Below are 223,284 nucleotides of genomic sequence, written 5' to 3'. Positions count from 1 at the left end.
TGGCATAGAGGAAACAGTAGGGTCAGCTCGAGTCTCTTCTGACCATGGGATCTGAACCAGCAACATTCTGAGTTCCAACCCACAATGCTCTCCTCCTCCCCCCAACAAATTATAATTTTATTTTACTACTTTTTTTGTCAGTGCCTAATTCTATATATGTTAGCCATTTCAAAGTATCTCCTAAAATCACCATAGTATTTGTAGCAACCGTCCAATACACCATGTATTTTTTTAATGAACCACTACCCAACCTTATTTGGTTATTCAATACCCCACTGAGTTATTTAACAAGTTAATTAATTAAAAGCCGATGGAGAAATTTAATGAATACATACAATGACTAGTGTGACGTCCTAAGGAGAGTTTTGGGAACCAAAGCACAGTTTATCTAGCCATCCAAGAAATTAGTAACTTTTTAGATGATGAAATTCTTAAAACAGATTAAATTCTTATTTTTTGTGTTACTATTCATTTGCATATGTTAAATTGTGTTTTTTCTGAGAAAATATAGAATTATAGATGCACCTCTACTTCCGAACTTTCAACTTATGGACTTTCATACATATAAACAAAGAAGGGGGCGGCATGGTGGTGCAGTGGTTAGCACTGTTGCCTCACGACCCGGGTTCGAGTCTCCGCCTGGGTCACGTGTGTGTGGAGTTTGCATGTTCTCCCCATGTCATCGTGGGGTTTCCTCTGGGTTCTCCGGATTCCCCCCCACAGTCCAAAAAACATGCTGAGGCTAATTGGAGTTGTTAAATTGCCCGTAGGTGTGCATGCGTGAGTGAATGGTGTGTGAGTGTGCCCTGCGATGGGCTGGCCCCCCATCCTGGGTTGTTCCCTGCCTCGTGCCCATTGCTTCCGGGATAGGCTCCCCGCGACCCAGTAGGATAAGCGGTTTTGAAAATGGATGGATGGATGGATGAACAAAGAGTAAGTGCAAATTGTGTTCCTTGGGCTCCTGTTTCCTGTCTGCAGCTTCAATTTTTTTTCTGTGCACCAGCTGCACCTAGTATGACTTCTGACCGCTACTCCCACCGCACAGCAGCATAGCGCACGTACTCCCAGCATCCTAGTTCTTTGTACTTGCATATACCCTTAAAATGATTCTGAATAACGACTTAGGAACATTTCAAGTTATGAATGGCTGTTTGGAACGTAACTCACTCGTAAGTAGAGGAGCGTCCGTACAACCAAGATGAATAGCTCTGAAAATTTTCTTTGAATTTCTAAAACTTTTACACAGTACTGTATGTGTATGTATATATGGAGCCATCCATGTTCTGAAACCGATTGTCCAATGCAGGGTTGCGGGACCATGGGCACAAGGCAAGAAACAAAGACAGAGCGCCATTCCATCGTAGGAAACAGCACACCTACAGGCAATTTGGTTACTCCAATTAATCTCAGCATGTTTTTCGAGTGGGGGGGGGGGGGCCTGGAGTACCTGGAGGAAACCCCATGATGACACAGGGAGATCCTGCAAACTCTACACATACAGAGCAATGATGGAGACCTCATGTTTATTCAATGTTAATGAATCATGGTGCATCTTTTATCCTAAGCAGTTATTATATTTGTTCATGATTTGTCGTTCACCCAGTAGGATAAGCGGTTTGGAAAATGGATGGATGGATTTGTAGTTCACTGCAGTAACTGAGATACTACTAAGTATTTGTGAACCTACAAGTGAAGTGTTACCGAATACTGTAACTTGTAGTTTTACATTTTTCTTTGAAAGAAGTTGAACAATTAATGAAATAAAATGAAAGTTACAGACTTTGTTGTATTTCACTTACTTAGTCCTTGGCATTGCAAACTAAAGAAACTCCATCGCTCACACAATATTGATTTGTTTTTATTAGCATGGGGAAGGAGAGGGGCGAAGGCCACAGGATCCTGAAACAGGGCAAATTCGGCAATTTCGCTTTATGGGACAGGTATAGTTGAGAAAGACAAGAGATTGGGACCAAACCCAAATAAATGACTACACGTTTAATGCGATTAATATGAACAGAGGGAAACCTAAATCTCTCAAGAAAAAACTGACAGCAGCTGGACTGCATGGTCGAGTTGCTGCTAGAAAACCTTTACTTTGTGGTGTTAACAAGAAAGAAAAACTAATATAGGCTAAACAACAAAATCACTGGAGTATTCATGACTGGAAGCAGGACAAGTTGGATTAAAAAGTGTAAAATGAGCATGTAACAAATGAGACAGAACTGTTTGCATGTTTGAAAAGGCACTTGGAGAGTTTGGACACAAGTTATTTCCAAAAATTGCTGGAAAGGATTCCGTAAATCTGTGCTGTCGTGAAAAAGGCAAGGGGTGGTTATTTTGATGAAACTCGTGCTTAGGCACTTGCATTCATTAAATTGCACTTACAATGCACATAAATTGTTACATTACACTTTAAAACCAGTCTTACATTTGTTACAATATAAGAGGGAGCCAAAGGGGACACAAACCAAGGAAGAAGACAGGACAGGGTAACAGGGCAGGCATCAAAGCACGACTGGAGGAAGCGGAGAATTGCCGGGGGGTCTCCCAGACCCTGAGGGCTGGGCAGCAACCCTGGGATGTGAACCCTTCCAAGCCCAGCCACAGGCGAGGCAGGATCTGTGTGTACTGCAGGACCGAAGGGCCTTGGAGGACCAGTGGAACAGATGGCAGCAAGGAGACAGCAGGGGTGGCCCTCAGGTCCCTTCCTCTGGGCCACTGCATGACTGATGTCTGGGTCAGCGTTGCATGTGTTGGAATCTGGGCAGCTGCAACAGGTGGTGTGCCCTCTTACATAAGAACATAAGAACTATACAAACGAGAGGAGGCCATTCGGCCCATCAAGCTCGCTTGGGGAGAACTAAACTAATAACTCAGAGTCGTTAAAATCTTATCTAGCTCTGATTTAAAGGAACCCAAGGATTCAGCTTGCACTACATTATCAGGAAGGCTATTCCATACTCTGACTACGCGCTGTGTAAAGAAGTGCTTCCTTAAATCCAGCTTGAAATGTTCTCCCGCTAATTTCCACCTATGGCCACGAGTTCGTGTATTTAAACTAATGCTGAAGTAACTATTTGCTTGAACAGCATCCAAACCTGTTAGAATCTTATATACCTGGATCATGTCCCCCCTCAGTCTCCTTTGCTTGAGACTGAACAGATTTAGCTCAAGTAACCGTTCCTCGTATGACATTCCTCTAAGACCAGGAATCATTTTTGTGGCCCTACACTGCACCTTTTCTAAGGCCACAATGTCCTTTTTAAGATATGGTGACCAAACCTGCACACAATATTCTAGGTGAGGTCTCACCAAGGAATTGTATAATCTTAGCATTACCTCCCTTGACTTAAACTCCACACACCTGGAGATATACCCCAACATCCTATTTGCCTTTTTTATTGCTTCCCCACACTGGCGAGAATGGGACATGGAAGCATCAACATACACACCAAGGTCTTTCTCATGATCAGCTACCTTTATTTCAGTGACACCCATGAAATACCTGTACTTTATATTTCTGCTCCCTAGATGGAGTACCTTACATTTATCGATGTTAAATTTCATCTTCCAGGTATCGGCCCAGTCACTAATTAAATCAAGATCCCGCTGTAGCTGCTGAGCCGCTAATTCAGTATCTGCTACACCACCCACCTTGGTGTCATCTGCAAATTTCACCAGTTTACTGTATATATTGGTATCCATATCATTTATGTAAATTAGGAACAATAGTGGTCCTAAAATCGAACCCTGCGGTACCCCACTATGAACGCAGGCCCACTGTGACATTTTGCCTCTTATAACTACTCGCTATTTCCTATCTGTTAACCAGTTATCAATCCAGGTCGCTACGGTACCTAAAATACCAGTCGCTTTGAGTTTAAGTAGGAGCCTCTTGTGGGGGACAACATCAAAAGCCTTTTGGAAATCTAAGTAGATGACATCATAGGCCTTCTTATCATCAACTTCCTGAGTAGCTTCCTCAAAAAACTCCAACAGATTTGTTAAACAGGATCTACCTCTCCTAAATCCATGCTGGCTATCCCGCAAAATGTTATTGGAGTCCAGGTAATCTACCATTTTCTCTTTGATTATAGCCTCCATAACTTTACCAGTTATACAAGTTAGACTGATTGGCCTATAGTTAGACAAATTACTTCTATCCCCTTTTTTGAAAATGGGCGTTATGAAGGCGTGCTTCCAATCAGAAGGTGCCACACCTTCACACCCTTTGGGAGAAGGAGACTTAGCCAGCCCCTCTCTTGGACCCCAGCCAATATCAGTGGGCACCCCAGGACCAGGGATTGGATAAGGCTAAGTCTTAGGCTAAGGTAGACACCCACAGAGTGGAACTCAGGGGAAAGCCCAGGGGGTCCCACTCTAGATCTTCTGAAAGGGCATCTTTCCAATCAATCCCATCTGGCCAGGTGGTAGCTGTAGAGTTGCATATTTCACAGGTGCAACTGGGGTCCCTGGAGGTTAGCAGGGCCCAACTGGGGCTCCTGGAGTAACCACTGGTGTTACCTCCCAGAAGGCAGACAAAGCAGAGCAGGCTAAACAACCCAGAACAGTCTTCCAACTGGGGGAGTGGTCTCACTGGAGTCAAACAGAGACAGAATGGCATCTACTGGGTCAGGTTCGGGCAACATGGCTGCTGCGGGACCAGGTGCAGATGTGGTTTCTTGGGCTGGGAACCTGGGACTTGGGTAAATTGATGCTCTTGGGGCTGGGAGCCTGGAGCATGAGCGAAGAGGCCCTCTCGGGGCTGGGAGCCTAGAACCTGGGCATAAAGGCCCCTTCCCAGTCAGCAAGCGGGGAATCAGACTGCGAGGCCAGGCTACAGAGGCTTGGGAGAAGTGAGTGAAGCCCCTCCAGATTCTGGAAGATTGGGTGGAGCAGACCAATGTGTGGCCAGGTTCTGAAGGTACAGCAGAGGCAAAGACAGACTTTGGAGGTTCAGCGAAGATGAAGATGTACTCTGGAGATGCAGCAGAGACAAAGGCAGGCTCTGGAGGCACAGCAGCAGTCTCACTGGGGTCAGATTCTGGATGCGGAGTCTCAGCCTTTCCTGGGTCAGGCTCTGGAGGGACAGCATGGCTTCCCCTAGCCAGGGCTCTGGCTGCACCAGTTCAGGTGGAATGGTAGCTATGGGCACAGCCCACTTCCTCTGATTCTTCCCCCTTTGGCCAGGGCTGGGAGTTGTGATGAGCTGCAGAAAACCTGAGGGCTGAGCTGTGGAGAACTGGCAGGCTGAGCAGAGATGAGCTACGAAGAGGTGGCAGGTTGAATGGCAGTGAGCTACAGAGAGATAAATGACTTCATGCTGCCAAGCAGCAGCGGGCTGAGCAGCCCCACACTGCGGAAAAGCGGCAGGCTGAGTGGCTACATGCTCGAGTAGCCACTGCATGTCCCCCAGCTAGTGTTTGATTTTCTCTGCCACCTGGGGATACAAGCCTGGGGTGAGGCCCACTTAGATCTCCTCTGCCCACATGAAGAGTGCTCTGACATCAGGCACTTTCCATACAGTAGGATTGAGTGTCCACTACAGGAAGGCTTCCAAAAGGGAAAAGAATTTTACAGCTCACAGGCGGAGTGGCTCTAGAAGAATTAGCACGGACTCTGAAGAATAAATGTGCAGTGGGACCCCAGCAGACTCTAGAGAACCAGGTGTCCTGAGCAGCATCAGCTCGGGATTTGCTTCCTCTTCCAGCTCTGTAATAACCTGTATAGGGTTGGCACTGGTGGAACAATCCACATGGGGGGGGGCTGCTAGCTCACTAGAATCATCTAGCTCCTCCAGATCAACATCACTTATTGGATCAATTAGTGGATTGACCTTGAACAACTGAGATGAGCAGGCAAGAGGCTCAGGGTGAGGAAGGTGGTTGGGTATAGGGGAAATCATGCAGACAGAGGTAGGGATGGGGACCCTGTTCCATGGAGGGCCAGTGTGGGTACATCCCAAAAACCTGCACCCACATGGGCCCTCCATGGAGCAGGTTCCCCACCCCTTACATAAGGGACTCTGAGGAATAGTGTCTAAGTGACTTGGAGAACCCAGTCATTCTGTCATGTTGTGAGGGATGAAGGATTCCAGGGCAAGTGTCAGGAGACAAACGGGCTTTAGTAACAAAACAGGAGCAGGGAAACAAACAAGACTGTGAGGGATCAAAACAGGAAGACTGACTTGGTGATGGGTACAGGCAAGAGTAGGACTGATGTTAAATATAGGACTGGAGAATATAGGACTGAGAAGCAGGTATATTTGGGACTAACAAGGGACAGATTCAATGCAAATGTTGACATTTACCACATTAGGGGTTTGGATTATGAACATGACACAGCTGAGAAGAAAACAGGAGGACTGCAGAGGACCAGCATCGACCCCTACTGGTCATACTGGGAGATGGATAGGATGGGTTGTTACAAAAATGTGGTAACAGTTTGCACTCTCTTTTGGGGGTAAATTTGAACTCAAATTACTCAATTACTCAAATTAAATAAGGCAACATTTTTGCACTCACTTCTTTTTGGTAAATGTATCATTTTTAAGAGTAAAGTAAAGCTTAATATTCCCAGTGCCAATTAAGGATAGGGCCATATTTAATAACTTGTGCAAGGTGAAACCAGGCATGATGCATGTGTCTTTGGTAGCATGAGCCTCATGTTGTTTCCTTTTCAGTTGGAAGGGTTTTGCTCAAGGGCCCATACAAATCTGACTATTCTGTTAAAGCTGGGTATGAACCAGTGACCTTCTGATCACAAGCCGAAGGCTTAGTCTTTGAGCCCCACCTCTGAAAAATCTGAAAAAAAGTCAGTGACATGGTATTTCACTGTTGTTGTAAGGGTAACTGAAAAAAATGTTGTGTAGAATTTACTTTAAAAAATTCTTGCAAGCATTTTCTAAGTAAGTTTAACTGCAATACTAAAAGTTACTTAATAAGCCTTAACAATCACACGTTAAATGTAAGGAAATGTAATAATTACCTTCTGCTCCTGTGTAACATGTACTTTGTTGCATGTATTAAATAAAATCTGAATTAATCAAATGAAATCTGCACTCAAAAAGTAGCCCATAGAATTTACTCAAATAAAATGAGGTGAGTTTGCTTACTCACTTTTTTGGGTATATTTAAAATTATTTTTTGAGTAAAGTATACCCAATTTTAGGAAATAAAATATTTAAAATAAGTTAAGCTAAAGTCAACTCACATTGTAAACCCTCCTAAGTTGAGTTTACTCAAAACAATTAAAGAAATTTGCTTACTCAAATGATTTAAGCATAAAAACCTTTTTTTTTCAAGTTGCTCGAACTTGAATGTTTTATTGAACCCTCTGAAAGATTTCAGCAGATTAAATTTAGCTTTTAAATTTAAATAAAGTTGTTGTAACTTATCTTTTCAGGTGGAATGAACTACAATGCCCTGCGATAGGCTGGCCCCCCATCCTGGGTTGTTCCCTACCTCGTGCCCATTGCTTCCGGGATAGGCTCCGGACCCTCCGCGACCCAATGGGATAAGCGGTTTGGAAAATGGATGGATGGATGGATGGATGGATGGATGGATGGATGGATGAACTACAATGCCCTGCGATGGGCTGGCCCCCCATCCTGGGTTGTTCCCTACCTCGTGCCCATTGCTTCCGGGATAAGCTACGGACCCCCCACGACCCAGTAGGATAAGCGGTTTGGAAAATGGACGGATGGATGGATGGATGGGATGCTTCTGTGCAAGTGCGCAATTATATGAGTTATTACCAGCCAAAACAAGTAACAACTACACAGTGTCCTTGTGTGGATTCCCCGTATGTACCAGCTGTTTTGTGTTGCTGTCATTAGTCATATGTATTTAAGTCTGCGTTAGGTATGTTTTCCCCAGTCCGGACATTGAAGTGTGACGTCCGTTTTGTTTGTTTGTGCGTGCGTGCTACAATAAATCCCTCGATTCTCCGTCTCCCTGGTCTGTTCCGTATACAACACACTGTAAAAATAAGGGCTAATGACAGGTACGAGAATATTTAATTTTAATATACGCTCATGCGTATAAGATCGGAACATTTACTCAAATACTACTACTAATAATAATAATAATGAGATGTATAAATAACATATGCTTCCTTTCTTTGCTATACTATTTTTTTCTCACTCTCCCTCCGTGGAGCCGTGCTCACTGTTTGCTTGTTTGCATTTTCTTTTAAGAAAAATAAGAGAAAAGTTTTGAACAATACTGGTACTTTCTAATTGGGCGTATATAATTTTTTATTATGCAAAGTCCATTTATTAATATTTGTAGCGTTTCTTGTCATAGTTTAAGAATACTTTTTGTAAAAACTCCTTTTAAAATTTTACTAAGGTGAAATACAGAAGCTGCATCAGAGACTAAAATGCAAGCATTAAACTTCCAAGTCGCAAAGGGGCAGCAAAATTACGGACACTGTTTCACTCCAATGGTTTTCCACGTGAAGAAGAGTTAAGAAGGCTAGCTCTGAAGATGCGGATCTATAGAATACTACGTCGTTTTAGTCGATCGTTTTATAGTACACCAACTGTAATGGATTTTCGGCCTCGTTTGCAGATTCTTCCAAGCCGCAAGAGTCTCTTTGATGAGCCGCTGCAAATAAAAGTGGACGGTCTTATTCCGGAGCAGCGAGTGGAGCTGAGAGCCAAGCTAACTGATGACAGAGGCGTACTTTTTAAGTCATCTGCTGCATATAACGCAGACTTCAGCGGTACTGTTGATTTAGGAACCTCAAGTTCTCTGGGTGGCAGCTACACAGGCATTGAACCTATGGGACTGTTCTGGTCTATGACGCCAGAAAAACCCTGCTCCAGACTTATGATTAAGGACGCATCGAGTTACCTTCTGGTCAATATCGAAGTAATTAATGGCTCGGATTTGGGACATGCACTTGCAAGTGAAACTGTGGAAAGAGGATTCATGGCGAAAGGAACTCGCAGGTTACCCGTAAAAGTTGGAAGAATACGGGGAACCTTGTTTGTACCACCGGGTTAGTTTTCCCGAATGCCTTTCTTTTTGTCTGTGAATATAAATGGCTAATAAGCAGGGGCACGAATTCATTTTATTTGGCTAACAGCTTTTGTCGTAATAATATTACTAAAAAGACAGGTAATTTGCCTTCTTGAATTACCTGAAAATGCAGGTCACTATTACTGAGCGCAGTTGTCTCGGCTGTCTACATGTGATCGGCTCACCCAAGACACGTTTTGTCACGGCTTGTGACACCGAGAGAGAGGTGTAATCTGATTACTGCTTTTTCTGTGTATCAGGACCTGGTCCATTCCCAGGGGTTCTTGATTTGTACACATTCGGTGGTGGCTTGACAGAGACGCGGGGAAGCCTGCTAGCAAACAAAGGCTATGTGGTTTTGTGTCTGGCGTACTACAATTATGGCGATTTGCCCAAGTCTGTCAGCCATTTTGATCTGGAATACTTTGAAGAAGCCCTGATGTTTCTCCGGAGTCAGCCTGAGGTTGGTGAAAAATCTGTATGCCACGATATTTTAATAGGCTATATGCATAATTTTGCTTTGGCATACCTGGTAAATTCTGCAACACCATATATGAGACATTACGTTTAACGTGCCTTTAAAGAAATTGATAGAAAGTATTGAATTGTTAATTTCAAACTATTTTTGTGTTAACCTTTTGTAAGATTTTTCTGACAGGTCAACTTAAATACATATTTTCAGATATATAACAGACTGATATTTTTTTTTAAGACTGAGAAGTCACTGCCCTGTCGAATACATTAAATATAAGTACACTGATGAGCAAACCAGCACCTTGCACTTTAGAAAAACAGCTGTTTCTTTCTAAATGTCATGTGATGTGGTTTTGTTCTTTCAACAATAGGTCAGAGGTCCTGGAGTTGGGATTATTTCAATCTCCAAAGGTGCAGATCTGGCCTTGTCAATAGCCTCATTGCTCCCTGGTGTGTCTGCCACTGTTTGGATCAATGGCTGCAATGCCAATGTCATGTTACCTTTGCACTACAAAGACATGGTCATCCCTCCACTCATCCCTGATTTCAGCAAAATAACCTTAGCACAACCTGGAATTCTGGATGTGCGGGAGTCTGTGACTGACCCCATGGCAGAGAGAAGTCGATCTACCATTATCCCTGTTGAAAGGGCCAGTTGCAGGTTCCTCCTTGTGGCATCTGAGGATGACAAAAATTGGAACAGCTGCCTCTTTGCAGAGCAGGCTGCCACACGACTGAAGGTTCACGGGAAAAACAACTTCGAGGTTATAAAGTATCCAAAGGCAGGCCACTTCCTGGAAGTTCCCTACATGCCACATTATCCTTTTGGTATTCATCCTGTTGTAGGCAAAGTTGTGGCATATGGGGGTAATGCAAAGGGCCATGCAGATGCACACTTGGAACTTTGGAGAAGAATTCAGGTGTTTTTCCAGGAGCATCTTGCTAGTGGTTCCCATAAAGCTGTATTGTAACATGTGGATGTGTCACCAACACTGTCTTTCTTATTGCGTGCACATTAGTATTCACAACTTGCTTGTAACATTCTTTTATCTTGATCGCTTTTGAAAAGCATTTATAATGATGCCATGTTATTGCAGCTCAGTGGTCAAATTGAGATGCCAATCCTACATGGAAAAAAAAATCTGTATTATTACGCAGTACTTTAATACTTTACTGTGAGGTGTCTGCTTGGTCAGTTATAATAAAATTACATATTGTAATAAATATAGTCCTATGTAGCCAAAACATCATGTTTTTATTGTTTTGTATGAATTTTACCCTGCTGGTGTGTGATGCTGTGTTGCTCTCAAACAGAGAGGGAGCTTGCACATTCAGTAGGAGCATGATAGAGGATGAGCCACTTGGGAACCGCATTCCACTGACAGCAGCTTGAATTCACGTTGTGTGCGTGTGATCCTGCAGCATTGTGAAGGAGGGTGTGCAGGCAGCTTATCCTTTGGTAAGACAAAACAGTGATCATTATCTGTAGAAAACGTTCCAAAACTGTGACCTGCTATAGCATTTGGAGTGTATGAGTCATGTTAAATATAAGCGTAGGCTAGGCTACACTGGTCATGTCAAAGGTTAGATTTCTTTGGTATTATGCCTAATGGGCTAGACTGGGCAAAGTAACATTTCACATGATGTCATTAATAAAAAAAATAAACAGCTTATGAAGGGGACAGTATCAGTAATAATAGTAATATCAGTAATATCACAAGTGTAGTTGGTTGTTAGCTGGCCACTGGAAAAAACCTAACACTGGTCCATTTAGATTAGTGTGGGGCTGAGGTATCACCCACCACATGGCTGCACTCAGATGCTCATCCCTGAGGTAGTGGGTGCAGCAACACACTTTAATCAGCACATGCTCCTTACCTCTTTATATATGGTTACAAATAACATTAAGTTACATACTTCATACCCATAATATTTTGCTGCTCTGTAATGTTCTTATGGTGTAGACCTAAATTCATTCAGTAAGGCACATTCATATAATAGATCCACTTAACTTTCTGTATCCTAAACTGTCAATTAAATGATATGAATTCTCATTTAACACTGCCTATCCCCCAGAAAACAAGCCTCTTGTGTGATTGACGTGACCCCACCCGGTAGTCACTTCTTTGTGGTCCGCCACCTTAGGTGGCGCTGTGTAACGAAGCTGCAAAACTTATTCAGTGAATAAGAATGACGGAACTCGTGCTGCTGTATCTGCCACGCTGAAGTAAGCAGCCACATTTTGCCGTGGCTGAATGGAGGCACGACCAAGGCGGGGGCGAGGGGATAGTAATAGAAGGAGAGGTGGTGATGGAGGGGTTGAAAAGGTGATGCCGGGGGAGTACAGAGGACGAGGAAGGGGCACCCACCGAGGAAGGGAGAGAAGAGACCATCGGGGCAGGGGGCGACGGGCACCGGAGGCGGAGCCGGTAAAACGGAGACAGATATTGCTTGACTATCTAACAATATTTATGCCTTAACATTAAACATGGATAGGCCGCCTAAAGTTTTTTCTTATCTAAACCTTGTGATTCCGTTAGTTTTGAGACACTGGGATCTCTTTCCCACGTAAACATGAGTTAAAATCCCTGATTAAAAACTGGAAAACGTTAACAGGGTTGCCTACTCTGTTAAGCTGGCTGGAGTGAGATTTTCAGTTTTAGACAGTACTGAACACACACGTATGTAATAGCTTTATTACCTTGTAAATTGTCTGTAGGACTACGAAACTACCCCAACGCTTTTAATGTAGCTGGTTTCAAGTTTATAATGGAATAATACGGACGCTCCTTTAATTACGACATTTCAATTTAGGAACTTTCACATATACGAACGAAGTGGGCTGTAAGTCCAAATTGTGTTCGTTAGGCTCCCGTTTCCTGTGTGCAACATCGATTTTTTTTTTCTGTGCACCAATTCCTCCTACTACGAGTTCTGGCCGCTATTCCCGCCGTGCAGCAGCGTGACGTGCGTCCTCCCAGCATCCTAGTTCCTTGTACTTGTGTATACCCTTAAAATGATGTTGAATAACGACTTACGAATATTTTAAGTTACTAATGGTCGTTCGGAACGTATTTCGTTCGTAAGTAGAGGAGCGTCTGTGTAGATTTCCCGTAAGATTTTTTTAGGTGAGCGTGAGTAATACGCCAGACCCTGGGATATCTTAAACGTGTCATGTGTTCCTTACAGATTGTCCCCAACCAGTTATCTGACTACTAAGCTCCACTGTCCCACGGTTAGTCAAAAAAATAAGGCAAGAGGAATAAGTATCGGTTTAAACATCATTAATTCTTAAAAGTCGTTTGGGAATAGCTTTTCCATATACATTTGTGATCTGGACAGGAGAGTATGCTTACAGGTTTTACATGTGTTTTTTTTTTCATTTACTAGATTTTATTTAAAATCACGACATTACTTTTGTTTTTAATTAACAGAAGGATGCTTGTCTACTGGTCCGCTCAGATATATGCACAGGTGACAGCAAGGAACTCATGAATTTTGTTTTGTTGATCGTTCAGAAGATCCAAGATGATGCTAACAACCTGGAAGATGTTGAAGATGAAGCTGCTGCAGTTTTCTCCAAGAGAAAGCTGGAGTCCAACTGGAGCCGTTATGAGGCTGCGGAGGAGAGTGAGCGGAACGAGGAGCAGCCCACACAGCGGGGAGCAGACTACCACGCTCTGCTTGCTTCAGCAGGTTTGTGTTCCCTTTGCTTGCCTATGATATGAGCTCTATCCACAACCATATAGTTAGGTCTCCTGTAGGGCTGGACGATTTATCGATTTCAAATCGAATCGATTTTAGCAAATCGCAAAGGCTGCGATTAAGGATACACATTATACACCACGTTGGGCTCAGGGTTTAAAACTGCTGTGAGAATAGTTTTACAAATTCATGCTGTGATCCCTGTGTGTGTCATTCTCACCAATCACAAGTGCGATGCTTCTCGCGGGCCAGTCATGCTCACCAATCAGAGGTGGCCCAAGAAGGCGTATAGGCCCACAAACAGCAAACACGTGAAACCCAAGGAAAATGTTACATTTGCGGTGCGGAAAAATACTGATTCCGCTAATAAGTGAATTGCCTTCTTAACCGAACCGTAATTCAGATGTTTTATCGAATTCCTGGTTCTTAAATTTTTTTAATCATTTCTAATACAGCTGTGGAATTAATCAAATTTGAATCGCTTGCCATTATGGCTTGAATGAATCGACGGTATGATATATGAAGAAGGATGAAAAGAATATGAGCCACTGCATCACTTTCCTTTATTCAACGGGAAAGAGGGTGGCAGCAACTCCTGATAAAGCCATCGTTAAAACGGAATCAGATACATATACATTACATATTATTATTATGTTACTCATATCCTTTGCCCGACATCCACATATCATATGTGTTGCTTTAATAAGTTTACATGTGTTTAAAGTGTGTTCGAGGGGTATATTAAGGCGTAAACCATAAAAAGATGTTTGTTTATATGATCTTCCTATATCGCGGATCTTCACCTATCGCTGATGGGTGTGGAATGTAACTTCCGCAATAGGCGGGGGATCACTGTTCTGGCAATTTTTGTCATAATTGCAGAATGCATGCAAGAGAAACAATATCATAACCTGGTCAGGGGGGCCCAAACATGTTTTTCTGGACACAGGGGGGTCCTTGGATTAAAAAAAGTTAGAGAACCACTGTTCTAGATATACTGTCTCATGAAGAGGTAGCGATAGGAATTTCTGGCAGAGCCTGGAACTGCAGCTGAAGTCGTTGTGGTGGTCAGAGGCTTCCATGGCTGGAAATGAGACTCCACCCAACTGCTGAACCTTGGTTTCAGTAGAAACACTGCAGGTTCGGGTTTGACTGTGGAGCAATGCACTTAAAGGCTTATGCCGCTTGTGATTCTCATGGGTTTCCTAAATGAGAGGGTGTGAGATTGGTTTAATAGTCGCAGTCTATGCCTACTTCTTGTGAGCATTGAGCAGCTCCACGCTGAAGATATGGGGACTGTGGAGTTGCATGAGGCTTGTGGCTTACTGACCAATCTGTGGAAATGACCAATAAAAACAAGTGGGCATGGCTACAAGCAACAAGATTAAGTTCAACTCCCGGGGGGGAGTTCCAATGGGTATGCTACAGGGTAGAAGACCCTGAATACTCTGCAGGGACTAGAATAGTGTACCTTTTTGGCTGGCACCCGTCACAAGGCCCGGCAACTCCATTGGCACCTGGCATGCAATGATCTATCCCCTGCTGAATTTTAACAATATCGCAGTAATACTGATAATAGTGATAATTTTGGTCAGTATAATTGTGGTAATACATTTCATCTCTTTTGTAGAGGTAGCAAGTACAGTAGAATTCAGTTTAGCTGTCTCGGTCTGCACACAGACATATGCGAGTGAATGTGAAGCTTGGGGTCTGAGTAAGGGTCAGCTATTTCTTTGGTGCCCCTGAAGCATTTTTCAGGGGTGAAGGCCTTGTTCCAGAGTCCAGCGGTAATGCGACTTCTCATGCCGAGCATGAGACTTGACCTAAGGACCTTACAGGCATAGATCTGCACACCATCCCCTCCAGGTGACTTTGGACTGCCCTGGAATTCCTGAACCAACTACTGCAAATGTTTACATTATTTTTAGCTTAATAATTTATTGTTTCTCGGTTTACCCCGACAAAGTTCATTCAGTATTTCTGAGTGTCCTGCGAGTCATTTGAGTACATCTGCCAATGACTTATTTTCATTGCTGTAACAAAGTAGATAGCTGTATGTTATGTATCAGAATCCCATAGTGAGAGAGCGAGAACCATCGGCTCAGCTGTGATTACATGAAGATAGGCAGGCAAAGCATTTATGTAATACTCGTATTGCAACACCTCAATCGTTTATCAAGTTAAAAATTATTAAAAATTTTGCTCGTCTTGCGAAACACTTGCAAACCAAGTTACTTGTAAGCCGAGGTTTGACTGTACTCACATTATAAGGAAACGCAACAATAGCAACTTACCTAATTCCTCCAAAGCGGTCGCGGAGTTCAATGCTCCAGTCACCTGCTTAGCAGGTATGTTTCCATGGTATTTGCTTTTTAAGGCAGCCAGCACTGCTGTTTTTAGCTTTGTTTTAGAATTATTGTATACATTTTCATTTTTTTAAACTTGTTTACGGCTTGCTCCATTATTTTGATAACTCCTGCCTTCTCCAGTTCACTCTGCATTGCTTCATAAACTTTTGTTTTCCGCTCTGACAACTCTAACGTGCTCCCAACTCTGGCCCAGCAGTCTTTCGGGGTCAGAAAAATGAGGTACGGCCCTGATATATCGGCCCCACACCGCTGTTGTTTTTGGTGCAAATGAGGCAAACGGGCCAGAATTTAGACTCAGCATGGGCACCGGCTCTGCTGTGAAGGGGCCAGTAGAGGGTTCTGAGCAGGACAGACTTTCATCGTGTGCTTAATGGTCGCTCTTCTATGACGGGAATTGTAGATGTTTTTTGTTACCTGTTAATAACCTCTTGTTTCTTTTATTTTCCAGGTGATTCCTACACACAGTTCCAGTTTGCCGAAGAGAAGGATTGGGAGCTGGATTCACTGGCTAACAATCAGGCATGAGTTCATTTTATTTGGCTAGCATAGCTTTTTGTCATAAAAATATTATATCTGAGAGACACTTTGCCTTCTTGAATTTGCTGAAAATATAATTAAAATTTAACTGGTTTCCAACTGGTTTTTGCATACTGACTGTTTACACTTGATTTTAAAATGCGTCTTGGGCAATCAAATCGCAAGCGGACAGCACTACATACAAGTGTAAACGACCACCAAGAAGCATTGTTATCTTGTCACTCAAATTACTTACCAAGGTGGTCTGGGATGCATTTGACCATGCATCTTTTGTAGTGTAAGCGCTAATGTATTATGAATGCGTCCCCAACACAGATGTCACAATAATATGGCACAACAGCAGTGCATGGGGCAGTAACGAAACACAAGTGGTCACGTGGAGACATGATAGACACGGCGATGTGTCTTCATTTTCTTCTTGTGATTAGATAACCCAAGATGCATTTTAAGACCAAGTATAAATAGGGCCTAAGATAGGGCTGGGCGATATATAGAATTTTGTCATATTCGATACATTTTTCCATACAAAATAACTTGATAATGTATTGTTATATCAGTTTGTTTATTGTGGAGACAACACAGTTAGTCGTACAATGGCTGGAAAACGGATCGGGCAGTGCCAGAAAATGCAGTGAGATGTATGCACTGACAATGCCAGAAAATGTAACGTGCTGTACACATGCTTGAAAATGCTGTGCATGCGCAGACAAATCAGGTAGGTGGTACGGATCAGGGATCAGGTACTGACAGACACCCCCACAAAGCCCCGCCGACTACTCCACACAGCCTCATCGACTCACACTGTGTCCAAAAGAGGCCAGATAGTGAAACGCAAAGGGAAATGCAGAGCAAAGGAAAGGAAACATTGCAGAGTATAACACGCGTACCATCAAGAAAAATGCGTGCTGAAAAAAGTGAAACATAACGAAAAAAGAACTATCCCTATATATACACAGACCTCTATATTTTTAAACAAATCTGCATTATTAAATCCTGTTTTAATCATAGTTCTGCAGGCTATGCTGAGCAGTAGGTTGCTTTTAAGTTCAAAATTTCTAACACAACAGTGCACAAGAAGAAACTGAAGCAGGAGACACTGAGAACGACCAGAAGCCTGCCAGGTAAAGGGCGGTAGCGACATTCTAATGCCAGAGATAACCATTAACTTATCTGACAGATTCTCATGAATCATAGGATGACATCAAGTGATCTCCAAAAGGAATCGTGCAGGTGTGAGGTGCACTGCTAGGACAGTTTGTATCAGGCTTCTAGAAGCAGAACTGAAGTCCAATGAAACAAGGAAGAAGCCCTTCATTAATGAGAAACAGAGACGAACCAGGCTGCAGTTTGCAAAAAATATATATTATTCACAGACGCACACCCAGAAATCGTATGTATCTAGAATGGAACACAGACACACAGAATATCAATACAGTGGCATAAATATTGAGATATTGTCTTTCAGTCATATCACCCTGCCATAGCCTAAGAAGCAGTATAAAGTAACATGTAGTGTGCTTCAGAATAGAGACCTTAGTGCTCTGGCTCAAACTGCAGTCTGTACTAGTGTGATGGCCAGCCAATGCTGTCACCCCATCCAGTCATGGTGGCTGATGTTTTGGCAGATGGGCATCTTGTTCATGGACATCCAGGCCGTCGCTCAGTCCCTCCAGCTGCTCCCGCTCTGCCACAAACTGAACCTGGAGCCAGAACTTGCCCAGGTAGGGATTGAAGTGTCATATTACTTGAGTTAAATTGTCAGAATGGTTTTCCCTTTAATTCTGAATCGTATAACAAAACTTAATCTTTAGTTCTACCTTTTTTGTAATGCAAAGATTTTTTTAAATTTTAATAAAAAAAATTTGTAATAGAACGTCATAAAGTGCAGTGTATTTTGCCGTGTCTAGGCTTAAACAGGGGTGTTCAGCCTCAATTCTTCTATATATAATATGTGGAAGGTGTAGCTAAATGGCAAAATACACCAGCTAACCTGGGGTCTTATGCACAGGCTGTGCTGTCCGACGCCATTCGAGGTCTTTAGGTTGTTAGGCCAGGTGGTGTCATTTGCTGCTTCTTTTCCCTAAAGTCAGGACTCCAGATTAATGTTTCCAGTGGTAGCAGTGGTGCTACCAACCTTCTCAGTTGGTCACATCAGCACATGATTTGGCCGCATTTGTTTTTTCTTTTGTTTTTAATGCAGCATGGTATTAAACAATGATCTTGTATGCTGATGAATAATTGTCCCACTCTGCATACTCTAGTTTTTGTATTGATGAAAGTTTGACAGTGACTCAAGACTTGATACAGTAACACCTTCACATTACTGAGGGTTAGGGGCACAGATTCCTGCAAATGTGACAGTTTGCAAATAATACTTGGGCACCACTAACCTCTATCCATAACAGTCTGCTAGCCTTCAGAAATATAAAACGTATAAATTACCAATTTCTAAACATATACTGTACTGAACACTTTCCATGTCAAATTACTTTGGCATTCCATATCAAGATTTTTTGCGTATAACATATAAACCATCTCAATGATCTCCCTGAACGTACAAAGTTATCATTGTACACATTGTGAGCACTACAGTATGGAATCATTATTAAAAATGTAAAATTAGCTGTACTGAAAAGTTAAATTACTGTAAGAAGTACAAGGTTCCACAGTCACAGGCATCAGCTACAGAGCATGTTAACACCACAGCTAAAGGCATTGTTTCACACATATATTATTAGTGTGTGTATATGTACGAACTCCCGCCTGCAGGTAGGGAGAAACCAACTCAAAAAAAAAGACACACTTAACCAGTGAAGACAAAAAACACTTTGTCACAATTTAACGCAGTACCTGTGCAGAAGCAAAACATCCTAATGATTATCATACATTGGCACAGATGCAACCATGTGAAATTTTAACTCTTACATGCTCAATAAATGGCTTGTATATGCAAGCATTTTGGTCACGATCTGGTCACGATTTTGGTCACAGAAATTTTCACACCGCAGCAGAATCCCTCTCCACCAGCTAAATGCTTTATTAGGTCTCAGGTTTGCGATCAGCAGATTCTGAAGGTCCTTTGTTTTGACCTGCACACATCACAGGGAAATGCATACTTTCAGTATTTATTTTGCCTTGTTTACTTAGTGGCTTCCTTAGAAATTACTTTCTACTAGTGAGAAAGAATGTGTTTGCTTACAATGAGTTTGGAATTTAGCACTAAGGACATATTTAATAATATCAATAATTCTTCTTAGAAATTATTGAAGAGTCTGATTCCCATGGTCCTCATTAAAGCCTGCTATTCTAGTTTTGAATCTAAGCCTCACTCTGGCTTGATGCACACATCATAGTCAAGTGTTTGTACACTCCATTTGCCCACTGCTCATGCACCTGCCTTTTTGCACCAATACTATAGTCACATCCTTCATCTTGTGTCACATTGTAAATGAATCCCATGGCTGTTCACTCCACCGTCTGGCCTCAGGTGACAATGCCCTCGGAGCTTCCCATAAAGCCGCTGAAGGTCCGACAGGAGGCGTGCATGACGGAACAGCCTAAGGCCGCTGGCACCGCTCACCGAGGCTTTGGGGGCCTGGGCGCTCCTACTGTGGCTGTACCAGGCTCACACAAAATTCAAGGGCTTCCACCACGCGGGATCTCTGCACCCTCATCAGAACCAGAGGTTGCCGATGAGGAGCTGGATTTCCTTCTGAATTTACAGCATCCTGCCACCAACATGAAAAACACCGAAGCAGAATCCAAACAAACAGTGGAAGTTCCAGGTACTTAATCATGCAAATCCTGGCAGACTGTATTTTAGTGGTGCATGTGCTCAGATACTGGCTCTCTCTATTAGTAATATTGCAAATATAGCACCACTGACCAGTGAACAGTTGCAGAAGAAATATTCAGCCAATCTAGATGTGTGTTTTCATGCCGTAAGACCATATGTAGCATGGAATTAATCTGTATGCACGAGTCTTAATACAGCATAAGAAGAATTACTTTAGACATTGATATTAAATTAATGACGCATTTTTAAAATCACTGCTATTGGTCCATCATGGTATAACTATTACAATAAGTAGTACTTATTGTGTAAAAATGTAATTGTTCATAACCTACTTTTTGTAGCAAACACCCAACACAGGTCAAACCAGTAGTGGGGGAAAAAGTGACGAGATTGACGATTTGCACAAGTTAAAGTTTCTAAGCATTTGTTTGAAGAAGTATCATTTGAGGCCGTAACCGGCTGCCAATGTCCAGAAACAGGACTGCATGTGCAAAACAGAACATTAAGATTAAGTAACGTCTAAACATAAGTTAAATCTAAAACTATTTTTATGGTCTCTTGATTGAAAGTAAACCTATTTGGTTATTCCTTGTGGTAAGAACAGGTATAAATAATGTTTGGAGACAAAAAAAGTTCTGTTTTGTGGAGCTCATCTAGGGGTGAATAGTTCCATAAAATGCAATCGGCATCTTGTAGTTTTTTATACTCTAAAACAGTGTTTCCTAACCTGGTTCTCATGGACCCCCAGACAGTCCATGTAAATCAGGGGTGCCCAACTCCAGTCCTGGAGGGCCGGAGCCCTGCACAATTTTGGGTTTCCCCTCATTTAACACACCTGATTCAACTCCTTGTGCTAATTACCACACAGCTCTTGAACTGAATCATTTATGGTGGAACAGGGAAAGAACTCACAGGGCCCCGCCCCTCCAGTACTGAAGTTGGGCACCCCTGATCTAAATGATACCTCCTTCACATTATAATTAACACATTAAGACATTAAGGCAAAGCATAATTTCTGGCTGATTGTAGACTTGAGGAATGTTTTCTTATTCTAAAGAGAGATTTTAACTAATATGGAAGCATATGGCATAAAATAGTCTGTTGTAGCTCAATAAGACCTTTTGTGCTCTTACAAAATCATTTATAGAATACGCTGCTGGCAATGGAACAGTACAAAGTTATATTTTAAATTGTGTTTGAAATTTGAGATTTTCAGCTTGCATGTCAAGTCTAGGCACATGCTGTTGGCTTTCCAGACAATTTGCTATTCACCTCCTTTGCCATGTGCATACTTAAGTCTAAAAAATGCTGAAGAAGAAAAGTTATTGACAAATGTTTTACCAGTCTATCTGCTACACCAGCCAAAAGGATTTGTGGCATTTCTGAATGTATACACCTCTGTATTCGTAGTCAACACCCTTAATTAACTATCCAACATCATACCTAAAGACATTCACAGTGTTTGTGCATGAAACAAGCTCATGGCTGCTGTCAAGGGGTGATGAGTAGCCAATCACTAAAGTCATTATGTGATTATACACAGGGCAGCTTTTTGAGCAATATTCCCAGGAAACTGCCCCCCAGGTGAGACAAAGGGCAGCTCACCTGGAATAGGATGATCACAGAAAGTTTCCCAGTGCTGATCAGAGTCTTTCCAATAGAAATATGTTGCCCATAATCAATGGGAATGTGCCTGAGCAACATTGCTCAATAAGCTGCCCCATGTATCATCACCCTTTGTCTATGCATAGCATTCTAATGTTAGAACTGTGTGTGTGTGTGGTATGCAGAGCGGCCTCCAGTAGGGGACACAATTGTGGAGCCAGAGCCAGTGAAGAAGCCAGCTCAAACAGAAGAGGACCTGGAGGATTGGCTGGACAGTATGATCTCCTGAATGCTGAGGAGGACCCTTACTGAAGAGGGCACATACCAAAGAAATCCTTTGCATTTATTGAAGCTTGACATATAACATGTAGTTCTTCATATAGCGTATTAAGTAATCGTGATCAAAAGGGATTTCTTGTATGTAGAATATGCATGCGTTGACTGGTCTCCTGTCAGAATTGCATTGGCTTGAGAGAGATCAAGATACGCAGTCACAGGGTTGGCAGAATGTTGTATGGGGAATTTCAGCCAGCAACTCTCAGGAAAGGACCCCTTCTTGCAGTTACGTGGGATTTAAGGTGATGCTGTGAGAGTACTGGGCCTTACTGGAATGTCACATATGTAGTAAATTATAGTCTAATGCCTTAGACTGGGATATTTAAATGTGTGCTATGGCACAGCATGTCTCACTGTGGTGGATGACGGTGGATTTTGCAGTTCCAGAATTGCTTTGCACTTCAGTATCATGTATGTTGTGATTTCACATATGGAACCAAAAAAGTGTTAAGTTGTAATGTTACAAAAATAACTGAATGTTACTTTTCTCTTAAGAAAAGTTGAACAAGCTTTATTTTGCATTTCGTTTCGTTTAATTTCATTTCTTTTTTTTTATTATTGTGCTTCATTAGACTGAACTTACATATTAGTAACCATTGCATAGAGTGATTTTTCACTGGTTTTCAATTTGATCTTTTCACATGGCCTATTATGCATTGTATTCACAGTCTTTTCATCAAAAGCACTTGCATGATGCTAAATTACCTCTAAAAAATCAGCTTGATTGGGTAGCTAGCATGTGAGGTTTGAGCCCCCATAAAAGCTACAACCCATGCAATTAAAGAAAAATTATGTATGGAGCTACCACATCTAACACAGAGAGAAGAAGCTATTTTATAACATGGCCCTTAGTGTAGTGTTTCCCTTGATGCTGCTGTTGTCAGCTAGCCTGGTGGCCAGTGTCTAAAAGGACTTATTTGAGCAAAATATGTACAACTTTAACCTGAACCGTAATTCAATTATATCAGAATTGGCTTGTATTTTCATCACTACAGCTACTCTGTTCTGTCTTGTATTGAGGTCCCAGATACTTTAAAATGGACCTGGCACAGTACAACAAATATTGCCAGATGTGTTTGGATTTTAGCCTGCATTTGGCTAAATACTGTCCAGAATGGGAGCGGTAACGCACAGGAGACAGTGGTGTCTGTGGTGTTTGGAAACTACATGTAGGGCTCACAATAGGAAGCAATAGTTTGGTAAAATGGGTAAAGGGCTGCAGGGAGTCAAATGGAGCCTAAACAACCTTTTAAAAGAGTCACAATGTAGCAGTATTATCCCAGAAGATACTTGTGCAAAAGTCTTAGGCAAGAAAATTATGTACATTGAATGGGTTGTACCTGATGAGAGGAGTCAGGGGTAGGAGGTATGAGTCAGGTCCATAAATATTGGGACATCGACACAATTCTAATCTTTTTGGCTCTATGCACCACCACAATGGATTTGAAATTAAATGAACAAGATGTGCTTTAACTGCAGACTTTCAGCTTTAATTAGAAGGTATTTACATACAAATCAGGTGAACGGTATATGAATTAAAGCAGTTTGTATATGTGCCTCCCACTTTTTAAGGGACAAAAAGTAATGGGACAAATTAGCAATCATAAATCAAACTTTCACTTTTTAATACTTGGTTGCAAATCCTTTGCAGTCAATTACAGCCTGAAGTCTGGAATGCACAGACATCATCAAACGCTGGGTTACAACCCTAGTGATGCTCTGCCAGGCCTCTACTGCAACTGTCTTCTGTTCCTGCTTGTTTTTGGGGCATTTCCCCTTCAGTTTGTCTTCAGCAAGTGAAATGCATGCTCAATGGGATTCAGGTCAGGTGATTGACTTGGCCATTGCATAACATTCCACTTCTTTGCCTTAAAAAACTCTTTGGTTGCTTTCGCAGTATGCTTCGGGTCATTGTCCATCTGCACTATGAAGCGCCGTCCAATGAGTTCTGAAGCATTTGGCTGAATATGAGCAGATAATATTGCTCGAAACACTTCAGAAGTCATCCTGCTACTTTTGTCAGCAGGCACATTATCAATAAATACAAAGGAACCAGTTCCAGTGGCAGCCATACATGCCCACGCCATGACACTACCACCACCATACTTCACTGATGATGTGGTATGTTTTGGATCATGAGCAGTTCCTTTCCTTCTCCGTACTCTTCTCTTCCCATTACTCTGGTGCAAGTTGATCTTTGTCTCATCTATCCATAGGATGTTGTTCCAGAACTGTAAAGGCTTTTTTAGATGTTGCTTGGCAAACTCTAATCTGGCCTTCCTGTTTTTGAGGCTCACCAATGGTTTACATCTTGTGTTGAACCGTCTGTATTCACTCTGGTGAAGTCTTCTCTTGATTGTTGACCTTGACACACATACACCTACCTCTTGGAGAGTGTTCTTGATATGGCCAACTGTTCTGAAGGGGTTTTTCTTCACCAGGGAAAGATTTCTTCGGTCATCCACCACAGTTGTTTTCCGTGGTCTTGCAACTCTTTTGGTGTTGCTGAGCTCACCGGTGCGATCTTTCTTTTTAAGAATGTTCCAAACAGTTGATTTGGCTACACCTAATGTATTTGCTATCTCTCTGATGGGTTTGTTTTTATTTTTCAGCCTAATGATGGCTTGCTTCACTGATAGTAACAGCTCTTTGCATCTCATATTGAGAGTTGACAGCAACAGATTCCAAATGCAAATAGCACACTTGAAATGAACTCTAGACCTTTTATATGCTCTTTGTAAATTAGATAATGAGGGAATGACACACACCTGGCCATGGAACAGCTGAGCAGCCACTTGTCCCATTACTTTTGGTCCCTTAAAAAGTGGGAGGCACATATACAAACTGCTGTAATTCCTACACCGTTCACCTGATTTGTATGTAAATACCCTCAAATTAAAGCTGAAAGTCTGCAGTTAAAGCACATCTTGTTCGTTTCATTTCAAATCCATTGTGGTGGTGTATAGAGCCAAAAAGATTAGAATTGTGTCGATGTCCCAATATTTATGGACCTGGCTGTATATCTACATTGCTGTAGGATAAAGAAGAAAATCATTTTATCATTAATGCTGAGCAATTGCCCAGTATTAAGCTTTTAATGGTCTCAACAAATCATTGGTCAGATAATTAGCAAGAACTAAACAAACACACTCCTGTGACCTGGGCCACCATTTATATTTTGTATGTTTGATTTAAAATTCAAGCTGATATGTCTGGGGTCTGAATGTTAAAAATTTTCCAATATCTTCTCGCTTTTTGCTGTTGAAATCATTAAAAGCTCAATGTTTCACAGTTTTACGTTTTTATTTGCCCAGGAGTGTGTACATACACATTCCTAAGATTCCATGTATGAAAATGTTAAGAATTTACTATACAGATGCATATATATTTTCTTTGTCAAGACTTGCTGAGTTTCCTAGAGGGCAGCTGATCCCTGCAAGCACAGTGTCCATCCAAGCAGCAGAAGGTGATTATCTTCCATAGTAGGTGTGTAAATGTACAGATGCAAACTTCAGTATTAAATGAGCTTCCTGAAAACCACTTTGGCATGTCTAAGCATCTCCCATTAGATCTTTGGTCCCTTCTCCTCCGGTATTTTATTGTCCACAGACAGGTACTCATGCTTCTCTGTAGGACAAACAAAGGGAAAGCGATGGATTATGTTAGGTTTACGCATATGCGACCTATTAGTGTGATGTAAGCATGTGACCCAATGTGCCTTGATGCTGATGAGACGCTGTCGCACCTTCTGGCTTCACAGCATCCGCTGGGACGGAAAGTTTCTGGTAACACCTGAGGAGGACAGCAAGAAGCAGAGGCTCTCCAGCCTGAAAGAGGAAGTAGAGGAACGGGAAGAGGTAGAGACGGCCAATGGTGTCTGGGGAAAATGCGACCTTCAGGATGGTGGCACAAAGCTGGATATTCTGACAGCCAGTTTCCATAGAAACTGTTCTTCTGCATCTGAGGAAATGAAAAACTGATTAAGGTCTGATTACATGCTACATATGTTTACAGATGTGTCTTCATAAGTTTCTTTGTAGAATACTGAATCTTCTGAAAGTTTTGCCTCTGACTGCATTTAGGATTAAAGACTCTTTAAGAAGGACATTGGTTTGGTATCAACATCAGTAGGGAGCAAACCAGCCTGGAGTCCCCCCACCCTCTAAACACACACAGTACACCTACAAAATTGGTAGGGAAGTGTCTCACCTGTCCATAACCGAATAGACTACAGTGCTGTACAAAGGCAAAATGCGATAAAGTACAAAAACTGAGTCTTAACTAAAATCAGGTCTCTTTCGTCATGTGACAAAATATCTTAGTCCAGCTATGCTTGGTTTGAAATGGCTAGACATCGCAAATAGTGGTCAGTGAAACATCTCTGAGGCACTTTTCCATAGTTTTAGTGCTAGTTTAGTTAATGTGTTTCGCCTTTGGTGGGTAGGCTTTTACAGATGGTTGGCAATGAGGCTCAGGAGACATATATTGCTTCTGTATACATTGGTTTGCAGAAGTGTGCAGATTCTTGTGCCTTTTTCATGTTCTAAGTTGTCCGGCTTTATTAAATACATTAAATTAAGATTATCAATAGATGCTAAAGGAAATTCAATGAATGTTATAGATATAGTGATATAAATGCATAAATTAAATTAAGACAAGACAGTTCAGCAGAATACATGACCAATACATGAGCAAAACAATAATGCCAAAGATAGAGACAAAATGACATCTCTTTGGGTCAGTAAATAAATAGCCCAGTTCTTCGTTAAGAATTTGTGGGTAATTTTCAAATAAGAAAAAACATACTGAACCACTGTATAAATATAGATGGATACAAGCTTCAAAATCCCAAAAGCTGTTAATATGTGGTTAAAATGTTAATAAGTGGTTTATCTGCAGTCAAATAAATTTTGACTGTTTTGAAAATTGAAATAAGAACGAGGACTAGAAATATGCACAGAAATAATTTCCAAAGAAAAAATATAAAGCTCTGAATAAGGCACTGTCAATAAGTCACTCACCCTGATATTTGAATTTAGCCATGTGGGACTGGACCTCCCTGCAAACCCTTGACAGAAGAATTTTCACACAATGTTTCCCAAAATCTAAGTTCATACTGAAGATTGCAGGAAATGTTTCCCTCAATAGTACCTCATATCTGAAATGGTAGGAATGTGTACTTACGGGCCACTGAACCTGAAGGCTGTAGACAGCAGGTAGCCGAGAACATATCCAGTGAGAGGCATCAAAGACGCTGTGGCTATCAGCGGGGGCGTCATTATTAGCATTATCTCGCTTCCGATTGTCATGCCAATGAGGATGGCGATTATCACTGCAGAGACCAGCAGGATGCCCATTCCCATCTGCCGATTACAATTAATCTAAATCAGCCAGAGAGCAGGGATTTTATACTCACCTGTTGTGTCAGCAGCTATACCACCCACGGTTCAGACTAGGTAATCCATCTAAAGCTAAGCCGTTTTGGGCCTAGTCAATACTTGGATGGGAGACCAACTATGAAAGTTGGGTTGCTGCTGGGAGAGGTGTTGGTGTGGCTAACAGGGGAAGTCCATCCCTGTGATCATGTGGATCCCAATGCCCCAGTGCAGTAACATGGCCACTGTGCTGTAAATAGGATGCCATCCTTTGGACGAGATGTAAAAATGAGGTCCTGATTCTCAGAGGTCATAAATGGTCCTTGGGCATCTTTTGAAAGAGTAGGGGTGGTACTCTGATGTCTTGGCTAAAGTCTACCCTTTTAATCTTCCTCTGTATCTAACTGGTGAATTCTCCCCTGCCCCTCACACCCTTAGCTACTGTGTGTTGAGTGTACTGGTGCAGAATGGCTGTTGTATCATCCAGATGCTACACAGTGGTGGTGATTGAAGTATCTTCCCATTGATTCTGTAAAGCGCATTGGGTGTCTTGAACAGTGCTATGTAACATTCACTCACATTAAGATATTAGCATAGCTTGTGACTATGGATTACCTGAATAACAATAATACATCTTTTTGTTTAGTGTCACTACTACTACTCTTATTTATGAAGTGCACATGATGTACATCCTACCAAAATTGTTTGTACAGTATGAATACTTCGTTGCCAAGCATATTTTCTATGTTAAAAAGCTGAGGCAGGCAATGTTTTTCAGCCTTCACGTTACATGTGACCAGATGTTAGATTTAAATAGTGTAAATATGATAAATCGGCACATTGATCGGATCAGAACAACACTCATTGCAAGGCTTATGCATTGTGTGGACGAATCCTCACCTTTGTGATGATATGTGAGAAGCGAGGAAATCTGTGGTTAATGACTATGCCAATGGCGCATGGCAGAAGTGTCATGAGCAGGGCAATGAAGATACCCAAGAAGGGCACAGCATTCTGTATATTTGGGATCCCTTTGCAGTACAGGTACAGGAGTAGTGGCATCATGCCCAGGGCCAGTACGGTTGAGCAGGTGGTCATCACAATGCTGGCAGAGAAAAGAAGCCAAGTTATCCTAATGAGCCTGCAGGACTCTATTTTGGAACCTCACTCAGTTTGTAGTGGGAATCAGTATTTGGGAAGGCTGGAACCTCAGTTTGTGCATCACAAGTAATCACAAATGAAGAAAATAACTCCTCAGAGATACTGGATGACTGGATCCTAACTTTTAATTTTCTTAAAACCTAATAACACAGGAGTATACAACTTTAATGACATAATTGAAGAGCAGATTTCCAAAACTCTCTCTTTTTGCTGTTTTTAAGATGAGGCTTCATCCTCATATGTTACAGTACTGGGAAACAAATCTCACTCAGTCCTTATTTGATCCAACAAAAAACTTTCGTTACATTTCCAAACCCATGGAATGAATGAGACTTGAAAATTTGCTCCTCAATTTGCAGATAAAATATCAATTATTTTGGCAAACACTCATCCAAATATTCATCCATCAGACTGCTTAGGGTCTCATGGTTAATATTCATTAGGCTGTTCTAATGTGTACATAATTGTTACATTTGAATGCTTAATATAATAACCTTGATTTTTTGGATTTGATTTGATTTATTGGCTTGAATTAATGGAATAATTCACTGCACAATTCATACACACAAAAACTTAATATAACACAAATTATGGCTTTAACATGATGTTAAAATGTATTAAATTCTTTTCTGGAATAAATCTGGCAGACACCCATTAAAAAAAAATAAAAACACAATGACAATGCAGCAGAGAATATAATAATACCCTTAAGCTGTCTGAAATTTAAGTCCAAACACAAATATATGTTACTGTATACTCATTTGTCTTGACTTATTCACATGTACTTTTGTTGATATTTGAGCTGTAACACATTAAAGTGCTTTTACAGAAGCTAGTGTGCCAGGGGAATATTGCATACATTTTCATTAAAATATCAAGTTAGAATGGAAAAATAAATATAATGTTATACAAAATTGTGATTGGGAAAAATGTTTTTATTAGATTACATGAAACCTAATGGCCATCCTGTGAGCTCTCCACCCGCAACGTGAAAGGGCCTCTGCCATTTGGGCAGTTAGCATGTGTGAGATTGGACCTGTTACGCACACTGGCTCTGCTATGTGGAATAAGACCCCTGTGGCAGAGAAGGAGCCTGGGCTAGTGCGGGAATCAGAGTCTGCCCTTTGGGAAGGAGGTTTAGCACCTTGGGATCTCACTCATGGGAGACGGTGAGAAGGACTGTGATGCAGATCGACTTGGTGACTGCAGATTTGTGGGATGTAAGGAGGTCCATGGTGGTGCAATGAGAGTTAAAGAGGAGGCCTGCACTTTATCGGTCAGTCCCTATCCTCACTGAGCTGTGGGAAATGACTGAAAAGACAAAGTCTTGAGATGGAGTAGCCCAAATGAGGAGTGCAGGGCTACCTGACTCACTCTCCATGAGATAATATGGAGATTGAGTGACCTCAGAATAGAGCTGCTGCTCCTTTGGATACAGATGAGTCACCTGAGCTGTTCTGGGCAAGACCCAGCACTATAGCCCATTATCAGAGTGTAACTCAGGGATAGGCAGCATGATCCTGAAGTGCTGGTATCCAGCAGGTTTTCCATCCTACCCCATGAGCTACTATCTGCCTTGCCCTGACGTAACTGATTATAAGAAGCTACTCAAATCAGTATTGAATACTGGGAAACTATATCCATTGTGGTAAATGGAAAATTATATTTATAATTTGTTCCAGGTCCATTGAAGAAAGTCAATTATTTTCCCTTAAATATCCCTAACAATATTTCAGCATGATCTGCAACACTTTTAATTCCTGTTAACTAAATACCAAACAGTTAATGCAGTAATATTTTGAATTTGAGCTTATATGAAGTTTTTTTGCAGTACCATATATGGTTTTTAATAGTTACAGAAAATAAGATAAAATAATATAAGAATAAGATAGAAATGCAAAATGCACCTAATGTAATGGGCCATTATTGTAACTGCTTGTCAGTGGGAAATAATACTCTGTAATTTCAAATAGTCCTATAATGCTTCAGCTATGTTCACCATTGCTGTGCCAGAACTTCCTCACTCAGATATCAAATATGGTCATTAATGTGAACTGTGTGAATAATATGAGGAGAATCCCAGGATGGTGTCTTTTTCTGTATGCTAAAACTACCACGTCTGGCACCAGTGGTCACACCATGGTTGGCATCACACTATCTGCTGTATGTACAGTTGGCTCTTTGTATTCATAGGCGATTGGTTCTAGGACCCCCTGCAGATACCAAAATCCATGGATGCACAAGTCCCTTACATAAAATGCTGCAGTAATGGCGTATAGCCTATGCACATCCTCACATATCCTTTAAATCATCTCTAGATTACATATAATACTTAATACAATATAAATGTGTCATGCCCGGCTCGTCCGCTCCTCGTGTGTGCCACGCCCCCTGATTACCCACGTGTTCTTCCCTGATCGTCTCCATCTGTGTCTGCTTATTTTGATTAGTCATGTCTTATTTAAGTCCTGGTTTTACCTGTTTGCCCTGTCCATCATTGATGTTTGTCAATGCCTGTGTTCCGTCCCGCTCTACCTGCTCCGTTTCCCCGATTAAAGACCCGTTTTCCGCGAATCCCGCTTGCCTGCCTGCTCCTTGCTCGCTCGCCTGCCCGACGATCGCCCGCTTTGTCCGCGATCGTGACAAAATGCTATGCAAATATTTATTATTTTGTATTGCTTATGGAATAATGGCAAGAAAAAAATGTGTGTAAATGTGTGTTCAGATGAGGAATGCAGAAAATTAAATCAGAAAAATAAAGTACAGCAGCCGATTAAGTACATATAGATAGGATATGCTTACACATCACTTCATTTGCATGGATTCAGTGTAGTGCTCAGTTTGTGACAAATTCAAATTTTGCTATTTTGCTTTTTGGAAGTTTCTGTAATTTTTTTTCCCCAAATCTGCGGATGTGGAACTTGTGGATACAAATGGCCAGCTGATGATTTCATCAGCCACATGATTTCCGGCTTGGAACAGCAAGCTGTCTGCATTAAGAAATGTTACATGCAATATTGTATCTGTAGAACAGCTTGTTTGCTGATAGTGTTTTCTTGTCCACTATCCTTTCGTTGAGTACTTGTTTGTGTCATTTATTGAGGAAATTGGTATGGGTCATAAACTATCTAAAATGAACACTTGATGAGGGTCATTGACCTGAGAGATATACACTAGACAGAGCTATATAATGATAGAGACCTGACAGGGTCGTTGACCTACAGGATAACATCTGAAACACATGGAGAGTGAACTTGGTATTAAAGCAGCACTTTATGCACTTCATTGCGAGTACACTCTCCTACTTGTTTGTCTTTCATTTTTTTGCCTGGGGACAGCATAACTAAAGTGCTACTATAAAGTACAAACATATTTTACTAGTGACAATCATTATTTTTGGAAAAATCTATGAATACTTTTTTAGTAACACTTTAGTTTTACTCCACCTTCATAATGCCCTTATAAAGCATTCATGGAGCATTCAATACCCTTCGTAATGCATTCATAAATCATTCATAGAACATTCAGTGCACCTTCATAAATCATTCATAGAACATTCAATACTCCTTCATGGTGCATTCATAATGTATTCATAAACAGCTTGTAAATATACATTAATATACATCAATGAGACATTATATGATTATATGATTCGATCTCTTCGACTGCATTATAAAGGCATTATGAAGATGCAGATAATATAAAGTGTTACCATCTTTTCATTCAAAAATATTAAATGCATGTATTTTTAGATTTATCACTTGTTGAAATTAAAAATATAATTAAACTCTCTATAATTATGATTGTTACACTAGGCCACAGATGAAGGTACGTAGAGAGTGTAATAGACTCTGTCACCTGTTACAATGATGGAGACCTGAATGAACAGATACGGGAGCCAGTTTACCTGAGGTTCATATCACCTTGAAAAGCCAAGGCCAGGACGTTGGACAGGTTTCCACCTGGAGAGCAGCCACAGATCAGCACAGTCACAGCCTCCAAAGGGCTGAGCTGGAAGACCTTGGCCATAAGGAAGGCCGTGAGAGGCATAATGCCATACTGCATCAACACAGCAAGGAGCACTTCCCTGGGCTTCAGCATGTAGGTCTTGATCTTGGGAATTTCCATGGTGCAACCCAAGGACACCATGGTGATGAAGAGGATGATGACAGTGACCGTATTTATGGCTTTGTCTAGTGCTACAGAATGGGGTAACTGCAAAGTAGTGGTATTGTTTGCAGATACTGGTGAGAGGAGGCTGAAGTTCAAAGGGACTGTGCTGCTGTACAGCTCCAGGGTCTCATTCAGGATTTCATTCATTTTCAGTCTGACTTTGCAGTTTTATCAGTCTGTGTCCTTCCAAAGAAAGAGCATAAAAGAAGATTAGGATGACAACTTCTCAATTCACTGTTTCAAGTTCTTCTACAGTCAATCCTTCTATATCAGGGGGGTTAAGGGCACATGTCCACTGCAATCTGGAAAAACTGCACAAAACGTTTTAGTCCCCTTGATACCTTTGACAAGTGTAGCAAATATGTGAGTGCAGCAAAGGAAAACGATACAAGGCACTCGAAGTACAAAGATCACTACGAGATATGTGAGAGGCCGCCATAAACACTAGGAGTCCTTCATACCAGCACTGTACATATATTTTATGCATTTATGAGTTACTAAACTTTTTGTATTATCTGCTGGCCTTCGCATGTTGTCTGTGGCTTTCACAAAACTATAAAAAAATCCTATTTAAATTTCTTATGATGACCCCATGATTTATCGAAATCATGATGGCAAAAGTTGCAATACAGAAGACCCGACTATACTTTCTAATGCCTCTCTTTGAAACACCTCACATATGAGCAGAAACAAAAGGCCTGCTCTCCTATAACCAGGCCAGTCTACCAAAACTGTTTAATAATAATAGGCAAGGAAACGTATGGGGACTTGGGTGTCTAAGTAGAGATACCGCATGTCATCAGAGGTGGTTAGTTCCAGTCCAAAGAAGTAAACTAGAGCAAGATTTAGTTTCAACCAACCAGTTGAGTACTTTGCGTCTTTGACTCTTTATACTCAACTGTTTGGTTGAAACAATTTCTTGGTCTGGATTTTTATTTTCTGGACCTGAGCTATCCAGCACTACATGTTGTCTGTTCTACAAGTGTTGATTGATGATGTCTGTAACATTTTAGGAAGAAACCTATTCCATCCATGCATCTGTTTTCTGTAACCACTTGTCCTATTCAGAGTCATGGAGGGTCTGGAGCCTATGAGCGCAAAGCAGGGAATATCTCAAGATAGAGTGCCAACCCATCACAGGGCACACTCACACACCATTCACTCACACACCATTCACTCACACACCATTCACTCACACACCATTCACTCACACATGCACACCTATGGGCATTTTGGCAAATCCAGTTAGCCTCAGCATGTTTTCAGACTGTGGGGGAAAACCGACAACGACATGCTTGCCTAGATTTTGGTCTGATGGGAAAATCCAGGTAAGCTGAAAACTTCACACAAATGGAGCCATGGTGAGACTCGAATCAGAAAGAAAGCTTTCTTCAAAATCTGTTTTTCATCCATGACAAAAATATCCTGTATTCCTGGAGTCCTGTATTCATGTTTGTAAACTTCTTGTCAATATTAGATGCATATATGAGTAAATAGTATTAGTTAGCATGGATGCAATGTGCCACTTCCTCAGTACCAGGCAAAAATTTTTAGCGTCATTCATACTGTCAGTTCTTAATGATAATATTTGATAAGCAGTGCCTTTTAAACTAAATTATTAAAATAGAACTGTAATCAATTTCTCTGGAGTATGGTAAATTCACTCCAAGAGAGCCATTCATCATATTGTACACAGTTTCCCTACAGAAATACACATGTGAGCACTAGCAACTGAAGACAAATTCCTTGTATGTGTAAACACACTTAGTCAATTAAACCCAGTTCTCTTTCTCAGATTATTAGAACAGTACATTCAATAAAATGTAAGATTTTTTTTCTGCTTACCATATGAGTGAATTTCCTTTTTTTGACTTCTGCCTTTTTAGAAGAGATTGTTGACAGCTCTCAGTTGAGTCCTTTTTAAGCAGTCATTATTTATTGCAGTCATAAATATTTCTGATGCAACTGAGCAGATAGTACTGTGCCCTACCTTTCTTATCAGAACATGTTTATTCACAAAGATATGAAAACACTACTTCATTGAAGTGTAATTGTCTTAGCTGTAGTATAATGATTTATGTGTCTGTATTGATCAATTGTTTTGTTCTTTAGACATTCACTGAAACTATGCTCATTTGCAATTGGTGTTCCACAGTATTTAAGCCAGTGTATTCTCTGAATAGTATTTAATTATAAGTTGAGCACTGGATTAAATGTAAAGGTATTGAAAGTCACAAGACCCCTAATGAAGAAAAAGATATTGGATCCACGGTGTCCCTTGCCTGGACGCGATTCACCCCCCGGAGCCAGGCCTAGGGGTGGGGCTCAATGGCGAGTGCTTGGTGGCCAGGCCTGCACCCATGGGGCCTGCTTGGGCACAGCCTGAACAAGGCATGTGGGTCCCCCCTCCAATGGGGTCACCACCTATGGGAGGGGCCATAGGGGTCAGGTTGGGCAGTGGCCAATGGCGAGGACCTTGGCGGTCCGATCCGCGACTGCAGAACCCGCTGGTGGACACCGGTGGTGAGGGATGGCGTCAAGCTGACAAAGGAGTCCTATCAGGTCTTTTTGGCCTGTGGGACTCCAGAGGCAGCTGACAGCTACCGCCAGGCCGGATGGGATGCGGCTTCGGCGGTTGCTGAGGCAAGAACTCTGGTGTGACATGAGTTTGGCGAGGCCATGGAAAACGACTTCTGGATGGTTTCGAGAAGATTCTGCTCCACCATCCGGTGGCTGAGGGCGGGAAACCGGTGCAACATCAATACTGTTTATGGTGGGGATAGGGTGCTGCTGACCTCAACTCTTTGACATTTTGGGTCGGTGGAGGGAGAACTTCGAAGACCTCCTCAGTCCCACCAACATGCCTTCCAACATATGAGGACTTGAGTGTGGATTCCCCTATCTCTGGGCAGAGGTCACTGAGGTGGTTAAAAAGCTCTGGATGCTGTGGGATTGTCCTGGTTGACATGCATCTGCACCATCACGTGGACATTGGGGGCAGTGCCTCTGGACAGGCAGACCAGGGTGGTAGTCCCCCTCTTTAAGAATGGGGACTGGAGGGTGTGCTCCAACTATTGGGGAATCAAACTCCTCAGCCTCTCTGGTAAGGTCTATTCGGGGGTTCTGAAGAGGAGAGTCCGCCGGATTGTTGAACCTCGGATTCAGGAGGAGCAGTGTGGTTTTTACCCTGGCCATGGAACAGTGGACCAGCTCTATACTCTCCACAGGGTTTTGGAGGGTTCATGGGAGTTTGCCCAACCAGTCTACATGTGTTTTGTGGTCTTGGAGAAGGCATTCAAGTATGGGGTGCCGGACTTCCTTTTAAAAGCGGTTCGGTCCCTGTATAACCGGTGCCAGAGCCCGGTCCGCATGGGCAGCAATAAGTCGGACTCGGTGAGGGTTGGACTCCATCATGGCTGCCCTTTGTCACCGATTCTGAATCATAGTTTTTATGGACAGAATTTATAGGTCTGTCATGGTGAAGAAAGAGCTGAGCAAAAAGGAAAAGCTCTCGATTTACCAGTCGATCTACATTCCTACCCTCACCTACAGTATGGTCACGAGTTGTGGGTAGTGACCAAAAGAACGAAATCGTGAGTACAAGCGGCTGAAATGAGTTTCCTCTGCAGGATGGCTGGGCTCTCCATTAGAGATAGGGTGAGGAGCTCAGTCAGTCATTCGGGAGGGACTCAGAGTAGAGCTGCTGCTCCTCCGCATTGAGAGGAGCCAGATGAAGTGGCTCGGGCATCTGATTAGGATGCCTCCTGGTGAGGTGTTCCAGGCATGTCCTACTGGGAGGAGGCCCCGGAGAAGACCCAGGACACGTTAGAGGGGCTATGTCTCTCGGCTGGCCTGGGAACGTCTCGGGATTCCCCCGGAGGAGCTGGATGAAGTGGCCGGGGAGAGGGAAGGATGGGTTTCCCTGCTGAGACTGCTGCACCTGTGACCCTACCTCAGATCAAGCAGGAGATAATGGATGGATGGTATTGAAAGTTAAAAAAAATGTATCCGTTACAATCTTTACCACATAGAACAACATAGAACACCATTTGAAATTAACAGAAACTGAACAAATGTTTAAAATAATTAGTTCTACCAATAAATGCTAAATGTTTAAGCCAAATGTGTGGTAATCATAGTATAAGCAAGGTAATGACCTCCAAGCCATGTTTTGTATGTTTTAAAAAGCACTCTGCTGTGCATCGGGTGGTATTTTCCCTCTGTGTCTAAAAATACTATGTAATCCATGACTTGGAGCGCATTAGCCCAGATACAATTACTGATCAAACATAGGAGGGCGAGGAGCCCCCTGGGAATGTGCTAGGGAGGTGATACTGTGTTTTAGTCCATGGGGAGTTACTGCAGTGTAGCTGTGTCATGGTAAAAACCTTGGGTAGATTTTGGTCTGATGCAGAAGTCCAGGCAAACTGAAGCTGATGATCAAGCCCTTAATGCATGCCAGGGACATCTGTATGGAGGAAGAAAAGAGGTGCTTAGAAGGGGGAACAAGGGCATATCAGTGTCACAACCATTGTTTGTCATCCGGAGTAAGATGTATCTGGAGGTTTGCATGTCTGATGAGCCGTGTTGTCCTTCCGAGGATGCTGGTATTTATGCTATTCCTCCTGTCCCTGTTATGAAGCATCCTCTCTATTTAGTGGCTTTCTGAATGTCCACCGCTGTTCTTGCTGCTGGGCCACCTGTTAGGCATATGAATGAGAGTTCCCGTGGGGGCCATGACACGGCTCTGAGGTGGTTTGAGTCTTACTTCTGAGGTATACCCTTCAAAGTGCATTACAAGGTCAAAGTTATTTGTATAGAACATCTTCATACACAAAGGTCATTCAAAGTGCTTTAGAGAAAATAAGATAAGAAATAATGTGCATAAAATAAAAATAAACCTGAGTATACAAATGAATATGAAAATTAAAGATTAAAATGAAAAGATCATAAAATATTTAAGAACAGGTATTTGTCAGGCAAACCAGAACAGAGAGACTCGGATCCTGGATTGCAAACCCACGAAAGGTTTATTTGTACTCGCCAAACGACAGCACAGAAAGGGACAGGCAGAAAGCAAGGTCGAAGGACAGGCGGAATAGTCGAAAGCCGGAAGGTCAATCCTACACGCAGGCACGGGACACGACCACACAGGGAGGTGGGGACAAGACGTGCCGGGCTCGGCAGGGAGGGCAGGTCAGGTACGGGAACGGGTCTGGAGAGGGAAGGAAAAACAGGTAAGGAACAAACACTGGGCAAACGGATCAGGTCAGGAGCAAGGGTAAGACGATAGACTAGAGAGTGCTTAGTAAGGCTCGAGTACATCGGCGCAATACTTTGCGTTGGACGGGTGTGATCGGGTTGCCTTTATCCCTCCACTCATTAGCCCTAACCTCCCACACCTGGTAGGTTCCGCCTGTGTGGGCGTGACAATATTAAAAATGAAAAGATGCCAGTTGCATCAGGTGTGCCTCTAGATTCAGTTTTCGGCCCTCTGTACACCACATCTCCCATCACCCACTCACATGGCTTCTCTAGCCACTACGAGGCAGAATGCATCTAACTCTAACTGTCCTTCCCAAGGACACCATAGTCTCTGCTTGGGCTTCCATGTACTTCACTGACATCACAACCTTCATGAGGGATCTCCACCTCCAGCTGAACCTTTTGAAGACAGAGCTTCTTGCAATTTCCTGCCATCCCAGCTATTCAACAGGACATCACTATCCAGCATACAGTACATCATCATCATTATCTCTGTAAATTTCTCCTAGAAATCTAAGGATAATGAGTGATGGCGAGATTCCTGATCACATTACAGCTATTTTGTGATTAGGTAGATTTACTCTGTATAACATGTCAGGAGTATCAAATTTATTAGAATATGCAGCTCAATTCAGTGTCCAGGTAATTCCTTACTGTAGCTGTTTACTGGCATGGCTACCAGTATCTACTGTGAAATCAATGTAGATCATTCAAAGTGCAGCGGTACATCTGGTATTCCATCAGCTAAAATGCAAATGTTACACCTGCACTGGATCCCTGTTGGTGCATCAAGTTTAATTCTTGAGTTCTTGCCCTCAGAGCTGTAACTGGAACATCACCAACCTTCACCACATGAAATAAAGTATCATACTAGCATTTTCCTTGCATGGTTCTTCAAAGGGTACCTTGTTCCAATGACTACGGATAATTACTGAATAGGAAATAAAGTGTATAAACAGTTTATTTTCAATATGCGTAATTTAAAGGAAAAGTAGTCTGAATATTATGGTGCTTATTTTTTGGTAATCAATTAAAGCTTTGGGTTAAACAATGATTCAGAAGCTTGGTTAACTTGGGTGGGTGGGGGCATGTACTGTACTGTATTATGCACTTAGGGCAGTTTCTGAGGCTGGATAATAAGTGGGAAAGAATGCTGGACTTACCTTGTCCTCACCTTGTGACAGCAACATTTATTTTCCAGTAATTAATTAACATAAATTTTATTTCAGAAACAAATTAACTACATTTTCTTAATGTCTTTGCTCTCTGTATGCTGACCTTGAAATGAATTAGTAATTACAGGTGCGTGGGTGGATAATATTTTCATGTTCAATAATTTTTGAGCTAATTAATATTTTCAGAGGAAATCTACTGAGCTGCTTAGCCTAAGTAAAATTGGTTATAATATGGCAAACAGAAGTCATAGAAGCTCCGAGGGACTACTTAAGCTCCACAGACTGGAACATATTCAAAGCTAGTCCCAGATATACCGCTAGTAATAATAGCAGTAATGCCGGTACATTACAAAAATGGACATTACAAAATTGCACAGAGAAGAAGAGAGCCTCTTCCATTAATCCTCTCAGCCTTAAAGCAACTTTGTTCTCTTCGTGTTTTCACCAAGCTGGATTTACGGAGTTCATATAATCTAATCAGAACAAAGAAGGGTGGTGAGTGGAAGACCTCATTCATCATTTCTACTGGGCAATATGAATCTCGTGATGCCTTATGGGCTCTCTAATAGCCCCTCAGTCTTTCAGTCCTTTATCAGTGATATATTGGGGGGCATGTTGAACATTTTTGTGATTGCCTATATTGATGATATTCTGATTTATTCAGACACAGAGGAACGGCACGTCGAGCATGTCTGACAGGTGCTCCAATGCCTTAGGCAGAATCAGCTAGATCGTCACACCATGAAGTTCCTGGGGTATGCAATCTCCCCTGGGGGTGTGGCTATGGATCAAGACAAGGTTGCCGCTGTACGAGATTGGCCTCAGTCTATGACAACTAAGGCACTTCAATGGTTCTTTGGTTTTACAAATTTTTATAGAACCTTTATTCAGAACTTCAGTACTGTGGCAGCCCCATGCACAGATCTGATTAAACGTAGAGAGAGAAAGCTGAGTTGACACCAGAGGCACTCCTCGCCTTCGAGAATCTTAAGCAATGGTTCTGCTCAGCCCCTGTCCTGAGACAGCCTGACTCCCAACTCCTATTCCTGGTGGAAGTAGATGCCTCGGAGACAGGTATTGGGGCAGTCTTGGACCAAAAGGATCCTCTTAGCGGTAAGACCCATCCGTGTGCCGTCCTGTCCCGTAAGCTGACTGTGGCAGAACGTAATTACGACATGGGGAACTGTGAATTGTTAGCCATAAAAAGGGCATTAGAAGAATGGAGACACTGGCTGGAAGGAGCACTACACCCCTTCCAAGTACTGATGGATCACTGCAATTTGCAATATCTTCGGGAAGCCAAACGTCTTAACGCACACCAGGCTCGCTGGGCTCTGTTTTTTACCCATTTTGACTTTAAGGTCACCTACCTCCCAGGATTCAAGAACATCAAGGCAGATGCCCACTCCTGTCAATTCCCCTCGAATCCGTGTCACCAATCTTACCTTCCTCCTGCTTTCTGAGCCCCGTTACCTGGGATTTGGTACAACGGCTGTTGGAGTGGAACCACAACATGCCGCCTCTTCCTGAATGTCTGCCTGAGAAAACCTTTGTTCCTTCTCAACTGCAAAATGAGGTACTTCAATGGGTGCACACTTTGCTAGGATCCAGACACGCCGGGGTGAAAGCCACCATTCGCATCTTGGAGAAGCACTATTGGTGGCCAGGGTGGCAAAAAGAGACAGAAAGGTATGTCCTCTCTTTCCCTTTCTGTGCACAACATAAAACCCTTGCGGGGCTGCCCATGGGGCTCCTACAACCTCTCCCAGTGCCCAATCGCCCTTGGTCCCATATGACGCTGGACTTCATCACCGATTTGCCTCCCTCTAAGGGGAATACCACCATACTCACCTTAGTAGACCGCTTTTTGAAGATGTGTTGGCTATTTCCCTTACCGAAGTTACCGACATCCTTCGAGTTGTCAGATTTGCTGTTACAGGGAGCCTTTGGGTACTATGGGCTCCCAGAAGACATAGTTTCGGACAGAGGACCCCAATTTACCTCCCGCATTTTCAGGGGTATGTGTTCACAACTGAACATCTCCTTCAGTCTCTCCTCAGCCTATCACCTCCAATCCAATGGCCAAATGGAGAGGACCAAACAAGAAGTAGGGAAAATACTCAGGATTATGTGTGGGTCCAACTCCCACGAATGGTCGCGCTTCCTCCCTTGGGCTGAGTATGCCTACAACTCGATACCCCATGCAGTTACCGGTCTAACCCCTTTCCAGTGTGTTCTCAGCTTCTAGCCCCCACTGTTCCCATGGAGTCCCACTTCCACCAATGTTCCGGCCCTTGAAGACTGGTATCAACGCAGCAAATGTATATGGGAGCAGATGTGTCATTTACTGGAGCAAGGAGCTACTCGGACCAAAATCTTCAGAGATCGCAGACGACGACTGGGACCCCATTTCAAAGAAGGTGACAGAGTCTGATTGGCTACGAAGAATCTTCGTCTCCCTGCAGGTCGCAAGCTGAGCCCCAAGTTCACTAGATGACAAGGTCCTGTGACCTACCGCCTGCTACTCCCTCGTATATACGGGATTAATCCCATGTTTCATGTCTCCCTACTCAAGCTGGTGCGTTATAGTCTCTTCCATCCCCCCTCTGGGCCCCTGGAAGCCCCGGCTCCACTTCCCATTCTAGGTGAGGACATTTACGCTGTCCGCAAACTGTTGGACTCTCGCCTCCAGCGGGGTCAACTCCAGTACCTGGTGGACTGGGAGGGTTTTGGCCCTGATGAGTGGAGCTGGATCCCCGCTAATGACATCCTGGATCTCTCCCTCGTCGCTCAATTCCATGGGGCCCACCCGGACCGTCCGGCACCACAGCCACACGGCCGTCCCCCCACGCGTCTTCGGCCTCTAGGAGGTTACTGTCGGGCGGGTCATGCCCACAATGCAACGACAGCAAGTACTACCAATTAAACAGATGGTACTCAATCTTTGCACTGTGTTAGGTATTATTGCAATGCACTTACTGAGTGGTTTATGGCTGTCACGGGTGATTTCAACCACACAAACCTCTCCACTGTTCTACCAACATTCAAGCAATATGTAAACTGCAAAACCAGAGACAATAAAACACTGGACATGTTCTATGCCAATGCTACTGAGGCATACAACTCCATCTCTCTACCTCCCCTGGGCAGGGCTGACCACAACCTGGTCCATCTTCAGCCCGTTTACAAACCTGCCATCCAAAGACAACCTGCAGTCAAGAAAACTGTGACGAGATGGACAAGGGAGACAGAGGAGATTCTGCAGGGATGCTTTGAGGCAACGGACTGGGATGTTCTTTGCAGTTCCCATAGGGACAATATAGATAATCTGACAGACTGCGTCACAGAATACATTAACTTCTGTGTGGACACTGTTGTTCCCAAAAAAACTGTTCGTTGCTTCCCCAACAATAAACCCTGGGTAACTAAAGACATCAAAGCCACACTCAACAAGAAGAAGAGAGCTTTCAGTAACGGTGACAAAGAACAGTTGAGACTGGTACAGAGGGAGCTTAAATTTAAGATTACTGAGGGGAAAGACTGCTACAGGAGGAAGCTGGAAAGCAAATTCCAGGAAAACAACTCCAGGGAGGTGTGGAATGGAATGAGGGCCATTACTGGCCTGAAACAAAAGAGAGGTGTTGGGATGGATGGAGACGTGCAATGTGCAAATAACTTAAATCTGCACTTCAATAGGTTTGACTCCCCTACGTCTCCTCCCCCCACACTCAGCTCTTCTCACCTTCTCCATTCTCCTATCCCGTCTCCTGCCCCCATAGACTGCCTCTCTCTGTCCCTCTCAGCAGATGACATCAGAAGGGAACTGTGTAGATTTCAGCCCAGTAAAGCTGCAGGTCCTGATGGCATCAGTCCCAGGGTCCTCAGGTGCTGTGCTGCCCAGCTGTGTGGAGTTCTACATCTGATATTCAATATGAGTCTGAAACTGCAGAGGGTCCCATCACTCTGGAAGACATCCTGTCTGGTTCCTGTCCCCAAAAAGATCCACCCTTTGACCCCCAGCGACTACAGGCCAGTGGCTCTGACTTCACATGTCATGAAAGCGCTGGAGAGACTTATCCTGAAACATCTGCGGCTGCTGGTGGAGCCTTGGCTGGACCCCCTACAGTTTGCGTACCGGCCCCACATCGGCGTAGAGGACGCAATCATCTACCTGCTGAACCAGGCTTATTTTCATTTGGACATTGTTGGAAACACTGTGAGGGTCATGTTTTTTTACTTCTCCAGTGCCTTTAACACAATCAGACCATCACTGCTGGGGAATAAGCTCACGGAAATGCAGGTGGACGCCCCACTGGTAGCCTGGATTACGGGCTATCTTACAAATTGACCACAGCATGTCCGGCTGAAGAGCTGCTGCTCTGATAGCATCCTGAGCAGCACGGGGGCGTCACAGGGGACTGTCCTATCTCCCTTCCTCTTTACCCTCTACACGTCTGACTTCAGGTACAGGTCTCAGTCGTGTCACCTGCAGAAATTCTCTGATGACTGATGCCATTGTGGCCTGTATCAAGGACAGACAGGAGGATGAATACAGGAGTGTGGTGGACAGCTTTGTTGAGTGGTGTGAGCTGAACCATTTACAGCTAAACATCACAAAGACAAAGGAACTGGTTGTGGACTTTAGGAAGCAGGCTCCTCTTTCCATCCCTGTCACCATCAGAGGAACAGATGTTGAGGTGGTTGAGGATTACAGATACCTGGGGGTACACATTGACAGTAAGCTGGACTGGTCCAAGAACACAGATACTGTTTTCAAGAAAGGGCAGAGCCGGCTTTACCTACTAAGGAGGCCCAGGTCTTTCAATGTTTGTAGGAAAATGCTGACTATGTTCTATCACTCTGTGGTGGAGAGCGCAGTGTTTTTTGCAGCTGTGTGCTGGGGCAATGGGGTGAAGGCAGCTGATGCCAACAGGCTGAACAAGCTGATTAAAAAGGCTGGTTCTGTCCTGGGGGTCAGACTGGAGAACCTGGTGGAGGTGTCTGAGAGGAGAATGTTGAAAAAGCTTCTCAGTATCATGGACAACACCTCCCACCCCATGCACGCAGCCATGATGGGTCATCAGAGCTCCCACAGCAAAAGACTAATTGCCTCCAAATGCAGAACCGAACGACACAGGAAATCCTTTCTACCTGTGGCAATAAGGCTGTATAACTCTTCCTCATTTTGTAGGTGATCTTTTCAGAACTGTCATTAATCCTTATTTGAATTGTGCAATATTACACATCTGTTTGGTATTGAATGTTTGTTTTATCCCATCATCACATGCTGCTATCTAAATTATTCAAGGCACAACACTAAGACACTTTTCATTACCACGTGCACTAATAATCTGTTATTTTATTATATTTGTTATAGCTTAGTTATAGTTTTTATTTATTTATTTTTTTTACTTTGTACAGAGTATGAGTATTTATATAGCTATAATACAAAGTATTACTCATAGTTATTTGCACTATTATTTCTATGACTATTACTTCTGTTCCCTTTATACTCTTTACCTTACCTTTATTCCTATTGTTGCACTGAGCATGTAAAGGACAAAAGAATTTCCCTCGGGATAAATAAAGTTTTTTCTTTTCTTATCTTATCTTATCTTATTATAATAATTATATGACTGCACAGCAATCATACATTGTTCTTCTTAAGTTTTATTTATTATTATTTTTCATGTGTTTTATTATTCCTGTGATTTTCAAGCCCTATCTCCTCCTACAGTTCTTTACCTAGAAACTCCGTTCCACCTCTCAGATGTTTCACCCTTTAAGGATAGGTATGTTTGTATTTTACTTTTTGATATTCTAGTTGCATCCCTCTTTTTTATCCCTCTTCCCTTCATGTTTTTTTCCCATAGACTTGTATGCTGAATGCTTTCTTTCTTGCTCTGCTCATTATACACTCACTGTCTGTGTCTCTGTCTGTCTTCAAAATGTAAAATATCTGTCAGACTTCTTGTGTTACAACAGAATACACAAAGAGATGTGGAGATGGTAACCAGTTTCAGAAGAAAGCATTACCCACCACCTCCATTAGAAATAGATGACACCATAGTTAGCAGAGCGGAATCTTTCAGATTTCCAGGTACCACTGCCCAATAGGACCATCAACAAGTTAGACAAGAGCATCACCAATGTAATCAAAAGCCCCAACAGTCCATGAACATACAAAGACATAAGAAAATCAAGCTGATGCAAGTGCTGTTGGTTCACTTCTACACAGCAATTCTAGAATCAGTCATCACATCGCTCATCTGCGTTAGTTTGACTCTGCCGCATTACACTCTGTACAGATGCTGCAATGCATTGTGTGGCGTGCAGATAAAATCAGGGGCTAGCAGCCCCCTTGAAGACCTGTATTCATCACAGATGAAGAAGAAGGTGAGGAACAGGGCCTCTGATGAGGAACAGAGACTCTGATGCCTCATATCCTGGCCCCCCAGAATTTCCAATATTTATTCTCTGTCTTCAGGCCATAACCCTCATGGATAATGATCTATCCTAAATTCCTCCTCTGTGACCGACTGCACACTTACATAAGAACATAAGAACATAACTTGCACTTATCACTTTCATTTACAGTATTTCCTGTATGCTTCAACAGTATTCTTTGGACATACTATGCCCCTTGTCACTTTTACAACTTGTATGCATATATTCTTAACCTTTAAATTTTAATTTTATTTATTTACTTTTTTGTACTGTACCTATTTTAGTATTTGCTTTGTACATGCAAATTTTGCTCATTTCATTTACTTTTTCTTGCTTATCTTTCTTTATAATAGTTTTTTTTGAGGGGGGGTTGTACTTTGTATGGCATTAGTGTATCACTATGCATACCTGTAAAATGCATTATAATGGTAAGGTAAGGGTAAGAATTAATAAAGCATTGCAGCATCTTCTATTGATAGTCATAAGGTATAGTGTTGATTACCTCATAAGCTTCAACGAAGTTCTCATCTATATTGCACTATACATACCTTCATACTTCATTATATTGGTCAGTATAACAATGAACCCTTTCCTGCATGATAACCACCGTAGTGGACAGCTATTTAAATGTGATTATCTTCCATATGAATTTGCCTTTAAATAAAAGTTCTGCGGAGATCTCTCTATGGGATGTTACTCATATAGGCATGAGTGTGAAAGCTAATGGCAACAATTTCTGCACGAAACCAGTTTGGAAAGACAAGGCGGTGGATGCTTGCAGGCCAGGATGCAGCACTTCTGGGATTTCTGTCCAATGCTTCTATAAATTAAGCTTTCTGCAGGTAAGGATGTAAACCGTAATGTCTATGGAATACTGTGCATGTTTATTAATAATGTTTTGCTTAGATGTGCAGTAAATTATGATTAGACATGTGTCCATTACAGTAGGCTTCCTGCATGAATGAAGTTGATTTTGTCCGGCATGGCATCCATGTGGCGTCAAGATTCATAAAAATGATCCCCAGATCGCCACAATTCATTAGAAAGACTTGATTTTAAAAACACTATTTCAGGAGCATTGAAATAGACAAAATACATCTAAGGGACGGGGGCGGCATGGTGGTGCCTCTGGGACCCGGGTTCAAGTCTCCGCCTGGGTCACATGTGCGCGGAGTTTGCATGTTCTCCCCATGTCGTCGTGGGGTTTCCTCCGGGTACTCCAGTTTCCCTCCACAGTCCAAAAACATGCTGAGGCTAATTGGAGTTGCTAAATTGCCCGTAGTATGCATGTGTGAGTGGATGGTGTGTGAGTGTGCCCTGCGATGGGCTGGCCCCCCATCCTGGGTTGTTCCCTGCCTTGTGCCCATTGTTTCTGGGATAGGCTCCGGACCCCCCGCGACCCAGTAAGATAAGCGGTTTGGAAAATGGATGGATGGATGGACATCTATGGGACCAGGTAGTGGTGACAGGATGTTAGTGTTTTATGGAGAGTTATAAAAGTGTTGTGGATGGCATCAGCTTGGGCAACCTGCATAGACTTTCATTGCTTTTTTTCTATCGTCGCTGCTGGCGTCCTTAACATACACCTACATATTATTTAAAATCCAATCAGCTGATGGTTGTCTTTGAATGACATATGTTAAGATGACTGTGGAAGTAGGATGCTTTTTGAAAGCTTGCAGGAAATGATTCATTCACACCCTGGTAAACAGGATTTCTACACACAGGATCAAGCATGGTGTCAATATTGCTATGATTTTAGGTTGTAGGTACATAAATTACTTAACTTTATGCAAAACCATCTACTTTCGACTTTCATCACGCTGCTCCTATGCGTTACTGCCCTGATGGAGACACTCATCTGCTGGAGCTGCAGCAAGAGGGGGCACCGGCTATGCTGTTGCCTGGAAGCATCCCCTAAGCCCACCTGTAGAAGAGCTAGGAGCAACGCAGCAACAAAGGTGCCACTCTGTCCTCCTGCAGTGCCCCAGACGTGTGCAGAACGACCTCAAGCCGCTTCTGCCTGCCCGCCGGACCTTCAATGGAGACAACATCAGTGAACGAGACAGGTGGGCACATTGGCGGACCCCAGCTCTTCATCGGTCATTGAGTGCTCCCCGCTCGCCAGTCATGATGAGCTGCGGCGCAACCCCAGCTGCGAGCACAACCAGCAGAGGCAGCAGCATGAAGCTGCTCTCCTCAGTCGTGAGGAGGCATGCCACAGCTAGGAGGCCCGGCTGGCTTGGGGGTGTTATGAGCTGGACGAACAGTGGGAGTGAAATCAACAGGATTAGGAGTCTGGGGAACAAAAGTGGCAGGAGCTGGAGGAGCTGTGCGGTGAGTTAGCCAGCTGGAAGAAGGAGTGCGACCGGCACCTATAGCGTCATTAGGCGTTATAGTTTTGATTATAATATTTCATAAGCTCCAATGAAGCTCTCGTCTATAATGTACTATACATACCTTCAAAATGCACTATAATGGTTGATATAAGCATTAAGGATGCTTTGAACTGCATTACGAAGGTACCTATAGTGCATTATAGATGAGAGCTTCATCAAGTATTCATAATGCACTCGGGAGGCCCAGGAGCGTGGCGAATTGGTGGCACAGCTGGAGCAAGCAAAGTGGCTGCATGAGTCCCAGATGTGGGGGTGGCACCTCATGGAGAGGCTGCGAGACCAGCTGCCGGAATGTGAACGACTGGGCAAGGCCTCCTGGGATGCGGAGCAGGATGCCTCTCGGGAGAACCAGCCTGGTGATCAACAACTGATCTTCCCAAAGTTATGGAGGAAGAAGCGCCGTGGCCTAGGAGGGCCTGCACCACCAGACCCGGCAGACCACTCAGCGTTCACTAGGAGCTTGGCTTTGCCAGTGATACCTAGCTGCTCGATGCATCTGCTGTCATCAGAGAGAGAGGCCTGGCTGTAGGAGTCTCTGGGTGTGGTGTTCCCTGTCTAGGAGGCCCCACTGGAAAGGGCAGCAGATCTCCCTAGGCCGAGTGGAGGGAAGAGTTGGTGGCCAAGGGTGATGCCAGCACCCACAAGTAGCCTGGCTTCCACTAGCCTCATCAGTGCTCGCAACGGACGACTCTCCCCTCCCTCCGTATACAGCCCTTGTATGTGTCCTCTTGTAAGTAGCTGTATATAATTGTAGCGTAAACGTTTGTGCTCCCAAGTTTGCGTGTACCTTGACCTGTGTTGCATGTGTAATCGTGGTGTGCTCTAGTAAAAATGACCTGTCGTGTGTCCCTATGTCCTTAGCGTAACTTCCTCGTGTTCCTCAGCCATTCTGTGCCTCTGTTTGTTACTTGTAGCTTTGCGCATGGTCCTTTACAGGATTGTATATAAAGAGCAATTTCGTGCAAAATTGTTTTCTCTCGTCTTTCACTGTTGCTGCCACGTTGCATTGGTATATAGGTATTATCATGCAAAGGTGCATTCCAGCGCCATTGAAAAATTGGGTCATATGAAGCAATATTACGTTTAAATAATGTTTTAGACACTATTTTTATAAATTTTATATTTTGTTGACAACTAAATAATAGTATTAAATTAATGACAATTTAATTGTCATTCGGATAGTTCATTTTCACCTGTAAGTTCATTGTGACGTCACAATTAATATAGTATATTGATATAGTAATATATTAATATAGTATATCAGTTTATATATCTGATTATGTTTGTGTTTCAGTATTTATTTCATTAGAACTTTTATGTAGTTTATGTAGTTGTAATAATGTAGTATTGATATTATAATATTTCATGTCACAAATGCATGCAGTCTACTTCAGTGGACATTTTGAAAATATTACATATAGAGTTAATAGCGTCATTAGGCATTATAGTTTTGATTATAATACTTCAGAAGCTCCAATGAAGCTCTCGTATATAATGTACTATACATACCTTCAAAATGCACTATAATGGTTGGTATAAGCATTAAGGATACATTGAACTGCATTAGAAAGGTACCTATAGTGCATTATAGATGAGAGCGTCATCGAGTATTCATAATGCATAATAATCATGCATAATAATCATGCCTATATTGTTATGCCTTTTATAAATATTTATAGCCAATGCTATATGAATGCATTATAACATGTTACGAATGTGATCATAGATTCTTACAGATGTAGCATTCATAGAAAGTGTCACTGAAAATTCTTTTGTACGCCTTGGCTGTGATTAATAAACAATTCTAATTCTGGAGTATGGTCAGTAGAAAATTGTTTCTGGGGTTTGCATCTCGTACTCCTTTTGTCTTAATTTTCTTGTTTGAATTGTTTTAGGAAACACAAGAGTCATATCATGCAGTTAGATGGTGCCTTCTGGCTTGATTACCAGACCTAGAAAGAGGAAGCAACAATAATCCATTATACAGCATTTCAAATGTAAACCTGTAACTTAATGCATTTTTATTAATTAAAAAAATCTGCCTTCATGTAAGCTTTATGTTCATAGAAATATGTTGAATATGTTGTTATAGTGCCCCCAAGTGTATGAGTAGTGATAAAACAGAAACAGTGTTTAGATACATATGACTTTTGTTGGCTTGCCTCATGAGCAGCCTGGGAAAAATTTTTATTTGAAAATTTATAATTCCTTTTAAACTTTACAACATTTGCAAACCTTACATTTATGGTAGTTTTTGTTTGAATGTTTTGATTATTTGAGTAACACATTCAGTGCAATTGTTTCTGACATAGTTGATTGAATCAGTGTCATGTAAATTTACAAATTTGTAAATGTCTGTCTACAATAGGCAAATTTACAGTTTTTAAAGTGGGCATCAATATAATCCAGAGCTTATTATCAGACCCAAACAAATTTGTGAATTAGATATGACAGTCATATACAGAGTACATATACATCTCTCTGCGATGATGTTCAATGGTTAGCATTGTATCCTCAAACTTCCATGGCCGTGGGTCTGATTTCTGCAACAGCTCTCTGTGTGTGGATGTTCTTCTAGTATTTCCTCCTACATTCCAAAAGTTTAAGCAGATCGTGTCGTAAATTGCCCCTATTGTGTGAGTGCGTGTGGGTGCAAGTGGGACTTGATGGAGTGGCATCCCATCCCACCTTGCGCTTCCTGGAATAGGCTCACTGTGACACTGCAGATATGGAAGATAGATGTGTCTTTCAAAACATTTGTAACTTTCAGTGACACCTGCTGGTGATTTAGGGATTACAGAAAAGGGTTCTGATAAAGATTGCTGAAGGATGTAGAGCAGGAACACCCTCTGATTACTTATGCAAAGCATTTTAAGTGAAAACATTTTAACTTTTTTTTTAAAAAATGTGTTATACTGAATAATGAAGAATTGTTCACTAATCCCAAAATTATTGACATGTTTCTTTTACAAACTAGTCTGGGCATTTGAGAGCAATGCAGTAAAATATGTCTGGTTTGCTTACTGTTTCATGAAAGTTTCAACATTTCCTTCAATGACTTGACCTGGATCACGGGAGTATGCAGCTCAAGAGGTCTTATTGGACATGGAATATTCAGTGCATTCAGTTTACCTCTTTCTTCCTTTATTTTTCTCTCTGAGCTGCAACACATCTGCCCAGGGACCAAATTTGTTATGTTGTTTTTTGAATACTATATTCTATTAATTATTATATATAATTTTTTTTTACAAAATTGGCTCTTGATTTTTATCAATTATTATGGGGTGTTATTTAACTATTTTGTATTGGTTTTATATGCTGATGATGAGAGGGTAACAGCAGTAAAAAAAAAAAAAAAGTTGTTTAGGTGCCAAGTGTTTTCAGTTTTCGTTGGCTGGTAATGTTTCCCAGACAACAGAGATGGTGCCCGTGGTTGGTGGGTCAGGAGCAATTTTCTGCACACTTCTTTGTGCTGCAGTTTTGTAGACATTGGTTGGAAGAGAGCTGAGAGATACAGAATGGATGGCTGGCTGCAGTTTGCCTTTGGAGTGCGCATATGTGGTGCCAAAACAGTCAGTGATTTGGACGTGATAGTGCTCTGTAAAGTCGTCATTTCACCTGAACAACATTTGTCTTTGCCCTTCAAAAGGAGGGAGTTCCTAGAGAGAGCATGTAAACATCACACTCTGAGTTGCAGGCCAGGACACTATCAGCTAACCCACTGAATATCAATCACATAAAATCAGAAAGAGGAAACAAGAGCTACGCTTTTTCTCTTTTTTTTAGATTAATACTCAAAGATAATACTGATAATTAATCAGGGTGCTTTTACCTTGTTTGCTATGGCTTTATGCTGTCTCATAACAGCCTTTTTCTGTCATGGCACAACTGAACAATAATACTGATCCCAAAAAAGAATTTTCAAACTCTCCCCCCACCCCCCCAAATCATCTTCTCTAAGGCAAAACAGTGCTACCGCTAGACATTGTGGTTTTCCTCTTGAAGGAAAATGCTGAACATCCCTGATGGTTGGACAGAAAAAGATGTTCCCTGTTATTCTATATGGATGTGATGGCTGCAGCAGGGGTGTTTGTGTGGGCGGGTGGGTGGTCTGGCTTCAAGGCCCTTTATAGGAAGCATGATGATGTCATCGCAGCACTCACACAGGGGAATGACTCACAGCACTTCTGAGCTCTTGGAAACACGTTGCTGATAATAGAACCAAAAACAGTTTTTAGTCACATTCTCACCTATACATGTCATTTTAACTCAATGTTCAAAAATATAATCTATGGAGGACGGCTTGCTTATTGCAATTTCTGTCATGTTTTCTGTGTTATAAAATTGATTCACTGTAATTTTACCTGATTGTGCTGGACATGAATTCTGCTCTGTCCTCTGACCAATAATTTTAAGCCTGCGATTCGAAAGTCAAACATTCTGTTGAAGACTCAAATTACAACTTGAATATGCTTCAAATCACTCACAGGTTGGACACATTTCCTACAGGATGAAATCCCTCTTCTTCATTGTAAGATGTGCAGTTTTCTCTGGTTGTGTCAAGGTGACTCCTTCGGGCTGAGCACGACACCATCCATGTTAAAGATTAAACATAAAATTACAGATAACTCACCTTAATTTTACCTTTGCCATTTACATTCTTCCCGGTTCCAGACTGGGGTTAGCTAGAAGCCACCTTTAAAAAAAATCTTTTAAGGTCATCTCATTCAATTGGGAAGCAAACCGTTCTAGAAGTCTTGATATATTTTGCAAATTCTCAATCAGGTTTCTACATTTCTGCATCGTTAAACATCTAACCTATACTGTAGGTGGTTTAATTCATTTACTTATTCATTAAATAATTGACTATTAAGCAGCACATTTCAGGTGCTATTGTTTTGATTTTTACACGAATCAGTACATTTCATATAACCATTGTGTTGGTAGAATACAGTCACAGATCACATGCTGTGACGGGTTTAAGGGGGAGGCCCCGAGATGGTTTACAGGAAGATACAGCATGCTAAGTCATGCAAGTGACTTGCACATACTGTATGAACACAGAATCCTGATTTTTCTATTATTGGTATTTTAAACTAATATAAATCATTAGAGAACTAATATCTTTAGTTTAAATATTTCATATCAATATTTTAAAAAGTATTTAAATAGTAACTATTCTTTGAATGGATACATAACACAATATTGAACATTACACATAAAATTGTGTTGACTGGTGGACAAATGCAGCTGTTGGCTGGGACTGTACTTAAGTCAGACATATTATGCCAGCTGTGCACTGCCCGCTTAAATGTTGTGGCTTTTCTTTACATATTTGTCAGAGGCCCAGACTGCCTTTCGTGAAGTCGCAGTTGATGGGTAAATTGTGAGGAGAGAAGTGTTTGTTATGCCTGTTGAGGCTGCAGGTTGTGTGTGCCTGAACGCGCGTCGAGCCCGGTTTGCGTGTTTGGAGTCTGCTAGTCGTCAGGAGTGCGCGCACAACGATGTACTGCAATCCTCACTTTACGCACAACGTGTGTGGGAAGAAATACTCTAAATGGCCAAAAGGGGATATTCTTCTAAAAATAGGTGCTAGTGATAAGAGAAAAAATTTAAATGATATATATTAAAATCATTTGAGTGTAGCTGACGGTAACTGGGTTTTAACATTCATGGGGGATTTGGCATGTGGATGATGTTTATAGACCGGGGGTGGAAGCTGGACTGGCTCTGGGGGAAGCGCCTCGTATCAGTTTTTCCAACAAAAATGAAATTGCTGTAATTCAGCGACGCTCCATTTCCATTGTACTCTTATAGAAGATCAAATTCTTCGAGAGTTTTGTGAGTATAGGCGTCGTGCTAATGGTTGACTTTGGGAAAATAATGGTGTCAATTTCTGTCAATGCACACCCTGGTTATCAAAATATAATAGTGATACTAATAACAAATAGAAAATTATGCGCTCTTCGATAAAACCTTGCTTTGATGAGGCAGAAACTGATCAAATCACTGAATGACTTGTTGCTTCAGAGCGTACCTGTTTCAAAGCGAGCAACAAAACGGGAATAAGGCTGGGGTAGCGAGGCAATGCCCATAGTCATTATGTGTACTGCAGTTGTCAAGAGCAGCAAGGAGCGATGATACCTGTATGGGGGCGGGGTGAGAATCCAGCTCCTTCAGGCATGTTGATAAGGAGAACAGGTGCAGAAAAAGAGACAGGGAACCAGGGAACTGCAGGTGTGCGGTAAGTTTAGCACACACGTAACCCGACATAGGCTGAATGGAAATTCACGTCTCACTCCGCCATTAAGTGGTGTAACGGTTCAAGTAAATATGCACGTATCAAAATTGCATGTCTTTAACATCACTTTATCAATTGCTCCTGTAGATCTTAAAAAATAAAAACTTTACATTAAATAGAGGCTTTTAGTACATGCCATCCATAAAATAATTTCCCAATTACCATACGCAAAGACGTACCAAAAATATCATCGTACCAAAAACGTATCGCAAGATTTTGGTCACCATAGACGTTTCTGTGCAGTTACGCTCTTATGAATGTTATACGGTTTGTTCTACCGGTCTCGCGATAGTCGTACCGGCGAGGGTGGGGGGATGAACCGCAGTGACTTCATGCCTCCTGCATCTGCATAGATAGGCGGAGTTGCAACTTTGGTAGGAACTTCCAAATTCCAACAAATGCAAAGGCGATGCAGTACAGGATGAAGCGCACCGTTACCGGAGAAGAGAAAACCCGTTATTTCTCTATGAGAGAGTGAGGAAATCGCAGATACGCAGAACTGTGCTCATGTTCCCCACTACGCTCTGGATGCCTGGCTTGGTACGCGTCGTGTAATCTAGGTACCGATATGTTGATGTGAACTGCCTGAATAAAGAGGTAAGTGTGAATGAGTGTTAAAGACATGGTTGGAACTGCGAGTAGAGTGATTGATGCACAGTTGTTTTTTTTTCTTTTTTTGACAGCGTGATGGTTGATGCTGCGTTTGCCGAGTAGTCCCTTTGCGAGATCATAAAATCGTAATTAAATCTTTGATACCTGTGAACCTGTACTGATTAGGTTGACAGTTATATTCAATTTCACGTTGCAAGCTAGTCAAACGTAAACGATCATTAAAGATCCTGGTGCTGCGGTGGAAGACGTGTTATCAGTGCATATCGCTGGAAAGCGATGCAATTTTTGCGTTGTTTGCCGTGGGGTAGATGCAACATAGATACTATATATTTATTGATTATCTTAATGTTTTAAATAATTAACAGATGATAAGATTTAGGAGTTCACAGAAGCGCCACTGAATTGCACAGGTGGAGTAAAGGTGCGGGTATTTACCACGGATCTTTGATGAAGGCACATAGATGTGACTGAGCGGCTGATGTGTGCGCAGCTTCTCAATGCCGTGATTCAAGGGGAGATGGCGAGTTAACGATTTCTGTGACGCCTGCCTGTCTCACGTCCCTCTCATGCAGATGAGGGAAAACATCTGGCGTCGTACTTATTAATTCTAACACAAGGACACAAATTGATATGCTCTGATGTTTTCGTAATTTTTTTATTATCCAGCTTGGATAATCCAAATAAAGGTTGTGGTCAGTTCGCGTACTGCGTGCGTGGGCTGCCACACTCTCAAGAGCCGAGATCGAAATGTTCGTCAGTGTGTATTAGGTACAATTATTATTAATATTATTATTATTATTATTATTCCATACGACAGTCAGATTTAATTGACTATAGTTTTTGTCTGTGTCAAAAAGGTTTGTGTAACCAGCCCACTGTTTTCTTTCACAAGTAGCTGTATCACAGTATTGCATATTATTTTATTTGAGCACCATTTTGTGAACTGATAAATTTAGGAGAACAATCGCAACGCAAAGGATCTATTTTTTTTTTTACACGTTTTCTTGTCATCTGACATGCAGTCATCTGTCCACACAGTGCTGTCAAATGAAGTTCCTCGGTTAACGTGTACGATTTGCTGCCAGTTCCTTCCTAAGTGCCTGTTTGGTCTGCTTCTGTTATTGGCCTCCACTGAGCAGGGGATGCGCGAGAGGCAAAGGCGGCATGTGGGTGGTATATTTGCATTATGCCCGGTAATACAGGCATGTGGGTGGCATATTAAATGGACAGCGGTATTGTTGGTTTTAGGGTAGCATGTTCACCTGGCTTGTGGTAACAGGCATGTGGTAGCATGTCCATGTTGGCCTTGGCAATGCATGTGTGCAAGAAGGTATGTTTACATAACACAGGTATGTAGGTAGCATGCTTGTGAGTACATTGGGGAGAAAAGTGTATTACTTAAAATAACCAATAACTAAGTGTCTTTAGGGCAAAAGGAGAGAAAGAATGAAGTAGGTAAAGGCTGATGGAGATATGTGGCGGTATCCCGGGCTTTAACCTTGTGAATGGGTCTGAAGAATAAATTTGTTAAGTCGTATATCAAGCTCATTTGTTGTATATGGGCATTTCAGCTTTCTGGAAATGCACCCAGGGGAAGCAATTTCCTTGTGTTTTAACTTTGCATTTCAAAATACTGAAGGCGCTCATAGCGTCTTAAAGCAATTTGTTGCTTATTTTTCAAAGTTGCAAGTGTCTGTCTTCTTGCATCATTTAGTCTTTAGTGTTTAAAACTCATTGTGACCACATGTGACTTTTTTTTAGTAGCACAGCTGTGTGAAATGAATGGTAAGTAGAGAAGTGACAGTACTCATTCACATTCCAGTACTTTCTGTTAGTCTGAGAAGTGCTGCAGTGAGGAAGATGTTGATATTTAGTCTGGTATGAAGATTTCATTTCAGAAGATTGTCCTCGGATTCTGGAATGGATGAAGTGGTTAAGATACTGATATGAAGTGTCCATTAGATCCTAGCTGGTTCGCCTTTGGTCAGTGATTTGTTTACTATTGAAATATAAGTGCCATTGCTGTTCAGAGGTAAGGTGCTTGTTTCATGTTATGGCGTCCACTGTGAATCAAAGGAGATTACTTTACAGTTTATGGAGTGAAAGATCTGAAAGTCATAAAGAGGGAACTACACTAAAGAAGAGAAGAGAGGCACTTTATTAATCCCTGTGGGGTAATTGGGTAGTTCTTGATTACCCCATCTTGCTCTTCAGCCATGAGAGACACAGTCTCAGGCGTGTGTATGCTTGTATGTTAGGGGTGTAAATCGTTGGCCCCAAGCCAATTCGATTATGATTAATGAGGGAATGATTCTGAAATATTTAATTACTGTCATGATTCTATTCAATTAATTGATTGTTCTATTATTTTGATAAACACAAGCCTTTTTAAACTTCATTGAAAAAAACTTTCAAATATTACAATGAAAACTTATAATTTTTTGTTATTATTATTAAACAGGGCAAACAAGCAACTGTAAATTGTCAAAAGGTTGCCTACTGTAAAAAAAAAAAAAGCAAACGCATAAATGAATAACCGAGGTGTTACTTGACGGGGGGGCAGCGCAAATTAGCGGGAAGACATTACAGCATTTTTATTCTGTGGAAAGTGAAAGATTGATTTGCTGGCCAGATTTAATAATTCATTATAAACATGTCATGGGCCAGTACGTTTAGACCTCTTCTAAGTGATGAATAAGCTGACAAAATCCCTCTTCCTCCATTATGGGAACTGGCCAATGCAATTATGTCCATTTTTTTCAGTAGCTGTGTTTTGCTAACTTTGGATATTGATAAAGTTACAATTTTGGATGGCAATATTTTCCATGACTAACACATTGGAACAATGTCAGTATCTTGATTTTTAAAGAATATTGGCTGATACATACAGTGCTTTTTGAGCAATATATTATATATTTCAAAGGCTAGCATTACTTTACACTTAGCTAGCTACTTATCTACTTCAGAGTCAGAGTCTTCACCATTTGCTACTGCAGCTAGCAAATAGAACAACTTTTTTTTGCTACAAAAGAGAGGTGTTTCCCAAAAGCATTGTAGCACAAAGATTATCTTAACCATGAGAGAGTATTCTGCTCTACAAAACAGGGGTGAGTTTCCCAGAAGCATTGTAATACAAATATCATCACTGTAGCACAAACATAATCAGTTAGTGCTTCCTTTATGAATATTTTAAGCCTTTCCTTATCATCTTATGTTTTGTAAATTTCTGTCTACCTGCCGCACATGAGAGTGATATGGGGCAATGAGAAGTAGGAGTCTTTAAGGAGGATCGCCACCTTAATAACTGATTAATTACGATGCATCGAGGTGGATAGTTCAAGTCCAAAAAGTACAAACCCAGATCAAGATTTTGCTTCAACCAACCAGCTGAGTGCTCTGTTATTCTGAGTCTTTACGAAATTTTTGTGTGGAATTGTGTTTTCTGAAACAGAACCATCCACCTCTATATATGTAAAGTAGGAGAGCAAGTTTTGGAGTCAGGCAGTATTCAGAACCCCTGGAGCAGACTGGGGTTAAGGGCCTTGCTTAATGGCCTGACGATGATATAACTACTCTGCTGGCCACAGATTTGAATCCACATATCTTGTCCCCTAACCTCCTGAGCTACACATGACAGAGATACCATCATGGATGTGTTTTGTCTTTCAGTAGAGCTGTATGTCATTTGCAAGCGAACATCTCGCCAGCCCACCATCCATAGGTGCCAAGATTGCAGCGATTTGGCAGCAGGGCCGTATCAGTATTAAGTAGCTCACTGAGAGTGAGCGTGTGGGAGGAAATGCACATGTTGTGCAACACGTATAAAAAATGGAAGGAAGGAGCAGAGCTGAAAATGGAGGGAAAAAAAGTCAGAAGCTGGTGATTGACGGCTGAAGGATTAACAAGGGCTTTTCAGCAGTGGAATGACATGGTATTCTACAGGTATGCCAGAATGAAGCGGGAATGACACATGAGCTGGACAATTTGCGTTAACATGATCATGAATCTTTGAGCTACTAACACACAAATGTCACACAGAAATGTAATGTCTGTTTGTTCATTACCAGATAATTTCCTGTCTATTCCCAGGAAAAAGCTGCCTTTGTATTGCTGCTTTTCAGTACCACTTTGAGTAAAATGCAGGCTAATGATTTTGTGTGAACATTGGTAGTACAGAACCAATACAAATATTACAAAATAGGGCTCACTGTTACAGAAACATGCCTCACTAATGTTTCTTACGTTTGAGCAATTTATGTATAATTTGTGTATTATTAATTACATTTATTGTATTTGTATTTATTTGTCCCTGGTTAGATGCTAATTGCATTTCATTGGCTCTGTACCTGTATTCGGCACAATGACACTAAAGCTGAATAAATGTAATTTAATTTCACTTGAAATACAGATTACTTTCTTCTACCAATAAGTGTGTGTATGGTGATAAAACACCTGTGGAGTCTCACTAGCATTTTAGCAGATAAAACTGGACATGTAAGATTGTGTGTGATACAATGGCTTACTTACTGTGGGCAGAATGATGAACGATGAACATTAACTTGATCAATGGTTATTGAATATAAATTTCTTTTAGTATTCCAAAAATTTGCGTTATGATCTGCATTTAACTTTGTAAGAATTTTGATACAGATCTTAGATGGTTCTACTTGTTGATATATTTAAGCAAAATGCATGAAAATTTTAAACACCAGTAGCTGAAAAATGATGCCTTTCCATTCTAAGTATTATAAGTTAGGGTATCATTTTAGTTTTAAATGCAGCGTTTTAAAGAGAAGTTAATATTGAGCCTGCATTTTTTTCAGTGTAAAAGTTTTTTGTATTGTTTGTGGAACCATAGTGAATAATCATACCCACTAAGAATGTTTAACTGTTTTGATAAGATTGCATTAGCGTGGGTAAGTGAATTCTGAGCTTTTCCTTTCATCTAATGTACCACTTAACCAGTGTAGGGTTGCCATAACTTTTGATTTATTTGCATAAATCTGTAAGTATTATCAATTATAAGTAAATCTGATATTATTTTTTTCCATCTGTTTGATAGCTTTGAATGAGTTGAAGTGATTGGTCTAAAATTGTAGTATTTCTGTTATTTGGAAGCAGATGGATATTTTTCTATATTGAAACTTAGCGTATATATTTTCAGTACATAGAGTACTTATTTTGTGAATAAAAAGTTTCCAGATGTGTTAAATGTTACTGTAGTGGGGTGTTTGTTGGAAACTTAGTAAGTTTGGTTTATAATCTGCATCGGACCATTAGGATGAAGTTGCTGGGATCTGCTGAGAATATCAAATACGGTTAAAATCGGAAGGTGGCTGGTTTCGTTCCTTGTTTGATTTATTACTTAAAAATTACTTTGAATGTGCAGTATTGCTTTGATGTTAAAACAGAAACTATTGCTTTTAAACTTTTCAGTATTTAAGCGATTTTTAAAAGTTGAAATTTAGGAAATGCATTGTAAACATATTTGATAATGCTTTATATTAACTGCACCTTCATAATGCTTTTACTGTATATTGCATTCATAAAACGTTCAGTGCGCCTTCATAATGTATTCATTAAGTATTCATAAAGCATTCATAAACATCATGTATGTATACCTTAACATCCTAACATCCCTTAACAGCTGTAATATAGATTAATAACAAGCATTATAATTGTATAATCATATAATGTTTGTTATTAATATATGTTAAAGCTGTCAAGGGATGTTAGGATGTTAAGGTGTACTTGCATGCTGTTTATGAATGTTCTATGAATGCATTATGAAGGTGCACTGAATGCATAATGAATGCATTATGAAGGTGCACTTAATATAAAGCATTACGACATATTTTCCCAGCTTTAACATATTGTCCATTTTATCCTGTTTTCTTTCTGGCTTATATTTCGTACTGTCCCAAATCTTAGAAGGATATTAAATATCTGCGATATACTGGTAGTATGTTATGCTTAAATGGATCTTTTATTTGACAGTAGTATGCAATACAATTGCATTCCAAGATGTCTTGTTTATGTATCTATTTATCAAGTAAGCTAATTATCTTGGTCTGAAAACCAAACAACTCTGTAGGTATAAAAGCCATACTTCCTTTTTTGCATTATTGACTGTTTTCCAAACACTTTTATTGTGAGCACTGGAATGAAAATGCAACTAAAAATAGAAACCAGTAGGAACATTTTATATCAGAACAAAGAAAATGGTTAAAGGTTGCTAGGGGGTTTGCGTCACAGAGGCAGAGTTCTTCATTCAGATCAGTGATGGGTAATTTTGTACAGGCATAATTTCTGCATGGCTTAGTGATTCAGCTGGTAGTGCCATTGCCTCACACCTCCAGGACTGGGAGTCAGAATCCTCCCGCCAATCTGCTTGTGTGGAGTTTGTGTGTTCTCCCGTGTCATACGGGTTCCCTGCAGGCCAAAGACATACATTTACACTTCCTGACATTGCCCATAGTGTGTGTATCGCCCCTTGTGATGGACATACATCCAGTCCAGGGCATAGCCAGTCAGGTTTTCACCATGCATTGATTGGGATGGGGTCCATGCCTCTCTGTATCCCTGACCAGGAACAGCAGCTGGATGGATGGATGGATGGATGAATGGATGGATGGATGTATAATTTCAACATTTGGGTATTAAATATCCCAGGAAACAAGTGGGCTGAGCGGTTTGCTCTTATCCAGATCATGTCCTAAATATATCACTATCAGTTTCGCACCACATCTGAGACTTGTTACGTGATTAATAAGCTTCCAACTGCTGATCTACCCCCTTCTCATTGGAAACAGCAAGATACCTGTTTCAAATCAAGCTGGCAGGGGCTATTTTGCCTTATTTGGTTATCAAAAAACCTTTTGTTAAATCACCAAACAACCATTGAAAGCAAAGGTCCGCATTGTGCAGTAGACCACAAAAGAACAGGACAGAGATTATCCTCAGGGTCATAGAACTGGGTTCTTTGGATGAGCATAACCAGTATGGCTTCTAATTGGTTTGGTCCAGTGGAGGGTGGGGTAATTTTCGCAATTCCAAAAGACAGCTTTTCTGTTTCCTTCAGCCCATGTTTGAAAAGGGTTAAACTGCTTGTCAGAGATTGCCTACTTACAGAGATCTGGGCAAAAACCGGCATACTGGCCATATCTTGCTAATTTTACTTTTCTTCTTAAATGTATGAAGATATTTTTAAATGTATGAAGAGAACAGATTTTTCTCTGCAAAACTTTCTTACTATATATTTATTATAAAATATTAATGCCTCGCAGGTCTGCTATAGCAGCTTTCCTAACACATTAAAGTAAACATAAAAAATGGCCTCTGTTGCCATGATGAGGGTCAGTTTTGGCCCCCCACAGAAAACAACTGCCCAGACCTGGCATACTGCTGTATGAGGAGGATCAAAGACTACTGTTGTGCTGATTCATTCAGATGACATGACAGAATGCCTTACATGACACATTGTCAGAAATGCTGTAATGAAGTTCTTCAGATGAGTGAAGGATGATTTCTGTATGGATCTTTTCTCTGTGTACTTGTAAGACAAGAATGATATACCATTAACTATATTCCTGAAATGGATATAACAAGCTTTTTTTTAGTTGTGGCTGTCAAAGGTTTATTGATCAAATGTGACAGATTTTAGTATTAGTGATAGAATTTGCATGTGAATATTATGTAGGAATTTTATACTGGAGCAGTTTTGCACCCATACATATTTATCTGAGCAAAGGGTGATTTAATTTTGATGGTGCTTCTTTCAGTTTTAATGTATCTGCTGGCCCTTTCTTGCTTACACTAAACCGTTGTCCTTTTATTTTACAGGAAAGCTCTAAAAATCAAATTGGACCCAAGCCTATAATTGATCACGGTCTCCCCTATGAATTAAAATTCATCCATCCATCCTGGTAGTTCGTCATGTGGTGGGTGCAGCAACGCGCTGTACCAGCACATGCTCCTTACCTCTTATCCATCCATCCATCCATCCATCCATCACTCAATCTATCAATCTATCCATCCATCCATTTTGCAAACCGCTTATCCTACTGGGTCGCGGGGGGTCCGGAGCCTATCCCGGAAGCAATGGGCACGAGGCAGGGAACAACCCAGGATGGGGGGCCAGCCCATCGCAGGGCACACTCACACACCATTCACTCACACATGCACACCTACGGGCAATTTAGTAACTCCAGTTAGCCTCAGCATGTTTTTGGACTGTGGGGGGAAACCGGAGGAAACCCCACGACAACAGGAGGAGAACATGCAAACTCCACACACGTGAAGACAGGCGGAGACTCGAACCCGGGTCCCAGAGGTGTGAGGCAACAGTGCTAACCACTGCACCACCATGCCGCCCATCAATCTATCAATCAGTCAATCAATGAATTAATTAATTTGATCATTCATTCATTCATTCATTCACTGATTGTGAGGGTCTGGAGCGTATTCTGAAAGCAATGGATGCAAGTCAGGAATAACCCAGGATGGGGGGGGGGGGGGGGGGCAACACATTACATATCAATTAAAATACTGATTAAAAGTACTCAAGCTGTGTTTAAAATTGAGCTAGAAACCCCCCCCCCCTTTTTAGGATAATTAAAATTGTTGGAGTGTTTCCAAGATGGCACTCAAATCTACTAAAATAGAGTATTTAGTCTGCATTAACAGGGTAACTGGCTATTGTTAGAAAATGCAGTTCTTTGATTAGAGCAGAACCCAAATGAGTAACTGTTAAGTTCATGAATGATGGAAAGTGCTTGGATTCTAATTCCTTATGTAAGGGAAGTGAATAGAAATGTAGTCAGAAAAGAAATTGATCCTTGGTTAAAAAATTAATCCACATATGAATTCTTAACCCACAGCATGTTTGAAATTGACTCGTCAATGATTATGATGAAGTCTGTGATTTTAAAATTTAGCTATGAATAATGTGTAAAGGAGAGTCGGGGTATAGACTAGACACTGAGGATCCTAAAATAGTCCTTTGGAAAATAACAACATTTAATGGATCAAATGGGGCATATGTGTTTGGATATTCAGTTTATTAGAAGACAAATGCAATTTGACAGAAATTCTACTGAATCGCTTCTGTCCAAATGAGTCTGGTTAGATCAATCATCCTACTCATAACAGATGGTTGCAGCCTTGCCTGTATTATTTGTCTTTGAGTACTTTTGAGTGGATCTACTAATGTTATAACTGGTGTCATCCTTTTAAAATGCTACCATTTAAGTCTCAGTTCAGCAACTGCACTTCTGTGCACTCCTGCTTTGTCTCCTGCAAGGCAGTACGTGTGTGAGTATTCCTTGGCAGAGTAATTATCTTGCCTGCATTAGTCTGTGACTCAGTGGCTATATCTGTGAAGTTAGAGGTAGGCGTTAGGTTTACTGTTGAGACGCCTACGTTTGGCCCAGGCATACAAGCTATGAAGTCAGTAGTGCTTCAGGTATGATGGGTAAGGAGTCAGACTCAAATCTCATTCCATTTTTCGGTTTGATTTAAGAGGGTGAAAATACTGTACAACTCGATTATGTGGTTATTCAATGGAGTGTGGCGCTGTGGCAGTTCAGTGTTTACAGAAAGCAATTAAAATGCTCCTGTTTTAGTTGCCAACAATTGCCACTTGTGCTAGGAATAAAATATTGTTGGCCCACCCACAGTGTCTCTTAAGAAAAGTTCTCTTATTTTTTAACTTTATTACACTCACGCATGTCATTTTTATACAATCTTATGTGCCTTTCGTGATTTCTAAAATAAATGTAAATTCAGATTTAACTTCATTAGAAAATGTATATTTTGTTGATCTACAACCCCAAATCAGGAAAAGTTGGGACGGTATGTAAAATGAAAATCAAACTGAAAACAGTACTTTGTTAAATTATCTTTGACCTGTATTACATTGAAAACAATACAACAGCACATTATTTAATGTGTTCCTCATGAATTTTATTGTTTTTCCTCAAAATAAACACGTATTTCAATTTTGGTTCTTGCAACACATTTAAAAAAAAGTTGGGACAGTAAAGCATTTACCACTTTGTAATGTTTCCATTCCTTTTCACAACACTTAAGATATTTAGGGACCGAAGACACCAAGTGATGAAGTGTTTCAGGTGTAATTTTGCCCCAAACATGTCTTAAGGTGGGCAACAGTACGGGGTCTGCGTTGTCGCATTTTGCGCTTCAAAATGCGCCACACATTCTCTATTGGAGACAGGTTGGGACTGCAGGCAGGCCAGTCAAGTACCCAAACCCTCTTCCTCCGCAGCCAGGACTTTGTAATGTGTGCAGAATGTGGTTTTGCAGTGTCTTGTTGAAATATGCATGGGTGTCCCAGGAAAAGATGTCTTCTTGAAGGCAGCATTTTGTAACTACGTATTGTGGTACTTGACAAAGGTTTGCCAAAGTAGTCCTGAGCCCATGTGGTCATATCGCTTATAGATGAATGACGATTCTTGATGCAGTGCCGCCTGAAGGATCGGAGATCACAGTTGTTCAGCTTAGGCTTGTGCCTTTGTGTCCTTTACACACTGAAATTCCTCCAGATTCCTTGAATCTTTTAATTATGTTATGCACTGTTGAAGGTGAAATATCCAAATTTCTTCCTATCTTTCTCTTAGGAACATTGTTTTCAAACATCAATAATTTTCCATGTATTTGTTGGCAAACTGCCGATCCTCGGCCCATCTTTGCTCCTAAAGGACTAGACCTTTCTCGGATGCTGCTTTTGTAGCAAATCATAATTACAATCACTTGTTGACATCACCTGCTTCAAATCACATGGTTATTTAACCAATTCACCTCATTACTAGCCCTAAATTGCTCCTGTCCCAACTTTTTTGAAATGTGTTGCAAGAACCAAAATTGGAATATGTGTTTATTTTGAGAAAAACAATAAAATTCATGAGGAACACATTAAATAATGTGCTGTTGTATTGTTTCCAATGTAATACAGGTCAAAGATAATTTAACAAAGTACTGTTTTCAGTTTGATTTTCATTTTACATACAGTTCCAACTTTTTCTGATTTGGGGTTGTAAGAACCAAATATGGATGTTGGGTTCAAAGATAAATACTGTTTAAAAGTGCTGTAAAGGTCACATTTATTTGGGTGTGATTAAAATATAATTAAGTAGCTTGTTAGCTATCATTTGGGCTCGACTATCAAACAAAATAGCTCATTTTTTGATGAGTCATAGCATTAACTCCCAGTAAGTAGAAGGTTATGTAACTCATTGTCTTTACTAGCATAGTGCCATGTGATGTGTGTCGGTATGTTATGGGCTTTAGATTTTTCAGGCTGTCAGGAAGGGCCTCCTTGAAGCTGTTGTGTTGGAACAAGAGCAGCAGCACAGTGGACCCAATTAGCACCCCATTGTTGTGCAAAATTGTAAACTGTAGTCTATTTCACTGACTAATGGTTTTTTCTTATATTATAGATCTATGTTTTTTGTCCAAGTGCTGAGCATGGCAGGGCCTGCAGGGAGGCTGCGCTGGCAGGGCTTAGCCTTCCTATATTGGGGATCGTGATTGTAACCAAAAAATTTGCGATATGACATTTTGGCCATATCACCCACCCCTAGCTTTGCCTGTCTCTGATGGATTCCCTGTTTTCAGTGTTTTCGTAGCCACTGAAAGTGGAACAAAAGCTGTCTTCTGGTTCTGTATTCTCCCACTGGGCTTCAGGGACGTCTTCTCTTGCTGTTGGTTGTTATCCATCCATGACTCACCTGAATCTTAGAAGGAATATTGGTGACACTTTACTTGAAGTTGTCATCTATAATGCATTATACCATGGCTTTGGTAAATACTGTTTTTATTGGTCCAGAGATATCATGTGTCATTTTCGGATAACTGCACAGGTAGTTCTGGCAACCTAATAACAGTTTTATACTAATGCACAATAATTTCAGCATTTCAAATATGTTTATGGTATGTGACTTTTTTTACTTATAAATAAGCATTATTCTTATCTGCATAATTGTCCTTGGTTTTCAAAACGCATGCACCTGTCTGTTCACAGTTTCTGTGAAAACTTAAGGAACTTGCTGCTTCCACTGAGTAGCCTGTACAGACTTTCTGCTCTTATAGGGACTATATTTTTAAGAAGATGTTGGAACATCATTAAATACAAATTGAAACTCTTGTATTCTGAAAAATTAACCATGCCCTGTTCATTGTATTATTTTTTGTTCGTTAGCTGTGTTATAAATGGAATAAACCACATACTACCTTACTTCCATTAAAAGTTATTAAAGCCGGAAAACTGAATATTTATGGGGCTAACTTAAAATGCTTAAAACATGAGGTAAAACAGTACGTTATGTATGTTTCTAGTAGCCTAACTAATTTTCTTGGCATACATTTTTTCATCTGTATTTACTAGTTAAAAATATTAATATCCATACATCTTCCAAACCGCTTATCCTTTTGGGTCGCGGGGGGTCCGGAGCCTATCCCGGAAGCAATGGGCACGAGGCAGGGAACAACCCAGGATGGGGGGCCAGCCCATCGCAGGGCACACTCACATACCATTCACTCGCACATGCACACCTATGGGCAATTTAGCATCTCCAATTAGCCTCAGCATGTTTTTGGACTGTGGGGGGAAACCGGAGTACCTGGAGGAAACCCCACGACGACATGGGGAGAACATGCAAATTCCACACACATGTGACCCAGGCGGAGACTCGACCCCGGGTCCCAGAGGTGTGAGGCAACAGTGCTAACCACTGCACCACCATGCCGCCCCCAAATATTAATATATAAAGTATAAATATGTATTATATATATTTATTATACACTGCCTGGCCAAAAAAAAGTCACCATTTGAATTTAAATTGGCAAATACTTAAAAAGCCAATGACTGGATCATTATTACAGCTCAACAGTGTTATGCAGCAAGTCAGCTGAGTACCTGAATCTACTGACTGGCCAGGTTACCCCTCCATCCATCATGAATGGATTTTTTTTTTTCCTGATGTCATGGGCATATTCTAGGGTGATAATGCCAAGATTCATCAGGCTCGAATTGTGAAAGAGTGGTTCAGTAGCATGAGGAATCATTTTCACACATGAATTGGCCACCACAGAGTCTTGTCCTTAACCCCACTGAAAGTCTGAGATGTGCTGAAGAAGACTTCATGGAGTGATTCAATTCACTTTGTCAATACAAGATCTCAGTGTGAAATGAATGCAAATATGGATGAAATTAAGTGTTGCATAAATTTGTGGAAACAATGTGATGAGACAGGTATGCCATAATCAAAGCAAAAGGTAGTCCAATGCAAAATGCAAATGGAAACTTTTGTTTTTGGTCAGGCAGTGTATTTAAATTATTTAAGTAAAAAGAGCACTTGTATCAGAATCTGTATTGGTGTTGGCAGTTGTATATCAGAATCGGATCAGAATTGAATAAATGTGGATCGGCCCATCCATAGCATAAAGCATTCATAATGCATAATAAAAATGGCTATAATGTGTTATAGTAGTGTCAGGCACTATGACCAAAAATTTGTATCATAGTATTTTTTAAGATTCTTGTGGTTTCACCATATGGACATTTACATGGTACATTTAAAATGTATTTTTTATTGAAAAAAGCTGGATTTTTATTAATTATTATAGAGAATTGTTTTCATTTAGCTTCATAGGTTAATAAACATGTTCTATTAGGTTAATAATGGATATTCAGCTCAATAGCTACATGTTTTATTAATCATAACTTAGCTCAATATTAATGGCTTCACTGACCATTTTTTATTTGATTAATAATCTTCTAGATAGCAACCTGTTTTATTGATTATAACTATGTATTTAGCCCTAATTATATTACACGTAATCCAGAATTTCAGGTGCAGACTGAAGCAGTAATTATGAATACTATAATGCTGAACAGGTATGGATAGTTTTATAAAATTATAACTCTTAGTTAGAAGAGTTAGGGTAAGGGTAGGCACAGTTAACACAGGTTCCGTTTCAATATATTCTGGACAGCAATCTATAGCACTTTTAGCCAGGAACAATATAATATAATTTGCTGCCTGTTAAAGTGTTTTGGCTGTTGTTTAATTTAATTTGTTACCATTCTATGGTATGGCGGTATATGAAAAATTCATACCCTACAGGAAATTTATATACCCAGAATTACCCATCTTGGAGCCTAGAACTTATCATGGTGGAGGGGTTTGCGTGTTCCAATGATCCCAGGAGCTAAGTTGCCTGGGGCTTTATGCCCCTGGTAGGGTCACCTAAGGCAAACAGGTCCTGGGTGAGGAACCAGACAAAGTGTGGCTCAAAAGACCCCTTATGATGAACAAAAACATGGGCACACGTTTTCCCTCACCCGGACACGGGTCACCGGGGCCCCCTCCTGGAGCCAGCCCTGGGGGTGGGGTTCGATGGCGAGTGCCTGGTGGCCAGGCCTACACCCATGGGGCCTAGTCGGGCACAGCCCGAAGAAGGCACGTGGGTCCCCCTTCCAATGGGCTCACCACCTGTAGGAGGGGCCAAAGGGGTCGGGTGCAGTGCGAGTTGGGCAGTGGCTGAAGGCGGGGACCTTAGCGGTCTGATCCTCGGCTGCAGAAGCTAGCTCTAGGGACATGGAATGTGACCTCTCTGGTGGGGAAGGAGCCTGAGCTGGTGCATGAGGCTGTGAGGTTCCGACTAGATGTAGTCGGGCTCACCTCGACACACGGCCTGGGCTCTGGAAGCAGTCTCTTCAAAGGGGGTTGGACCCTCTTCCACTCTGGAGTTGCTCACGGGGAGAGACGCCGAGCAGGCGTGGGCATACTTATTGCCCCTTGGCTGGGCGCCTGTACATTGGGGTTTACCGCGGTGGACGAAAGGGTAGCCTCCCTTTGCCTTCGGGTGGGGGGACAGGTGCTGATTGTTGTTTGCTCTTATGCACCAAACAGCAGTTCAGAATACCCACCCTTTTTGGAGACCTTGGAAGGGGTGTTGGAGAGCGCTCCTCCCGGGGACTCTCTTGTTCTACTGGGGGACTTCAATGCTCACGTGGGCAATGACAGTGAGACCTGGAGGGGCGTGATTGAGAGGAACGGCCCCCCCGATCTTAACCTGAGTGGTGTTTTGTTATTGGACTTCTGTGCACGTCACGGATTATCCATAATGAACACCATGTTCAAGCATAAGGGTGTCCATATGTGTACTTGGCACCAGGACACCCTAGGCTGCAGTTTGATGATCGACTTTGTGGTCGTGTCATCGGACTTGTGGCCGTATGTGTTGGACACTCGGGTATGGAGAGGAGCGGAGCTGTCAACTGATCACCACCTGGTGGTGGGTTGGCTCCGCTGCTAGGGGAGGAAGCTGGTCAGACCTGGCAGACCCAAGCGTATAGTGCGGGTCTGTTGGGAACGCCTGCCGGAATCCCCTGTCAGGAGGAGCTTCAGCTCCAACCTCCGGCAGAACTTTGCCCATGTCCCAGGGGAGGCGGGGGACATTGAGTCTGAATGGGCCTTGTTCCGTGCCTCCAGGAGGCGGCTGACCGGAGCTGTGGCCGTAAGGTAGCCGGTGCCTGTCGCGGCGGCAATCCCCGAACCCGCTGGTGGACACCGGCAGCGAGGGATGCTGTCAAGCTGAAGAAGGAGTCCTATCGGGCCTTTTTGGCCTGTGGCACTCCGGAGGCAGTTGATAGGTACCGGCAGGCCAAGCGGAACGCGGCTTCGGTGGTCGCTGAGGCAAAAACTCGGGTATGGGACGAGTTTGGCGAGGCCATGGAGAACGACTTCCAGACGGGTTCGAGGAGATTCTGGCCCACCATCCGGCGTCTCAGGGTGGGAAAGCGGTGCAGCATCAACACTGTTTATAGTGGGGATGGTGCACTGCTGACCTCAGCACGGGACGTTGTGGGTCGGTGGAAAGAATCCTTCGAAGACCTCCTCAATCCCAACGACACGCCTTCCATTGAGGAAGCAGAGTCTGGGGACTTGGGGGCAGACTCACCTATCTCTGGGGCAGAGGTTGCTGAGGTGGTTAAAAAGCTTCTCAGTGGCCGGGCCCCAGGGGTGGATGAGATCCGCCCGGAGTTCCTCAAGGCTCTGGATGTTGCGGGGCTGTCTTGGTTGACACGCATCTGCAGCATTGTGTGGACATCGGGGGCTGGGCCTCTGGATTGGCAGACCGGGGTGGTGGTCCCCCTCTTTAAAAAGGGGGACCGGAGGGTGTGTTCCAACTACAGGGGGATCACACTACTGAGCCTCCCTGGTAAGGTCTATTTGGGGGTGCTGGAGAGGAGGGATAGTCAAACCACGGATTCAGGAGGAGCAGTGTAGTTTTCGCCCTGGCCGTGGAACAGTGGACCAGCTCTATACTCTCCACAGGGTTTTGGAGGGTTCATGGGAGTTTGCCCAACCAGTCTACATGTGTTTTGTGGTCTTGGAGAAGGCATTCAAGTATGGGGTGCCGGACTTCCTTTTAAAAGCGATTCGGTCCCTGTATAACCGGTGCCAGAGCCCGGTCCGCATGGGCAGCAATAAGTCAGACTCGGTGAGGGTTGGACTCCTTTGTCACCGATTCTGTTCATAACTTTTATGGACAGAATTTCTAGGCGCAGCCAGGGTGTTGAGGGTGTCCGGTTTGATGACCTCAGGATTAGGTCTCTGCTTTTTGCAGATGATGTGGTTCTGTTGGTCTCATCGGACCGTGACTTTCGGCTCTCACTGGAGCAGTTCGCAGCCGAGTGTGAAGCGGCTGGGATGAAAATCAGCACCTCCAAATCCGAGACCATGGTCCTCAGCTGGAAAAGGATGGAGTGCTCTCTCCGGGTCGGGGAGGGGATCCTTTCCGAAGTGGAGGAGTTTAAGTATCTTGGGGTCTTGTTCATGAGTGAGGGAAGGATGGAGCGGGAGATCGACAGGCGGATCAGGGCGGCATCAGCAGTGATGCAGGCACTTCGTCAGTCTGTCATGGTAAAGAAGGAGCTGAGCCAAAAGGCAAAGCTCTCGATTTACCAGTCAATCTACGTTCCTATCCTCACCTATGATCATGAGCTATGAGTAGTGAATGAAAGAAGGAGATTGCGAGTGCAAGCGGCCGAAATGAGTTTTCTCCGCAGGGTGGCTGGGCTCTCCCTTAGAGATAGGGTGAGGAGCTCAGTCATTCGGGAGGGACTCAGAGTAGAGCCGCTGCTCCTCCACATTGTGAGAAGCCAGATGAGGTAGCTCGGGAATCTGATTAGGATGCCTCCTGGATGCCTCCTTGGTGAGGTGTTCCAGGCATGTGCCACTGGGAGGAGGCCCCAGGGAAGACTCAGGACATGCTGGAGGGACTATGTCTCTCGGTTGGCCTGGTAACGCCTCGTAATTCCCCCGGAGGAGCTAGATGAAGTGGCCAGGGAGAGGGAAGTCTGGGTTTCCCTGCTGAGACTGCTGCCCCCGCGACCCGACCTCGAATTCAGTGGAAAATAATGGATGGATGGATGGATGGATGGATACCCAGAATTAATTTGAGACCATGCTTATAAAGCTTTACGAATGCATTTTAATGTGTTTGTGGGTTCATATTGATATGGCATTCATAGAAAAATACTGAACTCAGAGGTTTTTCTAAAGACTTAATTATGTTTTACTTTTGTAAAAGTCTAGTCCTTTAGGAGCAAAGATGGGCCGAGGATCGCCAGTTTGCGAACAAAAACTGCATTTGTCATGAAAATAACACACTCTAAACATGAGATATTCTGAATGGGAAAAAAATAAGTTTTGATCTTTATCATGGTGTCACTCTCCTTTCCATTGCTTTTGTTTTTTTTTGTTAGAAACAGGTAGAAGCTTTGGTTCTTTGCAACAGCATGATTACAGTATTTAAATATTTGAATACCTGATCATTATGTACCTGAATGTCATGACACACATTAACTGAAAAGCACAGCAGTTTCTTACAATGTTGTGATCCAGTTACGTGTAAGTGTCCTGCTTCTGGTTTTAGTTGGGTTTTTAATTAAATGATTAGTTGTGCAAAGAAATTAATCTACAATCTACATGGTTTAGTGTTGACAGGGTTAGGAATAGAGTTTTAGCGGCTTCCCAAAAATTCATACAGTATCATATGGTTAAAAATACACACTTTTAGCATCTTTTTTCATCAGGCATAGAATATTTAGCACTACAACTGCTTGCATTAACTGAGCAGTTTAAACGGTTCCCGTTTGCTGAAAATATTCAGGCGATATGCTTTTATATTGAGCCGCAGTTAATAATGAGATTTTAAAAACCATGGAATGTGCAGGACTATCGTATACCTTCTTATCAAAATTCCTTTTGGAATTTAATACTTAAGCTTACTAATTAAGTTTACAGGTTATGATAAAATGAGACTCTTACCATATGATTATTCATATCATCGGTACTTATTCGTTTATATGCATTATGCAATTTAGATATAAAATAAACTTTTGATGAAAACAGTTGCTAGCGAATTTCTAATAATAAGCTGTTACCCTTTCGCTTTGCTTTGTTTTACTGTTAATTTATATTGTGCTATTTGTGTAATTACTAAACAAAACTTGGAGTTCAGACTGAATAATTCTGATGTTGTAAATAAGATTTATGTAAACTGTCAGGGTGGGTGCCGTCCATGCCTGTCCTATGTTTTGATCCCCATTTGGCCAGCAGGTGTTGCTGGCTATCCTGTTCCCACTGCCATGTAACCTTAGTCCCTAATCTGCTTCTCTACTCTCTGGGCTTTTGTAACTCAATGGGTTGAGTGAGTGATCAGAAGTTGATATACCTCCAGTTGTGGGTTCAAGACTCCCCTGAGGTTTACCTCCTTAATTGATTGGATTGTCCTTGCCTGCTCCATGTTCTATAAAGCCACACTTTTAGTCAGTGTATTTAAGTGCCTGCCTTTATCTTGTGTGATCATTTTATTTTGTGCCTCTCCCAGTGTGTTCTGTTTTATGTTAGTAAATCCCTTTTGTCTTGAACTGCAAGTGGATCGTCATATTATCCCGCCTGCACCATTGCATGCCGTTACAGTAATCATACTCCCTGTACTCATGGTATAAATTGGAATTTTAGTCCTTAAGATGACTAGAATCAATACATATATATTTATGTAGTCTGTAATTGTTCACTTAATAGGCATAAATCTTATTCTAGTTTAAATATCTATCCATCCACTTTCAAAACCGCTTATCCTTCTGGGTTGCGGGGGGTCCGGAGCCTATCCCGGAAGCTATGGGCATGAGGCAGGGAACAACCCAGGACGGGGGGGGCAGCCCATCACTGTCTAGTTTAAATAACTTATAGCAAGTTTAACACAACATATATAGATTTAATGTGTTTTAAATTATGTAATTCAAGTAGATGTTTAATCAAATCAAGAAGAGGTATGAAGGTTAATTTCAGTATGAAGCTTTAGAGATGCTGTATTTCTTCAGAAATGTCTGAGACGGGATGCCAGTTAATGTTTTATTATGGCAGTTCAAATGCATCCCAGTCACTTGTATATGTTGCAAAATGTATGCAGTGATGTTCACATCCCTGCCTGCGTATTACATAGGTTGGCTCAGACTCTTCGGTTTCTCTGCTCTCCCGGAAGGAGAGCAATACATGATATAATTTTGGAGCAGATACCCAAACAGTATATACAGTCCTGTGATCAAGTCTTAATTAATCAAATTAAATTATGTTTAAATCGTCTTCCTGTTTGTGTAAAACTATGTGGTATTACGTTTATCAAAGTGTGTCACCTTAACCATTTCAAAAGTCACTCTAAAGTCACCCCAGTATTTGCAGTAACCATCTAGTAGACCCATGCATGTTTTTGTTGATCTGACCACTAACATGCCATGTTTGGCTAATCAGTATCTCATCAAAGTATTTAACTAAGTTAAGTGAACTGATTGTGAAATTTAATTAATACATGGAATTGCTGAGGTGTCCCAGAGGAGAGGTTTAGGGACCTTTCTACTTGGAAAACCACTAGGTAGAGAGTAGAGAACCTTTACAAGAAGAGACTAATTGAATACAAAAGAAATTATAATCGTTCAGGAAAAAGTAGGAATTTAGGAAGACAATTAAATGATTTTTAAATGATGATTAAATAATTTCAATAGAATTATTAGTGCATTTTCCTTATTTCACCATCCACAGAAATAATAATAAAAAAGGGTTGTACTCAGTATATATAAAGAATAACAAACTGTTAGCCATTCTATACAGTTTACTTTGCCAAGCTTAATAGCTACTTTTCTAATCAATGACCAACATGAACCTCTTATCCATTCAACCAGCCAAGTTTCTCATTTGATTTCATCCTATATTTGCTGAGGCAGCATCAAGGCCGTCTTTCATCTCATCTCTCAACAAAACCTTTTTAAAATCAGTGTTAGACACATCCATACCCATTATTGACATTTCAGCTTGTGTGCCTTGTTGAGTGGGTTGTGTTTGAGTCTTTGTGATGTTGTGACACAGTGCACCTCGTACTTCTGGAGAAAAATGGTGGCACTTGATGCTAAAGAGATTCTAGAAGTGTCCTCTGTAACTTGACAGATATCTTTGGCAGCCTTTAATTTGTGCCGCCTTCTTTCTACAATGCTTATTTTGTCATCTTTGGCTGTTGGCTACAAAACACTTGATTGTATGCACCTTTCTGCTCTCTGTAAGGTCATCTGTTGGTCCATTTTAACTGGAATAGCACTTTGCCTAATAATTCTGCTCAGGGAATGATTTTAGGATATTTGTGGTTAGAAGACCAAAAGATTGGTGGACATATTAACTATGGGAAGAGCCAGGTTTGTGGTGAATCTAGCAAATAGTTTATAATGGGCCCACATACAGCAACAACCAGGAATTATTCAGAATCAGTAATGATAACTTTGTTTTTATTACTAGAAACCTGAAGAATGGAGTGACCAGATAATCAATATCAGGGAGGACACTTTGAATTAGGAAAACTACCATTTCAAATTGAAAGGACCTGGATTTCATTTAAGCACTGAGTTCTTGCTGTGTACTGATAGGTCAGTCTTCTATGATAATGCTTTTGTCACTAATGTTAATGTGATAATCTTTCCATCAAGGAAACAAACCAGTCACAGCACAAGAGGAACTGAACTATTTAGCCAAGTACAGGAGCATTTTAGTTTAAAAGTGGTTTGTAAAACCACTCAAAATGTCCTCCCTGACATGGATTGTCTGGTCACCTTAAGAAGACAAGCACTTTTGAAATGAGTCAGCAGGATGCTTTGGGAAATGGAGTGCAGATCCATGGTTCAGAGGCCTTTTGGAGCTCTTGTTAAATAGAGTTGCCTGCCAGCACAGCCTCTCGTCAGGCCTGTTATTACTTCTTTGCTTGTTTAAATGCGGTTCTTTGCATTGGTCCTCATCTATTGCACACGTCGCTATTTCGGAATACTTACTCCTCCTATGCATACTTCGCATTGTGGAATTAAAATTGGACATCGGTAGGCCCGGGAGGTTGGCATATTGGGTTTGTGTGTGTCTTTAGGCCTTAGGCAAAAAGAGATTGTTTTGAATACTGTGTGACCTCGCTTCGAGATAGCTGCCTGCAGTAAGTTCCACAGACCCTGAGGAAAGCTTGGGCCTTGGAGAGGCAGACAGTGGAACAAAGGGGGGGAGAAACCACTTGCAGGAAGAGATTCGAAGCTGCCCCAACTGGTGCACAGCGAGTTATAGCTTTATAGAATAGTTGTGGCAGACAATATATAGCAAGCTATGCGGTAGTGCAAATGTATAAGTAATCATGTTAATCATATTAATCATATGTTAACCATGTCACTGTGGCATTGTATGGCGGAGGCTGGACAGTGAATGCATTGCATGCTGGAGATCCGTCCTCCATCCCCATGGTTAACCATGTATTACAGTGATTCAATGTCATGTAATTAATATCTATATTCATATCTCCAGTAGGAGCCTAGCAGTCGAGACATGTTCTGGTAAACTGAGCAGAATGGGTGGACTTTACCTTGCCACCAAGGTGAACCAATAGAATTCGAGAATTGTGTTTGTTATACATTTGAGCTCGGTTCATTGGTGTTTTGTGACCAATCAGGATTTAGACACCCTTACTGTGGAGTGGGAGTTATGGTTTATCAACTGGTTGCTCGGAGATTTCGAGATTTACCTCATCAAGCCCTTTGAGATCCTGGGATGTAAAGGGCATTATAAATAAAATGTATTATTATTATTATTATTATTATTATTATTATTATCAAACTGAGAGGTCCGACTTTTATTCTAAGTGTTATATTCTAAATTTTTCTACCACAGCATGTGCTAGTTATTATTATTATTTATTTATTATATATATTGTTTTATAAACTTAAACCATTAAACAATTGAGCATTCATTCGGACAACATTTTGAGCGTGTTTCCTTATACATTTTAAAGATATAAAATATTTTCACAGTTCTTTATGAAATATGCAAAATACAGGATTTCAACAAATAAGCATGTCAATAAATAATAATAAAGTATTTTCCCCAAATAAGTGTAATTAATTAGAAATCCTTCCTTCCTTAGTTTCAATTATATGTCCAAAATGTTTATGATCTATCATAAAGTTTTCATGGTTGATGTCTGCATTATGCTGGCTTGACCACGGAAATATTCAGTTTTGAGTGTGGGTACGTGAACATACAGTCCTTGGGTGGAGAAGTGTGTCCTGACCTTAAGGATTTCAAAATCATTGGTTGGGTTGGGTGGCTGGGGTGGGGTTTTGTTTTTTTGTTTTATCCTTTCTGTGTCTGTGCTGTTTGTTCGGTCTCATCCCAACTGTCCTTTGTGTCCATGCAAAAGCCATCATTTTCCTTAAATAAACATTTCTGCCCAGCCTTTTGTCATGTTACTTTCTTCCATAGAATTAGATCCTAATTACTTCTCTGCATTCTAGGTTTGAATGTAATACTTTTTAAAAATATTCCTGTTCTCAAGGAACCTTTTCAACATAATGACATGTAGATGACAGGCAGGCATTTTCTGGTTGTTCCTGTCTCTGAGTTGTAGGTTTGGAATTATTTAGCAAAAAAGCCTGTATGAGAAGAATATCGGGATATTTTTATTTTTCTTTGACCAGGATCTTTATATATCTGTTGAAGGTTTTGCCACCTCAGTGAATGGTAATGCTTAATGGTTTTGTAAGGACACATAGATTGCAAGTCACATTAATACATTTTTTTAAGAATTAGGTATGACCAATATCTAAAAAGATAATATCTTCTAATTTAATTAAAAAATATTATAATATAATAATAAACTATAATTGCCATGCCCGGCTCGTCCGCTCCTCGTGTGTGCCACGCCCCCTGATTACCCACGTGTACTTCCCCGATTGTACCCAGCTGTGTCTAGTTACTTTGATTAGTCCTGCGTATTTAAGTCCTGGTCTCCCCGGTTTCCCTTGTCCGTCATTGATGTTTGTATGCGTGAGATGTTTCCCCGTCCGCGCTTCCTAATTAAACTCTCGTTTTGCCCCGTCTTTGCCTGTCCGCTTGGTCCTTGCACGCCTTACCCGCACGATCGCCTGCCTGCTCGTACCCGATCGTGACAGAACGCATTTCCCTTTGTCAGGGGCTCCCAAAGTAGGGACCGTGAGAAAACCTTTAAGAGCACGTTTTATAGAAATTTAAAAACATGAAAAAAACTCCATAACTGTTATTTGGGGGTCATGGTGTCGGTCAAGGTATTGTACAAGGCAATAAAAATGTATAAGGTATCGAAAACAAGATATACTTATATTAGCTGCTGGTGGGTTGGAATTGTTGAGAAAAGAAACATCTGTGTGAGAGAAACGTCTGGGTACAAGCAATAGACATGAATGTATAGACATGAAGACCCTTAGTATTGAATTTAGTTATGATATTGCAAAAAAAAAAAAATCAGAAGAACCGGTGTTAAAGATCTGAGTAGAATGAAACTGGTAAAATGTATCCATTGCCATCAAGACTGAATGGGTTTGGTGTGTGAGTGAGGATGAGATCTATAATGCACTATTGATACCTTCATAATGCATTATTACGGTCAGTATAAGAATTAAGGAAGCATTTTGCCCTTTCTATAAATATTTATGGTCATGTTTATAATGTTTTATGATGCATTATAATGTATTATTATGGTGTTCATAGATTCTTAAAGGCATGGCATTCTTAGATTTTTCTCTCAGTCTGATAGCCCCAATGTACAGTATAGTGACAGAAACTGAAAAATTCTGAAAATCTGTAAGTGGGACCCACCTGTCAGTAAAAACACATAGAATGTTTTTCATGACTGTGATTATGGGGATTATGGGCATGCCCTATTATCGTAATGTACTTATGGATTATAACCACATTTATATTACCATGTCATTTGTATACATTTGCACTGATCAACAGATGACATTGACTCGCATTGTATTCCATTATCTTAGCTTCCAAGAAAACTGTTCTGACTGTATAAAAACTGTGTTACGAAATGTGTTTAGCTGGTTACTAAATCACTACTGGAATCTTGTTAAAAGATGTCGTGTGTTTGTGCTTGTTATTCTTAATCTTGGTGTGAATGCTTGTCATTCCAACTGGCGTGCATATTCGTTACACCATCTGCACATGTCCAAGGCTTTACTGCTTTGCCTCCTCTCCTGTCTGCAATTGTCTCTTCTAAAACTCACCTTGCCAGCTGATTATGCTGTGTTAATGTTTTATAAACGGTAAATTCTTTTTCGATGATAAGACCGATATGTTAAATTTATTGCAGTTATACTTTAAACGTAGAGTCTTTAACTATTACTGTAGACTTCTTTAGGAGAAGCAAAAGCATTTGCAAGCCATGGTCTGTCACTGTCACGAGTATCGAAATGTTATCTCACAGTATATTTTGTAAAGATGTGTATACCACTTTCACAATGATATGATTATGAATAGGGGGCGTCATGGCGGTGCAGTGGTTAGCACTGTTGCCTCACACCTCTAGGACCTGGGTTCGAGTCTCCACCTGGGTCACATGTGTGTGGAGTTTGCATGTTCTATGTCGTCGTGGGGTTTCCTCCGGGTACTCCGGTTTCCCCCCGCAGTCCAAAAATATGCTGAGACTAATTGGACTTGCTAAATTGTACGTGACTGGTGTATGAGTGTGCCCTGCGATGGGCTGGCCCCCCGTGCTGGGTTGTTCCCTGCCTCATGCCCATTGCTTCTGGGATAGGCTGCAGACCCCCCTGACCCAGTAGGATAAGCAGTTTGGAAAATGGAAGGATCGATGGATGAATGAACATGGGATCAGTACATAGCTGGCAGTTAGTTTCTGGTTAATTAATACATTAAGCAAGAGTAAACTACTACATTATTTGTGCTCCCTGTTCCCAGGATTCTTATATCTAAAGTGTAATATGTGGATACATTGCAGCTTTTCCAGTATGAATCTTCACATTTACCAGGTCAGTTTAGATTAAGTTCAGAGGCTCAATGCACATGCACATGTTTATCTCTACCGACAGTACCTCCAAAATGCTTTGTTATTCTCTTTCAGAAACTCAGGACACCCCCCTCCCACAGAGAGCCTCTATAATAGCAGCACATTGTGAGTATAGATGATGTAAGTATTGTTTAAAATAGACCCTATAATGATGCTTTTTATAATAAATTATTTTGAAAGTTTTTTCAAGGGAATGCAATGTATATGTGGTAACTTAAATGTTTTGTAGAGTAATAACTTTATAAGACTACCAAGACCTTGGGGGGGGGGGGGGGGTGTTTTTGGGCCACATGTATTTGAGACTGACGAGATGTGATTCAGTCATTAGAATGTCTAAATTTGTAATTTGTAATATCTGTGTTGACAGCATTTTTGATTGTCATACTGTTACAGTATTTAAGATACCTGTTTGTTGCAGCCCATAAGACAATAAGCTAATAGCAATATGTAGTTAGTATGGTGAAAGGCTTAGAAACCATAATCTAGCTAAAGTTTTGAAGGAAATAAATAGATTTCTTTTTTATTTTGCACATTAAGTCCTACAGTTAAGCATGAGAACCAGCCTTGCAATAGTGTACAGCAACCTGGACAGCTCTCTGGGAGTGTGAGGATGAGTGTGTGAGTTTATATGTGAAAGGCGTTCTGTGTGTGTCCACATGTGTCTTCATGGAAACTCTTAGTTAAACAGACATTTTGATGAATTCTAGGCATATGTGTTATTGACTTTTCAAATAAAAAGAGACAATAAAAATGCAGTTGCTTTATTTGTGGTTGTTTCATTACGTCTTTGTGGCCTTCACACTGCTTTTGTATCGTTAAGCACAATAACCCACACTAAATGTTCTTAGGATGTTTTAGAGCATGATCATGAGCCGTGACATATGCTGTATGTGTCCAGGTTAGGAAACGTGTGCTTTTGTCAGATGTAGGTCGCATGAATAGTTATGTAATGTTCTCCATCATCCACGAGTGTGAAAGGTTGAGGTGCTTAATGGCCAAGCTCTGTTCATAAGGTAGCCCAACAGTTGTGTTCAATGTTTGGGAAGATGCAGAAGTGTTTATTAATATATGCACTGAATTTCACTCCACTTGTTGCTCTGTATAGATACATTTCTCACTGTGCTAAAAGCATTTTAAAATGAAGGACTGGAAAATCGAAAGGACTGATTATTATATATAATGTCTAAATATAGAAATAGGTTTCTTCTACCTGTGTCGCTAGTTATATATAAAATTACCAGGGTCATTGATCAGGTAAGGCTGTGATTTAATAGGTAGCATCAGGTAGATGTAAAAATATATGTTTATTATTTTCAGCTTCATACTTTATGTAGGCTTAACCAAGTAAGCTTTTTATGTTTTGCTTAAGTTCGTGCGCGTGTTTGTATGTGTGTGTGTACTGTATGTGTGTGTGTATGTGAGAGAGACTGTGTATGAGAGTGCGTGTGCACACACAGTACCATATAAATTTGGGGGGGCTGCTCTGTGGGTTGGGAAGCAGAAGGTTGTTGGTTCAAATCCCAAGGTCAGCAGAGTGATTCCACCACTGGGCTCTTGAACAAGGCCCTTTACCCCAATTATTCCAGGGACTGGCTGATCCTACTTTCTCCTCTACATGTATGCCAGATTCATGAGGTGGTCTCCTTGGAAGCTTTTCTAGCTGTCCAGAAGGTTCTACATATGCCGAACACTCATTTGCCACTTTTTCTTCACTCTCTGGTCAAACTCCTCCAGAACCATATATATGGTGAAAGATGTCAGAATGTAGTACCTATCAATACTACAGCATCCATTTCTGTGTTGTTTTTTTCAACCCCCCAGAGGATTTTACAGAATTATATTGGACAGGTGACTACAGTAAAACAGTTGTCTCTCTGAAGGATACCTCAGCCAGTTCCCTTCCGTGGCCAAGACAAGGATGCAAATCTCCCTTACACAGCCTGCAAGGGACGGAGACCCTTGGGTGTGCCATGGAAATAGACCTGGCTGCTTTCAAGTCCCCTATAACAGTGTCAGACTAATGGTTATATAACTGAAATGCACTTTTTACATTAAAATTTTAATGATTTCATATTTATTTATACTTTTTATTGATTAGTTATGTAGTTCCTTACCCCTTTACCTTCTTCTGGAGGATTCTCTGTGTTTGCATGTGCACATGTGTTCATGTGATGTATGTTCATCTGTCCATCTTTCTGTCTTTCAGCAATCTGTACTTTAATCATTTATCGAGGGCAGGGTCGTGGTCACAAGGCTGGGGACACACTGAATGGAATGCCAGTCAACTACAGGGCACACATTCATTTAGGCAAATTAGAGACACCAGGGGGCGGCATGGTGGTGCAGTGGTTAGCACTGCTGCCTCACACCTCTGGGACCCGGGTTCGAGTCTCCGCCTGGGTCACATGTGTGTGGAGTTTGCATGTTCTCCCCATGTCGTCGTGGGGTTTCCTCTGGGTACTCCGGTTTCCCCCTGCAGTCCAAAAACATGCTGAGGGTAATTGGAGTTGCTAAATTGCCCGTAGGTGTGCATGTGTGAGTGAATGGTGTGTGAGTGTGCCCTACGATGGGCTGGCCCCCCATCCTGGGTTGTTCCCTGCTTCGTGCCCATTGCTTCCGGGATAAGCTCCGGACCCCCCGCGACCCAGTAGGATAAGCGGTTTGGAAAATGGATGGATGGATGGATAGAGACACCAGTTTACCTAACCACATGTTTTTGGACTATAATGTATTTGTACGTATATATTTCTATTAAAGGTACTAGGATTTCAGGAAAACCATTATCCTAAATAAAACTGATTTTCATTGTTAGGTTGAAACAATAGAATAGTCGGTATCTGCCCGTTTATTATCGGATTAACACTTTCATGCTGTAAGTAGTCAGTAATAAGTGACATACAGTTTTTAAAATTCAGTATATTGTTGAAATAGTACAGAAATACGGAAATAGTTTCAATGAAATTATTTAGGATTGAGAGTGGTACTAGAACAGATGAACCATTGCCTCGTATTTCAGTATGAAACTGCTCTGTTGCCACTGATTCTATTGTCATTCTTTGCAAATCAAGTATCTGTTTTGATTCTAACGAACCAGTTGAGTACTCTGACTGACACATTGTTCTCAACTGGTTGGGTGAAACAAAATCTGGTCTGGATTATTGCTCTCTGGTCTTGAATTACCCACCTCTGATCCTAATTATTTGTTATGTATTTTTTTCATGTTAAACATTGAATGTTCTATAAACAGTTATATAAAAAGTTTAAGAGGATCTTAACAGACATCCATGTATTACAGACAGGGGCTATGGTTGTTTGTATTGTGTTGCCTTGTGATGATGATGATGATGATGAGAACCCTTTATTGCTGTTGCAATACACCATGTCACTAGTCACAAGTACCAGCGAAAAACTGGCCATCAACCGACCATATATATACACAAACATCACAGTAGGGGGTAGACCGGTCGGGAGACAGGGGCAGAGAGAAGAAAAGAAACAGAATAACATGAGGAGAGAGGAGGAGAATAAAAAAAACAGCCCCCAGACTGTACTCCAGTGGGGAGTACATTGTAGAAACCGAAAAAAACACCTCAGCAACATAAGCACATGGTCACTACACCTTACAACATAAAAATGACACGACTTGCAATGGGTGAGGGAAATGGGGAGGTGGAGGTAGTCCAGCAGAGACAGACAGCCATCCCAACCCCCCGTCCTGCAGCCACGAGGGCGCTGGTCACAGACCCGCCTGTTCACGCTGGGGGTATGAAGCGGCGAAGGCGTTGGATGGGGGGAGGGTGCGGTGAGTCCTTGGGATTGGGGGAGAGGAATGCAAGAGAGTCTCACTGCCTTGTTCTTCTGGGGGAGTTGTTAGTTCAGCAGCTGCCTTGGCCGAGGCCAGTGCTGACTGGGAGGAGCCAAAACCTGATAGGATAGGGTTGTTTGGGTTTCCGGGCGAGAAGCTGTAATTTCCAGCTCCCCTAATGTCCACGCTGGTCTCCACCATCCAATAATTTTTGCAAAGCCGTAAGCTTCTCCATGATGTTATCCAATTTGCGATCCATAGTCACAGTGATGTTATCCAGTTTGCGATCAATTGTCACAGTCTGAGTGCTAACAGCTCTGCCCACTCCATCAATCATTCCGGCCAGCCTAGTGGGGTTTTGAGCGGCTGTCACCGTTTTCTTCAATCTTCGATAAACCAGGGCAATGCCTAATCCAATCAGCATAATACCTGTAATCATGGTTCCGAATAGGTAGATGTCTTCAATGTCCTCCACGGAAAGAGCTGCCAGGCACACAACCCTCCACCTCTCCCATCCGTCCATCGTGTAGCCAGCTGCGTATGTTCCTGCAGGACAGTCAGGTTCCCCCAAACCTAGGCTTCTCGTCGAGAAGATGGTGTCAATTGCGTTGAGAGACCAGCTGATCAAATCCATGATTTTACTTAGTTTGGAGAGCAGGGCTGAGAGAGTCTCTCAAAGTATAACACACCAGACACTTGTGATCACCAGCTGATGTGTATGGTATGTACAGTACTAGTGACTGCAGTGATTAGTTGACATAGTCAATGACGTCGACTCTGAAAATGTGTCGACGCCAATATTTTAAATCAACGCATCATTTAAAAAAATTATTATAATACATTTACGTTTTTGATTTCTATAAAGCTTCAATTCATTACAACAAAAGTTTTCCTTTAATATCACTACGTAATTATTGGAGTACTTCAAATTATCGCAAAACGAAAGGTAGTTTTACGCTGTGTGGTTTTGATGGCATACCACGGTGGTACTAGTGCTGTGCAGGAGCAGCTGAAGAGGAAAGGCCCAGGTGCTGTTCTGAATGACGGACGGCCAGAATAAGCCAAACCACCTTAAGTGTTGTCTATTCAGGTTTATTAAATTACCATTAGTAAGGAGAGTTTTTTTTGTATTTTTTGCTGTTGTAGCTGCTAAATACACTCATTATTAAAGTCATAAAGTTGTCAGAATGCTACATTAGAATTTTCATTGAATAAGTGTTAGAGAAATTGTTTAAGCTACAATCTGGGTTTATTCTGTGTTTTGACAGTGCCAGTGTGTATGTGTTCATGCACGTTGGGCTTGGTGGGACCAGTGTTATTGTAAACTAAGGTTGAAATGAAAACGAACACTAAATTAAAAATATATATATATTCATGAAACTAAATAAAAATGAAAGCTTTATTTACCAAAAATTGGACTTTAAACTGCAAAAAGTACTGCCACCCACCAAAGCCTTTTTGCCTTGTTTAATTACAATATCTCCTCTTTAATTCATTGAATTAAACTGCATACCATAACTGCAAATCTGGTCTGGTTGGGGCCATAGGGAGACTGTAACAGTGAAGGCGACACACAAAATATTGAAGTCACTTTGCGATTTGGGGGGGGGGGGGGGAAGGGGGGGAACCTTGGTATTATGATACAGGAGCCAGAATGGGCACTGGGGTCCTGGGAGGTTTACTATGGAGGCAGAAAAACTGCCAATTTAACAATGAAATTGACAAAGGTCACTCCCAGTCACATGCAGTGGCTCAGAAATTTTCATTTGGACAGGACTGTAACTGATGCTTTTAGAGATCTATAGAGATCTGCTGTATATAAATATCAGCCTGGCTCAGATATGAACACATCCTTAAAAAAACAAGCACAAAAACTAGTGCGTTTAATGTCTATATTACCTTGAATATATCTAATATTAATTTCTGACGTTATGCTATAGTACTGCTCTCAAATGAATACTCATGTATTTCTGTCAGCATACCATGTATTATAAATGTCGAATTTAACAGATTTTTTCCCCACATTGTAAATATGGAGGATAAACCCTCATGACTATGGATTTCTTTCTGATATGAAGTCCTGGGATTTCCAGCCTCTGTGAGGTAGCAGATGCTGGAACATCAAATGGAGAATGTGAAAAACTGCTGAAGCTGTAAATAAATCTTAACACAATCTGCCAAATGTTTGGTTAAAAACACAAGCCTCCCTTGAACAATGATTTACAATATAATTTATAAAACATTCTAGTTTCGTGAAATGTGTTAGGCTCCATCCATCCATTAAGCCATCCATCATTCTTATCCAGTGCAGATTCGATGTGTTTATTACATCAGTGTTTCTCAGCCAGGTCCGCAGGGACCCCTAGACAGTCTAAGTTTTTGCTCCTTCTCAGGTCCCTACCAAACAGTCCACATTTTTGCTTCCTCCCAGCTCCCAATAGGGTAATTTCCCGGTAATTTACGTAATTTTGCTTAATGTTTTATTATAAAATATTTCATTATTAAAACCATTTTCCTCTGTATTTATACTTAAATGCTTCAATAATTTTGTCCAGCAGCTTCCTCCCCTAATGCACATCTGCAATTGGGTTGATTTACCCCTTAGCCAATATACTGTAAATAAACATTTTGTCTCCTGTCATGCATGATAATCCCTCTGGCTTGTGCCAAACACTGGAACTCTTGTGCAATTTAAAACTAAAAGTGGTGTTTTACCTTGAAAAGGAAGTGGTCAGCTGCAATTGTAATGCCTGTGTGCATTATTTTTGTTATGCTTAGGAATGGCTGCGTATAGGATAGGGTTCTTCAACATTTACGGAACCATGGACCACCATGGAAAATAGACCATGGAAAAGAGAATACAGCCAAAGACCCCACACTACACCAAAATTTTCAATGTACATTTTTCTATATTTTCTGTATTTAGTAGCGATGGAACAAATCAGCACCGATCAATATTTAACAATTGTATGAGCATTTGTATGTGTAAACAGATGGGTGTGTTTGTGATTAGGTGTTTGTAAAATGTGCATGTGTAAGCGTACTTGAGCATGTGAATCAGTCAAAGCCTCTCTTGCTTCAGTATTTAAATATATACTTTGTGAAGTCTGTTCTGCATACATATCGGATTCTGAGTTATGGTAAGGTAAATAGTTCAGGCAGGTTACTCAGTGAGTACACAGCAGCTGGCCTGTGGTACGCAGATGAATACTTTCACACAAGATGGCATACAGGTCGTCTACAGTAATTCTCTGGCTGAAGTAGCGAGCAATATTTATTTCTGAGGTAAGTCTATGCAGAAAATGTACTCTTGCACTAGAAAGTAGGTGCAAAAGGCAACCCCCAGCTGTTCAGGCCAGTTGTGTCTGCTAATCCAAAACTCTAGAGAGCTGGACTCATGTCCATTTCAGTGTCAAATGTCTGTAGATGAAATGGTGTGTAAGTGTGCCTTGCGATGGGCTGGCCCCTGATCCTAGGTTGTTCCCTGCCTCGTGCCTATTGCTTCCGGGATAGGCTCTGGACCCCCCATAGGATAAGTGGTTTGGAAAATGGATGGATGGATGTCTGTAGATGGCTCTATCAACTGGACTTTCTTGACAGCTGTTAGGTTTGTCCCTCAGAACTGTACTGTATGAATTGGACCTGAATCTGTGTTCTGTCACATCACTAGTATCCTGATTCAGTAAAGTACTTTTCAAACAGTAATTCAGCAGTTTCCAGGTGCTAACGGATAAGGTCTACTGTAAGCATTTTCATTGACTTCATCCACTATCACTCATCATTCAAACACTGAAATGTTTCCATAAGGTATGCAATCTCCCCATTGCCTCATATTGCTAATGATGCCATCCAAGCTGATATTTGTACTGTGTCTATGCACTGAGCTGTTCAGCTTCTTTAACTCTCTGAATACATCCACAAGGCATTCCTGTTATATATTCTTAGTCACCAAAACAAGCTTCAGTGTCTTCCCAGTTTCCTGAAATCAAAAAAATTATGAATGGCTGACTGCAACTCAAAAACTTGTTTGCTCATGTGAAAGCCGCCTGACTTCGAAATGGGAAACTTGTGAGATGATTCCTCCCACATGACTTCATACAAAGAAGCAAAGAAACGTGTCTTCAGTGCTCTTTCATGCATTTGTTTTTACCACAGTGTCAAGCACAGTATTCCAATTTGGAGGTTCTGTGTAGTAAGCAGTGAGTACAAAGGATAGGAGGCGCAGTGAGCCTCCACTGACTGCCATTCCTGGGTTATGTGCCTGCATCACCACAGGATTCCACGTATTTTGCCTAATGAATATGATTTGTTTTAAGTGCATTGAAAATCTCTGAGCCTCTTGTGTGCCTGGGTAATACTTTGCAAAACAAGAACTACTTAATATAGCCGTTGTCCTCAATATAACGCACAAACACAAGAAGCTGCGCCTTTTTAAATATGTCACTTGATTCACCCAGCTGCATTACTAATCCATATACAGCTTTCGTTCTTTCAATCATCAGCTGACTCATATGCCTTATGATCCACTTGGACCCATCATCAGCGATTGTACCAGAGGTCATACAGTGTTTCGGGTTTTTCAGAAATTGAGCATCCTTGTCCGTCAGCCATCTTGAAGCCCTTTCTGTGGTCTCTGTGATGGCCTTCATGACCTGTGCAGACCTCTGAAATCATGCCGCCCATCTTGACAGGTACACAAGGCACACGTGACTGCCCCCGCTACTCACCTGCCCACTTGTTCCTGTTCCTTTCACATACCTTCTCCATTCCACCTTCTTAGTGAAGCATCAGCTGTGATGAGGATGACCACTCGTCTGGATTTCATTTGGACGGTCCGGTTTTCCAGCCCTTTGTCCAGACTGCTGTTAGGCGACCTCCTTTTAGCCCTCTTGTCTTCCTTTGTTCCTCCCCACACCCGCCTTCCGGCAGCAACTAGCACCACTCTCCCCCACCCCTGGTTGGCAAAAAAATGTGAAACCCCCGCACACACAGACTACATCAGCTGAGAAGGGTCATGCTTGCAGTTTTTTGTATGCCATTATCAAGATAACAAGATAACTTTTGACTTCCATAGTATATTTCTGATGTAACCCCCCTCCTACTTTTTTGATCCTCTGTCCTTTTTTGGTCACAGGTGTCCACCTTTTTAACAGTCATGTAGGTGTTCACCCTAGCGCCAACACAACCACCTGTCTTGCATTTCTGACAGCAGGACCACATCTGACTGAAGTGTTTATGTATTGGACTCATTTGCAGAAACCTGACTTTGCTGTACAGTTATGACAAATCCACCAGTCATTTGTTGATTGCAACTACAGCTTCTCCTCTGCCTTGATAAACACAATGACCTTCTCTGTATGGTAGAGGTGCTTGCTCTCATTGATCCCCTTCCTAATGCCATCTGTTGTTGCCTTCAGCACCCAGTTATGATTAAGTGATAGCACTCTTTTCCCAGTGACTTCAGGCAACAACTGAAGGCGTACTTCTCCAGCACAATAGACATCCCATCTTGCACTTATCTTAGCTAAAGAGGTTCACCTTGATTGAGGAGAATGTTTTTGAACAGATTGTATCAGGAAATTGATGTGGAGTGACTTGACTGAAATCCCTGCTTTTGTTCAGAACACCATGCTAGTCCACTAATATTTCCACCAGCTATTGTTTATTAGAACCATTGCCGTTGGCTAAGTTGAGCCACTTGACAGCCTGGTCTCTTATGTGTGTCCACCCATTGGTGTATGAATCATCCTGGCACACTTGGAACCCCCCATTCTATACTGGGGTTTCAGTGTATTGTAGAATCAGACAATGGAATGATCCCAAGTCTTTATGCCTATTTACTAACATGGTGTTGTAGATATGTTTTGCCGCTGGTAATATGAGTTCTTATACTCTACATGACCCCATTCAGGCAATGTGAAATCCCATTTGATGTGATGCAATATGATTGCACTCACGACATATTTCCAAAAAATGTCTTCTGGCCATTGAATGAGGAGGACTTTTCCTTTTAAATGGTTGTGATGGGTGCCAAGATGTCCTATTCATTTTAATGGCGTTATTGATTTGTTCAACAGGGTTATACAACAGCTAATACACACTGGGTTATACACGTTTCTCCAGTTGACTCTCTATAAATAAACCCATATTTCAGATACTCTTCCGATTATTTTTGTAATTTTTTTTACTCCTGAAGCTACATGTAAAATCATTTTTGCGTCCACTCTTGGAGGTCATGCAGCTGTTACTGTGAGTGCTGTTTTTTGGTTAACCTTCTTTAAAAAAAAACTGGTACATTTTGGGCTCCCTTACATTAGCTAGCTAGCAAAAGACTAGTGCAGGTGCAAGATTAGCTTTATTATCCCCACTGTGTATGAGGATTAACTTGCTTGTTACAGGAAAAAATAACAGAAAAAAACAAAGGCATTATTTTGTAAATAACTAAGAGCATACACCGATCAGCTGTAACATTACAACCACTGACAGGTGAAGGAAATAACATTGCTTTTATCATGGTACATGTAAGGGTTGCCATTATATACTGGGCAAGTCAGTTCTTGAAGTTGTGTAGGAAGCAGGAAAAATGGGCATGCGTAAGGATTTGAACTGGCAACAAGGTCATGGGTGCCCAAGGCTCATGAATGTGCATGGGGAACGACAGTTAACCTTTATAGTCTGATCCTATAGGAGATCTATTGTAGCAAAAAAATTATAAAAAAGTTCATTCTATCTATGAAAGAAAAGTTTCAGAACACACAATACTCCGCAGCTTGCTGCATGGCTGCAGACCAGTCAGAGTGCCCATACTGACCCCGGCCCACTGCTGAAAGCCCCTACAATGGGAATGTGAGTGTCAGAACTGAACCATGGAGCAATGGAAGAAGGTGGTCTGGTCTGAGGAGTCACATCTGTTACATCATATGAATAACTGGGTGTTTGTGGGTAGTTTACCTGGGGAAGAGTTGGTACCTGGATGTACTGTGAGAAGAAGGCAAGCAAGTGGAGGCACTGTAATGCTCTGGCCAATGTTCTGCTGGGAAACCTTGGGTCCTGCTATTCATGTCAATGTTACTTTGAGACATACCACTACCTAAACATTGTTGCCGACCAAGTACACCCCTTCATGGCAACAGAATAGAATAGAATATATCTTTATTGTCATTGTAGATATAACAAAATTTGAATGCCTAACCTCAAGTGCAAAAAAATAAAATTCTCAATGGCAGTGGCCTCTTTTAGCGGGATAAGTACCGTGCCATACTGCAAAATTGTCCAGGAATGGTTTGAGGAGCATGAAAATGTTTAAGGTTTTGACTTGACTGCTTTGGTGGCACAAGGGGGACCTACACAGCAATAGGCAGGTGGTTTCATTGTTATGACTGTCTGATGTATATACAGTATTTGGTGGATAGTTACAGTATGGTTCAGACCAAGATTTTATTTCAACCAGCCAGTTGTGCATAAAGAGTGTTTGTTTAGCTTGCAATGAACATGGCGGTGCAGGTATGAAATGATGGATAATTATGCTAATTAAGGGATTTTAAATAGTGTTTCGTAGAGAACAGGAAATAGAGGAAATGGGGTTAGTATCATGATTGTATGGCGGCTAATAACACGTTTTGTAAAACACGTAAGACTATATTATTCCCCTCTTATCAGCAGGTGATATGCTCCAAGACTTACCACGGAGAGCCGAAACTGCAGATAATAATGAACCATTTATGGACCCCATATATACCATGATTTTCATGTACATACATATGGTAATTGATAAATTAGACACAGTAAGACATTAGTAAATCTAAGGAGATGATAGAGCAATGAAAAAATATCATACATCAAAGGATGACGAAGCAATGAAAATGATGCTTTTTATACCCATCAAAGGATGAAGGAACAATAAAAAATCATACTGCTACACATTTTACTATTTTTTTTCTGACCAAGGTAAACAGAATAACTGAAACTGCAGTTACTGAAATCACAGATTCTGGGGGACTGCTGTATGAAAACTGCATTTTGTGCTGAAGACAATGTTTTTTGAAACCCCCCAGCAATAGGGGTCATTGAGCCTCGGCTGAAGACCTTTGCTCTGAAAGATGATTCTTGTGTCCTCCTGGTTTTGTCTGTAGGCTTCTGAACCCTGAGATGTGTAATTGCGTGGGGCTGCCCTGGGTTGATGAATAGTTTGAGTGGCCTGCGATGAGCTGATTCGGGAGAACATGTAATCTTTGTGTCACATTAGCAGGAGAAGTAATCTGGAGATGGGCTCATCTGGCATGTGCCATTGTGTTACTGTGCGTGGGCGAGGATGTGTGGGCTGCATGCATTCAGACTTTAACGTTGAAATTGGTGTTAAAAAAGCTTTTACCAAAAAAATCAACTAAATGGCAAATGCAGTGCCTGGCTGGGATCGGTCCAAAGGCTCCTTTCGGCACATGCAATTGGAGACCTTATGAGAAACATTTTTTAAATGCAGTATTGGGTTGGAAATTTAAATTATGAAGTAAAAATGATAGTAATGTGAATATTATCTAGTCTTTGTTGTAAAAGTTTTGCCTGTAATCTTCCGTTAACTAATATATACCTAATATTAATATACTGCTAATACACATAGGAAAATATTTCATATAATACTACTGCTAATACCAATATATTATATAGGTACTGCAGATTTGGTACATTAAAATCAATTTACTATAAAGCGCTCTTCTTAATATGATTATCTTATATCTTGAACATATAGATTTTCACAATCACAATTAAAATTACATTACATTATGAATTACATTAAAATTTGCTTCTCGTTTACAAAGACTTTATATTGATGTTAATTTTCTCTAAAGAAACTACTGATGCAAATTGGTGTTTCAAGTATTTGGGGGTGGGCAAGGCACCAGAGAATGCGGTACAGATTTGTGCTTCTTACTGGACTTGTGAAACTCTCACATTTTTCATGCCATTCCCTGCTCTCCACGCTCAGTGACTGAGTCCTGGGCTCTCCAACATGGCTTTGCACATGCTTAGGTTTTTTACTAGTTTTCTCTTTATTTTCAAGACTCAAAATTCAATTCAAGATTCATGATGGTCATCTCATTATATGAGAATACACATGCACAAGAATTTGTGTACCAGATATGGTTATCATGAAAATGACATGAAAATGAAAATGTCGGGCCACTGTGCATTTTTTGAAGATAAGTCAAAATATATATTAAGTCAAAAATATATATTAAATATAAGCGTAAGTGGGGGCAATGTGGTGCTGCAGTGGTTAGCACTGCTGCTTCATGGCTATAAAGTCCTGGGTTCAATCCCAGATCCTTTTCATCATGAAAATGACATTTATGTGGGGCCACTGTGCATTTTTTGAAGATAATTCAAAAAATATGTCAAAAATATATATCAATATACCTCAAATATATATCAATCCCAGGTCCTTTCTGTGTGGAGTTCACACATTCTCCAGTTTTCTCCCAGAGTCCAAAGGCATGCAGGGTAGGCTGATTGGCATGTCTAAATTGGCTGTGCGGTTGAGTGAGTCTGTGCACCCTGCAGTGTGGGTTGGTTCCTGCCTGCACCCATTGTTCCCAGGATAGGCTCCAGCCCCCCCACAACCTCAGTGGGGATTAAGAGGCTTGATGTATGGATATATGTACAGCTCCAGAAACAATTAAGAGATCACTTTATACATTTTAATATAAATTTGCATTTTTAAAACCTGATTTAATCCTTGTTCTGCCAGCAGAACACTACATTGAGCAGCAGGTTGCTTCCAGGTTCAAAATTTCTAAGCAGTACATAAGAATAAGGTGAAGCAGAAGACACTGGGAATGATCAGAAACCAGCCAGGTAGAGGGCAAGTGATTTCCTAATGCCAGAGATGAGCATTAACTTATCCAAAGGTTTCTCATGAAGCAGAGAATGACAAGTGACCTTCTAAAGGAATGGGAAGCATTAAGTGCAGGTGTTAAGTGCTCTGCTAGGACAGTTTGTATCAGACTCCTGCTCATAAGCAGGACTGAAGACCCATAAAGCAAGGAAGAAGCCCTTCGTTGGTGAAATACTGGAAATAACCAGGTTGCAGTTTGTTATATATATATATATATATGTGTGTGTGTGTGTGTGTGTAAATAAGCAATTCAGACACACACCCATAAACTGAGATATGAGTTAAGCAAAAAAAATTGCACTGCTTTCTCAGACATATGTCTGGAAAAGCATCCACTTTCTTGACACCTCAACAAATCTGGTCTGCGGCTGCCGAGCTCCTTACTCAGCAGGGCTCCATGCCCTGTGTGTCGTGACACATCACTCCTGTAATCATCATTAAAATGATCTGTCATTTGTGCCACAGTAGCTCTTCTGTTGGTTTGTATCACAAAGGATAGTCTTCATTCATATCTCATATTAATGAGTTCTGGCCACCCAACACCTTTTTAGTGGTCTTTCCCCTTCTCAGACCACTCTCAGTAGGTACTCATCGCGACTGTCTGTGAGAACTCCAAAAGCCTTGTTGTTTTGGAGATGCTCTGATCCACTCGTGCGACCATAATAATGTGGCCCTTGTTAAAGTCACTCAAATCTTTATCCCTGCCCATTTAACACCAATTTCTACATCAACTACTAGTACTGAATGTTATCTTACCATCTAATATCTCAGACGTTGACATGCACATTTTTACTAGATACAAGCCTGTTTCCAAAAACATTTGGAGGCCGTGTGAAGTGTTAGCAAAACAGAATACAATGATTTGCAAATCAGTCTTTTAATGAGAAATAAAACAAAAAAGACAATATATCAAAATGTTGAAACTGAGAAAATTTGATTTATGAGAAATACAGTTGTGCTCAGAAGTTTACATACACTCAGGGGCATGAATGACATTAATTGTGGGCTTTTAATGATTTATTTGAACCATTCTTTTTTCAAGGTGGTATGATTATACGACATACATCTTCAGTGATGATGTACTTGGACTTGAAAGCCTTACCTTCACTCCTCCAAACATACCTCTTGTTATTATGGCCAAATAGCTCAATCTTTGTCTCATCTAACCATTAAAAAAAAAAAATAAATAAATAAATAATAAAGTTTTCTCCAGAAGGCATCGGGCTTGTCCATATGGGCAGCTGCAAAGTTCAGTTGAGCTTGAAGGTGTCAAATTTGGATCAGGGGCTTCTCTCTTGGGCGGCCCTCTCTCAGTCCATGGCGATGTAAAATTCACTGTGGACACTGACACTGGTGTTCCAGCAGTTTCCAGTTCATGGCAACCTTGAGCCCTGGCGGTTCCTATATTGTTCCTGAACATCCTAACCAATTTCCTTTCATCTGAGGGAGACAGTTTGAATTTTCTTTCAGACCTTGGCACAGTGGTGACACGTCCGATTAACTTGTACTTAAATACAATTGTTTTAACCAATGATCTTGGAATTTGCAGTTGTTTAGAAACGGCTCCAAAAGATTTTCCCACCTTGTGTAAATCTACAATTTTCCTTCTTAGATCTTCACTAAGTTCCTTGGACTTCCTCATTGTTATGAGTATCGGTGAATCCAATGAGTCCTGTCAAACAAATCCTTTTTATGCTGGCAAAGAGAAACTACCGGCTGTAGTCAATCATGATCACTAATGAGAAGTCAACAGGCCTTGGCCTTGTCAAATTAAGACATTCTAGAACCTTTAGCACCATTTATTAAAAGATTTAGGTGAATGTATGCATATATTTGAGCCTGTACTGTATGTATAATTTTGACACTGTGTGGATTACATAAAATCCAAAATAAATTCAAACATGTGCATCCAGTTCTTGTTATTAAAAATTATTGAAGGTGTATGTTGTATAATCATGTACATTTTTGACCACAACAGTATATGCTCAATTTGAAAATTATGCCAACAACACTTGTAAAAAAGTTGGTACAGGGGCAACAAAAGACTGGAAAAGTTGGGCGATACTAAAAGAAAACACCTAGTTGTATATCCATCCATCCATTTTCCCAACCGCTTATCCTACTGGGTCGCGGGGGGTCCGGAGCCTATCCCAGAAGCAATGGGCACAAGGCAGGGAACAACCCAGGATGAGGGGGCAGCACATTGTAGCTTAGTTGAATATCTCACAACTAATTAGTTTAATTGGCAATAGGTCAGCAAGATGATTGGGTATAAAAAAGAGCCTCTCAGACAGGCAGAGTCTCTGTGCAGTGAAGATGGGGTGTGACTTACCACTCTGTGAAAGACTGTATGAGCAAATAGTGCCACAATTGGGTATAAAAAAGAGCCTCTCAGACAGGCAGAGTCTCTGTGCAGTGAAGATGGGGTGTGACTTACCACTCTGTGAAAGACTGTATGAGCAAATAGTGCCACAATTAAAGAATAATGTTCCTTGACATAATATTGCAAAGAACATCATCTGTGGTACATAATATCGTTAAAAGATTCAGAGAATCTGGAGAAATCTCTGTACATAAGGGCCAAAAAACAATATTGGATTGCCGTGATCTTTGGCTCCTCTGGTGGCACTGCATTAAAAACAGACACAATTCTAAAGTGGAAATCACTTCATGGGCTCAGGAACACCTCCAAAAATCATTATCATATGGATCGTTACATCCACCAATGCAAAGAAGAAGCCATATCTAAACATGATCCAGAAATGCCACCAACTTCTTTGGGCCTGAGGTCATTTAAGATGGACTGAGACAAAATGGAAAACTGTCATATGGTCTGAAGAGTCAAAATTTCAAATTCTTTTTGGAAATCATGGACACCATGTTCTCCAGGTTAAAGAGGAAAGGGACCATTCAGATCATTATCAGCAAACAGTTCAAAAGCTAGCATTCGTGATGGTATGGGGGAGCATTAGTGCCCATGTCTTGGATAGCTTGTACATCTGAGAATGGACCATATATATATATATCTGTCCGAATGGCAGAATACGTTTCTCCATAACATATATATATATATATATATATATATATATATATATGTGTGTGTGTGTGTGTGTGTGTGTGTGTGTGTGTGTGTGTGTGTGTGTGTGTGTGTGTTATGGAGAAACGTATTCTGCCATTCGAACAACATCTTTCCCAGGGAAGGCCTTTTACAATTCAGCAAGACAACGCCAAACTGCATTCTGCACATATTACTACAGCATGGCTCCTTAGTAGAAGATTCTAGTTGCTAGACTGACCTGCCTGATTCTGGCTAAATATGCATTGTTAAATCCTGGTTTAATCGAGGTTCTGCTGGCAGTAGGCAGGGTAGGTGCAGTTCAGTCAGTCAGGACTGTACTACAGTTCACATAAGAGTTCATAAGTCCATACAGCATGCAGCCTGATGAAGGAGCAAAAACTGTCCTTCAGGCACCAGGACAGTCAGGAAGACCTGGTCATCATCATCATCATAATGGTGATCATCATAATTACAGGCCATTTAAAGAGAGAGGCCTCAACATGAACTCCCAGACAATTATATCATGTGGATTCTGACACTATATATCCATAGCATTTCTGAAAACAACATTTCTTAACTTTTTGCAGTCTTTTAAAGAAAAGTGTGCATTTGCATTAATACGGCATATAAAATGCCAGTTTTGTTATTGTTAAAAAAGTCCTGCTAGTTTATATAATGTAGAGAGTACAGGTGTACAGTAATATGCCATAGCAGTGATTATATAGACAGTTTGGAGTGAAGCAGGAGTACCTTATCCATTTCTTTTGAAAGCATTTGCAATATAAATGTGAAACCAGAACATGATGGTTTGATTTCTGAGATTTGTTAATGCTATTGTATAGCTTTTACGTCAGTGGAATGTAGTTGAGTAACACTGCAGTGACAACACACACTAGTCCAGTTAAACTATATGTCCTTAGACTGTACATCCTGAAAGTCCACATTAACTTAAATTTGTACAAAGATTTCACTTTTCTTCTAGTAAATTGTCAGTTGACACATGTGAGTCTTTTCAGAACAGTGTTAGCAGATTTGGATACAGGACAAAAGCATGCTGTTGGATGTAGCTGGATATGGTGGAACATCTCATGCCTATGGATGCCTAAGGGGAGACACTGTCACTCAGAATAGTGATACTTATGAATACCTAAGAACAGACTCAGAGTAGACACTGTCACTTCAAGTACTGATGCTTATGGATGTCTAAGGACAGACTCTGAACAGGTACTGTCACTCAGAGTACTGATACTTATGGATGCCTAAAAGCAGACTCAGAGTAGACACTGTCACTTCAAGTACTGATGCTTATGGATGTCTAAGGACAGACTCTGAACAGGTACTGTCACTCAGAGTACTGATACTTATGGATGCCTAAAAGCAGACTCAGAGTAGACACTGTCACTTCAAGTACTGATGCTTATGGATGTCTAAGGACAGACTCTGAACAGGTACTGTCACTCAGAGTACTGATACTTATGGATGCCTAAAAGCAGACTCAGAGTAGACACTGTCACTTCAAGTACTGATACCTATGGATGTCTAAGGACAGACTCTGAACAGGTACTGTCACTCAGAGTACTGATACTTATGGATGCCTAAAAGCAGACTCAGAGTAGACACTGTCACTTCGAGTACTGATACCTATGGATGTCTAAGGACAGACTCTGAACAGGTACTGTCACTCAGAGTACTGATACTTATGGATGACTAAAAGCAGACTCAGAGTAGACACTGTCACTTCGAGTACTGATACCTACGGATGTCTAAGGACAGACTCTGAACAGGTACTGTCACTCAGAGTACTGATACTTATGGATGACTAAAAGCAGACTCAGAGTAGACACTGTCACTTCGAGTACTGATACCTATGGATGTCTAAGGACAGACTCTGAGCAGATACTGTCACTCAAAGTACTGATACTTATGGATACCTAAAAGCAGACTCAGAGTAGACACTGTCACTTCGAGTACTGATACCTATGGATGTCTAAGGACAGACTCTGAGCAGATACTGTCACTCAAAGTACTGATACTTATGGATACCTAAAAGCAGACTCAGAGTAGACACTGTCACTTCGAGTACTGATACCTATGGATGTCTAAGAGCAGACTCTGAGTAGATACTGTCACTCAAAGTGCTGATACTTACGGACATCCCTTTTTATTGATGAGTTAACAAATATATATATATTAATTTTACCCATATGTTACAGATGCACCTTACCAGGGTTATGGAATCTCCCATATTTTTCACAGCCATGTTGAATTGACAGCAGCATGTCTCTTAACTACTACTTTCTATCACGAAATGATCAAAAAATGAATGGTTGGTTGCAGTAAGTATAAGGGAGCTGGTTTCAAGTGTAACCATGTATTATATAAAGATATCAGAAAAAAAATCAGCCTGACTAATGTAGTGATGGTTTGATGTACTTACAGTATTGTCTGTTTCTTAAAATGTGCATCCTGGAAATTGACTCATCAGTTCCTTTAACATAGTGTGTGAAGTTTTCTACCTGGAAACATGGATCACCCTGTTCTTGGTGACTTGTCCTACTAAACCATGAATGGTATCAAACTTATATTTTTACCCTTTTCAGGGCCCCTAGCAAAATTTGATTAGCCTACCCTGCTAATTATTATTTGTTCTAGGAATGTTTACCAAATGGTAACGGTTACGGTTAAGGTATGGAAAGGTTCAAAGTGTTCAGTTTTCCTGATGTTCACAGAAGGTTATCCTGTCCATGGTGAACCCCAGCATTGAGCTCTGTGCTGTCTCAGATAGGGTTCAAACCCCCACCCCCGTTCAGGACAAGCAGTTGGAAGGCAGATGGATTAATTAATAGTATTAAGTGTGACACACATTTACTAACTATAATTAATATGATGAGAAAAAATATATATAAAAAAATCTGTCTTCACCTTTTATCTGTCAACTGATGTATCTTCATTATGGCATTTGTACCCATAGAATGAGAGCTGCACCTCTGCATTAGATGAGTGCTGCACCTCTATATTAGATGAGAGCTGCATGTCTGCATTAGATGGGAGCTGCACCTCTGCATTAGATGGGAGCTGCACCTCTGCATTATATGGGAGCTGCACCTCTACAGTAGATGAGAGCTGCACCTCTACATTAGATGAGAGCTACACCTCTGCATTAGATGGGAGCTGCACCTCTACATTAGATGAGAGCTGCACCTCTGCATTAGATGGGAGCTGCACCTCTACATTAGATGAGAGCTGCACCTCTGCATTAGATGGGAGCTGCACGTCTGCATTAGATGAGAGCTGCACATCTGCATTAGATGAGAGCTGCACGTCTGCATTAGATGGGAGCTGCACCTCTACATTAGATGAGCGTGGCACCTCTACATTAGTTGAGAGCTGCATGTCTGCATTAGATGGGAGCTGCACGTCTGCATTAGATGAGAGCTGCACCTCTGCATTAGATGGGAGCTGCACCTCTACATTAGATGAGCGTTGCACCTCTACATTAGATGAGAGCTGCATGTCTGCATTAAATGGGAGCTGCACGTCTGCATTAGATGAGAGCTGCACCTCTGCATTAGAAAGCAGAATCCCCCAAGCGGCCTGCTAATGCCACCTTGTGGGTCATTTATACTTTTCCTCTTTATTCTCTCTATCTGTTTTAAATATTTTTAATCAATATTATTGTTTGGAACACAAATAAAGATTCTGTTATGGAGGAGTCACCATTTTGGAACAGTTTGTGAGCATGATGTGTTAGGAACATCTTAACACATTGTTCATTTTTTCCCTTGACTCCTCCAAAAAGATGTAAAAATAATCACATCCATGCAGTTTAAATAAGTTCAGCCATCAGATAGAAGTGTAGTTTACACAGATGTACATCAAGGCCAAAACATGTTCTACCTTTTTATATTTTTAGGTAGACTAGCATTCAGCATCATTTGTTTAATCTAGTAAAAGTTCACACAGCTCCTCTTTCACTCACTTTGTTAATGTCAGAGTTCATAGAGTTAGTCTGTTTATAAATGTAATTAATGGACTCTTTTTAGGTGCTTCAAAGCTTTTAGACATGTAATGTCAAACGAAATTGTCAGCTTCAATACCAGTCTAACTTTGAATTGATTTCTTTATCATTCACTTGAAGCATTGAGTTTTTACTGGTGTTCATGCATGTTTAGTGTGGAAATTTATGTTCAATGTAATTTGGAAATTACATTATAAATTTGACATCTTATTTGTATTTACATTTACACTTTATTTAGTAGACACTTTATCTAAGGTGATGTACAGGTGATGCAGGTTAATTACAAGCTTACAGCCGTGTAGGTAGATTTGGGGATGCAAAAGAAATTTGGGCTTGGACAAGTGATTTGGGATACACAAGTTTTAACAGGGCTACATAGGACTCCCTTGTAGCCTGTATAAAAGTTTGAGGTCCCCAAGAGGTTTTGCTTATGGTACCTTATGGCTGAGCAAGGTACCCTGGAAGCAGAAAAGATACATGATTCTTAGGCTCTTTGGTATATAGAAGGCCCACCGAGTTTCAGTTATCAAAGGGCCCCAATGGTGCTGATCCTCTCTCACCCCTAGACAAAACAAGGAGGTAGATAACCACTGTTACACGTGCTGCTGTTTGATCTTAGTGCATCTTTGATGAATATGTTTTTAAAGTCCCTCAGAAGTCTTCCTTCAGTCCACTCTAAGAGGGCTCTTGGGCACAATCGTAAATAAAGGATTCCTCGGCACAAGTGACTTTTCCTTGATAGTACTCTACTTTATTGCTCCAGTATAAAAACAGCGGAGATGATGCTGTTCATGATGAAATGCCAGACTTGATGAAGAGTGAATCTTAAAGGAGGATGGAGCTCTGTCCTTTTCATCCTTTCTGAACTTGAGCTTCTACTTGTAGTATGTAGGGACACAAAGAGTGATGCAACAGGGTCAAGGATACCCTGGCAGAGTCAGAGGAGCTTTACAGGGCACTTTGAATACAGGGGCACTAGCAGAACATGTTCAGTGGGATTGCCAGTGATTTTCATTGGCTGACCCAAACATTATGATGATGAAGATGATGACACTGATAGCAATAATAATCATAATAACATTATTATTATGGTCATTATTATCTAGCTAGAATTGTTTGTTCCATTCCAATGTGTATGAAGTAGAACATTGCTAACATAGTAATATAGGTAAGTAATTTATAGAAAATTCATTTAAAAATGCAACAGAACTAATTAGGATAAACTACATTTAAAATTGATCAACCTGGTTTTACAAACATGTTCACTCAGGAGCTTTGCAGTGCAAACAGGTAACTCTGCAAACTGAGGGCAGGACCTGCACAGTTCATGGTCCGGCGGTTCACCGCAGTGCAAGTGAGTTAACCCTGAGGACTGATGGCAGGCCCTGCACAGTTAGTGGTCCGGCGGTGCACCGCAGTGCAAGCGAGTTAACCCTGGGGACTGAGGGCAGGGCCTGCACAGTTCGTGGTCCGGCGGTGCACCTCAGTGCAAGCGAGTTAACCCTGAGGACTGAGGGCAAGGCCTGCACAGTTATTGGTCCGGTGGTGCACTGCAGCTTTTGAAGGTTTCGTTTCTGAAATTAAATCTCTATGGTCACATTTGGGGTTGCCTGCAGGGCGACCAGAGGTTTCCAAGGGTGGCTGTGGCCACCCCAGCTGCCCCATGGTGGCAGCCTTGCTTGAATACGTAAAAATTATACATAAAATTAAGTGGGGGGGGGGGGGCAGGGAGGCATTTTGTTAGGGGTCCAGAATCGCTAGATGTTCATGCATGTGTTTACTGTTAGTCTTGTTGAACAGTAGTCAGGCATTTCTGGGCAAGCGGCACATACTGGTAGGATTGTGTGAGAGGGTTACAGATGTCCCAGAGACTATCAGAGATTGTACCAGCAGTGAGTGTTATGGCGGTAGGAGCAAAGCAGTTGTTTGGGATATGTTTACAGATGCTATGTGCCGACGATGCCAGGCTCAAAGCCCTAGAGAAATATGCTTAACAACCCTGGATTAGATGAATAAACCTTGTATGTTTTTTTTATAATCTTGCAATCCGTAAATTGTATTTGAACGGAATTATAATAAAAAATATTTCTTTTATGCAGCACAGGGTTGTAACAAGCCTGTCCCATGCAGCAGAGAACAAGCTCAGAGATATATGTTCAACATAGGGCACACACCCCTGCCCAGAATCACACACTGTAGACAATTTAGAGGAGAACTGAGTTCACATAACCATCTGTTTTTGGACAGTTTAAATTGCCCCCGTTTTGGTAGATATTTCGAAACTTGTGCAAATTCTGATCTGTGGCTCTGCACCACGTCTTCAGTTCCAAAGTAGAATTACAGCCTCTCAGCTCCTTTTAATTACATGCTGTGCTTTTAGTACTATTTCTGTACTCCCTGTGCTTGTTGCTGTGTCAGTGTTGCTAAGGCCTGGAAATGAGGACTAATTTACTGAAGGAGACTAGGTTTTATGAAAATCAAACACATTTTAAGTGAATGGAAGAGACTAGCCCAGATGGATAAGTGGTTTGGCAAATGGATGGATGGATGGAAGAGAATAGTTCCCATCACTCTTGAACTGCACTGAAGTGAAACCAGTTAGGTCTTTAATAACCTAGTTTTAGACTGGGGAAACGCTGACCATTGACAAGAACACCGGGCTTCACCTCTTTTAGATCTTTGCTTGTTTTTAATTCATTCAGGTATTATAAGATATTCAGGTGTTGCAGTGTTTCATTATAATTCATAATAAGACTAAAGTACATAAAATGTCAATTACCTTGTAGAGATGTTTCGAATAATTATATTGAGGTTTATTGAGGTTTATTGAGTTTTAATATGAAATATATTCATTGAATTAGAAAGTAACAGACTATTTTTTTTATTATTATTATCCACACTAGGTTAACATTACTTATTAGTATGTGTGTAGAATTCTTATCCTTTCACTTTGCATGGCATTTGTTTAGAATTATAATTTGAAATTGGAGTATTCAACTAAAGGGTAAATCTTCCTATGCAGTTCCGTGTTTGTCATTGCATTTTGTTGTAAAATGGTAGTAGATGTATTTGGCCAGGTTATCGTTTACAGCCCATGTACGTGGGTGGTTTTGCAATTACAGCTCATTGGTGAGTAGCTTCCAGTGCAAGCCAGCAAGGATTTGTGGTTCTTCAGCTTTTCAGTTTTAGATCATGTAATTATGGCATATCATTCATGGAAAGCTGTGACAAACACATTAAGCAAGTTAATTCTCCAGTCCTATCACTCAGCAGTAAAGCCTATATTCCATTATAAGTCTTTATTTTAGTAATTTAGTATTTACTGTTTTAGTAAAGAATTATTATTATAGGGTGGTTTATGGTTTGGAAAATAATAATAATAGTAATAATAAATACTAGAAAAAAAACTAACCACAGGACCTTAACCAAGCTAAGTGGTTGGAAGATGAAAGTATGAAAAAGATATTATAATATATATATATTATATATATATATATAAATGAAATGTATATATAAATGCAGCATTGGAGCGACATGGTGGTACAGTCGTTAGTACTGTTGTCTCTCACCTCTGGGACCTGAGTTCCAGTCTGCCGTGATTTAATGTGTTGTAGATTTTCATGTCCTCCGCGTGGCATCGTGGGGTTTCCTCCAGGTGGTTCACTTTCCCCCCACAGTCCAAAAAACATGCTGTAGTTAATTGTGTAAGTGTAACATCCCTGGGTTGTTCCCTGCCTTGCACCCATGGGCTCCAGACCCCCTGCAACCCTGAATAGGACAAGTGGTTGCAGAATATGGATGAATGGGTAGAAATTATGCTTTCCCCTTTTTTCAGATTTTTACTATTAAATGCCTTTCTCACATATGTTATGAATGACTTGCTGGCTTTGTGACAAATTTGACTTTGAGAAGATTATTCTTGTGATGTACTGGGCACAATTATTCGGAGACATGATTTCACTTTACGTCTTTAATGTCGAACCATTTTCTTTTTTAAACGTCTCTTCTATTAAATAGGTTGCGCATGTGCTAGTGCGCCTGCTACAACAGAACCATTAGCACATACCGCTTGCCACATTAAGAAAACTATTAACATAAACTCAATACATCACATTTCTCATAAGTGATTGTAACATACGGGATTAGGATGGTCATAGACTGTAACTATCCAGAGGCCTGATGATGGAATCCAGCTGGGCAGCTCAAGGCTCTGTGTGCAATTAGGTCCTTCCCTACTCCTTAAATACAAACAAATTAGATTTGACTCCAGGTTATATACCTTAGTATTTGTCTTAGAATGTTTTAGCTGCTTAGTTTATGGTTGATCTGATTACTTTTAGGTTTCTCTTACAGCTGACTTTAGGCCGCCTTATAGGATAATCAGTCCTATAAGGTGAGTGTTCTTTTATGGAAATGCATCTTCAACAATGCAAACAGATGTATTCATTCACACAGTCCTTTGATGATTAGACAGTTTCATAAAAATGTGCTCTAAGTCACTGTCAAATTATTGAGAGTGATGACTTCTGATGTATTTCTCTTCAACAGTAACATCCTTATTTTGAATGATGCTTCAGCAAGACATCAATTTAGATGAGTATGCTGTGATTCTAAAGGCTAAAATTAATATTATATATGAATAGTTTTGATGTTATCAGTCACTCTGTATTTGTGGGCATTGCCTACATAATAAATGGCTTTGACATTTATTGTTTTCCCCTTGTGGGGAATACGAACCAAAGCAGATGCTTTCTGTTAATGGAATAACCCAAAAACTCTTTGACTGATCTTTTTCAAACTTTGCAGGCACATTGTCTGGGTGGTGGGCTGGGCCTGAACAAATCTTGAGACAGATTGCCTGCAAAATGAAGCAGCACCAAATATTGATAGCAAAAAACTTGCAGTTTCAGACACTTGATCCCATGCACAAAACAACTCAAAAAGGCATTTTTCTATTCATGACTAACTGGAACTAATACTTGGAATTACTTAGTGGTAGCAATGGGAAGGATCAAAGCAGATGACCTTATGACCGTGATAAGTCAAAAAGCATATGATGGATCTTTTTACTGTTTTAGAAAAAGATTTTATGGGTGAATTATTGTACCTTATTTCATTTTGAGACAAATTGCCCAAAAAATGCAGCAGCAGAGCTATGTGGCAGTAAAATAAGGAAAAGGAAACTGTAGAATATTGTATTGTGAATACAGTAACTCTAAACATTTCTTGCAGATCTTTTTCAAACTTTGCAGACACATTTTATGGGTGATAATCCGAAAGTGATCAAACTGTGAAAGAGATCACCCCAAAACTGAAGCAGTGCTACATATAGTGATGGCAAAACAAAGGACAGTTTCAGGCACTTCATACATATGACACAATAACTCAAAAAGGATCTGACAGGTCTTTTTCAGCTTGTGCAGACATGTTGTGTGGTTGAAGAGCTAGGCCTCATCAAATTTTGAGACAAATCACACCAAAATTGAAGCAGCACCATGTAGTGATGGCCAGCAGAAGGGTAACAGGGATTAGACACTTGACCCTCTGCAGAGGAAAAATCAGATATTATTACTCCATTTACTCTATTTCATCTTTGATGGATCTTATCACCATTTCACAAAAAAATTATATGGATGAAAATCTCCACTTAAATACATGCACTTGATAAACATCATAAAATTTGCTCCAAAATTAAAACAATGACAGAGGGCAGCCAAGGGCAAAAATGGAGGTTTGCAACTTCCATCTTGTGAACGCAGTCATCTGCCATCGAAATGAATTCCTTGGATCTTTTTCATAACTTCTCAGGAAATGAAATTCATCATGGGCAATTTATTATGGAGGTATTTAATTGTGTCACTTAGCCCTAGTCCAAAAATATTGTTGACTGTAGCTAATCCAATATTCGATATAAAATGAACAGAAAAAGAGAACATTACATTTTTGTTAAGTTTTTTTTATTGTGGTAAGTTGTGCAATTACATCTGACCATCCCAAGTAAATGAAGCTTAAATTATCTAGAATGTGAAGGGAACTGTAGTGTACTGTACCGTACTGTACCAAATACTGTACAGTATATCAGTGGCAGTACAGAACTGTATGTACTGTACAGGTATAAAAGTCTCGGATGACACTCACAATGATTTTGTATCATTGCAGGGCCTGCATAGATCAGTTGCAGATGATAAAATTTAAGTAGCCTCCAAATATCACACCCATCATGCATTGCAGTAGTTACAAAATTACACAAACATGCTTTTTTCATTAAATACATGCTTCGACAACATACTTTGAATACAAAACATTGCAAAGTATTACATTTACCCCAAGTAAATGTAGCTGAAGTATTCTAGAATGTGAAGGGAACTATAGTGTACTGTACCATACTGTACCAAATACTGTACAGTACTCTAGTGACAATACAGAACTGTTTGTACTGTTCAGGTATAAAAGTGTTGGACAACATTCACAATCTAGATTTTAATACTACACACGAATATTTATATCGCCATGTTTTTGTACAATTTCTAAAACTTCCATCCATCCATTTTCCAAACTGCTTATCCTACTGGGTCGCAGGGGGTCCGGGGCCTATCCCAGAAACAATGGGCACGAGGCAGGGAACAAGCCAGGACGTGGGGGCCAGCCCATCGCAGGGCACACTCACACACCATTCACCCTCACACGCACACTTACAGGCAATTTAGCAACTCCAATTAGCCTCAGCATGTTTTTTGACTGGGGGGGGGGGGGAACCGGAGTACCCGGAGGAAACCCCACGACGACATGGGGAGAACATCCAAACTCCACACACATGTGACCCAGGCGGAGACTCGAACCCGGGTCCCAGAGGTGTGAGGCAACAGTGCTAACCACTGTACCACCATACCACCCCCTTTCTAAAACTTTTACTTTAAAAAATTTTAATACTGTATAGAAAAATACACTAGTAGAACTTGTTAGGCCTTGATACTTAAATATTATGTAAATAAGAGCACTGGCTTGAAAATTTTACTGACTGTGTGGTAAGTGGGTCGTTAGGTGGTTGTTTTACATCCACTTATGTCTGATTCAGGATGCTACAGTATGCTTTTTGATGTATTCTATGTATGGGAGCTTGGTCAGTAAGACAGTCGTTAAATACATGCCTTGACAACATACTTTAACTATAAAAAATTACAAACTACAGTAAAACCTTGGATTGTGAGTACCTTGGTCTGCGAGTGTTTTGCAAGACGAGCAAAATTTTTTAATAAATTTTAACTTGAAAAACGAGGTTAGGTCTTGCAATGCGAGCATTACGAGCTTTGTCTGCCTAGCGTTACGTGATCACAACTGAGCCGATGGTTCTTCTCTCTCTCTCGCTGCAGGATTGTGAGTAATTGTTTCCCATGCTCGGTCTCGGTCTGAGTGCCTCACTCATATACAGTAAGACCTCAGACATTCGCGAGGTTACATTCCAGAACACATCGCGAATGAGTAGGATTCACGGATGTTTGGTAGAGTCACTAAAAATGGTAATATGTGCTTATTTCTATAGTAAATATGCTCCCAAAACACTTTAATCTCATATAAAAGTTTGTTTAATACATTACCTTTTTTAAAAAAAAAATAAATAAAAATGTTTGATGTAAAAATAGAGTACAGTATTGCCTAATGGATATTTGTCACACTAGCACATTTTACAGTACAGTATACTAATGTGTTACCCCTACTAATTCATAGAACACGGCACTGGCTACTGTTTTCTTTTGCATTCACAGTAAAGTAAAATGAGTAAACAAACTATTTCAGTGTTTATAGCAAATGCGTTTTGAGAGGGAAACCTGAGATGCATTTGCTACGTACGTAAACATTAGCATCTTTAAAAAATGTATAATTTTTGTGTGTTGAATTTACGTAAAGTGTACTTGCTATTAGAAAATAGTAAATTAGCTATTTTCTAATATTTATGTAACCATTAGTTTTCCTGTCACTTATTGCCAGGACACGGACCGGGGAAGCAGGGACAGGATGCAATGAATTGGGGAACACGGGGTTTAATCAAAAGGTAAAGACAAGCAGGACAACGGAACAAGCAGCAAACTCAAAATGACATTAATGACCGGACTTGGGAAACATACTTAAACACAGACTTAAATACACAGGACTAATGACAACAACTCGAAACAGCTGATCACACAGGGATCCCACATGAGGTAGATGAGGGGGCGTGACAAATGGGAGGAGCGGACGAGCAGGTCATGACAGTTCCAAAGGGAATAAACTTTGCGAATGGGATTTACATCTTGTAAAGGTACAGAACAGTATGTACATAAAAAGGAGCATTTCCAGAAGAAAGCCACATTTTTAAGGGATTTTAAAACTTTTTAAAAGGGGTTTTTCAAGGATTTTGCAAATGTGCGAAAAAATTGCAGATGCAAATTCAAACTCAAAGTAACTTTATTGTCATTCGGACCATACAATTCGAGAGTGCATAGTACTGTAGAACGAAATTGCATTTCTCTTGGCTCAAAGTGCAAAACAAAACACAATACTACAGGCTACATACAATACAGAAATACACAGAGACTACTATTCAGGACAGAGGTAAATCTTGCGCAGAGTAAATAGTGCACAAAGTTAAAAGTTAAAATTTGCTTCGAGTCAAAATATTGCACAGTTAAATACTGCACAGAATCAAATACTGCACAGAGTCAAATATTGCACAGTATCTCACAGTTGCCATATTATAGCACAGAGTGTAAGTGCAGATTACTTAAATATAATGTAGAAAGAGACTTCGGTTCCAATTAAATTTTCGCGGATCTGTGAATTCACGAATCACGAATGCACGAGGGCTTACTGTAGTCAAAATACAAGAGAAAAGCACCACCCAAATAAGGGCATAGCGGTGCGAACGATGAATCTGTTTAACGACACTGCAATGTTCACATTTCTGCGAAATCGAAAATGAGGCAAAAGCGACTGTCATTGAATAGGTTACTTGTTAAAGTCGCACAAAAAGAAAAAGATTCCAGTGAGCCAACTGGATAGCAGTGATTCCGTTATAATGAAAGTCATCCTACAAAATAACCCACCTCTTCTCCTCTCTCTCGTCTCCCTCACACCATCCATGATTCTTTTCAAAGGTAAAGTGCAGGTTAACTTGTTTTAACTTTTACTTTATATTTTGTATTAATCACTTTTATATGAATATTTTTGGGTTGTGAATAGGGCTGCGACAAATGATTATTTTGGTAGTCGACTAGATCGTTCAAATTTTTGTCGATTAGTCATGATTATTTCATGCATGACTATTTTGATACCGGCGACACGTGGTTGCACATCCTTTTCTGGGCTCCAATGCATGTCTTACCTCATCTGCTCATGTCTGTCCCCCTGTGAATGTCTGCATTAAGACGATTCAAATTTATAATAATCAAATTAAAATAACCCGTGAAACATATGAATCTGAAAATAATCAGATGTTTTTATATTAGTGTGACCATCACAATATAAAAGAAATACATTAAACAATACAAACTAAAGTGCACATTGGTGACACTGGTGTGTCTTAAAGTTTAAATAAAGCTTTAATTCAAATAAAATAAAACAATGTATCAGGATGCAATCAGGAATATGTGATTCAGTTCATATATTTCTGATTGCAGTGCAGGAACGTGAGCATTTCCACATGCTCTGGTGTGAGGCTGGCTCTCTTCTTTGAGACAATGTTCCCAGCTGCTGAGAAGAGATGCTCAGAGGGAGTAGAGGTAGCAGGAATACACAAGAATGATTTTTACAATGAGGCAAACGTGGGATACTTTTCCTCATTCGTCTTCCACCAAGACAGAGGATTTTCTGTCTTCGAGATGGGCTGCTCTCCAAAGAACATCAACACCTGGCATGGGATAACAGATAAAATTAGCCAGTTGGCTACATCTGAAATGTTTAATATGCACTATTCTTATTTCAATAAATAAATAAATCTTACTTCATTAGTGATTAATTTTTTGTGAGCATCTTCTTCAGTGTTCTCATTGTTGCTGTCTGTTGAGCCACATCCAAACAATGAATCAAAAGTTAGTAGAGATCTATTTGAAGTTCTCTCAGCTGAAGTTGAAGCACCCTCATCATTTGGTCCTGTTGCTTCTTCGTGCCCTGTGGTGAGCTGGTTCATGGACTGGAGGACCAGAGCCTGTATTTTGTTCTGAACACTGAACCTCTTCTGGTTTCAGGAATTTCAGCTTGCGTGGGTCTAGTGCAGTTGCAATGATCAGTTTGTTTGGATCATCATCTTTTAAGGCAGTGGTTCTCAAACTCGGTCCTCAGGCCCCACTGCCCTGCTTGTTTTCCAGCTATCCTTGCCCTATATACTGCTGATTACCTGGGTCAGGTGTGTTCAGTCAATCAGAAGCTGAAAGACAGCTGGGACTTGTGTGTGGGGCAGGGATAGCAGGAAAACAGGCAGGGCAGTGGGGCCCAAGAACTGACTTTGAGAACCACTGTTTTAAGGTAACCTCTCTTGACCAACAAGCAGTGATCTCCTCTGAAGCAGCTGCCTGGAAGGCCTGCACAGCAGCTGTATCATAAGCAGTAAGGGTGGATTTCAGAAGCCCTTTGACCAGTGGCGGGAGAGCAGAGACATTCATATAGCTTTCCCTACTCAAGGAGACTGTAGCAAATTCAAAGGCCTGAAGAGCTTTAACCAGCTCCTCTAAAATGATCCACTGATCAGCTTTGAGGTCTAGGTGTTGTTTCCCTCTTTGTGTTACTGTTGGGTCAGACATCGTTGCAGTCAGTGGCCACCTTCCAGAAGGCGAGTTATCATATAATAAGTGCTGTTCCATTTGGTAGAGACATCTTGGACAAGTTTGTGCTCCTGGATCCCCATCTGTTTTTGCTTGGTCTTCAGCTTGCTTACAGCCAGTTCACTTCGTTTAAAGTGCTCTATAAGTGCTTTACTTATCTGAGGGTATTTCAGTGCATTATTGATCATCAACTACAAAGTGTGGCCTGCACAGCGGACAGACATCCACCTATGTTTTTCCTGCAAGATGTTAGCAGCCAGGACGACATTGGAGCCAGTGTTGTTCTTTTAATGGCATGGTTGTGAGGTTGCAGCAAATGAGCTTCCAATCGTCACTTATAAAGTGGCAAGTGATACCAAGATAAGCCTCTGTGGCAACACTGGTCCAGGCATCAGCTGTCAGGGCAGTCTTGTTCTTGGCTGATTTAAGAACAGTTTTCATCTGAGTAATAGCAGATTCATACTTTCCCTCAATGAGCTTTGCAAAATGAGTTCTGGAGGGTAAGGTGTGGCCTGGATGAAATGTGTTGATCATCTGCTTGAAGGTCTGATCTTCAACCATAGATATAGGTCACATATCATTGACAATCATGTTCAGGATGGTTTCTGTAAACACTTCAGACATTTGAGCAATGCAAGAGCCGATCTTCAATATAAACTTGTCTACAAGCCTTTGCTTAGTACCACTGAAACATAAAGAGCAACAGAGAAAGATGTTTTAATCATCACACTCTGAAGGAAAAGTGTTGTAGTTATGCCAAAATAACAAAATAACCAGAGTTGCATAGTAACTGACTACATGTAATCTGGATTATGTAATCATATTGCAAAATGTAAGTAACTATAATCAGACCAAGCAAAAATGTGTATTCAGATTTCGGTTACATTGTCAAGGATTACTTGAGTACATTTTGATTATTAAAAAAATTATCATTTTAAAATTATGAAATCTTTTTTAATGTTCCAGTGATATTATTTTATCAACTAGAAGCAAACTAGTAGCAGCTTTACTTGTGTAGCTACTAGAGGTGAATCTCCAGTTAATTTCACAATTTTGTTATGACTCAAACTGTAATGGTTGGAGGACACAGAAGATGAAGATGAAAGACTCAAGTGGCCGTAGCAGCTCAGTGTCCGCTGGAAAAACAGCCTACCATGCCTGGCAATAGCACCATCATTTCAAGTTTATAATCATATAGGACAAAAATATTAAAGTGCAATTTGTGCAAACCAAACATACAGCAACTTTCAACCCCAAAGACATCAACGTCTAATTTAAAAGATGCTTTGAAACACTTTGTTTTCTTGTGTAATTTAATGTATTTGTTATAAAAGAAAAATATATATTTTTGATTGAGTTAATTTCTTTAGTATGTGCATCATTTTTACTAAATGATTTTGAAGTAAACCAAAAGTATTCAGATTACGTTAAATTTCTTATGGAATCCAACTGATTATGTTACTGATTACAAAATAGACTATATAATTTGTAATCAGTAACTGATTACATTTTGAAGTAATCATACCCTGAAAATAACGGACTAAAATATGTAAGAAACTAATTACTGATATGCTCCAAAACACAAGTTACCTAATGTTAGTTAGAGATGGTTTAAAATTCATATGAACTCAAATATTATACGAAAAAATAAGGAAAACAAAAAAAAACCAGGACGGTTCAGGTATTCCTATCCCCTCGTTTACTACAGCTCCAAACACGTTAGCAAACATAACTGAAATTATTTTTCACTTAACTATCATTGTCGAATCCTTGATATACACATTATAGTACAAACATCGACGTTAATATTTGACTTTAGTTGCTAAAACGTACCTCTCAAGAGACGTACGGCGGTATCACAGCTCCAGGATGCTTGCGTTTCAGATGCTCAAGCATCGCAGTGGTGCTGCCGTGAAAAGAAAGTTCCGCTTCCACACTTTAGAAAGTTTCTGTCTTGATTTTTTTGTCCATCTCCCTTCTCCTTTTTCCAACTCGCCACTGCAACCACGTTTATTTTTCTTTGCATTATTCTTCTCTGCAGACATTCTTTTTCGTTGGAAGAATTGTGTGGAGTCTTGACAAACAATAACAAATGATACTGCCCCCAGATGTTCATAGTGCATTTCAGGTACAAAATCCAATGTGGTTCTTTGTGACGGGAGCCTCTATTGAAGGTTCTGTTTCTGACGCGTGGACAATACAAAATCCACGTCGACGATATTTTGTAGTCGACGTCATCGATTACATCGGCTAATTGAAACGAGTTTCCATTATTTCTAATGGGATTAATTCGCTTTGATATACTAGTGCTTTGGATTACAAGCACATTTCCAGAACAAATTGTGCTCGCAAACTAAGGTACCACTGTATTACATTTCAAAATTGTTGTACCAAGTATTGTTACTCCCAGCATAATGAGATGCTGTACATAAAACTGTGTACATAAAAATGATATAAAAGTAGTATGTCACACATTTATATAATGTCCATGACATTAGTGCTTTAATCCTCAGGAATCTTTAGTTCATATATGAGATTTGTAGCTGGAGGGGGGCCTGCATCCTGGGGCAGCTGCCGTGCCTACCAGACTGTTCATTGTTTTTTTTACTGTGTGCTTTGTCCCTTCTTTGACTAGTTTATTTCTGATCAATGCATCTTTTAGTTGTTGTGCAAGTGACTTAAAGTGACATTTGGGTATCCCTGATTGTCACAGTTGGACATCATTGATGCCACTAGGACTCATAGTATAGGAAGTTTATTAGCATTTTGTAGCCACATTATTTGATTGTTCTTAAAACAGTTGTCTATAATATAAAAGAAAATGCATAAACATGTAATAAAATGGACATCCATCCATCCATTTTTCAAACCATATTAATTTCAAATACAATTTTGATATACATATTTAACATATTAATACTATACTATAGATATTTGTACTGTCAAAATACTGTATTTTGCTGTCAAATTGTCCCAATGAAGTAAAAATATATACTTATATTTTGAAAATATATATAAAGGCATATGCCAACGGCATGGACTTCCTCATCTGGTTCTGTGGGCCCCCAATGGCAGGCCCATTTTTTCTGGTCCTTCTGATTCTTTTTCACCTTCAGCTTTTCCTATGCACTGGAGTCTTATCAGAACATGCTTAAAATAAGCTAGACTGTTTGCTCTTCAAGCGGAGGATCAGGCTTAATTAAATCAAGAATTTAATTGTTTGTTTTCTGTATGGTCTTCTACAAGACCGACATCTATAAAAAGTCACAGAAAATATGCAAGTTCTTTACTATTATGTTAGTTGCCATTCCTGCGGTCAAAGCCTTTATTTCCTTTCCCACTTATGAAATAGTAGCATAACAATATTAAACATTCTCATCTTGAATTGCATAACAGAAAAAGTAATGAAAGCTACAATCCAAGTGAAAATGGTAGATTGCCTTTATTCCCTCATTCTGAGGGATAGCCAACATGGATTTAGGAGAGGTAGATCCTGTTTAACTAATTTCCTTGAGTTCTTTTAGGAGGCTATAAGAGAAATTGGTCACAAAAAGGCCTATGATGTGATGTACTTAGATTTCCAGAAGGCCTTTGATGTTGTCCCCCACAAACGCTCTTGCTTAAGCTCAAAACTGCAGGGGTTTTAGGAACTGTAGCAGCTTGGATCAAAAACTGGTTAACCAACAGGAAGCAGTGGTTATTAATGGCAGAACGTCACAGTGGGCCTGCGTTCATAGTGGGGTACCTCTGGGTACAATTTTAGAACCACTATTGTTCCTAATTTACATTAATGATATTGACACCAATACATACAGTAAACTGGTTAAATCTGCAGACGACACCAAGGTGGGTGGTGTAGCAGATACTGAACTAGCAGCACAGAGGCTACAACGGGATTTTGATTTAATTAGCGACTGGGCTGATACCTGGTGGATGAAATTTAGCATAGGTAAATGTAAGGTAATCCATGTAGGAAGCAGAAATATACAGTACAGATATTTTATGGGTTCCACTGAAATAAAGGTAGCTGATTACGAGAAAGATCTCGCTGTGGAGTTTAAGTCAAGGGAGGTGATGCTACCATTATATAATAAAAACTATATTATATTATAAAAACTAAGCCAAAAAGCAGAAACTGTGTGTAAAAAATGAAGAATACGCTTAATGCTTCCATAGGGATTAAGAGTGTATCAGCCAGGTGCTTCTAATCAAATGCACTTGATTAACTGATCAACAATCATAATTACCTCTATAAAAGCAGAAATTTTGTCAGTTGGACCATTCATCAGTGTGTTAATGTAAAATGTCAAGGAAAGACATCAGCACTGATCTTAGAAAAGCAATTGTGGCTGCCCATCAATGTGGGAAGGGTTATAAGGCCATTTACGAACAATTTGAAGTTCATCATTCTATAGTGAGAAAGATTATTCACAAGTGGAAAACATTCAAGACAGTTGCTAATCTTCCCAGGATTCATCCCAAGCTTTCATTTTTGGCTTCATTTTTGTTAAATAAATAATGACACAGTGGAATCTGTTGTGTGTTGTTACACCTGGAGTTAGTTTTAAATCATTTTAGAACCTGGTAAAGACCAGATGATTTTTTATGTCCTGATATGTAAAACCATATGCATGTCAGTTTGTATTTTGAAAGATATACATAATAACAGTTGCTCTTGACCTTGTGTGTGTTGCATATGTTGAAGCAGCCACATGATTCGCTGTTTGAAGGATCAGTCTGTACGCATTAATGAGCAGGTGTGCCTAATAACCTGACCACCTAGGCGGTATTCAGATTTGTACTGTTCCTTAGAGAGTGTGATATATCCATCAGTAAGTACTGCTGCTCAAATTCTTAATGCCAAATCTGACTCATTATATAGTGCATTATAAAATACCCACAGTGCATTACAAATCGCAGTGTACAGACACGGTACAATAGTATAATTCCTGTATAACACGATAATGCAGTGTGAGGGTGATGTCTGTTGTCACTTGGCCACTCATAATACAAAGAAAATGGTGCAAGAATGCAACTTTGTACAGAAATGTAAGCACATCTATCCAAAAATACATTCATTACCCATCCATCCATTCATATAATTATCCATCCATACATCAAAGTTTGTCCTATGCAGGGTCTTGGGGGCAGGGAATATCCCAGGATGGGGCACCAACCCATCACAGCTGATAAGAGCTATCTCTTACTCAACTGAAGTTGGCAATGAAGTGTGTTTTAAATAATTATATAGAAGAGGGGTGGGCCAGTAAGTATGCAAGTCTTAGGGGTAGCCTTTAGATCAGCTATTCAAACCCAGGTATTGGGACTCTTCAGCCAATCACTCCAGTGAAAACCCCCATACACAACGGCCCTTTCTGGATAACAATAATGACAATAATAAGGGCAATTTTGAATCATAAGTTACCCTGAAGTCCCTGAAAGCAGCTTTAAAATAGATTTATTCACTCTTTTGATTCGCTCAACATATCCATCCATACAGTGGTTGTCCTTCGAATGTGAATATGACGTGTCTTACTTACGATTCATCTATCTGCTCTGAGGAGGCTCTGCAGCCCAGTCTGGGGGCACATAATACATCCATATAACCATAGCACTTATTCAGGGATGGCTTGTGGAGCGAGGCCCAGTAGGCACTGAGCATGAGGTGGGGGGCATTTTAGAGACAGCGGAATATGAATCCCCTTTCCTGGAGGTGCACTGCTACAGCATTACCCACCCTGCTGTTATTTTGCTATGTGTATAGTCATTTCTAATTGTTCTGCATAAGATTATGTGAGAATATAAGTTAGACTTTGGTGATTCTGTTTTAATTCAACAAAATTCCCCCAAAAAAATTGATTTTAATTTAATTTATATAATCTTCAATTGGTTAATATTCCATCCATCCATTTTCCAAACCGCTTATCCTACTGGGTCATGGGGGGTCCGGAGCCTATCCCGGAAGCAATGGGTACGAGGCAGGGAACAACCCAGGATGAGGCAGGAGAGCAGGGAGAGAAGGCGGGGGAAGAAAGGGGAGCCCGAGGGAGCCCCAGTGGGCGACGGGAGGCAGCCAGAGGGGCTGCAGGCGGCCGGGAGGCCGGAGCCGGAGGGGACCTCGGAGGGGCAGAGGAGGCAGGGCGAGGGACCCGCGGAGGGGCCAGGGAGGGAGCAGGAGGGAGCACCAGGGAAGGGGACGAGGGAGCAGAAGGGGACCCTGGCGAGGGCAAGGTGAGGGGGGGAGCCGCCGCTGGTGGCGACGTCTTCCGCTGCGCATGAGCGGGTGGACCCGCAGGCGATGGAGGAACCGCCGTCGGGGAGCCCGCAGGCGACAGACCAAGCACCAGAGGGGGGAGCGAGGCAGGGCAACGAGGCAGCGGAGGGGGACCCGCAGGCAACAGCCGACCCGGAGGGCCAGGACCCACAGGCGCCAACCGAGCCCGTGCGCAGCCGAGGGAGGGCGAGCCAGGGGGCAGGGAGGGCGAGCCAGGGGGCAGGGCGGGTGAGACCCCAGTCCGACGTCTGTGTCCCCTCCCCTTGCAGGACACAGACATAACAACCCTCGATCGGGGTCGAGGTCGCTGGGGCGAGGGCAGAGTTACTGGGGGCGCCGTGGAGAGGGCGCCGGCCCGGGAGCTGCAGGCTGTATGTGTTGAGGGACCGCGGGTCTGGGAGGCAGCACGAAGTCCACAGCCGTGGGCAGAGGAAGCTGCGCAAGCGTGGTGGACAGCGAAGGCGGCTGTCCCGGCTGCGCAGATTGCAGAGGCGATGTCTGTGCTTATATCGCAGACGGCCGTGACCGCGAATGCTCGGAAGCGGGTCCCGCAGGCAGGGGCGGTGGCTCTGCCGCGGGGTCCGCAGCCCTCCGGAACCGGAGTAGCTGCTGTAGGTCCCCGGTGAGGCTCTCGAGCGCCGCCCAACCAGAGGCTGGAGTGAAGGTGTCGAAGCCTCTGTTTAGTCGAGCGATGAGCTGCTCGGCCTCAGGTCCCTCTGACGCCGCCGGGTCGTCCATCACCCTCACATAGAGCCCTTGGAGGGTGAAGAATTTGTTTGCCAGAGTTGTCACTTCTTCTGGCAAGGGCAAGGGGAGCGCCTCTAGAGGGACAGTTGCTGGAGGCGGGACTGGCAAGTCCCGGGAAGGGGAGATGGGCGCGGTCCTCTTCAGGACCCGGGGCACTCGAGGGATCGAGTCCCTAACAGCCTTGATACCTCCCCAATTCGCCAGACGTTCGGGCCGGTAGTCATACCAGTTCAGGGGCGGTAGTTCATCCGGAGCGATCGGCTCCAGCTCCGGGAACGAGAAGGGAGTGCCCTCCTCGTCGTCGCTGGAAGCCCAGAGCCTCGCCAGGAAGTAAACTCCCATATGGAGCGGTTCAGGGTCAGAGCCCCGGACGAGCTCCTCTCTCTCGTCCTCCGCGAGAGACCAGGAGTTGGCGAGGGAGCATGTGCCCAGGCTGATGGGCTCAAGCAGGGGCTTTCCTCTCCTCTGCTTCCTCTTTGTCTTTTTATGGTCTGTCATTCTGTCACGGGACGTGCCGGACGGAAGATCGCTCAGGCAGCGCGAGCGATCAGGAACGAGCAGGCAGGCTGGAAACGGGTCAAACTGGGGTTTATTCAACAGACAAAGCACGAACATTCACTAACATCAATGACAGACAAAGGACTCAGGTAAGACACGGACTGAAATACACAGGACTGATCAAAGTAACTAGACACAGCTGGGTACAATCGGGGAAGAACACGTGGGTAATCAGGGGGGCGTGGCACACATGAGGAGCCGACGAGCAGGTCATGACAGTAAGTGTGTTTAACTTTTTTTCCTGGGACTAGGTTTATATAAAAATGTTCAAAATATTTGAGATAAGAAGATTTTTGCATTTTATGCCTTGTGACAATGGGCACTAGTGGCAAAAAGACCTTTTATCCTGCTCAATATGAATATAAATATATTAATATAAAAGTAAATATAAATATTTGGCCCCATTTGGTCCAGTGATTTATTCTTTACCTCTGGCAGTGTTATAGGGTTTTGCCTTCTGATTTTTAATTTTGTATTTGACTTTACTGTTTGGCCACAAACTCTCTTCTAATGGGCTTACAGTAAGTGTAATTGACTTTCAAAACAAGCATGGTTTTTCCATAGTTGTCACTGCAGTTTTTGTAAACACTACCTTAATGTATGATAATGTATGAATATAATAATATAGAGATCAAGTCTACAGTTTGAGTAAAAAAAAAATCACATTAGACTCACTAAGAGGAATGTTGGAAGGAAGATTGCATTGTAGGCTATGGATGACATTAAAAGTTTCTTCCAAAATGTTAACTCCAAAAAAAAAAAAAAAAGCTGAATTCACTAATCTGGAAGATAGTAAGGGTTTTATAATTGAAAATGAAATGACATTGATGTAGTTAATGAGTTCAATAATTGTTTTGCACAGGTATTCACTGTAGAGGACACGAGTAATATGCCGACTCTTATTACAAATCCAGTGTCTATGATTATATATAGATATAATCGATTTAATCAGTGACTGGGCTGATACCTGGCAGATGAAATTTAATGTAGAAATATAAAGTTTTATGGGATATTTTATGGGTTCCACTGAAATAAAGGTAGCTGATTATGAGACTTTCGTATGTAGGTTGATGGTTCCATGTCTCAGTCTCGCCAGTGTGGGGAAGCAATTAAAAAGGCCAATAGGATGTTCGGTTACATCTCTAGGTGTGTGGAGTTTAAGTCAAGAGACGTGATGCTAAGATTATACAATTCCTTGGTAAGACCCCACCCAGAATATTGTGTAAAGGTTTGGTCACCATACCTTAAGAAGGACATTGCTGCCTTAGAAAGGCTTCAATGTACAGCTACAAGAATGATTCCTGGTCTTAGAGGAATGTCTTATGAGGAGAGGTTAACTGAGCAGAATCTGTTCAGCCTTGAGCAAAGGAATCTAAGGGGGGACATGATCCAGGTATATAAGATTCTAACAGGTCTGGATGCTGTTCTGCCAAATAGTTACTTCAATATTATTTCAAATGCAAGAAGATCATAGGTGGAAATTAGCGGGAGAACATTTTAAAGTGGATATGAGAAAGCGTTTCTTTACACAGTGTGTAGTCTGAGTATGGAATAGTCTTCCTGTTAGTGTAGAGCAAGCTAAAACTCTGGGGTCCTTTGTAACCCTGAATAGGATAAGTGGTTACAGAAATGGACGGATGGATGGATAGATAATTTATATTCAAAATACACAATCTGGAGAGGTACGAATACATCTAAGGCCGTCTAGGGACGAATAAATGTTATATATTATGGGCTCATTTCCTCAAAGATGGTTGGTTGGGTATAGTTCAGCTTGAGAGTTGTAGCCTGCCTGCTTATAGAAAATGGGTGAAATGGTGGGACCTCCTATGGACCTGTGGTCCTACTGAAGCCTTTAATGCACACTTTGGGAACAAAGATGATGTGTAGAGTGCTATGAATGGGAGGGGAGAACAACCTCCTGGCTCATGTTAACAGTGAGCTTGGCCAGGTTGGACTGTAGACTGTGGATGAACTGGCCTCCAGTGAAGACCACCCCCAGGCCTGGCTCAAGGAGTTGGTTCTAGTAATGCTATGTTGGACTGGATACTTTTCTTGGCACCTTTCTTTGGGAGTCTTTACAGTATAGTTCGGAGTCTTTACTGTATGTCAAAGGAGGTCCTACCAGGATCTCATGCTCTGGAAATGGGGTAGGCAACCCTGAACTGGAATGCTGGTCTCTGATGAATAACTGTCTGCCTGAGATCAGATAAGGTTCATCAGAGACCCGGTAGGATAGAAAACTTGCTGGACACCGGCACAACAGGATCAGGGTTGCATACCCCTGTTCTGGACCTCTATCTGCTAACCATGAAGTCAACAAAACAGTGTTGGCCAGCAGTATCCAGGCAGCATAAAGTATGTATATATACTGTAAATTGTTAAACCATGCAAAACCCTATATCATGCTAATCTCACATGTAATATGTTCTATACTTTCTTAAAGATCCTCCTAGAGAAGGCAGAGAATGCTTATAAAATCTCCATGCTCCAGCATATCTCCCTCTCTCTTCTGCCTCGTCTGACAGCACCTCCTACAGCCTAACAAACATTTAGTGTGGATCACGGCTCAGAATGGCAGCAGAACAGATGAAATCCACCTCGGGAGCCACCTGGAGCACATGAGAATGCCGCATTAGTCAGGGCACGCTGCTGGTATTCTGAGTGGTTGGTAGGCATCAACTCATCTTTAAGGGGGCAGGTGTGTCAAGCCTTGGCCTGTGATCTCCAGCTAGCTGGATTTCTTAAGGTTAGAACCAGTGTGCTGAACATGAAATTGTCTTTGTAGTGCCAGTGTCTGCATACAGAGGTAGTTCCATGGGCTTTTGTTTATTGAATGCAGATCTGACATGCAGTTGAACATGCTACAATTACTGTTCATCTGTGATCTGTGTGGAGCTGACCAACACGAGTTGAATTTGAAAAAAAATTAAGTTGACATTCAGGGTTATTGCTGCATATTTTAGCAGCTGTATTATGAGCAAGACTTGGAAAGTCATCATTTCTTATATTAACACTATAAGAGAACATGAATCGTATTTTTTAGTTGCAATCCCAGGTGGTCCAGGGTGCATCTAAAATCAAAGACATAAACTTTTACAGGAAAAGAAATATCATTACTAGATCAAAAAAAGATATGTATATAAAAAAAAATACAAAAAAATTAACCAAACAGTGTGTGTGAGACTTTAAACACACTGAGCGGATAGCCTTACTCTCAGATTCTCCTTGTTCTTACTTTGGTAGTATTTAATATCTACTGTCAGGGTCCGAGCCTGTCCAACCCTGCCCTTTGTGTCTTCTCCACATGTGGCCAGCAGGTGTTGCTGGCCATCCTGTTCTCCACCCTGACTCCTGTCCCTCAGCCCCACCGTGCTCTCCGTATTGCATGGCTCAACGAGTTGAGTGTGTGGCTTAGGAACTACCTTCCTCAGTCATGGGTTTGAGATTGGCTAATGATCAGCCTTATTTCATTCTTTTTATTTCAGTTTCTTTTCCCCAGTGTTTTATGTTTCCTTTTGAGTTTACGGTTCTAGGTTTGCCCTCCTTGTGTACTGTTCTGGTTTTATATTGTACTTTGTTTTCTTGTTTGTTTTCCTAGTGCAGTATTTCACTATGTTTCCTTCGTTTCAGTTCTCTAGTTCCTTAGTTCAGTGTTCATTAGTATTTGTGTGCATCTGCACTTATTGTTGTCAATGTCTACGCATGGGACAGTGTGAAACGTAATTTCGATTCCTTTGTATGTCAAGTACATTTGAAGGAATTGACAAATAAAACTGACTTTGACTTTGACTTTGATTGGTTGCTTCACCTGTGTCTCGTTGTCCTGTGCCGTTTTTGATTGGTTGTTTTTGATAATTCACACCTGCCCTTTGTTAGTACTTGCTATCAATATATTTAAGTGCCTGCCTTTGTTCATTTCCCTAGTTGGTTATTACTGTGTGTTGTCTCTTTGCTTGGATTTTTTTAGTTTCTGTTACTTTTGTTGCCTGGTTTCCCTAGCATGTTGATTTATTTTCCCCTTTAGTTGTTATTTTGCTCATTTAGTTCTGACCTCTTGTGGTTTTCCCTTTGATGTTAATAAATCCCTTGTCTCGTGAACCACTAAGTGGATCATCACCTTCTTTTTCCTACCTGCACCATGCCACACTGTTACAATCTTACCAGTATTTTACAATATAATTCTGGGGAAGCATACTTATCACATGTCGTCACACATTGATTTGGGCTATTTCTGGCCACCTAATAGCATAATATGCAGTTTCCCAGTCTATGGTAGTGACTCAAATCTACCTGCAAAAATATTAAATTGGAGTTCTGGATGCCCAGCGTGATTCTCCATTTCTGTGATGAATCCTCTGACAGCACCTCCTACAGCAGGCACATGGTTTATACGCAGGGTGAATCATAGAGCCTCCGCTCAGCCCATACAGTATGTGTGTGTGTGTGAGCTTCCTCTGTCAAGCACTGCATGAATGTAGCCTGTGCTTGTGAAAATCCCTATTGGCAAATTAGTAACCCAGTGTCTTTCAAGATATTTTTCATAAATCTGGGTTGCTGTGCTCATTTTTAAAACATCAGAACATCAAAAATTGAAATTATGACATATATATCCTACCCAGGGCAGATATAGATGCATGTAGCGAACATCAAAAGCTGTTTTTTTTAGAGCATAAATTTGCACAGTATAGCTGGAGCTTGAAGCTGCTACCTCTGTTGTGAGGCTACCATGATACAGGGTCTTCAGTTTCTCATTCTGAGATGCTTAAACTGCCTGCAGCATAATGAAAAAGACATATCTGCACCAAATCAAGAATGCATCCCCTTTTGTGTGCCTGTGTTTGTTAGTATAGAAGGGTGTGAGCATGAGTGTGTGTCTTTGCTTGAATAAAATAAAATTAAAACATTAATAATGCAATATAAATATAACTAAAATCAAAGCAAAATCTGTTGATAGCATGGGTGAATGTAAATGCAAAGCCTGCAATGTGTAGATATATTGTGGCTATAATGTGCTCCCTGTATCCAGATTTAGCTCTTAATGGTTGTTCATAAATTTGTTGGAAGGTGCTCTTGAGAACAGCAGTTAAGTCTCAAAATAACCTGAGCAAAGAAATTACAGCCAAGTGAAAGTGCATTGCCAGGGTATACTAATTTATGCTGATACTCTAGTGGCAAAACAAATATTGATATAGAGTTCACAACATACAATGCTGCTAATTTGGGGGGAAAATATAGTATCAGGCTCAGTTTGTATGTTTTTTTTTCATAGAATTGAGTTCCATTCCAATTGAAAAAAATATTAGTGAATCAAGCTTGTTATTTCAGTATACTTTCTCATGTAAATTAAAAATGTAAAACTAATTTCTTAACCAAACAATCACAAATAATAGATGAATAAATTTAAATTCAAACAAAAAATGTCTCTAAAAGCACATAGTACATGGGTAGTGCTTTACTGTAATATATAATGCATTACTAAATTTATATATATATATATAAATGTGAATCCCTGTGGCATGGAGGCTCAGTGGGTAGCACTGTGCCCTCTGCATCTCTGGGTTTGGAATTCTAATGCTGTCCCTGCTTCTTCTGTGGAATTTGCATTTTCCTTGTGGCACATGGGTATCCATGTGATTTGGCAAACTGGTGTCTGATTTGCCCTGTGGGGCCTATGAAGGATGGTAGTCCAGAGTGTCCCACTGCCTTGTGCCCTATACTTCTCAGGATAGGCCCCAAGTTGTGTGGCCACCGTACTGCATAAACATTTAAGGAAAAGGCTGTATGTATATGCAGGCATATGTAGTACTTATCAAGGAAAGAAATGTTTGTTCTTTAAAAAGCCTATATAGTTTGCAGTCAAGACATGCCCCCGGATGCCAGTAAGTAGTTGTACTAATAGAGAAAGGGGATTTTTGTGTTGAGGATCACTTCAAATATGGAATGACATATAGTGTGAAATTTATAGAAAATAATATAGTATGAAAATTAAAATAAATGATATAATAACATAAACGTTCCTTAGTAACTACAGTTGGATTAACTTAATTGTGTTGCATTGTCATTCTTGTAGTTCATCTATAAACAATCAGAATATTTATTGCCACAAGACCAAGGCTGGGGGAAATTTGTGTTGACACAGCTACAGTTGGTGACACCATGACAATAGACAATTAACAGTTAGACATGCATTGATTTATACTGTTTGTCATAAATTGTTGTATGAAAGTAATTAGAATCTTCTGTTTATTGATAGGGTTTTGACAGTCTTCCACTCTTCTGTGTGTGAGTGGCTTAGGGCTCTGGGCCTGTGATGGGAAGATTGGCAGTTCAAATCTTACAGTATGGGTGGCAGAATGATGTCACAGTTGGCCCCCTGAGCAAGGCCCTTAACTATAACTGCACCAGCATCTGGCTGACCCAGCTTTCTCAGTTGTTCGTTGTTTTGGAGGAAAAAGTCTCTTAAAAAAATACTAAATTGTGTAGACAGCAAAGTGATCACTTGCTTCCCATTTAGATATATAATTTTCAGAAGTTGGTTGCCGACTTGTGGCCTGTACTATCACAGGATTAGGTGCTCTCTTGAACAGTTTAGGGTGGTGGAGTTGCTCCGGGCCAAAGCCCTTGTACAATCTTGCAGAATATACACCTGAACATGGCATTTCCATTGACATTGTGATTATTACTCAAGTGCCAACAAATTGAATATCAATGTTTCAATATATAACCACTAAAATGTATTAGCTATCATGTTCACTTGAAACAGTAAATCTAACTGTGTAACTGAAGAGCATTTTGCATGAACTTACCATATTCTGTCTGTGGAGTGTTGGTAGCAATCAAGACTAGCAAAAATCTTCAAGGTTCTAAACCTGGCATTTCTACAAAAAGCTAAATATAATCATTTTTGTTCAGTCTGCTGTGCAGAATCATGACTCTTTCTGCAGAAGTAAGCTTTCACATTTCTCTTTTGTTAATTCCTAAGGACTTCTTCTGTCTGCCGACATGAGGTCCAGCGGAGTACTGAATAGCCTCAGTGGCACCCCGACCTCGTGACTGACCTGTTTGAAAGCCCAGTCCATGGTTCTGTAGAGCAGCATCCAGGCTGAGCGGCAGGCAGCCTCGGTGGCTGCCATGTTCGAATACTAATCATCCTAGCAAAGCAGAGCCATGACAAGCTTAAAGCGATCACAGACAGAACGATCTGTTGGAGGTTCCGTCCCCGCCACGGATGAGTTTTATACTCGCCGCCTGCGCCTGCCCAATGGAGGGGCACCGCCCCCTCGCAGCGAAAGTGCCCACTTGTCTGGGTGCACACCTGGGGTGCCGAAAATGGGTGTACGGGCTCGAGTGGCTGACTGGCCTCCACGTAAGGATGGAGGAGGCGTGTGGCACATTACCGTGGAAACTGACTCCCCCAGCACCGTCGGAGGAACACCGAGTAATCTTTCATCTAAACTTGGCCACTTAGTCAGCCCTCAGGACTCGTCCATGCTGCGCAACATCCAAAACACGCTGAAGAGCAAGATGCAGAGTGCCAGCCGTGGGAAGGACAACCGTTTCCTGTCTCCCGATGGCTATCTTGGGTCCCCTCGCAAAGGCATGCGGCGCATCCGACAACGGAGCAACAGCGACATCACCATCAGTGAGCTGGATGGAGATGGGGCTGAAGGATGGTCCTTTTCGGGGTGGACCCCCATGCATAGGGAGTATGGCAGCACATCCTCTATCGACAAGCATGGCTCCGGGGAAAGCTTTTTTGACATGCTCAAGGGTTACCATAGTGACCTACCAGACCAGCGTAGTTCAGTATCTGAAAAACTGGGGGAGTTATTTAGCGTAGCCCCCAAACTGGCGGGATTAGACCTTCCCGAAGGACCAATAGGTGTCCAGCGAGGTAGCCCCTCAAGTCGCTTAAAGGAGAGGGAGAAGCCCCTCAAAAAGCGATCAAAGTCAGAAACAGGAGGCGAGTCCATATTCCGGAAATTACGCAGCGCTAAAGGGGATGGCTGTGATTCCCGAGCCGGATCGGACGCAGAGGACGGCCGGTCTGAGGATGGCGGCCCGCCTGCCAAGCCGTGGGTCTGCCAGAAGGGCTTTGCACATTTTGACATTCAGAGCCTCTTCTTTGACCTGAACTCAGCCACTCAAAGTGGACAAGCGGCCATCAAGCGCAAGAATATGACCACTGGCGCCTCAGCCGCTGCAGCTGCCTCTGCCTCTACTACCTCATCAGCCTCCTCTGTCCAAAGTGGGGCATCCAGCTCCCCCTGTGGCAGCCAGGAGGAGCTCAGCTTAAAGGACAGCCCCACCCTGGACCCCGGTGATGACAAGAGTAACGAGCTTTTGCTCAGCTGTCCCTGCTTTCGCAATGAGATCGGGGGCGAGCTTGAGCGAGATATCAGTCCCTCCAAAGCAGGCAGCATCGGCAGTGGGGGATCTGCAAGCGGAGAGGACAGCCCCTTTGAGTCCTCGCTCAGTTCCCGCTGCCCAAATGCTGCGTTAGCCATCCTGGAGGCCCCCAAGGACAGTCAGGGCATGTTTAATGAGTGGGGGAAGCGCTACTTCTTGGAACACGTGGACCTGGGCTCTTGTTACTATAGGAAGTATTTCTACTTAAGAGGTGAGTTCTCATGCCATACATGTGAGAGTTAGTCACACATATCACAAAACTGAGGTAAAATGACTCTATGTACTTTTGAAACAGAAAAATATGATATTTGAAAGAAAGTTAATCTATCTAATCATTTTAGAGCACTGGAACTACTTCGGGATAGATGAGACACTAGGACCAGTGGCCGTGAGCCTTCGCAGGGAGAAGCTGGAGGACCACAAAGACCATGGTCCGCAGTATAACTACCGCATCATCTTCCGTACCAGTGAGGTATGTCACTGCTGAGCTACTCAAGCGCCTGCTCCTGTCTCCTGTCAGCCAGCTCACCCGCTGCCATTCACAGTGTGGGTGTTTCTGACTTGAACTGAAAGTCAGTTTCGGTGCCTGCGGCCCACTTATGAAACATGCTGTGTGGATCAGCTTATCGCTCTCGCAGCGGAAGGCTTTCTCTGGATATATTTGGCTTTATTAACCCTGCTTGTTGCAGAGCAAACTGAAAACTGTTGGTGTTCTGTTGAATCACTTTGTGAAATCATAAATTGTACGTTTTATTAAATAAGATTTATGTAATGGGTGTTGCCGCCATAAAATCTGAGGGGGAACGTGCCCCCCTCACATTTCATAATTATTTGTTACGTTTAATCTATTATTTGTTACGTTGTCCCACGTTTAACATAAAATATTAGTTCACCCAGCGCTGTTTCTTTTGCTTCACGAAAGAATACATTCTACTTGATCAATATGACAATACACATACTACTGAAAGACCACTCCGGGTTTTCTGGGTTACCTACAACTCACCACACACAAGTGAAGTGAATCGTCAGTGCAGGCCATGTCATGCCTGTTAAATGTGTGAAATAATGAATATTCTTATGTTTAAACATACAGTTGAGGGTCACTATTGCTCAGCACAGTGGCATGTTGTGCGAGCTTCTATAAAAAGGGAATACGCAAAATAAAAAGTAAAATGCCGAATGGGCCACCCATAAACTCATTGGTGATAAATTGTGTCACATTCATTTCATTATCTTAGGCAAAGCATTGGGTAGCAGTTAAAAACAGGCTGATGAATATGTACTAATTGAATGAGGACTTATTGTTGAGTCTCTAAAATAGTCATTGAGTTAAGTGACTTTTGTAGGTAAAATTAAGTGTTTAACAACCTGTTAAAAAATACACCAGAATGCAGGAAATGGCATTTAATTCATTAAAAAAAAAAATTCTGGGGAAGGGTCCCCAGATCCCCGCCAGTGTGACCCCCCACATTTAAAATGCTTCTGATGCCCCTGGTGACAGGAATTTATTTTCATTTATGGGATATAATCCATTTTGCATCTGTTTATCCAGCACTGGATTTCAGTGTGCTTATACAGTAGCAGGGCGTAGGGCAATTTAGAGACACAAAATCACTTAACATGCTTTGAGATTGCAGGAGGCGACTCAGTATCTGGGGTAAAATGGTAAATGGACTGCATTTATATAGTGCTTTTCTACTCCTACGAGTGCTTAAAGCACTTTACATTTTATGCCTCACATTCACCCATCCACACACCCATTCATACATCGGTGGCGGAGGCTGCCATGCAAGGTGCCAACCTGCTCACCGGGAGCAATTTGGGGTTCAGTGTCTTGCCCAAGGACACTTCGATGGGGTCAGGAGGAACCAGGCCTCGAACCGGCAACCCTCCAGTTGCCGAACGATAGCACTACCTCCTGTGCCACCCTTGCATTATGCTAAAAAACATGAAAGCTGACACACACACAAACGGGGGCAGGATTACCACTGAGCCACAATATCACCCTTATATGATATATTAGCTATAGATTTAATACAGTCGTCCATCGACATATGTCCTACTGAGCATCGTCTGATTGTACGTACATCCCATATAAGCTTTAATAAAATTGAGAGATGTCCAAAGTAAACGTAGTGGGCATTGTTTTGGCAAGAACCAAAACAAACCAATCATGCTGCAGCTATAAGGGTCAGTTAAATGCGTGTGATGTTGTATCTTGTTATACAGTGTTTTTGACCTCTCCCCTATAATGATCAAAATACATTCAGATTGACCTATGTCCTGACTTTGGGGATGAAACCCAGATGCAAGTTGATGGAAACATGTGTACATATATATCTGCCTAAAGCTTATATGGTTGTTCCAATAAAGGCTGCTGTTTTCAAGTGCAGAAAAACATGTTTTTATTTTGAACCTGCACGGTCCTGATCAGGTTAAGCACATATCCTTGTGTTACAAGTCCTCATATTACTCAAATGTTTGCCTTTCTCTCTATTGCTTTGCAGTTGACAACACTACGGGGGTCCATCCTTGAAGATGCCGTACCCTCGTCCTCCAAGCATGGTATGCCACGAGGCTTACCTTTGAAGGAGGTTCTGGAGTACCTAGTACCGGAGATGAACACCCACTGCTTGCGACTGGCCCTTAACACACCTAAGGTCACCGAGCAGCTGATGAAGCTGGATGAGCAGGGGGTATGTTTACTTTCTAGTGGATCTCACACACTTCAGTGAATTCTACCACAATGTTCTACAATTGCATCACACTTTATTAAGACTCATTTTGTACGAATCACAATGACAATGCTGCACCCTCCACTGATGCTCTTCCCGTTTGCCTGCAGCTTAACTTCCAGCTAAAGGTTGGGGTGATGTACTGCCTGGCAGGGCAGGGCAGCGAGGAGGAGATGTACAACAATGAAGCGGCAGGACCAGCCTTAGAAGAGTTCCTGCAGCTGCTGGGGGAGCGTGTAAGACTCAAGGGCTTCACCAAGTACCGCGCTCAGCTCGATACAAAAAGTATGTCCTGGGATGCATGAGGCACCAGCAGTAACTCATTTTATACTGTAATACAGCAACTCATAGAAACCATATCTGCTGTTACAAGCTAAAATGAAATCACATACTACCATCAGAGCATTTCCCAGACAGGCTATCAAATAAAAATCTTTGTTCCTTGCTGCTTCTTTCTCACATAATGACTTTTTGAAATATTTGGACTGTCGATAAAACAAAAAAGGAGAGGAAATTTACCTGAAATAAACTATAGTCAAACAGAAATTATTATGTACCAATGCAGTGTTAACTTAGTTGGTGGTGTTGTCCCAAGTTGTGTCAACAGACACAAATCAGTGTCCACAAATATGATGTGATTACAAGACTTTAGATGACAGGCATAAAAATTTGCCTTGATGCCGGCATTTCAGTATTATAAGGGAGTTTACTTACACCCACAATTTGATAAGAAGATTAGTAGTATATTTTAATGAGAGGCATATTGTGATGCCCCAAAACCAATCTCTTGTCAACCTCAGTCCTTGTGCACCATCTTGGTTTTTGGGCTGCTGCATAGCTGATAGGTTGCTGAGAGCTGATAGGCTGCTGCATAGCTGATAGGCTGCTGAGAGCTGATAGGCTGCTGCATAGCTGATAGGCTGCTGAGAGCTCATAGGCTGCTGAGAGCTGAACGGCTGCTGCATAGCTCGTAGGCTGTACCCTTCAGTTGTGGATTCAAGGCTGGCTTGAGGCCAGTCTCACCTGTTGTATGTTTATTAGGTTTTTTGTTTTGCGGGTTATTACTTGGTGCATTTTCCTATTTTTAGGTTTTCCCCACTTCTGCAATGTTTTATTATTACTCTGTATCATGGTCCTAGTCTCCTTGGTGTTGTTACCCTAGTGCAGGAGTCGGCAACCTGCGGCTTGCGAGCCACACGCGGCTCTTTGACCACGTGACTGCAGCTCTTCTCAGAACGATAGCCGCATTCACATTTTCACGTCTTAACATAATTATGATAATACTTTCGTAAAGATAAATTATTTATGGGTTAATATTATTTTTCATTTAGATATTTCTTTAGCTGTATGTGAATGAGGCGGTCCATCACGTGCTTCTGTGATGTTTTAATGGCATCACTTACATCTTCCTCAAAGTAATTCTCCCTGACGAGACTACATCTCTGGTCAAATGGTATGCTTTCTGGAGTTTTCTTTAGGACCAGAGATTGGATGTACGTTTCAATATTTATTGGGATTCTTTCATATACTTTTTGTAGTAAATCGTCACCACGCCTTCCCAGGTCTCTGTAAAAATTATTATATATTATATAAATTATTATATTTTCTCCGATTTACATATTATAGCCAGCTGAGTTGTGACTACATTTGCACTGCTCATCAGCACAGCAGCAGTGAAGAGGAGAGTGAAGGGCAGACGACTGCAGTGCCGAACGAAAGAAGGGGTGAGGGTGAAGACAGATTCATACAGATTACTAACTTTTGGGTGTGACAGTATCCCTCTCATTAATATTTGATGCGTATTACTAATCTGCTCATCAAATCATGGGAGCAAGTAAACGTCCATATAGTCCCAAAAATTTTACATCCATCTTCTAAAGCCCTGGTGATTATTGCACACACGCACATAACGCATAACATTGTGATGTAATATCATGCCATCGTATTTTCTACCTTGGATGTTTTATACTTATATATATTAACCAACAACATTAAATTCTGCAGTGAATTTTATATGATGAAAAATCATGCTCTTTGTTCACAATTCACTTTATATTTGTATTTACGTTCAGCAGATGCATTTGTCCAAAGCGATGAGCAAGCGAGGCAAATAGAACATTGCAAACAAACATACTATAAAATAAATAAAATAAAATTAAAAAATTCACTAAATTGTAAATGCTCTGGTCAAGATTATAATAGCTCTGGTGTTTGGGTTAGCACCAACCCGTTTTTAAGTTTAAAATGCATAAAAGCACCACATAGATTTGTGCAGTGCATCAAGGCTTTTTGACTGTGTCAGGAATCACTATTTAAACTAAATAAATTAAAACAACAGTTTATATATATATATATATATATATATATATATATATATAGTCAGAGTATGGAAGAAGCATCAGGAAGAAGGAACATGAGAAGCTCGAGAAATACCAAGGCCTGAGAGAAGAGCTAGAAAAGATGTGGAAGGTGAAGGTAACAGTGGTCCCAGTGGTAATTGGAACACTCGGGGCAGTAACGCCCAAACTGGGAGAGTGGCTCCAACAGATTCCAGGAATGACATCTGAGATCTCTGTCCAGAAGAGCGCAATCCTAGGAACAGCTAAGATACTGCGCAGGACCCTCAAGCTCCCAGGCCTCTGGTAGAGGACCCGAGCTTGAAGGACAAAGACCGCCCACAGGAGGGCGAGTGGGGATTTTTTTTTTTTTTATATATATATAATTCTCTTGAGGTTTATTTTACCATAATTTTATTGAAAATGAGAGGTATGCTGTCAAAAGAAAGGTCCAGAAAGCCACACCAAAAATATTAAAACCAATCTTTTCATGGAGAAGGAAGCATAACAAGGTGACCAAGAGGTAAGAAGCAAATTGGATGATAAATAATTGTTTTGAGGATATTTTATGGCTGATTAAAGACACGGGTCGGCACCGACATGTTTAACATACGCGATAGGAACAGAAGGCTAACATAGACCTAAGGTTAAAATATTCAGGGACCATAATGAGACATCGGGCTGATAGTGGAATTCCTGGAACAGATGGGTCTTGTGGTTCTTGAAGGTGGAGAGGGAGTCTAATAACCAGATGTGGTTCAAGAGCTCAGTCCACCATTGGGGAACCACACAAAAAAAACACCTGGAGTGACACTTTTGTGTGGTGAAAGGAGCTCCAAGCACAGTGGTTTGATGACCAAAGGGAGCGAGATGGGATATTGGTCTTGAGGAGTCTTTTGACTGAGATGTGTCTGTTCATTAATGAACCTGTAAGAAGGACTTGAACTTGATGTGAGGACCAATAGGAAGCCAGTGAAGAGAAATAAGCAGGGGTGTGACATGTCAAATGTGTTGCCACATTTTGAATCATTGTGACACGTTGTGTTTGTGATTGCAGAAGCTGGTAGTAGAGGAGAGGTACAACAGCCTAGTCATGAGGCAACAACTGCCTGGACTAGAAGCTGAGCCACAAACTAAGACAGAAAAGGCCTGATTTTCCTGATGTTATACGGAATAAATCTGCAAGATTGGGAGACTGCTGTAATGTGCTCGGCAAAGAACAGCTGGTCATCTATCATTACCCCTAGGTTCCTGGCAGACCTTGATGGAGACAGTGTGGATGATACAAGCTGAACAGTGATGCCATGATGGATGATAGGGCTGGCAGGGAAGACAAGAAGCTCAGTCTTGGAGAGGTTAAGCTGGGGGTGATAGTCCCTCATCCAGGCTGCAATGTCAGCCAGGCACGCAGAGAGCCGTGTGGAGACCATGATGCCATTAGGAGAGAAGGTCAAGTAGATCTGGATGTCTTCAGCATAGTAGTGGTAGGCGGGGCGCCGTAAGGGGGGAGAGGTAGGACGATACCAAGGGCCCCTGAGTCATAGGTGGCCTAAAAAAATTGGAAAATACCTGCCACATTACTGACTGAAAGAGGAAAGGACCAAGGACAGAGCCTTGGGGAATAGTGTTATACTACAGTACATTCATCTTCGGTAAAATCCACCTATATTCCCCAGCAATACACGTTTGCTCATCTTTTTTACTGTCAGTGTAGGAGATTTAAAAAATATCTGTGGGACAATTTGTGCCCCCGCTGTCTAAAAAATGGTGGTATTTACAAAATTTTGGGGGTGCTTTTTAAAATTTGTGATTAATGCATAAAGTTTCTATTTTTAATGTGAAATACCCCCAGATTACAATGCATACAGTAATCACCACCTTGTGCCAACATGTTTGAAAAAAACAGAATGGTTTGATTTTAGCTATGAATTCTGGGAGTCTGTGTAATGTCTTAACTGAAGCTCTGGCATTGTTTGCAACCTGGAAAGAATACTATTGATTGTAACACCCAATAGAAGGTATATCGATATAAATTGCATGGTGTCATCCTATACCTCTTTTTGAAAATACAGTGGAAACCGTTAGGGAATCTGCAAGATTGGGAGACTGCTGTAATGTGCTCACTGTTATGGTGATCAACCACTTATATGGATCAAACAGCTTGGGACAGAATCATTCTGGTACAAATACTGCTCAAATAATTCACTTATACTAATCAAGTAGTCTGCTTACACTGTTAATTTAGGATCTTTTTAAACATGACAACATATAGAAAAAATAAAACTGCGTTATTTATTTCATTGTATTTTTTCTTTACTTTGATTGTTCTACTTTGCTTTGTGGTAACCCGTCTGCTACTGGCTAGCTACTTGAGGCTAATGCTACAGACACAGAAAACATGACAGACAAAAGAAAGTAATTTTCTCTCAATGAAAAATATAGACTTATCTAAGCTTACAATAAACTGCCAAAAACGAGCCAATGAGATACAGCACAGAAACTACAATAAGACAATGTAACATTGTGAAAATGCGCTGTGTAAATAAATTTGAATTGAACTGAATATTTATATACAGTGCTGTACTGTATTATAGCATATTTGAATTATGCACACTTCAATAATTTAATTTGTATAGTACTGTAGTTTAAAAAAACGCTTAAAACAGCTGTACTGTATTAAGAAATTGTTAAATAAATTCTGTAACTTCAATTCTGTCCCTTTTATTACCTTATATTCATCCAATAAAAATACAAATAACAATTTTATGTTATCTTCCTGCGACATAAAGAAAACATTGGTTGTAATGATCATCCGCTTACAGCAATCAATTTCACCCAGACAGACGTGATCACTATAGGCGGTTTTCACTGTATATCGATATACCACCTCTAGTCGAGAGTATAAGTTCTTGATAGCCATGGGTAAGCAGATGATCCATAGCCACTTCCCTAGCAGATATCAGCGTGTTTGTTTTTGGATGATTACTTTTATTAAAAAATAAAATTGGCCATTGCCAGATGCTTACTTACTGTAGTTACATGCTACATAAAGTTATGGATGTAGTGTCTGTGCATGGCACTGTATGTATGAGTATGTGTTAGAGTTAAATATATATATATATATATATATATATATATATATATATATATATATATATATATCCTGTACCTTTAACAGAACAGAATTATCTTCAGTAAAAGCTTTCTTGTCCAGTAATGTGACTGATAGTAGAGTACAGTTTCCCTAAAATTTTGGAAATAATTCAGTACCTGATGTTTACAAAGCTTACAAAAAAAGTTATTTTTGGGCCTAACCGAAACTTCAAAATCAGTTTCTTTTTGGAAAGAAACCAAAAGTTGCACAGAAATTCCCAGCAATAGGTGCGTTGGGAAATGTGTCTGTCGCGTACCTGTACAGAAACATCAGTGAGCCAAATATGATACTGATTTAGTTCCAATTTTTTATTGTTAAGAATTAAAAATGATAATTCGATGATTTTATAAGTTGTACGGGGCATAACTTCTGAGAAATGGAGGGCTGAAAGGGAAGAAACGTTTTTTTAAATTTTGTTGGGTGTGAGTTTGGATATGAAGTAATGGCCACTGTATTCTTCCTGGCAATGTTACTCTAGGCTCCCAGCTTTTTTCATAATTGCAAATGCTGAAACCAGTGATTCTGGGAGAAGAAGGGGTACATCTTTTTGACTTTACAATTTTCCTCAGTGAATTAAGCATATACTTCTGAATCGCCTGACTGATAGGCCTGCTCCCTCAAGGTTTTTGTTACAAACATGTGAAGTATGTCATGGAATTTACTTCTGAAATGATGTTTTTAGCCCCTTTGTTAAGGTATTATTGAACAAAAGCTTGCAATGATAGATTCTGACATTTGACTAATTTATCTGATGTTTTTTATCCAGACCAACTTGCAGTAGAGGGAAGGGTTTCATTGTGTGTGTAAACCTTGGGATTTAACCCCACAAACTTTGTGTGGTTAGCATAATGCTCTACTTGTAGAATTGCAAGAACATATGAATGGGGTTTAGTTATATTTGCACTGCTTTGCTTTTTTTTAAAAAATATCATCCTTGCATAGTAGGCCTGATAAACTTATTTCAAAATTTCTTTGTAAGCGTCAACAAGAAATTATTACAGAACCCAGAACAGAATATGGTTGGTCACAAAGCAAAAGGTTTTATAACTGAAGATCAAAGTCAGAACTGCTCAGTGGTGCCTTTGTTTGTCCTGGTAAAGCCTTTTGTTACAGATGAATGGTAAGAATGTTGGATTCCAGCTCTGTAGAAGCAGCCAGGCGGTATTTTTCTCTGGGAGGTGAGTGAGAATCTGACATGCTGTTGATGTTTCCTTACAGCAGACTCTACAGGCACACATTCGCTCTTCACCACCTACAAGGACTATGAGATCATGTTCCATGTGTCCACCATGCTGCCCTACACGCCCAACAACAAGCAGCAAGTAAGGCATTATGTTCTACTGGTTTTCTGTTTCAGGCTAACATAAAAGCTATAAACAATCCCCAGGCCACTTGCTTTAATATTTAACAGTATTTTGCATTGCTTGCTAACAGCAATGTTTGATAATTACAGAGCCCCGGGAGAGCACATGGTTTTATCTAATGTCGCTATTGAAGTCTGACATGCTGTCTTCTGTTTTCCTGTCTGGCAGCTCCTGAGGAAGCGACATATTGGGAATGACATTGTCACCATCGTGTTCCAGGAGCCCGGCGCCCAGCCCTTCACCCCTAAAAACATCCGCTCCCATTTTCAGCACGTGTTTGTCATTGTCCGTGTGCACAACCCCTGCTCTGAAAGCACCTGCTACAGGTTAGTGCTCAAGGGAACAGGAGAGTGAGATTTTGCCAAATGCACTCCCCCTCACTGTCTGAGGTTTTGGGCAAACAAATAGTAAATTAACCACATCCCAGTTACCAAGTAGTATATGTCACAATCAGTGGCTAGGGGAGAGTTTGATATTGGGGAGACTTGATAATTTAAACACAAAAATTGTTTATTGGGGGACAAATGAAGCCATATTAAAAATTGTGGGGGGAGGACATCTAGGGCGTATGTAGTGTCTATAACATCGAATATGATCTAGTGAGTATACAGTGTCTAAAGCAATGAGTATGACCAAGTCAGTATGTAGTGTCCATAACATCAAGTATGATTTAGTCAGTATGTAGTGTCTATAACATTGAGTATGATCTAGTGAGTAAGCAGTGTCTGTAACACTGAGTATGATCTACTGAGTATAGAGACTATAACACTGTGTATGATCGAGTAAGTATGCAGTTTCCATAACCCTAAGCATGACATAGTGAGTATACATTGTGTATAACATGGAGTATGATCTAGTGAGTATGTACTGTCTGTAATATTGAGCATGATCTAGTGCATATGCAGTGTCCGTAACACTGAGTATGATCTAGTGAGTACACATTCGATAACATTGAGTATTATCTAGTGAGTATAAAGTGTGAACAAGACCCTCAAGTTGGCTTTGTATCGTACATGAAGCAGAATATTTAGTGTGGCACTTTTAAGTGAAGATCTCTATTTGCATTAGACGTGCAAAGCTGCCCTGATTAAACTTTGTCTGACAGCTAATGGATCACTCATTCCAGTAATACTTCAAAACCCTTTTATACTTGAAAGCCATTGGATGTTTCTGTTGCCCTCGTAGCTTGAAATGATGTGAGTACCATATTAGCAGCTTTGTTACCGGAACACAATGGTGATTCCTTTTTAAAACTATTTGGACTAGAATTTTTTGCCTGTTAGGCTCAACCAACCTACCATCAACAAATCAGTACAGAACTGCATATCACTCCAAAATATTATACTCAATTTTTGGATGGTAAAAAACTCCAAACCAGGATTTTGTAAAACACACACCTTGCAAAGGCAAAGATTGCACTTAGCAGTAATCCTATGTTAAGAACGTAGACATACACACATGCATCCTGAGAAGGGAACTAAATTTTTGCTGTGAGTATGAAAATCTGACCAAATGGATATCATCAGATGTGCTGCTTGTTTAAACTGGGCATAAATTAGACAGGGCCATCATAATTTCATGTCTGTAACACATTGTGCAAAGTTTGTGAAAAATGAAACATGAATTGTATTTCAGAATGTTGCCTTCGCCATGAACCATCTGTCCTATCAGTCCAAACATGGTCTATCCTCTCAGCTAGAATCTGCAAAAAAATCTGGGTGGCCACAAGTATGAGAAGTTAGAATTGCTCCATGAAAATGTAAAATTGCTATTGAATTCACAAATGCCTCCATTATTAAATGGCTAAGTAATTATATATAGCTGTTTTCATAAATATTTTACTGTGCTTTGAATAAGATACTTTACCATAGTGTACTCCTCTTATTGCCATGTTTGAGGCTGAATACTCACCAGAAGATATGAACCATATTTTGTTGTAGAACCTTCACTTAATTGAAATTTAATGAAAATGGGAAAACGGATATGAATGGTGTGTTGTGACTGCGGCGGGGAGTCGACGAAATCGGGTGAACATCGGGTTTACTTTGGGAAACACACTCAGGAACAAGAAAACGGCATCAAGATGCTAATGACCAAACTGGGGAAACATACTCTAACGTGGACTTAAATAGACAAGACTCATTGGACACAACTAGGAACAGCTGAGAACACGGGGATTCCACACGAGGTAAATGTGGGGGCGTGGCACACGGGAGGATCGGACGACTGGGGCATGACATGGTGACAGTGATATTCATGTGTAGAATAGATCTTGGATATGTTGGACAAGATGCCCACTGCTTTCCCTAGGATAGGACATCCTTAACTATGATAAGCACACAACTTCTTCCTTTCGGTCTTGTCCTACAACTAATCCCTGCTCCATATTCCCTTGCCATATCCCTTCCTTGCTACAGCAACTCAAAAACATTGCTCAAAGCCCCTCCAAGAATGGTGAAGCACAAGTGTACCAGTTCTACCCAAACTTTCTCTTGGTATTTTGCTGTAGTATTCAGACTTGGCTCATACATTTCAACAGCTAATCTTATCACACCCAGGTGATTGCTTATTATTGCTTTAGATAAGTGCGTATTCCATTTCAACATAAATATTTTATATAATTAAATGTGAAATGTAAGGTGTTTACAATATCATCATTAACTTTTGCAGATGTCTAGGTAGGATCTGTAAGATCTCACTGTTTCACACACACACACACACACACACTCAGACCAGTAATCATATATTTGTGGGAACTTCTCATTCACTTCTATGGAAAAAATGCTAATACAAACTATGACATCCTTAAGCCCCACTCACCCCTAACCATAACCAACCAAACAAAATACATGTGTTTTTGCATTTTTAGTTTTTTGATTGCAGTCATGAATTTTTCGAAAAAACGGGTCCCCATAAGGTCAAGAAATGGGTATTAATCACGTTGTGGAGACATTTGATGCCCACAAAGTGAGGTATATCTGAACCACGCACACACACACAGACACATACACACACATTCACTCACTCAAGACATTCACATAACAAGGTAAAAGGGAGACCAGCATTCCAAGTTTTATGGCTCAAATTTGGAAACCCAAGAATAACAACCACAACTCAAAACTACAACTACAGGATGCAGCCTCTGTGACACACATTCAGCCCATTTAGCTATGTGGCGGTCTAGGGAGCAGGGGAAACACAAAAGGGTCTAGTACAAAGACAGGAGGGATCAGAATGGCCAGCAACAGGAAGAAACATAAGAACAGGGTCATACGGAACTTGACCCTGACAACTTGCTATAGAAGAGTACTTTCTTTGGTTAAACTGATTGAGAGACACCCCCCCCCCTCGCCCACATTCCTGAGGAATTCATAAATAGGCCTCCCTATTGTCTCTTCCTTATGTTCTTACATTCGTTTATTCTTTAAATCAAATTAATGAATCAATATGTGTGTTGCAAAACACGAATATCAAGTTGTAGTAATCCCAAGTTAACCACAAAATTGTATAACTTACAAATGTTTAATTGAGAGTTACCTCACGAAGCTAATGATAAACCGACCTAGAATGAAGATGTGCTGTCCATAATTTGGAACAGAACTTCAGTAAAAACTTATCTAAAAGTGTCAATATCTGGTGATGTGCAATATAACATTCCATACTGATACAAATAAGTAACATGTATGGTGGAATTTAAAATATGACTAAATTAATGCCAATTGTATGATGCGTGAACCTTTAGGTTGTGATGTCATATTTGGTGGAAAAATTCTCCTAAACCCGAATCTGATCATGGATGTTGTGATCACTGTTCAGTGAGCAAGCAGGATGGGGAGAATGACAAGTCAACAGGCAAAGATCCAAAGGACGGCAGGTGAGGAGGGAGGAGCAGCTGCAGCAGGCAACTGCACAGCCAAAGTCGGAAAAGGCATAGGCACCGACGAGTCGTAGTTGGGGGAACTGCAGGTGACTGACGAGCTAAGGTGGGGGAACCTGCAGGTGACCGACAAGGCGGCGGAGGCGGGACTGAAGGCGACCGACGAGTCGGTCACCCAAAGGTGACAGCCTAACAGGAGCCGACAGACCTGCAGGTGCCCCCCTGAGCCCCAGCCAAGGCGAGAGCCGTGGCCCCTGCGCCAGTGTCCTCTCCCCATTTGGGACACTGAAAGGCGAGGACCTGGCCAGGATCCACCACGCTGGGGCGATGGTGGAAGGGTCAGTTCTCTGGAGGGGCCCCATGGGGCCATCAGGGAGATCCCCAAGGGGTCCCATTATAGTTCCTCTTCTCCCTCCATCAAAGGAGGTGGAGCCGGGACCTCGGGTGGAGCTGGAGTAGGCGGCGGAGCCTCGGGCAAAGGCAGAGCTGGGATGTCAGACACGGGAGGTTCTGGGACCTGGGGCATGAGTGGAGCAGGAGGCGGAGGCAGCGTACTGGCCACTGGGACTAGCGGGCCTGGCAACACAGGTCAGGGCAGGTCATGCACGAGCAATACAGGCAGGCCAGGCTCGAGCAGAACAGGCAGGTCAGGGACATCTGTTATAGCCACCAGGATTGGCGCTGTAAGAGCTGGCGTTGCCCCTTTAAGAACCCTCGGGATAGCATCCCACATGGCCCTGACCCCTCTATTAGCTAGGCATTCCTCCTGGAAGTGGTAAGCTGCTAGCAGCGGCGGCTCTGTGGTGGCGATGTGGGTTTTGGGTACTTGCGGGAGTGAAGAAGTGGTGATGCCCGGGATGAGCCCTGCCGTATCCTAGATCGGGAGGGGTTCCTCCCAATTTCCGGCAGGAAGAGAGTCTGCAGAGAGAGAGCAAGCCCCCAGGACAATTGTGGGGGCTTCCTCCTTTCCTAGTTTCACTTCTTTTTTCTCTGGTTGGCTACTGTAAGTGGAGGTGGATGGACGGTGGCTCAGCAACCTCTGCCATGCGTAGCGCAACTGGCTGGGTCCTTCCTTCAGTCAGGCTCTCCACCAGCTGCCGGAGGTTTTTATGCACCTCTTTCATGAGGTGCGTGATCCCGGGTGGAGGCATCTTACTTAGGAGGGTCCCGCTCTGGCTGGCTAATTCCAGCGCCATGGTGTCTTCTCGGACCTCGAGCTGGTTTAGCCAGAATATCACCTCTTGGAGCAAACCGAGGTGTTGTTTCTTGGCTCTCGGAAGTGAGTCTTCTTTGAGATCTGTCATTCTGTTGTTATCACTGTTTGGTGAGCAAACCGGATGGGGAGAATGACAAGTGAAACAGGCAGAGATCCAAAGGACAGGGTTTATTTATGGCAGACAGGCAACACAGGGTACACATGTTAATGACGAATCTAGGGATACAAACTCTGACGTGGACTTAAATACACAAGACGGAAATGCAAAGATGAGCTGAGAACAATCAGGAATTCACCTGAGGTAAATGAGGGGGCATGGTACACAGGAGGATCATACGAGCAAGTCATGACAATGGATTGTCACAAAATTGCACAAATCTAAAGATAAATGCTTTTAAGCAAAATTAGCTCTGAAGTTGCTTCAGTATACGTTAGTAAATTGATTGGACCGCTGTACACACCCCTAGAACTGGACTTGTGATTACATGATGCTAGGCAGACAAATACATAATACTCATACTGCAAGTCCTCAGTCGTTTATCAAGTTGAATTTTTTTTTTTTATTGTTTCCTCGTCTTTCAAAACACTCGCAAACCAACTTATTCGCAATCAGAGATTTTACTGTAATGACTTTGTACAGTATGTCAAAATAACGATAGTCTTGAAATAATGACCAAGTACTGTACTGGTCCTCTTTCATCAACTGTTCTTCGAAAAACAAATTTTATAAATAAAAAAACACTTTTTACAAAAACATATAAGAACCATATTGATGTTAAAAAGCATCCACAGGCAATTGCATTATAATAGGTGTATTAAACAGCAAACATTCCAATCAACAAATGTATTATGGGGGGGGGGGGATAGGTAATCAATATCACAAATGCCACAACCCTAGAGGGTGCAGAATGTTTTTGATGTAGTAGATCCACTTAAAGACGTGTTTTTAATTATGTCATTATACACGTACAACTGGAATTGGATTAAATTATCCACCTCGTGCCTAAAGGTGGCTGCATACGCCAAATGTAGTTGTCATTTTAACAATACAACGTCGAAAGAGCAGCGATCCCACCCGCTGTTCATAATTGGCTGACATAATGTCCCACTGCGGGGTTGGTCAGCAGGACTAAATATGCCTTTACTGGCATGCTTTGCATTGCACTGCATGTATCTTTAAGCAATGTAAATTAATAGGTGAATTTGTGTATTTAAATTAATTGTAAATATTGTTATTGTATAATGTTTGCCAAAGAACGCAAGTATTGGGTTAACGTGTAGCTGTTACACAACTGGGGGCAGCACAGTGGTGCAGTGGTTAGCACTGTTGCCTCACACCTTTGGGACCCGGGTTCAAGTCTCCACCAGGGTCACACATGAGTGGAGTTTGCATGTTCTCCCCATGTAATCAGGGGTTTCCTCCAGGTTCTCTGACAGTACAAAGACATGCTGGGGCTAATTGGACTTGTTAAATTGCCTGTAGGAGTGCATGTGTGAGTAAATGGTGTGTGAGTGTGCCCTGCAATGGGCTGGCCCCCCATCCTGGGTTGTTCCCTGCCTCGTGCCCATTGCTTCCGGGATAGGCTCCGGACCCCCCGGGATGCAATAGGATAAGTGGTTTGGAAAATGGATGGATGGTAGAGGAAAGCATTTCAAAGTCAATTTAGTGGTTTTCTCAGTGTGAGGAAACTAATATATTTTATTATTGCACATACGTTGTTCTGTGGTCCATGAATAATTGCCGCTACATTGGTTTTCTTATAATTATTTTGTTTTGATTGAGTTGCTGTTGAAATGAATTGCTCAATTAAAATGACATTAGGCTAAGTATGTTAAGATTTGTTGTAATTTAGAGGACTGGCTTTAATTTTGCAGTTATTAAACTGGATGCTTAGGATTTACCTTTATTGGTGAAGTGTAGAAAACACCATACAGTAGCTGCCTCTTAATATTACATTGCACTGCCTTTAGCTCTCAGAACAACCTCCTTTGTTTCAGGCAAGCTTGCTGGTCCATACTGACTCCAAAGGTTCCCTGTGTTTAGCTGGTTGGTCATAGACCTTCGACTCTGAATAGCTCCTGAAATCATGTTCTACAGATGATATTCTGAATTGAGACCTGGTGTGTGGGGTGATACATTAATGTGAGTTTACAAACATGCTCTTGGAACCACAGCAAGCCACAGATGGATATATTGATGTCATTAAGGTGAAAGTCATGTCTCATTTATCACACAGAATGACAAACGCTTGTACCTTATCGAACCAGGCATTGTTTACAAATCTCCGGTGTCCAATGTTCTTGATCCTTGGCTTATTCAAAGAACGGCAATGTTGTTTTCTTTTTTTTTTTGAGAAATATGTGGATTGATGGTTTCCATACCGCTTTGTGTAACACTAAAATGAGTTAAGAATTCTTTAAAAAAAATTTCATTGATGAACTGTGTGCTGGCTAACTGTAAATTGTCTATCAATGTATATAATTTATACAATACTCCTTCAACCTCTTTCATCAAATATCCATTTTGATCAGTGTTCTGCTGTTGACAGTTTGTTATTGTGTGGTGGACCATTCCAGATACATACAAATTTAGCAGTTTTGCTATTTTGCTCATATTATATGTTTCTTGTCTCAAGCCTGAAAAGCACCTTCTTTATCATGTTGCCATATCCTGATATATGCCGAAGGAAGTATATTTAACTGTTAAAATCAATTAGTGATCATATTCTCAATCAGGATTCTTTTAAGAGAATAGCCGGTATTCCTGAAATAGCCTCAGCTATGTGTAGTGGCCGATGGCAGATGGGCAGGTGGGAAGCGGGGAAGGACGAGGCAGGCAGGTGCGGATTCGGGATACGAGGGTTTATTTAAGGGCAGACGAGGGAACACAGCAAACAACATCAATGATGGATCTGGGGAATACGAACTCGGATGCGGACTCAATACACAGACTGATAGAAAACAGCTAGGCACAATCAGGGGAGCAGACGTGGATGATCAGGGGGCGTGGCACACACGGGGACTGGACGCGCTGCTCATGACATTATGTTAGACATTTTGGTTTTCTGGTGTCCTTAGGTTCTGTTTTGTTTCCCCTGGGTTAATTGTGTTCCTGTTCATGTATTCCAGTTTTGGTCCTTGTTTGTACCTTGGTTCCTAGTTTACCTTGCCTGTGTTGTTTTGTCGATGTATTGTATTCCTTGTATCTCCTGTAATTTTCTTACAATGTTATTATTAATATTACCATTTGCAATGTGACGTTGATCTTAGACTTTTACCTTATATCTTACAACTATATTTCTGTCAGTATCAAAATTAAATGATTTAATCATGTAAATTATTTTTGTTTGGTCCCAAAATTATGGAAAACTATGTTTCTGTAAGCTATAAAGTTGAATTAGGATTTTATCTGAGTTGTCATTCTTTTCCAATAGCAAGCCAGATGCAGTTGGTAACACATATAATGGTAGGTAATGACTGAGTTTACTGCAGTAATAGAGGTTTATTATGCATAAGCAAGGACAAAGTTAAGCCTTGACATTATTTGCTTGTTTGTGGAGCTTATTTAGCAAAGTATACCTGTGAAATATGCAACAGTTAGTGTGATGTCTAGATTAGGCTATAAGAGGGAGTCATGTGATTTGACTTGAGTTTCAGTTTTTATGACTTGCTTTCCAATTTATGAGAGAATCTACTTGACATAGACTTGGATGTTGCTGACTTGAGACTTGACTTAGGTGTATTATAAATGACTTGTCACACATTCTGTCAATAGAATTTTTAATATTACTTTCCTCCTTGGGTTTTCCCTTCATTGTCACTGGCTTTATAATTGTGTTCCTGACTGCTTCTATCAGAACCTGGAAAATGCAGCATGTATGTGCCATGTGAACCCATAAACAACAGATGCAACAACACGCCCACAAGACGGGCAATGTGAGCAATTTATTAGTGAACGTAGCTCAGTGCTCTAGCATGAAGTAACCATGGTGGCATCAATACCAAAAATGATAAACTTTGATTACTCCAGTTTATAAACAGATGAGGAGTATACTTTAACCTTGGGGGGTTCCCCTTGACAGATGTTGTTGGCTTAGTAAAATTTGCGAAACGGGGGTTTGGGGGGTATTATTAGTTTGAGTTACAATCAGGAAGGAAACTCTGTAGGGCTGGTTTAAAGCCTTGTGCTGTTACAAAATTACTGCTCAATTACTGTTACATATCTGGGATGATTTTATTGCAATGGTACTCACTACTAGTCAGATGAAAATTATGCTATTGAACATATTAGGTTCAATAAAATTTAATTATATGATAAAGTTATATTTGCAAATGTGGTTTGTGTTAGTCATATCAATGAGTAATAATAATGAATTGCAAATGTCATGCACTGTGTATACACATGTATAGCTCAGTTTGGCTTAGCCTGTAATGAAGGACTGACTGGGCTCTCTCACTTTGCACCCACTGGGAGGAAAGCCTGGAGTCGCATATGAGTGTTACGATCATGTATCTAATTTTTACTGGGCTGTGTTGCATACTAATTGTGATGCTTGCAAGTACTTAGCTTATCCATGGTAACAGGAGATGACTTACTTAGTGTTACTTTTACATTTATGAAATGTACTTAAGGCTTAGTATTCAGCTACAGGTAAGAGACATTTTTGGCCAGTAGAGTATGTGACTTTAAAGCACGTTTTCAATTTTCTGCAAGTTAAAGTGCGTATTTTCATTAGAATTGTTTTAGATGTCAATTGCTGAACAATGGTAAAAATGCCTATTTCTAAATATTTCTAGTTTCTATTTCTAGTTTTGCGAAGGACACAAATATTGGCTTTCACAAAGGTTTTCGCTTCAGCATTTGTAGATTTTTTGTTAGATGTTTCTATGGTATACTGGAGTATAATTACAAGCATTTCCTAAATGCCAAAGACTGTCATTGACAATTACATTAAGTTTTGCAGTGTTAACCCTTCTTTTTCAAGACCTTTGCAATTAGCCCTGGCATGCTGTCAATCTTCTGGGCCAAATCCTGACTGACGGCAGCCCATTCTTGCTTAAATCAATGCTTGGAGTTTGTTCAAATTTGTGGGTTTTTGCTTGTTCATCTTCCTCTTGAGGATTGACCACAAGTTCTCAATGGGATTAAGGTCTGGGGAGTTTCCTGACCCTGGACCCAAAATGTCGATGTTTTGTTTCCTGAGCCACTTAGTTATCACTTTTGCCTTATGGCACGGTGCTCCATTATGCTGGAAAAAGCATTTTTCATCAAAAAAGTCGTTCTTCTGGTACCATTCTTTATTCATGGAAAAACTGTGAGTAAGCCCACTCCCTTGGCTGAGAAACAACCACACACATGAATGATCTCAGGATGCTTTACTGTTGGCATGACACAGGACTGATGGTAGTGTTCACCTTTTCTTCTCCGGGTAATCTTTTTTCTGTATGCCACAAACAATTGTCAGAGAAAATGACTTTACCCTAGTCCTCAGCAGTCCCATCCCTGTACCTTTTGCAGAATATCAGTCAGTCATGTTTTTCTTTAAGAGAAGTGGATTCTTTGCTGCCTTTCTTGACACCAGGCCATCCTCCAAAAGGCTTCACCTCACTGTGCGTGCTGATGCACTCACACCTGCCTGCTGCCATTCCTAAGTAAGCCCTGCACTAGTGGTGCCCCGACCCCACGCTGAATCAACTTTAGGAGACAGCCTTGGTGTTTGCTGGACTTTCTTGGGGGCCCTGAAGCCTTCTTCACAACAATTGAACCTCTCTTCTTGAAGTTCTTGATGATCCGATAAATGGTTGATTTAGGAGCAATCTTTCTAGCAGCAATATCCTTGCCTGTGAAGCCCTTTTTGTGCAAAGCAATGATGACTGCACATGTAACCATGGTTAACAGAGGAAGAACAATGATTTAAAGCACCACCCTCCTTTTAAAGCATCCAGTCTGCTATTCTAACTCAATCAGCATGACAGAGTGATCTCCTGCTTTGTCCTCGTCAACACTCTCACCTGTGTTAACGAGAGAATCACTGAAATGATATCAGCAGGTCCTTTTGTGGCAGGGCTGAAATGCAGTGGAAATGGGTTTTTTGGGATTAAGATCATTTCATGGCAAAGAGGGGCTTTGCAATTATTAGCAATTCATCTCATCACTCTTCATAACATTCTGGAGTATATGCAAAATTGGCATGATAAAAACTGAGGCAGCAGACTTTGTGAAAATTAAAATTTGTGTCATTTTCACTTGCAACTTTTGGCCATGGCAATGCATTCACCATTGCTTAAATTAATCACTATTAAATGTATTAAATTATTATTAAATGGATCACTATTACATTTATCATAGTTACTGATGGTGAAATTACTTAAGGATTGACCAAGATTTGACATGACTTGCTTGAACAAGGTCTCTGACTTGACTTGCTGAATTCTAAGAAGCATGTCTTGAGACTTGACTCAAAACTTGATGCTTAGGACTTGTGTATATATGACTTAGTCCCATGCTTGGTCTATTCCAATTGTCTGTACCATTGTTATGTGGAGAAGGGGCCAAAATAAGTATTTCAAACTTGTTTTTTTTGAGACAGGGAGTTACTAAATCAGTTCTCCCCTTTTCATTCTAAATTATGTACAAGATACACGATACAACATAATTTATTCGTCACATACATGGCTATACAAGTACAATATGTATTGAAATGTACCCTGAACGACCCTTTTGACTGTGCAAATCAAAAATAGAATTTAGAGTGAGACAACAGTTACAGTAACTAAAGTTACAATAACTAATATATATATATATATATATATATATATATATATATATATATATATATATATAAAATATAGAGAGGTATTAGGGGGCGGCATGGTGGTGCAGTGGTTAGCACTGTTGCCTCACACCTCTGGGACCCGGGGTTGAGTCTCTGCCTGGGTTACATGTGTGTGGAGTTTGCATGTTCTCCCCATGTCGTCGTGGGGTTTCCTCCGGGTACTCCGGTTTCCCCCCACAGTCCAAAAACATGCTGAGGCTAATTGGACTTGCTCAATTGCCCGTAGGTGTGCATGTGTGAGTGAATGGTATGTGAGTGTGCCCTGCGATGGGCTGGCCCCCCATCCTGGGTTGTTCCCTGCCTCGTGCCCATTGCTTCCGGGATAGGCTCCGGACCCCCCGCGACCCTGTAGGATAAGCGGTTTGGAAAATGGATGGATGGATGGGAGAGGTATTAGTTGTTCTAATATAGAAAATAATCAAGGTTAAAAACTGTACATGTGATGCTAGAACTTTGATCTAAAGTGCATTGTGCCTTATCGCAGTATAAATATAAATATAAGCAGCAAGGGTGGATGGAAATGTTGTTACAGATTGATTAAGAAGTCTTACGACGTGAGGATAGAAGCTCCTCCTGAGTTTCTATGTTTTTGCCGTAAGACTCCTAAAGCACCTGCTTTATTTCAGCAGCTCAAGCAGACAGTTGCTGGGATGAGAGGAGTCTCTGATGATCCTGGTTGCTCTGCTTCGGCATCTCCTGGTATAAATGTCCCACAGAGACAGTAGAGAAGATCTGGTGCAGCACTGCTGTCTGAATCACTCTCTGTAGTCCCTTAATGTCCTGTATAAAGCTGTTTCCAAACCAGGATGTGATGTTCTGGCTCAGGATATTTTCCAGAGCGCCGGAGTAAAAAATCCTAAGAATCGCTGAAGAAACCCGAAACTGCTTCAGCTGTCTTAGGTGGTAAAGACGCTGCCTCGCCTTGCTGGACTGGGCTTGCATGTGTTCTGTCCATGTCAGGTCCTCAGTGATGCGTACACCTAGATATTTGAAGCTGCTCACTCTCTCCATTGCAGTTCCGTTGATGTAGAGGGGGGAGTAGGAGCGCTCCTTACTCCTCCTGAAGTCCACCACCAGCTGCTTGGTCTTGCTGACGTTAACGCTCTGGGGTCTAGGGGTAGGGAACACACTTTCACTGACTGGGGCATGATCGCACATTTCATTCAATATCATAAACTAAATTTCATGGCAAATAAATTATTTCTTATATATTTGTTTTGGCATTAAACTCATCTTAATCTAAGTGTACTTTGTAAATATGTCAGATTTATGTGAAATTTGTAATTTTACATCAAAGTATAGACATTGCAAAATGCAGTTTGGAACACTTATACATTATAAAAGTACATAGTAAGCAATGGTGGCAGTTTGTTTTGATCCCAGATATCTGATCACCAAAGTCCTGGCTACATGAAGATGACTAAATGGTGTAGTTTCAACATTCAGATGGATAAATAAATAAGATGAATCGAACTCATGTCACTATTTCTGGCCTCCTTTCATTGAATATGTAGCAACTTTCATGTGTATGCATGAGCCATTCACACCTGGCCCCTTTATGGCGCTGATGGGGATGTATCTGGATCGCGTTTCAGTGCTGCGTTGTTCATCTAATTACTATGCGAATGCGATTAAAGAATACACGGAAATGCGGCTATTTAGAATGCGAATAGTGATCTTCAGCTGAGGGTGGCACTACACACCCCCAATGCAGTTAAAACAAAGAAAGGTGACATGGTTTACTTTTTTGCCAATTTAACCTAATTTTAAAAACTTTAATACTTCTGACAATTGACGTTTTGAAAATAAGACAGATTATGGGTTTAGTCAGTGTTTTTTTCATGTTTCTACAATAAGATTTCAGCAGGTTATGAACTGAAATACACAAGAATGACATGGGGTATCGCCGACGATGCCGTCGACTCCAGAGGCTTAAGTTGGAGGCAGTTGTTCTGGCATCACAATGTCAGGTTATCCACCTCCTCCTTGTAGGCTGTCTCTTCATCGTTGGAGATGAGACCCAGCACTACTGTGTCATCAGCGAACTTGATGATGGAGTTGGAGCTGTGTGTGGTCACACAGTCTCTAGTGTAGAGTGTGTAGAGGAGAGGGCTGAGCACGCATCCTTGAGGAGCCCCCGTGTTGAGTGTGATGGTTTTGGAGACACAGGCACCTACTCTCACCACCTGTGGTCTGCCTGTGAGGAAGTTCAGTCCTAGCTCCCTCAGCTTGGTGTACAGTCTGTGGGGAACTATTGTGTTAAACGCAAAACTGTAGTTGATGAACAACAGTCTCACATAGTTCCCTTGCTTCTTGTCCATGTGGCTGAAGGTGGTTTGCAGAACGTGGGAGATTGCGTCCTCTGTAGATCTGTTGGGGCGGTAGGTGAACTGGAGTGGGTCTGAAGAGCTTGGGATGGAGGATATCATGAAGTCTTTAATGAGTCTCTGGAAAACCTTCATGACCACTGACATTGGTGCAACTGGCCGGTAGTCATTTAGGCATAAGGGCTTACTGTTCTTAGGTACCGGTACAATTTTCGACCTGAGCCAGAGACTCGTTGAAAATGGAGGTTAAGAATCCGGTCAGCTGGTCGGCGCAGCAGTGTAGCAGGCGCCTGGAGATGCTGTCCAGCCCCAGCACTATCCTGGTGTTGAGTCACTGCAGTTTCCCTCAGCACCCTGCACTCTGCAAAGCTGATGACGTCACTGTGCTCCACCAGAAGGCTGTAGCTAGCATTAGCTGAGTAGCCAGCGCTAGCATGATTAGCCTCAAAGCGGGCGTAGAACGCGCTGACTTCATCGGCTAAAGCAGAGTCGGTGCTCGAAACCACAGTGGATTTTCTTTTAAAGTCTGTGATAGTGCGTAGTCCATGCCACAGTCATTGTGCGTCACTCTGGTGAAAGTAACACTGAGCACATTTGCTATAACATTCTTTTGCTAGTTTTATGGCACGCCGTGCTCTGTATGAACCCGCTTTATAAGTGCTCATATCGCCAGTGGTGAGTCCTGCGTTATACACAGCAGTATGGGAGTTCACAGGTTCTACTTTGAGCCCCTCCTGAATCTCTGAGCTCCTCACCCTATCTCTAAGGCTGTGCCCAGACCCCCTATGGAGGAAAGTCATTTCCGCCGCTTGTATCTGTCATCTCATTCTTTCGGTTACTGCCCAAATCTCATGAACATAGGTGAGGGTAGAAACGTAGATCAACTGGTAAATCGAAAGCTTCACCTTTCAACTCAGCTCTCTCTTTGCCATGACTGAACAGTATGGCATCCGCATTACTGCCAACGCTGCACTAATCCGCTTGTTGATCTCTGGCTCCCTTCTTCCCTCACTTGTAAACAAGACCCCGAGATACTCCTCCACTTGGGGCAGCAACTCATTCCCCACCAGGAGAGGGCAATCCTCCCTTCTCCAGTCAAGAAAGTACTACCTAATCTTCCATGATATGCTGAAGAGATATGCACCTGTTAGATACTGTTCCAGTGTTTGTGCTAAATGTCTTGTGTTTATCAGCAAGCAGCATTTCAGTGGTACAGTCGAACCTCGTTACTACGTACAAGACGGGATATCAAAAACATGTACGTTATAAGCATAGAACGTTGTAACCACTTAGTGCAAGATGGATGAAAGAACTCACGAAATATCCATGTAAATGATAAAACTTTAATAGAACAGACCCTTAAATTGACTACAAAACAAACGAACACATTATTACTTTGTAACCTTGGGCTGCAAGGTTACGTAACCCCGACTACGCCACCAGAGGCCCTGCCCCTCAGGACTTCAAATTAACCCCACGACTTCCCTTTGCATGAACACACAGAGACGCATATCCCAGAATTAAAACAATTTATTAACAATAATTTAAAACTGAACCCTCCCAGTCAGTAAACAATTACCAGCATATGACACCACTAAAACACACAAACGGGGTTGAGAGCAAAACTCAGGTGCTGGTGGTCCAATACTATAATCACGCCTTAACCCCTTAGCCAGCCAGGGAAGGTGCTTACCTGGAAGAAGAAAAAGAAGGAAGGGGAGACACCACACACATACCCCCCAAGGGCACACACATCCAAGTGGGAGTTAATATCAAAATCACAGCAAACCACATCCTGGAGTTAATACTTCTCACTCACCCCACATTCACTCCATGCAGTGCAAGAATACAACCTCCAACCCCCAAACTCCAGCACCACATTCACTGGCTCTCCGCTGTAAATGGGGAAGAGACTAAACTACCCTCCAGACCTCCTACTATACCAGCCAGCACCCAGTTAGCCCCGATAACCACGCCCCCCTTATTCACAGCAATGCCGGTACAACGCACATAATCTTACAAAACGAAATCAAAAACAGGCAAAACAGCAGTGACCAGCTCCTGAGCATCAGCATGGACCCGGACACACTTGTCACCCCGAACCCAGCCTAGGAAGAAGATCAACAGCCCTTACATACCCGGAAGAGAACAGAAATGCACTCAGCCACCCTATCCAACCCCTATTACTCATTACCTTATGCCGCAGCCGGGACACGGAACCAACCGCTCACCACCATTTCCGTCGCTCGCAGAAGTATCGCGGCAGCAATCGAACCTCCCCCACTAGCAGCTTCCCACCGCTTTTATCCACGCTGATCCCAATTAAGACGCCATCATGAACCGCCCCCATTTACTTAATCAGCGTCTCATACATACCGGCGGATACGGGATCCGCGGATGACGTCATCCCTAGCGATCACCGGTTACATTCTACCCCCTCCATTTGAATCGACGTCCCGTCATTCCCACTCCCGTAACCACCTCGGGAGACAGACAAGTCAATCCCTAGAAGCCCCAAGACTCCCCTCCGAGGGTTCCCCCGCCAAACCCAGTGCCCCCGAGGTTACAGCCCCAATGCTAGTGGTCACCACAGAAGCTGGAAGGCGATGTGGATTAGAATGTTGCCCCGCCGCTACCCGAGTGCTCCGGCGCAGGGCTCCAGCCTCAACCCTGGCAGATGGACTATCCAGGGGCCAACCACCTCCTCCTGCAACCGAGCTAGGGTCCTCAACCCCAAGGTCAACTTCCTGTACCCCAGTGGAACAGGGCCTAGGCAATGCCCTTGTCGACTCCCCCTCAGACACCCCTGGCACCGTCACGATCACCCCCGAAACTGACCCTTCATCATAATCGGCCATGTCTAGCCGGCAAGGATCCCCAAGCCCCGGTCCCCTGGGTTCCTCCCTGGGCCCCGGGGGCGGATGCCTGCTCTGCAGAACACACTTCATCATGATCCGGTGTACCTGCTGTACTTGTTCCAAATCCTGAAGGGGTGCCACAGTATACACTACTCCCCCAGGCGCAGGCGCTCGCAACACTTGGTACACCACTGGGGACCAAACATCCTGGATTTTATTCCGGCCCCGCACTGAATGGTTACGCAAATGCACCAATTGACCCACCTCCAAAGGTGCACACAGGGCCCTTGAATCATGCCTTGCTTTCCGATGGTCGGCTGCACGTTTCAACTTCCCCTGGACGCTACTAAATGCCACCTCCAGGCGCCTCTGATGTTCTTGCACCCACTCACACATCATACCCCTCCACGGGTCCGACCTCCGACCCAAGAGAAAATCCACAGGTAACTGAGGTTCCTGACCAAACATCAGGAAGTGTGGAGACTCACCAGTAGTCTGATGTAGGGTCGTGTTATAACTAAACACCAACTGTGGAAGATACTGTGGCCAGTGGCTCTTCTGTTCTGTCGACAGGGTGCGTAATAAGTTATGCATTGTGCGATTGAAGCGCTCGCACTGACCATTCCCTTGTGGATGATAAGGGGTAGTGCGAGTCTTCTGGATGTTATACAGATCACACAACTGATGAACAATCGCACTCTCAAAACACCGACCCTGATCAGAATGGAGCCTTGCTGGAACTCCAAAACGATAGAACCATTCCCTGAGGAGAACACCAGCCACCGTAGAAGCTCGCTGGTCCCGAGTGGGTATAACCTGCGTGAACTTGGAAAATACATCAGTTAATACCAACACTTGTTCCAACCCATCCCTAGAGGGCTCCAAAAATGAGAAGTCTATGGCTAACACTTCATTTGGCCTATTTGCTAGCAAATGGCCCATCGGCGCTCGTCCCTGTGTCTGAGAAGACTTAGCGAGCATACAACGCTCACACTGCTCACACCATTCCCTAATGTCCTTGGCCATCCCTGGCCAAAAACACCTCTGGCGGACCAAAGCCGCTGTCCGCTCGTTGCCCTGATGTCCCTGGGCATCATGCAACTGGTACAACACCTCTCTCATTAAAGATGCCGGGAGTAGGAATTGCAACCACCCCTCTCCCCCATCCGGCCTAAAGACCCTACGGTGCAGGAGACCATCTGCCACTGTGAGGCGGTCCCACTCCCGCAACAGTCGTGCGGCAGGCAACAAACCCTCTCGTTCTGCTTGACTCGGCTTACGTCCTGCCTCCCAAAAAGGAAGAACAGCACTAATGGTAGGATCCATCTCCTGAAGCTTCCTCAACTCAACCGAGGAACGCTGCGGGAGCACTGTCATAGCTGATTGCGTCACCGGTGGCACCCTTCCCGAAATGGCCTCCTGTAGAGGGGATGGCAACACACCTTCCGGGAACAGGGATACCAAACTCTCAGAATTAAGCTCTAGTTGTTGCCGCGACAGCGCATCAGCATTTCTATTCGTCCTGCCAGGCCTATAGCGAACCGAAAAATTAAACGCTGCCAGCTCAGCCACCCACCTCTGTTCAGTGGCCCCCAACTTGGCAGTGCTCAGATGGCTTAAAGGATTATTATCGGTCCACACTACACACTGCTGGCCCCATAAATATTCCCGGAATTTGTCGGTCATTGCCCACTTCAACCCCAAAAATTCCAGCTTCATAGAACTGTACTTCCTCTCAGCTGGATTGAGGCTCCGGCTAGCATAGGCCACAGGACGCACCTTTCCCTCCTGCTCCTGTGAAAGCACAGCCCCTAGTCCATGATGACTAGCATCCACCTCCAAAATGAAAGGCAGAGAAAAGTTTGCAAAAGCCAGAGTCGGAGCATTAATCAGTCGTACCTTCAGCTGCTGGAAGCTCTCCTCGCATCCGTCTGGCCACACCTCCGCCAACCTCAATTTCTGGCCCCTACGACCCCTACCCCCCCCTTGTTCTGCTACCAGGCGATGTAGGGGGCCCGCCAGTCTGGCAAATCCCTCTACAAAACGGCGATAATAACTGGCGAAACCCAGGAAAGACCGCAATTCCTGGATGTTCCTCGGCCTAGGCCAATTTGCTACTGCAGACACCTTCTCCGGGTCGGTAGAGACGCCATCCCGGGAGATCCGATGGCCAAGGTAGCGCACCTCCTTCCCAAAAAAGCAACACTTCTCCAGATTAACCTTCACTCCCTCCCTCTGTAGTCGTCCCAACACCAACTCCAGACGCTTCAGATGTTCACCTGCATCAGAGGAAAAGATGATAATATCATCCAAGTACAACCATAAAGACTGCCCATTCTGATCCCCAAAAATCCGTTCCATCAATCGCTGGAATGTACTAGGCGCATTACACAACCCAAAGGGCATTCTATTAAACTCGAATAGCCCAAAGGGGGTACAAAAAGCTGTCTTCGGACGATCACTCTCGGTTACAGGGATTTGATGGTATCCACTCGACAAGTCAATAGTGGAAAACCACTGAGCCCCGGATAGAGAGTCTAATGTCTCCTCGATGCGAGGCAGGGGAAATGCATCCCTACGGGTTTTGCTGTTCAACTGCCGATAATCCACACACATCCTCAAGCGGCCATCCTTCTTTTTCACCAGCACAATGGGAGAGGCAAAGGGGCTGCAACTTTCCCGAATAACTTGACTATCTAACAATTGATGAATATGAGCCCTCACAGCCTCATAATCCGACGGGGGGATACGTCTAAACCTTTGTCTGACCGGCTTATCATCCATAAGGGGAATATCATGTGACAGGAGCGTAGTACATCCCAAGTCACCCTCCGATGACAAAAACACTCCAGCATATTGCCTCAACACACCCCTAACACGTTCCTGCTCTACTGAGGGCAATACTGACAGGTCAAGTCCCTGAATTTGCTCCAACACTGAATGGTAAGCACCCATCTGGGCATTCACAGAAAGGGTTACCCCACCCAAGGTACTCCCCTCCCCGAGGGGCTGATCTACCGGCCCCACCTTCTCTGTCACCCCGGGAGGCAGACTTACTACTTGGGCCTGTGTCACTATACCCACTGGACAGCGCGGATAAAGAGTGGCCATAGTTTTGTTGACATTCAAAATGGGAACATACACAGTCCCCTTGGTTACTCTGAGGAAAGCCGGAAGGGGCAACAAACTACTTGGAAGCTGCCGAGCGGCACTGGTGGGCTCAAATACAACTTCCCCTAAAGCCCCACCCAGCTTTTCAGCACAGGTGGCTGCCACAAATTTAACTGTTCCCCCAGGTATATAAATAGCCTTTCGTCCTCTTACTTTTACCAATCCCCTGGAGGGAGGATCATTAACAGGAGCTTGCTGGCAAAACTGGAACGCCTCCTTCCACCGTTGAGCCTCCAGGCCAATGGTGGAACCATCAAAGAGGGCTGAACCATGCTGGACAAATAATTCAGTATAACATTCCCTGATCACATTCATCCCCAGCACCCCTGGTGTACTAGAGCCACCTGACCCGGGAGGATCCCTAACCACCAACCAGCCCCTCTTTGGTAGATGTTTACCCAAAACCTCAACTGCCAACTCAACATAACCCACATAAGGTATTTCAAGACCATTTGCCGCCTGTAAATGCAACCAATTACACTCCTTCAATTGGCCCTGCATATGCTCCCGGAAGAGACTCTCCGGTAGTGTTGACACCATTGACCCTGTATCTAACAAACACTTCACCCCTACTTTAACAGTTACTGTAGGGCACTGGCCTACCAATGAGGAGATGGCCTGACTTACCGGGGTAGGCCGACAGGAGCCAATGTTGCCCCCTTCCAATGAGTGGCTCAGCACATTGGAGGGGCCTAGTTTTCCGGAGGCTGGGACGCAACACCGGCCTGGCCAACAGAAACCCGGAAACCTGACAACTCAACCCGTTCATTATCACACTCCCGTGCATAGTGGCCCGGCTGCTGACACCTACGACAAATAACAGTACCGGAGCGACTCGGGCCCCTCAGCTGCTGCGAACCTGATAGGGCCGAAACACTTTTGGTCAGGAAATTCAATTGCTCCTGGTGTTTTAGCAACATTCTCTTTAGCTCTGCTAACTCTACACCAGTAGGTGCAGGAGGTAAAGACTCAACCTTAGGTGGGGGTCGAGTGTAATGCATAGCACACAGTGAGGGCACAGAATGACTCCTACCCCTCCCACATTCACTGGGCCTCCCCTCCCGCTCCCATCGGATGGCTTCGGCCCGAACATCAAGCATGGACAACTGGGGGGCCTGGCGGACAAAACGCTTCAACTCCCTACGCAGAGCTGGATCATACACATACTCCACAAACTGATCACGCAACAACATATCTGAATTAGGGACAGAATCAGGAGCACGTTGTAACACTTTATCCATCAATGAACAAAGAGCATGAGAATATTCCCGCAATGATTCCCCCTCATGTTGTTTACGTGAAAAGAAACCCTCCTGTAACTCAACATAGGACTTAACACAACCATACAAGTCCTTCAAGATGGCAGCGATCACAGCAGGGTCCTCCCTTTCAGCCCTACTCCGGTACCGAATTTCAGCCTTAGCCTCCCCATCTAGATGATCATACATAAAATAAGCTTCCTCCAATCCATTCAGATGTCGGGCCCTCACGCTAGCCTTTACCTCCTCCAACCATTCATCCACCCCAATCCCAAAAGTTCCCCGAAACACCGGGCACCTCCGCTCCCTGGGAATATACAACCGTTCCATCCCAGTGTTAACCAACTGCCCGTCAGTCCTCGCCGATGACCCGCTGGTGCTTGGCTGTACGGTGGTATGCTCCCGCCGAAGATGTTCATTCTCGGCCTGCAGCTGTTGCACCAAGTCCTTAAGTCCTTGAACCTCTTCAGACATGGCTCCTCCCCACACTGCAGGATGTAACACAATTCCAGCCCCAGCTGGTACAGGTAATGTCCCTCGATGGGCCACTGCTGTTTTGCCTCAAATCAATCCACTAATAACCCACCAAAACTGGAATACTTGTCTCTGGTAAGAAGATGCAGAATCCTGCCGACTACGCCAGATTGTAACCTTGGGCTGCAAGGTTACGTAACCCCGACTACGCCACCAGAGGCCCTGCCCCTCAGGACTTCAAATTAACCCCACGACTTCCCTTTGCATGAACACACAGAGACGCATATCCCAGAATTAAAACAATTTATTAACAATAATTTAAAACTGAACCCTCCCAGTCAGTAAACAATTACCAGCATATGACACCACTAAAACACACAAACGGGGTTGAGAGCAAAACTCAGGTGCTGGTGGTCCAATACTATAATCACGCCTTAACCCCTTAGCCAGCCAGGGAAGGTGCTTACCTGGAAGAAGAAAAAGAAGGAAGGGGAGACACCACACACATACCCCCCAAGGGCACACACATCCAAGTGGGAGTTAATATCAAAATCACAGCAAACCACATCCTGGAGTTAATACTTCTCACTCACCCCACATTCACTCCATGCAGTGAAAGAATACAACCTCCAACCCCCAAACTCCAGCACCACATTCACTGGCTCTCCGCTGTAAATGGGGAAGAGACTAAACTACCCTCCAGACCTCCTACTATACCAGCCAGCACCCAGTTAGCCCCGATAACCACGCCCCCCTTATTCACAGCAATGCCGGTACAACGCACATAATCTTACAAAACGAAATCAAAAACAGGCAAAACAGCAGTGACCAGCTCCTGAGCATCAGCATGGACCCGGACACACTTGTCACCCCGAACCCAGCCTAGGAAGAAGATCAACAGCCCTTACATACCCGGAAGAGAACAGAAATGCACTCAGCCACCCTATCCAACCCCTATTACTCATTACCTTATGCCGCAGCCGGGACACGGAACCAACCGCTCACCACCATTTCCGTCGCTCGCAGAAGTATCGCGGCAGCAATCGAACCTCCCCCACTAGCAGCTTCCCACCGCTTTTATCCACGCTGATCCCAATTAAGACGCCATCATGAACCGCCCCCATTTACTTAATCAGCGTCTCATACATACCGGCGGATACGGGATCCGCGGATGACGTCATCCCTAGCGATCACCGGTTACAACTTGTAAAATAATTCGACAAAGCTCTTTGGATCCTTGAAATTTTCCTTAAATTACTCACGATTACTTAGTGCCGGCCGGCGATAAACGGCAACGAAAATACACAACGGCTGGTCAAAATGGATTTTTTAAATAAACATTCGCATCCAAATTGGCATTTGGCCTGAAAATATTAATGAAATATTGGTCAAATTAAATCATAAAATCCTTTACTTCCATTATTATTCTGAATTCACAATTACCGGCATGACCGGTATTTCACAAGGTTTAATAAACAAAGAATACGCACACAACACTTAAGCCATTACTACGCAGTCCAGTAGCGATCGGTCAAGGAAACTCATTTGACGCAGGAATGTTGAATATTACTTTAAATGTAGACAGTCTATGCCTTGAAAAAGTCTGTTATTTTTGTTGCATTGTCGGGTGAAGATCAGGTATATACAGGTAGATGTAGCGACACAAGTTGTGGTGGGCGGGGAGAGCGCTGTACGTTGTAACGAACCATAGGTTCACAACGCACTTCAATTCCATGTTTATGACAGTTCTGCTAGTCGGGATAAAGTGGAGGCGTGTGCCGGGAAGAGCATTATCTTACGATATATATGAGAATAAGCTTTATATACACAAGCAATGGCATAAACATTAACTGGTGGTCTGGTTAGTATACAGTAGTAGTATATGTGGTTAAATGAACGATTTCTGGCACTGCTAGTTTATATTAATATGGTCGACTAATGCAAAACTAGCTAGGGATATGAATTTTACTTATAGTTATTCCTCAGCTGTTCATCTCATGTGGCTTTCTAGCAGAGTTTATGCTAAATATCTTTTAGAATATGCATCTTGCCGATATGAGGCGACGTCAGTATTAATTTCTGTTATGCGAGTATGGAATATTATTCAGTACTTCATAATGCATAGAGAATGTAATCATTAGGACTCTATAAGAAGCTGATATAAATTGTGCAGAGAGTCACTTTATAACCTTCAGAGAATGCAGACCAATTACTGCTGTGTACAATGTGACAAAAAACAAGTATGAATTAGCACCTTGTGGCTTAGAAGTGTTGGCTTGGAAGTTTCTGTATCTGTTAGCCATTTTGTTAGCCTTTGATGTATGAATATGTACTTTAGTAGTGCTGCAGCTTATCACTATGTTGAAGGACAAATATATTATTAACCCTCTAGCAAACAATGTGCAACAAGTTGAAGTTGACAAGGTTTGCTACTGGAGGAAGGGATTCCCCTGAGTTCATCAAAAGTTTACAGCTGGGTATTTAAAAAAAACATAGATGGTCGCGCCACCATTATGTTTAGCCGGGGGACCGAACAGTAAAAGAGATGATTGACAAACTTATCATCTAGGGGTGTGAATCAAGGGAGACAACAACGATGGTGAATGGTTGAAGAAATTATGATGCTTAAGAGACGAGATTTTGTCACACGATAATAAAATGTATAAAAATTAGTGTAAAACAGTATTGGACACACTCCTGCAGGGTGTCCAGCCTTGGCTGTAACCTCACTGTGGCAATAAAGCAGGGGTGTCAGACTCCAGTCCTGGGGGGTCGGAGCCCTGTGTATCTTAGTTCTTTCCCTGTTCCACCACAAATGATTCAGCTCAAGAGCTATGTGATAATTAGCACATGGAGTTGAATCAGGTTTGTTAAATGAGGGTAAACAAAAAATGAGCAGGGCTCCAGCCCTCCAGGACTGGAGTCTGACACTCCTGCAATAAAGGCTGAATCTGAAGATCTACACAAGCGGCTCCTGACTCCCAATTGGCGGGGAAGAAAAAAACACAACACGAGTGCATCGATACATGTACCCCATGTGTCGATCTAAATGTACAGTTATAAAGCGGGTTTGAAGTGCTGTGCTTCTGCTCTGCTGCATGTCTACAGCGCTCTCTGTATACTCTGCTAATAACCGGGAGCATCAGTTGAACTGGCGTTTAATATGGTGATCTGTATAAGCAGTGCTCGAAGTGGAGAAATAAAAGTGTTGCTACTGTATTGACCGTGAGAACTGTGGCGGGGGTGCGGTGGGGGTGTGGGGAACAACGGAAGCGCCTCAACAACACTGTAAGTACTGTGCGCGCTGACCCGCCACTCTCACGTGACGCTTGTCTCTGAGTAGCAGACTACTGGCAACGTTTTGGCAATTGGTAAAATGCACTGTACTGGTTATACTGGTGCTAATTGGGTTGTTTAAAGTGGTACAAATGGGTTAGATATTTACTAATACTGTAAATATAACCCAGAAGAGTGCAAAACAATTAAAGTCAGGCAGAAAATGCCTGTCAGTAAAACTATATTGACTGTAATCACTTTTTGGCAATAGGAAAACTGCATTGTACTGGTTATATTGGTCCTATAGAGTTGTTTAAAGTGGTATAAAGGACTGGATGGTTGATACCGCAGCACAGAGCAGGAAAAATCCACTGATTTAATATGACTGCAAGATGAAGAATCGTCTTTATTCCAGAAGTAATCCACATCGGTTGTGTAGTGAAACTCATTTAGACGTAGGAACATTTATAAATATAAATCTAATTTAACGTGTCGCATTTGAACTTCCATGGCTTCATGGCATAAGGTTACAGTTTTACAACACAATTACGACCAATGGCTGCTTTAAAGGGTTTTACATGAGAATGGCTTCCTCTGACTCATATTACAATTTATTTAAAAAATCACCAAACCCTTACATCTGACAGAGACATACTGTACCTTCGCTATTAGCTCGGGGATACATGTACTGTATGGTTTTTGCACTTTTAGACGATTTGATATTGAAAATAGCCGCTGTAGTAGCATAGAAACTATGCAGTGCGTCCCGAACAGGCTGTGCGCGCTCCCGCGGATCGTAATCAGTTTCTGGTAGACAGTCACTTTTTGGCACAACACCTGTACTGCTTAATTCTTATTACGTATATGATGACTGCATATATGATCTCGTATTTGCGCTTGCGACACCACGACACTCGCGTCCAATTTACCGGGACCTGCAGAACGGTCGTAAACATGGAAATGAGTTACGTTGTGAACTTGCGGTCGATTACTTTTCCTGAAGGACCCAGATTGTGCGTCTCGATAAATTTCAGTTGAATTCGCAAGCTGAAATTGAATTGGCAGAAGTGAATTTGTAAGTATAGAGCGTCACATTTTCCAAGTAGAATAACTGCAGTTTCAGTTGAAATTCAGACTCAGTTTTTAATGCAACAATTGCAATTTAAATATACACTATTTATATTCAGTTTCTTGTGGCACAAATATCAGCCAATCGATGATGCATGTTTTGTAAAAAGTATTATTATTCTTAATAAAATAGTGTGACTAGAGGCTGTTATTCAGGAATACAACCTGCTAAAATAAAATGTGGTAAGAAATAAGAATATTTCTGATTGTCATTTAATTCAATATGAGGTTATGTATGTTCTTATTTGTTTTTCTTTTTTAATTGCTAAAGGCATTCAGTCAGTGGTGTGTGTCATGTTATTTTTTAAATTTGCACAGCACATACAATTTGGCTGATCCAAAATACAAAGAAAAAGATCTGAAGATATAAGTGAAAAATGAAACAGAAATGACAACTTTTTCTATTATCTCTGTCGGTCCTGCTACATTAGGGATTGAGTGAATATTGCAGTTTGGAAACTTAAAAAAAATGTTCTTTCTGTTCTTTATTTGCAGTGTGGCTGTCACACGATCGAAGGATGTACCCCCCTTTGGGCCCCTTATACCCAAGGGTGTGACTTTTCCCAAGTCATCTGTGTTCCGGGACTTTTTGCTGTCTAAAGTGATCAATGCCGAAAACGCTGCACACAAATCGGAGAAGTTCCGGGCCATGGCCACACGAACGCGTCAGGAGTATCTGCGGGACCTCGCAGAACACCATGTGACAAGCACGCCTATTGACTCCTCTGGCAAATTCCCCTTCATCTCACTGGCTCACAAGCGCAAAGAGAAGAGTCGGCCCTACAATGGGGCAGAACTTCGAAGTCTGGGTGCCGTCACATGGTCTGTGCTTGCAGAGGACCATAGCACGGGTGGCCAGCTGGACTGCCTGTTGGCTATATCCAATGAATTTCTCGTCCTCCTGGACACTGATGCTAAACTACTTGTGTTCAACTGTCTAGTGCAGGATGTGATTGGCTGGACACAAGTCAATGCCACCTCCATGAAGATCTTCTATGAACGTGGTGAATGTATCTCTCTGCGCTCCATCAACAATAACACAGAAGACTTTCGTGAGGTCATTTTGCGTCTGGAGGTGAGTGAATATTCTCTCTCTTTTTTGAAAAACATTTCATTGTGTCAGTGCTTTTTATGGAGATAGACTAAGAACCCTAAACATTGGGCTCCAGTAAGGTAAAACAGGAGAATAATGCATTTTAAAAATCTAGGATCCTTCTTCCTGAAAATTCAATGTTTTCCTACAAGAGTCCACTGCTGTGGTATGAGATAGACTTCAGTTTCACTTTATAACCCTGTGCACGATGAAATGGATATATAGTTGTTGTTATAACTCAGTGGTTCTCAAACTCTGTCCTCAGGCCCCACTGCCCTGCTTGTTTTCCAGCTATCCCTGCCCTACACACTGCTGATTACCTGGATCAAGTGTGTTCAGTCAATCAGAAGCTGAAAGACAGCTGGGACTTGTGTGTGGGGCAGGGATAGCTGGAAAACAAGCAGGGCAGTGGGGCCAGAGGACCGACTTTGAGAACCACTGTTCTCATAACTAAAGGCAGCATGGTAGCACGGTGGTTAGGACTGTTGCTTCACACTTCTGGAATACGAGTTTGAGTTTCCACCAGGGTTCTCTGGAGGTTAATTGGAGCTGCCCAATTGCAAATAGGTGTGAATAGTGTGTGAATTTTCCCTATGATGGGTTGGGGCCCCATCCTGGGTTGTTCCCTGGTTTATACCCATAGGACTTTACAGCCCTTGTACTGTAGCACACTTTCTGTCACCTTTTAGCACCTGATCATGAATCAGAGAAAGATATTGGGTTTAATTGTACTGTAGCGTCGAGTATTTTAAGCCTTAATGCCAATTTTCCTTCAAAAAAAGTCAAGCCCCGGATAATCTTAACTTAGCCCCTGATCTTTTTCATAGCTAGAAACTCCCCTGGTTTAATTACTGACTCCAAAAGCAACACAACTGCATTATTTAAGATTAAGATGAGCCCCCCCACTGCAAAAAATGGCCTGTGATATTTAAGATAAATTGTTTCTCTTTTGAGGCAAGATGGCCTAAAATTGGCAAAATTATCTGCCATTGCAGTAAGAAAATTGTAAGATTTCTTAAAATAAGCTTACATGCAAGCAAATTGTCCATAAGATGTGTTTTAGTCAGTTTATTAAAGAAATTAGAATTTTGTCTAAATAAAAAAAAATATATATATTTGCTTCGATCTTCTTTGTTTGCAGCGTTATATTGTAGTAGTCCTCTGGCAGATGGTTTTACTGTAAAACATTTTAAATTATATTTCTTTATGTGGAGGCATACCTTTTACAGTCTGAGAGATTATAAGATTAATAAGCTCTTTTAGGTAAACAGTTCCCTGATCATTCAGCATTTTATAAAAGGATAAAAGATAGAAGTCAGTCTATTTTGAATTGTGGTAGTGTGCGATATGTGTGGGGCACTTGCGCTTTTGTACAAAAGATAAGAACGTGTATCATTTTGCAGTGCCTTGCATTGAGATTTTTTAAAGTTACCATTGCATCTTTTCAAACAGTAATATGCAGAGAAACAATCCAGATACTGAACTCTTTGAAAATCCACATCTGACATGTCACAGTTTAAGACGACTAAATGCAGTGATAATCATTTAAGTAGAAAATCCACAGAAAATCAAAGTGCCACATTAACAGTGCAGTTAACACCCCCCACTAAAAGCGGGGTGGGGGGCACACCATACTATACTAAACATTTCAGAAATAATTAACAACCAAGGTGAAAGATATCAGCAATATCTTTATTGGTGCACAGATGGTGGTCGAACACAAACAATTGCACATAAAACAATCATGTTAAAATAAAATTACTACTGGGTGCAGCAGTTTTGATTTATACAAATATTACAAATTACGACAGTTATTAAATTATTACAGTATTACAAAGGGAACAATGGGCTCACATCAAATACACTTGTGACTTTCATCCAAAGCACACAGATACAGTATCACATCTTTCAAGTTTACACAGCGTACCAGTGTCCACATATCAGAGCTGTGATACATGGAAAAGCATATAAAGATTGAAACTTACATTCCCACCTTGCCTTAAAAGATATTACTGACCCTAATACTGGTGATTAATATCCAAATAAAAAAAATGGGAGGGAATTAAGAAATTTTAAAATGTTTCATAACCAGCCAGTCTGTATCCATACTGGGACACACGTACTACTAAATGTTGCTGTTCAACATGATACAACCAACTTGAATAAAGGATTAGGGCCTGTGATTGCAAATTGTAGCCTATAATAGTTCACAAAAGAAAAAATATACAAATTGAATGCTTATATTAAACTGGACTAATTATGCGTAACAATCCAAAGATGCATCAACACACTATTTTCCAAGGTAGTAATAAGTTGCTTGCCTATACAATAAAATTCAAATTAAGCCACATGCACCAAGAAAAATCACATCATAGTGCTCTGTGCAGTGTTGCTAGATCTTAAATGTTGAAGTATCATACCAGCAGCTTAAAATTATTGTATTTTGAGAAAAATTATTATGCACACGCAATTTCCATTCTGACGTTGCTCAGAAAATCTGCTTCAGTAACATAGACTATGCATATTATAGTGTGTAATGCAACTTTTACCTACAGAACGTTTGTAAAAACCACCTCTGGGCAGAACAGCACCTCTAGCACAATAAACTGGGGTCTTTCTCCCATTCATTTCTGTAGGTCTGATGGCGATGTTGCGTATGCTCATTCTTTGCGTCTTCCGTAACTGCAACTCCGCCATGCAAATCCGCACTTAAACCGCTCATCATTGTTTACTTTGTGTGTCACCACGTGTTACATTGTGCGTTGATTGGCACATAATCAAGCCAAGTATGTCTGCGCAGCCGGGTGAAGACAGAGATCTGTACCTTGTCGTGCTAATGAAATAACTTTCATAAAATGGAGAGGTAAAATTATCATAAATTATGGGATTTTTGGAATTATTGATCGTATATCGTACAGAGGGTAAAATTATCGTACAAATACGATAATTATCGGACGTCTGGCAACACTGGCTCTGTGCTCATTAAGGCTAGCTGCAATGTGTTACAAGTGCTTTGTGTCCTTTCCCTGTTTTATACACAATTTCCTCCGGGATAATAAATGTCTTCTCTGTCTCCTCTGACAGCATTTTACTCCAAACAACCAGGCATGCTGAGCAATACCCCAAAATGGTTTGCCTTTCCAATGTACTTAGTACACACAAGTCATTCGTTCGCACTTATGAAATGAACCATTTTCATGCTATGCAATCATAAAATTCAGAAGCTTGCCATAGTGAGTGCCATCTCATAAGCCATTTCACCTGCTGCCTAATCAATATATATATAGAGCTGTAAACGGAGGTAGGAACACCTCTCACCTGTTACATCATGGCCAGGTGCCACCTGTTGCATAAGCCTTTGAAGCAAGGGTTTTAAACTGGCATTGCTCTCTTAGATATTCGAAATGAAATTTGTGGTGCTGCAAGAGGGAACATAACCATAATGCATCTGGAAAGACAGTTTTCTTTCGATCAACAGGGATTTGGTATGGAAGGGATCACAGCAGCATCAACTATACACATGAAATAAATCATCCTGGATATTTTATAGAACCACTACAGTACAGTACTGAAGGCAAGGGCTAAATTAGCAATCACCCAAACAAGACTGACAACCAAAAAATCCTAAAGCAACTAGTAATAAAGTGTGGTAGAGACTAATATCCGTGGGATACCATCCTTGATCATGGTGGGCTTCTAAATATTAAACCTTGATTTCTAAAATTAAGTGTAGTAAATATCTGAATATTAAATGAGCAAAATTATTTAATTTGTTCTTATATCCCAAGTCATAGTGTAAAAGCAATAAGGCCTCCACCCAGTATATCTTCAGGGAAAATGCACCTTGGGGGAGCTCTCATCTTCTCTTAGCTCTGATAAATACTTAATGTTATGCAGTCTAGCAACCAATTCACTTGGTTTAATAAGACATGGGAAAATTTAGCAAGATTAACTCAACTATATTCTGTTCTCAGAATAAAAGTGAATGCATTAACTTGAAAAAAAAAAAAACGCTTCAATTGAGTTCATTCAAAGTCATTTTTTTCAGTGCAGGAAGGACCAGGATGTAAATCGTGCACTGGCCACCCAGGCACAGTTACCATCACAGAATCCTCGCATGCCATCTGGACCACAATATTTGCTCCAAATTCTGTGCAGTTATGGAACTGCATGCTTTTTCCTTTCCTTCAGGAATAGCCACAGTTATGTACTGGGCAGTATTGAGCGTCGACACATTATTCTTGGTCCTGCATTTGTGAAATATATAGCTGATACTCTAGTCATGCTGGTAACACACCATGGCAGCTTAGTCCCGTTTTTAAGGATCCGTTCTCCTTTGCTATATAAAGAGCCACATTCCTCAAATAATCTCTCAGTCACCAAATGTTTCACCCATGTACCCACATCTGTCTAAGATGTATTTTCATGCAATATCTCATGTGAGTCGAAATTTGATTTGGACATTTCCTGACTTGTCTGTTGGCTACTGGGTGAAACAGTGGCATACATTGACTAGGAACAGCTGCCCTCCACAGAATTGCCATCTCTGGGCTGCAGGAAGGCAGAACAGCTTTGCAGAAAATGTTCCTGATCTCAGCTGCAAGCCTGAGGGTTGGCATGCCTGTCACAAAAAAAATGTCTCCTGGACTGTTTGCAGCTCCTTCTAACTGAACCATAAGAATAAGAACTAATGTTTCCTCAAATTGCACAAGGCAAATACAATAGTGCAACAAGAGCATGCACTTCAGATGCACAATGTAGCCATTCCTGTTTTAATGGAATTGAGCTTCAGCTCTACTGAAAATACAGTGATGCATCTCATCGAAGCCCAACTGTAGCACTTTCATTTACAGCATTTTCATTAATTTTGCCTCATTCATGTGGTTTTTCTAGTGCTTTTCAAAATGTTATAGTTCACTGATGAAAAAGCCAGTGGGGACTTCATATTGTTCAGGGGAGTTGAAGGTCTTGAAAGAAAATTTCTGTTGCTGATAGTAAATTTTACGCTCTTTTCATTTGTGTTGCCAGCCTGAATAAACACTGAATCATTTTGATGTGTGGCCAAATACTGGTGCAGGTAACACCTGTGATGGTTTTTGTTAGGTCGATTACCATAGTTACAATGATTTCATTAATGGATAGTGCTATTTCTGATCTGAATAATTACCATGATTTTAATAACATATACACAAATCACTCTGGATGTTTCTCTGCCATTTTCCTAGCACCACTGAATCAATAATAATGGGGATTATAAAGATCTAAAGGAATAATGCAATATTGTCCTGATAAGGGGAGAAATTTGCCTGCAAATATATAAAATGCTTATGTAACAGGATGTGTACCTGATGCAAGTATTTTACTATCTCTGGTATTGTTTTCCATAAATAGGACATGATATTGTCTTTGTATGGGGTGGGGGAATTCCTTTTGTTTTAGATTGATATTTTTCCAATATATGCAATTTTAGGAAAATACAAAAATAGGAACTTATGTCATTAAATAGAATTAGAAGAATGTCATTTCATTTTATTTTTACAATGGACAAATTGACCTGAATAATTATTGTTTTTAATTTTTTATTTGAAACCACCATACTTTATTCATGTTTGGCATCATATATAATCTCACACTGAGAAACTTTATTCACAGCAGAATTGTGTATGTATAATCTGCTCTTTTTAGTGTACGTGGATCTGCATGTATATCACTGCCTTTAAGATGCAAATTAATATTCATCTCCATTAGGTACATCTCAAATTAATCTCACTCCCCACCCTTCAACTTAACTGGCTCTGTGTCTACCGCTAATTTGTTCCATTGAAGTGATTTTCTGGGCACTACCAGATGCTTATTGTTTTTGTATATTGTACTTTAGTTAGTTTCTTACTGTTTTCTCCTGAGAGATTTGCTTGGATTTTATACTGTTTCTGAGTCTTACCACTTAATGTCAATTTTATAGCATTTCTGGTTATATATGCAGGATTTTAAGTCTTCCTATAGCTCATTTCCCCATAACTCTCTTGCAATCATTAGAAGTGTAGCCTAGCGGGAACTGCACCAAATTTGGCTCCTTGACAGCTTGTAAGCTTCTTATAAATTTTCAGTCTGATTTATACTTCACTTTGGAAAAAAGCACATGCCAAATATACGTCACAAAATGAAGTAATTCAGGAAGACAATTAAACACACTTTATCTGAACATAGTAGCAGGTCTGCTACATTGTAATGGTTTAAGAACAAGATAATGAATGTTTTGCACTCATGTTTCAGACTCATGTGTCTGAAAAATTACTGGTTTGATTCTTCTCCTGGCAGATCATTCACACTCAAATCTCAAATCAAAAATTTGGACATTGTTAATGGCGATTTTATCATCGCTTGACTACCTCTGTTGGCCCCTAGAGGATGGGCTCCCCCTTTCAGTCTGGTTTTTCCCCAAGGTTTCTTCCTTCTAAGGCTTGAGTGTCAAGCTGCAGTCCTGGAGACCCGGAGCCCTGCACACTTTTGGGTTTCCCCTCATTTAACACACTTGATTCAACTCCTTGTACTACTACCCCAAATCAGAAAGTTAATTTCAAAAAAGTTGGGACAGGAGCAATTTAGGGCTAGTAATGAGGTGAATTGGTTAAATAATGATGTGATTTAAAGCAGGTGATGTCAACAGGTGATTGTAATTATTATTTGCTAGCAGCATCCAAGAAAGGTCTAGTCCTTTAGGAGTAAAGATGGGCCGAGGATTGTCAGTTTGCCAACAAATACATGAGAAAATTATTGATGTTTGAAAATAATGTTCCTCAAAGAAAGATAGGAAGAGATTTGGATATTTCACCTTCAACAGTGCATAATATAAACATAAATAATGTGCTGTTGTATTCTTTTCAATGTAATACAGGTCAAAGATAATTACACAAAGTACTGTTTTCAGTTTGATTTTCATTTTACATACCGTTCTGATTTGGGGTTGTAATTACCACACAGCTCTTGAGCTGAATCATTTGTGGTGGAACAGGGAAAGAACTAAGCTACACAGGGTTACGCCCCCCAGGACTGCAGTTTGACACCCCTGTTCTAGGGAGTTTTTTTCTTGCCACTGTCACCTCTGGCTTGCTCACCGGGGGCTTTGGGCAGGGATAATTTAAAGTACTTTGAGACAATGTAATATTGTGAAAATGCACTATACAAAATAAATTTTATTGATATATGATTGAGGGGGACACTAAGGACAATTGTTATTGTGGTTGATGTTTAAAAAATGTAATGTCAAAGATGTAACATTTTGGCCATATTTATTTCTGGAAACGTATCCGCAAAATTTATTGTGCTCACATTTTATCACCAAGATTTCAAAATACCAGAATAGCACTGATTTTAAAACTACTCAAAGTATACTATACTATAGCATAATGTCTGGATGATATCCATCTATCCATCCATTACTATCCGCGTATCCGGGGTTTGGATCGCGGGGGTAGCAACTTCAGGAGGGATACCCAGACCTCCCTCTTTCCAGCTACTTCTACCAGCTCGTTCCCAGGCCAACCAAGACATATAATCCCTCCAACGTGTCCTGGGTCTCCCCCGGGGCCTCCTCCCTGTAGGACATGCATGGAAAACCTCTCCAGTTCTCTGGAATAGACTTTCCCCCTATAGTTGAAACACTTATTTCTTAATAAGGTCTGCCAATCCAGCGGTAGTGCCCCTGACCTTCACGCGCTGTTGAGAAGGCATGTCAGCCATGACAGCCCCACAACATCCAGAGCCTTTAGGTACTCCGGGCGGATCTCGTCCACCCCCAGGGCCCAGCCACCACGATCACCTGGATGAAAAATTAGATACCACCCAAGCCTAAACTGACCCTGTTCGGAAGTTTATTATTATTATTATTAGACCATTGCTAGCTGCATAGTTATCACCAGAAATTATCCTACATACAAATTTCTTTTTCTTTTCAAATGTTGATAGAAATTGGAAGTTGTGACAGCCACTTCACATCAATGCTTTGCAATACTTGCATTCCACAGTGTGCTTCTTTTTATTGGACGTCTTGCACAGAAACTCCTTACAGTTTATATACACTAACTGGATAATTGAATGACTTTGCAGACATGATGAGGCCATGAGTGCGTGCAAGCACAATGTTTAAAAAAAACAAACTGAAGCTAATATGAGAAGTGGGGAATGGGCTACAGTAACATACAGGCTGCAGGCACAGGCTGTGGGCTTGGATGGACTCAGGTTTAGTCCTACAACTGTGCGTAAAAGTGATTGATATTGAACAATTCATGCATATAAATCACAAATGTCACTGCAATTCTTTGTGGATGAGTAAGACATTGTACAGTGAGATGCTGATTACAGTATGAACTACAATTGGTGACATAGCTACTGATGGGGGAGTAATGAGTGAGAGGGTAGAGCAGTACTGTAGCTCTCAAACTTTTTACACCACATACTACCTCAGAGAATATTAAGCTCTTCACATACCATCTCTGCGACAGATGTCACACAAGCAAATAAATCAGCATACCACTAGAGGGAGCTCATTTGCTAGCAGTGGTATGTTTACTATAGTTTGAGAACCACTTGCAGAGAGGCTTGAGTACCTTTAACAAAGAAGAGAAGGCTGCATGTATAGCCAATGTTACTTACTGATAGTAATTAGGACTGTCACTACTGATTATATTAATTCAAGTAATCTATTGATTAATTTGATGATTAATCGATTGTAATTGTTTATGTGATGTATATAGCAATTCAGGCAGGTACCCACCCTGGATTGGGCACTGGGGACACACTCGAACATCACAAATAGGGTGAATTTAGGCATTTCAATTCACTAAAGCTGCATGCTTTTGGACTGTGGGAGGAAACCGGTGGATCTGATGTAAACCTGTGCACACACAGGATCTACGTACATGCAAATTTCACCCACAAAAAGCGGTGGTGTGTGCCCACAGTGCCACCCTGATTACTGCACAATATGCAAAACTAATAATGGCAAGACATATAATGCACATGCAATTATCAAATTGGAAAAACCGTGGTAGTCAGCTGGGTTAAGACAATCTTTAACAGAAGACAAAACTAAGCAAGCTCTGCAATTTTGTGGATATTTCATTTTTTAAAAGTATCTAGTATATGTTAACAAAAATATCAGTTTACTGTCACTGCGTTGGCATAAGCTCTGAATGCTCTGTCAGAGCCGATCGTTTCCATCCTTCCTGTTGGGCTCTATGTTTATGTGTTTGTGAGAATTTTAACAAAAATGAGCGAGGAGCAGAAAAGCGAACAAGAACTGGCTGCAAAAAGACATTAATCTTCCATTTTATGGAAATATTTTGTATGGTTTTCATAGAGAAGATACTGAGCTAAAGCAAGTGACTTTCAGCAACACCACCAACTTCTTTATTTATAGCAAGTGTAACAGCAAAGCCTCAAACATCATTTAAAAGTTTTTCTTAGTTATACGTGCCCAAATCCAACATCTGTCAGTTAGGATAATCTCCTCGTGTTAGAGTGTGTTTCCTTTCTGTGCTCTGGGGTGTGTGCAGAGTTCAGAAACATGCAGTTAGACCTATAGTGTGGGTGGGTGTGTGCCTACAATGGACTGGCATCCTCTCCAGCGTGTTCCAGTGTCTTGTGACATGTGCTTCCTGCGATAGACTCCAGGCTCCCCATACACGAATGTAGGTGTAATATACTGTACTTCAAATACAGTTGGAAAAGGGCTGCATGGGGTATCTCATGCATCCCAAAGAAAATGCATTCAAATAGATTAAATAAATTCTGAAACAAATTAATGTGCAGATATTACATGCATGATTCCCACAAAGAATGAAAGTAAGTTGTAGGATAGCAGAAAATAATCGATGTGGTCTTTTACTGACACCTGGAGATGTTAAAATGAAACTGCGCTATTTATGTAAGAGACGCTTGTAATTTTAATGAAATAAATACAAATTTTATGTTTGGAACATAATGCAACACAGCGATACAGTATATTTTTGATATATTTATTTTTTGAAAACAGAACTACAAATATCATAGTGGAAATAGCTCTAAAGTTTAATTATAGTAAAATATGTAATTATACAAATTAAATAATAAAATGACAAGTAATCTGTTTGAACACCTACAAAGGACAGTGATAGAGTGTCATATCATATAACCTGGTCACCTGTCCTAAACACAGTAGAATTGGTTTGGAGGAGTTTGACCAGAGAGAGAAGGAAAAGCGGCCAATGAGTGATAAGCATATACACTAAACTGGCAAAAGTACAGACGCTCCTCTACTTATGAACTATCAGACATACAAACGAAGAGGACTGTAAGTCCAAAATGTGTTCGCTGGGGTCTTGTTTCCTGTCTGCAACATCAGTTTTTTTTTCTGTGCCCCAATTCCACCTAGTATGACTTCTGGCCGCTACTCCTGCCACGCAGCAGCGTAGCGTGCATACTCCCGACAACCTTATTATTCGTACTATCGTATACCTTTAAAATAATGATGACTTACGAACACTTCAAGTTACGAACGGCTGTTCGGGACGTATCTCGTTCGTAAGTAGAGGATCGTCTGTATTGGTAAATCATTGAATTCAGGTGTTCCAATCACTTCCATAGCCACAGATGTATAAAATCATGCATGATTATAAAACCTAGGCATGCAGACTGCTTCTAACAAATTGGGAACAACAGTAAATCAGCCATTAAATGGTAGGCCACGTAAAATCACAAAGTGGGGGCAAGACATGCTGAGGCGCCACTGTCAATAGCTACAGACCCCAAAACTTCACGCGGCCTTCAGATTAGCTCAAGAATAGTGCGTAAAGAATTTTGTGGAATGGGTTTCCATTGCCGACCAGCTGCATCCAAACCTTACATCACCAAGTGCAATGCAAAGCGTCGGATGCAGTTCGGAGCCTGGTTCATCCCTGCTGGTTGTATATTTAAAGCCCCTCTTTTATCTGCGAATTGAGCCTTGCCCCGTATAGTTTGGGTTTTCCTCTATATCCCCCTGTTTTCTAGTTACTGACCAAAGGCTGTGGAACTATGGAGCTGACCCTGCGGCGGAACGGTCTGGGCCAGCTGGGGTTCCACGTCAACTACGAGGGCATCGTGGCTGAGGTGGAGCCCTACGGCTACGCTTGGCAGGCAGGCCTGCGGCAGGGCAGCCGCCTAGTGGAGATCTGCAAGGTGGGAGTGGCCTCACTGTCCCACGAGCAGATGATCGACTTGTTGCGCACCTCAGTCACAGTGAAAGTCGTGGTCATCCCTCCACACGAGGACACTACACCACGCAGGTACGGAGATGCTCAGTGCTATGCGTCTTTGGTATCAGCCTTTATGTTATCTTTCTTTGTACCTACAGTCTGATATGTAGAAAATGTAATTCTGTTATGCAGGGCCAGCTCTACCTTTTCAGGGGTCCTAGGCAAATCTTTACTTGGGTGGTCCCCCTACCCACCTTATTAATGATCATCTCACTTTCTCCACAACACAGCGACTAGATGGATTCCTATTCTGCCTGTAGCCTGAGCTGGCCCTGATATTATGCTACAAGCAGGAATTTCAGTTTTTGGTCATTTTTGCAACAAGCTCTTAAAAGTTGAAAGAACTTCTGAATGTCCCATACTGCCTGCAGAGGCTGCACAGAGATGGCCCATACGGCTGGCGAGCACAAGGCCACGGAGGGAGTCCCATATGAATGCAAGTTCCCCTTCCGCAGCAACAACAACAAGTGGCAGCGAACTTCCAACAGCCCCCAGCAGTCTCTCACGGCTTCCCCGCAGAGCCACGGGGGCACACCAAGCCGTACCGTTAGCCTTGGGGGTAGCATGGGGAAGGCCCTGTCTGCGGAGCGCCCAGAGAGGGTAGCTGCCATTCCCCGCAGCGTTTCCAGCGATGGACGACCTCTTGACCCCAAAAGGTGCTCAATGCTCAATCCACCTAACACTGACCTCTCCGTCCTTGCACATTGGATTCAAAATTTCATTGTATTCCTTTTTCCTCATACTCAGGATTTCTCCAAGCTCGGATTCCTATGGCCTTTCCCCAGCCATGATTGCGGGCCGCTCGTCTCATAATCGCCTGTCTCCCAGTAGCCTCTCCTTCTCCAGTGATGCCAGTTCTGGAAGCTCTGCCCACTGGCGCCAAAAGTCTATGCCTGAAGGGTGAGACATCTGCACTGCATTGTTTAGCACTGCCTTTAGTATTTTGTAACCAAGTGAGGCTGAACAACTAAGCATTCAAGTACATCTGTTATGCACGGCCAATAAAAATGTTGAATCTTATATGATTGGAAGGGATATTTAAGTATGTAATGTTTGAAGATTCCAGGAGAAACCAAAATCCTTCATAGAGAGTAAATAAAATTCCATTTTATGCCTGAATTGTGCCAAAAAGGGCTGTTCTGAAACACAGTGAGACCCAGCATCAGTCTGCCACAAATATTTGGAAATAATTCATAATAGTGTTCACAAAAATAGAAAATATCAATATAGAATACCTTTCCTTATGTTATTGGTTGAAAATATGGTTAAGCTAAAAAAAGTGATGTTTTTTGACTTTGAACCAAAGAAAATGTGATTGGAACAATCAAAAGTAGCATTTGTTTTTGTAATACTTACTTGTACTTAAAGAAGTACAAGGCGGGTAGGTCAGAATGAGAAGTTTAATAGCATGTTTACCTTCAAAAACATTACCTGTTCATGACATATTCATATTCCAATGTTCACGTTCAAGGGAAAACAGTTTTTTTCAAGAATGCCTTAAAGGTTACGTAGTCCACCATTTTTAGGTATTTAAATAAACATAACTCAGAAAACTGTGTAGTGGTCTCACTGCCATCTGCATAGTAGTACATTTAAGTTCTTAAGGTGCAAAATACAGCACAGTGTGTGATCCTGTTGTAGTAATTTAATTACAGTATTACAAAAGAGTGGGAAATTATTTAAATTATTTATGTCATTATGTTTGATTATTTGCTAATTGTAACAATCCTTTCTAGCTCTTACCTGCTTTTTGCCTCTGTATCTTCTAGATTTGTGAACAACCGACCATCTTCACTCTGTCTGGACACACAAAGCACTGGAGAGACAGGCGGTGGTGGGAGGACCTCAGGCAATCGGCTGCGAGTGGAGGAGGGTGGGGCGGCGCCTGCAGCAGAAAGAGGCTCAGCAGGTAAGACTCACTGATTGGAATCTGGCGGATATACAAAACACAGTAGTAATTGTGATTTTAAATGCAATCTAAAATTAAATCACTCCTACTGTTACAGTATCTCACATATCTTCTCAATTGAATCATCTAGTTTGAAGCTTAAAGATTAGCTCTACGCAACCATACACAGACGATGCAGTTTGATGGACCCAGTTGAGTTTACCACTAAGCACATATGTTAAATGGGCCCTGTCATGCTCATTTTCACTGTTCATAATTGACACAGATGAACTATAAAAAACCTTAACAGATTAACCCACCATGCAGCACAGTTCAGTTTGACTTCAAGTTGACAGAAATGATTTATGAAGTGTAATACGAGTTTCTCATTTTAGAAATATTTAAAAATATGAAGTTTGATAAACACTATGTGATATGATATAAGGGGCAGCATGGTGGTGCAGTGGTTAGCACTGTCGCCTCACACCTGTGGGACCCGGGTTCGAGTCTCTGCCTGGGTCACATGTGTGCGGAGTTTGCATGTTCTCCCCATGTCGTCGTGGGGTTTCCTCCAGGTACTCCGGTTTCCCCCCACAGTCCAAAAACATGCTGAGGCTAATTGGACTTGCTAAATTGGCTGTAGGTATGCATGTGAGAGTGAATGGTGTGTGAGTGTGCCCTGCGATGGGCTGGCCCCCCATCCTGGGTTGTTCCCTGCCTCGTGCCCATTGCTTCCGGGATTGGCTCCGGACCCCCCGCGACCCTGAAGGATAAGCGGTTTGGAAAATGGATGGATGGATGGACATGATCTAAGCTTTTATGATTTTTCTTCACATTATTTTTAAAAACTGCAGTAAGCAAGTACACATGACATATGACTTGCTGCATGGCTGACACTATCCTCTTCATTTCTATCACTTCAATAGTTAGTCTCTCAGTAGGTGTATTACCAATAATGCTAATAGTAATAAAAATATAACTGCACAATACATATACAAGCTTAACTGTTTATAGGAATTAGTGTCATTAGTCCAGAGCTGGCAATTTCAAGAGGAACTTGTTTATTAGCAAACAGGGTACAGGTTCAGCTATCAGAGAAATGGTTTAATGTTTACTTCAATCATTTTTTGATATATCTCAGATTTCAGCAGAAATCCAAGAGGAAACAACCTTCTGAAGCCTAGGAAATATCATTTCAGTTGCCCCATTCAGAACTACTGATCTTCTTTGTTTTACATGTCATATTTTTTATACATCTTATGGACATCACAGTTAAGGAAAATGTGCTTTCATCCAAATTTGCCATCTTCACTCCTGAGCAATAACCGTGCTTTCAAAATCTCTGTGTGATGGCTACAGCCACACAGTAAGACCTTAGTCTAGTATCTGTATGTTTTCCAAATAATTGCTTTACAGTAATAATTCATAGGTTTTAGTTATGTTTTGTCTTGTGTTAGGTATAGTGCGTGTGTGTATATTTCGATTATTGTAGGGTTGTGTGCAGTGATTGTTTAATCTTTTGGTTTGTAGTTACTTTGGCTGTGGGGGCTGGTCTTTTATTCAACATAAAGGTGTGACTGAGGGATGGAGGTGTCTCAAAGGACAACCCCTGGAGTAGGAGCGAACCATGTGCTGCCATGTTAAGAGGGGGGAATTGGGGTTTAGCTGTGTATTGCTTTGTTTAGTTATATGTAGTGCTTATTTGGTTTACCCCTCTTGTGTGTTAATTGGTTTGGCCAAACCGCTATATATGTTCCCCCATGTTTCCTTATTAAAAATGTCAGTTTGCTTCAGTTACTGTTTTGCTTTGTAATGTTATATTTTTGTTGACCTCTTTTATCGGCCCAGTTATTAAGGTTTGTGTTTGTTATTGTTTGCATTTTGGGGGTCAAAAAAGCCCTATTTCTTTAATTAAGTTCCTGTGTTTGTCGCCTTACTGCTTGGTCCCTCACACCCTGTGGTCGCCTTTCATACGTAGATATGGTGACTAAAATGGAGGACAGCTGTGCCTGTGCAGCATTTTCAAACGTTACCGTTTGCTTGAATGGGTGTTTGCTAAATTAACCCAGGAATTATAACTTATTTTTTTATTGGTAGCTATCTATATATTAGAAAATTCTGCATGTGGATATTTTAGATGTGAAAATATGAAATATATAAATATTTATAGATATTTCTTGAACATGTACTGGATTGGAAAACTCCATTAGTATATTACATTAAATTTGACTTAAGTAACCCTAATGTGACCAGAATATGATTTCTGAATGATATCTCTTTTCATTGCTGTACTTCTGGACACGTAGACTGAAATTTTTTAAGGGTTGCTTGTGTGTCTGATTGAAATCAGGTTTTAAATATTATTTTTATTTCCATCCATCCATCCATCCATCCATCCATCCATCATATTCCACTTATCCGAGGTCAGGCCGTGGGGGTAGCAGTCTCAGCAGGGAAACCCAGACTTCTCTCTCCCCTGCCACTTCTTCCAGCTCCTCTGGGGGATTCCCAAGGCGTTTCCAGGCCAGCTGAGAGACATAGTCCCTCCAGCGTGTCCTACGTCTTCCCTGGGGCCTCTTCAGTGGGACATACTCGGAACACCTCACCAGGGAGGCATCCAGGAGGCATCCTAAGCAGATGCCCGAGCCACCTCATCTGGCTCCTCTCAATGCGGAGGAGCAGGGGCTCTACTCTTAGTCTCCCCCGAATGACCGAGCTGCTCACCCTATCTCTAAGGGAGAGCCCAGCCACCCTGCAGAGGAAACACATTTAGGCCACTTGTACTCACGATCTCGTTCTTTCGGTCACTACCCATAGCTCATGACCATAGGTGAGGGTAGGAACGTAGATCAACTGGTAAATCGAGAGCTTTGCCTTTTGACTCAGCTCTTTCTTCACCACGACAGACCGATGCAGCGCCCACGTCACTGCTGATGCCGCACCGATCCGTCTGTCGATCTCCCGTTCCATCCTTCCCTCACTCGTGAACAACTCCTCCACTTGGGGAAGGACCCCCTCACCTACCCGGAGAGAGCATTTCACCCTTTTCCGGCTGAGGACCATGGTATCGAATTTGAATGGTGCTGATTTTCATCCCAGCCGCTTCATACTCGGCTGCAAACTGTCCCAGTGAGAGCCGAAGGTCACGGTCCAATGAAGCCAATAGAACCATATCATCTACAAAAAGCAGAGACCTAATCCTGAGGTCACCAAACCGGACACCCTCAACGCCCTGGCTGTGCCTAGAAATTCTGTCCATAAAAGCTATGAATAGAATCGGTGACAAAGGGCATCCCTGATGGAGTCCAACGCTCACCGGAAACGAGTCCGGCTTATTGCCGGCCATGTGGACTAAGCTCTGGCACCGGTCATACAGGGACCAAACAGCCCTTATATGGAAGCCCGGCACCACATACTCCCAGAGCACTCCCCACAGGACTCCCTGAGGGACTCGGTCAGATGCCTTCTCCAAGTCCACAAAACACATGTAGACTGGTTGGTCAAACTCCCACAAACCCTCCAAGACCCTGCTGATAGTATAGAGCTGGTCCACTGTTCCGCAGCCAGGGCGAAAACCACACTGCTCCTCCTGAATCCAAGGTTTGACAGTCCGACAATTCAAGGCACTGCCCCCGATGTCCATGCAATGTTGTAGATACGTGTCAACCAGGACAGCCCCACAGAATCCAGAGCCTTAAGGAACTCTGAGTGGGTCTCTTCCACCCCCGGGGCCCGGCCACTGAGGAGCTTTTTAACCATCTCAGCGACCTCTGCCCCAGAGATAGGGGAGTCCACCCCTAACTACCCAGACTCTGCTTCCTCATTGGAAGGCATGTCGGTGGGATTGAGGAGGTCTTATTTCCTCCACCAACCCAAAATGTCCCGATTTGAGGTCAGCAGTGCCCCATTCCCCAGTGCTGATGTTGCACCGCTTTCCCGCCCTGAGACGCCGGATGGTGGACCAGAATCTCCTCGACACTGTCCGGAAGTCATAGGACTCCTTCTTCAGCTTAACGGCACCCCTCACCACCGGTGTTCACCAGCGGGTTCGGGGATTGCTCCCGCGACATTGGAGGCACGGAACATGGCCCATTTGGACTCAATGTCCCTCGCCTCCCCCGGGACATGGGAGAAGTTCTGCTGGAGATACTGTAGGAATTGAAGCTCCTCCTGACAAGAGATTCCACCAGATGCTCTCAGCAGCCCCTCACTATATGCTAAGGGCCTACCAAGCCTGGCCAGCTTCCTCCCTCACCAGTGGAGCCAACTCTCCACCAGGTAGTGATCAGTTGACAGCTGTCTTCACCCGAGTGTCCAAGACATGCGGCTGCAAGTCCAATGACACAACTACAAAGTTGATCATCGAACTGCGGCCTAGGGTGTCCTGATGCTAAGCGCACATATGCGCACATAAGGTTAGCTGTGCCCGACCAGGCCCCATGGGTTCAGGCATGGAAACCAGGCGCTCGCTATCGAGACCCACTCCCAGGCCTGGCTCCGGGGGGGGCCCCGGTGACCCGCGTCCGGGCAAGGGAAATTGTGGATCCAATGATTTTCTTACCATAAGGGGTCTAGTGAGCCACACTTCGTCTGGTTCCTCACCCAGGACCTCTTTGCCTTGGGTGACCCTACCAGGGGCATAAAGCCCCGGGCAAGATAGCTCCTGGGATCATTGGAACATGCCAACCCCACCATTACGATAAGATGTCAGCTCCAGGAGAGGTTCTTTTTATTTATGGTCCTTTTTTACTTTTTAATGTTTTTGCATATTTTTTATCAGAAGCAAAATGATGCTGTTTAATTGTCTCATGATTTCTATCAGTGACCACTTACAGTACAACTGGAAATGACGGTAGGCTTGGAGCAATATTTGAAGATGTATGTGACAGAAATATGTGCTGAATGCTGTGTTGTGTGTTTCAGACCTGCCAGTCAGTAAGTCCGGCCAGCCCTACTCTGGTGCCCCCCGGATTCAGAGACAGGAGCAGGTCATACATATCTCCCCCAAGAAAATTAGCCAGGTCAGTCTGTGAAAGCCTACTTGAATTTTGTTTGTTGTTCTTGGGGTGTGGGTGGGGCTCACTGATGTCTGATCTGGGTCAGAGATGCCACACTGCTGGCCTCCTCTTGTATTTCTCTGGACAGAATGCCGTATATTGACATCTCCGCTGGTGCACAGCCACTGGCAAGCAAAGTCATGAGCGAAATTTTCATTTCACTGTCGGGGGGGATAATAAACTGAAAAATGTTTCGAGAGCAATTCCTTGAGGAGGACACAAAAGATGCCGACAAAAATACTGGTATTAAATATATACAAAGGAAACCCTTACTATTATTATATGTGATTTGTAAATACCATAAAGATAGAATTTTCAAATGTTTTAAAGACACTATGAAGTCATTACATTCATTCTTTTCTTAAGATCTTATCAAATTGCCTTCGACATTATTGGGGACATTTGTTTTTACTTACCTGATGTTTTGCTGCACTACAAAACAATTGTGTATCCGTTTTATTTTTTAGCCATTTTTACTGGCTGACAAAACACACACAGCATGCAAGTTATTTACAGTAGGAAAGAAGCAACACCCATTAAGTGATTTACTATTCTACTATCTTTTATTCTACTGAGTGATAGAAGTAAAGAGACATGGTTGGACACATTTGGTGTGTTAAGTGAACACTGACACAGTAACTACTCGTAGGTGGTGAGCCATGGACACTCATACTGGGTTAATGTGTGTAGTAATGGGATCAAGGATAGAAGGCAGTGGTCCAAACCACTGTGAGGGAGAAGGGGGTCTTTCAAGACTTAAAAATGCATTGTTTTGCATTTATAATTTGAATAAGCGGGGCAATATGGTGGTGCAGTGGTTAGCGCTGTTGCTTTACCCCCTGGGATATGGATTTCAGTGTCTGCACCAGCTCTGTGTGTGGAGTTTGTTTGTTCTCCTCATGTCATTGTGGGTTTCCTCCAGGTTGGATGGATGAATTTGCACAAGTGCTTTCAGTACATATTATTTCATTATTTAAAATGAAATTGTTACATTTACTGCTAACCTTTTGATACAAAATATGTACATACAAATATTAATGTTTGTTTACCTTTGTTTAGCTAATTCATGCATTTGTATTAATTACTTACAATGTATGGCGGGAGGAGACTTCTATTGTGACAGAGGGTGAAGTGGAGTGTGGGATTATGGGATTGTTTTTTTTGTGTGGATTGAATGGAGTTGGACGAAAACTGAGTTTAGCAGTGTGTTAATTGCTAGTTAATATTCACAATCCTATGTGGGGGGGCAGCCCCCCCCCCCCATGATTTACACAATCATGCCTATGCACAAAGCTGTATTTTATGCAGGCATGGGCGTAGGGAACTGTCAGGGCTGGCCAGCAGCGCCTGCAAAGCAGCACGGTTTGTGAGAAAGCACATTGTTTCCCACTGCGGCTCTTGCCAAATGATGAATGAGTCTTGTTGTCCCTCTCAGTTGATGTCAATCCTGGATCTGGCTCAGAATTGGTCCTGATGTCTGGCAGTACATTGCTGCTCCAGGACTTTAGCACGACTTGTGAAAACTCCCCGCGTCTTTCAGGGAAACACCATATGACACTAGATATTCACCAACAGTTTCAGTTTTTTGGGACAAGCAGAAAAAGTGAAGATTCACAGGTTGGGCTGTTGGTTTACATTGCAAAAAAAAAAAAACTTTACACACAAAAAGGGACTACATTGTTGTCTGACAAAGTAAAACAGCTCTTTTATTCAGGATGTCCACTGATACAATCAAGGTTATACTTAAAACCCATGATCAGTTAGTTCATGACTATAGTCTCTCCCTTTGGAAAACAATCATTTTTGTTACAGCACCCGAATCCCTGCTGTGTGTGTAACATATCAACACATACCATTTCCAGAGATGTACTTACCACACTGGCATGAAGTATCTATTAGCAGCACTGAAACCAAAAATAATACATTTTGGTTACTCAAATTTATACATAGATGAAATAAAAAAATAACTTTACCTTCAAATTTCAGACCCATAAAAATAAAGTAAACTTATTCAAAGTGCCAATTAGCATTTTACTTTAATATTAGATGTCCCAGTGCTCTTTCTGATATGAATTTAATTTTTACCTGATTATGAAGTGTTGCACAGTAATTGTGAGGCTTGCAGATAGTTAACCTTATTCATGGTAACATGACTTACTTGTGACTTGTGTATAAGTGAGTTGGTCCCATGTTTGGCACATAGCCATGTGATTCCAGGTGTACAGTTGGTTCAGTAAATTTGGCTCTCTCTTAAGGGGTGGTCACTGCCGCAGACTTACAAGCTTGTGTATATTTCTAGCTTAGACATACTAACACGTGTATCCCAGATGGCAGCTCTCTTTCACCATATCATTATTTTGATTTTGGTATATACATTTTTATACTTTGCTATTATGCTGCTAGTCCTTGCAGAATATTTTTCTCACATCACCATCAGCTTTGTGAACAAGAGGACTATGTCCTTCATGGACTGGGTATCATTAAAGCAGGCTTTGTTTCCTCGACTAGACAAGTTCATTCCTTTCCATTCAGCCACTCTTTACATGTTCTTTGTCATGTATCCCTCACCAATATAATAAGTAATGAAGGTAAGGTAATTAAGGCTGCTAAGGAATCTCTCAGTAGTATGATGCTGCCACTGTTTTAGATACAAGCTTATACCAGCATGGCTAATCATCTGTTTCAGGAACAATTCTCATTTGCATCCAAGCAGAAATAGCTAGTGTACTGTATAAAGATGGCTAAGACAGTTGGCACTCTTTTCATGGAACGCTTTGCCTTGTGCGACTGACCTGGGCCTCATATGCCTCCTTGTCAACTGCTAAAGTGAAATCGATGTCACTCATGCTTTCAACAAAGTTGCCATGTCTGAATCTGCCAGACATTGCCAGGAGATGCAGCTCATCTGCTACATTTTATTTTCTTTGGCAATTTTTAATTTGTCTTTTCAAGCTTCCATGAATCTGACAATACTAATACTAGTACTGTGACTGCAACTTTTTTGATAACTTGCTTTTTCTACCTCATAGGTAAGTAGATCTTCCTATAGTCTCCCAAAATCACTACTTGACATATAAAACCATGTTCATGCTCCTTTTTGTTGTGTTACTTTTATTTTATTATGCTGACCAGCAGTGCTGCCTGTCTGTGTGTGGATCTTCACTATCCCTGCTGTGTACACCATCTGATGGCATTGCTAGCCAGTCAGCCTTGTCTATGCGTGCCTTTGGAATCTTCCTGCTGCTTACGTAGCAATTGTTTGAATTGACATTCAGGCAGCTTTCTCTGAGTAGGCCTTGATGCTTATTTAATTATATTTTCAGTATTTTCCTGTGAATCCTTTAGAAGCTATTGTCCTGTTCCTCTTTCTGCTTTGAACATTTTTAGCACTTTCATTTGCCTCCACCACAATGTTCTTCACTGTTGCACAAGATACATTTTTAGAACATCTTTGATCAATCCTGCCAGTCGATTTACAGCTGCAAATAACCATCAACCCTAATGGTTATTTAGTCATACCCTTAGTGATCATTAACCTCTTCAACCACTAATGTGATGTTATTTTTGAATGATCTTTTGAGTCACTGCTTCCTTTATCAGTGACTTGCCTATATCTACTTACACTAGTTTCATAATCATTTCTGTCACGGCATTTGCCTGAGGCAAGTTCTGCTTCCATGACTAAATGAGTTAGATGTACATCATACACCCAGACAAAAAATAAAAAAAACTTGTCCATCGCCCCTCCCGGGATCTGTATATACCATTAATGTATCTGTTACAGTTCTTATTGTTATGTCATGGAAATTGTTGGTCACAGAGTAAAAGAGAAATAAATAGAATATATCAACATTTAAACATATAAAAAATATAAATGACATTTTCAGATATGGTCATTAAAACATGCACTAAGGAATACAAGCAACCACCTAATTGGTGGGGAAAGATTCTGCAAATTGCCATGTATTTGGTATGTGCAATAAAGGAATATATGTAATCTCAGATTTACATACCACAAGAAGGAACAAGAGTATTCAAGTAAAAACATTTATCAACTTTCACATTTCCAGGTGATCCATCCAGTACCTCTTTAAATTGTACAGGTTGGGGTGGAAGTGTGGAACGGATATGGATTAGTTGGGCGGACCAAGTGACAAGCCTGTTCCCAAGCATTCATTCATTTTACTGCACTTTATTAAGGTTTCCTTTTATCATTTACCAGTTACAAATAAATTTATTTAGTTACAAATAAAATTTATATACTGGTTGGAGCCCTAATATTTTTGCTTGCCTGTTCTCTTTGGAGAATAAAAGGACTCTGGTTGTAGAATGCGCTTTGATTATGAAAGTATTTTAGTCTACACTTTTGGTCTCATTGCTGCCCCTTTTACCATTTTCAGAGTGAAGCATCGTACTCCGGGCACTCCAGCAGCACTACAATGTCCAGCAACACATCCAGTAGCACACACAGTGAGGACAAATGGTATGAAGCAGGCAGCATGGGGGAGCAGTCTGACCCCGACCATAGCGGCTATGGGGGCGATGGCCTGCAGGACGGTGGCACTGATGGTACATCTTGTGGGGCCATCCATGGCGCTTCTAGTTCCATCCTGGTCACTGGGTCTGTACCCCCAAAAGAGAGACCTTCCTCAGCCTGGCAGCCCAGCTCCTCAGAGGGAAGTCGTCGCCAGCTAGAGCGGTCCCTGCAGGTTGCAGAGTCCTCGATTCCTCCAGGGGCAATCGAGCCTGCATCCCGAGCTCCATCCAGCCTCATCAGCATGGCCTCCCAGTCAAGGTATGATCATCATATTTACCACATTCATAATTCTTCAGTCAACTATTCAACATGAGCAAAGATGATCTCAAAATCATTTTCATAAAATGACTTCACAGTGATAAAATACAAAATATTACTGTTGCTAAAATGCACAGATTTAAAATGTTTTTTTTTTATAATTATTTCTAATTATTTTTTCCTGTTATTTAGACTGCTGCATTGTTATCTGCTGCAATTTATATACTCCTGTATTGTCTATAGAATACCTTATTTCTTTTCCTAATGTCAAACCAAAGCTGAAAATATTTGGGACTGTAACAGCTGAAAATGTGTTCCTATGACATGGAAATCTTCCTCTGGCGGTAAAACTGTTCAATAACTAGTACAAAATATTCAAAGCCGATAACATCCTAAACCAAAATGCATTTCCACTCCGTTACATATATTCTACATACTATATAATCACAGTGATCCCCAATTCAACTATGGCACTAATTTTCTTACCTGAATCCCGTTTCTGCATCCTGTATTTGATTCGATTGTGTGAGCTATACATGTTGGTGACTCATACTTTCTTGCCTCTCTGCACAGTTCCAGACGCTGTGGTAGTCCCCTGGTCCTGAAATCTAGCCGCAGCACTCGTGAAGATTCATCTCTGGCTGCCTCCTCTTCACAAAACTCTGCCATGCAGGGCCCAAAATCCTTTTATCCAAGACAGGGTGCTACCAGCAAGTACTTGATTGGCTGGAAAAAACCAGGTGGCACCATAAACTCTGTGGATTTTGGGGACACACGCAAGTAAGGGCAGACGGGCTGAAGGTCAACAGAGGCCTTTTTGCCAAGAAAACTGCGCTGCATGATTCTGAACTGGAAACATGTACATTAGGGCCGAGAAAATGCTCTTTTATACTGAATTTCTTAGCATGATAAACTGAATGGAGGTTGTGTATTCTGTGTATTCATTAAATTTTTTATCAGAATATCTGGAAATCATTACCAAATTGTAGGTGTGCCTATATGAGTGAATGGTGTCTGAGTGTACCGTGTGATGGGTTGGAGCCCCATCTTGGGTTGTTCCCTGCCTTAAGCCCCTAGCCTCAATCCAGAACTCCAGAAACCCAGAGTAGGATTAGTGGTTATAGAAGGCGTATGGATGGAAATCATTGCTCTTTAAGTGCCTTGCATTAGAGCTATTTGTTTTTTGCTGACATTTCTTCTTTTTGGTTGTTGTTTTATTTTTATTTTTTTTGTGTAGGCGACCCCAGAATGATGGACAGGATGGTGGGCTACCTCAGTCGAGATCCTCCCCTAGGGAAATTGTCATAGCCACCACAGAAGAGAAAGCTATCCCATTGGACATCTCGCCTCCTAGACACAAGCACTCCAAAGTACTCTAATAAGCTGAAACACTGAACTGGTTATATTTTTGCCTGTCATAGTCACAGTTAGTAATAGTAGTGTGATTTGTATCTAGGGGTGGCATTATGGTGGAGTGATTAACACTGTTGCCTCATCTGGGAGTTTCTTCCATGGCTCCATGTGTGTGAAGTTTACATGTTCTTCCTGTGTCATCATGGAGTTTCCTCCAGGCACTCTGGTTGTCACGCCCTGCGGGGACAGAGCAGGAGAAGTCTAGGTAGTCAGGGAAACGAGGGCTTTATTGACGGAGAATACATAAAACAAAAGAGGGACGGCAAACCAGCACGAGAGATTTCAATGACAGACCTAGGGAAACAGGCTCAGACATGGACTAAAATACACAGGACTAAGCAGAAATAACAGGAAACAGCTGGCCACAATCGGGATTGTACACGTGGTAAATGAGGGGGCGTGGCACACAGGAGGATTGTATGAGCAAGTCATGACACTGGTTTCCCCCCTGCAGTCCAAAAAGATTTCCAAATTGCCCGTAGGTGTGAATAGTGTGTGAGTGTGCCCTGTGATGGGTTGGTGCCTCATCCTGGGTTGTTCCTTGCCTTGCTCCCATAGCTTCTGGGATAGGCTCTGGTCACCCACAACCCTGAATAAGACAAGCGGGTACAGAAAATGGATGGATGGATTTGTATCTATTTTTTATGATAAAGAAAGTAATAAAAGTAATGTATACACAGTGTCCTAGCTGTGAGCCTAGAGGAATGAGCCTAGAAGAATAAGAATTAATCTCGTATCATTAATCAAAAATCATTGGGACAATGCAATTAAACTGCCCTGACAGCATCCGCTTTCTGCTCACCTCTCTGTAGACTTCATCCAGCCCGCATGCCTCGCCAGCTCGGCACTCCCTGCACCGCACACTGTCAGATGAGAGCATCTACCGAGGCACATGCAGGTCGGCACTGGGCAGCCCCCTGCTGGAGCCCGAATCGCCTAGTGATGTCCTCTTCAGCTGCTCCACTATGCCGCGCTCCCCGACGACCCGCGGGCCACCCCTCCGCCGGCCCTCCTACAAGATGGGCGTGAAACTGCACGGTGCGCCCTGCAAGTCCTTCAGAAGATTTTAACGTTATTGTTATATAGTTACTCCTACCTGAATAATGAGCTGCTGGTATTGATACTGTAGCTATTTGATCTCGTCAAAAACAAGCTTGTCAAGACACTGATGTTGTTTGCAAACCTTTGCGACTTTCTCTGATGTATTCCCCGTTGTTCCTCTCATGCTGCTTATTTGCAGGTGATTTCTCAGCCTCTGACACCTCCCTGGCGGACCTGCACGATCGTCGGAGCCCACAGCACCTGGGGCCGACTTTGATGCCGCTCCCAGCTACCCACTCCAGCGGTGGGCTAGGATGGACCAGCCTGGTCGACTGCGCAGATGTCTTTGACAGTGAGGAGAAAAGAACTGATTAAACATCTAACAATCACCTGTCTTTGATAAGCCTGATTCAAGTGATGTTCTCTGCCTGTTCACTTTCAGTCCGGAGTTCTGCATTCTTTCCGAGTCAAGAGTCGAACATCAGAGTAGAGACACCATCCTCCAGCCCCAAGCACGGTGAACGGCAGCTGGACCTGCAGTCGAGCTCCTCTGCCAGGTTTGCTTCACCAAGGAGTAGAAAATGTGCTGCTTTTCTCTCATTCCAAAGGTTTCTCCACATATTTGTGACAGTTTCAGGTCATGACATATACCTTATACAATAACCTCTTTACTTCGTGAGGTTAGTGATGGAAGTTCCATGCAAATTCGTGAATAATACTTAGCGCACTGCTAACCTCAAATCATAGCAATCTACTAGCCTGGTTAAACATAAGCCCATTTATTACCAATTTATAAAACAAACAGTAGTGTACTGTACACTTTGCATATCAAATTACTTTGTCATTTCCTACCAAGACCATGTCATTTCCTACCCTCCTCTTATAATATACAAACCATCTAAATTATGCCACTGTATATACAAAGTTACTAATGCATGCACTGCAAGCACAACTTTTGTACCCATTATTAAAAATTTACTTTAAGAAACCCAAGATTCCATGTTCAAAAAGACAGCTAACACATGAGTGAAGCTCGTTACTGAGATGTGTGACATCTCCAAACCAAGACTTTTAATGTTAACAATATATGGGGGACAACAACAATAACACTTACACTAAAAATATTATGTATCACTAATACTTACATATTACGTGATTTCATGTGATCCAAAGCTTTATTTTGGGCATACACGTCATCTGCAAGTTTCTCAGATCTTTCAGCAAGGTCCAAAAATATTCCAATTTAATTGTTCACGGCCAGTTCATGAATAACCAAACCACGAATACCAAATGTGTGAATGTGAAGGGGTTATTGTAATGCGTATATGAAATACACTTATTGGCCACTGTTTTTGGGTTCACCTCTATAGAGAGGTGGATAGTTCAGGTCCAGAAAGTAAAAATCCAGACAGAGTACTCAACTGGTTGATTGAAACAAAATCTTAGTCTGCATTTTTACTTTCTAGACCCAAACTATCCACCTCTGTCTACATATTACTAGGTACCTTTTTGTCTCCAGATCTACTTTAAGAGTAGACGAGTTCGACATTCTGGGAAGCCTTACTCTTATTTTTGCAGTCATGGTCTTCCTGTTAGCTTTAATGACTCTGCCCATTCTCCTCTGACCTCTCTCACTAACAAGGCAATTTTTGCCCACAAAACTGCCATTGACTGCATATTTTTCATCTATCACACCATTCTCTGTTCCCTGTCCACTCACCGCATTATTTGCTGCTAGGAGACTATTCATCATCATAAACATGTGTACCTCATAAAGTCACAAAATTATTGTAATTTTTACAATTCACTGTTTTAGTCTTCTTTATATTTAAAATTTTGTTAGGTATGATTTAAATTTTTTATACAATCATGTAGGGTAGAAGACAGCCAGAGTCATATATTTACCAGGGTCTTGTTTTGTTTGCTTTTAGCTGTGATGCCTCCGCTGGCCTGGCTGGTAAAGTAACTCAGCTGGAGTCTTTGGTAAAACGGCTACAGGAACATCTAAAAAAGGTAAAAGACATTTTTATTTAGTCCTTTGGCATCTTTCTAATTCACTATATTTTATTGTGTTCAACTGTTACCTGTTGTTTTTCCCAATATGCCACTATATTCAACTTTACTGTGATGCCATAACAGAAGCACTGACTCCTATTACCCAATGTCTGTCTATCAAAAAAAAGATCATTTAAATCCGCAATATCTTAGCTGGACATCTCTGGGTTCATGTTCTTGAGGCTGATCCTCCCATTTTGAATGGTGAAATAGCTGGGGGTGAAGGCCCCAGGGATCTGTTGTATCCAGGGTGAACTTCTCCGGACTGGTGGTAAGCCTGTCCTCCTGATGTTACAAGCAACCTTTGCTTTCATTTGAGAGACAGTCGTTATCTTTACTGACTGGAAAACAGGACTTGTTGTCCCCTACAAGGAGTTAACACTGCTCTCAGTGCTTGATAGGGTCATCCTGAACTAGATCCATGGTCACCTGCTCACCTATTAGTGAGCAGAGCAGTCTGCTTTTAATCCCAAAAAGTCCCCCATTGACTACATCCTGGCACTGAAGGTTCGCTTTGGGTGCAAATGCGAATATTGGCAGGGTTTCTTTGCAACCTTTGGTGATTTTCATAAAGTGTCAGACTTGATTGTTCAAGCTGCACTGTGGGATATCCTGAGATTTTGTGGAATCCTTCTGAAGTTGCTGGAGGCATAACCTCTGTGGTCCATCCATCCATCCATCCATCCATCCATCCATCATCTCCCGCTTAATCTGGGGTCGGGTCGCGGGGGCAGCAGTCTCAGCAGGGAGACCCAGACTTTCCTCTCCCCGGCCACTTCATCCAGCTCCTCTGGGGGGATCCCGAGGCGTTCCCAGGCCAGCCGAGAGACATAGTCTCTCCAGCGTGTCCTGGGTCTTCCCCGGGGTCTCCTCCCAGTGGGACATGCCCGGAATACCTCCCCAGGGAGGCGTCCCGGAGGCATCCTGATCAGATGCCCGAGCCACCTCATCTGGCTCCTCTCGATGCGGAGGAGCAGCGGCTCTACTCTGAGTCCCTCCCGAATTACCGAGCTCCTCACCCTATCTCTAAGGGAGAGCCCAGCCACCCTGCGGAGGAAACTCATTTCGGCCGCTTGTACCGTTCTTTCGGTCACTACCCATAGCTCATGACCATAGGTGAGGGTAGGAACGTAGATCGACTGGTAAATCGAGAGCTTTGCCTTTTGGCTCAGCTCTCTCTTCACCATGACAGACCGATGCAGTGCCCGCATGACTGACGCCGCACCGATCCGCCTGTCGATCTCCCGCTCCATTGTTCCCCCACTCGTGAACAAGACCCCGAGATACTTAAACTCCTCCACTTGGGGAAGGACCCCATCCCTAACCCGGAGAGAGCATTCTACCCTTTTCCGGCTGAGAACCATTGTCTCGAATTTGGAGGTGCTGATTCTCATCCCAGCCGCTTCACACTCGGCTGCGAACTGCTCCAGTGAGAGCCGAAGGTCACGGTCCGATGAGGCCAACAGAACCACATCATCCGCAAAAAGCAGAGACCTAATCCTGAGGTCACCAAACCGGACACCCTCAACGCCCTAGCTGCGCCTAGAAATTCTGTCCATAAAAGCTATGAACAGAATCGGTGACAAAGGGCAGCCCTGTCGGAGTCCAACCCTCACCGGAAACGAGTCCGACTTATTGCCGCCCATGCAGACCAAACTCTGGCACCGGTCATACAGGGACCGAACCGCCCTTAAAAGGAAGCCCGGTACCCCATACTCCCGGAGCACTCCCCACAGGACTCCCCGAGGAACACGGTCGAATGTCTTCTCCAAGTCCACAAAACACATGTAGACTGGTCGGGCAAACTCCCATGAACCCTCCAGAACTCTGCTGAGAGTATAGAGCTGGTCCACTGTTCCACGGCCAGGGTCGAAAACCACACTGCTCCTCCTGAATCCGAGGTTCGACAATCCTGCGGACCCTCCTTTCCAGGACCCCCGAATAGACCTTACCAGGGAGGCTGAGGAGTGTGATCCCCCTGTAGTTGGAGCACACCCTCCGGTCCCCCTTCTTTAAGAGGGGGACCACCACCCCGGTCTGCCAGTCCAGAGGTACTGCCCCCGATGTCCACGCGATGCTGCAGATGCGTGTCAACCAGGACAGCCCCGCAGCATCCAGAGCCTTGAGGAACTCCGGGCGAATCTCATCCACCCCTGGAGCTTTTTGACCACCTCAGCGACCTCCACCCCCGAGATAGGCGAGTCCACCCCCAAGTCCCCACACTCTGCTTCCATATCGGAAGACGTGTCGGTGGGATTGAGGAGGTCTTCGAAGTATTCCCTCCACCGACCCAAAACGTCCCGAGCTGAGGTCAGCAGCGCACCATCCCCACCATAAATAGTGTTGATGCTGTACCGCTTTCCCGCCCTAAGCTGCCGGAGGGTGGACCAGAATCTCCTCGAAGCCGTCCGGAAGTCGTTCTCCATGGCCTCACCAAACTCCTCCCACACCCGAGTTTTTGCCTCAGCGACCGCCAAAGCCGCATCCCGCTTGGCCTGCCGGTAGCTGTCAGCTGCGTCTGGAGTCCCACAGGCCAAAAAGGCCCGATAGGACTCCTTCTTCAGCTTGACGGCATCCCTTACCACCGGTGTCCACCAGCGGGTTCGGGGATTGCTGCCGCGACAGGCACCGACTACCTTACGGCCGCAGCTCCGGTCAGCCGCCTCCACAATGGAGGCACGGAACATGGCCCATTCGGACTCAATGTCCCCCGCCTCCCCCGGGATATGGGAGAAGTTCTGCCGGAGGTAGGAGTTGAAACTCTCCCTGACAGGGGATTCCGCCAGACGTTCCCAGCAGACCCTCACTATACGCTTGGGCCTGCCAGGCCTGGCCGGCTTCTTCCCCCACCAGCGGAGCCAACCCACCACCAGGTAGTGATCGGTTGACAGGTCCGCCCCTCTCCACCCGAGTGTCCAAGACATGGGGCCGCTAGTCCGACAACACGACTACAAAGTCGATCATCGAACTGCGGCCTAGGGTGTCCTGGTGCCAAGTGCACATATGGACACCCTTATGCTTGAACATGGTGTTCATTATGGACAATCCGTGACGAGCACAGAAGTCCAATAACAAAACACCGCTCGGGTTCAGATCCGGGGGGCCGTTCCTCCCAATCACGCCCCTCCAGGTCTCACTGTCATTGCCCACGTGAGCATTGAAGTCCCCCAGCAGAACAAGAGAGTCCCCAGGAGGAACGCTCTCCAACACCCCTTCCAAGGACTCCAAAAAGGGTGGGTATTCTGAACTGCCGTTTGGCGCATAAGCGCAAACAACAGTCAGGACCCGTCCCCCCACCCGAAGGCAAAGGGAGGCTACCCTCTCGTCCACTGCGGTGAACCCCAATGTACAGGCACCCAGCCTGGGGGGCAACAAGTATGCCCACGCCCGCTCGGCGCCTCTCCCCGTGGGCAACTCCAGAGTGGAAAAGGGTCCAACCCCCCTCAAGGAGACTGGTTCCAGAGCCCAAGCCGTGCGTCGAGGTGAGTCCGACTATATCTAGCCGGAACTTCACAACCTCGCGCACCAGCTCAGGCTCCTTCCCCATCAGAGAGGTGACATTCCATGTCCCTAGAGCTAGTTTCTGCAGCCGAGGATCAGACCGCCAAGGTCCCCGCCTTTGGCCGCCGCCCAGATCACCTCGCACCCAACCCCTATGGCCCCTCCCATGGGTGGTGAGCCCATTGGAAGGGGGACCCACGTGCCTTGTTCGGGCTGCGCCCGACCAGGCCCCATGGGTGTAGGCCTGGCCACCAGGCGCTCGCCATCGAGCCCCACCCCCAGGCCTGGCTCCAGGGGGGGGCCCCGGTGACCCACGTCCGGGCAAGGGAAATTGTGGGTCCAAAATTTTCTTCTTCATAGGTCTCTTTTGAGCCGCACTTCTGTGGTCTTCCCAGCATATTCTGGGATTCATCAGGAGGTGTGTTCTTGGTCCTACTCTGGGTGCAATGGCTGTGGGGCATCTCTTGGTAGGGAAAATTTACCAATTTTCACTTTACTGACGATGCTGTAATCTCCACGGAGTCAATAGAGGCTCTGATTGGGGCCCTTGAGAGACGGAGCAATGAGTGTTTTTAGTGCTCCCTGTTTTTTTGCATGTGTTGAGACATAGATGCTATGTGTTCGGGTTTTGCATGTGACTAGTACAGTTTATCTGTTATTTTGATATCTATCTTCTGATGTTGGTTTTGTTTGGTCTTTGTACATTTTAGCACATTTATATTGTTCAATGCCTTGTGACTGCTGTCTGTGAAAGGCAGTCTATAAATAAATTTTACTTACTTATTTACTCTTTTATTGAAGGACGTTGTTGGTCTGGACTTCTTGGCCAAACTGTGACATTGAAAACTTTGGTTCTGTGACTGATAGTGGCTGAAGTGAACGGATCAGGCTAACTGTTGGCTCCTTCCTGGCTAAACCTAAAACACATCTTCCACAATGGCTTAAGAATGCTTTATACTTCAGTACAGTACATCGAGCCCACACAGAGCTTACGCCTTGGCCTACACCACTGTGAGCTCTGTGTGAGCACTGTGTGCACTGGTGTGTCTGTAGTTTGCTCTGCATTTGCACTGCCAAGACACTAGCTGACTAAGCTCAAGGGAGTTAGGTTTCACTAAAACATTTTTGCTCTGTCGTAGGAAACAAAATTTAGCAAGCTTTGCAATTTTATTGATTGTTTCTTTTGAAGATTGCCTAGTAAACATTAAAAAAAGGAAAAAAGTTTACTGTCTCTGGATTTAGGAAAGGTAGATCCTATTTAACTAATTTACTTGAGGTTTTTGAAGTAGCTACAAGAGAAATTAATCACAAAAAGGCCTATGATTTAAGAACATAAGAACATAAGAACTATACAAACGAGAGGAGGCCATTCGGCCCATCAAGCTCGCTTGGGGAGAACTAAACTAATAGCTCAGAGTCGTTAAAATCTTATCTAGCTCTGATTTAAAGGAACCCAAGGATTCAGCTTGCACTACATTATCAGGAAGGCTATTCCATACTCTGACTACACGCTGCGTAAAGAAGTGCTTCCTTAAATCCAGCTTGAAATGTTCTCCCGCTAATTTCCACCTATGGCCACGAGTTCGTGTATTTAAACTAATGCTGAAGTAACTATTTGGTTGAACAGCATCCAAACCTGTTAGAATCTTATATACCTGGATCATGTCCCCCCTCAATCTCCTTTGCTTGAGACTGAACAGATTTAGCTCAAGTAACCGTTCCTCGTATGACATTCCTCTAAGACCAGGAATCATTTTTGTGGCCCTACGCTGCACCTTTTCTAAGGCCACAATGTCCTTTTTAAGATATGGTGACCAAACCTGCACACAATATTCTAGGTGAGGTCTCACCAAGGAATTGTATAATCTTAGCATTACCTCCCTTGACTTAAACTCCACACACCTGGAGATATACCCCAACATCCTATTGGCCTTTTTTATTGCTTCCCCACACTGGCGAGAATGGGACATGGAAGCATCAACATACACACCAAGGTCTTTCTCATGATCAGCTACCTTTATTTCAGTGACACCCATGAAATACCTGTACTTTATATTTCTGCTCCCTAGATGGAGTACCTTACATTTATCGACGTTAAATTTCATCTGCCAGGTATAGGCCCAGTTACTAATTAAATCAAGATCCCGCTGTAGCTGCTGAGCCACTAATTCAGTATCTGCTACACCACCCACCTTGGTGTCATCTGCAAATTTCACCAGTTTACTGTATATATTGGTATCCATATCATTTATGTAAATTAGGAACAATAGTGGTCCTAAAATCGAACCCTGCGGTACCCCACTATGAACGCAAGCCCACTGTGACATTGTGCCTCTTATAACTACTCGCTGTTTCCTATCTGTTAACCAGTTATCAATCCAGGTCGCTACGGTACCTAAAATACCTGTCGCTTTGAGTTTAAGTAGGAGCCTCTTGTGGGGGACAACATCAAAAGCCTTTTGGAAATCTAAGTAGATGACATCATAGGCCTTCTTATCATCAACTTCCTGAGTAGCTTCCTCAAAAAACTCCAACAGATTTGTTAAACAGGATCTACCTCTCCTAAATCCATGCTGGCTATCCCGCAAAATGTTATTGGAGTCCAGGTAATCTATCATTTTCTCTTTGATTAAAGCCTCCATAACTTTACCAGTTATACAAGTTAGACTGATTGGCCTATAGTTAGACAAATTACTTCTATCCCCTTTTTTGAAAATAGGCGTTATGAAGGCGTGCTTCCAATCAGAAGGTACCACACCTTCAGATAAGGATTTTTGAAACAGTAAAGTTAAGGGTCGGCAAATAATATCCCTCATCTCTTTTAACACTATAGGTAAGATGCCATCAGGGCCCTGTGATTTATTTATTTTGAGCTTAGCTAGGCTTTGCAAAACATCTGCTTCAGTTATATATATATTAGCTATAGACAATGCTGGATAGGTAATAACTGGTAAATTACTAAGGTCCTCAACAGTGAATACCCGTGCAAAACTATCATTGAACTCATTTGCTATATCAATGTCGTTTACTATTATAAGACCCTTACTATCCTGCAGATTAGTAATTTCAGGTTCTAGAGCTCTTTTAGAGTTAAAATACTGGAAGAAACTTTTAACGTCATCCTTAGCTTCCAATGCAACCATCCTTTCGACATTTCTTTTAGCTCGTCTAATATCATTTTTTAACTCAGCCTGTAGACTTAGATATTCCTGCTTAATTCTGTCATCATCAGTTATTTTCCATTGCTGGAACAAAGCCCTTTTCCTCCTTACTTTATGCTTTATTTCCCTAGTAAACCACCTAGGTTGCAATTTCCTAGATTTATTCTTGCTGGAAACAGGTATGAAGTCCTCTTGCACTTGCAATAATGTGCTTTTAAAAAATTCCCAGGCCTCTTCAACAGTTTTGTTATTTAACTCCATCCAGTTCACAGTTTCTAGTTTTAGTCTCATACACTTAAAGTCAGCCTTCCTAACATTATATATTTTTGATTTGGACTTAGCTCTTCGAACACTAAACTTAACCTCAAATTTGACCATGTTATGATCGCTACTGTCAAGTGGTTCTAAAACGTCTAATTTACCAATCCTGTCCTGGTTATTAGAGAGAACAAGATCAAGAATGGCATCTCCCCTGGTAGGGGTGTTAACAAACTGAGTAAAAAAACAATCCTGTACTAATTCCACCATCTCCAGTTCATTTTCTGAAGAGCCAGTGACAATGTCCCACTGCATTCCTGGTAGATTAAAATCACCCATAACTACCACATCATTTTTATTGCTCATAGTCCTAATCTCACTGTATAACAATCTGCTTTCCTCAGCAGCTATATTAGGTGTTCTGTAACAAACACCGACAATTAGGCTATTTGAGTTTTTAGCATCTAATTTTACCCATATTGCTTCCGTAGTTTTATTTATATCAGTAAGTTCCCTTGCCTGCAAGTTTTCCTTTACATATACTGCAACACCACCTCCCTTTTTTCCTATACGATCCTTACGGAACAACGTGTAACCATCCATATTATATTCTTGTCCATCCTTTTCACTCAACCACGTTTCAGTTATTCCTATAATATCATAAGAGTCCGATGAGATAAAAGCCTCTAAATCATGAATTTTATTCCTAATACTTCTGGCGTTTAAATACAGACAACAAAGGGTAGGCCTATTACGGTGCCCACTTACAATATGATTATTTGGGGCTTTCCGTTTCCCCCCACTGACATAGTTAACTAACCTCCCTGCCCCCCCAGTCCCTAGTTTAAACATTCCTCAACTACTCTACACATACGCCTCCCCAATACACTGGTTCCCCTCTGGTTCAGGTGCAACCCATCCGGCTTGAACAGGTCCCACCTGTTCCAGAAGGTCCTCCAATGCCCCATAAACCTAAACCCCTCTTTCCTACACCATCCTTTTAGCCACGCATTTAATTTCCTTATCTCAGCTAACTTAGCCTGACTTGCACGTGGCACGGGGAGTATTTCAGAGAATTTGATCTATTTAGATTTCCAGAAGGCCTTTGATGTTGTCCCCCAGAAATAGCTCTTGCTTAAGCTCAAAACTGCTGGGATTTTAGGAACTATAGCAGCTTGGATTGAAAACTGGTTAACAGACAGGAAGCAGCAAGTGGTTATTAGAGGCACAATGTCACAGTGGGCCTGCATCAGGGGCGGAGCTATAGGAGGGGTGGGCAAGGCCACCGCCCCTGGGCCCGGGGCCTCCCCTTGATCATAGAAGGCCATCCTGTCTGTGCCTGTCTCCATGTTGTCGCTGCATGCAGGACTTGTGAGTGAGTGAGTAAGTGAGTGGGAGGGGTGGGTTGTGTTCGGAGAGGGTTGGGGCAGGGCGCAGTATTGTAGGAGACAGACAGGGTGAGGAGAAATAGGCAAAATGGTGGCACTATGAATATAATTTTAAAGCAACAAACTATATTGATATAAACGATATTGTCTCATCATATATCTTGTATGAAAATATATCGATATATCGTGAAAACCCGATATATCATCCAGCCCTAGTTCCACTGAAATAAAGGTAGCTGATTATGAGAAAGAACTCTGTATGTATGTTGATGCTTCCATGTCCCACTCTCGCCAGTGTAGGGAAGCAATAAAAAAGGCCAGTAGGTTATTGGGTTACATCTCTAGGTGTGTGGAGTTTAAGGCATGTGATGCTACGATTATACTATTCCTTGGTAAGACCCCACCTAGAATATTGTTTACAGGTTTGGTCACCTTACCTTAAAAAGGACATTGCCGCCTTAGAAAGGGTTGTAGGGCTACAAGCAGGTCAGGTCAGGCCGGGTTAATGGCTTGCTACTGGTAACTTGTAAACCAGTACCACCTGTTCCATGGGTTGAGCAAACGGCAACTAAACCGTTTCCCCCAGCATAGTTCAAGATATGATTGAACTGGGCTGAGGAGGGTGGCCAGACACCCTGATGGGAGTAAAAACAAGGCCCATCTATCAAAGGGTGGATGAGCTCACTCATGAGCCAACGGCCATCTGGAATAGACCCTCAAACTCAAGGTGACTGAGTCCCATCTATGGGTAAATAGAAGGACAGACGGAGTTCGTTAACCTTGGAAGGCAATCCATCTAGGACAAGGACAGTCCGATGTAAAACCTACAACCTGCGGACCTCACTATCACCGTCCTAGCTTGCTAGGCCATGGCAGATGAACCGCGGGTGTAAAGGGTGGGAACGGTATTGCGCGCACCATTTCTCACCTTAAAAAGCCTTTGCGTAGGCCCAAGGGGAAAGTCCACGTCCTCCCCAACCAAATTCTCGAAAGCCCTGCAGCGATGGGAAAGGGGCAAAAACAGCAGGTGGAAGATGCCACTGGAAGCCGCAGTCCCAATCCTGCATGCAGGTGGTTCAGGACACTGGTCGTCTGACTGTTGACCCGAAGATGACAACATCACCCGGCAGCACCCTGAACGACTAAGCAGCCCTCTTTAGGGACAGCGCTGCTTGCTCCACATGGAGACAGGCCTAGAAAAGGTGGCCTAAACAAAGCTCATCTTCATACCACCCGGTTGGCCAGCCGCGGCCAACGGGCATCTACCTAAGCTGTCGAAAAACAAAAACAACAGCAAAGAAAAATGGCTCTACACCTGCCTCTAAAGGTGATACTAGAATCAAACTAGCATGCTGGAACATCAGGACCATGCTAGATTCCACAGACAGCAACCGTCCTCAACGTCGCTCTGCTTTAGTCTCATATGAGCTCTCCCGCCTGAACATAGACATTGCTGCTCTCAGCGAAGTCCTATTCCCGGGCACAGGCAGTCTCAAAGAAGAGGGCGCAGGCTACACCCTTTACTGGTCAGGCAAGCCACAGTCAGAACGACGCTTGTCGGGTGTTGGCTTCATGATCAAGAATACCATAGCCTCAAAGCTGGAGAACCTACTAATAGGACACTCTGACCGCATCATCTCCATGTGCTTGCCACTGAGGAGGAAGCAATATGTCATCCTCTTCAGCCTGTATGCCCCGACTCTTCAGGCGGATCCTGCAGACAAAGACAAGTTCTATACAGAACTACACAACCTAGTACGGAGCATCCCTGCAGACGACAAGGTTGCTATCCTTGGCGACTTCAACGCCAGAGTGGGTCGAGATGCAGGAGCCTGGAAAGGTGTTCTCGGGATGCATGGCATTGGAAACTGCAACGACAACGGGCATCTCCTGCTAGAGTTCTGCGCTGAGCTGCAACTCACCATCACCAACCCGATTTTTCAGCAGAAGGACAGGCACAAAGCAACATGGATGCATCCTCGGTCTAAACATTGGCACCTCATAGACTATGTCCTAGTGCGGCAGCGTGACCATGGAGACGTTTTGCACACCCGAGTGATGCCCAGTGCGGAGTGTCATACAGACCACCGCCTTGTGTGATGCAAGCTCAACCTTCACTTCAAGCCCAAGCCTAAACGAGGAGGTCCTCTGAAAAAGAAACTCCAGATTGGCAGCCTAAAGTCAGCTGCAGTAAGAGCTGACCTCCAATCCAACCTCCAGTTGAAGTTGGAAGCCCCAGACTGCATCACGGATTCCTGTCCTGAAACGCTCTGGGCGAGACTGAAAACCACCATCCTGCAGTCCTCTGAAGAGGTCTTAGGATTCTCTACAAAGAAGAACAGAGACTGGTTTGATGAAAATGACCAGGAAGTCCAATGGCTCCTGGCGCAGAAGAGAGCTGCCCACCAGGCACACCTTGCACAACCATCCTGCCCTGCAAAGAAGGCAGCCTTCCGCTCCACTTGTAGCAACCTCCAGCGCAAGCTGCGAGTCATCCAGAACGAATGGTGGAGCAACCTTGCCAAGAAAACTCAGCTTTGCGCCGATACTGGTGATTACAGGGGCTTCTATGCAGCTCTAAAGGCAATCTACGGCCCTTCCCACCAAGTAGTGAGTCCTTTGCGCAGCACTGATGGCCAGACACTCCTCACGGACAAGGTGTCCATCATGAACCGCTGGGCGGAACATTTCCAAACTCTGTTCAGCACCGATCGCATTGTCGACAACCCTGTGATCCAGTGGATCCAGCAACAGCCTTTGAAAGAAAAGCTGGATTTGGCACCAACCCTCAAACCATCAAAGCCATAGATCAACTGAAGAGTGGCAAGGCTGCAGGCGCCGATGGCATCCCGCCAGAAATTTGGAAGCACGGAGGTACAACACTGCACTCCAAACTTCATGAACTCTTAGTATGCTGTTGGGAACATGGAAAATTACCGCATGACGAGATGCAGTCATCATCCCCCTTTACAAGCATAAAGGAGAAAAGTCTGACTGCTCCAACTACAGGGGGATAACCCTCCTTTCCATTGCAGGTAAAATCCTAGCAAGAGTCCTTCTCAACAGGCTGATACCTGCTGTTGCAGAATACCACCTCCCTGAGAGCCAGTGCGGCTTCAGAGCCAACAGAGGTACCACAGACTTGGTCTTCATGCTCCGTCAACTACAAGAAAAATACCGTGAACAGAACAAGGGACTGTACATCACCTTTGTCGATCTGACTAAGGCATTTGACACCGTGAGCAGGAAAGGCCTATGGCAGATCATGGAACGACTAGGCTGTCCCCCAAAGTTCCTTAACATGGTCATGCAGTTGCATGAGGATCAGCGTGGCCAGGTCAGAAACAACAACGACCTCTCAGAGCCCTTCCCGATCCTCAACGGAGTGAAGCAAGGCTGTGTCCTCGCGCCAACTCTCTTCACCATCATCTTCAGCATGATGCTACAGCGGGCCACAGATGGCTTCGGAAATGAAGTTGGCATCTATATACTATACCGCACCGACGGCAGCTTATTCAACTTGCGGCGCCTACAGGCCCACACCAAAACCCTAGAGCAACTTATTCGGGAGCTACTCTTTGCCGATGATGCCGCCCTTGTAGCCCACACAGAGACTGCACTGCAACGCGTAACGTCGTGCTTCGCAGAGGCAGCACAGCTCTTCAGACTGGAAGTCAGCCTGAAGAAGACAGGGGTTCTACACCAGCCTGCCCCAAAAGAAGCGTACCACCCACCCCACATTACAATTGGCGAGACAGAACTCAGGGGAGGCGACGGACAGGACGAGGGATACGGGACCTGGAAAACAAGAAGAAAACCATCAACGGGGCACAGGGAACAAAACAGACAGACAAAACTGGCACAGGGGCAAAAGCCACGACAAGACCTGACACAGGATGGGAAACGCGGACAGACAGATCAGGAAGGGAGACATGGAGGGAACAGGCGGGACGAAAGGGCCAGGAGTGAATGGATGGGACACTGGGGAACGAGGAGCAGGGACGGGAGGAACAAAGGGACGAGGAGCAAAAAAGGAGGGGCAGAGACAGGAGGCCAAGGAGAGAAGGAGGGGGAATAAAGGGGAGCCCGAGGGATCCCCAGCAGCGACGGGAAGCAGCTGGAGGGGCCGCAGGCAACCGGGAGGCCGGAGCAGGAGGGGACCTCAGAGGGGCTGAGGAGGCAGGGCGAGGGACAGGCGAAGGGGACAAGGAGGGAGTCGGAGGGAGCACCAAAGAAGGCGCTGAGGGAGCCGGAGGGGGAACTGGTGAAGGCAAGGAGGGAGGGGGAGCTGCAGCAGGCGACAGCAAAGCCATAGCCGGCCTAGGCGACGTCTTCCGACGAGCCGGAGTGGGGGGACCCGTAGGCGATGGAGGAGCCGTAGCAGGGGAACCCGCACTCGACCGACAAGGAGTCGGAGGCGGGACCGAGGCAGGGTGATGAGGCTTCGGAGGGGGACCTACAGGTGACCGCCAACCTGGAGTCCCCGGACCCATAGGCGCCCCCCGAGCCCTAGCCAAGGCGAGCGAGGGCGAGCCAGGGGGCAGGGCGGGTGGGACCCTAACCCTGCGCCTGTGTCCTCTCCCCGTACGGGACCCAGACATGCGGGGTCGACCTCGCCGGGGCGAGGGCAAGGACATCACCAGAAGGGTCCCCGAGGGGTCCCATTCAAGCTCCTCCACCTCCAAGGAGGGAGGAGCGGTGGTCGGACTGTCCGGGACATCCTCGGGGACTGGGGCAGGAGGGACAGGAGCTGGAGGGACTGGAGTGGGGTCAGGGACAGGAGTCACAGGGGTTACAGTCACAGGCGGTGGCAGAGGGAGTGCCTCGGGCGCAGGAGCTGCCGGCAGAGGCGGCTGCTTGGGCGCAGGAGCTGCAGGCAGTGGCGGCTGCTTGGGCGCAGGGACCTCCAGCTCAGGCTCCGTAGCTGGAGCAGCCTCTCCAGGCCCTCTGCTAATCTCTCCAAGCCGCCCCGAGGAGAGGCGGAAGAGAACACGGCGAAGTCACGCCACAGCTGGGCGGTGAGCTGGTCCCCCTCCGGGGAACCCTGTGTGGCCGGTTCCTCCATCACCCTCCAATAAAGTCTCTGGAGGGTGAAGAATTGATCCACAATGGTAGCGACTGTAGCAGGCAGAGGTGAAGGCAGCGCCTTGGGCGTAGCTACTGCAGGCAGTGGGACTGGCAGAACAGACGCAGGCGAGACAGGCGTGGTCCCTTTACCACAGGGGATGGAGTCTCTCACATCGCTGGCCCCCTTATTGGCCAGCCATACTGGCCAGAAGAAATTCCGCTCGAGGGGCGGCGGTAGCTCCGCGGCAATGGGGCGTGCTCCCAGGAAGAGGGGAGCCGTCCGTGCAGGCAGCTTAGCAGCGGTGGTGACCTCCGGGAAGCACTTCCGATCACCAGTAGGAAGCGAAGCAGGGACAACCATGCACGCTCCCAGGGCGATCGTCGGGGCGATTGCCTGCTTTCTCCGCTTCTTTCGCCTTCGGGTCATGGTCAGGGAGGGAGGCTGCGCACTGTCCGACAGGGCGGACAGCGGGAGGACAGTCCCCGCGACTCGCGGCGCGACCCACCGCTCCGTCCTGCGCTGGGCAAGCTGCCGGAAGTTTTCGCACACCTCCTCCGCGAGGTGTGCATCCTCCTCGAGGCACAGCCCCTCCAGAATGTCCCGGTGTTCTAACGATTCATCCTACCTTATCAGATTTTCCTACCGTAGCGCAATGTTATAGTTTTAACCATCAGTTTTTCCTACCTTATCAGAAAATGCTACCTGTATAAATGGGAGGTATTTAATTGAACTGCACTACATAACAACATCCTACCGCATGTTATGGTAGCATAATTTTATTTACACACTTCAACCCCATGAAATTATGCTACCATAACGAGGGGTAGGATTTTTTTATGACACACTTCAACCCCATGAAATTATGCTACCATAACGAGGGGTAGGATTTTTTTATGACACACTTCAACCCCATGAAATTATGCTACCATAACGAGGGGTAGGATTTTTTTATGACACACTTCAACCCCATGAAATTATGCTACCATAAAGTGGGGTAGGATTTTTTTATGACACACTTCAACCCCATGAAATTATGCTACCATAACGAGGGGTAGGATTTTTTTATGACACACTTCAACCCCATGAAATTATGCTACCATAAAGTGGGGTAGGATTTTTTTATGACACACTTCAACCCCATGAAATTATGCTACCATAACGAGGGGTAGGATTTTTTTATGACACACTTCAACCCCATGAAATTATGCTACCATAACGAGGGGTAGGATTTTTTTATGACACTTCAACCCCATTAAATTATGCTACCATAAAGTGGGGTAGGATTTTTTTATGACACACTTCAACCCCATGAAATTATGCTACCATAACGAGGGGTAGGATTTTTTTATGACACACTTCAACCCCATGAAATTATGCTACCATAAAGTGGGGTAGGATTTTTTTATGACACACTTCAACCCCATGAAATTATGCTACCATTGTCACGATCAGGTACGGGTGAAGCGGCGATCGTGCGGTAGGGCGTGGAAGGAGCAGGCAGGCAAGCGGGATAACGGGAAAACGAGGGTTTAATGAGGTAACGGGGAGCAGGAGACATGTAACGCCACTAACATCAATGACAGACAAAGCAAACTGGGGAGACCAGGACTTAAATACACAAGACTGATGAAAAGCAAACGGACACAGCTGGGTACAATCCGGGAAACACACGTGGGTAATCAGGGGGCGTGGCACACACGAGGAGCGGACGAGCCGGGCATGACAGAACCCCCCCCCAAAGGCGCGCTACTCCGGGCGCGCCAAGGAAGGGGGCGACGGACGGGACGAGGCAAAACAGGACCTGAAAAACAAGAACAGAATCAACGCAGGACCGGGAACAAGACAGAGGCACAAAACACAGCCAGGGACAAGGCAAAGGACAAAACCCGACAGAGGGCCGGGAAAGCAGACAGACAGACAAGAAAGGGCGAAGCAGAGGGCACAGGTGGGACACAAGGGCCAGGAGTGAACGGAGGGAACACAGGAGGACGAGGAGCAGAGACGGGAGGAACGAAGCGAGGGGGAGCAAAAAACGAAGGGGCAGAGACAGGCGGGACAAAGGCAGGGGCGTAGGGAGACAAGGAGGGGGAACAAAGGGGAGCCCGAGGGAGACCCAGCGGGCGACGGGCGGCAGCCGGAGGGGCCGCAGGCGGCCGGGAGGCCGGAGCCAGAGGGGACCGAGAAGGGGCAGAGGAGACAGGGCGAGGGACCCGCGGAGGGGCCAGGGAGGGAGCAGGAGGGAGCACCGGGGAAGGGGACGAGGGAGCAGGAAGGGGCCAGGGCGAAGGCCCGGAGGAGGGGGGAGCCGCAGCAGGCGGCGACGTCCGGGGAAGGGCCGGAGGTAAGGGCCCCGCAGGCGACCGAGGAGCCGCCGTCGGGGAACCCCCAGGCGACCGACCAGGACCCGGAGAGGGGAGCGAGGCAGGGCGACGAGGCACCGGAGAGGGACCCGCAGGCGACAACCGACCCGGAGGGCCAGGACCCGCAGGCGCCAACCGAGCCCCAGCGCAGGCGAGGCAGGGCGAGCCAGGGGGCAGGGCGGGCGGGACCCCAGCCCTGCGTCTGTGTCCCCTCCCTTTACGGGACACAGACATGACCCCAGGTCGGGGTCGAGTTCGCCGGGGTGAGAGAGACAAAGTCACTGGAGGAGAAGGGACAGGAGCTGGAGCTGCTGCAGACGGAGGGGGCGCCTCTGGAGCTGCTGCAGGCGGAGGGGGCGCCTCTGGAGCTGCTGCAGGCGGAGGGGGCGCCTCTGGAGCTGCTGCAGGCGGAGGGGGCGCCTCTGGAGCGCGGTCAGGGACTGGAGCGCGGTCAGGGACTGGAGCGCGGTCAGGGGGCGCCTGCCCTGGAGCTGCAGGTGGCTGCAGTGGGGGCGCCTGCCCTGGAGCTGCAGGTGGCTGCAGTGGGGGCGCCTGCCCTGGAGCTGCAGGTGGCTGCAGTGGGGGCGCCTGCCCTGGAGCTGCAGCAGGCAGCGAAGGCGGCTGCGCAGGCGGCGGCGACAGCAATGGCGGCTGCACGGGAGCGGGGTCCGCCGGCAATGGCGGCTGCACGGGAGCGGGGTCCGCCGGCAATGGCGGCTGCACGGGAGCGGGGACTGCAGCCCTCTGGAGCAATAAGAGCTGCCGCACGTCCTCTGCCATACTCACCAGCTCCTCGGGGTCGGAAGCGGGAGTAAATGCTGCAAAGCTCCTCTGGAGTCGCTCCGCTAGCCCCGCTACCTCCGGACTTACTGGAGGGACCAGTTCCCCCCAGATCCTCCAGAACAACCCCTGGAGGGCAAAGAACTGGGAGGCGCAGTTCACCGGCTTCCCTAAGTGAGGCGCGGGTAGCGCCTCCGGGGTGGTTACTGCAGGGGGAGAGAGCTGTGTGTCCGTGGGCGTTAACGGAGGGAGCTCCTCGGGACAGGCAATCGCCGGTCTCCTCCTCCTTCTCCGGCGCCCAGCGGCGGCGAGAGGTGGTGCGATGTCCTGAAAAACAGGCGGTGAAAGGATCAGCTCCGGGTAAGGGTAGAGGAAGGGCTCCTCGTCCTCATCCTCACTGGAGAGCCAGTACTTCCACACGGGATCGGGGTAGTGTGTGGTCAGCTTCCGGGCTGGAGGTAGAGCGGGTACTTCCCTCTCATTCTCCTCCGAAGTGATCCATAGCCGGGAGAGCGAACAGGCTCCCAGGCGGATCGTCTCCTCCGGTCCTCTCCTCCTTCTCCGGGGGCCTTTCCTTTTGTGGTCTGTCATTCTGTCACGATCGGGTACGGGTGAAGCGGCGATCGTGCGGTAGGGCGTGGAAGGAGCAGGCAGGCAAGCGGGATAACGGGAAAACGAGGGTTTAATGAGGTAACGGGGAGCAGGAGACATGTAACGCCACTAACATCAATGACAGACAAAGCAAACTGGGGAGACCAGGACTTAAATACACAAGACTGATGAAAAGCAAACGGACACAGCTGGGTACAATCCGGGAAACACACGTGGGTAATCAGGGGGCGTGGCACACACGAGGAGCGGACGAGCCGGGCATGACAACCATAACGAGGGGTAGGATTTTTTTATGACACACTTCAACCCCATGAAATTATGCTACCATAAAGTGGGGTAGGATTTTTTTATGACACACTTCAACCCCATGAAGTATAATGTTATTTTGTGGTGGAATTGAACAAAATGACAACACAAAAGTACTGGTACTTTAATATGTATTTGAAGCCAAAAAGAAAAAAAAAAACTTTCACAAACACTTTGTACAAATGAAAGCAAACTGATTCTTTGGATCAAAATTTGCACATTGAAAATGTGCCCATCTGTTGCAGTGGTCGCATTGGACCTGTAAGTATAAAAAAGTAATAAATTAGAATCTTTTGTAGACAGAACAAAGTAATACTCTATATATATTGTTGTATATATTTAATGACCTGCAAAAATTTACCATTTCAATTAAGGTTTTGTCAGCATCGCCTTCCATCATGGAGCAAATGACACAGTAGTCCAATGCCTTGCCTACACACACAGAAGTTCCCATAAGCTTTTTGTGCTTTTATTATGAAATGTGTATGACTGAAGCAACACAGTTAGATGATTATTGTGGATATTTAATTACTCTAGAACCCACCCTGATATTCCAGGAGGGAACAGGCTATTTCCAATCGGGCATTTGTCACGAAATCTGAAGTCGTCTGAACTCGACTGATGTCTCCCTCTGAAAGGAGATGCTCAGCAAACTGCAAAAAAGAATAAACAAGTATATCAATATCACTATAAATTTGTCACAATATGAGTACATATCCTCGACCCTAAACTGAGGTTCAGCATAAATCTTTTCATTTCAGCATATGCAATACACCATGAAGTGCAATGTTGCTGGTATAGAACTAAAGCTGAAGAAATCAATAGAACAACTACAAATATTTATTTAAAATGTGCTTTTTGGGTATTTCAAGGTCGCTGTACACAACAACAAATAAATAACACACAGCAATGATAGCTGTGTCATTATTATTCCTTCTGCAAAACCAACACCTGTATACAACAAATTATAAACTGGAATAGGTTTAAAAGCATCAATGAAAAGTTTTTAAAACATTTACCTTCAAAATTAAAACGCCGCAACTGCTACCATCTCTCTGCTTGTTGTGTTGCAGGGTTGCTACTGTCCATGTTGCTCTGTTCTCATCATCCCCTCTCTGTTTCATAAAATTCCTAAAACATAAAGGTCATTACATTCACATATAACAAAGTAAAGACATTATAATTTTTCCAAAAGAAAATATTCAATATACTTGAACTGTGATACCTCCAGTTGCGCAAAATTCTCCTCTCATAGGAGGCTTCATTTCCAAATGGGTCTATCAGAATGATTTTTTTGAGGGGAATGTCGACAACCTAGAAATATTTTGATGCAATCAAACATACATAATATTAGTTGATATTTTTAATAATATAAAAAATATGTAATTGTAATATTTATTGTTTCACAATGATATAGTGTTCCTAATTCCCACTCACCAAAAGTATCCAATGGGCTCCAACATTCACGGGGCATGCCCACTTCTCCACCACAGGAAATTTCATCTGTGGTAAGTGGTAAGAGTAAGTTAGTAATACTTAATCATGCAAGATATAAAATGTTACACTATGTTATGATTTACCTTCATGAGAGTTCGGAATTTGCCAGTAAACAAAGATGTTGCCACAACTGCACACATCTGGTGTATTGGTTTCTGTAAAAAATAAATAATCTTGTCTTTTATAGATTGAATATGTAGTTTAAAAATGGACAAATGTTAACTGTTTTCATAATTGATACTTTTCTGTTGTTTCTCCAAAATGTAGTGCACATATGCATCAATAACCTGCAGACAACAGGTTTATAGGCAACATGCAAAACTACCGTATTAATATGTTGGACAACTTATTTTCCTTCTCTTACTTCATCCGAAAGCCACTCATTCCCCTGCAGGGTGCGAAAAGAATGATCATACAGTTTGTATGGGCCAACAACTGCTTCAACTCTCCCAGTGTCCTTTGCAGCCCAAAGCATCATCACTAAAAAGCAAATGTAAAACAGTTAGTGTTACAATAAAGAGGTCCATCAGACCAAGTCAAAAGCAAGAAATATCTAAAGAATTTGTAATGAAGCAGACAAACTGAACTCATGCAAACATAAAACATGTAATATACAGAGGGTGGACTAAATAGTCAGTTGGGTTGCTCACCCTTTCCTAATTTTTAAAACTGTTTATACATAAACATATTTTTGGCATCGTTTAGAGATTAACTATTTTGTGTATAGTTATCTGATCATGCTGTTATTTTGTTCACCCATCTGTAATTCAAGCAACAAACTTGTGACCAACTGGTCAAACAGGTAAAAAGTAAATGTTACACACAAAACGCTGGACTGGGCCAAACTGGCCAACTGGACAGGGCCAAACTGGCCAACTGGGAGCTTTGTAGTTACAAGACAAGACCTTCTTCTTGGGGTGTTCTCTTTGATATAGGGTTTTTGTCCTGTGTTGGTATTTTGCCTGTGGTGCCTGTGTTCTTTTTGTCAGGGGGAGGGGTGCTGTCATCTGAGCCATCAATATGTTTTTGCATGTTTTTGGCAAAAACAATAACAGAGGGTCTCTTCAAGTTGTGCTTGATTACCTCTGGGTCATTGGCCTTGTCCAAAGACTGCTGAGGTCTTAGCGTGGGCTTGACTCGTTCCACACAAGGAGGGTCGTTGAATGGATCAGTGGGTTGTGAGCTCCTTCTGTATGGCTTCAGGTGGCTGATGTTATATTTGTTTCTCAATATTGCTCCTTCGCGATTTTTTAGTGTTACAATTTTCCCACTGATTGTCTCTATAGCGTATGGTCCAGAGAAATCAGGTTCCATTCTGCCACCCTTCCTTCCATATTTTCTTATGTTGGCCAAAAGAACTTCATCTCCAACTTTGTACACAACATTTTTGTATTTCTTTTGCACCCTTTTCACATAAGCTGCCTGTTGCTTTTCCTGTGATTTCTTTATATTTTCTTCTGTGGTAGCTTTAATGCCCTCCATTGTTTTGTTTTTCAACTGTTTGAACTCACCGTAACTTGCTTCATCAGGGAGGATGATTGTGGAAAGCTAACAAGTAAGATCACAATGGCAAGACAGAAATCACAATTTATGATTAACATTTTCCCTGTCCTGCATGGCCTTAACATGAAGTGAAACAAAACAGGTTGAAAAGTCATACAAATTATAACAATTGTGCACAGGGAGAACAAACTCCCCAAAGAAAGGCCCCATTCAAACGGATTTGAAACCAGGACCTTATTGCTGTGAGGCAACAGTGCCAACCACTAACCCATCGTGCTGCCCCTAAATGTAAACAATTTAAGAAATAAAAAGGTGAAAACATCTACACCCCCTGTATGTACATAGAAAGCTGTGGAAAACTTTCAAGACATAGTTCTACCACAGGACAGTTTGCAAAAACAGCACAAACATCTGCATTGAAACTACAAGACCTTATATTTGATTATAAAATAGATATATAAAAAACGGAACATGTCGTAGCTGTTTTCAGAAGCAATTGCCATGGCTGTTCAAGCCCCAATTCATTAGCTTGCAATCACCTTGTCACAAGAAACTATGCTAAACTATGTCAAGATATGAGTAATTGTACTTACTGGCAATTCAATGGGAACCTGTGAAGGAAACACTGCCTCTCTTCCGTACATAAGCAGAAATGGTGAATGTTTAGTGGTTGTATGGACCTTTGACCTTAAAGAAAATAATGTTGCATCCAGATAGATGTCCCAGTCATTCTGCTGGTTGTTAACCAGTTTCTTCAGAGCTCTTAACAGATAATTTAAAATAAAAAAATAATAAAATTAGTAAATATAACAAATCTGGTCACAACACACAAAAAATAAAACATCCAAAAAAAATAAAACACCAACCGTTTTATATTGTCGTTTGTTTTTTCATCCAGTCCATTTGTTTGTGGATGGTAGGCTGCAGTTACACTTCTCTCAATGTGCAACATCTCACACAGGCTGCGGTTGAGCTTTAAAAGAAAAACAAAGTTATTAAATACTAAATAAATAAATTTTTAAATAAACAAAGAAAGAAATTCATTACTTCATTACTTCATTGACAAATTCTCTTCCTTGATCTGACAGAATTCTTTTCGGACATCCGTGTCTGTAAATCATGGAACAGAGATGCCTTCCAACTTCAGTTGCAGACTTTCCTTTCAAAGGAAATGCTTCAACCCATTTAGAGAAGTAATCTGTCGCTGTAAGGATATACTGGTAGCCATCAGTGGTTTTAGGCAATGGTCCAGTCAAATCTATTCCAACCAGCTCCCACACAGCAGACACCTATAACAAAAACACACTATGTTTGTGTGTATTTACTCTTGGGGTAAATACTAGTAAATACAATTTGAAATTTGTAAAAGTACATGTAGAGATTGGAGTATGAACTGTATATACATACTGCATGCATTTATTTATAGCCATTTAGCATCTTAATGTCTCTAAAAAAATTTTATGGATTACCTTAATACACTCCAGTGTCTGTACAGCTGTCAAAGGCCTCCCTACCTTTTGGCACTCATCACATTCCAAGATCTAAAGGATATAAAAACATTTCATGCCTGTAGAGTCTTCACATTCATTTGAAGAAAATACATCAACTCATACATACCCAGTTTTCAATGTCCACTGACATGCCATACCAGTAGAATCTGGAACATATGGTATTCCGTGTCTTGTTGATCCCGGTGTGCCCTCCCAAAGGTGATGAATGGAACTCACTGAAGATTGACCTGGCCTCCTCTTTTGTTTTGATCACTCTCCTTGTTCCATATTGAAGTTCTCCATCTAGGTTTGCACAGTAACATTGGTTATAGGGACATGGTTAAAACGGGGGCAAGGGGTTCACGACTGCAGGTTCAATTCCCCACCTGGGGCTCTGTGTGCAGAGTTTGCATGTTGTCCCTGTGTTTGGTGGGTTTACTCAAAGTGCTATGGTTTTCTCCTATAGTCACATGCATTGTAGCCTGACTGGTGGCCAAACTGATAATAGTGTGTGAATGTGAGTGTAATTGTGCCCTGTGATGGATTGTACCATTGTACCCAGCCCTGTTTTCCCTGGGATGGGCCCCTGGTTCCCCTGACCCCTGAGGAATGAGTTCTCCATCTACATAAAGAACATTAAAAAAAACATAATATTGGCTATTATTAAAAATATTCAATTGTTTGACTAATTCTGTAGCTGATGTGCATGTTACAAGTAATTTCTTGTTTTTGTTTTGTAATGGTTTGACATATAGTGCTATATATTACTTTTATTAAAAAAAAGTAATTAGTAAAAAAAACAAACATACCCTTTAGAGTAAATTTTGAGGCATATCTTCTTAAATTTTGCTTTTGTGCTTTCTCGAATCCAGATGGGTATGATCCCACAGAAAGAAAATCATAAATCTCTGTCCATTTATTCTCCATTTCTATAAAGAAAAAAGATGAATTAGTGATAATGAAGAAAAAAAAATCAATGGGCAATTTAGCAATAAATACAAACTAATCTGAGTGTCCACAAAGTAAAAAAATTGTCATGACCATTAAAATTAAGTTTTACTTAACCTTCCTATTATCTACAGAATCATATGAACACTTAAGGATCATTTGATTGTCTTTGGTGCATTGATTTTTAGAGTCTAGGTGTTTTCGCTGCCATGAAAACTATTTAGGTAGCTAGTTCAATTGTTAGTAATTATTTGTGTAGCGAAAACAATATAAAATAAATCCACACAAACGGTAAAAATGTGTACAACGTGTACGACTAGGACAAGCTACTACAGGTTAGCATAAAAAATAACGTTATACATGTGTTCTGTCTTAAAATATACTAATAGTATATTCATAAACTGTTACAGTTAACATACAATCAAAGTTAACATAAAATCACTCAAACAAGAAAACGTTACCATAAAATCTGACAAACAAGAAAAAATAAATATATATCTTTATATACTCACCGCAGGTAACGTTAACCACAAGAGCAGCACGGATTTATGGGCGTTCCGCAAAAGTGGAAAAATATTCAGAAGCACATGCGCGGTGAGCGTAAGTAGGACGGATTCACGGGTAGGATGAATTTATAGAACACCGGCTCTGGCTCACCAGCTCCCACGTCCTGGGATCTTCCTGGATGCCGGGCTGGGCGACCCAGAACAGCACCTGATCTACGAGACCGAGGTACTCCTCTTCGGTCACGGAAGATGCTTCCGTCGTGAGGTCCGTCATTCTGTCAGAGTTTTGCCGGGCAAGCGGGTAATACGGGTAAGCGAACGGGCAGGCAAGTGGGCAGGAAGCAGGCAAGGAGGCGAAATACGGGGAAAGACGGGGATTTATTAAAGGAAGGGAAGATAACCAGCTAGGAGACATCGACTAATGCTAACCAACATCAATGACGGACAAAAACTAAGGCAAGACATGGACTGAAATAGACAAGACTGGGCGAAAATAATCGGACACAGCTGGGCAAGATCAGGGAAGCACACGTGGATAATCAGGGGGTGTGGCACACACGAGGATCGGATGAGCCTGGCATGACAATCTGTCACGCCTGGCTCGTACGATCCTCGTGTGTGCCACGCCCCCCTGATTATCCACGTGTGCTTCCCCGATCGTATCCAACTGTACCTTGTTATTTTGCTCTGTCTTGTCTATTTGAGTCCATGTCTTGCCTTAGTTCTTGGTCCGTCATTGATGTCAGTAGAAGTTTGTACTAGTGTTCTGTCCTGCCCATCCCAATCCTTCATTAAATCCCTGTCTTTCCCCGTATTCCGCCTGTCTGCCTGCTCCTTGCCTGCTTGCCTGCCCGTGCACTCACCCGCCTCATCGGCGATCGTGATACAATCTGCAGCCATCCCAATTAGTAGAAGAAATACTCAAAATAACAAATCAGAATAAAAAATCTCAAAATTATATAAACTAATATCTATGGCAAATTCAATGATTCCCATTCCAATTGAAGCGTGGGAAAAAGATCCGTCATTCACTCCTGATAATGAATTCTGGCTCCAAATCTGTCAGAACACCTTCACAATGACTAATAACACTAATGTTCAACTTATACAGTATAAGGTGTTCCACAGAGTACACATCACCCAGCACAAAATGCACAACATGGGATTTAGAGAGTGATATTTGTTCACATTGTACTTTAAAAACTGTAGATAAGTATTTGCACTCCATCTGGTCGTATCCCCCAACTCAACATTTTTGGCAAAAAGTCTTCTCACATATTAATGGAAAAAATAACATTACAGCATCAACTTCCACATTTCCAAGAATTCCTGGGTTCTTTTATCACCCCTCTAGACTTGCTTGTGAACTCCCAACAAACACATACTATACATTACATTCCATCTTAAAACTATTAACTAACTAATCTAATTAATTCCCAACATTCCCACACATCATCTACTTATTTATTTATTTAGCTGATACAAATATACAGACACCTTATTTCTGTCTATATATTTGTCTGTCCGTCTGTCTGTCCATTTGTGTGTCTGTGTTGTACGTCTTGTCAAGTCTCTCTCTTCTCTCTCCTTTCCTGTTTAATGTTATTATTTATTGTCAAAAGTTTTGTTTTATGTGTTGTGCTGAGGAGGGAATCATGTCATGAGTATGTGGGTGGGTGAGGTACAGCTTCTCTAAAGTTTTGTAACTGAAACTGTCATTAAAAATAAAGTTGTCCTCCAAAGGGGGGTTGCTGGGCAAAAAAAAAGAAAATGTCATCGTGCATTAACCCTATAGTTTACTTACAAGAAGGACTCGATAAGTGCAAGAAGGACTTGACAAGTAGAACTGTGATTTACATTTTATTGATTTCCCAGTTCTTGAAATTTTTTTAATAATTTTTAATTTGGAATCTCAATATCGAACCCTGTCCATAAGTGGATCATATAGGTGTTACTTACTCATCTTAATGTTTTCAGGAGAGGGAAGAAAAGATGATGTTGCAGACCCAGATCCAAAGTCTACGTCAAGAAAACCAGCGTCTGCTGCAAGAATCCCAGACGGCCTCAGCTAAGCTCAAAAAGTTCACAGAGTGGGTCTTCAACACTATTGATATGAGCTAATCCAGAGTGGGAAGAAGGAAAAGTCTTTTGGCACCGTCGTAATAGAACCAAGGTAGACTCATCCAGAATTCCGGTTGAATATGGGCATTGTAGAGCTTATTTAAAACTTCTTTTTCCATCACAGGGTTAAATGTACAGTGTCTGTTTTTGGGAATCGAGCCAATTTTAATGTTTTTTTGTTAGATCTTCTTGAATATTTATTGGTTTAATGTTTTATTTATAAGTAATCCAGACACTCATGGATGCACAGGATATTCTGCCTTCAGTTTTAGATTTTAACTTGTGTTCAGAGCCAACTGAAAATACGTATATTGTCTCTTCTGGACACATTTTATAAAGAGAACTTATGTTGTACGGAAGATAAAGGATATCAGTAGCCTTCTATGTTCTCTGTCAGGGAAATCAGGGGGACAGGAGAAGGGGGCAGGACCAGCATAACCTTTTCTAGATGCAACTGGGAGTGTCATATACTTTGAGTTACAATACGGTCAATATCTATTTGGGTATGTGGTTTGACATTCTAAAATTATGAGTATAATACAGATGAAGAAATCATTTTAGTGACAAACTGAAGATTTGGAATCTTTTAGATGTTTTGCCTTGAGTATTATACTTGGGTTACAGTAATTATTGGATATTTATTTAGAGGGCTAAAAAGCTGTAAGATAGCATTCTAGAATTATCTAACAGAAATTCCGTATCCGTATGCAGTTTGAATTTCATTTTCAAAATAAATACAATTTAAATACAGTAATGTGAAGACAGAAAACCAATATTTGTAAATCTAAGTAAAATAGATCTAAGAAGTGGGTAGAAAAAGGCAAAGGAGAGAGAGAGAAATAGGGACAGAAATAGTGCAGTGACAACCACCTAGCAGAGAAGGGGAAGGCAAAGACTGGAGTCACAGCCTCATTAAGTGGCTCGGCAGAGAAGGATAAGATGATTACAGATGATGGTGAATATCTGTATTTAGCAAAGACTTTCTTTCTGATAGAAACTTAAGCCGCAGGCAGTATTGCATAAATGAAAGCATTGGTGAGGAAACACAAACATTCACTTTTACCACTCTTCATTTCTTCAAACTAAACTCTGCTGCCAGCTTATTACAAAGGATTATTGGGATATATTATGTTCTTTTTTGAAATGGCTTATTGAGTGCGATGCTTTAAATACATATTTATAGACCATAAATTAATGATGATAGTAAATTATTGTGATACCCTAAATTTACTGCTTACGGTGCTGAAAAGCATAATGGTTTTGTTAATGTTGTTGGCAGGTAATGCAGCAACCTGTTTAGTTATAACTGCCATCTTAACCTGACCTGCATAATCAATACTCAGAGAAAAAAAGGACTCCAGACATAATTCAGTAGATATGTTCTATAGAAATAAGGTCAGCAAATACATTCCCTGATGAATATGAAAACATTTTGATAGTGATATAATGCATTTTGTAAGGTTTGCTTAACCTCATCTCACCTTTTCACCATTTTCCTGAAGATAGTTAACAGATGTCATACATCACTTAAAAATGACCATTATCATCATCCATATAATGAATTGAATCTGGACCACATAAGAATGGGTTGGCAAATTTGTTTGAGCATCCTATTCTTGGAACTTGTTGTTTGTTATAGACAACCCATTGCTTAGTCAGAAGTCACCTAAACGGTTGAGGAGACCACTCTTCTCAGTCACACCCTCCAAGTAACGCTATTATTCCCCACATTCAAGCACCTTACCTAGTTTTTCCAGGATGGCTACTGACTCCTGTAATTTTTATTTATTGCCATACTTTCTATAGGACTTTCAATATGGGGAACTCTAAAATAGCTGGGACTCCATCTGTAATTGAGAGGTTTTGCTCTAGAACCCATTCTATGTGTAGATGGAAGGTGGACTAGCTGATACCCTTCACCCTCCAGAGGTAATATTCCACTTTCCCAAAGCCAGTGTCTATTGCCAAGGCCTGGTCTGTCTGCATCCTCCCCTCTCGTACTTGCCACCCAAAAAACACCACAATGACTCCCATCATTCATCATGTGGATGGTGAGGCCTTAGTATGGCTGCACATAGTGAGTTCAGGTGGAGCCCAATTGGGTTCCTTGGTAGCCTGTTCCCAGGCACTTGCCATGTGAAATTCATGATAATCGCAGGAAAATGGATGACTATTAATATTTATTACAAGAAGATGTAAATATATACATTTAATATTTAATGATCTATTTATGGTAGCTCATCTTATCAGACATCAAAACATGACCAGCTACCCTGTTGCTTTTACATGTTTAGTTCGTGAAAACTGCTATACAAATTTAAAAAAACTAGCACCATTCTGTCAAATGCAACAGAGGAACTACCACAGATTTAAGTGCTTTTGTTTAAAGACTCTTCATCCTGCTGTAAAATAAGGCTATTTGAGTTATGTTGGTCATGCAGCCTTACATAATGAAATCAGTGTGATCATTTCTCCAAAAAAATGATAAAATAGAACAAATGGATGGCAATACTCTATGGATGGTTATGTTGGGAAATCTGTCAGTGATGGGTATCATTAGCGAAAACTCTGTAGAAATTATGCTAATATATTGACATTTTGCACAAATTAATTATGTCAATGATAGCTACATGTACAAATAATGTTTGAGTATATTTTAGCTATGTTGTTTGAGTATGTTTTAGTTGCAGTGTCATACTGTGCAGTTAATTTGTTTTATACATGAAGTATTTCTCCATTACATTGCCTAAAAAAGCTTGCTATTCATTAGTTTTGATTTACACACAGTTTAGCGGCACTGTGCAATGAACATGCTTCTTAGTTACCAGAATTTTTTGGCATCAGCAAATAGGTTTGCATGTCATTTTTGTGGTGGCATTTTAGTGGAACAGCTGCTGTCTAGATAACCACACACCTGGCCATTACACTGCAGTAGCGGATATGCCTCATTGGCTCTGTGCGTGGGAGGTAGCTATGGGTATATGTTTAGTTTCTTATGGCAACACTGATGCAATAATAAGACATTATTTGAATATAAAATAATGAGGCATTCTCTGAATTTGATGATTTTTAACTGATTATGTCTGTTTTATCAATAAATTTTGTAAACATAAAGCATAAATCTTTCACAGATTAAAATTTTAATAAGATTATTATATGTGAACATAAGAGAACCATTGACAAGTCGTGATTGTTGACTTCAATGGATATAAGCTGCCATAGACAAGTTGTGGACTCAGGGTTATCTGCTCAGGTCCATGTATAAAGCTGCTTCCCTGACCTGTGAGGAGCCTGTGAGTGCATGTATGATTTATCAAGAAGCCGTACAAATCAAGGGAATCATTTTACAAGCACAGCTTTACAAATGGCACCATGTACATTATCATATTCTGATACTATTTTAGTGGCATGGGTGATGCTTGTGCAAGACTAAAAAATATATACTAGATTTGCAACTAAACCTTGTTGCAACACGAAATGGTCTGCAAAAAAAATCTGCCTTTCAATTAGTTTTTATGTCATGGACAGACATTTTTAATCAACTGATTGTTGTACATTATACTGTACAGTTTTTATTAAAATGGAAGACAAGAAGTTTTTCCTTTGTTAAGAGTGATCCATAATTGCAGAATAGACTCATGCCCAAAAAGCCTGGGAATGTCACATTTATAAATGCCTGGGAAACACTTTATAAAAGTGTTGGCTTAGCAGAAACGTTTTTCATCCCAGTGGTTTACATAGCTTACAACTTAATGTCTTTAGTATGTGTAAAGACATACTGTGACGACAATCGTCTTGCTTTACCAAACCATCTCAAGGACTATTTATGTTAAATAATGATAAAAAGGTCAATACGTTGAACACATTTCTTTTACAAATAATTGTGTGTAAAGTAAAATTGGTGTCAAATATTAGTTAATTGAATAGTTAGGAGCTCCCATTTTGACTTAAAGTTCTATTACATATATTTACATGATTAAAAGATGCTGTTTATTTCTGTGATGTTTGTGAAGCTGTGAAATGGACTGCTAGCCTTATATTGTGTTGCTACTGTACAGTACAACATGTGACCTCTGCAACTGCAAGCATTATAGGCAAATTTGTGATCTATTATCACATTTGATAGATTGTATTTTGACCATATTTGTCAGAATCTATAAGCCATTATTCATGCTCAGTTGTATTGACAGCTTCTTTGGTGATGACAAGCCTGTGTAGTGCAATGGGCTAAAAGCAATCTACAGTCTGTGATTATCTCTCTTTTCCTCAATGGTGTTCTCACTGAGAAGTGAGTGTTCCCTAATTCAGTTGTAGTGGCTACGGAAAACATTGAAAATAATTGAATGCGTCAGTAAATTTCAGGTTGGGTGATTGCCTGCGTACCTTTATCTATTTGTGTTTTGTTTTTCCTCTGTCTGTTGTTTACAGTCAGCTTAAATAGTTGCCCCCTCCCACATATGACCACTACTTAAAATTGGAGCCCTACATGTGAATGCTTACCTCTTTTGTTTCTTTGAGTTTTGTTCCATATTATTATAAACATCCCATAGAAATATTAATTTAATATCATTTTCGTGTATGATTTACATCTACTGTATTTGTATTAAAGCTGCTTTCATTGTGCATGTTTTTCTCTCAATAGTATTCTTCTTTCTCCCGATGTACAAAATGTTCTTAAAATGTTAGATTGTGTGTATTTACAAGAATATATATACAAAATATGTTTACATATTTTACTAATCTTTTGTAAATCATTAAGTTTCAAAATAGAAAATATTTACAATAGTAATAGGTTTCTTTAAAATAAATGAAGTGCTGTCATTTTTGATGTTTACGTCTTATTGATTGCCTGATATAAAGAGATTTTTTTTGCTGTTACTTAATGGGGTAAATAAATGAATTCATGATATTGGGAAAATGTGTTTTCTTGTTACTTTAAGGTTCCTCGTGCAGAACAGACCACTTACTGACAATTTATCAAAGGAAGTGTATTGAATTACCAACAGGAAGCAAAGGGGAAAAGTGACAGTGACTGAAAATTCCTATAAAGACTCAGAAATTAGTAAAAAAATGGTATAAGCAATAATGTAAATGAATTTAATCCTTTCCAGACCACCAAATAATTGCCTGTTTAAATCTATTTACCTACTTAACTAGTGGTAAAAAAAGCACTGACGATCAATATAAAACTAATACACGCTTGATAAAGCACACAAACAAAAGGTATCTGTACAAGTTTCAGCAGGTCTGTTTTTTTGCTGTGTTCCGACTTTTCAGTAGAGTTGAGGATAGATTTTTCTCCACCAAGCCCATTCAAGGTCTGAATTGATAGAGGTGAACACATCTCGACCCATACAAGTTTTAGCAGGAATGGTCGAGTTCCAAGATATT

General features: G+C 42.3%; 4 protein-coding genes and 1 long non-coding RNA gene across 8 annotated transcripts; 3 read left to right on the top strand and 2 right to left on the bottom strand.

The window, feature by feature from the left end:
- The first annotated feature begins 7,664 nt into the window (after nt 1-7,664).
- LOC125723771 (acyl-coenzyme A thioesterase 1-like) lies at nt 7,665-10,745 on the top strand. The gene is made up of 3 exons (XM_049000506.1): nt 7,665-9,006; nt 9,287-9,489; nt 9,872-10,745. Exons 1-3 carry the CDS (start codon nt 8,490-8,492, stop codon nt 10,469-10,471), a joined length of 1,320 nt encoding a protein of 439 aa, XP_048856463.1. The 5' UTR covers nt 7,665-8,489; the 3' UTR covers nt 10,472-10,745.
- Nucleotides 10,746-10,986: 241 nt separating this feature from the next.
- LOC125723772 (cell death regulator Aven-like) lies at nt 10,987-25,139 on the top strand. Its single transcript, XM_049000507.1, has 6 exons — nt 10,987-11,929; nt 13,019-13,196; nt 16,023-16,093; nt 17,737-17,832; nt 19,599-19,896; nt 21,698-25,139. Exons 1-6 carry the CDS (start codon nt 11,756-11,758, stop codon nt 21,799-21,801), a joined length of 921 nt encoding a protein of 306 aa, XP_048856464.1. The 5' UTR covers nt 10,987-11,755; the 3' UTR covers nt 21,802-25,139.
- Nucleotides 25,140-25,413: 274 nt separating this feature from the next.
- On the bottom strand, nt 25,414-32,548 carry LOC125723821 (sodium/bile acid cotransporter-like). Its single transcript, XM_049000619.1, has 5 exons — nt 32,292-32,548; nt 28,124-28,328; nt 27,033-27,211; nt 25,594-25,808; nt 25,414-25,475 (listed from the first exon to the last, which is right to left on the bottom strand). The coding sequence occupies exons 1-5, from the start codon at nt 32,531-32,533 to the stop codon at nt 25,414-25,416; spliced, it is 903 nt and encodes a 300-aa protein (XP_048856576.1). The 5' UTR covers nt 32,534-32,548.
- Nucleotides 32,549-51,272: 18,724 nt separating this feature from the next.
- LOC125723781 (uncharacterized) lies at nt 51,273-54,358 on the bottom strand. Its single transcript, XR_007386969.1, has 3 exons — nt 53,988-54,358; nt 52,331-52,421; nt 51,273-52,052 (listed from the first exon to the last, which is right to left on the bottom strand). It is a non-coding gene; the product is annotated as an uncharacterized LOC125723781 (long non-coding RNA).
- Nucleotides 54,359-54,453: 95 nt separating this feature from the next.
- LOC125723767 (signal-induced proliferation-associated 1-like protein 1) lies at nt 54,454-222,608 on the top strand. Of its 4 annotated transcripts, XM_049000499.1 has the most exons (23): nt 54,454-54,741; nt 80,266-80,331; nt 126,342-127,979; nt 128,110-128,240; nt 130,276-130,464; nt 130,614-130,788; nt 137,212-137,315; nt 137,526-137,683; nt 164,275-164,854; nt 175,901-176,175; nt 176,517-176,801; nt 176,893-177,045; nt 177,915-178,054; nt 182,957-183,054; nt 187,491-187,573; nt 187,694-187,885; nt 188,459-188,665; nt 189,123-189,255; nt 190,111-190,336; nt 190,539-190,691; nt 190,782-190,896; nt 192,271-192,352; nt 217,750-222,608. In XM_049000499.1, the coding sequence occupies exons 3-23, from the start codon at nt 126,527-126,529 to the stop codon at nt 217,891-217,893; spliced, it is 5,076 nt and encodes a 1,691-aa protein (XP_048856456.1). In that variant the 5' UTR covers nt 54,454-54,741; nt 80,266-80,331; nt 126,342-126,526; the 3' UTR covers nt 217,894-222,608. The 4 variants fall into 4 exon arrangements, with proteins under 4 accessions (XP_048856456.1, XP_048856454.1, XP_048856453.1 ...); XM_049000497.1 differs by having other exon boundaries at nt 80,266-80,316; nt 187,491-187,885; XM_049000496.1 differs by having other exon boundaries at nt 187,491-187,885.
- Nucleotides 222,609-223,284: the final 676 nt, after the last annotated feature.

Source organism: Brienomyrus brachyistius, unplaced genomic scaffold (genome assembly GCF_023856365.1).
Source record: "Brienomyrus brachyistius isolate T26 unplaced genomic scaffold, BBRACH_0.4 scaffold51, whole genome shotgun sequence".
NCBI classification, from domain to species: domain Eukaryota; kingdom Metazoa; phylum Chordata; class Actinopteri; order Osteoglossiformes; family Mormyridae; genus Brienomyrus; species Brienomyrus brachyistius.
The sequence above is the reverse complement of the archived record's forward strand: the minus strand, read 5'-3'. Positions and strand labels throughout refer to the sequence as shown.

Coding starts and splice junctions, on each gene's coding strand:
- LOC125723767 (XM_049000498.1), top strand. CDS start 126,527: ATGACAAGCTTAAAGCGATCACAGACAGAACGATCTGTTGGAGGTTCC. Junction 190,337..190,538: donor GATGGGCGTGAAACTGCACG/GTGCGCCCTGCA, acceptor GCTTATTTGCAG/GTGATTTCTCAGCCTCTGAC. Junction 192,353..217,749: donor TACAGGAACATCTAAAAAAG/GTAAAAGACATT, acceptor TAATGTTTTCAG/GAGAGGGAAGAAAAGATGAT.
- LOC125723771 (XM_049000506.1), top strand. CDS start 8,490: ATGCGGATCTATAGAATACTACGTCGTTTTAGTCGATCGTTTTATAGT. Junction 9,007..9,286: donor AACCTTGTTTGTACCACCGG/GTTAGTTTTCCC, acceptor TCTGTGTATCAG/GACCTGGTCCATTCCCAGGG. Junction 9,490..9,871: donor TTCTCCGGAGTCAGCCTGAG/GTTGGTGAAAAA, acceptor TTTCAACAATAG/GTCAGAGGTCCTGGAGTTGG.
- LOC125723772 (XM_049000507.1), top strand. CDS start 11,756: ATGGAGGCACGACCAAGGCGGGGGCGAGGGGATAGTAATAGAAGGAGA. Junction 16,094..17,736: donor ATTCACTGGCTAACAATCAG/GCATGAGTTCAT, acceptor ATGTTTTGGCAG/ATGGGCATCTTGTTCATGGA. Junction 17,833..19,598: donor TGGAGCCAGAACTTGCCCAG/GTAGGGATTGAA, acceptor GTCTGGCCTCAG/GTGACAATGCCCTCGGAGCT.
- LOC125723821 (XM_049000619.1), bottom strand. CDS start 32,533: ATGGTGTCCTTGGGTTGCACCATGGAAATTCCCAAGATCAAGACCTAC. Junction 28,329..32,291: donor CAAGGTGATATGAACCTCAG/GTAAACTGGCTC, acceptor TTTCTCTGCCAG/CATTGTGATGACCACCTGCT. Junction 25,809..27,032: donor GCCTTCAGGTTCAGTGGCCC/GTAAGTACACAT, acceptor TCATTTCCTCAG/ATGCAGAAGAACAGTTTCTA.